General features: G+C 42.8%; 5 protein-coding genes and 2 long non-coding RNA genes across 25 annotated transcripts; 3 read left to right on the top strand and 4 right to left on the bottom strand.

The window, feature by feature from the left end:
* Positions 1-27,031: 27,031 nt before the first annotated feature.
* On the bottom strand, positions 27,032-65,745 carry TMEM65 (transmembrane protein 65). 4 transcript variants are annotated; one of them, XM_076329133.1, is made up of 9 exons: positions 65,271-65,745; positions 61,965-62,204; positions 57,363-57,443; positions 38,571-38,615; positions 36,383-36,450; positions 35,024-35,078; positions 33,758-33,800; positions 32,631-32,736; positions 27,032-31,063 (listed from the first exon to the last, which is right to left on the bottom strand). In XM_076329133.1, exons 1-9 carry the CDS (start codon positions 65,605-65,607, stop codon positions 30,968-30,970), a joined length of 1,071 nt encoding a protein of 356 aa, XP_076185248.1. In that variant the 5' UTR covers positions 65,608-65,745; the 3' UTR covers positions 27,032-30,967. The 4 variants fall into 4 exon arrangements, with proteins under 4 accessions (XP_076185248.1, XP_076185249.1, XP_076185250.1 ...); XM_076329134.1 differs by lacking the exon at positions 57,363-57,443 and having other exon boundaries at positions 65,271-65,743; XM_076329135.1 differs by lacking the exon at positions 61,965-62,204 and having other exon boundaries at positions 65,271-65,737.
* A 26,957-nt stretch (positions 65,746-92,702) lies between these two features.
* Positions 92,703-104,450, bottom strand: LOC143156129 (uncharacterized). Of its 3 annotated transcripts, none has more exons than XR_012994568.1 (3): positions 103,836-104,450; positions 96,630-99,267; positions 92,703-96,205 (listed from the first exon to the last, which is right to left on the bottom strand). It is a non-coding gene; the product is annotated as an uncharacterized LOC143156129 (long non-coding RNA). The 3 variants fall into 3 exon arrangements; XR_012994567.1 differs by having other exon boundaries at positions 92,703-98,698; positions 99,082-99,267; positions 103,836-104,400; XR_012994566.1 differs by having other exon boundaries at positions 92,703-99,267.
* A 432-nt stretch (positions 104,451-104,882) lies between these two features.
* On the top strand, positions 104,883-113,169 carry RNF139 (ring finger protein 139). Its single transcript, XM_076329127.1, has 2 exons — positions 104,883-105,106; positions 111,113-113,169. The coding sequence occupies exons 1-2, from the start codon at positions 104,926-104,928 to the stop codon at positions 112,921-112,923; spliced, it is 1,992 nt and encodes a 663-aa protein (XP_076185242.1). The 5' UTR covers positions 104,883-104,925; the 3' UTR covers positions 112,924-113,169.
* Positions 113,170-113,691: 522 nt separating this feature from the next.
* On the bottom strand, positions 113,692-131,100 carry TATDN1 (TatD DNase domain containing 1). Of its 3 annotated transcripts, none has more exons than XM_076329128.1 (12): positions 131,018-131,100; positions 129,710-129,775; positions 129,036-129,085; positions 126,990-127,053; positions 125,590-125,733; positions 125,449-125,491; positions 120,564-120,649; positions 120,401-120,441; positions 118,920-118,996; positions 118,167-118,237; positions 117,023-117,149; positions 113,692-113,946 (listed from the first exon to the last, which is right to left on the bottom strand). In XM_076329128.1, the coding sequence occupies exons 1-12, from the start codon at positions 131,037-131,039 to the stop codon at positions 113,844-113,846; spliced, it is 894 nt and encodes a 297-aa protein (XP_076185243.1). In that variant the 5' UTR covers positions 131,040-131,100; the 3' UTR covers positions 113,692-113,843. The 3 variants fall into 3 exon arrangements, with proteins under 3 accessions (XP_076185243.1, XP_076185244.1, XP_076185246.1); XM_076329129.1 differs by lacking the exon at positions 131,018-131,100 and adding an exon at positions 130,156-130,223; XM_076329131.1 differs by lacking the exons at positions 125,590-125,733; positions 126,990-127,053; positions 129,036-129,085; positions 129,710-129,775; positions 131,018-131,100 and adding an exon at positions 121,881-121,928.
* Positions 131,101-131,102: 2 nt separating this feature from the next.
* On the top strand, positions 131,103-135,085 carry NDUFB9 (NADH:ubiquinone oxidoreductase subunit B9). Its single transcript, XM_076329132.1, has 4 exons — positions 131,103-131,245; positions 131,639-131,831; positions 133,810-133,923; positions 134,836-135,085. The coding sequence occupies exons 1-4, from the start codon at positions 131,160-131,162 to the stop codon at positions 134,965-134,967; spliced, it is 525 nt and encodes a 174-aa protein (XP_076185247.1). The 5' UTR covers positions 131,103-131,159; the 3' UTR covers positions 134,968-135,085.
* Positions 135,086-138,121: 3,036 nt separating this feature from the next.
* Positions 138,122-269,146, bottom strand: MTSS1 (MTSS I-BAR domain containing 1). Of its 12 annotated transcripts, none has more exons than XM_076329118.1 (15): positions 268,686-269,146; positions 252,114-252,175; positions 249,326-249,399; positions 174,006-174,090; positions 172,503-172,594; positions 170,686-170,760; positions 164,867-164,878; positions 159,444-159,601; positions 158,065-158,172; positions 157,018-157,115; positions 154,776-154,986; positions 146,376-146,495; positions 142,892-143,056; positions 142,373-142,535; positions 138,122-141,087 (listed from the first exon to the last, which is right to left on the bottom strand). In XM_076329118.1, exons 1-15 carry the CDS (start codon positions 268,755-268,757, stop codon positions 140,390-140,392), a joined length of 2,193 nt encoding a protein of 730 aa, XP_076185233.1. In that variant the 5' UTR covers positions 268,758-269,146; the 3' UTR covers positions 138,122-140,389. The 12 variants fall into 12 exon arrangements, with proteins under 12 accessions (XP_076185233.1, XP_076185228.1, XP_076185230.1 ...); XM_076329113.1 differs by lacking the exon at positions 146,376-146,495 and adding an exon at positions 145,166-145,360; XM_076329115.1 differs by lacking the exon at positions 146,376-146,495 and adding an exon at positions 145,166-145,360 and having other exon boundaries at positions 142,373-142,532.
* LOC143156123 (uncharacterized) lies at positions 198,839-206,778 on the top strand. The gene is made up of 2 exons (XR_012994565.1): positions 198,839-198,944; positions 205,768-206,778. It is a non-coding gene; the product is annotated as an uncharacterized LOC143156123 (long non-coding RNA).
* Positions 269,147-288,358: the final 19,212 nt, after the last annotated feature.

Here is a 288,358-nt window from a genome sequence, read left to right as displayed (position 1 = left end):
GCTGCTCGGGGACTGGCTGGGCATCAGTCAGCGGGTGGTGAGCAATTGCACTGTGCATCACTTGCTTTGTGTATTATTATTATTATTATTATTATAATATTTCAATTATTAAACTGTTTTTATCTCAACCCACGAGTTTTTCTCACTTCTACTCTTCCAATTCTCCCCCCCATCCCACCACAGGGGGTGGAGGGAGTGAGCAAGTGGCTGTATGGTGCTCAGTTGCCGACTGAGGTTAAACCACGACAGCTCCTCTCATGAGAAGAGGAAAATGTGCTCCTCCAAAAGCAGACGCTGCCCATCCTAATGCAGGGACTCAGGTGGGTGCAATAACTCACCCCTGGAGAGGTCTTCCTTCCTCCACTAAATATGGGGGGGACTGATGAGGCTAGACACCACGAGTCTAATTCTACCCTTAATTTTTAAAAAAAGTAATGATAGAAAGCTAGGGGAAAAAAAGCAAACATTTTTGAGTAACAACAAAATGAGCTTGATAAAGCTTAGCAGAACATCTTCCTTGAAAAAGCACAAACCATTGATCAAAGGTTTACTGGATCAGACATTTATTGCTTTGCCTGCCTCTGTCTGTCCTGTAGCTTTCTGTTTGACAAATTTAAAAAGTCAGTGTGGTTTCCAGTGTAAATAGTGGAAATTGTAATTGAAGGGTGTTCTCAGGTTTTAAATTATAGGGAGTATTACTTTGCTGTTATTGCTACTGATTTAATGATGATTCACCCAAAAGAGATTCTGACTCACTATAGTTAGCCTCAACCAACCAGATGACTTTTATTTAACAGTCTACAGAATTAAAATGTGAGTTTTAAGGAAATCTTTTATAACAGATGTAGATTAAGCATAAAATCAGTTGATTAGATCACCAACGAGAAGGATGATTTCTACTTATAGAAGTTATGCAAACTGAACTACCAAAAGCACAAGGCTAAACCAAATCAAATGTGACCTTTCAGGATGACCCTTTCCATAAAAATACCTGCCACTCTTGTGGAGTTAATAGTGAAGGAGACTCTTCATGACACTGTCACTGTGTCTGTTCAGAAGCTGTCAGCAGCAGAAGAAATCATTTCAGATAGTAAAAGCCAATGCTACAGATTTTCATGCACATTATGTCAAGAGCTTCATTTCCATAAGATGACACCAAAGTCTACCAAGTTTCTACACAGAACATCCTACTTCAAGACCCAGGTGCAAAACGCCAGAACAGTCAAACTCCGAAAGACAGCAGAAGAAAATAACGAAGTCCTCAAAGGATGTTAACCCCACAACTGCCTTTAAACGGCAAGGGACACTCTGACCATCACTTTATTTTACAGTCTCTCTCCCCTCAGCCTGCTGCCATTGATGAGAGCAGCCAGAGGGTCCTGTAGCCCTTGCAGGGTTCATGGAGGAGAGCACTGCAGCGGGGCTGGGAGGTGGGTTAGGATTAGCCTGTGTGGATTGTCTCATAAAAGAAAACCAAATAAAAAAGGATGTGCACTGGGGAGATTTCAGCACATGAAAATAAACTGCATAAACAAACACCTTGTGTTTAAACTGCTTATCCAGACAAAAAAAAGATAGACTTAATAACTTTGACAAGTAAAAAGCTGGAGATCCAGACTCAGACATACACATTCAAGCTGAAGCTAAGAAGTTCAAGAGGGTTTTTTTCCTCCAAATCACCGCTTCCTGCCTAATAAAAATGTGTCATGACAATATGTTGTGTTAAGATATATGAAGAACTTAGTATTTTGAGAAGCTGTCCTGGGAATCCCTCAATCAAACTTTGCATTTGAAACACTGAAGTGATTAAATCTAATGTTTGCCCATCATTTTCAATGGCATAATAATAAGCCATAATAGAAAAAAATAATTATTATTTAATCTGAAAGGGGTTGGAAAGAGAGATAAATCAGACTATTTAATAAGAATTGTTATCTGTATGGGTAAACACAGGAAAGCCAGATCAGAATGGATTAGCTATATGCATTTTTAACTTGAAAATATAATTTGTGAGATGCGTTTAACCTGTGTTTAACCTACAGGCATAAAAACATTTTTTGCTTTGTTATTTAACAACCAGTTTAGGGCCCACGTGACAGAGCTAGCCAGGGAAAATTAAAATGAAATACAGAAAAGGATTTCAGCTATTTGGAATGGTTTTAGGGTGTAACACACTTACCTAAACTCAGAGTAGAAGATTTGAATCAATGCACGTAAGGGCATTTAAGGTCACCTTCACCAGGGAGAAAATAAAATACCTGGTCTTTTTGAAAAGGTCTTCCCAAAATGGCCAAGGTCCTGCTGGGCAAGAGGCTATTAAAAGCTGAGCAATGAGATTTTTGCTTTAGGTGGATGTCTAAGAGCTGTCAAGTGGACCTGAGCAATATGCTGAGGAGTCTTGAATGATGGCTGTTGGCAAAGTCATTTGAAATTCAGTTAGAAAGTATAGATTTAGCATTGTATATTTAGACCATGCCAGAGATAACTGCAGCACCTTATCAACGTGAGAAAGGCCAATTACCAGTGCTGGCCTCAGCCGCGCTGTATGCGCTACAGAAATCTCCAGGGGCTTCTGCAAGCCCAGGAGTTTTCCTGTGTGATGCCCATCACCAATTAAGAATATGACAGTGCAGGTCCGGAAAGGTCTTGAATGAAATCCCCAATCAACTGAATTTAATCAGATTTTTGCTGTGGCTTTTTTCAGTGAGCCCCGGATGGCACCCAGTAACATCAGGGAGGGCTTCACCCTGGGAAACACAACTAGTAGATCTAGAGGTCTGTAGTGGTATCACTGTATCACAAGGAAAAGAAAAACAGATAAGCAGTAACAGGGCAATTTTTTTTCTGTTCAAATGAATTATTAACATGCAATGTTTTGTCTTGTTCTACAAATTATGTTTTCTCACCCAGCAGTGATTTTCCTAAAGATACCATTTACCTCTGACCACCTCACCAGCACTCTTCCCACCAGCTCCATTTCCAAGTTCGACGGCTTGCACACTAATGCCACTAAATATCGGGGAAGGGGTTACCTTTTACATCACCCACCAGTTCAAATAGCCACAAGCCTGACCCGAAGTTGCTTATTTATGCAGTTAGAGAACACGTCAAGGCTTCTGAGAAAGCATATAGACATTTTAACCTGTTTTCATTATTTATGTTGTCTTTTTGTCAATGCTGTGGGCGTAATCGGCCAATTATCTCCCTTTACAAGAAAATCCTTACAACTACATAGGGAGAAACAAGAAAACCCTTTCACAATGGATTTTAGGAAATTACATATGAAGTCAGATGTTCACCTGGCAAAAAGCCAGTATATGCTTCACGTTAATTGCACGATATTTATGCCAAATGAAGATGTGGCCCACTCTCTAAGGAAAGCTTCAAAAATTCAGTAACCCTGAAAATAACATGTAAAATCTTTCTTTTTCCCCCAAGGCATGGAGTTTCTCTTTAATATTCCATAAATCTCATTTGCAGGGTAAGTAATTTTCAGTCTTTAACAAACACCAGATATATCTTACAATCTCTGGAAATGAGAGCTTCTTACTGCTAGATAAATTAAACCTCCAGCATGACTCGTGCCACTTTCAGGAATTCCCAGTCTCCTGAGGATGGTTAGTGGCGATGCACAAACCACACGCGCTATCCCCTCCTCGCTGCCCGTCTGTTCACGCAGACCTGAACCACGGTCCTTGCAAGCAGTCACGGCTCTTCAAGTCACCTGCTGCCGGCGGTGCTCTGCAGCAACGCCCGCATCTGCTTGCAGCACCCACCAGGCTCACTCTTTGCCCAGGATGCAAAGAACGAGGAGGGAGCAGTGAGTGTGCGAGCAGGGAGATGGTCTCGGTGTCTTAGTCTTCTCAGGAGGAGAGAACTGAGACATATTCCCCTCCATAAACACACAGATCAGCCAGAGCAGGGTGGTCCTGCCGCCATCTCAGCTGCCAGCACGTGCCACGCGACTTCTAGACACCCTGCCCTGAGCTGCTGGGAATGGGGAAACAAGCTGCTATACACTATCATGCAGTCATTTATCAAGAAAAGCCACTGATGTCTCATTATATACACATTTTTATGTATCAAATATTTGTTTTCCCCTACCAAGCCTGTAGGGAAAGAGCTGCAACAGCTAGAGGGCCCTGGCTTTGCAGACTGTGGTATAATGAAAAAATAAAAAATTAAGTCACTGTGGTGATTCGGTGGAATTTGGTTTTCAACACTTGTTCAGCAAGCCCTGAATAATTCAGCAGTAGCTTTGCTTCCTGTGAATAGTGTACTCAGTCTTGAACTCGTGCCAGTAAAAACTTATATTGCGACATTGTGAATTTTCTGCTGTACACAACACTAGCAGTGATGCCTACAGATAAATGTCTAATGTGTTTGAATTTGCTCTGCATGTGCTCCAATATAGACATACCTTTATGAGTAACACCTGCTTACCATTACTTAAATGCTCACATGACATATTTGACTATAGTTTTCCATACCCCGAGTTGGTTCTTTGCTTGATTGCCTGAGATGGCTCAGGAGTCCTAGAATTTGCTGCTCCATCCTCTTCCTACTAATTCTTGGGCACCCCAATTTGGTTTTTTGGCCACTGTTGAGCAACCGAGCCAATGTCATCATAACACAAGCTATCGTAGCCCAGGTACATTACTCCTGTGTGGTAATGGTCAGCTCAGAGCCAAACTTTTTGTACATAAAGTTAGGACTGTTTTCACCACGTGTATCCCTGTACATTTACGTGTATTGAATCTCATGTTTTTCTGCCCAGTCACTATGCCTCAAAAGATCCTTCTGGAATTCTTCACATTTGGTCTGATTTTTTTACTGCCCCCAAAAGTTTAGTGCCATTATTATTCAGTCCACTTTTCAGTCTGTTATGAATATATTGAACAAAGCATTCAGCTGCCTTAGCCATGAAATCATTCCCTCCTTCCACAGGTTATTCATTCTTCCCCTCCATGCAAGTTGAAAGAACTGAGTTTTGGAGAAGGATGAAAGACAGAAATTGCAAAGTCAAGGTGTAGAATAAATATGAGCAGAGAGAAGATTACATGAAAATACATACAGCTGGGAAAGGAGACAGCTTTCCTCCCAGCCTTACATTGTCTACCTGGGACACAAATGGGGCTGGATCCATCCCACGTGCACCCCTTCCTGAGCCGTGATGGGACAGCACAGGGCCACCTCTCCGCGACCCGGCTCTACGCACGTTCACATGTGTCTGCAAAGGGGACGGCAGCATTTCAGTTTTGCCCCCTGAAGAAGGGGCTCAGTTTGCTGTAGTGCTGAGCAGTGGCACCACAGTCGGCACCCGCAGCAGCACCCAGAAAGGGGATTATCTTGCTTGCCAGCAAGTGAATTATTTTGAATAAATAAATCCACATCCTAAATCCATCCAGAGCCTGGTGTCTTTACAAAACAACAGCATCTCTTCAAAACTAATTGCTTGAGGCTGATTGCTGAAGAATTGCCCCTTTGGCATGTCAGGTCCCAAGCACCCAAGCCATGACTGCTTCCCGGTGGACCACAGAAAAGCTGTGTGGCCTCTGAGAGGAGCTGCCTGCAGGAGGGCAGCCATCAGCAACAGCACTTCTGCACCACATCTCCATGGCAGGAGGCTTGGGGCCCTCCAGTCATCCCCTCCACGCTATGGAAAGGAAGGTGGAGGTAGATGAAGCTCTGCGACATGTGCCAGATTCCTCCTCCGTGCCTTAGAAAAGCCCCAGCCTCCAAACACACCACCTTTCCCACCTCTTGCAATCATTCATACGTCTCCTCCTCTGCGCCCAGGGTTTATCTGCCATTATAGTCCACCTCAATCTCTTCAAGCTCCAACACCCAAGCAATGCTTCAAGCGTCAGTTTAAGGGAATAAGGTACAGGATTTAGAAGATAATAATAAAACGAAATTCCAGAAGTCCATGAGATCAGACTATGTAATCTCATAGCTGCTCCAAATCCTTAATAATAAAGCCCCTAAATACACCACATCTTAAGATTAAACATCATCACAGGAAGGTACATTGTATTTAAAATAAATTCTCCTAAAAAATGTATTATTAATCAGCATAAATATTGCCGGTAGGGCATCTGACAAGAAACTTCAACATTTTAACTTTTCTTTTAAATGTGCATTTCTTAAGAAACAAATTCTGTCTCTGCTCTTTCTGGCACTTTTCCACTCACTCAAGTTAGAATATTGTATTACACTGAAGGGATTACAATAATCTCTTTGCAGACCTAAGTCTAAATGAAACACTTTGGCACTTAAATGGAAGAAAAGACGTCTTCCAGTTAGAGACCCATAAAAATCAGCAGGTATCAGGTAAACATTTCCATTTTGATGAAAATACCCCCTTCACTGGGAAACTATTCCACCTGCAGATTAGATTTATTCTAGTTAATAGTTAGAGATATCTGTGAATTGCTGCAAAATATAAAACCATTAAAAATGCCCACGTGCAAGTGATGACTACCATTTGGGTCTGGTCATTCACCTGTGTGGGATGGCTGGCTTGCAGCACAAATGTAGGAAACACCTTGATCATACCAATGAAACCAGCCCATCATTCTCAAAAACGGGGAAGAGACTCTCCACATCTGATTTGCAGGAGCGCTGCAGTGTCTGTTGGGTCTGTCCCAAGGGCTTGCCTGCTCAGAAGCCCTGGTGCAAACAGTGTTGTACTCCAGGAGAACCTGCTAGTGAGACCCATGAGACTGCTCTCTCTTCCAAAGACAAAACTAATGGTTCATGTATTTTCATTTTGCCCTCCTGTTTGCTATTCATTTATTCAGGTTTATACCAAAACCTCAAAAGCAATGCCTAAGGTTTTACAGCAGCCCTTCCAGAGGTTACAAAAAATACAAATAAAATTTAATTGCTCACCAAGCCGCAAATTCCTCATTCTGCCTCCAAATCACATTTGTTCTCAAATCCACCTTGTCTAAAAGGCAACAAACATCAAGGGCATCTCTGCCAGGTTCAACTCAGTAACATGTCTGTGTTTGGTCTTACAGTGCACCAAAGACATTCTCTCTGCCAAAGACCTGATGCTCTGAAACGATCTCTGAAAGTCTCTCTTCACCTGGCCCTTTTCATTCTCCTGGCTTTCAAGACCAGGCTGTAACCAAGCCACTGGCAGATGGGAGAGAGCACGCTTCTCTGCCATGGCTGTGTGGCTCGCTGGATGCCTGTCTTCTCTCTCAAACGGCAACTAAGTCTCATCATTCTCTTTTCTAATTATCACAGGCATCTAAATACTTTTTCTTTCTATCAGCTTCCTTATTAGAGTGAGAGGGTCCAAATGGGTGACTCCTGCTCATGCTTTCTCTGTACTTAATGCTGCTGGTCTCATGGGCTTTCACTTCTGGTGATGGGTTTAAGCACCCTCATCCTCACCATGATTTCCTTCTGTATCAGTCACCAACCTCCACTCATCTCTGGTCTTTGTGTTTTCTCAGTCTTGACCAGCGCTGGGGACAGGTTCAATGACAACCTGAAAAGTCTCTGTACAAAGGCACAGCAGATGATTTCCCCAAATGGGAAAGCCTTCATGAAATGGTAGGCACCAACAGCCTGAAGAACAGATTGCAACACAATTTTGATTCTCTCTAAGCCTAATATTTACATTTACTTTTAAAAACACAGACCTGTACCTTACTCCCTATGATCTTGTTTGTTTACAAATTGTCACAAACACTTTTCAGCAACAATTTTCCAGCATTTAATAAGACCAGCCTCATTTCATGCTGAATTTTAAGTGTTCAGAGTCCAAGGCATCCTCAGACACTAACGGGAAGGATCTCTCTCCAGCAGTTTGTCGTGGTTTAATCTCAGTCGGCAACTGAGCACCACGCAGCCACTCGCTCACTCTCCCCCGGTGGGATGGGGGAGAGAATCAGAAGGGTAAAAGTGAGAAAAACTCATGGGTTGAGATAAAGACAGTTTAATAGGTAAAGCAAAAGCCACGCATGCAAGCAAAGCAAAACAAGGAATTCATTCACTCCTTCCCATCGGCAGGCAGGTGTTCAGCCATCTCCAGGAAAGCAGGGCTCCATCATGCGTAACGGTTACTTGGGAAGGCAAACGCCATCACTCCAAACGTCCCCCCCTTCCTCCTGCTTCCCCCAGCTTTATATATTGAGCATGACGTCCCATGGTATGGAATATCCCTTTGGCCAGTTTGGGTCAGCTGTCCTGGCTGTGCCCCCTCCCAGCTTCTTGTGCACCTCCAGCCTTCTCAGTCAGTAGAGCATGGGAAGCTGGAAAGTCCTTGACTAGTGTAAGCACCGCTCAGCCACAACTAAAACATCGGTGTGTTATCAACTTTGTTCTCACCCTAAATCCAGAAGACAGCACTGTACCAGCTACTAGGAAGGAAATTAACTCTATCCCTGCCGAAACCAGGACAGTATCCACCCCTTATTCTATACCATCTACGTCATGCTCAAGTCCCATATTTTCCAGTGCAACCTCATTAACCACCCACCCCGCTTTCCATCCTTTGATATAACACACAGATATCATTCCCTTAATCTATGGACCACCCTTGTGGAATGTCTGTAAAATGTCCAGAAATGTCCATGAAATATCCATTGAGTTCATTTAGTCCGTGACTTTGGGCTCCATCTGTTACGGTGGCCACTCAGGACAGGAGAGGTGGTGTGTTGCGTGAAGTTACTGGGTACCAAAGCCAGCTTAGGTCAGGTCACTGCTGCACTTGCACTGCTTCTTGTAAGGCTTGTCCTCCATTGGTTCGGGTGGTTCCTGCTATAGTAATTCCTATAACACGCAACTCAAATCATAGGTTACAACAATTTAAAGGTATTTCCATTACAATCTCCACCCCTGGTCCCTTTGGGCCAGGTTATAGGGTTTAACATTGCAATGAACTCCTCCCCTTGCCCCTGCCTCCGGCTTGGACTTATCCACAGACTGCAGTCCCTTAGGGTAGTACCTGCTCCAAGTGGAGCCTTATCTATGAGCCACAGTCTCTCCAGGGGTATACCTGCTGCGGCACAGACTTATCCACAGTCACTTTGAGATGCATCTGTTCCAGCACGGCCTTCTCCATGGGCCACAATGTCTTCAGAGATATACCTGCTCCAGCGTGGCCTTACTCGCAGCCACAGTCCCTTCAGAAGTAAACCTGCTGTAGCACAAACATAACCGCGGCCACAGACGCTTCGAGATGTACCTGCTCTGGCATGGGCTTATCCACGGCCACAGACGCTTTGGGGTGTCCTGCTCCCGCATGGACTCATCCACAGGTCACAGTCCCTTCGACTTGAGTTCACACTGGAGTTCCAGCCTGTCCAGTACAGCAGCACAGAAACAGCAGCGATGCCCTGGCCATCTGCCAGCCCAGGTACATCGCCATTGCTGTTATCAAAATGTTCCCAGGCACAGTAGCATACGATGATAAGCAGTACAGCAGTACAGCAAGCAGCGAAAGCAAAAAACAGCCACTAATGAGCACTAGACTCTAATATACAGTAAGGCAAGCAAGCCCCACGGCAAGCACAGGAGCCTGCCAATTAATAGCTAAACAGCTATAACAGGTATAAATTCGATCTAGCACATTCCAATCAAACCTGTCATTATCTCGAACCCTTTGAGCCCCACGTTGGGCGCCAAAAAGGACTGTCGTGATTTAATCTCAGTCGGCAACTGAGCACCACGCAGCCGCTCGCTCACTCCCCCCCGGTGGGATGGGGGAGAGAATCAGAAGGGTAAAAGTGAGAAAAACTCGTGGGTTGAGATAAAGACAGTTTAATAGGTAAAGCAAAAGCCACGCATGCAAGCAAAGCAAAACAAGGAATTCATTCACTCCTTCCCATCGGCAGGCAGGTGTTCAGCCATCTCCAGGAAAGCAGGGCTCCATCACGCGTAACGGTTACTTGGGAAGGCAAACGCCATCACTCCAAACGTCCCCCCCTTCCTCCTGCTTCCCCCAGCTTTATATATTGAGCATGACGTCCCATGGTATGGAATATCCCTTTGGCCAGTTTGGGTCAGCTGTCCTGGCTGTGCCCCCTCCCAGCTTCTTGTGCACCCCCAGCCTTCTCAGTCGGTAGAGCATGGGAAGCTGAAAAGTCCTTGACTAGTGTAAACACTACCTAGCAACAACTAAAACATGGGTGTGTTATCAACTTTGTTCTCACCCTAAATCCAAAACACAGCACTGTACCAGCTACTAGGAAGGAAATTAACTCTATCCCTGCCGAAACCAGGACACAGTTCAGCTCCCATAAGACAGGATTGAACGTGCAAACAGTGAATCTCAGCCCTTGCCATGGCTGCAGAAGGAGTCTCACGCTGAAGCAGTCGCCCCCTGGGAGACTTTAAGGACACACACAAAAGCATTTGTTAGAAACGAGGAAAGTCTTTGTACAACTGAGACGCTTCCTGGGCGAGTCCTTAATTTCTAGGGTTCAGATACTGCCAAAGCACTTATAACAGTTTACTGTAAGTTTGCATATGAAGCACCCTTTCTCTGATAAGGTCAAATTTGCAAGCATCCATGTTCAGGAGGCATTTTGCCTGTTAGCTGCAGTTCCTCTGAGTTTCAAAATTTCTGGAAATCTTCAGCTTTCCTCTAAATTTCAGGCTTAGGTCACTCCAGGTATCCAGAAGTATTCAGGATCCAACCCTGACCCACCCTAAGTGAGCCTCCCACCAGGCCAACTATAGCAATCGCTGACTGTCTCGCCATCCTCTGTTCTTTTCCTGTATTTTAGACCCTGACTCTTCCCTTTTGCTATCTCCAGTCCCAGCGCTCGGTGAAAGCCTCCCCGTGTCCAGCCTGAGTCCAGAGTCCAGAGACAATAGCTCTCACCAGCTCTGTGTCAGCCTGAATGTTATCTGGGTACTGAGATGGTGCCACAGGGTTGAGCATCAGCACAGTCTGAGGAAACACAGGGAAATGAGCCCATCCTGAACCATTTTCTGCCCCACTGGAAATTACTCTTCATCACCCATCCCTGGAGCTGCTGGGCAGGGAAATGCCAAGGGCCTGCCTTTGCCATGAGTGCTGTGAAGTCAGGGAGGAAAGGGTAAAGAAAAAAGGGTCTATCTCCTTCTTGTCTACGCACAAGGCAGCAGGATTTCTTTCCTGTGGTGCTTAGTTGCCTGCTAAGGTTAAACCACGACACAGAGTAATCCAACCCTGCATCTCAATGGGTAGGGATCAGCATAACGTTTCTATCACTCACACGGAAAATCCTGCAGAACGAGCATCATTTTAAATACTCCCAAGGTACAGGTTTACTGCAGGATCTCTGCTCAGACTCAGGCTCTGGTATAGAGAATTCACACTACTTCCAGAGGGGCCCAAAAGTCTTGGCTGTAAAAGAAACCCGAGATCCAGGAGCCTAATGCAGACAGCTGAAAAAAAAAGTGTTTTCCTTGCATCAGGCTCGTGGGTTACCCAAGGTCACTCTGCAGCTCTGGGTACGACAGTTTAACCAGAACTTGTCAGCACAGCTGTCTGATGGCCTCCCCGACATTGCACAGACATCGCAAAGCAGCAAAGGAATGAAAAGCAGAGTTATGCGGGAAAATCAGGGTTGATTTGCAATTAAATAACAGCCTTTATGTTTTCCAATAGTTTTATTCCAGCAGCTTTAAAATCTCATTGTGCGCAAGACGTGTCTCTTATCTAATATTTGCATAAAGCTGATGATAGAATCATAGAACAGTTTGGGTTGGAAGGGACCTCTAAAGGTCATCTAGTCCAACCCCCCTGCCGTGGGCAGGGACATCTTCAACTAGATCAGGTTGCTCAGAGCCCCCTCCAACCTGACCTTGAATGTTTCCAGGGATGTGCAAGAGTTTTTATTAAAAAAACCACCTCCCCTCCAGTTTTTTGATTTACAATGATAAATATATTTAGAAGAAAATTTTCTTCTCCAGCTGCAGTCCCACAGCCCACTCACACATTAATTACACTGGGACTGCCTGGAACCCAATTTTACTATTTAGCAGATGGTAGTTCAGAAGCTCCTGTTCCTAACATCTTTTTCACCTACATTACAAACAGTCTTTTCCTTATGCCCACCACCAGTCAACTGCAGACCATATCCCCTCCCCTGCCACTCTTTGAACTATAAATTAATACTGAAGATGGTTTAGAATAAAATTCTTCAGTTTTCTTCTCTCCCCTCCAGATGAAAAGAATTGCCCACTCCCACTGCTGTCACCTCCAGTTCAGACAGAGCCCTCAAAACCTGCCAAGTTATTCTCTTCCAGTGATCAATATTCTCCAGCGTTGATTAGAAAATAACAGCTTTCAGGAGAACGGCCCAGAGGGTAAGGATAATGTTAAGTGGTTGCAATGAGATAAACTTGGCCTGTAAAAGAAGAGCTATTTCATGCCAAGCTCTGCAAGCTACAGAAGGATTAGGCTGCATTTCTGACGTGCGTTCCAAGTAACTCATTCCAGAGAGATCAGACCCTGCAGCTGTTGTACCCCCAGCCTAGTCAGAGCCAACCGACCGAGAAAGCCAACACCTTTGGGGATACACACACAAAAAGGGAAGAGAAACAGAAATAAGCAACAAATCAGAGATGCATTTAAAAAGCAATAGAGATCCTGGTCCTGCTTACTGTTGGCAGGGAGGCACAGAAGCGGACAAGCACTTCTAGGAACCCCCCACCAGCTGTGGTACGTCGCACACAAAGGTAACACCATGTACGTGGTATGCTGTTTGTAGGAGCTTCTTCCCACTAGGAAATTCAAAGGCACTTTTTCCAAACCAGGCTTCATCCACCAAAACCCTCCCAGTGTAATTCAAAACACGTATCCTTCCTTCTCTGACAAAAACTGAGAATCCTGTAAGAGGTAAAACGTGGACTTGACCATAGTGATGTTTCCAGGTTCTAACTACCAATGAACTTTTAGCTACATAGTGCTTGTTTTCTCTTTTTTTTCACCGCAGTTTCATTCCAGTGAAGAATTTTTTTTCACAGGGTAACATAAATATATCCTACCCACAGAACTGCATCATGGCTGATGTGGGAAGGGACCTCTAGAGATGGCCTAGTCCAACCCCTTGCTCAAAGCAGGGTCACCTACAGCATGTTGCTCAGGGGCTGCGTCCAGTCAGGTTTTCAGTATCTCAAGAATGGAGACTCCACAACCTCTCTGGGCAACCTGTTCCAGCATTTGAGCACCCTCACAATAAAATGCTGGGGGTTTTTTATGTTTAAATGGAATTTCCTGTCCTGACACGGGGAACCACTGAGAACCACCTGGCTTTGTCTTCTTTATTCTCCCCCCAATCAAGTATCCACACATTGGTAGGGTCCCCCTGAGCCTTCCCTTCTCCAGACTAAATAATCCCAGCTCTCTCAAGCCTTTTCTCGTATGACAGATGCTCCAGTTCCTTAGCCATCTCTGTGGCCTTTTACTGGACTTGCTCCAGTATGTCCATGTCTCTCCTGTACTGAGAAGCCCAGCTCTGGACACAGCACCCAGACATGTCTCACCAGGGCTGACCAGAGAGCAAGGATCACCTCCCTTGACCTGCTGGCAATGCCCTGCCTAATATAGCCCAGGAGGCTGGTGGTCACCTTTACTGCACGGGCACATTGCTGGCTCATGGTCATCTTGGTGTCCACCAGGACCCCCAGGGCCTTTTCTGGGGATGGCTCCAGCCTATAGCGGTGCATGGGGCTACTCCTGCCCAGGGGCAGCACTTGGCATATCCCTTTGTTGGACTCCATGAGGCTCCTGTCAGCACATTTCTCCAGCCTGTCCAGGTGCCTCTGGACAGCAGCACAACCCTCTGGTGTATCAGCCACTCCTCCCTGTTTTGTATCATCTGCAAATGTGCTGACAGAGCACTCCATCCAATCATCCCAGTCATTAATGAAGAGGTTAAACAGTACTGGCCCTACTAGTGACTGGCCTCTGGTTGGACATGGCTCTGGGTCCAGCCATTCAAGGCAGTTTTCAGTCCACCTCACTGTCCACTTGCTAAATGCAGGATAAGCAACATCCATGGCCCTCTGCTCATCCACCAAGCCCATCATCCCTGTAGAAGGCTATCCAAATTCAGTTAGAACTATTGAGAAATGACACGCATGTACCACAGGATAAATTATGTTATTTTAAGGTTCAAATAAAGATGATCCTTGAATTGTGATTCAGTTTATATGCTCATCTAAAACAACACACATTCATGCTTTGCTTAAGAAGAACTAATATAACATCAGAGTGAGGTTTGTATTATGAGTAGTCAGGTGAGTAGCTATTCCTCCCCATACTTCCCCTGGAAAATACATTTGCTGGAGCTCCAACAGAGATGTCATCAAGATAAATGTGCTCTTTGGTGAAAGGAATATACCACAGCCATTCATATGCTGACTTAACCTTGTTGCCTTTTGACTTAAATCCATCACCCATATCAAGACTAATGATGAAGATTAAGTATGTGTTCTGAAATATGCATGTTAATGAAGATGGCTTCATTTGAAGTGAAAGGGAAATTTGACTTCTATCTGCTATTGACTTCTATCTGCTATTGAGCTACAGATTTTTTCCCCCAGTTTAGTCAATTTCCATTTTGAAATGAAAAAAGTGTACCTGTCTGCCAAATAAGTCATACAATATTTGCAAGCCCCCCTCCCCACCCCCCAAGATCATAAGGAAAGCCGTGCAACATCACAATCTTTCAAGTAGGTTAATCAAAGAAACAAAATAGAGTCTCTCAAGCTCTTCAGCCAAAGCATCTCTGATTTTCACAGCAACACCCACCATCAGAGCTCAAAGAGTACTGACTGGCAAGACATATCCCTGCACTCCTGCTGCCTGCCTCAATATCCACAAAGGACCACACGCCCCCCACAAAATTTTAATATAGTTAGCTCATTTGAGCCAAGATTTTGAAGCATCTTTTCTTCTTTATTTCATTCTCTCAATTTCTTAGAAGCTACTTCTCAGTCCTCCTTCATTTCCCTAACCTCTATCCTGCTGACTCATCACTTTTTCCCCCCCACCAGCCCAGTTTTTAACACCCAAATACTGTTTTCTCTCCCGCTTCCCTATTTGACCCATGAACCCTTTGCACTCCAAGTAAAACTCCACAGCAGGAAGCATCCCACACACATACGCCAATCCCTGTTTAAAAAAGTTTACGTGCCACTTCAACCACTGTGACTTTTCAATGCTACTTTTCATCCTGCCTCCCCTTCCCCACTGGCTCCATCTCCCTTTCTGTTGTTGCCAGATGTGGGCTTCTGACAATTGCTTAGGCCTCCCTCCCACAGCACTGAGTGTTCAGTATGAGTAGCTGGACTTAGCACAGTGCTGAGATGACAGTTATTTTTGTGTCTGGTGCCATACTGATTTTTAAAAGCATTACAGTTCCCTGTTGCTGGTCTGAACCCAAATCTCTCCTGGTGCCAGACTTGGCTGGTATCAACCCTTTCCCATCGCTGATGCTGTCTGCCAGCAGCTCCCTCAGTGAATGAGTTTCTGCAGCAGACTTCTTCACCCACATGACTACAGGCTAAACACCAGGTCAGCAATGGGATCTGCAGCTGTGAGAGGACGAGTGAGTGTATCAGACAGAGGACACGCTGAGACAACAGGGATGAAAACTTTCCATGGTCTCAATGTCATGCCAGAATCTGTCACATTTGTGACAGAAAAGCCAGCTTTTCCACATCACAAGGAGAAACCTTTATTATCATTTGCTCAAAATGATCCTGTGCCCACAAAAAGTCCTCATCTTCTAGGTTAAAGGAAGATTCACACCTTACTCGGTGTTGGTGCTGTACCTCACATACCGTGAACCCTCTATCCAGAACATTTCTGCAAGGAGACATTGAACAGTATCTTCCCACACCTCAGTGATTCCAGCTTCAACAGACTGGACTCTTGGTACTTCAATATGTACTTTCACATTAGAAGCCCAAATGAATTGACAAATGATAAGCCTACAGCATTGTAGAGGGCAGGAATGCACTGTGTCTATGTTTATATATTCTTTATCTATGTACAGATCTTATAGGCCCTATCAACCTTTAGCTAAAGGGCTGGTCTCAAGAAATAAATTGGTGTGTCCTCACCACAGGTCTCAGCACAGCACAGATTTGCCCCAGGTGGACATGTCTTGTGCACACAACGGATGCTCATCCTATGGCAGCTGCATCTTAGTCTCAAGCTTCCTGGAGTATAAGCCCCAGTTAAAAGGGGCCTCCTGACTTCCCCAGACACCCATCAGGCATCCTATACGAATACTGCCCATTGCCAATGAAACCTATGCATCTCATACGGTGGAGAACCAGACCAGCAGCCACTGGACTGAGGCCCTGTTGTCTGTTCAGTGAATCTCACGTAAGTCTTAGCACATTTTCCATTTACTGGTGTGTTCTGGATACAGCCCTGCCAAATCTGCTTCAAACTGCCTAGAAGACCTGATACACCATTACCAGTATCTGTTCTGGCCCAGTTTCCCAAGCTGCACAGAGAACTAGAGACTGTAAAAGCAGCTTAGCAAAGAATCTGAGCTGCTTTTCCAAAAGTCACTTGATTTAAGACATCAAGGCAAGTCTCCAGTATGGATGAGACACTATTTCTTTCAGGCCAAGAATGTAACAGCCTCCCTCTTTTTCCAGTAGAAGACAGCAGCTTTTTTGTTGCTTGCCAACAGAAATGTGAGTCTGCCAATCCCACACCATAACCAGAAATAATGCCTTTATTTTCAATTTAGTAACATCTAGTCCTGAAGGTGAAAGACTTTATTATAGCTTTGAGTTTGCTCCAAGTTTGGAGCACGGTCATGTTAAAATAAATTGTCTCATCCACCACTATTATTCTTCTCTTTGCTTACACCAGTTGCAGAAATCACTCATCTTCCAGACCCTACAAACCACGTATCAAAATCATCATACAGCCAAGAGTCACAGGAGTCAGGGAAATGAATGTGCAACAGCCCTAGGAGTTATTCAACAGACCTGCAAATGCAGACTTCACTGGCCTGGGTTGCTGCAATGACTCATTTACAACTGTCTTTGCTGGCTCATCTGCTCCCAGGATTCAGATGACTGGGCAGCAAACCTTCAAACCCAGCCCCACAGCCCACCGCATGATGTACCATGAGCACAGGATCCAGTCCTGAGGAGCCATAAAGCTGTACACAGTTCAAAAGCCATAAGGTGCCAACATTGGATTTACCTCACCTCCAACCACAAGTCCAAAGTTTGGGGCATCATTTAGTCAGCTAAGCTTCCTCTCTGGAAGCAGAGAGACACAAGCATCCTCTGGAGAAGTCTGTCTGACTCTCTTGAGCGGCTCAGAGGTATATCTTCTAGACAGCCACAGTTAAGTGAGACAAATCCTACTGTCCAAACAGAATGACAAGCTGATGTGCTGTAGGTTCATAGAATCATAGAATAGTTTGGGTTGGAAGGGACCTCTAAAGGGCATCTAGTCCAACCCCCCTGCCATGGGCAGGGACTTCTTCAACTAGATCAGGTTGCTCAGAGCCCCCTCCAACCTGACCTGGAATGTTTCCAGGCATGGGGCATCCACCACCCCTCTGGGCAACCTGTGCCAGTGTTTCACCACCCTCAGTGTAAAAAATTTCTTCCTTATAGCTAGTCTAGATCTACCCCCCTTTAGGTTAAAGCCATTCCCCCTTGTCCTGTCGCAACAGGCCCTGCTAAAAAGTCTGCTGCCATCTTTTTTATAAGCCCCCTTGAAGTACTGATAGGCTGCAATAAAGTCTCCCCAAAGCCTTCTCTTCTCTAGGCTGAACCACCCCAACTCTCTCAGCCTGTCCTCACAGGAGAGGTGTTCCATCCCCCTGATCATTTTCGTGTCCCTCTTCTGGACCCACTCCAACAGGTCTGTGTCCTTCTTCCTCCAGCAACGTTATTAAGTGACAAAACTGCCAGTTTCTATAAATTGATACCCTGTTTCTAAGATCAGCAAAAACAGAGAGTTTCCTCTTGTGGGTTGAACATTTAATAGTTCTTGAAAATGATGCAAAAAAAACCCTCTAGAAAAGAAAAAGAGACAAAGATTGTGGAGAAAAACAGCAAAAAGTATTGATGATGTTCTTTGCATGGGTGGTCAGTAATGACAAGAATAATGACAGTTTGACATAATTGGCATTTACAAGACAGAAAGTAAAATATTAATGTTAATAAATAAATAAATACCCTTTTCCCTCAACTACTGCTCACACTTCTGCTAGTAACAGGATACTGTAAGAAGGATTTAAAGAGGTTAGGAGGAAATTCAAACATTTTTAATAAAAAATAAAATCTAATTGCACATGTAGAAAGAATTGGGAACAACCATTTAGTGTCAAGAGTCAGTAGGGTTGGAAGTTCAGAGGTGAGAGAAAATGAAGAACATTTGCTTTGTGCAGTAATGAAGGCTGAGACAGTTTTGACTGCACAGACAGTAATATCAGGAGGAAGGAAAAATAACGGCAGTAAAACTTTCCTATTTGTTATAGCTATCTTGTGGCAATCCCTGAAATACTCCATCCTGTGTTTATAAGCACAGGAAAACGGAGCTTATTTATTTGCAGAGAGGATAGCATTGTATGGGATTAACGGGCTGGCAGAACCGATATACAGAAAAGAGCAGTATGTTTCAATAATGACTAAGAGTGGTTAAAAGAAGGGATATCTTTTCAGTATATGAATATTTTTCACTGTGCATATACACCAAACACGGGGAGGAATTACTTAGTACAACACACTGCAGAGTACTAATTCAAAGCAGCAAAGTGAAGAACAGTTAAAAATGAAGGTTAGGGAAAAAAAACTGCTATTGAAAGCAAAATATATCAAAGCTGTAGACCACAGTTTGCAGAACTATGGCATCACCATGCCTGCAACATCCTAGTCACGATACTGCCAAGTGTAGCCAGAAAGTCATTCATGGACAGCAGCATCAACAGCTAAGGGTGTTTTTTCATTTTTTCTAACGTTTACACATCTCTACAGCATCCATGCAAAGAGAAAAAGCATGTTGAGAAAATGCAGAAACTCTCCCGCCTTTCGTTCTAATCCTCTGTGCCACCACTGTTCCCTCTGCATTTTCTTACAACCTGGAGGAAGTAAGAGCAATCACCCCATCACCAACACATCAAAAGAAGTTACTAACAAACTTTACCCAGAATAGGATTAGATGAGGATGTGAATAAAATATGCAAAAACCACAATGCATACTGAGTCAAAGATGGTTCCAGACATAGGCAAGATCAGAGGACACAAACCCTGGTACGTCAGAAGACATCGACCTGTCACTTGTCCTGTAGAAGACTGTTTCTTTCTTAAACAGGTGCTTCCTGGCAGCAGGGGCCTTCCAGGCTCTGAGTCTCTGCACTTGCCCTCTAGTCTCTGCTTTCGCAGGCGCAGTCCTTTGTGGGTGCTGCCCCACGAGGGACTCTGCTCACCACAGAATTACTGTCGACTTCACCTGAGCTCATCAGAGCTGTTAATGTGGCAAAAATCAGGGCACGAGGTGGCACTGGTGCAATGTGGACACCACGTCTCCTGCGCTGCCATGCCCAGGCTTATGGACTGCACATGGGCGTCAGAGTCCTAATCCATCCACTCACAGAGCTGGATCACATGATTTCCTAAATCCTTCCTAAAAAACCTACAGGAACCGAAAGAGATTCATGACTCGACTAGACCAGATCACAAGTGTGTGAGTCATAGCGTATCTTGGAGACGTATATTTAAAGGGCTTTCATCAGAACATTTTTAACCTGATTTGCATGAATTGATGACACAAGCCAGATTATTTTTGTGGTGGATTATATGAAAAAGTCTCTTCCACAACATTCAGGGCCTCATCAGGACATATACAAGATCAATGCCATAAGAGAAAGCAACAGAAGGCTGCAGGCTTAGTTCAAAGAGAAAGAAGCGAACAAAACCTATGAAACCAGTATGGTAACCATACAGTGAACAAATAGCTAACATTGTATCTTCCCATCTTCCCATCTGTAATCCCATGGCATCAGATGGGATTCACCTTTCTCCAAGGGGGAAGAGGGTCTTTGCTCACGAGTTAGTGGGGCTCATTGACAGAGCTTTAAACTAGACTTGAAGGGGGAGCGGGGATAATATCAGGCTTGCCCATGACAAGCTGTGGGATGACATGCCAAGGTTAGAGGGACGAGGTGCTAGCGAGGGCCCTCAGCCTGTTGCTCTGAGGCTTGCTGGGCACACTGGAACACAGTTGAAATCTTACAGAGATGAGCCAGGGGCTCCTGAGGTAACAGGAGCCAACAGGGGAACACCGGTGAAACACCTCAAAGGAATTAAGGTGTGTTCTTCTAAGGTGACACGGCCAACAGCCCAGCTGAAATGCCCCTACATCAAATGCACACAGCATGGGCAATAAACAGGAAGAGTTAGAAGCCACCATGCTGCTAGAAAGCTACGACCTCATTACATTACTGAAACTTGGCAGGATGAATCCCATGATTGGAGTGCGGCTATCAATGGCTACAGGCTGTTCAGAAGGGACAGGTGAGGAAGGAGGGGCAGAGGTGTTGCCCTCTACATCAAGAAATGGATAGAGTGTGAAGAGCTGTCTCTGAAGAATAGCCACAAGCAGGTTGAAAGCTTATGGGTAAGAATTAGAGACTGAGGCAACAAAAGGAACCTTGTGGTTGGTGTCTGCTACAGGCTGCCTGATCAAGGGGAGCCTATTGACAAAGCCTTCTTAGTCCAGCTACAGGAGGCATCGCGCTCGCAGGCTCTCATCCTGCTGGGGGACTTCAACCACCCTGACATCTGATGGAAAAGTAGCATGGTGAGCTGTAGGCAATCCAGGAGACTCCTGGAATGCATTGAGGATAACTTCTTAAGCCAGGTAATAGACAGCCCTACCAGAGGGGTTGCGATACTGGACCTGACGGTCACCAATGCAAGAGCTAATCAGTGATGTCAAGATTGGAGGCAGCCTGGGCTGCAGTGATCACACACTGGTGGAGTTCACAGTCCTGAGGGATGTGGGTCAGGCAAAGATTAAAGTCAGGACCCTGAATTTTAGGAAAGCAAAATTCCAGCTGTTCAAGGAATTAGTCAGTAGGACCCCCTGGGAAACTGCCCTCAGGGACAAGGGAGCAGAACAGAGCTGGCAGATCTTTAAAGGACACTTTCCATAGAGCACAAGAGCTCTCAATCCCCAGGTGTAAGAAATAAAGCAGGGAAGGCAAGAGATCAGCATGGCTGAGACAAGACCTGCTGGTCAAACTAAAGGGCAAGAAGGAAATGCACAGGCAGCGGAAGCAGGGACAGGTAGCCTGGGAAGAGTATAGGGACACTACCTGGTTGTGTAGGGATGGGGTCAGGAAGGCCGAGGCGCAGCAGGAGCTGAACTTGGCAAGAGACACAAAAAATAATAAGGGTTTCTATAGGTATGTCAGCCAGAAAAGGAAGGTCAAAGAAAGTGTAACCCCCCGATGAGCAAGACTGGCAAACTGGTAACAAAAGGTGAGCAGAAGGCTGAAGTACTCAACAACTTTTTTGCTGCAGTCTTCACTGGCAACCTCTCTTCCCACAGCTCTTGATTGGATGGACCACAAGGCAGGGACTGGGGGAGCAAAGTCCCTCCCACTGTAAAAGAAGATCAGGTTCATGACCACCTGAGAAACCTGAACATACATAAGTCTATGGGACTTGACAAGATGCATCCCAGAGTTCTGAAGGAAATGGCTGATGTAGTTGCCAAGCCACTCTCCATGACATTTGAAAAGTCATGGCAGTCAGGTGAAGTCCCTGGTGACTGGAAAAAAGGGAAACATTGCACCCGTTTTTAAAAAGGATAGAAAGAAGGACCCTGGGAACTACTGACCTGCTAGCCTCACCTCCGTGCCTGGGAAGATCATGGAGCAGATCCTCCTGGAAGCTATGCCAAGGCACATGGAGGACAGGGAGGTGATTTGAGACAGCCAGCATGACTTCACCAAGGGCAACTCTTGCATGACCAACCCAGTGGCCTTCTATGATAGTCACTCCTGTGAGTGACTACATCAGTGGACAAGGGAAGAGCTACAGATGTCATCTATCTGGACCTCTGTAAGGCCTTTGACACAGTCTCCCACAACATCCTTCTCTCTAAACTGGAGAGGTACAGACTTGATGGGTGGACTGTCCGGTGGGTGAGGAATTGGTTAGATGGTCGCATCCAGAGGGTACTGGTCAATGGCTCAATGTCCAGATGGAGGTCGGTGATGAGTGGCATCCCGCAGGGGTCCGTATTGGGACAGGTACTGTTTAATGTCTTCATCAATGACCTAGACAGCGGGATCAAGTGCACCCTCAGCAAGTTTGCAGATGACACCAAGCTGAGTGGTGCGGTCGACACGCCAGAGGGATGGGATGCCATCCAGAGGGACCTGGACAAGCTCAAGAAGTGGGCCCATGTGAACCTCATGAGGTTTAACAAGGCCAAGTGCAAGGTCCTGCACCTGGGTCAGAGTAACCCCCGGTATCACTACAGGCTGGGGGATGAAGGGATTGAGAGCAGCCCTGCCGAGAAGGACTTGGGGGTGCTGGTGGATGAAAAACTGGACATGAGCCAGCAATGTGCGCTCGCAGCCCAGAAGGCCAAGTGTATCCTGGGCTGCATCAAAAGCAGCGTGGCCAGCAGGTCGAGGGAGGGCATTCTGCCCCTCTGCTCTGCTCTGGTGAGACCCCACCTGGAGCACTGCATCCGGCGCTGGAGCCCTCAGCACAAGAAAGACACGGACCTGTTGGAATGGGTCCAGAAGAGGGACACGAAAATGATCAGGGGGATGGAACAGCTCTCCTATGAAGAAAGGCTGAGAGAGTTGGGGTGGTTCAGCCTGGAGAAGAGAAGGCTTTGGGGAGACCTTATTGCAGCCTATCAGTACTTCAAGGGGGCTTCTAAGAAAGATGGCGGCAGACTTTTTAGCAGGGCCTGTTGCGACAGGACAAGGGGGAATGGCTTTCAACTAAAGGGGGGTAGATTTTGACTAGCTATAAGGAAGAAATTTTTTACGCTGAGGGTGGTGAAACACTGGCACAGGTTGCCCAGAGAGGTGGTGGATGCCCCATGCCTGGAAACATTCCAGGTCAGGTTGGAGGGGGCTCTGAGCAGCCTGATCTAGTTGAAGAAGTCCCTGCCCACGGCAGGGGGGTTGGACTAGATGCCCTTTAGAGGTCCCTTCCAACCCAAACTATTCTATGATTCTGTGATTAATAGGGAAAAGCAAGTGCATCCTAACAAATTTTCCCATTTTAGATTCAGCGTGAGAAAAGAGACTATTTGTCTCTTATGCTATCTTAACAGCATTTATCTAGCTAGGAACCATATGATAATAGTTTTAAAATATGCTGAGTATTATATTACTATACAGGGGAAAAAACCCACACTATTGTTCTCAATAATCATTTACAATGACAAGCCTAAAACAGAAACAGCAACTCTTGCTCTTTCACAAGCTGATTGCACATACAGGGAGCATCCTAATTTAGTAAACTGGAAAATAAAAGGATTAAGAAATAAAACATGCAAAATCCATAATTTCTGTTTACTATGACTCAGTTTAAGTCAGAGTCAAGTCAATACAGGACCTGCACCAAAGTGGTTTCCATCAGATGGAAGTCAGAAACCTTCTAGCTTTGTAACCACCAGTGGGAGTGCCAGAATGAAAGATACTGATTTAGACTGAAACACTGCTGTTGTCATTTTTTCAGATATTTTAATGAAATTAGTAATTTGTTTATATTTCTTTGAAAGGAGGGTTTTTTCCCTTTCTGTGTTCTCTCCTTTTGCAATTATATTCTTCAATATTTCATTATACGTCCCCCACACTGGCCTCAGAACCACAGCGACTCAAGGAGACACAAGCAAACCCAGCATTGAGGGGACAGCTGCAGGATATTCACAAAAATAATCTTTTTTTGTAGACCACAATTCTCTTAATGATTCGTCAGTAACTGTTGGCTACATCACACCGTTGTCCTTTACTTGGCCTACCTTTTATTATACCAACTTTCAGCAACATCAAGCTGACAGCATTTAGCAGCATGTTAGTTCTAAGTATGCTATTAAGTTCCTTTTTGTTGGCCATTCTATTTAACAGATCGCATTTTTCAAGCAAAGTAATTTACAACGGAGAGCCCCGCTGCTGTGCAACACGCGACATTTGCATCGTTTGTCACGGCAGCTGAAATGAAAACAAAAAAAGTCATAATTTGCTACCCACATGGAGTGTCACAGAGAACAGCCATCCAGAAAGGAGGAGCTCTTCCCTGCTGGAAAGTTTCTAAAGAAGTCATTTGTTTCCCTGTCACCCCTCTTTGCTACCAAGCCGCTCCACTTGCAATTAAAGTAGGTTTGCTTTACAACAGTAAACAGTTCCCATCCAACGAGTTAGTTATTTCATGTTGAAATAAACTCTTCCATTTCATGTACAAGCTAACTTGCACAATTAACAATTTCACTGATCAAAAGCAACAATGTGCAGGCCAGGTTGATCAAAAACTGTGCAAACTCTGGGCAAAGGATAGGGCTGAAACTCCAATACACTCCAAATACCATGGCTTAGAGAATAATAGAAGACAATAAGGATTAACATAAACATTGTATTTTCAGTGCAGAGGCTGTATGGTGGTAACCTCCTGCCTAGAGAGCATGACCAATCCCATCCTGAACTGGACACCTACAATACATCAGACTGTCCAGTGCTGGTTTCTACCATATACAAAGGGGTCACAGGGTATGTAACCCAGATGACGTTGCCCAGCTGCAACATGGAAAGTCTACATTTAGACAGAGAAATCCCATTTCAGGAATCCCCCTAACATATATGAAAACTGAGCCTTGAAGCCTGCAGGATATCTGCAAGTGACCGAGTTCACGAGTACCCAAACCATTCACATCATCTGAGTGACCCATAGAAACACCACATGCAACTGCGTTTTGGCTTTCCCAGGACTTCGTAATCTGCTAAAACATACAGCCAGGCCATTAATCTACTGTAGAGATAAAGAGACAGTTATCCTAAGAGATGTTGAGGTTTCCAGTGTAGGTAGCCTCCTCTTTTTTTAATATCTAGATGAGAGACTGCCCTGTTCCTCAGCTTGCCAGTGTAATAACCCTTGGCATAGACTAACACAATCCAACAAAATAATTTCTTTTCCTAGGGGGACAGTCCCACTGCCTGCCTGCCTTTACAAGGCAGCTGAGTAGGACTATAAACGAAGATAAGATTGCCTCTCACAGCATGACCATTTCTTGGGATGTTTTTCCACATGCAATGGCTCTGGTCACAGTCTCTCTCCCAGTCCTGCCATCCCTTAGAGGCTTTGGTGCTCTCATAAAGGAAAGTAGGTAGAAGGAAAACACCACCCTTCAGTATTCCTACACAAAATGGGGCAATTAACTAATCAGGGGAAACCATACAGAGAAAAAGTCACTTGCAGATCTGCATCAAAACCTATGTGAAACTTCACAAAAAGGGGCTGTTTTCCTTTTAAGATCTAACTGGCTTTTGATGTGGCCTTTGGTAACTAGGCAGTTGTATTCCAAAGGTAAATCACCTGTAATCATTCTCCTCTTCCTATTCAAGGACTCCTGTGTTCAAAAGGGGGTATTTTACTATCATTTTTCCTTTGACAGTTACTTCTATGCAGGGATTCTTGGCAGCTCAATAGCTGAGATGTGCAGAAAAGCCACTCTGGGGGAGGGAAGCCTCATCAGCTCTTTCTTCCTATCTCCCAGCATGTTAAAAGCATTCTGAGGCACAGAGAACAGCAGGGAAGTAGCATGAATGCAAATCATAGTTTTTTCTCTTTTAACAGATCCTCTCGGCATCCCCATGTAGGGAAAGTGACCCAGCAGAACACCATTCTCCTCCCTTTCCTCCTTGTTCCTACTTGGAAGTAATAGATAAGCCATTTTCAGCAAAAATAGATGGCATCACCACAGTGCAAACAGATCACCCCGCCAAATCCAAGCAGCAGTGCTGTGCAAAGACAAGGCACTCCATGTTATTGCACTACCACCCTGCTCAGTGGCAACCTCTTCAACAGGAACAGCAGCCGTAGGTCCAATGCGGCAAATCTTACTTTTCGGATACATGTTTTCTAACCAGTGAATTCAGTATGCTTCATAATCCATTGCAAAATAATCTATTTACTGAGAGATAATATCCTTACAAGTTTGGAAGGGCTTAAACCCTCTAGGCAAAAGCACAAGGCCCTTCTCATAATCGAAGATATATAAATAAGACACTGATAAACACAGTATCAAGAACAGAACACAAAATGGACACAAAATGCATCAGGTTTAAAGTCTCAAATAATTTTGGTATTTCACAGCAACTTAGTCTTTGCACACATACACAGAAGGAGGAACTCATGAGACTGTGGAGTAGCATTTATAGATGCATCATTATTTAAGCCAGTTGCTTAGATACCTATGGACTACTAAGGTGAAGACTCTTAAACCAAAACTGTTTCCTGCCAGTTCTCTTCATGCTGCTGCAAGAAGCCTTATCTTGGCATCACCTACTTACAGGAGAGATACTACATCGGCACTCCACACTCCCTGTTCCTACCTAAGGTCACTATTCTGAATGACATACCTGAGGCTCAAAGACTGCCCTGCTCAAATCCTAGTGACTACAATCTCTTGGGGGAGCAAGGAGGGGGAAGCTCACAGAAGCTCTCTAGAAGGTGTGGTTTGTTTTGACTGGGGGAGGTAGTCTTCCAAAACAAAACAAAAAAAATCCTTCTGCATTTATCTTGGTTGGCTTTTAAATTCCAAGTTTGCCCAAAACCCTCCATCCACTGCACCCCAATACTATTTTGAAGCAACACTCTGGATGCCAAGGGTCCAGAACACTGAGACAAGGGTAAAAGCCTTAACAAACGTTAAATGAAGACTTTAAAACAGGAGCTTGGGTTTGTGTTATGAGAGCATTAACTGCAATCTGGAGTAGCTCTAGCTATTTTCTTAATATTTTAGGTTAAAAAGTTCCAGAGGCATAGGACAATCAGAGCAGGATGACAATTCCTCAATACTTTATTAAGGTCTTTAGTTTATATACCGCCACTCTGTCAGCTTGTCACTAGACCATGTAAAACATCAGACAGAAGAGGGAAACACATTGGCTAGAAGTGTGATAGACTCTCTGAACAACATTAATGAAAAGTTCTACTCCACAATGCAATCAGAATAGAGTAAAGTAACAGCCAACCTACACAGGTTCTCAAAAGGAGATGAGACCATCCTTCCAGTATAGATGTTTTACTCGCAGCCCTTCTTTATGCACAGACATCCACAAAAGGGACTGACCAACGAGTGGAAAAAAAAAGTGAAGAGCTCCAAAGTCCAGGAAAGTTGAAAAAGGCTGTTTGCATACAAAAACTCAGTTAATTCCAGAAGTTCAAGTGCAAGTGGACTTCTGAGTAATATTAATCACAAATGCCACCAATTTACCATGCAAACATTTTAATTGTTTAAATTGCTCTCTTCCAAGCATGAAGAGACAGAAGTACCACTCCACAGTGGTATCTCCTATGACAGTGACAAAGGACCACCTGCTTATAACTTAAGTGATAAATTCCTGTTTTGTATAACTGAGGCTGAATACCCACAGGATATTATTAACATTTGACCTCCAGCATCTGGTCTAATAAAGAAACACAGAACAGCTTTGCTGTAGTACAAAAGTTTACAGAAAGTTTGACAATTTAATTAAAGACAATACAAAATACGTTGTCTGAATTCAAATAATTTATGTAAAAGTACATGAATGAGAAAAGATTGGTGAGGAGATTTGGGTAACCGTATTATCAGATGCATGTTCTTTGTCCCTAGAGATAACATACAGTCAAAAATACATTTATATTTTAAGTTACAGTAAGACAGCATTTTAAAATAAACACAATTTCAGGTCTACCAGCCCTTTAACGTGAAAAATTCCTGTTAACACAGGACAAACTATAGAATCAAAAAAACAGAGCAATACTGAAGTCTCTGAATAAGCCTGTAGTGTTTGTTTTTCCTTTTATCGAGGAGGGAGAAGACAACAGAAAACAAAGAGGAGTGTTTTGTTAGTGCTCTGTCTTCTCAAGTTAAGTGTTTTAAGCAGTTTGATCAGAGCATCAGGGATTACTTTCATCCATATACCCCAGAAAAACCCACCCTCCTTGTAAGGAGACAGAGTACAGATCAGGAACAGATCTTCCCTTCCACGCAAAGCATTACCACATCCACGCAAGAGTGGATCCTGCAGGCAAAGCAAGCTACCCCTACTGTACTCAGGGTGGCAGCTTGGCCCCAACAAGCACTTTCTCTCAGCCTCCAGCAGAGCCACTATTCCTCTGAAATCACGAGTTATTTCTTCACGTTTGTCAAATATTGAAACCCTAGAAGTCACCTTCTTGATTATGGTATCAGACAACAGCCTGAAACACCCAAGATTTCTTACCATGTGTCACTTGCCCTCCACATTTTTGTGGTTAGCTAAATAGTTTAACAAGACGATACATGATTCTTTGAAGATATTTTAGTTCATTAATTCTCGATAAAAGCATTGGTTGCAGTACAATAGTTTGACATACAGCAACAAAACATACTCAATTTACATGCACAAGCTATTTAACAACAGTACATGGTCTTTCCTATTGTCATTAGAAAATGAACACTACTATGACAGCTGACACAGACTTCTGATTGTTCTCACAAGCTCTAAAAAAAGGGATGAAAACAGTGTTCCATTTGGTATGACGGCAAAGAACAGAGGTTTGGCCACTGCTGGAAGATTCCAATGAAGATGCCAGTGTCATAATGGGAAACAGTGTTGGAATTACTGTAAAAACAGCTACAAAAAAACCTATGCAAAATTGCTTTGATGTGTACTTCGGTTTAAAAAAAGAACATGTGGGAAATGCTTACAGCTTTGTATACAAACATACCAGAAACAACAGTACATGCAGAGGAAGAAAAGTTAGAGTTTAAGGCAAGACAAATGTGTGGATGAGAGAAAAAAAAAAAAAAGAGATCACTGAAGTACTGTAAACCAGCAGCAATCTGTTGGGGAAAGAGTGCATAATTTTCTAGCAGGACTGGTTTGTGTGGGTTTTTTTTTGTGGTTGGAGGTTTTTTTGTTGTTTGTTTTAGTTCAGTTTTGTGGTTTTTTTTTGTTTTTGTTGGGTTTTTTTGGTTTTTTTGTTTTTTTTAAATAAAGCTTCCAACTTTGAAAATGCAAGCCAAAACTCTTCTGCATTTGTGTTCTATGCCTGGCTGAGATTTCTTTCAGTTTTACAGTTTGGTCCAGATTCTCATGGTTTAACGTACAAAGTACAGTACATGCTACTAGGACTACTCACTGCAAGTTTTCAAAGTCTGCTTTTCAAAAAAACAGATACAACACTGTCACCTTCCTTAAAGGTTGATGTCAAAGTTTCAGTACTGCTGTTAAAGGGCTTCTAGAAATGAGGACAGAGAAGTCAGATTTATGACCAACAAATAAGCAGTGAGCTCTGTAAAATGTACGCGTTACAATAAGACTTTTCCTATAGCAAATAAAAGTCATCGGGGACTTATTTTTTTTTTTTAAACATTTCTTTCTAGGTTTCAGAAGTGCTAACAATTCCAGCAATAAAACTTTCAAAGTGCCCTGCCTGTGCCTCTCTTTTTAGTGTCTTTTCCAAATGGTATTCAAACAGGTAAGAAACCCTCTCCTCTAATCAACAGTTATCAGCTTAGCATTATGCTATTGGCAAGTCAGATCCTGAAGTATTATGAATATTCAATAGTTGTAATCAATTTATTCATGACCATATAAAAAAAGCACAGTTACATGTGACTGCACTGTCAGATCTCTAATACACCAAGTAAGACTGCAAAAATAAAAGGCAAAAAAGGAAAAAGGCCTCAAGTCTCCTTTTTTTGTTGTTTGGGGTTTTTTTTTTTACTAATTGTCTCACAGCAAAAAAAAAAGTAGCAAAGGCTTAATCTTAAATATAAAGTTACTATGTGCAATCAGGTCCTTCTAATCCAGACTGATGATACACTTTATATTGTTTCAACTGAACCACCCATTACAAACTTGCAATGCCAGCACTCATTCATACCCTGAAGGGTTCCCAGCCTCATCCACCCAATCAACTATTCACACCTTGTTTTAAGCAGAACAGTAAAACAAGTTGTTTGTGGTTTTGAAACAGTTGGTCTGAATTCTTTAATACCACGCTCAAAACTCAGGACGACAAACTTAAGGATCTCTCAACTCAGTTCTCAAAATATTGTTTACAAAGGAAAAAAAAAGGCATGAATATGGAAGTACAAAAGGTGTTATAACACCACTAAAAAAATGGACTTGGTAAAGAGCCTACACTGGAAACACTTACCTTGTCAAAGCATTAAAATTATCATCTCAGAAGACAATTCAGAGACATTTAGAATTGTGAAAAAAATGCAAACTAGACTGTCATAGATCGCTGAAATATCTAGTCTAAAGGCAGTGCAAAACGATGGCTGGTGAGGGGGCAAGCAGTCAAATTACTCATCACTGACCTCCTTAATAATCTGTATTGAAGGACCTGACGAACAGCAGTGAATTTTTTGTCATGCAATTACAACTGTTAAGCAACCAATATGCAACTGAAGAGTGGTACTGTCATCCACGGTGGATTATTAAACTAATACTCCATTAAAGAATAAGGTCAAAGGGGAAAGTGGTAAACACCAGTTGCCATAAGTGAAAACACTTCAAAAATTTACAATTAAATAAAAAGTTAGATGATATCTTATAAAAAGAAGTACTGAACACAACAAAGCCACAATAAATTAGTGTTTCCATAAAACGACATGCTGAAGGTTTTGTTCCCAAGTCTATACATTTTTTTACTGTCTGTTAATTCCTAAATATTGACAGCATAATTGAATAATTGAGGTACAGTAGTTTACATTTGTATATGTCTTGTAAAAAGGTTAATTTTTTTCTTCCAGTTTTTCTTCCTCATCGCCAAAGAACAACAAAGGAAACATTCCTAAAATGCAGCCAATGGTCACTCCAATAGCTTTACCCTAGAGAAAGGGGGAAAAGATTAAGTTTCTCACTGATCAGTTGTTACTCATTTGCTGTGTAGTAGCAACACAACCAGGAAAACAGACCCTTTGTTCTAGCTTTTGGTTGGGAGCCACATTTTTCTTAGCATGCAGACTAGAAACACAATCTATGAGAGACAGACAGATATGACAAGGTTAGAAACAGCGTGTGCTGTGATAAAAGACAATTCTGAATAAAGAGGAGGGGAATGACCCATGAAGAGCTGCAGAGGTGGTAAGGGAGGAGACAGATTCAAAGGATTAGTAGGATGGCCAGGAAGACAGGGAAGGAAAAAAAAAAACACACCACACAAACCACAAACCACATTTTAGGTGCAATTATAAATGTATCTGCTCACATCTGGTAATGCAAATTATCATCACGGTCAGGAATGAGGAATTCCTTGGAAACATGACAATTTGCAAAGACACAAGGTGAAGACAAAAAAAAGAAAAGTTTGGAAAACATTTCACAATTGACCAGGACATAAAAGTCAACAGGTGAGGAAAGAAATAAGAAAGGCAACATCCAAACCACATCACCAGCAGTAGGTGGATAGTGTTGAGAAACTTGAGACAGCGGGCAAAAAAGAAAAAATGCTAGCATACAGGCTAAGATGCTCAGAAGTCTTTTCACAGAAGTGCTTTGAATGAACTGCAGCGCAACAATAGGCTTTTGCCACAGACTCAGCTTCCACTGGGAAAACTCTTACGTTGGACAGACTAGAGGGCAGCCCACTGACCGCATGCCAATTCTTCCCCGCTCAATGCTTTGATCTATCACTGCTAAAAGCAGACTTCCCCCCCCCCCGCAACTTCTCCTCAGAAAGTATTATCTCTCTTCCCTTAAATCTGCAAAGATATTCTTCCCCATGAAGGCTCATCCTGGCAAAGTGAAATAAATATCTTTTTCTTTAATCAGTTTCTTAAAATCTGTTTCTTTAATCAAAATAAACTAATGGTCTCATTGCTGAAGTGGGACTGCTTCAAATGTTTAAATGTTAATGAAGTAATCATCCTGAAAAATGAATCTGCAAGATAAGTGCCCCATAACTGTAAACCCAGGCAGTGAATATTATGCAAATGCTAAAAGTTTACCCAGGGGAAAGCTAATTTCATATCCAAGCTAATTATAGAATATTAGAAATGAATACATACTAGCAGAGGTATATGAATAGCAAGTGCTTGACAAAGAATGTATAGGAGTAAACTACTAAGGGGTCGTAACGTTCAAATAAACTATCTTATCACAGTAGCCAGAGCTCACACCAGGTATCTGCATAGCATACGTGAAATCATCGCAGAGACTATCCATGTTACTAGTCACTTGTGGCTTGCTGCAGACAAAAAACCACCACCCAAGCCCCAAAGAATCCAGTCTCATGATGCTCCCTCACATAGGCTCACAACTAAACCTTCCAGGAAATGTGCAAAATGTTGGTGGTTGTTAAGTATTTAATGGCAAAAGTGACAAAAAAGATATATCACATACTAGTTTAAACAAAAAAAGCTCCACGCAAACAGTGCCTACCTACAGGATACTCACCAAGTGTGCACTGAGACGCGTTTGCCACATATCAGCTTGTTTGGGTGTCAGATCAGGGATTGACAGACCCAGCCGTGAAGCTAAAGCTTCTACGTAACCTGCAAGACTGGAAGAACAAGAAAACAAGAACAAATGATTTTGGATCTGACAGTATCTTCTAGTGAGGATTCTGAAATATTTGAAGCACTGAACTTAAAATCAATAGCTTTTCCTCCAACATACTGATAAAGCCATCGAGAAGTAAATATGGGAAAGCGTTCAGACCTCTGATGGTCACATTTTGCAATGTAAGTTAACTAATTTTCTCACTGATTTAATATGCAGTATTTCCAGAAAAACTTTATGCAGTAAGACACAACTGGTGTGAATGTTACTGTATTTTTGCAGAGCTTCTAAGTAACCTTTACTGGAGGAAAGGTTACACACATGCACGCATGCTAGTTAGTAATAAGCCTTGTTATTTGCAGAAAAAAATTGGAGGGAAAGTGGGAAAAAGAGGCATAACAGAAAGCTTTATTTTCAGCAATTACGCATAAATTTCCTTTAAAAAAATAAAAAAGTCAGCTGCATCTGCTTATATCAGAAATAGGTATGCCTAGATCTGAAGACATTTCAGATACGCAATTGTTTTATCTGAGGAGAAGGAAATGTCTTCAGATCTAGGCATAACAATCTGAGGAGATATATTAGGTATATTCTATCACAGCAATATATTATATCACAAAAAATGTATTTTTCCATTTTGTATTTTAATGAACGTACTTTTTGTAGAAAAGTTCTAATACTTCTTTAAAAGCAAGCATTACCTAAAGACTACATTGAATCAGGTTAAATGCCAATCCCAATATTATCACTTAAAATACATAATACTGTAATAGCAGGAGAATTATTCTGTTTCAGAACTACGGCATTGCAGTTTTAACCTCGACAAGAACCACCTAATATTCCAACTTTTTTTTAGCAAGGACAGAATGCATTTCTACAGTCATGTAGTTTACTGAAGCAAAATTCAAGAGCTAGGAAAAAAAATAAAGCAATTTCAGCAGTTTATATGTTCTAGTTCAGCAGCACCAACAGTGTTTGCAAGAGAGGAAAAAAAAATATTCTTAATACAAGTTCAGACATACCCCAGTCCAGCTAAATCTGAAACAAGGTTTCCCAAAGCTGCAGCTGGAGGGAGGAAAAGGGAAGAGAAGGGGAGAAGGCGGCAAAGTATTATTTTAATTATAAACAAAACTAACCAGCTCCCCTTCCACCCTCAGTGACCCTCACTCTTCTCAGTGTATATATAGCATAAAAAACTAGAAGCAAGTTTCTTTTATTTTAGAGTTTTTCTTCTGACCTTATTACAGTTTGTAATAACAGCAGTGGACTAACAATAACAGGAAGTGCAACTATTTTTCTCAACTTGTATGAAGAAAACTTGACAAATACAAAAAGACAACACTGACACTTGGAAATCAATGTAGCAACTTTTCAGATCAGAGTTAAAAATGGCCATGCATAGTTGCCAGTTTCATACAGCTAACACTGGATGCCAAGCAAGGCCTTCCAGTGCCTGAAGAGGCACAGGAGCACTGGAAACAGAAGGAGCTATTACTCACATTAAGTACCTTTGATAAACATTTCAACGTATCCATGAACTGTGTCAGTTTAGGAATAAATACTGTACCTATGATTGAATAAAGTTACACACTCATGATTTCACAGCAGATCTTATTGAGATAAGCTTGCTTGTGACTGTCTTGCATTGCAACAGAGGGCTACAAATTTCCAAATGATTAACTTGTTCTGCTATATACATTTTCATTTAAGCTATCTGCGTGCTTGTGAGCAATGCTGCACCTGCAGTTGGTGGGTCCATGAGCAGTTTTTTTTCCTCTGACATTGCAGAGGCACCAAAGCTGTCGAGCAGAGCTTATCAGTTTTGGCCCAGTGCAGGAGCAGGGTGGCTGCTGGGCCTTCCTATGGTATCGCAGAGGCAGAGAAGCCACCAAGAACACCAGCCAACACAGTAAAAGGACACCAACGCTGATCTTCACTTAGCACTGCAAGCAAACAGCAACTTACAAATACATATATACACATACATAAATATCAGACCCTAAGGAATTTAGAGCAGTTCCATTACAGAAATACAAATACACTTTCCTAAGTGACCCAGGATTTGAACTTTTAGATTAAAACCAGCAAGCACTTCAAAAGCTATTTGAACTGAAATTCCATTTCTGCAAATGGAATAGGTCCTTGCTTCAACCATAGGTTGTTTCTTTATTCAGAAAGGCAGCTGCAAGACCAAGGAATGAGCCATTTCCAGCCCTGTGGCCCACTTTCAGCCTAAAATATACAAGTGTGCCATATTAGTCTACACATAGTGTATTTTTATTACTTGCCTGCCATAGTTGAAATTCCTAGGACAACTCCAATTGACAACTCTATTTGGGTTCCCTGAAAAACAAGAGTTTTCTCATTATTTGAGGGATTTGGAGTTAAAATAGACTGTATTGCTTCAACTGGCAAAAGTATTGCTTATTGCTTGTTTATGTTAAGACTGAAAGGATAAATGGGCATTACTGCTACTAGATCCGCACAGCTCCTACTCTCCTAGCATATGTATTTCCCCCTAGGACAAGAGCCTACTTCTGATATTCTTTTAATGTTTTATATTGTTTCATAATGGCCACCTAATGGACAAAACCGTAATTCCTATCTCTGCATACCATTTTCCCCACTGTAATTCTTAGCTGAATCCACAGTGCTGAACGCAAACTTCTACAAATACTGAGCAAACAAATAAAACACAGTATCGTAGCTCCTTACTTTTTCAGTTGAAGAAACAAAATCAGTGAACTGCACGATGAAACAGCAGTACATGGTCCAAAAATAAGAGACAATGTGCACGAATTAAAACATGTTCCAGTTAGATACAGGAAAATGTTTTCCACTGTGAGGACAGTCGACCATTGAAACAGGCTGCCCAGACAGGCTGTGCAGTCTCTGCCCTTGGATCTTCTCAAGACCCACAGGATAAAACAATGAACAACTTCATCTGACCTTATAGCTGACCCTGCATTGAGCAGAAGGTTAGACTAGAGACCCTGAGAAGGTCCCGAGCAGGATCAAGACTAGAGACCTAGTGGGTCCTGCAGTCCCTTCCCACCTGAATTACCCCGTGATTAAGATCACACTGTCAATGATAATTCTACACAAGGAACAGTATCTTTGGCCTTTATCCATCTTCCTGTTCCACTAGTCCATTTCATCTTCCAAATGAACAGGAAAATATCTTGGTGTTACTCAGAAATGCCAGACTACCTCAGTACAAATCAGCATCAGCACTAACATTGCCTGCATCACTCAGAACAAAGGAACAAATCAGTAAAAACCCTGAAGACCTATTCATCAACGCATTATAATCACATTATCATCAGTTGGTACAAAAAAAAAAGTATTGACTACATGATCAAAAGCGTGTCTTGCAGCACAAATTAGGAGAGGGAAAAAAAAGCAAGCCTTTTCTCAATTCAATAAAATTAGTTACAATACTGCCCTTCAGAAGGAACAACATTCCTTTGCATCCTGCAAAGGCTGAATAGAGCATGGACATTTTCTTTAAAAAAGAAAAATTAAAATAGAAATTAGTGAGTTTATACAGAGGGAACAGAGTCTTCCTGAAGCTCTCATTTACTCATTTAGTACTTGAACAATATGAATCTTACTGACTTGATCAAGGAATTACATAATGAACTTACCGCAGCAATCATAATTGCGTTATCCAAAAATCCAAACCCTACAAAAGGTAACGCATTGTGGAAGAACACTAAAAGAAATAAGTAACAAAGAGAAAATAAATATTTATAAGAGAGTTCACTAGTCACACGAACTACTGAAACGTCAGTCTAATACTGCCTTTAAGAGAAACAAAGACAACATACACAAAATCCCTTTCCTACTACTTTTATTAGTGACCTTTTTATTTCTGGCAGGTTTGGTAAAACCCTTTGCTACACGTTAAGTGTTACTAATGGCTTGCAAAGAGCCAATTAAACCAACCTACTCTTTGCAAATACCTGTACAATTTTGGATGGAAGCCACTTATGCCTACTACTGCATAAGAGAAATATTTAAAACTACACAAACTTTGATACTATTTAGTTCTTCCAACCGATGTTGCAGTATCACTGAAGATTGCCAAACTGTCTCACCAGACTCCCTGCATTCTTCTCTTGCTTGAAATAAAGCCCCTTCCTCTGCAAGTCCCTCTCTAATCCAGTGCAAGAGCTCCATCTTCTTCACGCATTCCTAAAAATTCTTATTTTAAGAATATTGCCTGCAGCTAGGCAATTCTTACCAAAACTCCTTCAGCTAAACCTGCAAATGCTAAGGTGGTTTTCACTAGTGTGTCATACAGCGTTAATTATCTCACTATTCAACTCAAACTTCTTGATTTTGTTTGGGCACTATGATAATGACAAGTTAGACTTGAAGCCGCTCCTCAATACATTGTTTAAGAAATCAAGTTCCACCTTTTGTTTCATGCATTTTTTTTCTTTTCACTCCTGAAACTCCAAGTAAACCCTATTTGAAAATATTTTCTAATTGCAGGAACTTGGAACATGCTGGTCTCAATTTCTAACAAGCAGCACAGTGCTACTGTATCGTTCTTTTTTGTCCTGCTCCATTTTCTCTATAAAGTCTTAAGCTTGTAAGCTTCTGATGGAGATGGGACTGAATTTGCACAGCATTGCCTCCAGCTGAGTTTCAAGGTGCTAGCATCATAAGACTAAATACAGCACCGAGGACAGACACATAACTAAAAATACAGCTTAGAAAGTCAGAACTTTTCATTTTTAACATTTAAAACGCATCAGCTATTTACGTTTTTGTCCCCACTTCAGATGGGACCAATAATTCCTATATTTTATGAACTTACAGATGCAAACATATAAAGAGGGAAGAAAGATGAGTGCACGAACCTCACAGCCATGTGAAAAGAAACTGGTATGAGTCCCTTTTGGGTTTACCTCTCACAGACAGCATGAATCCATGATCATAGAAAAAACAAAGCCACGCTCAAGAGATCTTTCATGCTCAGGTACTAGAACACGTTTGGACTTCTGTAACTACTTTCTAAGAACACATACCTTCTTAAATGCACAGGTAAAAGACTAAAGCACAGAACGTACGAAGTTTTCCAAATTATTCTTTTTTTAAACCACTGCAGGACAAAAACCCCAAAAACATAAATAACAAAAAGAGCACAGAGACGCCTAGTATTTTCAAAATGTGTGCACCAAACTCTGGTGCTACAAAGGGAGCTCAAATTCTTACCGAAGTTGACAGAACTTTGGAATCCATGGAGTAAACAGAACCCCAGGGACCAAGCAAAAAAAAACCAAAGAAAAATAAGTGTAGATATCTAGAGTAGGAAAATATTCAACTAAATACATTTGCTCACTGACAGAGTTTAAAAACACAAGATACACTGATTTGGAAACTAAATCAGTGTAATTTGAACGACCATGGTACTATAAAGAATACCAAAGCTATTTCCAATTTCTCTGCAATTTTATCCCACTTCTCAGTCCATTTAAAATATATGTGACAAGAAGCAAGTCAATAGTTTTAAGCTTAAACACAAAAACCCCCACAAGGTACTGCAGCATCAACACCGCTCGGCTTACAAAAGTGTTTGCTGCTGGCTTTGAACAGCACAGTCTCATTTGGGCTTTCTGTCCTACTTTCACTAAATGGTGCACATTCTACAGCTGAGGTGTTATGAAATAAAGAAGGCAGGGTGACTGTTGGTGCTTGCTTTGGTTTTCTGTTATTCCATATGACAGGGATGAGGACAGACCAGCACTTGTAGGAGAAAGGTGAAACAATTCAAGACAGACTGCACAAGTACTGAACCACATTCAACAAACATTCTTCTTTTACCATGTTTCAGTTGTCCTGGAGATGGTGGTGCAACCTCCAATTTCTCTAGAGAAGTCAAAATGAAATGAGAAAGTTAGCTAGTTCATCACAAATTCAGTTAACATATTATAAATTGTTTACCAAATTACTAGCAGGCAAAAAAGCAGTTATGTTATTTAACAGCTTTAAAATTTGAAGAAAAATGCTTCACATCTACATTTTTATTATTTTTACAAAAGATAACATACTATTAAAAGCCACAAAGTCTTAGAATGATATTGCAATATTAAACTAGTATAATGATTATGCAAAGTAATAGCATACATTAGAAGCAGCCCGATAAGCCACCTTTATTACTGAAAATTAGAAAACCACACCAAAATTAGAAAAACCAGGACATCTAAAGACAATTGTATTTTATTATTTGTTTTTAGAGGTCCTCTAAGCATGCATCAGACAACCACCAGAGACAGTGTGCAAAAAAACCCCTACCATTTCTGTTCTGACAGAAGCCGTCTTTTAATAACTAGTGTGAGAATAAAAGAAAAATACTACCATGACATTAGAGACCACTGATTTCAGTAACAGCAGATCAAGTTTGGTCATTTGGTGCACATTTCAGGTATCCTGGCATCAAACCATTAAGAGCCTAGAAGGACAAGGACATCACTCCTGAACCTGACAGAGTACTCTATAGGAAGCTAATGCAGTCTATTAAGAGGTGATGTACAGAACGCAGCAGCTACAGCTACCCATTTCACAGGGGCAAGGGAAAGAAAACAAGCTACTTTTTTAGGCTTTTGTTGTTGTTGTTGTTTTTTAAATGTGGATATTGAGCATAAGACCCCTTTTTAAAGCATAAAAAAAGTTGCCCCAGTATCTTCCAGTATTATGAACCCTGAGCTTTTGACAAGTTGCTTCCATACTTTTGATTAGGTAACTTCTATAGGCAAAGGTAAAAAATGGTAAAACATAAGAGAAGCCTACAACACTACCTCAAGTGTTCAAATTTTACTTGGGGCAGCCAAGTACATGAAAAGACAACGCTGCAAACACAGGCTGTGAATCATTTGAGCATATGTCTGAACTGTGCAAACTAGAGTGAGTATCTCAGCATCCAAGTCACTCCTATATTCAAAGCTATTGTAAAGGAGAAACTAAAATATTCACTTAACTTTGGAGAAAAAAAAATGGTTAGACCATAACACCAATATTCAGCCAACCAGGACACTGACTTCCAAAATGATTTCATTAATCTAAGGTCTGAAACCGTAACAACTTTCAAGCTTTAGCAGTTATTGGAGACCCGCTTCTTCCCTCTGCCCAATAAACTACCTAAGCTCTACAAACACCAGTTGTATTCATCATGCAAGTGGGAGAAGTACAGCCCAAATACTAGAGAAAAAGATTCCCCCCCCCCCCCAGAAAATGCCAAGGAATTTACAAATTAAAACCTCAGGCCGGAGGAGGAACAAAAGAACATCCCATGGTAAACAGAGGGGAGCCCTGCAAGAGCCAATCTTCCAAAGCTGCAGGCATCACTGGTGCCCGACAGCCAGAAAGCTTCAGACCAAAATTTTCAGCTTGTGTTCAAAAAGGATAGGACTGAGGGTGGGACCCATTTTCCCAACACAAACTTCTCCTGCACTTGTCTGCATGTGGCCTCCCTCCATCCTCGCAGCTTAAGCAAAGCTTTTAGAAAAGCATGGAAAAAGAGAGAGCTGTCTGTATACACCAGTACCACCCTTTCAGCAGCTTTTCTCAGAGACAGCAAATTCGTACAACACTAGGGAAAATCAGGGCCGCTTTGAACTAAAGAGATTAACTGAGGCCACAGTTTCCAAAAGCTCTAGATGCCCTGGGGGTGACCAGGCAACCTAAGCCAGTACCGTCACATTCCTGATGAAGCTTTCCTAACCTCCTCTTGCTCCATCCTACTGGATGCCAGGGAGAGAATGAAAACCCAAAATCACGAACTCAAGCACAGAAGGTCACTGACAGAGTGCTGTGCTCCACGGCTTTCTGCTCTGACAGGAAGCTATCACACCAACCAGCGTGGTTCCTTGGCTTCATGTGACACCGCCACTGAAACCATCCCCGCTGAAGTACCATCTATTCTTCAGGTCTAGTTCTCCATATACAAGGATTTAATGATAAAAAGCTGTAACAGCATACATAAACTTCCAGGAAACACTCTATTTACATCTGAGGAAGACATCTTTTCATAGTTTTCCCTGATTATGATATCCAGTTAATTGAGATAATTCCCAAGTGAAGTATTTTGGGTTCCAAGACAGAAGATAGAAGACTATTCAGTTTGTCACACAATACTACAAAGCTCTAGAACATCAGTATTGTGGATTTAACTACAACTGATGTTTGAGTTTGATAACACATGGCAGTCTACCATGTGTTATCAAACATTACACTCTATTCAGTGCAGCTAAAAAGATATTAAAAAGCTAAAAACCAGCACATAATTGATTTTAGAAGCTTATTACCAAAAGGAGAAATTGAGGACAAGCATTTGATAGGAGAAGAAAAAAAACAGCAATCTTTTACATCTATGAATAATGGGAGTTTCAGGTCACGTTAACTAAAAAAGACACAAACCTCCTCCTTTAGAGCATAAATCAAGGACTATCTTGGGTTGGTTTTAAAAGGAGGGAGGCTGGGGGACACTACTTTGGGGGTAGAAGAGAGAGGAGTTAGTGCAAAGTAGAAGGAAACAGCAAGGGATCAAATACGAGCAAAAATTATTTCATCATTGACATAACCTGTTTTGGTGGTGTGGGATTCTGCTAGTTTTGGCTGGGATAGAGTTAATTTTCTTCACAGTAGCTGGTATGGGGCTATGTTTTGGATTTGTGCTGGAAACAGTGTTGATAACACAGGGATGTTTTCGTTACTGCTGAGCAGTGCTTACACAGAGTCAAGGCCTTTTCTGCTTCTCACACCACCCCACCAGCGAGTAGGCTGGGGGTGCACAAGAAGCTGGGAGGGGACACAGCCGGGACACCTGACCCCAACTGACCAAAGGGATATCCCGTACCATAGGACATCATGCTCAACATATAAAGCTGGGGGAAGAAGAAGGAAGGGGGGGGGGATGTTCGGAGTGATGGCGTTTGCCTTCCCAAGTAACCGTTATGCATGATGGAGCCCTGCTTTCCTGGAGATGGCTGAACACCTGCCTGCCGATGGGAAGGAGTGAATGAATTCCTTCATTTGCTTTGCTTGGGTGCATGGCTTTTGCTTTACCTATTAAACTGTCTTTATCTCAACCCATGAGTTTTGTCACTTTTACCCTTCCGATTCTCTCCCCAACCCCACCAGGGGGGGAGCGAGCAAGTGGCTGTATGGGGCTTAGTTGCTGGCCGGGGTTAAACCACGACAGGGATTCCTCCTAAATACCCATTTTATGAAGCAGGGCACCTAAGGTGCTTCAACAACACTAGGGCAGTTAAACATTAAAAGAGAGGTTCCTGAGGACAGCATGGTGACACCGTGCTCTGGAGACCAGACTGCTCTTGTCCAGCCATAGGGAACTCTAGCGTAGGAAATAGCATCTTCCTGCTGCATGCATAAGAACTTTATTTTTTATAAAAGAGCCTTGCTAAACTCATCCAGAAGCATGCCTGACATACAGCTTCCCTCATCATTGAGATAAAAATTAATCTGGGAAAAAAAAATCTGGGCTCACATGTATTAATGAGACAGGGATAGGAGAAGTCTGACAGAAAAAGATCAGATAACTAAGCACAGGTCAACCCTGTTCACGGTCCAGAGAGGGAAACTCCAATCCTGACACACTCTCTGCCTGAGCCAGGACACACGTCTCTATCCTGGAGAGGGTATCTAGTCCCGTGCTGCTCAAAGCAGGGCCAAATCAGACCAGGTTGCTCAGGACCTTGTCACACGGTACCTGCAGGACCAGACGCAAGGAAAAAGCTGTCCTCTGTGGAGCACCAAAACAAGCCTTTAAGCACAAAGAAGACTTCACTGACAGCTGAAGTACACTCCTCCACTGCGAGGTACAGAGCACTGCCTGCTATGGGGAAGGGGGCTGGACCAGCTGAGCTCTACTTGCAGAGGCCAAGGCTTAGTTTAAAGCTGGGACATTGGGAGGAAAAAAAAGAATTAAATCAGAAAGAATTAAATAACCACTGTGGCATGAAAGCAAGTAACCTTTTTACAGAATCACTTCCAATACCACCTCTTTAAAGTATAACATACTTTAAAACTCTGCAAGATATGAAGGCACCAGGAGAACACATCTCTTGGAGAGCCAAAAAGATTCTTTAAAGCAATTTTTTAAAACTCTAGATAGCAAAATGTATTTCAGAATAGCGTATTTATTCACAGGAAGCTGTTCTGACTATTTGAATTTTCAAGGCTCAGCAAAAAACAAGAAAAATCTTCAGAGAGTACGCAAAGGAAACATGCCCTTCGCTTGTTTTACTGGAGGGAAAACAAAAATCCAAATTGCAAAACTTCCTTTCAAGAACTGAATTGAGTCAGAATCCAACAATTCAGAGTTTAAATGTCTGGGGAAAAAACCTAAAGTACTCCAGTATTGCATTTCACGGCAGCCATTTACCAGCTCATCCTGTGCCATAGTGCTGAATAAGACACCAGAATTCATCTAATCACAGAAGGAATAAAATGAAATGGCAGAGTAGGGAATACTGCTAGTTTCTAACTGATATTCATTACCATAAATGAAGTTATAAACCAAGGTTCAAGTGCAATACAGGTCACGAGCCCAGAATTAGCAAAGTCTGGGGAGCAGAAAAAAAAAATTTAACTGCCTCTTAAATCTGTTCTTGATCTTTTTTGAATTTACAGTATCACTTTTTTGCTAACTAAACATTTACTTTTTTTTTTTTTTCTAAAAATAGCTAGAACCTAGGGGGGAATATAAAACTGTCAACATAAATAATACCATTATCCACAACTTGGCCCAAATCCAGCAAGTTAAATTAACTATGCCAATTGTAGCCAATTTAAACCAAGACAGTACTTGCAATTTAGTTTTAAGATTATTATTCTTAGCTGACAAAACCCCCAACTGACTAATAGGTAATGGGGGTGCATTTATTCAGACAGTTGGTAAAAAAAACAACCAAAAACCAGAAAGTTGTCATCACTGGTTTTTGAATTATCAATTTTTTAAGAACTGGCATACAAGGGAACTTGCAAGCCTAAAGGCACGTATTACTATGTTTTATTCAAATTGCAGCTAACACTGTTGTAAAGTTTTATAGCTAAATCTGTTACTGTCACCCAGGGGCAGAAAACACAAGTGATAACAGGTACTATGGCCAGGGCTACCCTAGAAAAATAAATGCTACAGCTGAGCATTGTTAAATCTAAGACAAGAATATGAGCAGTTTTATAGATTTTTAAATAGTGACCAAATTGTTAAGATTAATGTTTTAACAATGAATATCAAGAAGGTAAGGAGGAAGAATATGAAAAATATTAATAATCTAGATCCATTATAACCTCATTGTAGGCTCTGAAGGTCAGTGTCTCATCTGGAAGTTATGGAGGGTTTTGTCTCAAATGCATCAGTCTCTCTCCTCCAAAACACCTGCCCGGGTCACTTCAGCAAACCATTCAGATACACATCATGGAGACAGCAAGGGCTTCACTTACACAGAACACGAAATCAAAGCAATTGTTGTCTCTATTAAAAAGAGGTACTCCTTCACACATGAGTTCATAAGAGGATCTTTATCCCCAAAATTCAGGATTGGAGCCTAGAAACGAGATGTGTGTTACTGCTTTGTTCAGTATCTAGAGGTGGAACTGAAAAACTGAGGTTTTTTCAGTTTTTGTTAAAACCTTGAGAAAAACAGAGGAACAACAAAGGGGGATGGGGGTAAGTGAAGTCTCATCTCCAGATGAGACACTGACCTTCAGAGCCTACAATGAGGTTATAATGGATCTAGATTATTAATATTTTTCATATTCTTCCTCCTTACCTTCTTGATATTCATTGTTAAATCATTAATCTTAACAATTTGGTCACTATTTAAAAATCTATAAAACTGCTCATATTCTTGTCTTAGATTTAACAATGCTCAGCTGTAGCATTTATTTTTCTAGGGTAGCCCTGGCCATAGTACCTGTTATCACTTGTGTTTTCTGCCCCTGGGTGACAGTAACAGATTTAGCTATAAAAAATTCTGGCTATGATGTATGAGTTCATTCACGGAATAAGCTCATAAGGCACATCCCCATCCCCCTTTGTTGTTCCTCTGTTTTTCTCAAGGTTTTAACAAAAACTGAAAAAAACTCAGTACATACAGCAAAACACAAAGATGAAAAACCATGTCCACTGATCTTCAATTGGGTTCCCTCAATATTCCAGGTGGGCAAAAACAATCCACGAGCTGACAGCAAAGAAAAAATTCTGCATCATTTGTTTTAAGTCACAAATGGTTTCCTGTTACTACAGCAATTAAGGCATGAAAGGATGCTGACTCCTGCAGTGCTAAATATAAACTTGGCTGTTAGCCCATTCAGTCACATGCACACAAGAAGAGAAAGCTGAGTGAAGCACTAGTAAGAGATGAATAGACAGAGGACGTGGTAGAATAATTTCTTTACTACCCCTGAAAAGATAACTATGTCCAAACAAATATTCTGCATACAGAATATACAAATTCTGTATATATACAATATACAAAGTTTCCTATACAAATAGGACACTATGGGCAGTAAAGACCTTTTTTATACTCTGTAACAATGTGGAAAATGACAGTGATTACATTCCATCTCCCTCCCTGAAAAATCTTGAAGCAGCAGAGATTACCATCTTTATTTGAAACTACTGTTATACCTCGGGGACCAAGTGCTAAACAAGCTTTGCAGGAGTGCTGGTTGCTCCCCGGTTCTCTCCCGGCATCAGCCAACCAATTCCCTTCAGAACAAAACCCAGGAGTGATTTCGGGGATAGTTCACTCCTGGGATCCCATCCTAGCAGGTGGGCAGCCCAGACGTATAGGCCCCAGGACAAACCCAGGGCTAAGTGCCCCATACAACGGATGCAGCAAGCCTGCTCCAAAGGGAAAAACAAACAAACCACTATGATTGGGAATGTAACTACTCTGTGCCACCTCATCTAGTGGTCAGCACCTGCTCCCTAAAACAGATCCATTTAGCAACAGAAATATACGTTATTTCTTACCAGATGCGGAACAGTATAGGTTTAAATAGCATAGAACTTAAATTCAACTTTATCTGCAGTGCTTACTGGATGTTCATCATCAAATATTGTGAGTATACAATACACTTACCCTATTATCCCTTCTGAAAACGTGATACACCATTCATATCCTCTTAAAGATGTTTAACAAAACACAGAGACCTAAGGTGGAAAACCTGACCAGAAATCTAGGAGAAAGTATAAATGCAAACAGGTATCCAGAAATCCAAATCACTGCCTTCATCATTAAGAGGTTTTTTTCCTGATCTAATCCAATTCTCTATCAGTGCCTTATAAACTTAAAGGTCAGCCTTTCATAGAACCATAGAATCATAGAATAGTTTGGGTTGGAAGGGACCTCTAAAGGGCATCTAGTCCAACCCCCCTGCCGTGGGCAGGGACATCTTCAACTAGATCAGGTTGCTCAGAGCCCCCTCCAACCTGACCTGGAATGTTTCCAGGCATGGGGCATCCACCACGTCGCTGGGCAACCGGTTCCAGTGTTTCACCACACTCAGCGTAAAAAATTTCTTCCTTATAGCTAGTCTAAATCTACCCCCCTTTAGGTTAAAGCCATTCCCCCTTGTCCTGTCACAACAGGCCCTGCTAAAAAGTTTGCCGCCATCTTTTTTAGAAGCCCCCTTGAAGTACTGATAGGCTGCAATAAGGTCTCCCCGAAGCCTTCTCTTCTCCAGGCTGAACAACCCCAACTCTCTCAGCCTTTCTTCATAGGAGAGGTGTTCCATCCCCCTGATCATTTTCGTGGCACTCTTCTGGACCCGCTCCAACAGGTCCGTGTCTTTCTTATGCTGAGGGCTCCAGAGCTGGACACAGTACTCCAGGTGGGGTCTCATGTCCACTCAAGCAGGGTCACGACAAAATAGTATTTGCAGTGGTTTGCTTAACAAGGTCTCAAACTGCAGCCAAAAAAGATTACAAATAAGATGCTTGCCTCAAGATTCAAGAGGGTTAATCAGCTAAAATGACAACGCAGGAAGAACTTGCATTTTGTCATAGAGATGCAGGGTAAGGATAGAAATACGGAGTTTGAGCTGTCTCCTTCAGAGAGAAATGGAAAACGACAGAAAAACAGCTGAAGTGTTTGTATAAAAAATGCCAAAAACGTGGTAACATTCATAGGAGAGTGAACATGAAGAATAACGTGGTATTCTGATCTGTGCATTCCAGAAGTGAATGGTTATATATTATTTAACAAAAAAATAAAAAATAAGAAGGTACTTGAGTGCTGCCAAGAAACAAGTTGGCTGTAGCAATTCCCTGACTGGAATGAGCCATCCACAGAGTCAAAATTCTCTGCCTGAAAAAAACAAAGTAACACCCATCATCCCAAATGAAGGTTGGCTCTTCCTTCTGTTTTCACCCTCTCCATTTCAACACTCAGGGACTGCAATGAGCTCACGGGACCTAGAAGGGGACACCTCCTAAAGACATAGCAATCTCTTCTATCTTTGGATAAACAAATCTTCCCCTGGGATTATTAACACCTTCCCCACTAGCTGGGGGCGGGGGGGGGGGGGGAACCAACAGATAAGTACCTCAGACTAACATTAGAATGGAATTAATCTAATCCAAATACACTCGTCTAACTGCGTTTCAGTAAGATGAGGTGTTGGCACTTCTCTGTTAGCACTGATTTTTCTTGGGCCTCTGGTTCAGGGTAAGTATCTATCAATCATTTCACCGGTTTGCAGCTGAGCAGAGCGGCAGCTCAGCAACAGTGTTGAACTGGAAACAAGTAAGATCACAGTATCTATGTATTATCAGGGCATGAGATTAGGTTTTCAGCTGTCCTCTGTAGCAGGCTCACGTAAGAGGATAAGCAAAGCAATTCTGTGGGACACCACAAAAGATTTGTTAACAGGAGTTATCAGAGCTCTGCGCACAACCAAAGAGATCTGATCTAGTAGAGGGCTTTCACCACCTTTAAATAGAAAAGCATTAGGCATCACTGATGCCTACGTGTTAGTGCTCATGAAATATCTAGGGAGGCATATAAATAATTGTAATATCAATTATTTGACCATGTTCCCCCCAGGCCCTGTACTTAAAAAGAAATCTGAGAAGTTGAGAGATTATTTTGTTTATTCCCACCCCTCCTCTCCCTTATGCCCTTCTCCCACCTGCCCAAAACCACACTTGTTTCCTCAGGAAAGAAGGGGGCAGGGGGAAGGTAATTTATGAAGAAGAGGGAGCAGCGTTGGCTTTCAAGCCCAGGGGCATGATCCCGTGCTCTCAGCCAGCAGCACAGCCCCTTGGAGGATGAAGCTGACTGCTGACAGCCTTTGCAGCACCTGGGGGAACAGGGACGCTCCCTCCCCCACTGCCCTAGCATGAAACAGAGCATATTAATAACATGGGGCACTTGTGCCTCATAGCAGCAGCAGTGGACCAGGTCCACACTATACTCACTGGTTTTTTCCCAACACACTTGCTGTTTATACTGTCATTCTCAGGCACAGAGTGCGACCTTTTGCCTTTTGCAACACCCAAGGGTCTTGAAATGAGAAAGAGTGACTTGGTTAGTATCGAAGAGAGATGCATAGCAACACTTACTGCAAGAGCAAATCTAAGGCTGGCAACAGCAGCGCTTCCCACAGCCACTGGTACCAGCAGCACCTGTACTCAGACAGCAACAACCCTGCCAACAGCCAACCCCACGCACAGGCAGTTACGGCAATGCAGTAACACCAGGAGGGCAACTGGTAAATTTGATGGGTTTGGTGGGATTTTTTTATTTTCCCCTTTAAGAGAACTCTACTATGATCTTTACAGAAAGCTGAAGACAAACTGTTATTAAATCACATACCACTAAGTATCAGCCTTTTCTTAAGCAGAAAGTTTCATTCCCTGCCTGAGGATAACCTTGGAAGCAAGTAAGACTGCAGAAATAAGCTTCTCTCTGAAATAATTTTAAATGCATATAGAGTTTATTGCTTTTCATCTGTCTCAGAATTAAAACAGCTACCCAGAATGAGAGAGAGCAGACAGATAAACTGAATGATGTTCAAACATTTTGTTACAGACTCACATTAAGTGTAATTACACTCCTCCTAATTTTTCACTGCGTTGGGGCAATAAAGACAAAAGTATGAGCTCCCCTGAAGTCTTTAAGAAACTATTCATACCTGTCAGCAAAAAAGAACACCGTAAAAAAATCACTGACAATTTAAGTTCCAGCCATAAATTACATTCAGATAATTTGTACCTCTTTATATAAATGCCTAATGAATACAGAACACAGTAGCAATGAAGTTATTCTTAACTCTCAACCTGCTGCTAGAGGTAGTGCAGTAGATTCATCACTTGGGTACCTTTCTTCTTCCCTTCCCCATGTAACTTAGCAGAACCTCTGGCTGCACTTGTGAAATTAGTCAGGCTTCAACATCTGACTCTCTGCACAGTCCAAGCCAAGCTGCAATGTCAGCTATTTTTGGCAAACGGCTGAAGGAATGTGTGATATGATATAATGTAAAAATATAAAATATACTTTACGTGGAACTTTACCTCAGAATGCTTTCTTTGGCTTTTATAAGAACACAGAATATCTGCTAGATTATTACACAGCTGCATTATTTAGTAATTTATTCTGCACATGAATTTTAAGTTCTACTCAAAAAATTCACTCTGTTCATGAAAATGATCTGAAATTACTAAGATTGTTAAATTTAGTAAATAAAGTCATATAAATAAGGAGAAGCAGAGGACAAAGACTACTGGGCTTTGCTCTTCCTATAAGTGAACAGTTCTGACTAAGCTCACTTTTAACTCTTTCAAGCAATTGCCTTTATTCTGCAAGACAAAAAGGGAAAATTCGTCTCCCAGTCAATGTTTCAGCAGCCTCTGGCAAGCACAAGCCTTCCCTCGGGAGGATTAGCTAGCTCAGTTAGTTGCAAGTACATCTCTGCAGCTTCCAGCTGCAGAGCTAACACAAGCTTCAGCCCATGTCACACCACTGCAAGTCACAGCTGTGCACACTCCCTCTAAAGCTGCTTCAGGACCTCTGCTCTATGAAGCACCACATATCTGATTCATTTATTTAATCCCAATGTTGCTTCATCTTCCCATGAAACTACCCAATGTCAGTTTATGAAAGACTGGGTTTCGCCACTTAGCAGTCTTCATTTTTGAACTTTGCACATTTTCCCTTTTCCACTGCTAGTTTTTTTTACCTGTTCCTTTGTCACAGTTTCAACTGTGAGCGTGCAGCAGACTCCTGTCAGCACTGAAATTACATGCTCCACCTCCAGTTCCGCTAATCAGCTTGAGAATTATTAAATTACAAACACAAACCTACAGCTGAGTCCAAGGTTTTCTGCACACATAAGCCTGTTTTGTTTTCTACATGGGAGGAAGTATGGAATCTAATCTATTTAATACTTTTCCCCTTGGCAGTGGAGAGTATGCTGTGGCACTAGTGTATTGCCTGCATCAGTGACATACCTGCAACGCCAGTATTTACTGGTGACCTTAACTAAATTTGTGCTCCTACAGTTTTTTTTCATGCTGTGTGATGGGGGCTGACTTCAGTGTGCCTCCAGCATCCTTCTCTCTCTCATTCTCAGCTCCTTCTCCAAAATCTGGGCAATGTTTACACAGCCTCTTCTCCAGCAGCAAGGAAGGGGGCGGATTCAGGATAAGGATGCCTTTTGCAGTGCTGAAGCAAAGTGCCATGTGATACAGGGGGGAAGCCAGTGACCCCAGGAGGAATAATCCCGGATAGAGAAAGGGAGAAGAAAGACAGCTCCCTACCTAGTCACAAGATTAATTTTAACGTCAAAAATGCTCCCAAATATAATTGCAAGTACTTGACAATACTAAAAAAGTAACCTGGGGGATCTAAAGAGTATTGCTCACTAGTGCAAGTCACTGAATGTGCTGTTAGTGACACAGAGGGATCCCAGAACAAACTCCCACCTGAGGCACAAAAACCCTCGTGGCACCTCCCATGAGAAAACAGGAAAGGCAGAACCTTAGGTCAAATACAAAACTGCATCCTGAAGTGATCTAAAGTCATGTTGCTGCTGCAAGGGGTGATTCGATACTTTTCTTCCTGTTCCTAAACTCCCTCCTTTATTCTAGCACTTGTGCTCATCCAGGTGTACAGCCAGGCCTGGAGAAGAATGGCAGTGCTAGCATGGAAAGGAGAAACAGAACTTGCACACCCAGAGGTTTTCAGGGCAGGGCGGATGAGAATGGGACACTCCCTTTGCACAACCTGGGTGAGGCCAACAGTAAATCCGCACCATACAGACAAGTCACATTTACTACACATCAACTCATCCACAGCTCACCTGTGCATGCTTTTATAGAATCATAGAATCATAGAATCATTGAGGTTGGAAAAGACCTCTAAGATCATCGAGTCCAACTGTCAACCCAACACCACCATGCCCACTAAACCATGTCCCTAAGCGCCTCATCTACACGTCTTTTAAATACCTCCAGGGATGGGGACTCCACCACTTCCCTGGGCAGCCTGTTCCAATGTTTCACCACTCTTTCAGTAAAGAAATTTTTCCTTACATCCAATCTAAACCTCCCCTGCCGCAACTTGAGGCCATTTCCTCTCGTCCTATCGCTTGTTACTTCGGAGAAAAGACCAACACCCACCTCGCTACAACCTGCTTTCAGGTAGTTGTAGAGAGCGATGAGGTCTCCCCTCAGCCTCCTTTTTTCCAGGCTGAACAACCCCAGTTCCCTCAGCCGCTCCTCATAAGACTTGTTCTCCAGACCCCTCACCAGCCTCGTTGCCCTTCTCTGGACACGCTCCAGCACCTCAACGTCCTTCTTGTAGTGAGGGGCCCAAAACTGAACACAGTATTCGAGGTGCGGCCTCACCAGTGCCGAGTACAGGGGCACGATCACTTCCCTGCTCCTACTGGCCACACTATTTCTGATACAGGCCAGGATGCCATTGGCCTTCTTGGCCGCCTGGGCACACTGCCGGCTCATGTTCAGCCGGCTGTCAACCAACACCCCCAGGTCCTTCTCTGCTGGGCAGCTTTCCAGCCACTCTTCCCCAAGCCTGTAGCGCTGCATGGGGTTGTTGTGGCCGAAGTGCAGGACCCGGCACTTGGCCTTGTTGAACCTCATACAGTTGGCCTCGGCCCATCCATCCAGCCTGTCCAGGTCCCTCTGCAGAGCCTTCCTACCCTCAAGCAGATCAACACTCCCGCCCAACTTGGTGTCGTCTGCAAACTTACTGAGGGTGCACTCAATCCCCTCATCCAGATCATTGATGAAGATATTGAACAAGACTGGCCCCAGTACTGAGCCCTGGGGAACACCGCTCGTGACCGGCCGCCAACTGGATGTAACTCCATTCACCACAACTCTCTGGGCCCGGCCGTCCAGCCAGTTTTTGACCCAGCGCAGAGTCCACCTGTCTAAGCCGTGAGCCGCCAGCTTCTCGAGGAGAATGCTGTGGGAGACAGTGTCAAAGGCCTTACTGAAGTCCAGGTAGACCACATCCACAGCCTTTCCCTCATCCACTAGGCGGGTCACCTGGTCATAGAAGGAGATCAGGTTGGTCAAGCAGGACCTGCCTTTCATGAATCCGTGCTGGCTAGGCCGGATCCCCTGGTTGTCCCGCACATGCCTTGTGAGCGCCCTCAAGATGAGCCGCTCCATCATCTTCCCTGGCACCGAGGTCAGCTGACAGGCCTGTAGTTCCCCGGATCCTCCTTCCGGCCCTTCTTGTAGGTGGGCGTCACATTGGCAAGCCTCCAGTCTTCCGGGACCTCCCCCGTTAACCAGGACTGCTGATAAATGATGGAGAGCGGCTTGGCGAGCACCTCCGCCAGCTCTCTCAGCACTCTCGGCTGGATCCCATCCGGCCCCATAGACTTGTGAGTGTCCAGGTGGCATAGCAGGTCATTGACTGCTTCCTCCTGGATTACGGGGGGTTCATCCTGCTCGCCGTCCCTGTCTTCCAGCTCGGGGGGCCGAGTACCCTGAGGATAACTGGTCTGACTGTTAAAGACTGAGGCAAAGAAGGCATTGAGTACCTCAGCCTTTTCCTCATCCTCAGTGACAATGTTCCCCCCTGCATCCAATAAAGGATGGAGATTCTCCTTGGCTCTCTTCTTGTCATTAATATATTTGTAAAAACTTTTTTTGTTGTCTTTAACGACAGCGGCCAGATTGCGTTCTAGCTGGGCTTTTGCCTTTCTCATTTCTTCTCTGCACGACCTAACAAGATCCCTGTACTCTTCTTGAGTCGCCTGCCCCTTCTTCCACAAGTGGTAAGCTCTCCTTTTTTTCCTGAGTCCCAGCAAGAGCTCCCCGTTCAGCCAGGCCGGTCGTCTTCCCCGCCCATTCTTCTTACGGCGTACAGGGACAGCCTGCTCCTGCGCCTTTAAGACTTCCTTCTTGAAGATCGTCCAGCCTTCCTGGACCCCTTTGCCCTTCAGGACCGTCTCCCACGGGACTCTCTCAACCAGCGTCCTGAACAGGCCAAAGTCCGCCCTCCGGAAGTCCATGGTTGCGGTTTTGCTGCCCCCCCTCCTTACTTCACCAAGAAGCGAGAATTCTATCATTTCATGGTCGCTAAGCCCAAGACGGCCTCCGACCACCACATCTCCCACCAGTCCTTCTCTGTTTGTAAACAGCAGGTTGAGCGAGGCACCTCCCCTAGTAGGCTCACTTACCAGCTGTGTCAGGAAGTTGTCTTCCACACACTCCAGGAACCTCCTAGACTGCTTCCTCTCTGCCGTGTTGTATTTCCAGCAGACGTCCGGGAAGTTGAAGTCCCCCACGAGAACAAGGGCTAGCGATTGAGAAACTTCTGCCAGCCGCTTATAGAACGCTTCATCCGCCCCTTCATCCTGGTTGGGTGGTCTATAACAGACTCCCAGCAGGATATCTGCCTCGTTGGCCTTCCCCCTCATCCTTACCCATAGACACTCAACTGTACCATCATCACAGTCGTTGAGCTCAACGAAGTGAGCTCAACAGTGGGGAAGCCATCTGAATGTTCATTCATCAGAAGCCATCTGAATGTTTTTCCTCCATGGCTGGGAAAGAATAATTAAAGTGAGCTTTTTTGTTGTTAACTGAGCTTGTAGACAAGGTCAGACGTAAGTCACAGTAAAACTCAGCCATATTAGTCTCCAACTGCAAAAACTGAAATAAGCAGCATCTGGAAACAAGGCTGATATGATAGGTTTGTATCATCCAACCTGGAGAAGTAAACCAATAGTGAAAACATCACAAATCCAAAGAGTTTTTTTTCTTTCTGATAAACCAGATCCAGTAAATGAGTAAACAACAAGTCGCATATATTTCCCACTGGAACCAGTCATCTTCGACACGGGCCATTTGTGCTGTATCACAACCACACACACACACCCTTTTGTTACGTTCCTTCTGTTCGGGGAGAGTGACACAGAATCACAGGAAGTCTGTCTGACATTTTCAAGAAGAAAAGGTCACCAGGCTGATTATAAGACCATTGCCACTTTTGCCGCTACCTATTTACTTTGCTTTATTTAGTTTACTCCATGAAATAAAATAGAATAGGTAATAGGAAAACTGATGTTGAGGGGGTGGGATTTCAAGCTGCTTTCCCATCTCTTCTCTCTGGCAAAAATCTGTATTTATTAGGCAAGATGGCTGTGGATCCAGCTGGCAATTCTTACATCTCTTCATCTTGAACAAAACAGTTAATTTTACATTTGTAACATCCCATCTTTACTTGTGCTTTGTAAAAATCAGTCCGTTGCCAGGACTTAATGAAGCAAAGAAATAGCTGGATTGAAAGGCTATTTGCAATCTGAAAAGACAAGCTGATGGTATTTAAGAGAGCAGCTGGCTAAAAAAAAAAACAAAAAAAAAATCGGTTTGTTCCATGCACATTTCTCTCTCCAGTCTTCCACGAAACCCAACAACGCCAATAAAACACAATTTCTACCCATTCAGATTGCCATGAAAGATGGGATAATATCCTAACAGAGACTGATGATTCACACTCAGTGTAAGATGAGTTACAGTGAACTGGCCAGCAGTAAGGGACGGATCACTGCATGGAGCCAAAAGCTATCAAGAGCAAATAACTGAAAGCTGTGAACAAAAAAGTTATTTTAACAGTACAATAACCAGAAACTGATGATGTCTAAAAGAAAAATGCAGCAGGTCAAAATGCAACAATTACCTGTTGGTTCACAGTAAGCATCTGGACCTGAAGAAAATACCAGAGGTTTGCGGCAATACAATTTTACATACATAACACATCCTGAAGCAGACAGACCTCTGTCCATGGCATGGACAAGAATCACATACCGTGTCCCGTGTCTCCTCCTAACCCTACCCAAAGGCTTCCCAGAAGTTCTGAAAGAACTGCTGGTGTCCAGCCAACAGGTCCCAGACTATCTCCATCCATGTCTCTGGCTCCTCTCAGTTCAAGTTGGCCTCACTGTAGAAGCCTTTTTCTCTCAAACTTTCCCATTCTTTTTGAAATGAAAAAGATTTTTCAAGGCTTCGTCCTTCCCCCAGGTCATGCAGGAGCCTTTCACCAGGATCACTGCCAAACAGTAAGGCAAGTTTTAATTCTGGAAATGCCCATGCTCCTATCTGACATCCTAAAAGCTACAAAGTATTTACCAAGCGTGTTGAGGAAAGGTTTTATCCCTGGGTACAAACAGTAGGAGAGAATAAAACAAGCCACTTGCTCCTTATGTCTGCTTTAACACAGTAGGAGAGTTGCCAGAATATGCCCCATCTCCAAACACATAACATTGTAGTCTTTAAATATGTTCCTATTTGTTCTTTTTATTATCTAGAGAGAAACGTGTAAGTTTAAAAAAGTGACCTGTTGGAATTTGCCAAAAGCTAAAGCATGTCAGTTTGTCAAAATTAAATTTAAAAAACTTCAAAGAATACCCAAAAAGCAATGAACACGATGAGCCCATCACATACAAATGGAAACCAGCAAATGATGCAGCAAAAAAAGTATAGCAAGTAACAAGTATCAGTATGTATTATGGCTGCTAGGGTGGATATTTTACTAATAATTAACACACAAATATCTAAGAATCCAAAGTAAATGAACACTGGAGAAAACAGCTGATTTCATATCCTGTAGTTTTGAATGAAATGTGCACTCTGCTGGGTTAAAAACAGTATTTTGTGGGCTTTGCCTTAAGAAGCTCCCCATGTTTCAGAGGAAGCAAGGGTTTCGTTTCAGGCATGTGTTAGTAACATCCCAAAAATTCCAAGGGGGAGGTTCGATGTTAAAGGAAGTTCTCACACACAGCAACAAAAAGGAAGCAAGAACATGTGCTTTCATGTTCACTGAAATAACACCATGCTAATTTAAGGAGAAGGAAAGAGGGAAGGGGGCACCAGACAGCTCACACACACAAGTCCAGTTTTCCCTAGTCTGAGACACTTCTTTACCAGCAAAAAACAAAAACAAAAAACAGCACCAGGGAGATCCAAGACAGCTTCCTTAAGTACTCTGTTTGCATCATATGCTTATCTCATTTTTCCATTTACTTTTTCTTTTTAGAAAAGATTTTCTGCTAGAGACACCAGCTGCCTCTGTAGTTCCGTATTTGGATTGATTAAATAACAAATAAGGCTGACTAAAGTTAAGTGTTTTCAGTTGAATGAGTAAGCTTTAAATAATTTCTTTCTTAGAGCAACTGGTAGACTTCACCGTCTTTTAATTTCCATTACACACTGAAACAGTACCTCTGTTTACAGAATAAACACGATCCATTTCATTCATGCCTATTACATGGAGATCTAAGCGTTTCTAATCTATCACTCTGAAAAGTTTAAGTTGCACTATAAGTAAGAGTTCCATTTCAAGTGATCTTTCCTAAAAAGACCTAAATCAAAAGAACCCCTCATACCAGACAAGACAGCTAAAAGGAAAATCTGTCTCCTGATGACTATAAAATGTATTATTTTACACAAGACACATACAGTTGAAGAAAAATGGCTCAAGGTTTAGATTCTTTTTTTAAACTCATGATTTAAAGTGTTCATGCATGACAACTATTTTGCACACATCACATGCTTAAACACATGCAAAAGATGGAAAACAAATTTTAATTGGAGCAATCTTCTATTTTACCTTTTCTAAAACATTAATTGCAGTGAAGGGCAAAGGCAGCTAACTAAATAATGGTAAATTTTTAACAGTAATATTATTTCTGCATTATGTTTGGACCATGTAATCTAATGCACAGCACTTTCTTAGAAAAAGGCATAAGGTAGATGACACTGAGCTTCTTCAAGTAAATGCAGCTGTTTCAGAGTCTGAAATCCCTGGTTGAGTATTATCTAGAAACTATGGTACAGCTCAGGAGAGTTTCTGCAAGATCAGGACTTGAAACACTTCTTCAGTCACATTAAGTCCAGGAAGTGATACAGGTATCACTGAAATTCTTGAGACTGAAGGCTTTATATTAATATAAACAAACAAAAACTGTGTACTTTTATTTCTTGTAGCAATACATGCCAACTGCGTCAAAACAAGCAAGCGGAACGTCTGTCAAACCAGCAGCCTGCTGGCCTTATGCAATGCCATGTCTTAGCAAACACACTTTTTTGTTTGTTTTTTACTGTACCAAAAGTACTGGTTGTCTCTGGTGATACTACCTCCTTCGCCGGCTTCTCAAGTGGTACCAGTGGTTTAGGATATCTGGATGCTACGACGAGTGTTCAAAAGCAAGACAGCAATAAGTCATTATTTAAAATCTTCCAATCAACACTGGAGTATCCACCAGCAAGGAAAGAGCCTTTATAAACACTAAGATGACTGGATTTCTCTAGGTCTTGTACCAATTCCACCTGAACGTTTGCAGGCTCTCCTCTGCAAAAACATACAGCAAAGTTTCCGCATATAAGCGGAGAACTCAGACTAGAATCCGCTTTAAGTTATATGAGCAAGTAAAATTTCAGAATATGGAAGAAAACCAAACCACAAGAGCAAAACCTTCTAATACTTCAGTAATACATGCATGGCCCTGTCCCCAATATACCATCTATATTAGCACAAATAGAATAAGCCTCACAAACAGTTTAAAGCAGAAAAAGAGTACTACCAAGTTTATTCAAAGTTAAAATTTTATGAAAATTTTTCTATAGAGTTAACATTTCCATAAGATACTATGCGTGTATTGAGATAACATGATGAAAAATTCAACTCCCCCAAGCTACCCAAATTTGCACTTTTATTGTAGCTTAAAAAGGAAGTCCAAATAAGTCATAAGTCAGTTGAAAAAAAGCTTAAACACGAAGGAGCATTGCAATAAAGACATGCAATGTCCAACTGACTAATGCAACACAGTAAGTGCTAGAATACACAATGAAAACAGAGATTTTTCTATTGCCCAAGAGTACATTCTAGAGGTGAGGTTTTGTTCACGCATTTTTTGCTTTGGAGTTTTGGGATTTGGTGGGGGGGAGGGGTTGTTTGGTTTTTTTAACTACACTTCCGAAAGGTTTCTTGGGGAATGGGGCATACCTCTCAATAGGACTTCAGAAGTATTAAATCTCTTAACTAGGGCACCCCATGCAGCACCTAGACCTTCCCATGCACTTTGTCAGCATACAGGGCATCCATACTCTTGAGACAGGATGTAAGAAAAGAGAATCTAAAAAAAAAATTAACTAAATTTCATAATAAGTGAGAATCCCATCTAGGGATAAAAGGAGTGAAACTGCCACCTCTACCTGTTACTCAAGAGTAACTGCAGGGTTCACTTGATCAACCAGCCTTATCCCTGGTCACATCATCTACATAACCACTGTAAGTTGTCAGCAGAGTGGGAACCCAGTTTCGCCCGGCCGGGCTCCATCCCAGCTCCCTGAAGAGGGCAGAAGGCAGAACCCTGCTCTTCAACAGCAAGGCCTGGGAAAGCCACAGTGTGTTTATGCATCAAGTATTCCAGATATAAAAGCACATGACAGCTAATGGGCTGAATGCAGCTTGTGATTTCTCCCTCTCTTCACTAAGGCTTAAGAAAAATAGTGTCAGAGCAACTAGAAAAAAAAATATAACTCCCATTCCTCGCTCCTTTCCCTCTCCCTCCCGGCAAAATGGTATCAATTTCAAGTAAATGACCAAGATTTAATATTAGCGTTAACTAACGCTTAGGGCTCAAGGCCTTTTATAATAGTTTATCTCAGGTAATAAAATACTTGGCATTACATAGATGACCACCATTTGAAAACAGTTCCACCTGTAGATTTTAAAGAAAATGATCAGGAGAGTCTGCATAGCACTCTTGCTTCTGCACTCTGCCTTCATGAGAGGGCTTGATGATTTTGGAAAGAAAAAAGAAGTTCCAAAAGCAAAGAGAGAAGCACTACATGTTTCCACCTGAAACATAATATTCCTTTCATCACTGAGTATTTTTGACTCAGCAGTGAGATTAGCAATAGCCCTGGTGTACGCTGTGATGGTCTAAGAACACAAAGGGACTGCACGCAGGCAGGCTGGTAAGAGTTTGTCATTTTACCAGCTTGACAGGGCACTTCAAGCTTGTGAATTAGACACTTGCCAGCAGTCTGCCAGAAGACTTTTTCCTAGAATAGCAATCAAACACTAGAGTTAAAAAACAATTTCTTGACTTAGGTCACGGGAAGGGAGAGGTAGATGATCTTTCTCCACACACAGCTCAGAGTTCACCTGTGTACGTTGGGCCTGTAGAGGAGAGAGGGAGAAAGAACCATCCCTACCATGTGCCGTCATACCTGCCAAAGCACACCAGTTCCTTCTTCTCCCCACTCAGCAGGCTGTGTCCTCTCCCAAGAAACCTCACACTTCCACTGTGAAATCACTCTTTAAACAAGACCAGTAATTCCAGAAGGATCGAATCATGCTTTGTTGCGTTAACACAGATTAAGTTCTACCAAAAAGAGGTACTAAAAAATGAGTGGTATCTAAACCACCACAGCAGATGAACTGGTTTGTTTGTATTAGCAAGAAGCATCTGACTCATGCAGCAAAAGGAATTTTCTTCATAGGAGATCATGCTTGGAGTGTCTAAAAACCTCAGTGAAATCTGTTTGTCTTTGATGACATTTGCAGTCCTATGAGTTAACTTTTCTTTTTAAAGTTGTGGAAGTAGAGGCATCTAGGCTCTAACACTCCCTAAGCTATTCCAGCAAACTGAAGAGTTCATAAACTTAACACCACATCATAATCCAGAGATGTTTCTTCTGACACCAAAGCAAGATTTCACCCAACAATGGCTAAAAGCTTGCAAATTCCTGCAAAAAGATCTTGCCCCAGCTCTCAGCCCTACTGAATGCGTGGAGGTGGTGCCCTTTACCTGCAGGACTTTTTTTTTTTAAAAAAAACAAATACAAGATGCAGCAACTTGAAATTATGAACATTTTTCTATCAGAATGCACCAGTTTGGTCAGATTATTTATTAAACCATGTACGGTATGACGTGCCAGTGCCTTCAAAGATAATCTAGCTTAGAGACTGCATTCTCCAAGACCTGCAAATTAAACCAGCAAAACTAGCTGTCAAGACTGCATTGCTACCGGGTTTTTGCATGTTTTCCAGTTAATACACAACCTCAACGGGCAGTGAAACAAGCAATTACACTTCAGAAGGCCTTTTATTTAGTGATCACATCACAAAAGCCTTCCATTTAAAATATAAAATGCAACTTGCTGCTTTCAAGGAATTGTGTTCAATGTACATACATTATCTATTAAAAATATATATATTATATATTATTATACAAAGATATATACTGTATATATATTTCATGTATATGTACACAAATATGGGAAAACAAGAATTGTTTTCCCATCTTTGCAACAAAACATGGGAAAATAACGGATTCTCTCACTACCAAGACCTGAGATTTCTTAGAGGCCCTAGAGAGCCATTGTGTTAGTATTATTAATGGAAAATGGTTACATCTGGGCTCAAGAATATTTAACCCAGCACAGGTAAGAACAACAGTACCCTTAGAAGAAATAAAGATACAGCAGACATGCCAAGTTTAGTATTTCTTATCTAAGCAAGTCAAACCCTTTAGTCTTTTTCATCCTTGTTACTGGGCTTGCTGCAGTGCTTAGAGGTGCCTTCATGAATCATTACGGTGGAAACTAAAGGTAGAAAACCTGCATGTAAGTCCCTTGAGAAAGAAGTTACATCTCCTTTCTAATACCACTCTTTTATAATGGAAAATTGCTATAGAAGGTCAGAGGCATTAACTCATTCTCTGCGTTGCCAGTAATATTTTTACACTATCATCTCCCCCATGCAAGAAAGGAGCAACACGAAGGAGGATTTGACTGTCTGTTGCCAACTAAACTAAGTCTTGATTATGGGGCACCACTTCCACAAATAGAAAAGCAGAACTATTACACTTAAAATGAATTGGCCTACTTGATACTTCAGTATTTCTGTAACTATGAGAAAGAAAAATACAATATTTGTATTCAAGTCCACACGCATCATCTCCATCTGGTATGGCTGACAGGCTTACAAGAAACACAAGCTGAAATTTAAAAACTCTGTTTCAAACCTCTTCTTGGGAAAATGTGAGACCTTATTCACCTTTCCAAGACTGGAAAGGAAAAAAAGAAAGGGATGAAGAAGGAAAACTAAACCCAGGTGGGAAGGTCTTGCAGCTTTCTTTAAAAAGAGCAACTTAGTGATGTTTTGACTAAACTTTAAGATAGTTAGCAAGATACAGATTATAGTCTAAAACAGGACAGTTCTCAAAATATCTCCCGAGAACAATTCCATCAAGATTCAATTTCATAGCCTTCCCCACAGCTTCTCCTATCAAAACCCATCTATTATTTCAACTCAGGCTCCCAGGCAAGCAAGCACAGCTTTACAGCCGTCCTTTGTCACAAGCTCCCAGATAGAGCTCTGTCTTCTGACTGAAGCACTAGAACAAACAGAAGAATCTCAGTGTTTATTAATAATGTCAAGTTTCAACAGCTTTCCGGAAGCTAAACTGTTTAAACCAACTGCTAGTGCTCGTCATCTGGAAGCTCTAAGTGTCCAGACATAAATGTCCAGGTAAGACAGGTGACATAGTGATGGCAGGAATACATTCCAAACTACCCCATCACAAACCTTTCCCCACCTACAGCTTTTGTGACTACAGCGCAAACAGATGTGTTAAGTTTCAAAAACGCTTCAGAGACTCACCTAACTTACAGGTCAACGGCTACGACTCACCTACCTGAGGACCGTCCTTCAGCGTAGCAGCCACAGCAAAGGATGGGTTTCCCTGTAGCCTCTGCCATTAGCGGAGGCCACAGATAGTGTGTCCTGTCATATTTCGCGCTAGGGCAATTAGTTGATGGAACTGCATCCTTCTGGTGGTAGGCCTGGGAATGGGCTGAGGAACAGGCCCCATTTGGTTCTTGATGTGCCCAGGTCTCCCCATATTGCTGACAGCTTCCCCTAGCTGATATGGGGTCTGTTAGGGCACAGAAGAGGTAGTGAAGGAAGAAGGTCAAAACTTAACCCAATAAGGACTGTGTTAAGAAGGGTACGGACTAAGACCTCCCTTTCCATATAGAAGTATGAAAAGATCACAGGCACGAAACAAGCTCAAGCACAGTGGCAAAACTGCATAGGCATTTCATGATTGAGGAGAGACCGATTTTCCAGAGTCAAAACAGGACACAGGAATTTACTCAGCGGTAGACAAGTGAATTTGAAGGCTGCATTTGGATCACTTTCATTGGAAATCAACACGAGTAAAATTAGCGATCTCATCTAAAGAATCAGCTACTGGGAGCTACAGCACGCTGCCACTGAATGAGAAGATCGAGAAGAAATTCAGTATCTCCAAAAACACTTTATCTTGATTGAACTCATCAGCTGTAAAAATCAAAAGTGACACTAGTAGATTGGAGAAAGTACTTGGAAATCAGGGCACAAATACCTCTCACCCCCCATCTCCTACTCACAATCACAACCTGTGTACCTAGTTACATCATTCCCATACAGTCACCATTTCAACAGGAGGAAAGGGCAAACATACAAAATATTATCTAACCATAATAAAGCATGTGAAGTACAGAATATCAACATCTAGCCCAGAAATCATATGATTTTCTTTCCAGTGCAGTCGTCCTATTCACTTTGTCTTCTTCCGGCACTCCTTGGTGTTGAGAGTGATGTCCTGGTTTCGGCTAAACCACAACAAGCGATGATACACATCCGACACTCCTCAAGACCCTGGCTCGACATTCACTGCCTTTCTTCATGTAAAATCTGAATTCTGTCAATATCAAGCCTCTACAGAAAACAGCTATGGGCAATCCATCCCCCCAGGGACTTCTGGCATTACCGTTCCCTTCCTCAGCCCAGAGCAGCTTGCACATGTGCACACCAAGGAGGATCCAGTGCTATGGTGGGTGTATCTAATGAAAGCAGAGCACTTATTTTGCTAGCATTGAATGATTTCTGTGCTACATTTCCTCTCTCGTTCATGTGATTTTAGTTCCCTAGAATATCAAGGAATGTACACAAGGTACGCACTATGGTTTTAAGATTTTTTTTCTCTAATTTTTATTCAACAGACTTACTAGAAGCCCTTCTCGGTTATGATTTTTCTTTTTCCACAACACATAAAGAAATAGAGTTTCTTAGAGTTAACAGCTGACAGCTGTTATCATGCTGCAGTCTGGTAAAAAAAAAACAAACAAACATGAATGGAGCTGGCTAAAGGAAAAGGTTACTTTCATAAAAGTCTTATCAAGCTACTAGATGGGCAGATCAAGAATCTGACTCCAAGGACCGAGGTCTGATGGCATTACAACACTTTGTGCAGCCCTTACCTGTGAGACTACGAAGCCCGCAACTGAGGTTTTGTTGAAATGATCTCTCCAGTGAGATTAATACTCACAGTTTCAGGCACAAGTGAACTGCAATTTCCACTAGTGGAGTAAGTTTGCAGTTTACTAATAAGGTCCCATGCAGTAAAGTCTCTAAACTCAAACTCATGCTTTTTTTACTCTGTCTTCTAAATCCTGAATCATTAGAAAGGCATAGTATTTTATAGAAACGGACTTTCATACTATAGCTAACAGTAACTGAGCAACAAGATATTGCTGAATTATCTCTGTACAAACCTGAGACATTACACTGAAATGCATTTTAAAATCCACCACATGATCCTCCAGGTACACAGGAGGACTGCGAGCAACCCAGTTTCACCTGAGCAATAACTGCCGAGATAGAAACTCACACAAAAACCTCACGGCAAGGACCCTTCAGAAGCTGAGGAGGATTTATTTAGGAAGAGTATTAGTTGTTAGCATTCAAAAGTTAGTGTCAACTTACAGCTCAAAGCATACCTCCCACTATGTTGGAAAACAAATACAACCAATTCACACTCTGCAAAACAGCAGCACTGCTCCTAAAATTTAAGTGAACTACTCTGGCTCCAACTAGAAACACTAGTGTTTATATGCAAGTGTGCTATAAACAAAACCAAAGAGGTACCTGAAAAGGTTCTGTCTCTTCACAAAAGCAGCATTTCTGTGGCTGACCCCTGGACCTGTTCTCTGCCCACCACCAGTTTTCTTCCAGACGTGTACAGAAGAGCCATAAGGCACAGAAATGCCCTTTCCAAGGGCACACTACTATCAAAGTCACAAAAAGGCCTACATCAAATGCACACTGATCTCTTAAGTACCTGTTATCTTCTTCATTGTAATAAGGATCGTAAATTACAGCTAAGCATCAGAACCAGAAGTAGCGAGGTTGGAATTAAGAGGATTTGGTTTTGCCAGGTTTTTGATTTGTTAAGCAAAAGTGTCAAGTTGACAAGAACAGTTGGATCTGACAAAAAAATCACCGTGAATTATTTTAATTGGTGTTGCATAGCACCACAGTATATTCAGAGATAAATCTATATACCTCCCCAGCACATACACACCTTCCCGCATAAGAACCAACACTTCCAAGAAGCCGTGCCGGCAAGCAGGCAGCTCTCTGTGCAGGGAAGCGTAATTCATGAATGAGCTCCCGGAGTAGCAGCAGCCCAGCGCCTCTTAAGAGGTCTGAAATTAATTTACTGCTGCACTAGTGTCAAGACAATTTTATGAGAGACGCTTTCCTACTCCCATTCCAAAAAATGGCCACCCGCGCCTCTCCGAAACTCCTTGCGAGATGACAAGCACACCGAGGATTTCGCGTGCTGGGTCGTTTTAAGTTCTGAAGGTGCTGCAGATGCTTCTGGAAACTAAATTTCAGGTTGTATGCCTTATTTATTCCTGATTACACTAAAACACACTGGCACACGCCTCTCGATGCCTTGTCCTGCTGGAGTTTCCTACTCCCTCGGCCGCCCGAAGCAATCGCTTGGGCGAAGGCGGGAGGACCCGCCGCAGCCAACACCAAACTTCGGGGGCTCAGCTCCCTCACCGGCCCGGCCCTCCCCACCCCCGCCTGCCACCGCGGGGCCGCCCCCCGCCCGCCCTCAGCGCGGCCCCGCCGGCCCGAGCCGGGGTCTGAGGGAGTCGCCGCTCACCTTGGGCGATGGCGATGGACTCGAAGCGGTGCAGTTCTCGCAGCAGGCAGCTCCGCTCGGTGGAGTGCAGGCTGTAGATGAAGTCGCGGGCCCCCTGCGCCGTGTTCAACGCCTCCATCGGCTCCTTCTTCGGGTGGGTGCCCAGCGCCCGCCCGGGCGGCGGCGACCCCCGCGGGAGGAGCAGCCCCTCGGCGCCGCCTCGCTTGCTGCCCAGGCGGCGCCGGCAGCAGCAGCCCGGCGGGCCACGCAGCGAGCCCAGGCAGGAGGAGGGTGCAGCGGCGGCGAGGCCCCCCGGCCGCCCCAGCAGCAGCGCCGCCCGGCCGAGCCACGCCGACATGGGGCAGGGGAAGGGCGCGGCGCTCGGGCCGCCAGAAACGCCCGCCGCGGAGTCGCCGGGCCGTGCTCCCGCGGCTGTTTCACCGGGCCGGGGAATCCGCACCCGGTCACCGCCCCGCGGCTGCTCCCGCCAGCGGCGGCGGCCGCGCCCCGCTCCGCTCCGCGCCGCTAGGGCCGCCTCAGCCGCTGCCGCCCATGGCCCCGCGCCGGCGGCAGGGCGGGGCGGAGAGTGGCCGACAGGGGGCGGCTCCGCGCAGGCGCGGCGGGAGGCGGTGGCGGGCGCCGGCGGGGCCTCGGGCGCCCTGAGGGGGCGCCCGCCACCGCCTCAGGGCCGGGGCCAACGGCCTTCGCCCCTGAGGGGGAGCTCGTCTGGCTGCGGGGGAGGGAAGGGCCGGGGTGCGGCCGCTCTGAGGGGCGTAGATTAGGGAGGCAGTGGGGGCTAAACAGCTGTTCTCCTCCAAACCGCGCACTCAGCGGAGCTCCCTCCCGAGCTTTTAGTATTATATCTATTATTAAGGTACCTGTAAGCCTGCAGGACTTTGCAGCAACAAAAGGCGTCCCCAGCCCGCACCAGTCTCCAGCATTGTACCAGAATGAAGGAAACAAGGTTTTGCTTGTCTTTCCCATTTTCCAGGCCCTTGCCTTAGAGTATTGCAGTGTTGCAACATCCAGTTTTGGGTTTAGTATACTTTAGCTGCATATAGCATTTGTGCTCTTTTTAATTAATTGGCAAGCACTGTGTTTGAACCACCCAGAATGGTTACTTTTTTAAAATACGCATTTAGGACTCGGTTTACATCTTGAAGGAACAGATGATTTTTTAAAACCAGATTTTGAGTGTTCTGCCGCACAGTCTGAACACTTCCCGGTACATACGCTGTCCTAGGGCTTAATCCAGTGTCCCACTTTCGGCTGGGATAGAGTTAATTTTCTTCCTAGTAGCTGGTACAGTGCTGTGTTTTGGATTTAGTATGAGAACAATGTTGATAACACACCCATGTTTTAGTTGTGGCTGAGCAGTGCTTACACTAAGTCAAGGACTTTTCAGCTTCCCATGCTCTACTGACTGAGAAGGCTGGAGGGGCACAAGGAGCTGGGAGGGGGCACAGCCAGGACAGCTGACCCCAACTGGCCAAAGGGACATTCCATACCATGTGACGTCATGCTCAGTACATCAACTGGGGAAAGCTGGCCGGGGGGGCCGCTGCTCGGGGACTGGCTGGGCATCGGTCGGCGGGTGGTGAGCAACTGCATCGTGCATCGCTTGCTTTGTATAATCTTTTATTATTATCATCATTATTATTACTATTTTACTTTATTTCAATTATTAAACTGTTCTTATCCCAACCCACGAGTTTTCTCACTTTTACTCTTCCGATTCTCTCCCCCATCCCACTGGGGGCGGGGAGAATGAGCGAGTGGCTGTGTGGTGCTCAGTTGCCAGCTGAGGTTAAAGCACAACATCCAGGTTCTGTTTTTTCAAAACACTGTATTCAAAAAGTATTAGATTTTGTAATTAACCTGCAAAGAACCTAAATAACTACAACCACAAGGGACACACTTACTTATTATATGCCTGGCTCATTTAATACTAAGGTAAGCGACTTCTGGACACACTCAAAATTTATTGCTCTATGTTTAGCCCTTTTCATACTAAAGGTAGCAGACTTCTGGAGGGGGGATGTCCGTCCAGGTGGCTTCTTCGACAGGGAGGTCTGCTGCCTTCTTGGAGGGGGGGCAAGCAGAAAGTTTTAACTTCTCCCTGCTCCCTTCTTCGCAGGGAGAAGTTAAAACTTTAAATGAAAAAACAGCATTTTTGTTCCAGTTCCACTGCTGCAGAGTTAACGCGTGGTATAAAGGCAAGGATCTCATGATAAACAGAGGTGTCTTACCTAGAGTATGCGTTCAATATTATGGATATTGATATATAATATGTGTACTGTAGAGAGGGAGAAGAAAGCGCAGAAATATAGAAAGTAAGTCATAAAGGCCTGGATAGATGATGTTATGATTTTCACCCTGTTAGAGAAATAGCAGAGATAAATGGGTGTTGGCTACTATTTCCAGTTAAATGTGTTTTTGCCATGCAGCCAATAGATCCTGCCTCCGAGAAGAGATTTTTTACAGTTCTGTAACTCTTTATTCCAGTGCTTACTCCTGATCCAGAGCCACTAAGCCTTTGATGATGCTCAGAACCGTACTTATCTTCCCAGGCATTTTATTGAAAAAATGGTATCTTCTGCTACTCTTCAGGGGCAATGTGGCAGTCAGTAACAGTTTTCACTTCCAGAGAACTGTAACAACGGAGTTCATAAAAGTGTTCAAAGATGCTGTTAAAATTTTCTTAATCAGATAGCTTTTTCAATAAAAATGGATGCTTCCACACAGAAATGCAGGACATGCAATGGGATTGCCAAACACCTGAAAAAATGCCATCTGAAAAATAAAGAAAAAACAAGCTTTCTAGATGCCAAACCTTTAGTACTTCAATTTGACGTATTTTTGATTGTTTATGTTATATATTATACCTGATTTTATATTCACACAGCTTGATTGCACCAGACTACAAAGACAGAGCAAAGACGGAACACTGGTACCTGGCAAGAAAGGAGACTTGCTGTCTTTTCCACCAACGCAGCCCATGCCAGCCACACTGTACATCTATTACAAAAGGTGATTGCATTTGGATTATTCTTGGGGTGTTTTGACAGTACTCAAAACATTGCAGGCATTTTCAGACACTGAAGGAGAGAGTTTCATTGTCTGGAGGGGCTGGCAGACTATCGTGCCTGTCTCTAAAGGATTTCCTTATAGACGGGACCCTGTGCCAGTGTGGATCTCTGATGAAATGAATATGAAATCAATGATAACGAATGGGGAGTTTCTAACATAGCCTTTAGGTATTTGCTGTATAGGAATATCAACCATATAGAGAGGTGCAAGGGCATTATTTAAGTAGACATGATACAACACTATTGTGAAAATAAAGTCATTACTTGTATGTCAAGATAGAGATCAGGGTTTAGCAGACCGTAAATTCTTCTGTGGGCAGCAGCTGTGGCTTACGCCTTTCCAAGCCTTTAAAACTGCGTTGAACAAGTTGGAATAAAAATGTCTTCAGAGGGACTATTCTGCAATGACAGGAAATTAACTAGGTAACCTAACAGGTTTTTTCCATAATTCTTTGTTGGAACTTTTATTTTGTGAAAAAGTGAAATTGAAGCCATTGGCTAAATTGGCACTTTAATTAATCGGGCTGTCTATTTAACTCAATTCAGCAGGTGGTGTAGAGTAACTTTCATTAGTCCCTGACACTCCAGCAGAGCTTGTGAACCTGCTGAAATGCATATTTCTCGCCATGTCCTGAAAAATACAGAAGTTTCCCTTTATTTTCTCGTTTTCTTGCTGATAGGTTAATTTTCTCCTAACATGATTTATTTTATGAGTGACCAAACTAATAAAGCTGGTTTATACATCAGCTGACAGAAGTAGGAAGAAATTGTTTAAAATACTACACGGAAAATTTGGTGATGTTCAGTCCTAAAAGCTAGAAATATGGTTATGTAGAAATCAGCAGAGAAGGGCCAACCATCTTTAACAGAATTTCTGCAAGGCCTTCTAAAGACTGCAGAGCTGAGAGACAAGTCTTTTTGTGGAGATCGGCAGGAAATATTAGGCAGCCCTCATCCTATATAAATATTGGGTGCACATTTAATAATTACATTTTTATGTGGTGTAGTAAGAGAATATTATCCATGAAGGAACTTTCTATTAAGGGAGTAACGTGATTTCTCTCCCCAGTGTAAAGGTAAGTATTGTTAGCTAAGGCAAGACCAAGATTTAAAGGTTGGTAAATGTTTGATACCGTAAATTGCAACTATGCACAGTTTGTGTTTTACCAGTTAAGTACTATATTTAGGCAGGTCAAAATTTCTAGGAAACTTGCAGATAAATAGCTCCGGAGAGGCATGGACAAGCTACTTTTCTTTTGCCTCACATTTCTGAAAAAGGCATGGCTCTTCTGGTCCTGCTAGCCCAGCCTAGGGTCTGATCCTACAATGGTTTGTGTGTTGGCAGATGGAGGAATCCACAGAGAACGCAACACGATGCTCACTTAAAAAAGGAGCCCTGAAATATATTGACCAGTTGCTAAAATTTGAAATCCTATCTACAGTCTAAAATATGAATGTAAGACAAGATTGGGAGCTTAAAATATCATTATTTATTGAAATAGTGCAAAAATGAGTAAGATCTTGGCATTAAGCAATAAAAGAAGTTACAATAATCTTGGGAAGTTGTAGGAGGTCAAGTGCAAACAGAGGATCTTTCTGACCATCACCATTTCCCTCCTTCTATAGGTTTGTACAACCATATGCATTACTATATTGATAAACACTTATAAATGGTTTCAAGACAATTTTTGGCTTACAACTCTGTACTGGCTTTGGCTGGGATAGAGTTAAAGTTCTTCATAGTAACTAGTATGGGGCTATGTTTTGGATTTGTGTGGATAACACACTGATGTTTTAGTTATTGCTGAGCAGTGCTTACACAGAGTCAAGGCCTTTTCTGGTCCTCATCTTGTTCATGTAAATTATTCCATGGTTTTAACATTCAGGAAGCAGGCAGGCACCTTGTGTGGTTTAAACAAAGCTGAAGTTCATGGCAGACAATCACTGAAGAAGCTCCCTCTGGAACACTATGCCTGAAAGGGAGAGTATGTTTTTTGGATATATAAACATGGGGTTATCAAATACAAGATGAGAAGTTACACTTTTTCTGTCTTTCAGGGTAAATGCTTTTAGAATATTGTATTCAGCTGCAGTGTCCTCGGTCTAAGGTAGATTGCACATAGCTCAAAAAACTGTTGGGAGAATTATGAAAAGTTTGGGAAAGTGCTTCTTAGTAAGAGACTCCAAAGTCCAATTTATTCACTTCATTAACTGGAAGTTTATGGGTTTAACATAAACATAGTCTCTAAGTAACTTGCTTTATAACCCAGCATTTTCAGCACACAATAAAATTATACATAAGTCACACCCATCAATGTATATCGATGTATGGCAAGTCTTGAAGCTGAAACTAGGCAGAATCAGACTACTGTACAAAATTTTAGCAGTGAAAATAACAACTGGAACAACTTTCTAAAGGTTAATTTTCTAAAAGATGGGATACGTTTCGTATAATAATTGAGTGAAGCCTTAGCTTAAACAAGCTTTTAGCTCTTCTTTTAACTTAGAAGAGCCGAGAGTAGGTGTTTTCTGTAATTCCTCCCACATTTATAATATATGGATGCACAGCATTTCTTCAAATGAATCCTGGAGTTTTTCACACTAAACACAATAGAAAACTTTGCCCTTTGTCCTCCAATATTTGTGTTCCACTTGAAAAAGAGAAAAGATCAGTACATCCTTTGAGTTCAAAAAAATTATTTATTTAATAAATTGGGCAAGGTGAGAGGGCTGAACTGTTCCAGTTAGTGAACTGCATTAAAACGTATCAGGGGAATGGTATGAAAGAAGAGAAATGTTCCAAAAGAGAGTAGGGAATGTCAAAGAAAAGCAGTATATAGAGATTACATTTATTGGGCCCACTTAGCTGTTTTCTGTTATATGTTTCTCAGGAAAAGGACTAGGTGGTCTAAAATTGTCTTTGGAAATTTCCACTGCAGGGTCTCCCGCATCAGTGTAAAGCTGAGACTATCATCAGCTGAACATAACTTTCAGGTTTGTAACATTCGTTTTTGGGTGTATAAAAATGCTGAGCATGAACTGGAGTGGCAGACCTGCTGTGAGGGCTGAGCAGCTCCTGCACAGCTCTGAAGTCAGGTGAACATACAGATGCTGTAAAGCACCTTTGCCCAGCACCTTCATCTGGCCCCTAAGCGCTGGGGTAGTGTATCGTGCAAAGGATATTGTACCATTACCTTTCCTTTGAAGCATGGAAAAAGGATAAAGCTCTCAAAGCATTACAAAGCAGCTGGATTAGGACCTTGGAGACAGTCACCACTTTGTGGTGTAAAATGGATGAAATGACTTATAGTGACCCCATCTTGATATTTTTTTCTGTCTGAAGCAGCCGTTCCCTTATGCTTTATAAAACATTTCCATCAGCATTAACCGTGTTGCCCGTTGATCCTGTTTATCTCTATTGAACAAAGCTAATTAGTGACAGAAGATAAGAGTTAAATACCACCGAAAGGGCAGCCTAAGCAGTTGTTCAGCCTATTTACACATTCAGTGAAAGAGGTGATGGACAAGAGCTTTGTTACCTCTCACCAGAGGTTTTCAGGCAGTTTTACATCACAGATTTCTCTGTCTTCCTTGTTTTACCTCTGCATCAGTTGCTTGCTTTCTCATACTTTCTCACTTCTACTCCATGAGTCTTCCACCCATGTTATCCTGTTAAAAAACTCAGCCTGGCTGTTCCCAATCTATTACTTTAAATGGGCCTATGGCTGCTTTTTGGAGGCTTTCACCAGTCCACTGTTGCTCCTTGCTGGTCCCCTCTTTTTCGAGTTTAAGTCATTCTTGCCAACCCTGCTGAAGTCTTCCAGCTCCAAAATTCAACCCTTTCTCCTCTCTCCAACAAGAACTAAGCTCATCCTTAAGCAACCTGTCTTCCACTCTAACATGCAAATTGTTTGCTCAGTCCTACCTTCCTTCTCTTCAACATATGTATGTTTTAGATTTAGGCCTCTGGAAAGTCTGCATGTGGGTCTGAAGTTCGTACCTTATATACAAGTCCACAACCATGCAGCATCCAAATGCCTTCCCCAGGATTTCAGCGGCGGTCAGTCCCTCTTCAGATAACACTCTCTTTCAGGCTGATAGTACTAATTCTTCTTCTCGACAGGAATGAAGACGGACAGGTTCCTTTAAGCCATGCCACAAACTCCCGTACTGTGGTGTGTTTTCCTTAGAGGAACAGTGCCTTTTCCTTGCTTTGCTTTGTGAAATTGCTGTTTGAGTGTCATAGCAGCAATTGCACAAAATGCGGAGCAAAAGAAAGACTAAAATGGAATAATGTCCAGGTCTAAAGTAAAAGCTATTCTACCCAACGCCTAGCACAGATAGATTCTTGTAGAAACTGGTACACCTCCTTAGCTCCTTGAAGAAGTGCAGCAGTGTAACACATCTTTCTCTCCAGTAAATCTTTAGAAAAAAATTGCTGCCGCATTTTCCTTTCTACTTTCCTTTAATTCCTTGCCTTTCCTGTAATTCCTGTTTACCACTTTTCACCATTGAAATCATAGTGGATATGATAATTTTCTTCTCATTGGGGATGGGTATGTATTTGAAAATCCTTCTCCCCCATTCCTTGTGGTTTATCAGGAAAGCACGTTGTGACTTCATCTTCCCATAGTTTCCTTCAGTAACCTTGGCAGGCTAAATACCTTGTATTGAGGTGCCCAGTACAAGATTTTCAATCTCCATTTACTCATTTATTGATAAATAAGTTGCTATTTGAAGCTGCCTTGTTTATAAAAGCAAATATGATTATATACCACGATAATGTGACGGGCCCTCTCCATAACTAAAATTTCATAGCCTCAACTCATTTTAAAAATTCCATTTTAAAAGTCACATAATATATTAAGTTCTGTGAATACAAACTAGGATGCCAATCAATTAACTGATTCTATCACATAGATAGTTTTCAAGAAGGAAATAAGCAGATGTGAACTGCCAAAAAAATCCAGCATCTTATTGTAAAAGCATTTGTATGCTCATTGTCTGGAAGCTGGAGAGTCTTCTGAATCAGCGAACAAACTCTTTTCTCAGCAGGGTCACATGCATATGTTTCCTCAAATTAAAAAAACAAACCAACAATCAGAATAGATTAGAAGCCACATTTAGAACTTTCCCGATGAAGAGCTGTTGTGCAGATTTAACTGCTGGATTAATTCATTAGGAGAGTGGCAGTGAATTTTTAATTACTATTTAAATTTCAGAATACTTGCACTGTTCCAGTGAGATCTTCAAAAGTTCTATTGCATACACAATGCTCCATTTATTTAATTGTTTATAGAGGAGATAGAAATCTATTTAAAATAAAGAGATGTACGATAACAGAAAGGTGAAGAGGAAAGAGGAGCAGAAACAGATGGTGTGTAAGATCCTGATGATAGTTTACACTAATATTTCATTCATCAATGGAAAGAAAAAGCTACAGGCAGTTCATAACAACTACAGAGATACAGTCATCTCCCAAGAGTGCAAGTGACTGTCAAATGCTACATCCACTATCACACCAAATGGTGGTTTTAACACATTTTTATGTTATGGTGGTTTTGTTTTTAATTAACCACTTAACTTCTATATGGATGAATAACAAGAAAAAAATTCAAAGTCTTGATTCCTCTTTCCCTCAGCAATAAGAAAATAAGCTTCCTAAGAATAAGAGTTACAAGGTAGAGAATTTTTTAGTAAACTGGCCACTCTCAGAAAAGAATTTGAATATGCACATTATGCCTGCACGACTGTCTCCTGTGCAGATAAAATAACGATGAGTAACTCCAGCCAACTGTTTTTAGTATTGTATTCCACCTACTATCACATTGGGCTATGAGAGGAGGTGACTAGAGATTGTTTGTAAAGAGAAATTCCTTCACCCTCAGAAAACCAGATGCAAATGCAAAATAAATCAGTAATGACCAGAAGTCACTGCTTTGCAATGTCTGGACCGGTATCACAGCCTGAGTACATTCCTGAACAACATCATTTTGTATCAAAATAGAAACAGTCTTAATTGTCAGGGGTAGCTGTATGGTTACAGAGGCAGAGACTGATGCACTACTTCACTGTTGCTTAGGGTTCACTGTTGGCAATCCCTGAGAGTGCGCTTGTTGTACCAGTTGTGTAAATAAAGCAGTATTACCAGGAGCAAGGTATGAAGTCTTGCCTTGGCACCAAATTCAAAATGACCCGATGAAGCTGATATCCAGCTGTTACAGGACAGGTGTGACTATTGCGCTTATTTTATAATATTAGTATGTATTCTGCAAAAGTTAGTATCTGTTATGTTTTAGTATTTTAGGTGATAATTGTAATAATTATTAATATCTTTTCTAAACGCCCATCCACAAGAAGGGCCGGAAGGAGGATCCGGGGGACTACAGGCCTGTCAGCCTGACCTCGGTGCCGGGGAAGATTATGGAGCGGCTCATCTTGAGGGCGCTCACAAGGCATGAGCGGGACAACCAGGGGATCCGGCCTAGCCAGCACGGGTTCATGAGAGGCAGGTCCTGCTTGACCAACCTGATCTCCTTCTATGACCAGGTGACCCGCCTAGTGGATGAGGGAAAGGCTGTGGATGTGGTCTACCTGGACTTCAGCAAGGCCTTTGACACTGTCTCCCACAGCATTCTCCTCGAGAAGCTGGCGGCTCACGGCTTAGACAGGTGGACTCTGCGCTGGGTCAAAAACTGGCTGGACGGCCGGGCCCAGAGAGTTGTGGTGAATGGAGTTACATCCAGTTGGCGGCCGGTCACGAGCGGTGTTCCCCAGGGCTCAGTACTGGGGCCGGTCTTGTTTAATATCTTTATTGATGATCTGGATGAGGGGATTGAGTGCACCCTCAGTAAGTTTGCAGACGACACCAAGTTGGGCGGGAGTGTTGATCTGCTCGAGGGTAGGAAGGCTCTGCAGAGGGACCTGGACAGGCTGGATGGATGGGCCCAGGCCAACTGTATGAGGTTCAACAAGGCCAAGTGCCGGGTCCTGCACTTCGGCCACAACAACCCCATGCAGCGCTACAGGCTTGGGGAAGAGGGGCTGGAAAGCTGCCTGGCGGAAAAGGACCTGGGGGTGTTGGTCGACAGCCGGCTGAACATGAGCCGGCAGTGTGCCCAGGCGGCCAAGAAGGCCAATGGCATCCTGGCCTGTATCAGAAATAGTGTGGCCAGTAGGAGTAGGGAAGTGATCGTGTCCCTGTACTCGGCCCTGGTGAGGCCGCACCTCGAATACTGTGTTCAGTTTTGGGCCCCTCACTACAAGAAGGACGTTGAGGTGCTGGAGCGTGTCCAGAGAAGGGCAACGAGGCTGGTGAGGGGTCTGGAGCACAAGTCTTATGAGGAGCGGCTGAGGGAACTGGGACTGTTCAGCCTGGAGAAAAGGAGGCTGAGGGGAGACCTCATCGCTCTCTACAACTCCCTGAAAGGAGGTTGTAGCGAGGTGGGTGTTGGTCTTTTCTCCGAAGTAACAAGCGATAGGACGAGAGGAAATGGTCTCAAGTTGCGGCAGGGGAGGTTTAGATTGGATGTAAGGAAAAATTTCTTTACTGAAAGAGTGGTGAAACATTGGAACAGGCTGCCCAGGGAAGTGGTGGAGTCCCCATCCCTGGAGGTATTTAAAAGACGTGTAGATGAGGCGCTTAGGGACATGGTTTAGTGGGCCTGGTGGTGTTGGGTTGACGGTTGGACTCGATGATCTTAGAGGTCTTTTCCAACCTCAATGATTCTATGATTCTATGATTCTAAATAAACAGAAGAAAGAACCTGGTTTCCTTCCCAAAATTTGGACACACCAGCCTGATCCAGGAGACCTGGACAAGTAGCCGACAGATGGAATTCTCCTCCTAATCTCACAGGCGGGGCAGAAAACTGGCAATATTCATTGTAGCAAAGTATGAGGTTTTGGGTATGAGTGTATCTTGGCTCCATTCCCTATGTTCTTGCGGGGTCCACCCTCACCCTTTATTTTTTCCCTGTGCTGTTGCTGGGACTGCTGCTATAAAACAATATGCGGGGTATGAAAGCTGTCCTCTGCAAGCTCTTGAAGAAAATGCTCTGAGCTAAAGAAGAGTCAGAACAAGGTAAGAAACTTAGCAGAATGGTTATCAAAATTCAGTATGAAAAAGTTGGAAAGGAGAATGAACATTATGAGTCAGGAACGAAGCCAAACTTTAGTCACGAGCCACTTTATATGGAGAGGAGGTTATTCCGTACTACCTGTTGTGGGGTTTTTTATATTCATGCAAAGGTCAGATATCGATCACTGTCAAAGATGAGATTTGTGAACTAGAGGGACAACAGACTGCATGAACGGTGTCAAAACCAATGCTTCTGGTCTCGCTCGCATCCTAAGCTATTTGGAAGATGTTGGATACACAAGCAAATAGTCCTGTGTAATAAAGGAGAATGCTTGCTGCCAGTCGTCTTTATCTCACTTGTGAAATCCAAGGATTTACCTTGCTTTTAAACTGCTTCTATTTCTTTTGAATTTTTCAGCACCTTGATAACCTGTGAAAGAATGTAGTGCTGAATAAAGTGACTCACGTTCTCTCAGACAAAGAATTGCCACTGTTGAAGGGTGGCTGAATTGTTCATTGCTTTGATTTTTTTAAAGAAAAAAATGGCAGATCAGCCTTGAGTCTATTTATTACCAGTGCAATAGGTCATTATTGTACTCTTGTTTTTCTCTTTTGCTCTCAGTCTACAGAAAGACTCTTTGAATTCATTTATTTTCGAATACGGGTTGAATAAATGTACAGAATATGCATGTGGGCATAAAAGGTGCTACAACATCTGAAAACAAGTTTATTGACTTATTGACCTGTTTTCCTCAGCTACTTTAATGCCATACAGGAATTCTTTTCAAGAAGATTTTTCTGTTAAAGGAAATAATAGATGGGGAGGGAATAAATTGCCTTTATGGGAATTTATGTGTTACATAGATATTTGTATTTGGTAAACAATCAGAGGGTTTGAGCCAAACTTTTAGGTGCCTGAAGGTAAAGAGGCTCAGTGGAGCTATGACACTTCTATCACCCAATGTAATACTCCGTAACCATTCAGTTTATGGCATTGCTTTAACAGGAAAATGAACCACAAGTTTATACTTCTATTTTTGTTTGTTTTATTCCATTGTCTTTTCATATGCTTGCACAACTACAAGAGATAAAGATCTTATGTTGAAAAAACTTTGCCCCCAACAATGCTCCTCAGCATTTAAGACTGCTTGCCCATAGCAAGGACAGCCAGAGTCTGTCCTGCCTGATTTCTTTACAACTGTGTAATCCAGGAAGCTATCGATTTTGTTTTATTACTGTGCTTCAGTAATTGCCCAGATCTCAGTGATCCCTGCCAGGCATGCTAGGTCATCTGTTTCCTGCATTTCAGCTTTGTGCTGCCTCTTGCAAGTTCACCTCTTACTCCCTGAAGCCTATGTGATCTGGATCAGCAATATGAACCTCTACAGTTCTGACTCTGTGTTGCCCTTGTAGACTTTCTGTCAGTCTCCTTAGCCTGGCGGATCTGTAGTTTCCCTCCTGGGCTTTACTGCCTGAACTTCAGATTTCCATGGACTATAGAGACTAGAGTGACCAGTTCAGATTTAGACATCTAACTTTTTAGATGGCATATACAGTGTAGGTGTCTGTGTGTGGGTGTCTGGGCTCCCAGTATAGACAGGAAGGGATGCAGACACCTCTGGAGGGCAACTCACTTGACTTACCTTAGAGGCCCGTCTGATGATGAGCTTAACTACCCCCTACTCGTGCCGGGTTATCAGCACGGACTGTAAAGGGAACTGGGAGTGACTATGACTTAAATGCTTACCTTCCAGATGCATAAGCTTTAGCAGATGAGTCTTACTCAAAACCACCTTTAAAACACGGATACACTAGCTTTTCCTCAGATTCTACTTTACTTTTGCTTTGCTTTTTCTACTGCAATCCCTGGGTAGGATTTGAAACCTGGTCAGCAGAGTGCGTGCTCTCCAGCAGGAAATGAACACACAGGACAACAGGACGCAGGCTCAGTGCATGGGATTTCAGCTGGTCTACCGATTTGTGCAGAACAAGGGATCCTGCATCTTGTACTGGGCACGTGGCAGAAGGTAAATCCCACAATCCAGACTAACTTAATCCATTTGTCCCGTTCTTTTACACTCTTCACTCTCAAATTAATCCAGACTATAAACTTGTCAGTACAAATTGTTATCTCAAGAACAATAAATATCTTTTCTGAAAACTATGTATTTTGGCCAGAAAAAAAATCTTAATAGGCCTTTGTGTATGAACTGTAACTGAGGGAGAAACAACTACTTTTCTAGAAGTTGCTAGTCATGAAGCACCATAGAAACTATTTGTTGATACCAAGCATTGCTCTTCTCTGCTGTATTGCCACTAACAAATGTGATTTTCAAATGGTTTAAAAAATGATTCCTATGGAGGGTTTGAAAGCACATTGTGCTTGACAAAAATAGATGGTAATGGAGACACGATGTTAAGGACCCAAGGCAAACGTTCATCTGTAAACATATTAGGGATACAGTGGTCTCCAGAGAAGCAGCTTGTGTTCATTGTGTATATTGCCTCTTCCTTTTTGCAATTCTATAAGCTTACTATTTTCTCTTAAAAAAAAATACTTCACAAGGCATAGATACCAATGCACTTGAGATTTGAGACTTCGTTGTTTAACATGTGGGACATAACCCATAAAATCAGGATGTGAGATGAAATTTTTCAGAATAAGCAATCTGAAGTCTAGTAATGAACAAGGACCTTCTTTTAGTAAATTGGCAGTGTATATCAGACACCACAGAATGCATGTGAAGAGTTTCGGAACAGGAGAATATTGGATTCCCAACAGTAGAAATTGCCTTTGGTTTTCCACAGCACAGAAAGTTGCAGTTGTTGCTTCCATGGCTGAGTAATTTCATTACCAAAGCATGGCTGGCCAAAGAGATCTTGGGGGTAGAATACAAGAAGAACAATTTGTTAACACATCTATAAACTGGGAATAGCTTCAGAGAATCAGCATCAAAATACTTCTCTAGTATTCTGATCCAGTCTCTGCCAGCCATTTGCCACTTACCTACAGCTCTTGCGTAGGTTCAGTATATGGAAGACACTGGACACTTCAAAATGAGCCTACAGCCTGCACCTAAGTCAGAGATTTGCTTAGACAGTTGTACTGCTTCCTCTTTATAAAACACCTTTTAGGTTATGTTCTTTTTTTTATTATTCTTTGGGAGTTTGGGGCTTGTAAAGTACAGTCTGTTAATACTTTCAAGGCCTTTACCGTAATCACAATGATGAGACATTTACATAAAAAGCCAAAAATAGAGGCTGTCGTGTAAACTTCAGACTTGAGCTCTCAAAACCCCCACTCTACTGTATCATGAGAATCATATTAAAACAATTAGTGTTTGCCCAGACAGGAGTTTTACTATATGGTAGGGAGACCTTGAAACTGCTTGCACACACTTCTAGGTTTGCTTAGTGTTACTGGCCTCATCAGCTTCAAATGACATTAGGGGGATCCTCAACACCCCTGAAGATCAGATAGCAACTGAGACACCAGAAAGTTAGGGTTACGTGTACTCCAATTTGAAGGTCCGGGGTACTTACGGAGTAACCTGGTAGTTCATGTGCCAATCTTGACTTTACAACTTTGTTTGTAAATATTGTTTATAAACGAATGAGTAAATTAGGGTTTCTAGAAGTGTTTTGAACAAACTATGCCAAATTTCCAAACTATCTAGATAATTAAACTTTCCATCTTAATGGATTTCTGAGTGCATTTGGTCTTAAATACAGATCTAAGACTTAAACATTGAGATTAACATTCTACCACACATACTGCTAGTGTCTGGCAAAAACAAGATCAAAGGCTTAAATTTTTTATTACGATAAGGCCCCATTAAACCACGGTGACAATGTAAAACATCTGTACAATTCAGGGAAACAAAGTCTACACCCTTTAAAAGCCCTATTACTCTGCTATTGTGCAATAAAAGCATCTTATTGTAAAAGAAAATTGAAGGGCCAAGAATCTAATTGAGAAAAAATCAAATCTTCATGAGCTCTTAAGAGAGCTCTATGCAGCTGTAACACAATCAGCCAGGATCATCTAGAAATTTGCATATTCTCATATAAAATATGAAATTATGTATAAAATATGTTACAGAACTGGTTTTGAATTCTACTTGTGTATGCACTTTACCTCTGGGCGTGTTCTCTCTTGTCTTGGAAGATCTGACTGAAGCTTCTCTTTTTTCCATCCCATTCTCAGCAAATCATCAGGAAGGGAACTGCTCAATAGCAGATTTAACAACCAAAGAAAAATTACAGCCTGTGTAGGATTCCTTTATAATCATAAAATGAAAGAAAAAAACTTGGCTCAGTATATAGAAAGATATTCTATAAGGATCCAATCATATAGAAGTATGGAATTAATACCGAGTAGGTAAAATTTTGTGGGTAGAAGTACGGGAGAATATAGATTTTCATGAGGTTGTAATACATAATCATCTGTAAGGATTAAATTACAAGCACTATTGTTTTATTTGTCTTACTGGTTCAAAATATCTGCAGAAGTATGATTGCTGCAGCACTTGTGTTGTGAGGGAATGAGGCCCTGACTCAGAGCTTTGTGCCAGAGAAGTCTGGCGTTGACTGTCCTGTCAATAACCTTGATACAGAAACCATTATGAAATGCTAGTGACAAGAATATACAGCAACCCAGGATTCACAGGTACTTTTTCCTCTTGCCCTTCTGATAACACATTTATATAGCACTTTATGCTTTTAAAGAGATAGATAAACGTCAGTGAATTAATTCTCACTAAAAGGAGGTGCTTCCACTTTATTTTACAAGCAGTGAAAACACTATCAGTGAATCACCGATTTAAGACCTGCCCACTCTCATGCACTGCATGTGAGATTTACTCATTTGATTCCCGCTTCATCATCCTCTGCTGTAGCGCTTCTAGGTCAGGTGTTTGCTGTACAGCCTCATCGACTCTCTCCTGCTTTCTGATCCCACACACTAGGTGCTGTGATCTGTTTGCCAGCTGCGTCTTAGATCTCTTCACCAGCTGCAGCTTCTGTGTAGGGACAGGTGAGCCGCCCTGCTCTGCAGCTGTGGGTCATTACCCGGCAGTGCCTGATGCCAGGGAGCCCTTCCAGAAGCCAAAGCCCTCAGCTGTAGATTTGCATCATGATTAATGATGCAGGCTTGCCTTGTCGTGATCTGACGTGCAGGCCTACAGCCCGGACTCGCACCCAGTGGACAGGTGGACAGCCCTGCCATGGGCGCGCGGTCACACGTCCCATCGCATGGTCAAACATAGGGGACTCCCATACAGGATCGGAAGAACTGTTAGACATACCTTACTTGGAAAATCTACCATAATATGAAAAATTCAGGCCAGGTTTGAAAGTATTTCAGCTAATCCTGCTTTTAAAGCCATTGAAGTCCCACTGTAGGTCACGTTCCAAGCAGCCTGAATTGGCTTTAAAGCCTTCTAAAAATGGCTTTTAAAAAATTCAGTAAAAAAAGTCCAAGGCACCTAAAGCTTTGTCTACACAGCATCTCCAACCGAGTTTAAAATTAAGAAAGCAGCTCCCCAGTGTGCAGTAGGTTTTTAAAAACTGACAGTAGCAATTGCATCTACCCTGAAGTCTCAGCTTTGCCATAGTCCTGTACAGAGTCCGCTAGAGGCCACCACCTCTCCACAGTAACAGAGACGTTAAAAACAAACATACTGTATCATGTTTTGGGTAGACTTCAAAATATTCCCATTTATTTAAGCATGCTTGAAACTAGGTATCAATATAAACTATTTAGGTTAGTAATGAATATTGATGCACTATGCACATTTTCTTTTATCTATTTATATATTTACCAAATTAAAATACTTCCTACGACAATGATCAAGTAACATAAAGTCTTTTCTACCATCCTTAGAGAGGGCCAGATTTGTTCCAGCCATGCAGAAGTTCTCTGTGCACGCTAAATGTGGTCTCATTAGCAATGTGAACTCAACCCCTTTGCTGAAATACCCCCTCTCAGCTGGTTACTCAGAATCCTGTAACAAATTTAGATCTAAAGCCCATCTCCAGGCAGCCATCCAGCTAAACTCAGTAGGGCTTTCCTCAAAACTGTGGCAAGGTTAAAGCGCAGCTCCTTCCGGAGGCCATTAAGGCTAGGTCTTGCAAGCAGAGCCCAGCAAGAAAAAGCAGAGCTTTGGGAGAAAGGGTGACACAGAGGAATGCATTTTAATAATTTCATTCATTTTTAGGCTTGTTATGGTTTGCATTGTTGAATATACAAAATCAATCCCATATGAGCTTGGGACAGATACAGGCAAAGAAGGAGCAGCTTCTGTAAGTGTTCTTCAGTACAGGAAAATCACAATGTTAAAAGCTGTCAGCCCTCTCCAAAGAAAATACTTATTTACAGACAACAGAAATAAATGGGTACAACATGCCATACAGTAACACTCACAGCTGGGCCTTCTGCTGAAAGAAAGTTTGTGAATTCCCCTCTTCTCTCCATTTACTTTTAAAAAAATCTCTTCCTTATCTTACATTTGTTATGCATATGATAAAAATGAGGGAGATTTTGGAGCGAAAGAACATGTGCTCTTAACTCTTAATAGAGATTTTCCTCTGGGTTATTTTTGTATAGTCACGTGATGGTGATTTGTAGACCACAAAGCTCTGAAGATCATTTCCTCCGCAGATGTTGGAGAAATCTACATTGTTTTACAGGGAGCAAATGCTTCTGCATACTTATATTGGCATTTCAGTACAGCTAAAGAATCACAAGCTCAGATACAATGAACCATCTGTAAAATTTCATTTCCAAACTGGCTGGTCTCTGTGTTCCTCTTTAGTTTCAGACTAAAGCTACGTTTGACAACTAAACCACCTAGCTCTTCATGCAATCATTCAAAATAGCAAACTTGAAAGTCTGCATTACTTGGTAAACTTGCAAAAATAAGAGACATTTAAATGAAAAATCAGTTACATGAATTTAAAAACTTGTTTCTACATCCATCATACCAAATTAGGCTATACCAAGTTAGACGCTTGATTATCTTGTCCAGTGTCTGATTGTCATCAGTAAGAAAGATACTAGGCAACAACATGAAAGGGATAAATGTCTTCTTAACCATGGGCCATTAATGGTTTTCTCATCTCCTGAAACATAAAGGTTCATATCCATTTCCCATATTCATATCCATGTCCAAGTCCTCATCCACATACAGCTCTTTTCAGCTGAGCTGTTTCATTCAGTGTCATCTAGCAGCAAAAATGTATTAATATAATATTTTACTGATACTTGCTTTTCTTTGACCAGATAAGGTCATAGAAAATGAAAATCATAGAAACCATAGAAAATCACTGGGATAACAGTTTCATCTGTTCCTGCTATGTAACTCTATTGTGCATGTGTAAATGATAGGGAAACTTTTTTTTTAAAGCCTCCGAAGTCCATGAATGAAGACAATTTTCTCTCCTTGACGTATAATAAGATTCTTTCACTGACTGGCTTTATGCAACTGCATAGACGCAGTGCAGTAGTGATTGAACTCAGCATCCTTCTGAACATACCTGTCCCCTCATTTCTTTTATCTGTGACTAATGGTGTCACTGCTCTTCCTGCCACCCACACTTTCTAAGCTGGGTGTCATTTGTTTATTCCTTTTTTGGAGCACTTCCTTTTCACCATCATCTTCATTAATACAAAATTTCTCATTCTCAGCTTCACAGCCCTGCAGGATGCCCCATTAGCTTCCTTTTTCCCTTCTTCCTACATTCACTAACTACCCCAATTCTCTTGCGTCTTTTCATTCTCACAGCTCAAGTCTCAGTATTGAATCTTAAAGAAGAAACTCCACTAGCGCACCAGGGCCTTTCCCTGATGACCCCCTCCACTCAGGCTTCTGGCCTGCAGCATCAAGAGAAACAGCTAGATTTAGAAATATCTTTTGGCTTGCATGCATGGTCAGCCAGACACCTGTGTGGGCAATAATATATGAATCGATGTTTTACGTGGCTACAAATATTTTAGGAACAGCAAATCACCCTTGAATTATTTTGATGTTGTGCTTGACATTTCATGTTATTTTTGCTAGGTCTGGAGGAGGGAAGATGGTGAGGGGGAGTGAAACCTACTGTCAATATTTTTCCTGTGAAGGTTCATGGCATCTTTACCATTAACTGTCTTCAAACACTCTTAATTTTGAGATAATCACTTTACTGTGCCTACTGGGCTGAAAGAAATAGTATACCATTATGCACATTTGATTAACTGTTATGAAACTCAGGGGCTTATTTTTTGTACTGTGTGGTGGATTCAAACATGCTGTTCACTAAATTTTCTTGCCCTGGAATATATTCTAACGTTGGACCGTCACTGACAAATTTTTTTGGGGACTCTCATCAGAATCAGAAAGATCCCATTAAAATGCAGTTGTTCAGACTTAGTTTTTCATGTTACAGAGGGATTCATTAGCACCTCAGCTGAATTCAAACCCAGAAGAGGAATTTTGGTTATATGTGAAAATGAGGCTGTTAAGTTTTACCTTAGTTCCTATTTGTTTTTAGGACACCCCTGTGGGGAAAGAAGAAAGCAGTTTTCTCAGCCTTTGCTGTGGACATTCAGTTTTACAGATTCTAAATTGGTAGAATGTGCTCCTGATTGCTTACTGACAGAAATATCCCATACTGAATTAGTTCACTCGAAATCTCTTCTTCTATTATCTGTCATGAAGCTCCAGTGTCCAAGTCAGTGATACCGTATTAGCAGCTGAAACGGTTTAAAAGCAATCTGAAAATGTGGGATTTTATGTTAATTTATTCTTTCTACTTAAAGTGGTTTTCTGCTTGTTTCTGGGAAGGCAACAGAGGAACTTGAACATGTTACATTAGAGAGGATAATATCTGTGGCACAGGTGAAGCTGCCAGGTGATACTCGGCAATAATTTTATCCACAGTAAGTTAAGGTTAACCATATGTTGCAATGGAGAAAGACCAACCTACTCCGTTCAGTCATCTCGGGAGCCTGAGGCTGTTGCATACAATTACTTCTGGTCTGATCCTGGATGGGCAGTGGAGAACCAGGAGCAGGGAGGATTACAGCCTGAGGTCTTTCAGACCCCAATCCAAGCCTGCAGTAGTAGACAAAGAAGGGGCTGGGCCAGGACTAAAAAGATGCAGAAGCTTGTGTCGGGCATATCTAAAGGTGACCAGTGCAGACAGGTCACTCCACTCTTCAGAAGCCCTCTAACAGGCCAGTGTAGACACAGCTAATGACACACCTCTCAGATGCTTTTGTATCCCCAGCCCAAAGAGTCTGTGCAGCTGCAGCGCGCTGTGCCTATACCTGCATCCATTAGCAGCTGGAGACATCAGCTTGCAGCCTCAGAGCCCCGCCACTTGAGAGCCTCTGTGCATATTCCTCTGCCTTTGTTTTATTTAAAAAGCAAGTAAAGCCTCAGCAGGAGTTTGGTTTTCTCTCATGTCAACAATCCACAGCCATCACAGTTTTTGCAACACCTGATGAGTTAACAAAGACAATAGGTAAGAGGCATTATTCAGATCTGTGTGCAGCCATTACCCTGGGCTGGAGAAGGGGAGAGGGCTCCGAAGGCTCACATCCGTCAAGTGACGTGGAAACCACACCGGGAAGTATCAAAGCTGCAGCTGCAACCCTCTCATCCTCCCCCAGGAGAACCACCTTGCCAAGAAATACGTGCCAGCCTGGAACTGGCTCCAGCAGACAACGTGAGTGGTAGGAATGGAAGGAGACATCGACACAAAATCCTGCCCCAGTGAATTCACTTGCAAAATTCTCATTACTTCAAGGGACCAGGATTTTATGCCTTCCACTCAGCTATGGGAGTGTGTCTTCTTAAAATGATTAGGAGAGGCCCAGCGATCACTTTCAATAGTCCATTATCATAGAATCATAGAATCATAGAATCATTGAGGTTGGAAAAGACCTCTAAGATCATCGAGTCCAACCGTCAACCCAACACCACCAGGCCCACTAAACCATGTCCCTAAGCGCCTCATCTACACGTCTTTTAAATACCTCCAGGGATGGGGACTCCACCACTTCCCTGGGCAGCCTGTTCCAATGTTTCACCACTCTTTCAGTAAAGAAATTTTTCCTTACATCCAATCTAAACCTCCCCTGCCGCAACTTGAGGCCATTTCCTCTCGTCCTATCGCTTGTTACTTCGGAGAAAAGACCAACACCCACCTCGCTACAACTTCCTTTCAGGTAGTTGTAGAGAGCGATGAGGTCTCCCCTCAGCCTCCTTTTCTCCAGGCTGAACAGTCCCAGTTCCCTCAGCCGCTCCTCATAAGACTTGTGCTCCAGACCCCTCACCAGCCTCGTTGCCCTTCTCTGGACACGCTCCAGCACCTCAACGTCCTTCTTGTAGTGAGGGGCCCAAAACTGAACACAGTATTCGAGGTGCGGCCTCACCAGGGCCGAGTACAGGGGCACGATCACTTCCCTACTCCTACTGGCCACACTATTTCTGATACAGGCCAGGATGCCATTGGCCTTCTTGGCCGCCTGGGCACACTGCCGGCTCATGTTCAGCCGGCTGTCGACCAACACCCCCAGGTCCTTTTCCGCCAGGCAGCTTTCCAGCCCCTCTTCCCCAAGCCTGTAGCGCTGCATGGGGTTGTTGTGACCCAAGTGCAGGACCCGGCACTTGGCCTTGTTGAACCTCATACAGTTGGCCTGGGCCCATCCATCCAGCCTGTCCAGGTCCCTCTGCAGAGCCTTCCTACCCTCGAGCAGATCAACACTCCCGCCCAACTTGGTGTCGTCTGCAAACTTACTGAGGGTGCACTCAATCCCCTCATCCAGATCATCAATAAAGATATTAAACAAGACCGGCCCCAGTACTGAGCCCTGGGGAACACCGCTCGTGACCGGCCGCCAACTGGATGTAACTCCATTCACCACAACTCTCTGGGCCCGGCCGTCCAGCCAGTTTTTGACCCAGCGCAGAGTCCACCTGTCTAAGCCGTGAGCCGCCAGCTTCTCTAGGAGAATGCTGTGGGAGACAGTGTCAAAGGCCTTGCTGAAGTCCAGGTAGACCACATCCACAGCCTTTCCCTCATCCACTAGGCGGGTCACCTGGTCATAGAAGGAGATCAGGTTGGTCAAGCAGGACCTGCCTCTCATGAACCCGTGCTGGCTGGGCCGGATCCCCTGGTTGTCCCGCTCATGCCTTGTGAGCGCCCTCAAGATGAGCCGCTCCATCATCTTCCCCGGCACCGAGGTCAGGCTGACAGGCCTGTAGTTCCCCGGATCCTCCTTCCGGCCCTTCTTGTGGATGGGCGTCACATTGGCAAGCCTCCAGTCTTCCGGAACCTCCCCCGTTAACCAGGACTGCTGATAAATGATGGAGAGTGGCTTGGCGAGCACCTCCGCCAGCTCCCTCAGCACTCTCGGGTGGATCCCATCCGGCCCCATAGACTTGTGAGTGTCCAGGTGGCATAGCAGGTCATTGACTGCTTCCTCCTGGATTACGGGGGGTTCATCCTGCTCGCCGTCCCCGTCTTCCAGCTCGGGGGGCCGAGTACCCTGAGGATAACTGGTCTGCCTGTTAAAGACTGAGGCAAAGAAGGCATTGAGTACCTCCGCCTTTTCCTCATCCTCAGTGACAATGTTCCCCCTTGCATCCAATAAAGGATGGAGATTCTCCTTGGCTCTCTTCTTGTCATTAATATATTTGTAAAAACTTTTTTTGTTGTCTTTAACGACAGCGGCCAGATTGCGTTCTAGCTGGGCTTTTGCCTTTCTCATTTCCTCTCTGCACGACCTAACGAGATCCCTGTACTCTTCTTGAGTCGCCTGCCCCTTCTTCCACAAGCGGTAAACTCTCCTTTTTTTCCTGAGTCCCAGCAAGAGCTCCCCGTTCAGCCAGGAATTATTATGAGATAAATGAATCCTAAAATTCATTTAGGATTCTAAAATCATCTCATCTCCTATGAGATAAATGAATCCTAAAAATCTGCTGCCTCCCACAGCTTGCTGTAACTGCTTGCTTAAGCTAATCTTCCCGCTTCACATAAGTGAAGATTAAAGAGGATGGTAAAAAGCAGCTAATAGCTAAGGAAGGAGGTTTTCTTTCTCTTCCTGGTTACAGTTCAGCTTATTTCATTACGTTATTTATCACCTCTAATGATGTCTAAGCACACATGGAAGTGGGGGACATTTAGGAAACAGCAAATCGGTCCTTGCTCCAACCACCTCCCTGCATACGCAGCAGCAGAGGTGATAATGTGTCCCAGAATAGGAACTTAATGGGCTTACCTGGTGCAATATTACTTTTCAGAGACAGAGAAGTGAGAACAAGGGGTTTTATATGGCTAATTGCTTAAATAATGTGAAAACTAGATGAGTTTGAAAACAGCCTGAATGAGAAACTGTGCAGAGGCAAGGGGAGCAAATGACTCACTTTGATTCTCTAACATATTAGTGAAAAACTGCCAGGTATTTGGTGCTAGAAAGTAACAGTGTATTAAACTTTGTAGTAGTAGTTGGTTAGAGGCAAAACCAGCTCTGTGTAACACAACATTTACTGTTGTATTCTGAATTCTCGCACACAAAGCGTTTGGCTGAAAAGAGAACAAATTCATACTTATCATGTGCAGCTACTTGCCATACTTACCGTATAAAGCAGACATCTTTCTGGGAAATGAAGGGTGAAATATCTCTCCACATAAATCACTGGGAATTTTTCTTTCAACTTCAATGAAGCAACCCAAAGACATTAAGAGATGAAGCAAATTAGCATAATCAGCTCATGTTGTTTAATCCCCCTAGTCCAACCCAAGAACATTCTCTACGTGTTATTGGTTAACACTTTTATCTAGGCCAGGATCTGTAATTTCCCTATTCCACTGACTGTTACAACTGTCAGATAGCTCACAATGTGCATCTTGGATTTTACAAAAAGATGCACTACACGCAATATATTTTTTAAAAGTAGAGTTATATTAAGTATAATGGTGAAAGAAGAGCACAGAACAATATGGCAGCTACAAAAGAAAATGCTTTCAAATCTGATTAATTTATACAGGTATAATACACATATATTTTTGATTCCTTCTTTTAAAAAAGCTGCTAAGATTTGATAGTGACTGGAGTGACGACCAGGATGGAGGTCAGTGATGGACGACAGGCTGAAGAACCCAAGAGGAGAAGGAGGGCTTGTAGTAGGAGATTTATCAGAAGACCAAGGAATCTGTTGAAAGCTGTGATGTTTCCGTCAGACAGCACGAGCACTGAAAGCTCAGAACTACCACAGGTAAGAAAATCAGCTTCTCTTAGGCAAATATTTATGTCCCATTTAAGTAATGCTTGGCACCTGTCACTATAATGTTTAAGTCACTGTGATCAGAGACATAATGTCCTCTCGGACTTCATTTCAAATACGAGCTGTAAATCCTATCCCTCTATTCAGTCAATGGCTAAACTCCCACTGTCTAAGGTGAAATCACCCACAGGTAGCTTCCACCTGAAATGAACGGAACATGCACTGTTTGCAGACCATGCAGCGCATGCCACAGTATTATTCGAACAGAAATTTGATACAAATTACTGTTGTTCATCAAATGCTTGCTCTTATCATTTTCTCTTGGGAGTTGAAGAAAAACATTTAGATTTAGACACCTCTGCTTGATTCTGTGTCATTAAACAGAAATAATGCTAATTCTGTAGAAACTTCCCCCATTTGTCAGGGACTCAACTGGTTTAAATCAGTTTCTGTAATTCCACTGAGCTCAACAATATGACAACAGCTGATAATTTGGCCTTATGGCCAAATGTTATTCCATTATATAAAAACTGAATGTTATTCCGATACACAAAATCTGAATGAGGAAAAGGTAAAAACTTACTATATTATGCCAGTTGCCGAGACAATAATCTTGATAGAAATGGAGTATTAAACCTGGCAACATAACATGGCAGGAACAAGAAAGGGTGATTCAAAATGGCTCTAAGAATGCTGAGTAAGGATAAAACAATACCAACACTATAGGTGGTCCCTGTATAACAGATTTTGGGCAATGGCTACAATTATTTTGTACTTTCTAGAGATTATTTTGGCTTTGGAATATGCAACGTTCACACACACATACCTGTGAATCATTCTTCAGTGGCACATTTATAATTCTTACAGATGTTACTTTCCAACACAAGAAGAAAACCATTCCAGTCATGACAGTTTCTATTTTTAAACTGGCTTCTGGAACAAAAAAGCAAAGTGCTACAAAAATCGGCAGCAAAGAGAGAGAATAATAATGGGATGGGCCACTTAGTCCTTAATAGTCAGATGCATTACTCTGAGGTCTAATGTATCCAAGCTCTTTCCATGGCTTTCTTCCCCTCCTCCCACAATCGCCAACAGCATGCATGGTTAAGAGTATGAGTCAGTCAGACCATGTAACACTTCTTTTTTCCCTGTGAAGAGCCTAACCAAAAGGGATTACAGGGGGTTTGCAGGGTTGGTTTTTTATTTCAATCTTTTGCTTTTGTTAAAAAGTCCAGTTCTGACTCGAAGAAGTATTCCTTCCGGTTAATTATTTTGTGGAAATGCTTTAGCTTTTACTATTTCAGCTGCTGCTGATGATTTTGTTTATTATAAATAATTAAACTACAGAAAAACCACATATTCTTCTTCCCTTTATGACTATTTTATGGTTTTTTCAACTCACGCTATATATGTGTTACCAGGAACAAAAAAAGATAATGGGGGAGTTATTGAAGCTGTGAGCATCGATAGCAACAATCTTTATCATACGTGAACTACAGGGTTTTGGGACATAGATGATGAAAAACAGTGTAATCAAGTTTCAAAGGATGTCCATTACTGCTTGATGAGGTGGATCTGTCCTTACCCCTGCTTCGTGTGCATGATCCCATCCTCTGCCTCGGGCCAGCAGTTGCAATCGTGTTCAAGTGATAATCCAAATTAGAGAACTAATCTAGGGGAAAAAAAGGAGCTGGTTCATTGTACAGCCACATGAGCTCCATGCTGGGATAGAGGGAGGCCACTGAACCACGTTGCCAGGAAGGCAAAAAGAAGGGACCACCCATTTCACCAGCAGCACAGAAGTCCATCAGTTCAAACTGATCAAGAAAGTGCACCCAGATGGCCTGATGCAAATTCTGCTAAAGCCAGCGTGAGCGCTCCGTATCATTTGTTTGGAAGGACTTCAGAGATGGTTGACCAGAGAGAACACAACTCATTGTTGTGGTTTAATCTCAGTTGGCAACTGAGCACCACGCAGCCGCTCGCTCACTCTCCCCCACCCCCAGTGGGATGGGGGAGAGAATCGGAAGAGTAAAAGTGAGAAAACTCGTGGGTTGAGATAAAAGCAGTTTAATAATTGAAATAAAATAAAATAATAATAATAATAATAATATACAAAGCAAGTGATACACAGTGCAATTGCTCACCACCCGCTGACCGATGCCCAGCCAGTCCCCGAGCAGCGGCCCCCCTGGCCAGCTTTCCCCAGTTTATGTACTGAGCATGACGTCACATGGTATGGAATGTCCCTTTGGCCAGTTTGGGTCAGCTGTCCTGGCTGTGCCCCCTCCCAGCTTCTTGTGCACCTCCAGCCTTCTCAGTCGGTAGAGCATGGGAAGCTGAAAAGTCCTTGACTAGTGTAAGCACCGCTCAGCCACAACTAAAACATGGGTGTGTTATTAACATTATTCTCATCCTAAATCCAAAACACAGCACTGTACCAGCTACTAGGAAGAAAATTAACTCTATGCCAACCAAAACCAGGACACATATAGCAGCACTACAGACACCCTGGCCAAAACACCTGGGAATAGTAGGAGGGGGCATTCAGGAGCCGGAGCTGCTCCTGGAACCACCCATCGCAACTTTGAAAAGGTTTCTCACAGCACTGAGCAGTAGGGAGTGAATCCTGTTTAATCAGATTCTGGGTAGGGACTAAGAATTTGGCTCTCAGAAAGGAGAATACAGCATATTTTTTGCTGACAGTGCAAATAAAGACCCTTTTGTAAGAATTATCATGCCAGACAAATATATTTTCCATCGTTGGTATCTGCAAACTTTTTTTATCTGGGGAAAACTGAGGCTGCAATTCCAGGAATGTTTCTTCAAAAGCAGTACTGGCACATGGCTTGTGTGGAAACACTGAGCTGGACTGAGGAACTACCCAGCCAGTAAAAGGGTAATATTTTTTCCTTCCAGATTTTTTTCCAGCAGGATGCCTTTTCCAGTTCAATGTACCATGAAACGATGCTGTGTAGCAGAATAGAATAGAATAGAATAGAACAGAACAGAACAGAACACATCATAGTGGTATAATACAAACGTTAGAAACATTCCATCATTTTCTATGTAGATATTTATTAGGAATGTTCAGTCAATACACTGATGCAAGTTATTAAAGTAAGTATTCATAGTAATTTTGATTCAGTTCATCACCATCTGCTAGTATCAGAAATATCAATATGCTAAGTTATTTGAAATGAATAATGACTCTCCATACTCTTGCTATACTAGGGTAAAAAGCATCAAGAATATTCCTTTTAGCTACTTCTTTACCCTGCTGTTATAAAAACCATCAATGGCAGAATTTCCACAACTCGCTAGGAAGCTCACCTCTGTGCTGAGCTGCCTCTGTAGATGGAAAGCTTTCTGTAATACCTAATTGAATAATCCTTTACTGCATATTATGTCATCCTCTTTTTTTCCTGCCCTCAAAAGTAATGCAGAAAATGTGATCACCACTGGACATTTTTTCCTCAAAAAATCAACTGGTATATGGATATGTTTTGGCTTGAAGGCTGCAGTGCTTTTAGTTAAAAGAAAGAAATCTTATCTTACGTGAAGTAATGGGGGTGAGGGAGTTATGTCTTCTTCCTCAACCTCATGTATAACACCATCCTTTGCAGGAATGTTTGAAACTTCTTGTAAGGCTGCAGTTATTTTCAAATAAGCAGAAGAAATCTATCATTCCTGTACCCCTTCCACATATACTTCTGAGTACTGAAACACCTAAAGCTTCTGTTTCATTCCTTGTTCACGACAATCCTAGCTGCTCAGAATATGCATATGGAAATCAGGTTAACAAAAGTCTTAGCCATAATGAAAATGCACGGAAAAAACCCCTTTCCCCTCTTTGTGGTATGCTCTATTTTGTTTGCATCAGCCTTCTTTCCCACAAATCCTTCCCCGCTCTTCAGATCCACTGCAAGCAAAATGATTGTATAGACTGGAGTTTTTGGACAGCATTAGTGTTTCAGCCCACCCTGAGCAATGACGGAAAACAGAACTTTCTACAGGGGATCCATTCGCTATCTGGTCCGTAAGTGAATGTAGCCCCTGGGTGACCTGGTCCGATGATTCCAGTGCAAGCGTTGGCAATACTCAAATAGCACACTTCTGCGCCATTGCATACAGTCACTACCGTGGCTTAGTGCGCACGGCTCGTAACTGAAATGTCGACTGCAGCCCACAATACCACCCCCAAAAAGTCAGTGGCAATGGGAAACATTTTGAGCCTTTGAATCTCCTGTTGAAAATGCACATCCACAATTAATTAAATTCTTAATTTACGACTCTTAGATTCCTCACTAGTAGCAACTTCTCACATAGCTACCTCAGCATTATTGCTACCGCCTCCATTGACACAGGAGGCTCATTCTGTCCTGGAGGGCAATGACTTGGCTTCAGTTATTCACACATCTATGACATCTCAGCCGGATTACAGTGATACAACATGTCTGGCTTTAAAACCTTTGACAAATGTCTATGTAATATTACCCCATCTCTTCACATCCCTGTCTTTTGCTCCCTATGCCAGTTTCCATTACAAAATGTAATTACGTTCAAGACCTCTGTCCCGACCTTTGGGGAAACCAGTGACCTGTGCCCAGGATATCTGAAAGATCAGCTAAAGCCCACAAATGGGAATCACTGCCAGCAATTCCGCTCTCTAGTAAAGTGGAGTACCTTACAATTACAGTAAAGCTCCTTGGTCTAGAAAGTCACACTTCTTGCAGTCCCGGTTGAAAACCGGTGACATGCTCTCCCGTAAGTTCAGAGACATTATGAGCATCATGAAATTTTACTCTAAGTGGTATATGTATTCCTTCAACTTTGTCTTCTGTATGGAGTATTGCCACGCTGCGGAATGCCAGGTCAGTGAATAGGAGCTTTGTAGAAACGGAATGTTCAGCCCCTACTGGGAAGCAAGTACTTTGCTTTCCTCAATTTGCACTTCTAGCCAGCTCAAAAAAGAGTTGATAAACTGAGAGCTTTATCCAGTTACCAACAACTGGAATGCAGGCAAAATTCTTCTTCTTCTAAGGAAGTAAAAGGACTGCTCGCAGTTCTGCAAAGGACTGAGAAATTGCCAGTTTTTGACAGCTGAGAGGGGAAAGTGTCAGACTGTAAAGCAGTGTCTAAATTCATTGCATGCTGATCCTTGCCCCTCCCCATGCTGAAGTTATGGAAGGAATGAAGGAAATCGTAACAGAGCAAAGCAAAGAATTAACAGCAGATTGTAATTCACTATAATTTCGTAAGGCGAGGAAAGATACCTCCTGCCAGCTGTGGGAGTGGATGCTGGATCAGAAAGCCCAGAGTTGGGAGGAGGTGCCTGGGTAGTGTTTGTAACCCAATTGTGTGGGATTCTCCCGTGGCTTTTTCAGAACTGCTATTACAGAGCCAGACACTAAATGCGGGGCAGTGCAGGTGCAAGACTGGCACCACGCTGCGTCACTCAGGAGCACGTCCCACACCAGTGATGCCAGTGGGATCGGAGGGGCTTGCCTCCCTGAGCGCTTCTTCCCTCCCCCTGTACATATGCAGCTGTAAATCACTGCAGGTTTTGTTAGCTTTTGTTACCTTACAGTTTAACCGTTACAAGGATAATGAAAATAATGTTAATGTTTCTAGTCTTGGCTGTGAATTATTTTATTCTTACAACCAGAACACCTGTCTGTTTGGCACACTTTCCTTCCTCCCACAAAACACGCCTGCCATCTTCTGGCCAGGTCACCAAGCATCTGGGAGCTGGCTGGAAATGCACTTTGACGTGTCTGTACTGAATGGGCTTTTTCAGTTGTTAATGCAACCAACCAAGCAAACAGGTTGAAATTAAATTTTGCTGTTGGATGTGAAGTTCCCCTATCACAGAAGAACTGAGTTTTCAAGCTGTGCAAAATTCCTGTCTCTTGATTCACAAGGATTTGCATGTTTTTCCTTTTATCTTCATACCTGCAAAGATCCTGAGAGTTTCATTTATTCCAAGTCTAAAGGAGACATTCGGCCAAAAGAGTCATCATTAAGCTGGTTTTACACTTAAATCACAATTTTCAGTGGCATTTATAGGAAACCAATGTTGATCAAAACTGGAATTACGGTTTTCATGAATATTTATTAAACACCAACATTGCAGTGGAACATAAGGCTGAGCAAAGTTCATGTGGTGTCAGGTTCCAACGCAAATATTTGATGTGGCTCTAATCAAAGCCAATGCTAGAGTTTGATACCACCTTAGGAGGCTTCAAGGAATTTGCTAACTAGGAGTAAAACTTTGTTTAGAAGTCAAGCGTTAAGTTCTGAAAACAATTCTTTGCTCCTCGTGATCTTCAAAACAAAGCTGAATCTCTTTCTGAAAACCATGAGTTATTTTAGGTGCAAGAACTACTGGTTGGTATTCCACAGCCTGTTATGCAGCCCTTTAGATTGCATGCTCATAAATGCTCCCTTTAAAGTCTATGACTAACCCACGAGAGCAGAATGATGATTTTTTTTTTCCAGATTAAAGCCATCCTGTAGGAAAACGAAATACCAAAATCAAAACACTTCACAAAACCGCTTTGCATTAATAAACTTGAGAGAAAAATGAGAAAAGGTTATGACAATGTTTTCAAAACAGGACACTGATGTGGATTTTCTTTTCAAATGTAGTACGCAGTATATCTGTAATACATGCATATAATCTACATCTTATATGCATATCATACATATGCGTTATACATATCAATGTACATAATAGTTAATCTTAAATACTTGAATTGCTCAGAATTTTTATATTTTCACTGCCTCAATTTTAAAATATAAAACTGGTTCATAAAACAGAAAATCTGTGCTCCATATCACTTGCAGTTAAGAGGGATAGTGTGGGAACTGGAGCCACCTATACAAGCAGGTAAAAAATCAGTCAGGTTAGTTTCAGCGCCCTCCCAAAACTTACGAGGCCATTTCTTTCATCACCGATGGAGACTGTGCTGTTCAGCCCTCAGTGGCACGCTTCCCTCACCCAGCTTAAGTCAAATGAAGGGTTGGGAACCATCCAGCTTCCCTGGACAGGCAATGAGACGATGTCTTTTCTGACATCTCTGGAGGATTCCACCTCTTCAAAGTCAAGTGTCTAAGACAGCGGGTGTCTGTCTCTCTTCGTTGACTTCTCTGGAAGCCTGGACAGTTAACACAGAGTAGGCTTTTAGACAGCAGTCAGCTGTCTAATCCGACCCCAGGTGTCTCGAGATGGTGATAAAACCAAAGAGCTGAAATGAGCTTATTTCTCTCCGTTAACAGAGGAAGTGAGGCTGACTGGATGTCCAGCTTCAACTCTTCACCATCAGGCAAAAGTCTGCTAGACATCAGTCCAGATTTCTGCATCAACCCTCTGAAATTTATCACCGTTTATACTACGGCCTGGATTTCCCTGGGAGAAGAAAGGCTAGACCAGTCATCGCTCCAAACCTTCTTTTGCACTATACTACAAATCACTTACGCTCTACTTCACGTGAGACGAAACTACCCTCTTCTTCCCACCCCCTCATCCAGATGGTAGCTACGTGCAGTCTGAATTACACTAATCCCTCTAACCCAGCCTCGTGCGTGGTTAACACCCAGAACTGTCTTTTTGCCAACCAGATTCAACGATTTACAAACACGTTGCTGAAGGCTTTTCATGGGAGCAATGTTAGGATCCTCCTCTACCAGGGAGGATCTTCCAAGAAGACCACATTTTCTCCCGTGGCAGGTCTAGTTTCCAGTATAATTTTGTGTTCTACTTTTGTCTCTCACATGTTGTCTGTGCACAAATATCTCCCAGATCAGCTCTTCTGAAGACTAAAATCATCCTGAGAGATGTGCCATTTTAGCTAAAACCAGAAAATTATTCTTTCCAGTATGCTTCATTAATAAAGAAAAAAGTGCTACAGTACAGAGCAGCTGACACTTTCAGTTGTTTTTGACTAGTTTTACATTAGCTAACTGCTGTTAACTAGCTTGACGTGGTCTCACTGGTGACCAGCAGTACAATTCAGGCCTATGAACCGTTCTGTCAGAAACTAGCTAAATTTAGTAGCCCACAGAATAACAAATAGCTCTCATTTGGGACTGCGTATGCAAAGGGCAGGGGAACTAGGGGCAGGGTTGTTCTGCATGTGACTTCAGAAAACGGAGCTTTTCCACTATGTTTTTTTCTGCTAAGGCTTTGTACTGGTAGTGGAGTTCAGCGAGACTGGCAGTTACAGTGTGAACCTAAAGACTGGTAACGTTGAACATAGTCCTACTGAGAAGCGGAGGACAGCTCTGGCAGACGAGGCTCAGCCCAGTCACGAGAGGGAGATTAATGTTTCCACAGCTGGGATTTCCTCTACAAACAAGGATTTTTCAGGAAGAACACATTTTCTGCTGTGGTATGTCTAGTTTCCAGTATAATTCTGATTCTCTCCACATTTGTCTTTCACAAAACAAGTAGTACAAACGGTAAAATGAATGCCGAGCCCCAGAGTTGAAGGAACCTGCCTTGCTCTTTGTTATTTCACTTTGTTGCTAAATATCTGAGAGAAACAGTTCTACGAGGCCTCTGCTTTGCGTATATTGAATTAGAATAGCCAGATCTTGCCTTTCAGCTGTACAACTCACTGCATGCAGCCGTGCATCACCTTGTAAGGGGAAAAAAAGTTGAGTGTAACATATAATTATTTTCCTTAGCAACAAAACACAACATATAGAGCAAGGTTCTATATGTACAGCTGCTATTTGTTTTTACAAAGGGAAAATTTTCATTAATGAGGTTAAAAATTAACATTGGATCTGCATTTATTACATTTACAGCTGTATAACACAAAGTATGGTTGAGGTCAGAGAAACTGCTATAGTGGCAGCGTTTGCTCTTCTGTGTGCTCCACACAAAATATCACAATCGTTTCTATTTCTCCTTCTCAATCAGGCACGCCATTTCTAAATCATTGTCTGGCATTTGAAAAAATGAGCTGCACCGGCTGCCAGGCTTTTCCAGTTTCCCACCTGTTTTAGGAAAGACACATTTTTCTGTGAACAAATAGATATTGAGCTCACAAGAAGTAATAGCCAAGAGCATCTACAGAACAGAAACTAATATTAAAATCCAGAAAAATATTGAATATCAATTCCTAGGACAAATTTCTAGCATCTGCTCTGAGATACTTTAAATATATGTTACTACTTTAACATTCTAGAGTTATTTTTACTATGTAATTTGCAATAAAGCATGCTGCCTTTTCCACCATGGATTAATAACAGGGCTGGGGGTGGGGGCTGGTGAAACCGTTAAGAAAGGGTATGATACCCAACAGGCAAGCACGATACTGCCTATCTCTAGCAAGATGCACTTGAAAAATCAAACATCATGGCAGGAGAAAAAGGCATACTTGGCAGTAATAAAAAAAGCAGGATCTTTAATCATTCTTTCTTTTTGCTTGCTTAGTTAAGTCTTTAAATCAGGTCCGGCATACGTAGTTCACAGCTGTGGAAGAGCAGGCAAACCTCTGCAGCAGAAGCCACAATGTGTGTGTGTGTGGCAAATCATGCAAGACAGACATTTCTCCATGTAGTGCCTGGAAAACAAAACAACAACAATAAAAACAGTGTAGGTGAAGGATCAGGGAGGAGCGATCTTAAGTACTGCATTTCCCAAAGGCCCCAGCACAGAGGAGAACTGGAGCCAAGAAAGCCAAAAGTGAGTGCTGCCCTAAGCAGGGTACCTCCCGGCAGGAGCTGGGCAGCAGAGCCCTGCCTGGCAACCAGATGGTGTTGTCCACATCTGCCGTCCTGGCAGAGAAAGGACCATGGCATGCGGGACATCCCTCCTGTAGCCAGAGAGACACCAGGAAAGGGGTTGCAGTCCTTAGGTAGATTCCACGTCTCTCTCTTTCCTTGTCTCCTTGCTAAGTATGCTGGTCATAGTTAGGAAGTGAGATAAATATGCCAGTGAGCAACTGTTAATATAATTTGTTCTCTTTACGCACTTTTTTCACAGGAGGCAAAACCCAAAGCTCTTTCTCTGCACAGTTTTATAGAAAATTGTAAAGCCACAAACAGCAAGCTCTAACCCGTTTCTTGCAATCATCTCTTTACTTTAAACAGAATGAGAAAGTTTGTCATTAAAGGAATATAGAGAAAATTATAGAACTAAGAGATTTTCCTCATGCAGATGATGCATGTACGTGAGTCTTGTCTCCTGTCAGAGATGACCCAAGACTCGTCCCTGTGTTTTGACTTTCCAGTGTGCGCCTTGCTTTGTCAAGACAGTAAACTCTTCCGGCATTTTGAACTTTCCAAGCGAGCATTCTCTTCAAATAACAAGCATAAAAATGCCATCCTCTGCTGAGGGAAACAGAATGAGCGCTCGTATGTTATGGACATTGTCACTTCACGCAGATGTGAAATCAAAATCGATCTTTCACACAAACAACTTATTACAATTTATTTTGTCAAATGTTTACTGAGTAAATTGCTTCCTGCTTTCTTAGCTTCTTTTAAGAAATGCTATCTAAGCCCATGGCATTTAGCTGTAGAGAAGGAATAAAAACCAACTTAATACAATACCTAATCTTAAACACATTATTTTTTATAGGGAAATTCTTAATATCTTGAAAAGGTCCCTATGTCAATAACAATATTTACAGGTTTTACCTTAGCTTTTCAAATGTTATCTTGATTTGCTCTCTTTCTCTTCAGAAGACGACACAGATATAAACTATTCTTGGGCAAAGACTACCAATGTCTTTAATTATAGTATTAAAAATTGTCATGTGAGTGTAAATCGTTTCCATTGAACCTTAAGCAGTAATAGGTTAGTCTTTAAATATTTTGCAAGTAACACATTGGAAGTGCCACATACGAAAGTCAATCTACACCAAACTGCGGAACAACAAGTTAGATGTAGGAAAGTCTACGCATCTATCTGCGTTAGCTGGCAATTCATTCTCATTAGTAGTGCACACACTGACAAAGCCACAAACAGTGCGTTCAGGCAGGCAGAACCGAAGACACAAGCTGTCCTCCGCAGGAGGTAATGAGCAGCTTCAGCAAGGCACAGCTGGGTGTCACCCACATGCTGAATCCACCAAGGCCTGCGTTAATAAAACATTGGTATTTGGCTTTTAGAAAAATGCAGATATGCTGGCCTCTTTTATACTAGAGTATCATCCTAGGAGAAGAAAATCCACTTTAGGTTCCTTTCATGACTCTTGGGTTTTGTTTCAGTCCAAAATATAGACATCCTTACTGACTGTAATGAAAAAGCCATTATGACGAAATGAAAGAGATACTGTACAGAGCTTTATTCTTATATAAGGAATGCAAAATGATATCGGGTAATTCACCGCAAAAGGTATCTGGGAAGGACAAAGGAAATTTGGAAACAGTTAATGGATTGCTACATTCATTGCAAACTAAAACTAATTTTTGACATGCACATTTTGCACTGTTTTTCTTAGCAGCCAACTGTTCCTCATTCTTACAAAATTTATTGTTATTCGATCAGGCTAGATTTACCTGTGGTATTTCAAGGCAAAGATATCGTGTGTATTTAAAGCTTTTCAGGATCTTGTAGTTAGAAAAAACTGCGGTTTTATTCTTTTTACTCAGAAAAATGTGATTTTGCAAGACCATGTGATTTCATAATATCTGATGTAAGCATTGGCGTTAAACCAACAAAGCCTTTGGCTTGAAGGGCTCAAGAGAGCACTTAAGCAAAAGGAGGACTTTTAAAAACTCAAAAGTTGTTTTGCCAAAAAGTGGGTTTAGATGGGGCCATCCTATACGGGCACAGACCCTAGACATGGCCTCGGCAGACTGGTATAGAAAGTACGCAGTTCTACCATTCCGTAAGATAATAAAGATTGCTTTATGTCCAGTTATTTCAGCACGTGCCACTTACACAGCTGTAGCTCAAGGAAACCATCAGACCCTGCACTTGATAATTTGTATTTATGCAGTTCGTCTTGTTCTAAAAAGCTCAAATTGAAAAATGTTAATAGCTTTTGAAAAAATTACATGAATTTTGACCACTTTGAGCTGTCAACACCCCCCCCAAATCATTTTTACATGACTGAGAGTAAAACCCCAACCTTCTGCCACACGCTGTATAGAACATCAAAGAATTCCAGTGACTTATATTTGTTACTGAAATAAAATGATCTGCAACTTTCTAACTCATAGCCTGATATAGGAGGGGTATTACAATTATTCAGAAAGCATTTTCGAGTGTTAAGTTCTTATTTATTATGAAACAACTCCCTAAGGCATAGGGAGAACATCCCTGTTCTTTTGCGCTGCCTTGTCACAGGGTGTAGGCCTGACACTTGACACATTTACCAAGTCAGGTACACACAGTCACAATGATGCGTGGAACAACCTTCACTTTGGCATTCAGGACTATTTGCCCTTAACAATTAATGTATATAGGCAAATAAAGGAGCTTTCTGCTTAATTTGTATGTTAGTTTATGAACAAGAAATTGCACAAGTCCCCAACAAAGAAAGCTTTTTTTACAGGAGTATTACTATGAATTTACTTAGAATAGGATTTAATCCCCAAATTTACAAAGAAGTTGAGACTGCAAATACTGAATTTGCATGTGTAACTGAAGTGAATTCAGCAGTTACACTTGTGTAATAAAGTTGAATTTTATTATTCCACATTTGAAACTATGTAATGCAAATTGCAAAATTAAAAATATCCAGTAGGTGTCATCTTCCTACATATTGTATGTATGATAATAAAATTTTTTTTTAATTGAACTTAAATGAAAAGCAGGAGCCTTAAACACTGCAACAAGTTTTCTGAAGAACGTGTAAAAAATGTATGAATTTGATCTGATATGCTTTACTAACACTAGGATTTCTGGAATGTTTGCAACCTGTAACTGTTTACACACAAAATAATTTGCAGATAGCCATGACTGTACTTACATGCCTAAATAACATCTGTAAAATATGCCTGTAAATGCACATATTTAAACCTGAAAATCCATTTAATGGATTCCATCTAATCCACGTGTCCTTAAAGCAATATAAATGTGTACTACAGCATTGCCTCTGATCCTGAAGCCTCTATTGCAAAAACAGACTTAAGATCCTCTTTACTGATGAGGATATTAAATGAAGATGGAAGGGCCTCGGGAGGGCAGGGAATTCCATTTCCATAATTGGTGTTTTAAGTTGTCAATTTCTTGAAATTACACCTCATAGAAATAAATATTTTCATGTGGATCATTGAGAATTATCAAGTACCCAGATCTGCTTGATTTACATTGCTTTTCATTTCAAATCAAATACTTTTATTTATATTCAGCAGCTTTGTACTTAGTTGAGGGGTAAAATTATTCAGGCAAGTCTGAATCAGTGTGATTCAGCCATCTTCAAATCCAAGTAAAATAAACACTTTTCACATTTTAAACCCTAACCTCTATTATTTGGCGTGGGGATACTTACTAGGTCAGAGTTACGCCTTTCAGCACATGATTAAAGCACGCACTTTGTCCATGTCCATGGATTTTGTAATACAATCCTTTAGCAATCTGGCATCATTTCTGGCATTGTGTGGGGCATTGCTTAGGGAAGTTCCTATGCAATACTGTTGTTGCCTGATGCAAAATCCTTTGAAAATAATAGAAAGACTTCAAGGGCTTAAGCCATGAACTGGTCAGGCAGACGAACAGGCTGAGCTACAGCAGGTGAAGCCGGAGGCAGACGCTGGCAAGCAATCGCAGCGTGGCGGGTGTCAACAGGCACACAAGCCGACTTCAGTTGTGGCCTGAAACCTGCTTTTAGTTCGCACAAGCCATGGGGTGGGAAATGCCCGTTCCAGATGGACTAACATTGATTACACATTCGCGTTTCATTTATTAATTTTTTTTTTTTTTAAATCGAGTCAGCTTGAAGTTTCCAAAAGTTAGTCCCTGTATCTGTGGCTTCTGTGAAGATGCCTCAGGAGGGAACCGATTTCGCAGGAAAATGCCTTTTTTCCATATGATCCTGATCTGCGGTTACACGTGGAGTAAGACAGGGCTTTTGCATCACGCACGAAAGAACAGGAAATTCTGCATAACCCTCCCCTAATTAAAAGCTCGTTACTTCTTCAAGGTGAACTACTCACTCGGCAGCCAGGAAACGATTACCTTAGCGCTCCCGACATCCACACGCAGCGAGGCGGCGAGAATGCAGGCGTGGGGAAGCGTTGCCGACAGCGGCGGGCGCAGGGGCCTGGGGGGCGAGGGGCGGGTTCCGCCCGGGAGAACGAGAGCTGGCGTGCGAGGGGAGCCTCGTCCTGCCGGCCGCGCTCGGCCGGGCCGGAGCCACGGCAGCGTGCGGGCTGGCGGAGACCGCAAAGCAAACACGCTTGTTATTTGAAGAGGATTCTTTGTGACGAAGCAGTGTTTTTAGGAATATGAGGAACGAATCCACGTTTGTCTTTTATGTAGAAGCAGATGGCGCTTTTTTCCTGCTTTGCCACTGTAGACACGCAAGAAGGGAAAGGTGAAGCTTCCCGGGAGCGAGGCGTGGCAGGCTGAGCCCCCGTGCTGGCTCAGAGGTGCCAGCCAGACCGATTTCTGCTCCCACAGCCCGCTCCTACGCGCCGCGCACCTCCCTCCCGGACAGGCCTGCACCGCCCGTCCTCGGCGAAACCGGCCCCGCCGCCACCGGCCCCGCCGCCGCGCTCCCCCCGGCGCCGAGCGGGGCGGACGGTGCCTCACACTGTCCCCGCCTCCGACGCCCGGCTCGCCCCCAGGGCGCGGCAGGTGGGTCCGCAGCGGGGCCGGCACCGGCTGGCGGCCGGGCTGCCCCGCCGCGCCTGAGGGAGAGGGCGGGGGCGGGGGCCAGGCGCTCGCCGAGGCGCCGCCCGAGGCAGCGCGCGCGGCCGGCGCGGAGCGCGCTCCCCCGCGGCGATTGGGCGGGAGGGGGAGGAGGGCGGTGGCGCGCGCCGCCCGCCCCCGCTCGCGTGGGAGCCGGGGGCGGGGCCGCGCACTGCGACGCCCGCGCGGCCCCGCCCCGCCGCCCCGCCTCGCCCCCGCGGCCCGGCTGGGGCCGGAGCTGCCGAGGGAGCGCAGAGGAACATGGAGGCGGCGGCGGCGCGGCGGGGGGCCCGGCCGGGCCGGGCGGCGGGCGCGGGGCGGTAGCGAGCCCGCCGGCCGCCCTCCCTCCCCCCACGCCCGCCCCCCGCGCTTTTTAAGAGGCGGGAGAGGTGGGCTGCCCGCCCCCTCGCAGGGGATGGCGGCCCCGGGCCCTCCGCAGCTCCCGTGGCTGCGGCTGGGCCCGCGGCTGCGGGCCGGGCTGGAGGTCGCGCTGCGGGTGCCCAGCCTGTTCCTCATCGACGCCATCTTCAACTCGTCCCCGCTGCTGGGGGGCTCCCTGTGCGCCGCGCTCCTGGGCGTGCTGCTGCGGCTGCTGGGTGAGAGATCTTCCCCTCCCGCCGCGGGACGGGCCGACTCCCGTCCCGTCGCCCTTCCCCGCCCGCCCGCCGCGCAGCTCCGGCCTTCGCCACCGGCCGGGCGCTGGGGGGGGTCCGCGCCCGGGCCCGTCCTCGCTGCTGCTTGCCCCCGCTGGCCTTGTTTACAGCCGCAGGCAGGGCACGGTCGCCGCTCCTCTCCCCCGTCCCCTCGGCCCACCGCCTTGTTGCCGGCTGCTGTCGCGGCCTGTCTCTCTCCTCTCCCCCCCCCCCCGCCCCTGACCCCTTCCTGCCGTCTCCTTTCTGCCGCCCTAGGCTCCCCCCCCCCCCCCGAGTCCCTGCTGGGGTACATCACCTCCCTCCCCGCCTCCTGCGAGCTGCAGCGCCTGCCCCCCGCTCCGTGTCCGCTCCCCCCGCCCCCATTCCCGACCCCTCGCTCCGGCGCCGTCCCCGGGCCGGAGGGGACGGGCCGGTTCCCTCCGCCTCCCTTCGCCTCCTCGCTGGGGTGGCACATCCTCCCGCTTCCCCGTGGCGGTGTAGCCCTGGGGTGGCGCCCGGACCCGGCGGAGCCGAGCCTCGGGCCCGCGCCGGGCGTGGCGGTGGCCGCGGCGTGGACAGACGGGCGCTGCTCGCCCTGTGCGCCGGGACTCGGGGCGGCGAGCCCCCTCCTCGGCGGAAAACGCGTGACTGCGTGGCTATGCGGTTTTTTATTCTTTGTTTTTGTAAGAAGTACTTCGGATAGTGTGATGTCTTCCTGAAATATGCCGCCAAATCCATGTTTTAGGAACAGCAGTTCAGAAATGCCGGGAATTTGGTTCCCAAATGAAAGAGAAGTCTCTTGAAACTTGCCGATGGGTATTTTTAAGCTTTTTCTTTCTTCCCTGGGATGAAGGTTGAAAATCACTGGTATAACTAGGTGATACTCTTTTCAGTATTACTTGTAATCTTGGGTGCTCGCGTAGTCTCGGCTAGGTTGGAGCCCCATTCTGCTAACTGCTCTACAGGGGATGCTGCATCGTGTATCACGTCTTGGAGCTGGGAATCCTGAGGCGGGAAGGAAAGGAGAATCCAAAATACAGCGAGAGTTTTTTGCAGGCCTGCGACATGTTGATTTTATTTGTAGTAGAAAAAAAGGAAGGAAATAGGTGGTATGGCTGTCAGGGTAGGAAGCTGAGAAGAGTGGTTAAATATCACTCTTAAGTGTGTGATATTGGGATTAACAGACTAAGGCGCTTTTCAGGATTGCATTTTTATGGTCGCTTTTCTGGAAGGGTTTGAGGGAAGAAGTGGGTAATCCCTTCCCTGCCTCTTGCAAAAGAGCTTTGGGAACAGTTTATGCCAAGAGACTTATCTTGTACTTTGAGACAAGTGGCCTCTGGCTTTCCAAAATTAAAGAAAAATTAAAATGTAACCACTTAAAGGTGATGTCAAAGACCTTCTGTGTAGTTCAGACAACAGGGTGCTTTTGCATCTATTTTTTCCTCATCTGAATTTAAGGATTTCAGGGTTGGGTTTTTGCTGCTGTTAGGATAAACCGAAGTATTTATTTTGGATCATTCCGTATTTAAATAGTGGGGAAGCTTCCCTTTTAGTTACCATTTGCATGCTTTGAAAGACTGATCCAAATTTTTCCTGTAGCACAATACCATTTAGCATAGGATAAATGCACAGCTTGTCCTCTGGATACAAAGATTGTAGCTCTGGAGAGATTTGATAGCTTTCAGGGGTGGTGTTGAATGGTTCTGAAATATTCTGCGAGCACAGCTCTTCAAGAATGCTAATAGAGATCTGTATGATTTTTAAGTTTTACTGCAGGATTCCTCGGTCTGATTCTTTGTCGCTTATTTTCTATACAAGTACATATGCAGCACAGAACCAAGTTCTACAACTGGAGTGCAGTTTTTCTTTCATCTTTTTGATTAACCTTGCTTTGTCTCCAACACAATGTTTGCCTTTCATACCTTTGCATGGTTTGGTTTTTTTAAGTGTCTCGGTTCCAGCAGAACCACCCCCCCCCAGAGTGTGAAACTGTTACTTCAGACAGCAGTCCCTCCTCAGCAAGGACACTGATTTTTGAGAGGGTTACTATAAATACTGTAGTCTGTAGGAAGATGTGGAAGCAAGTAGAATGGCTGGGGCTAGGGAAAAAAATAATTTGGCAGTTCCACGTGATTAAAATGCTCATGCGTAAAGGTAATTGAACTCTGCAACTGACTGAAAGTTGAATCCTAGGTAGTGTGTTGCTATAAAGACACTGACAAATTGCAGGAGTTAAAGGAAAAAATGAAAGGGAGGGATTCATTGTAACACAAGAAGTTATTTTAGAAGTAAATTCGTGTGGTGTGATTAAATGCTGTGTTTGGAGGTCGTACTGGAGACAGTTGGTGATGGGGTGGCATAGAGAGGAAGGGTAAAGATGAGCAGCAGTATATACAGAAACACGAGACGAATCTTACCAAAGGAGGGACTGCAGCATTAACTATCAGAGGGGAAATGAGAAAAGATTTACTGTTTGGTGAACACTTTGCAGGGCAGGGGGAAGTCTCATCATGGCAAGATGGACTGAATGACGTAAATGGAGATGGGGGGAGAGGAGCGCTCAGCTCCCCTTCCGAGATTTGAGTTACCTCATGTGGTCTTTTGAGGTTCCTTTGGGGGGGGTGGGGGGTCTTGACTTGTCCACACAGTGCTGACAGAGAAATGCTTTGCCTTTTGTTAGTCCCTCTTTAAAGGAACCAGTAGGTCGAGCTTTTCTATTGACTTACTGTAATACTGTTTTTAGGGATGTGTTGTGCATGTGAATCAACAGTGTTTTAAGATGACTTGTAGTATCTAAATACAGGCCTGCTACTGCAACTGCAAGGAAGGAAAATAGGCTTTGTTAACAGGTGTGTTTCAGAGCAGCCTGCTTAGTGCAAAATGCATCTCATCTGGCTCAAATGATCAGAATTATTTAAATAATGAGCTTGTTACAGGCATTTGAGCCTTTTCTGTGACTTCTGAGAAAAGACAAAGGGTACAAACGTGTCAGCAGCTTAGCTTTCCCAAAGGTGTTTATGGTGGTATGCATGAAAAGGCAGTGAAATTGTCAAGCTTATTTTAAGAGAACTGCTGTATGTAAGGAATACTCAGCTTTTCATGGAAGAACTAAGCTATGATACAAGGCACTTTCTGAAAACTGATCGAGGCTTTTCCTCAGTCAACTTCACAAGGTCACTAGGTTAATGATTAGTTAAGGAGAATGTTTTTATATCAGCCAATGCTGCTGGCAGGGAACACTGTTAAGGTGCATTAATGCCTTTTTTTGTAGTCTGCCTTTTGCTCTTGATTCATGTTGACCCTCTCCCTTCTTACTCAGTCCTCCAGGGTGGGTTTTTTTGGGTTTGTTGGTTTTTGTGGGTTTTTTTTGATATAAGCAACTGGCAACACTACTGGTAGAATCAAATGCTGGCTCTTAGCAAAGTTTTTTTTTTATTCCCATGATCAAGATAGAATCATAGAATCATTAAGGTTGGAAAAGACCTCTAAGATCATCCAGTCCAACCGTCAACCAAACACCACTGTGCCCACTAAACCATGTCCCTAAGCGCCGCATCTACACGTCTTTTAAATACTTCCAGGGATGGGGACTCACCCACTTCCCTGGGCAGCCTGGTCCAATGTTTCACCACTCTTTCAGTAAAGAAATTTTTCCTCATGCCCAATCTAAACGTCCCCTGGCGCAACTTGAGGCCATTTCCTCTCGTCCTATTGCTTGTTACTTGGGAGAAGAGACCAACACCCACCTCGCTACAACCTCCTTTCAGGGAGTTGTAGAGAGCGATGAGGTCTCCCCTCAGCCTCCTTTTCTCCAGGCTAAACAACCCCAGTTCCCTCAGCCGTTCCTCATAAGACTTGTTCTCCAGACCCTTCACCAGCCTCGTGTCCTTCTCTGGACACGCTCCAGCACCTCCATGTCTTTCTTGTAGTGAGGGGCCCAAAACTGAACACAGTGTTTGAGGTGCGGCCTCACCAGTGCCGAGTACAGGGGCACAATCACTTCCCTACTCCTGCTGGCCACACTAGTTCTGATACAGGCCAGGGTGCCATTGGCCTTCTTGGCCGCCTGGGCACACTGCCGGCTCATGTTCAGCCGGCTGTTGACCAGCACCCCCAGGTCCTTTTCCGACAGGCAGCTTTCCAGCCACTCTTCCCCAAGCCTGTAGCGCTGCATGGGGTTGTTGTGGCCCAAGTGCAGGACCCAGCACTTGGCCTTGTTGAACCTCATACAGTTGGTCTGGGCCCATTGATCCAGCCTGTCCAGGTCCCTCTGCAGAGCCTTCCTACCCTCGAGCAGATCAACACTCCCGCCCAACTTGGTGTCATCTGCAAACTTACTGAGGGAGCACTCAATCCCCTCATCCAGATCATTGATAAAGATATTGAACAAGACCGGCCCCAAAACTAGGCCCTGGGGAACACCGCTCGTGACCGGCCGCCAACTGGATTTAACTCCATTCACCACAACTCTATGGGCCCGGCCGTCCAGCCAGTTTTTTACCCAGAGAAGAGTACACCTAAGCCGTGAGCCACCAGTTTCTCCAGGAGAATGCTGTGGGAGACAGTGTCAAAGGCCTTACTGAAGTCCAGGTAGACCACATCCACAGCCTTTCCCTCATCCACTAGGCGGGTCACCTGGTCATAGAAGGAGATCAGGTTGGTCAAGCAGGACCTGCCTCTCATGAACCCGTGCTGGCTGGGAGTACCATGGCTTCAAATTTTTTTTTTTTAAACACTTGATTATGGAGGATTTGAACAATCTAAAATACAATCGTCAGAAAAGACTGATGCTATCCTCCAGTCGAAAGAGGATTACTTGTGATTTCATTAGTTTTAGTACAGAGGTTGAAAGCAACTTACAATCAAATAGGAGTTGTAGAGATCAAAATCTCTCCAAAGTGGTTTGGATGAGAAAGCAGTTGCATGGACTGGAAGCTGATTGAGAAGCCCAAAACAAAGGCAGTGTGTTTCCTGAAGAAAAAAATTATTAAGGATGTGAATCTAGTGATAAGTGCCATTTAATTTAACATCTGTTAAGGCGAGTCCTTACCTATGTAGTACATAGTGGTGAAATTCATAAGCTACACTACAGAGGGGGTTTACTGCAAGGACGTAAATGTAATACCAAGGTACTATAGATGCTATGATAGGATTTCTCATAGGAAGGTGCAGCCTTTCCAGTCATGGTCAAGATGTGTTCACGGTCAGTATGAGGGAAAGCTTAGCAAACAGGAATTTCAAGCTCTAAATCCGACTTCTAGCAAGTAAGATGCAAGTTTGCACTGGCATTGGCGAAGAGGCGATTGGTGGTTTTGGATTCTGTGTACAAAAGCTTTATGTTGCAGAAGGTCTTCTCCATAAGCCTTTGTTTCAGGATGCCTTACCAGAAATGAAAGCAAACTGAAGGGAATTGGAAGAAGAGTGCCCTCTCCCCAGTAAATACAGCAATTTCTCAGTATTTTCCCATTAAAGGGTTTAGCTAAACTGTTTCGGTGACTGTTATCTTTAGTACTCCAGCTTGGACACCTGTAGTTGAGTGCTTTGCTCAAGTGAATTAAGTGACTTAATAAGGAATAAATGAGTAAAAATTACGAACTTTGTCTGTAAAGGTGATGCTACATCTGGCAATTCTTTCCTGCTTTTAGAACTTGTCTACCCTTAGATTTCAAGAGTAAGGCTGAAAGGCTGGGAGTTGTCACTGCTCTAGTCTGAAACTGCAGATAAACTTAAGTGTAATTGTGACTTAATGCTTGCATTGGCTTTGAATCGCAGCTGCAGTGCACAGATGTATTAAATGCAGATTAAGTCATCCGTGTGTCTGTTCTCTGAAAAGGGCACCAAAGGGTAATGTAAAGTTAGGAGTGACTAATTGGGAAGCGATATATTAAAACAGTGTAGCTCCAAAGCTAATAGGTTAAAATCCATTGTTGCATTTCTGCTGAGAACTAAATGATTTCAATCTGTTTTTAGGTGTCTTTGTATCCAGTGTTGTTTTGGTCTTACAACAGCAAGCACTTTTCAAGTTTTATATGATCACCTCGGCATTTCTGCTGGCTGCCACTTCAGTGTTGGTGAATTACTATGCTTCTTTGCACATAAACTTCTACAGTGCCTACTACACAGCTGCATTTGGAATTCAGATCTTGCCTCATAAAGGACCTTCGCTATGGATGGCACTTTCCATCCTTCAGCTTACCTTTGGAATCGGATATGTTACATTGCTAAACGTGCAGTCCATATACTCTCAACTCATCATCCTGGATATACTGATTCCTGTAATTGGCTTGGTTGTTGAATTACCTTTAAATATCCGGCAGATACTAGTTTTTATTTCAGGCCTAGTTCTGACACTAAATACCACAGCCATTTTAGTTACGAAAATTAAATGGTTCTATTATTCGGTGCGATATGTTTATCTGCTGGTGAGGCACATGTATCGCATTTATGGATTACAGCTATTGATGGAAGATACATGGAAAAGGATTCGGTTTCCAGCTGTACTGCGTGTCTTCTGGCTAACGAGACTTACAGCACAAGCTGTGGTGTTAACATACGTTGTAAAGATGGCTGAAACTAATACAGAAGAAAAATTCTTCTTGCTATCGTGGGATAACTGTTGGGAACTGATTTGCAGCCTGATCATAAGTGGGTGTGACTCTACTTTAACTGTGTTAGGCATGAGTGCCGTCATTTCCTCAATAGCGCACTATTTGGGACTTGGCATCTTGGCCTTCATCGGATCAACTGATGAGGATGACAAAAGGCTTGGTTTTGTAGCGCCTGTCTTGTTTTTCATTTTGGCTCTGCAGACTGGTCTAAGTGGACTGAAACCAGAAGAACGATTAGTTCGCCTGAGTCGAAACATGTGCCTTTTGTTAACCGCAGTCCTGCATTTTATCCATGGAATGACAGACCCTGTGCTGATGTCTCTCAGTGCCTCCCACGTGTCATCATTTCGCAGACACTTCCCTGTACTGTTTGTTTCCGCTTGCCTTTTCGTCCTTCCAGTTCTGCTGAGTTACATCCTCTGGCACCACTATGCACTAAATACGTGGCTTTTTGCAGTTACAGCATTCTGTGTAGAGCTTTGCCTAAAAGTAATAGTTTCTATCACTGTTTATATATTGTTTATGATTGATGGCTACTATAATGTGCTATGGGAAAAACTTGATGATTATGTCTATTATGTTCGTTCAACTGGCAATATTATTGAGTTTATATTTGGAGTGATCATGTTTGGAAATGGAGCTTACACAATGGTTTTTGAATCGGGAAGCAAGATTCGTGCTTGCATGATGTGTCTACATGCATACTTCAACATCTACTTGCAAGCAAAGAATGGCTGGAAGACTTTTATAAATCGCCGGACTGCTGTTAAGAAAATAAACTCACTTCCAGAGGTAAAAGGAAGTCGGTTACATGAAATAGATGATGTATGTGCAATCTGTTACCACGAGTTCACCACCTCTGCTCGCATTACTCCATGCAACCATTACTTTCACGCACTTTGTCTTCGGAAGTGGCTGTACATTCAGGACACTTGCCCGATGTGCCATCAGAAAGTGTATATTGAGGACAAGGAAAATGCCAATATCTCCAACAACAATGGGTTTGTGGCACCAAATGAAGATCCTGTACAAGTTGCAGAAGAAGCTGCTGATGCTGAAAATGAATTAAATGAAGATAATGACAGTTCCGATAGCGGTGAGGAAGACGATGACTGTGTGGCACAGCACTTGAATGAGACTCTTAATGTTGACTCTAACTCTCTTGGTGATTAAGATGTCCTTTACTAAGCCGTGAGGTATTTGTTTAAGATTGACTTCAACAGAATAAAAGTATCACTTTGTAGTTATTGTACTTAAGCACAACAGCAGTATCTCAATGTTGAGTCTGTGAATGGTGGTTGTTTACTGTGGTGTGTGCTACTGTAAATATACCTCTAACTTTTGCTGGTCTCTTTCATGACCACCTTAAAATTATGTACATTATTGTACATGGAATAAAATGTTTTCACATGTTTTTAAGATGGTTGGAAAAACACTCTTTAATTGATGTAGTGATATTGCTGTGCCAAAGACTGTATACCAGTAACCCCTGATCAATGAGGTCTGGATGCAAATGAAAAATTCTGGTGAAAACAGACTGTTCAGCAGGTCAAATCAGAAATGAAAAGCCTGAACCAAAGCAGCTTTACTTACAAATTCAGTATCAGCAGAGCTTTATTGCTTAAAAACTAGTGAGTTGTGTTTTAAAAAAATAAATAAAAATTTAGGTTGGTAGACTTAATGTTATAGCATTTGTGTATGTGGAACAAAAGACAAAACTGCTAAGCTTTCCAGTGAAGTAGTAAAGCATGCCATTGATGCGTTGAACACTTCTGAATTACCAGTAGTAGCTTGAAGTGCTCTACGTGTGAACTCAGCAGCCTGGTATTCATCTTGTAAGGCATACAGGTATTAGCAAGAGTTGCTAGCTTGGGCTATCCTTGAAATTGATCCTGAGTCTTGATGAAAGGGAAATGGCTGAGAAACTGCACAAATGCAGACCACTTTTTCAAAAGTAGCTTTAATCTTGTACCATAAAAAAAAAAACAACACTACATATTGGCTTCCATTGATAAGAACTTGCAGATATGATAATTTTTAAGTTTTTGCAATATATTTACTAAAGTTATGCTAAGTAAATGTAAGAAAAACAACTATATATTTGGAAAGAAGACTTTAATAGTGTTGTTATATAGAGTATTGGCCAACTCAAGTGGGTCATCTTCTCTTACTGCCGCCATTATTTCCAGTATTTGACTAAAAAAGAAAGATAGGTATTAGAAGACTGAAACTTGGTACTGAATATACTTCAGACTGCTGCATGTGTATGTACAAGCCGCTAAGATTAACCTGGAATAATAACATGCTGAGAGCAGCAGGGCAAGGTGCTCAGATATGCAAACAGCTTCACTTTTAAGTCACTAACTGCCATTCCCTTCACACTGAAGAGTGGTTGCTCACTGGTACAGATTCATCTTTGGTCTTTTGACTCTTTGGAGGTAATTAAACAGCTTTCTGTTTCAAAGAAAGTGTCATTTTGTGGGTGTCTTTATCAATGGTCTTCATTTTTCAGACTGAAATTTGTTAGCCTTTCAAGACTAAAGTTGCACTATGAATAAAATGGTCTATGGCAAAGCTTAAATTCCAGATACAGCCTTATCTGAGAGTATAGCTGCCAAAGTAACTTATTTCTACTTCCCCGTTCTCTAGATTAATTGTGATTAACGCATTCAGATATTTGCAGTAAACCTTAAATGAGCAATTTTAAAAGGCCCATAGCCTTGATATGAGCCAGGAAAGAGGCAAAAGAAATGGGATGAATAATATTAATGCTAAGTAATAGAAAACCAAGCCATGATCTTTTCTCTGTACCTATTTTCTTGATTTTGTATCAATCATTCTGAAAAAAAATGAATATTCTGTACAGTTCCTAAGATGCTTCGTACTTTCATTTTTTTCTTGTAGTAGGAAAAAAACCCCAACTTCATGGTGAAGAGTAAGAACCTCAAGCTTAGTGGTAGGGTTTGGTGGTTTTGGTTTTTGGATCTTGCCTCAACTCACGCAATAGCTAAGCTTTTTGAGGAAGACAGAGTAGAAAAAGTTGCTCTTAACAATTACTGGAATGCAACTATTTTCCTAGATGCAGAATTAGCCCATTTCATGACCACTCCTGTGCTTTGCAGCCAAACAGCTTCTTGATTTAAGGGGATGTTCAAGATGAGATGGGGTGACATCAGGCCTACAGAGAAATAAGTAACAAATACCAAAGAATTTCACCCTTGAAGAGTCTTGTTAGGGCTTACATATCTATCCCCACTTGGATGCAGTAGGATGCTACATGTTACTGTAACACTGGTTATGAAATTGCTGAAGGAGAAAAAAAAAAAAGCCTCTTGTGGCTAAAATGTCAAAAAAAAAAATAGCTTCCAAGGGGAGTAGTGCAGTTCTAAGAATATATATATAAAGTGGAAATATCACCATCAAAATTGAAAGGTGTTCAGCACCACCAAAAAAAGACAAGGGGAAAATTCCTCCTGCCAACTGAGCTATATTCAACAGTATATATACCCTGAACATGAAATATGCTTTGTGGCCTGAGGCTAACTTTCCCCTCACACCAGATCTTGCTATTTGAGAAGTCACAAAATACCAATTCTCAGTTACCACGCTTCATTTTTCGTAAGGTTTAAGAGGTTCTCAGGTTACTAATCTACAATTAGTACAGGTTATAATTAGTGTTAAAGGGACAGTAATTTTGAAATAAGGTTGAACTAAACAAGATTTTGTTTTATAAAAGAAAACAAGTATAGCATTTGTGTACCGCTCTAGGATAGGCTCCCTGCATTTCCAGTTCTGGGGTTTCTGAAACACTTTTTCTGTAAGCTACAACTAAGGCAGCAGACAAAGACATGTGGGTGTTGTTAACACACACAGGCTTGCCAAAATAACCTTATTCAGCAACAGTAGATCACTTCTGATCAGAGAACTGTTTTCACTTGATCTCTTCCCCTACTCCAAAATCATGGACTGACCCTAGGAAAGTCTTAAAATACTGAAAAAGTCCTTCCATGCTACTGTGTGCACTTCGTCTTTAAAACACAAATAAGATCAATCTCAAAGAGTATTACAAATCGACATAACTGCATAAAATATATCTGAACACTAGGAGATGTTACCATGTAAGCTTAAACCATGCTTTTAGCATGACCAGTGGTCTCTTGCTAAGAGTTTCTTCAGGTCCCCCAAAAAAGCAGCAGAATTCCCTTCAGTTCTCAAACTCTTGTTTAGACACCTTGCTGAATACCTAAATTCTTTAGTACTACACTGAGCAGTATTTCAAAAGCTAGTTCCAAACAGGTCATTTACTCAGCTTTTCATAGAAATACATACAGACTTCACAGCAAAAAAAAAAAAATCCCACTTCTGATCGAGTACATGGGCTTTGCACCTGGACAGGTACAGCTGTGAGCTTTATTTGCTGAAAATTCATTCATGTACTACAGCGCAAGAAGAAACCTTCCTGAATTCCTTCTTCTTTTCAGGGAGTTGATAACGATAAGATGACTGACAAGATTGGCATAACTCACCGACCAGACTTCAGTAACAGTTGTGAAAATTAAGCATCTATCAGTGCTGTTTAATGGAGATAACTAAACATTTTCACCAAAACAATGATACATTTTCCTGCTTTTCACACCTCTGCGAGGAAGCACATGAAAAGGTGGCAGAAAACAGTTTCTGTACTTTCTAACTGTCCCTAAGCCCCTGGAGTTTTCTTTCACTATTCTCTATGTTGACTGCTGTTCTTCGTATCTAAACTTCATAGGACACAGCGTCCTGTGAAACTTAGTATTTTTTCGGCACAGTAGGAGAATGAAGGAATGACTCTAACCAAATTCATGTTACGGCAGCTCATGTCACAGGCGCTGTGATAGGAACACAGGCACAGGCCCTACTCAGTGTCCTAGTACTGCCCCCTCTGTGGAGGACTGCGCAGCTCCAGTGCTGTTACCAGTTTTAACAGTAACTGGAACAACAACTGAGTGAAATTTATTCAAGTCAGGTTTGCTTTACAGGGTTTAACCCCTTCTCCAACATATCCAGTGAAAAGATAAAAACAGTACTGGTTTCATTTTCAGGGAGCTTTTTACATCCAGAGTTACTGAAATGGGAAAATTAAGACTCTCAATTTTTCCACAGCCTATAAAGCAATACCTTGCACAAGTTTCAATAAATTTAGAATTCATTTCTATATACTACATTTCCAGTGAACTGATTTTTTTCCCCCGTGAGAGTTGAAGGATTTAAAATAATACTACAGTAGTACACTTACATTATATGGCAGGGTTCATTTCTGTCCTTCAAGCAGTGCCCTATTTCCCATTTCTTTTTTGTAGGAAATGTAGTTTTAATATATTTCGATCCAGCATGAGTATTTTTCACTCCACACCAAGGCGCATCTAGTTTCATTTGAAAAAAAAAGAAGAGTATGCAATTGTTTGAGAATAGCATGAGATAGTTTAATCAACTACTTCCACAGACAGAAGTTCTTGCAATCTCTTTCTAGCAGTGACTTCCAATTCAAAATGAAATTTAAGAGATTTGGGCAATTTAACATCTTCATGATCTTTGGATTTTTATACTGTTACCTTCAAGATTTTACATTTTAAAAAATCAGCAAGAATAGTACATAACACTTATTTCCTCCAACATGATAAATTGACAAGCCCAGATTTTTATATGTACCTAGGTACCAGAATCCTGCTTGAATATCTTTTAAAATCTGGCTTGCTGGAGATGTAGCTAGCTAGATACACTGCATGTATTCCACAGAAACTTCCTGTACACTTCAACAGGTCTGTTACACTTCATGTGCACATAACATTAAGGATTTAGGCAGTTTGTGGTTTTCCTTTCTCAGATTCAGAAATTAAAATAAATACTGTATTTATAACTGCCAGTTATTGATAATTGAAATGAACATGCAAAAAAAAAAAAAAAAGAGGCATCCCTAGTGAGTCAGTTAAAATCACTGCTCATTAGGCCAAGAGGGGAATTCAAGCGTTCTTCCACCAGCATTTAAAGAGCTGTTGTTTCCAAATGCCGTTACTGCTACCAGTGGCAAGATCACAGCCACTGCCCTGTGTTTGGCACATCTCCAGCAAGCCAGATTTTAAAAGATATTCAAGCAGGATTCTGGTACCTAGGTACATTTAAAAATCCGGGCTTGTCAATTTGTCCTTTTCCTCTTTCCCTGCAATGTCAGGAACCGACGTGGCAGCTTATTCCTTCCAGCAGAAGGCTGAAAAGGAGTATTTCTGGAGCCTGTAAACTGCTTTCCAAAAGTGGAGAAACAGCCAGTCCTTTTCCTACTCCTAACTCCTTAGGTCTTGATTTTGCCTTATCATTGCTATACAAGCGTATCTCGTTGCCTCATAGTGTTTAAGTCACAAACTGACCAAGATATAAAATCTTACCAGTCTCTATCATTAATCGTTCACTAGGAATAGATTTCAGTGTTTCCAAGTTGGCTTCTGTTTTCAATGAACTAGAAAATCAGAGTTTGGTTAAAAAAAACAAAAGTATATAAAAGTAATTACTTTGCCTGTTGAAATGTTTTGCAGCAAAGGCAGCTTCCTAAATAATTTTGTTAGTGAATAAAAATTGCTTCATTTTTAAAAGTGCTGCCCGTAAATTCAAACTTTGCAGAAAACGGCAAATTTGGAGAGTTACTCAGTGAAGCCGTCTCACCCCAGTAAGCATGCAGAATCCCTGCCTGCACTGCCCATACTTGCCTGGCTTCAGCAGCCCATGCAACTTACAAAGTGGTGCTGGCTGGCTTTTGGCCAGATGACTGCCGAGAATTCAGACAGCATAACCAGTAGATAGGGCTGCTCAGGTTACATTTGCATCCTGGATTTGACATAGCAGCTTAAAATTACGCTATTTTTTAAACACTTCTCAGAAGGACTGCTTCAACGTTCAACAACCTTACTTATTTTCAAACAAGGATTGACCTGAGGGTAGTAGAATGGACCTAAGACTAGATTAACTCGCCGAGCTGTGAGTTAAGAACTTTTTATGGCTAGTAGACTGAGTACAATTCTAAATCTGTCAGATGATTAAGAGTCTAGTGAGCTTTGAAAACTTGACCTCATTGTTTAAAAGAAAGCAATGAGTTCACTACAGCTGACATTTTAAAATAGTTTTATTTCTTGTAAAGAGCTTACCAGCCATTTATTCCAATATAAAGATCCAAATCTAATATAGCTGCTGCTTCTTCCTTCGTGCCATCAAAAGAATGTACCTAGAACATACATAAATATAGATGCGCACATATATACAAATATATGTACTTCATTTAAAACTCCAATCATTTAAAAGTATGTATTATTTTTTATTTGCATCATAAATACCTTTGATAGTATGCATTACACATCAATACAAACATAAAGATGGGACGTGGCTCAGTTGATTCTGATTTGGGCAAAGTTCAGGCTGAAGTCACTTGAATACTGCCAAGGAAAGTGGTTACCATGTTTTATGAGTGATAAATATGTGTAGAAAAGGCCTATCCAGTGATACTGCTTTTGGCCCAGGAACTTCCTGTAGCTGATAGCTGGGAGACCATACACAGGAAGTAATCCTGCGCACGCTGAATTTTTACTTTCTTTCCTCAGTATTCCCTGCGAGGCACTGCCAGGGACATAGTAAGAGCAGTGTTATGTTCTCCACAGATTTTAGTCCACGGGAACTAGAGAGACAGTCTATTTGGTCATCCCAGGGACTAAAGAGGCAAGTGGTAGGTCACAAGGTGCAAACAGCGTAATGCATCTGGGAACCGCAGCTTCTCAGCCCGAATGGAGTAAAGACACTGTCTGCTTCCCCATGCTGCGAGGGGCACAGTCAGTTGCAGAGGGTGCCCACTCATCATTTCTCTACTAGTTACTGGTTTGGCAGAAAAGAGAAAGGAAGGAAGGAGAGACTGTACAGTACTACGTAAGAGCACAACATGCAAAGTACTGAGCTAGGGGAAGGTGCTTGCAGCAACAAAGGGGAAACCTGGGGACTGAGATATTATTGTAGGAGGTGTGGTCTGATGTTAGTAGGATAGAATAATCCAAGGATTTATTACTTTTGGAAAACCCTGGCATAATGGAAACCTGAAAGAGTGTTGCTGGACTTTCTTAATCATTCCATCCAAAGTATTTCCTGTTATGCTTTTGAATTAAAATACATGATCTGAATATCTAAAGACATAAAGCAATCAAAAGTTACATCTGGGTCTAATTTGAAAATGATGTCTAACGTCAGAAGCAAATGTTTGAGGTTACGGCTTCCACTGGGAACACGCATCTAAATTATCTGTGGTCTGAATGCACTGCAGTTACAGACACTGAAGAACTGGGAAAAGGCCAATGTCAATTTTAAGGTGCTTAAACTGTCCTTCTGACAGGCCAAGAAAAAACCCTGCAGCTGACATGAGAGTTTTTCTCAGCCTATCTTCTTACCTTGCAAAAAAAAATGTTGAATAAGTAACGAAAATAAAAATACTAGAAGGGACTGGAAAACACTTACTAATTAATAATAACTTAAATCATGTAACAGGAAGCCTACCCAGATTCCATGACAAACAACAAGTTGCATATTAAGCAACGATATTCACACACATACGTGTAAAAATGAATGCTACACTGAAGTCCATACTTACCACCCCTCCTACAAATCTATCTCGGTTTCTTCTCATTATGTCTATGAAATGAAATAAATAAAAATGTAAGACAGCTTTATAACAGACAAAGGTGAAAGATTCAGGTTTCCAGATTTTTCATACTCAGAATTTGCCGAGTATGAAATTCTCAAACAAAACCCACCTAAAAATTCAGCATGTGAGTTTCTACAGTGAAGAAACATAGGCAGTTGTGTCTGTTCTGACAGGTCAAATTGTTTTTCAAAATACCTGTGAAATAAAAATCACTTTTAAACAGAAACTCAGCTTAAGAGCAAACAGTAGAAGAGTTTTTTCCAGCGTTTGTACGTTTTAGTCCTCCAGAACTAAAGACAGAATTAATGGATTTGCCATGCAAAAGCTCTTATTTGTGCAAGTATTTAAAAGGAACTCTTTCCCATGGTATATTCATACAGTAGTGATCTGTGCTGGAAGACAGATAAGAAGTGGCCAAAAGCATCAATACTGACGAATGCACACATATATATGCTAAGCATGTACTCTTGTGTAGCGCAGGTGTTGGAGTTCGGTTTTAAGTTATTTATTTTTAATGAAAGAGGAACTGACTGTTCTCTCCACAAAGTTTTGAAATGTCAGGAAGGGGGAGTGTGGATCACACAGAGGCCACTATTTCAAGAAGCACTTGTAAATGCAGTGAGGGTGAGTGAGGGAGCACTGTGCAGCCTTCTGTAGCCTCAAATGGCCAAAACTGCATCAGAGCTGGCTGGCCTGTAAAGTAACAAATCCAGACTTTTTGTTTGCTCTTCCATGAAGCAACCTTTCCTCTCTTGGGGTAGAACAAGTACCAATATTAGGCATCTTACTTCTGCCTCATTCTGCCTATTGTCTTCACTCTTTCCAAGTCTTCCTGTTTCCCCTCCTCTCCTTTGTGCGCCTGCATCCTTTCCTTTTCACTCCTTTTTATCCCTCTCCTCCATTCTAGTCCTAGTATTCCCTTTGAAGGAACGGTGACAGAGAGGCAGCCATCCTATGAAGAGACATCAAAATGTGGGCAGTGGGAAGGTAACTAGGTAGCCAGTTTCCCCAGTACAGTTTCCAAAGGAAACTAATTAGCACTGAACTAACCTGTCACTTGTCATTTGCAGCTAGTCCTGATCCCAGAGCATTGTCATTTACCATTTCTGTCTGCCACACTACACCCAGGCATGCAAGTTACCAATGCTCCAGAAACACAGTAGAGGAACTTATGCATGGCAGAGGGCCAACAGTCCATAGGTGACTCAGTATCCATACATAATTTGTAAGATGACGTTATTGGGACAAGGCAAGAAAGACAACAGGGCCTGTCCCGATAGGCTGGGACTGTATGCACATATTGCATTTTTTCAGGTGTTGCTGTTAAAAGCAGTCCAGGGCACTGGGGCATTCCCATCATCAGATATCAGAAACATTTCAAAGGCAAACTCAAGTGTCCACATACTGCTGTGTATGATTCACATACCAATCAGGAGAAAAGTGGCAGCAAACCATTAGTTTGATTTACATTTTCCTAAAAAAAAGACAATGCAACTAGTCATTTCATTTTGTGCAGTTTTCACTGTATATTACAGGTTGATATTTCTCTGATAAAAGTTACCTTCCCTGTTTATCAGTACAGATCTTCGAGATAAAACAGGTGGAACAGAAATCGGCTGTAATGTTAAAAACTGACATGAAAACTGAGGAGAATAAATTACACCTACTTTGAATCTTCTTCGTAGTCTAGATACCGTGCTTAGTTTAGCTTGTTTGACTAAATATAAATTCAATTGCAACTCATGATAGCTCTTGTGGTTAAATAGCTACAATTGCTTGATTATTGGTGGGGTTTTTTTTAACAGAAGACTTGTTTCATAAGGAAATGAGGTTTTAGAGACAGCGCTGCAAATAAGACCCCTAAGTAACCTACTGCCAATTTCAATCTAATCTTGAGAAGGGCAGTGATCTTGAAAGTACAAAGTTTAGTGCCCCTACAAATGGAAAGGCAACTCAAGCTTCTTCCATTCCTAGCAACAATGAAGCCCAACACATGCTGCTACTTGCCCTGTCAAAAAGAAAGGGGAGGTGAATGGGGAAGTTCTTGGATAGAAAAAATAAAAAAAGGAAAACAAAAAAGGAAAGAGAAACCCTGGAAAAGCATGAAGAAACCAGACATACGGTGATCAGAACGGTAACGAAGTAAATCAGTGGGAAACTAAACCTTACTAGTTCCAGTGCTGAAGGAACAACCTTTTTCTCTGGTTGAGCAGACTGTCATCCCAGATACACTGGTTCTATGTTGCTTTTCAATAAGGAATTTTGAAAATATTTCTGCATGGTTGTTTGCAGGTTTAGTTTTGACCATAAAGTTCAAACACTGTGGTATTTTCAGGCTTAGGCTCAAGACACTAAATGAGCTGAAGCAAACAGGCCTTGCTGAGGTAGAATATCCCCAGACAAACAATTCTGGATTAATGTATGAATAACAGTGCACGTGAGTCTGTTCATCCCATCCAATTTGGTTAAGAAAACTCCTGTTTCCGTGTTGCTAAGCCCCACAAACCTCTTCCAGTAGGACAGCAGAAGTGAAACTTCTATATATTTATCAGTCCATTTATAATGTGACCTTCACCATAATATGAAGGCAGCACCTCCATCTAACTACCATTCAAATCACCATTTTCTGTTGGAAAAGTTATGAGAATGGAGAAAAATTCTGACAAAAAAAAAGTTCTTAGCGCTGCTTCAACAAAGGAATTTCATCTTTATTAGCTTCTCATCTTTATTAGCTTTTCAATCCAAGAAAAAGGATAAAAAAAATTGAACATTTTTTACAGGTGAAAATTATCCAGAAGAAAATACAGCATAACTAACTAGAAAATAATGATTAAACATTAAAGAAAACAGAGGTCATGCTCAGATACTACCCACTGGGAAACTACCATACTTCTCTTCTACAGGGTAACTGCAGCTGCTTGCTAGCTATTCCAGTGACTGCTACAACACCTGAACTACAGATCGGCTGAAAACCGGTGACCTGCCTCCATGCATTTCACATTTGCCTTCCCTTTTTTTTTTTTTTAGTTCATTTATCAAGCACACACTGAATATTAATTTGAAGAATTCACCATCCAGTCTGTTAAAGGTCATGAAAGCCAAACTGTATCCAACTCCATAGCATTCAATTAGCAGAAATGAAAACAACCCCAAACCCTGACCATGTTTCACAAACACGTGAAGGATGAAGAGCAGGGAAAGCTGTCCATTTAGAAAATACGGAATTTACAAACACAGTGGTTCCAGGCATCTGTCCTTGAGGCTTTCAATATTTCTTTAGGAAAGACATGGACCTGTTGGAGTGGGTCCAGAGGACGGCCACAAAAATGATCAGAGGGATGGAACACCTCTCCTATGAAGAAAGGCTGAGAGAGCCTGGAGAAGAGAAGGCTCCAGGAAGACCTTATTGCAGCCTTTCAATACTTAAAGGGGGCTTATAAGGAAGATGGGGACAGACTTTTTAGTGGGGCCTGTTGTGATAGGACAAGGGGGAATGGCTTTAAACTAAAGGGGGGTAGATTTAGACTAGCTATAAGGAAGACATTTTTTACGCTGAGGGTGGTGAAACACTGGCACAGGTTGCCCAGAGAGGTGGTGGATGCCCCATGCCTGGAAACATTCAAGGTCAGGTTGGAGGGGGCTCTGAGCAACCTGATCTAGTTGAAAATGTCCCTGCTCATTGCAAGGGGGGGGTTCTATGATTCCACGATTCTTCACTTCCTTGTATTTTTTGCTTTCTGTTTTTTTTTTTTTTTTTAACAATCACCTCCTTCCAACTGCAATTTCCAGCAACGGCTCTCAGTAGAACTCTTAGAAACTAGATTTATGTATTTCATATGATTTACTGAAATAGCTCAGATAAAGACTTTCTGTCATTATCAACCTTAGTTAGAAAGGACTCACCTACCACTTTAAAAGTGATTTCTGTTCCACCCTGTCACCTCTTTCCTCACAACCCAATTTCAGAGCACTTGATTAGAAGATTTTCACTACAGGTCTTCAGCTGCAGTCCATCAGATAAGGAAAATCAGCTATTATTTTTTTTTCTCCCAATTAACATCAAGGCAGTAAGGATCTTAAAATATGATACTCCACCAGTGTTTTAGTTTGCCACAGAAAAGAAACAGGTTATGCTCCAAGGTGTGCTTTGCTGAACTTTGTGTACACTGAATTATACCAGGAAAAAAGTTCTGTCCACTTTGCTGAATATTTTACTGTATGACTGTAGCATTATGAAGAAAATTCAACCTACTGCTAAGATGTGGCAATTAGAAAAAAACACAACTAACCACTGCCCCCCAGTGACTAATTTACTGAGAACAGTAATATGCAGGCACAATTCATTAATCACTCATCTTATCTGAATTCATCACTTACATCTTTCAGTCACTTCCCTCTCTAGACGGAGTTCTCACTACAAGAATGCAAGCTGATTTTAGCGGCTGTGGTAGCTTCTTTCCATTCAGTATCTATGCTGCATACATTACTTCAAAACACGGATCTCTCCAGCTCCTGGGATAACTTTTTTCATCAGCTCTCAATTATCTGTTCCCAGCTAACACCTCCCTTAAAAGCTCATTTTTTTTCCACTGCCAACTTACCCTTTTTGACAGTTCTGTTCCCTTCCCTGTGCCTTTCACTCAACCTAATTCTTCTTCACACACTACAGTTATGTTATTCTCCCCATGAATCTCTAAGAGTTCTTGAGTATTAGCAAGAATGGACATCTGTCACACCCAGAAACCCACAAATTCTGATCAATTTTACAGAAAAAGACATGCTAAGTCAACACCAGGCAGGTAGCAAAATTTAGCACATAGCACTACTTGAATGTAGGCATCTTTCTTTAAAGTCCCATTTCTGCCAAAAAACCCAGATCCAACCCTGCAAATTGCAGGTCTATACCTGACAAAACATTACCTGGTAGAACACAAGATAGAAAACACTCCTGTAAATTGCTACAAGTCAATTTATAGTCATCAAAAGCTTCTTACTTGAGTTGGATGTCCTTTGGGCAAAATTCTAATCTATCAAAATCTACAAATAGAAAGAACAAAAAACCCACTTAGTGCGTTAGAATTTTTTAATATATGTGTAGAAGAAAAAAATGTTGAAGTACTAAGATTAACACTTACCTAAGCCACATTCTCCAACTGCTATTACCTTTGTCCTATTTTTTTCAATCAGATTTTTTAATTCAGATAAATACTGCTCAGGGCTACTCTGCTCAAATTCTCCACAGCGGGTAGGATGACAGCCAACTGTACTGTAAAACATGTCTAAAGCAAGATAGTATTAGGTTTTTAGAAAAAAGAAAAAAAAGAAAATTTATATAAAGTATAGACAGTATCTGTATCTGGACTTTTTTTATTGCTCATAATTTTAAAAGAAAACTCCCTTTGAACAACTTTATCTTGCTGATAATTTTATTACACTGATATTTTCTGCTTTAAAAATCTTAGACTATCTCTAGTGGGAGCGTGTGCATGTGTTTCTTTTTAGTACATGTTATTTAGTATACTCCAAAACAGCAACTCAAACCTGAATTATTCTGGTGGAGCAGCCCTCAACAAATCATACAATTGTTGAGGCTGGAAGAGACCTCTTGAGGTCATCTAGAAATGTATCTCGTTCAAAACGCATCAGGTTATCCTCAGCTGTAAGATTTGCAGACAGCATGTGATTTCCCTCATGTGCCTCTACATTAGCTGTTACAGAATTTTGTAAGCAACATCTAGCTTGATTTACCTGAGTGTCTAATCTAGATTACCTTAGTGCCAAAACTAACATTTCTGCTAAGTGCCTTTAAGGAGAATGTAAAAGCATGGTGGGGGAGGGAAAGACTATATAAGGCCCTGAGCAGCTTGACCTAATTATTAAAGCTAGTCCTGCTTTGATGGAAGTGGAGAGGTGGATTGGGTTGGACCAGATTACCTCCTCAGGATCGTTCCAACCTAAATTATTCTACGGTTCTGTTCTGTAAATAGTACTTCAACATATGCTTTAGTTCAAATACATATTTAAGTAATTAGTGGAATGATATTTGCCTTTTCACAGAAAGAAAGGGAAAGGTAGGAGAACCATAAAAAGAAAGATACCTCTCTTGTTCAAGCTGCTCATGATAGATTGGTAAGTAAAAAACCAAACAAAACCCCACCAAAAAACATATATTCCACACCATATAAGCATTCCATCTTATTTCTAGAAGAGAGCCTTGTAACAAAATTTTTATTCCAGAAGTTTCCAGTAATTTCTATTTCTAGATAGAAATTACAGGAAAACTTCTGGAATAAATAAAATTTCTACCTAGAAATAGAAATTACAGGAAAGACCGATGCCTTCCAACACCCAGGGATCTAAAGAGCAACATACAGAAACTCATACACAATGCATTCATCCCATTCTGAAACATAATTTCTCATTTTAATCCGAGATTCTGTAAACACGTCCAGGGGCAGGTCCTTTTGAACTCTTAATTCTGAGAGTGGAGAAGGTTATATTTCTGACTGACAACATAAGTTCAAAGTGAAAATACCATTTGTCTGTGCCAGCTGCAATGCATCTTTACTATCTTGTAGACTCCCACCTGTAATCAAAAACTTTGAAGAAGAAAAGTACTGTCAGCAAGCATGTTCTTCTTTGAACATCAAACAATGTTTAAGAAAACACTCAGATATAAGTAAGAATCTAGACAGAGAACATCAGAAGACAATTACTAATGTATGTATGACAAAATTTCAAAAATCAGTAACAAACCTCAATGGTCCTCAGGAGCTAGTAAATACACTAGGTATCAAAACCTAATTTTTTTCTTTATCAAGTATCTTCTATGCTAAGTATTTAAACCATGAAATGAGTAAAATACTTCTATTTGCAGCAATATTAACTTCATTAGACAATGACTCAAGAAACTTTATTTGCATGCAAGAAATGATATTCAGAAACATTTTCTTTGTCTTACAGGTGGAGAAACTAAGAACTCCCAAACACCCAAAACAAGACATAAGTAAATAGATAAACCAACAAAGGAGTCTGTATCAGTTGGGATTACAAATTTAAGAATTTCTGGCTCTGATTTTTTATTTTTACCATAAGATCAAAGCTTATCATACCAGAATTGTTGCTTACAGAGTTTTTTGAACCACCACTTGCAGGATCTGGCACCCTAGGTCCTAATAAATCATGACTACACTGCTTTTGGACAACTCTTATCCCTACACATGCTATACACCAGACTCGGTCAGCACTAGGTCAGACACTTTTGCAGTATGCTCCATTAGACAGATATGTCCCAACAGTATCACCAGAAAAATAAGTTAAGCTGAAATTGGCTCAGTGTACATACAGCACAGGGCAAAACTTCACAAAAAAATTACCATAAAATCAGCAGCTATATGGAAAAATAGAAGTACTTTCAAGTAAACAGATTAAGCTTCTAGGCAAGTAGAAGCAATCTGGGATGGAATAGACTTCTGACACCATACAGGCCAGTAGCAAGACTGAAAACATAGCTAAGGACAGGGAACTCCTGAATTTCATTTCTGAATCCACTGTGCATTTTGAAAAAGTTATGCAGCTAATCTATTTTTGATGATAGAATAGGAAAATTGCCACTTACTTTCAGAGGGTGTTATAATGATTAACTAGTACTTACACAGGACATATGAATGCAGTAAAAGTGACTATGATTCTGTATTTGCTGCAGTGTGCTAGCTTCTCCATCGCTAGAGGTTTTTTTTTTTGTGTCCCAGTTTATTTCCCACTCTTTTCAGATGAGTGCCTTTCAGCAGTCTTCTGAGATGCCTGTTCTTCTAGAGGAGGGTTTATTTCTAATCCACACTGCCTTATTAGTGCAGTGGAACAGTTTGTGACAGTATGCATTGTATTCTATTTTAATTCATATTTTTGTCTTGACAATTAATTCAGTTTAGAGAGAGATATAGGCAGGCTGGACTATTGTAACTAAAGGAGTGTGGTCCACTGCTGAAAACACCAATTTCAAGCTAAGAGTTACAAACCTGCTCATAATGATGCTGTTTTAATACATGTAAGCCAGTATTTACTACCAGACATTCAGATGTCTCAGCTCTAAGAATTTATGGGCAGTCCCAGCTCTTCTGCAGTTACCAATTTCCTTTACATATAGAAATATCTGAAGAATCTCAATGAGAAGAGTTTTTTGGGCTTTGATCTGTAGCAGTAACTGTCGAGTAAGAGATTCACACAGGATACAGGAAGAAAGGAGTGGTTGCCTATAATACAATTAACAGGGAAAGTTATGTACTAGTTCATTGCAGTAGGTCAGAGGAGAACATCTTTCTGTTGAAACTGTACAAAAGAAATTCTACATACACATCACATATGATACTATTGGACTTAAATAACCAGCATCTAATGATCTGTGCCAATGAAAGACAACGCTCTGCACAGAACACTTTTGCTTTATGCTATAGAAGAAAGTTACTGCATTTTCCATTGCAAGTTCCAGAAACATTTGGTTTAATAAGGAAGCACTAAAAAAACCGTGAAGTTTTAGAAAGCAGTTTAAAATATTAAAGAAATTTTATTATAAAAAAATTACCTTTTTAACACCAACTTTGACTGCTCTCTCTACCACGTCCAAAAAGTCATCTGCGAAAGTTCATAAAAATATCACAAATTGAACTTAAGGTTTTACAGCGTAATTTAACTACTTTTCAACAAAAAAAATCACATGCAGTCAAAATGCCTATCATGAACAATCTTTAAATCACACCTGATTAATCGTTAGAAGACAATAACAGAATGCAATAACTAAAGATCCCATTTAAATCCAAAAAGTCAACAGAAGTTTTTCCACATACTTTAGGAGACTCCCTGTTTTTACATCTATATCTAAAGGCCATGAGAGCAAAAAAGGCATCAGTTTTAATTAGTAACTATGATTCAGCAATGCAATACTTTGCTAGTTTATCGTTCATAATTCTCAGATCAGTTTTTCCATGCAATTCTAATACAAATAGATCAGCAATTGTCCATTTTGCTCCAGAAGCAGAGTTACCTGTATGACAACTTAATAGTAGTTGAGAAGAGAATGTATTTTGCTTAGAACATCTAACTTATTTTGTCATACTTTCTTCTTCAAGCCGTAGTAAATAATAAGCATCCAGTTTTTGAGGAGAAAATAGAAACTCTAACCTCATGTTCTGAAACATAAGAGGTTTCTATTTTAACAAGAGGGATCCTGTCTTTCAGCAGATACAAAGAAACATTTACCTTGATGTTTTTGTGTTCCCCTGTAGATTCCTCTGAACATAGGATCTGTGAGGTTAATACCAATATCTATAAAAAACCAAATACAGAAATTAGATGTTATAGTCGCTCTGCATTTCATTCTGAGCATTAGCCAATCTAGGGGAGACAATGGAAATCATACCTTAACTAGTCTCTGACTACCACATTGACAGGCCATACAAAACTAAAGCATGAGTTTACTCGCATAACTTGAGAGCTTACTCCTTACTAGAAGTGACAGAAAAATACAATGTTGGCCTTCTGTGCAACTCCAGACTTATCCTATGAGTGTATAAGACATGCCCTCATAATCACCAAAGCTAATACATATATGCTGTTTATTGCAATTAATTCTGCTTTTCACATGAAAATACAGATTTATCTCTGCCAGCACACAGTAACAGGGAAGGAAAAATGCAGCATCTCACATGCAACCTTTCCACGGTGGAAGCAGCAGCAGACTGCCTCATAGAAGCTGCCCGTTTTCCCTCCTTCTGCCCGCGACCATCCAGCCTGGCCAGCAGCACGAACAAGAAAACCTGCAATGCAGTCACCGACCGAGGCCGCTCCAGCCCCAGCGCAGCCTTCTTTACTTGGCTCCCAAGGCTTCCCTTGAGCTGCGGCCTCGCAGACAAGGGCTGAAGCACAGGCTTCAGGAACAGCCGCCTCTGCAGCTGCCAGAGCCCACGTTTCTAGCGGGGTTTCTAGTGGGAAGGGAAGTTTTCCAAGGTAATATTAGGCTGCTCAGCCACACGTAAAAATTCGATCTGAACCAACCTTCTGAAGTTATTTACATACTTCCTGTCGAATTTCCTAAGAATATTAAAGTTTTCATCCAAGCCAATTCCATACAATTAGAAACAACCACGACTAACGCTCCAATGTGAAAAAGGGGATGAGGGGCGGCCAGAAAACCCAGAGTTTAGGGATAAGTTCGAGGAGCCACGCAGCAGCCCCTCAGTGCCCTGCGTGGAGTCTCCAGCGATGGCAGAAACGTTCCCAAACACTTCTTGTAGGCTCACAGGCAGCCTGCATCTCGGCCCCGGAGACACCGAGAGGGTCTGCCCTACATGAGGGGCAGACCCCGTCACCAGAACGGCCCACGCCCGCCGCACTCGGCCCCTCACGGAGCGGGGCGGCGGGGCTCCCCCCGCGCGGCGGGCACAGGCGGCGGCGGCGACTACCTCAGCCCGGCACCGGGCGAGGTACGGAGGTACCTGGGGCGAGGCGACCGGCCCCACCGGAGCTGGGGACGCAGACCCCCCCTACCCCCCTCCGCTCTCCCCTCACCGATGAACTTGGCGCGACTCATGGCGGCGGCTGCTGCGGCGGCGGCTGCTGGTGGAGCGCGAGCGGCGCGCCTGCGCACAGCGCCATCCTCCACCTTCCCGTCAGCCCCCACGCGCGAAGGTGAGGAGAAGGAGAGCCCCAAATGGCGGCCTACCTGACGCACCAGCAGAAGGTGCTGCGGCTCTATAAGAAATCCCTGCGGCACCTGGAGTCCTGGTGCATCTACCGGTGAGAGGCGAAGGGAGGTGGGCCTGGGGAGGGGGAGGAGGCCTGTTCTTTTTAGGAGCGGGGCCTCTCATCTTCGCACTTAGCTGGGGGGAGGAGGGGGCTGGCTTTCCCCGACGGCCTTCCTCGCCGAGACGGGGCGTTGGGCTTGACTGGGGCTTTGTCCTCTTTCCTTTCCTTTTCCCAGTCGTGGCTGAAGGAGCGAGGAAAAAGTCTCTGGGTCACTTGTCTGTGCCTGCCACAGAAAAGGGCTATGTGGGAACAGAAGCTCCTCGGAGCCCCTGGCCAAACCCTGTCTTTGCGCAGGGGTGACTGGTGATGTTGCTAAGCTTTGTTTCTGTGTGTGATTAGTTTTTTCCTCCAACGTACGTCACTGTGCTTAACCTCTGTCTGTAGAGACAAGTACCGGTACTTTGCCTGCCTCCTGAGAGAACGGTTTGATAAGAACAAGGATGTGAAGGATATGGTGAAAGCTACAGAGCTGCTGAAAGCAGGCGAGGAGGAGTTCTGGGCAAACCAGCATCCTCAGCCATACATCTTCCCTGACTCCCCTGGGGGGACTTCCTATGAGAGATATGAGTGCTACAAGGTAAGGTGGCCTGTAAGATTGTGTATTACTGTGCTTACCTTACTGTTCTTTTAGTGAATGTAAAGTGAATACTTTAAGTGGACTTTCATAGGGCTGCAGCTTGACTCAGCAGTATCATTTCTCTAATATTTTACTGCTGCTGAACATATTGCTGCTTGCGTGGGAGAAGCTGTCCTGCTTGTCTGATCCTTAAAAATGGAATTTGCTGGTCTGTCTGAAGACAGCTGGCTTCTTTTTGCTGGGATAATTATCTGCTCTTTTGCCAAATGGAAGCTGCTCCGCGATAGGTCAGGCAGGCACAGTGAAAGGGTTGGAGCTGAGCTGTGAGAGTAAACAAGGTGGAGGAATCTGTGCTGCCCGTTGTGGTGCCATCTGGTCACAGCCTTGTGATCTCTGGTCTTGTCAGATGTTGGTTTGGCTGTTGGGGGACTTCTCTTCACTCAGTCCCATCATTCTTCCAGCATTTTGAATAATGGTACAAATCATCATTTACCTTCATATGCTTGTGGTGCCAGATACGCATTGTACGTCACTGTGTGATAGGTGGTATGCCTAAAAATAGAAGCTGTATTCTTACAATCTAAGGCACTTCTAGAGGCTTTCCCCGTCCCCCCCAGATTGTTCTGTTTAGGAGAAAAGAAACAGGTTTCATAGAAAAACACAGGGTTTTTGCTTTCTTGCCATCGGCTCCTAATGCATTACGAGAAGTTAATACTAAGCTAGAGAGTGCATGCACCTGCTTTCTCCTGAATTTTAAGTAAGTGCGTACACAACACTAGATCTGATCAGATCTTTACGCACAAAAAGCCACGTGAAAGGAAGAATTTGATGTAGATTTATCAGGGGCAGAAAAAAGAACATATGAGTGAAAAGGGAGGAGGACTTAAGCTTATGCCAAGGTCACAGGCCTTAACAGTAATAGAGATAATAGAGAGAATCCAGACAGAAAAAAGGCCAGTTGAGCAATAAATGGTCAAGATTAGTCTTCATATAGAAATATAAACTGGTTTACATTCTCTTTTCTTTGCCCTGTTTGATATGCTAAAACTGTCCTTTAACAAAATGGCTGTCACAAGGATTTGGCTTGTTTATATGTCAGTGACTGTCCATTGTGGATGCTGCTGCAAAATGTAGTTTTTAGATCTCAGTCTGTGTGATGGTTTTAATTGTTGTTTGGTGTGTGTGGATTTTTTTTTTATATATTACTATTAGCAGCTCTGCTATTTCTGTTCAGTCAAAGGTTTACTCAGTGATGAGAATCACAGCAGGAAACTGGAAGTGTGAATGTCACTGGATGAATGATGGTATTGGAGCAACTTCTTAATTTTCTTTTTTTAAGAATTGGGGTTTTTTGTGGGGTTTTGTTTTTTAATCAATGTTCCTGTCTTTAAAATGTTAACATTCAGTGATAGGCTGCTGCAGAATTTTAATTTCGCTTTTTTTCTTGACGGGACATCTTAGAGGTCAGACCATTATCAAGATCTTAAAGGCCACTAATTTTTTCATTAGTTGTAGACAAGTGGAAATGAGCTGTAAGGTTCTGTCTCTGTAGAAGAAAATGAATTAGTAGTTGGAGAAAAGTATCTCTAACCTGCTGCCTTTGAAAGAAGGAAAAGAAGAAATGAGATCTTCTCTTCCACCAGATGGTATTATTTTGAGAACTTTAGAGCAAACTGAGATGACCTGGACTTGTCTCTGGGATGCTGTGATTGAAGCAAGTCACTATGATGTCTTCCTATGACTTAGGATAGTGTGTGAAACAAAGATTAAAAGTACTGACCTCTGCCATATAGTGCCTTGAGACTAACAATAGTCAGGTAGCTCTTAAAGGGTGTTTTTATGTAGTACTTTATTTCCTGGGTTATTTATCATTCTAATACTGGTTTCAGTGATTGCGTTTAGTTCTTTTGTGTGTGTGTACTGTATATGATTTAATATGTAAAAATAATATATATGAAACTTTTTTTTTATCTAACAGATTCCTGAATGGTGCTTGGATTACTGGCATCCTTCTGAGAAGGCGATGTATCCCGATTACTTTGCCAAACGAGAGCAATGGAAGAAGCTGCAGCGGGAAAGCTGGGATAAAGAGGTCAGTGCTTGCTCAATGCCAAGTAAAGCCTCTTTTGCACGCGAGTATTTTGTGTGACGTTTAGATGTGTTCTTCGAAAATACCTGAATGCCTACTGTGGTCTCATTTAGACTCTGCTTTATTAGAACTCTTGTCAACGTGAAACACTGACTTGACTTAAAATGCCTACACAGAGATCTCAAGAGTTACAGCTTCTTAAAGGTTGTGAAGGGAATTTGAAGTTAATGCTGAACCTGCAACCATGTTTCAGTTAGTGCAGGGCTGTTGCAGCAGCTTTGCTAAAGGAAATTCCAAAGTGGGATGAGAAGAGATTAATGACCAGAGAATTCCTCTTTTGCTGTTGTGAAGCTCTGACACTTTCTGGTTGTACCTTTGAAAGTGACTTACCACAGCGTTCATCATTTGGGAAACGAGAATAATTTCTGGCCAACCTAAACAGATTCAGTTGGAAAAAGTTCATGTTCTTAGAATAGTTCTTTAATTCAGTTGTAGAGAAATAGTTGGATTGTATGTAGTATGGCAGTCTTACCAGAATTAACATACTGGCAGCCAGCACTTACACTGCTTCAAGAAACATGTATTGAAAACATCTAAAGGGCTGTTGGTGGCTTGCAGCAAGAGAATGCAGTCTGTTTAATGTTGCAATGGTAGACATGAATTATGTGGAAATAATGACCTTTTAAGTAAAATCCCTAAATTCCTAAAAATTCCTTCTTAATTAGGTAATATGCAATGATTACTGAGTTTAAGTGAATACTGAGAAATGCAGAACCTGCCTGTCAACCGAAGGGGTTACTGCTGGTTCTTCCCTTCTGAAATGGGGGCCAGTTCTGCTTACCGCCTGGGCACTGAACACTACATTATGGAAGTGTGCTTATATGTACTAAAGCAATTTTATGTCTTGTCTTCTAGATTAAGCAGTTAGAAGAAGAAACTCCAGCTGATGGTCCAAGAACTGAAGCTTTGCCTCCAGCTCGTAAGGAAGGGCATCTGCCACCACTGTGGTGGCAGTATGTAACAAGACCTCGTGAAATTCCCATGTAAAAGCATTATTTCGCGTGAGAATTAAAGCGGCCTATCTTCTGTAGGCAGTAGACATGTCAGTGACCGCATGCTACCCAAGTAATACAAAATAAAGCCAAATACAGTAAAATAGAAGGCATTTTTCTGACATACTGTTCTTCTATAGCATGCACACTCTTCCAGTTTGTGCAGTGTAGAATAGATGACTGTTAACACCTACATTATATACCTAAAATGTCAGAGAACACTGACCAGCCTGTGAAGAAGTCTTAATGGGATACTAACTCCAGAGCAAGTTTTATAAAGGTGAACGTATATTGCAGCTTTTACAGTAAGAGTTAAAAAACTCAACTGTGAGACTGAAAAAATTGGCCACATAAAACACATGTTCCCAGGGAAAGAACGTGAGCTTAAAGGGGCAGGAGAAGCAGATTTACTGGGGGACTGGATCGAACAACAAGCAACTAAATTGAGAGTAATGCTGTGGGGCCAGAGCCTGTCTCCCGCTGCAGAGAAGGGGAGAGGGAGTGGATGAAAGTTAATAAACACTTTGTATCGTCAGCCTGGTAACTTGGAATCTGGCACAATATCACAGGCAAGGTGATACATGCTTGTGCTACAGCTGGAGTTGCAAAATACTGACAGCAACAATGGGCTTTGGTTGCTCCTGGAACAAGGGTATTTCTAACCTTGCTTAGGGATAAAGGCTTCTTGCCCTCTCCCCACCTCGTTAGGCTTTTGGCTGCATTTTTCACTTAGGTGTCAAATCTCACAAGACATAAACCTTCCTTACATTGTCATGCTTTCTTGCTGCCATGGATAACGTTGCTGTAGAGCACCAGAAGAACATTCACCCCCATATAAAAATCCTAGAAAACTACAGAGCTCTATCAGTTAGAACAAGTAGCCTGCTGAGGAATATGGCCCTTGTATGTTCATTTATGGGTCACAGACAGTTCGAGCAGGCAGTGCGATACAATGAACTAGGTACAAAAACTGTTCGCTTCCAGCCACCGTCCCAAAGCATTGATGTAAGACACAGGAAATTTTGCTAACACTTCCACTAACCTCCCAGTGAGTAAGAGAATAGACAGGATATAGCCACCTAGTAAAAGCTCATAGGAAAACCTTCCTGGCTCTTCTGCTGTTCTCTCTTTTTAGGGCTAGAAGAGAGGAGAGTTGGGTTACCTAATCTGACTTTCATTCTACAGGAGCTATTGGGATTGTACCATATTTAACCCTAAGGCTTAATTTTTCCATTAACTCCAACTTAAGGCTTAAAGACAACAAGAGATGGCAAAGGCACTAACTTCAGCTGCTTTAAGAACTAAACATATTTAGCTTGGGTGTAAGAAAAGGCTTTAATGTGGCTGTTTTTCAGAAATTTTACATGGCCCTCTTCAGTAAGCCTACATGCTAAAATATGCCTGAATTTGGGAGAAGAAAAAAAGACTTCACGTATTCCACTGTTGAGAGTTTCAGTTTTATCAGGAAACTGGATCTGTTCCCTCCCTCCATGAGTCCAAAGGCAGTATAGCAGACTTGAGGCGTGCCCTTTTCCAGCACGGCTGTTCAGCACACCCCTCATCTCTAGCCTGTTCACCTGCTCAGCACGGAGCTGTGTCTTCTCTCCACTCAGGTATTGGTGCTTTTCTCTGCTGTTTTTCAGTACTGAAGGTACTTGTTCTTAGTGAGAGTTCCAACCTGTGCCCCTTTTTCTAGCTTGTTACAGGTTTCTAATACAGATTTCTTTCTACCAGCATTGGACTTCCCTAAAGTACAAATGCTAATTTGCTTTAGCAGCTACTTGCATCAGCCTGAATATGAAAGGCCAAAACCAGATGTGGGCAAAATTCATAGGGCAATACAAAATCACAGGGCAAACCCAGCTGACCTGCCCTGCTCCTGAGCCTGCTTTGCCATCTCCCCAGCTCGGCACAAGCAGCCCTCGGCCCAGAGCTGGAGCCGTAACTGGGTGAGTGCCGGCGGTACAGGCAGGCTGGTGCCACAGCGCTCCACCCCATCATGGGGTAGAGCCTGTCAGAGCAGTCAGCGGGTATACACCAAGTGGGTCTTGACTTCTATGCAGACAAAGGCAAGCTTACAAAAAACATCCCCTCTTCCTGCACCTCACCTTCCCCCAACCCTGTTCCTCTGCTTTGCTTGTCTGGAAACTATATTCAGAAATAATGCAAACACCAAAATACTCCTTTTTTAATTATGTGCGATTTTGCACCCTCCCTCCCAGTCAGGCAACCAACCACTTTTTTCTTTTTTTGGCTAGAAAACAGAGCAAAAAGTCCCTCCTGACTTTTACAAACACCTGAGCAGGTCTGACTGATGTTTCCTAACATGATGGATACCCCGCGTCCCAGCATTAAAAACAGCAGCAAAAACCCCCCACCCCTGAACAAAAGAAACATTTTGCACGCACAGTTGCGAGTGAATCAGATTCGCTGTAGAAGCAGCAGGGATGAACTTCCAAACGAGAGCACCTGGCCAAGCAGTATGTGAGATACAGCCATAGAGAGACGGGGGGAATGACACTATCATCCTTTTGGAGACAGGACATATTTCCAGCCAAACCACCTTGAGTTTTCCTTTAACATCTTCACGACAAATGGAAATGTCTGGACAAAAATTAATATCGCAGTGGCAAGGAAATTAATTAGGCTACTGCGTGGTAGCTGCAAGTGGGAGCAACATCCTCCCTCTCTACCTTTGTTCCTGAGAAAGCTGAACAAAAGGAAGTCATCGATCACTCGGGGGCGTGTGGGAGACAGCACTGGTGGTGCTTGATAAATTCTGGCTGTAAGCATGGGCAGTGTTGACATTAGCAACTTTCCTCCTCTGGCAAAAGGAACTGTGGTCCAGCACGGAAGCAGACGCATAAACATGTCGAGTTATCTGTGCTTCCTGGCCAGGCAGCAACAGTGAGGGACAGAGAAATGTCATCGGTTATTATTTAACGGCAATTTCCATCGTTAGCACTGCACCTTTGCTCTGCTACTACCCTTCCAGTAAAACACAGCTATAGGCGATTTTATTTACTTATTTTTTAATTCTCTCTTGCTTCTGTTACACGCAGATGGAACCTGCGTGATCTTCACAAGTCTGATGAAGGACACCATCGACATCCAAAGCTCTGGAAGCAGAAAGTCTTTAAGAACTGAAATACAGAAGTTTTCCAGCAGTTCTTTATTTATAATGTAGGCTTAAGCAATCATTACAATGTAGAAGGGAGACACACTTACAGCAATTATTTATACCAGTTTAGAACAAAAAACTGCACAGGGAGAGGTCAACTCTCAGTACAAACTAGCAACTAAACCACAATAATTTACCATTAGAAACATTTTATTTTTTAGCTGTGACACTGCTTTTACAATATGCAAAAACACAAACAATAGAACTATCCAAAGTGTTTTGTCACATTCTTTCTACATTGAATTTGGCAACATTTTATATTAAATTTTACTGATTATACTAACGTTTAAGAACTAAACAAGTGAAAAGCTGTACTTGGGTACAGTTACATCCATTTATTTCAAAGGTTTAAATAACACTTTTAACTATTGAGATTATCTCCTAGCAGTTTTTGTTTATGCAAAAACCATCTCAGCCTCATTTGCACAATGCATCAGCTACTGTATCAAGATTGGTGGGCTACACCACAGGCACTACTGTTTATTATATTCTGTAATAAGGAGCTTGTTTTTCAAAGAAAGGAAGGTTTAGTATTTTCTAAGAATCATGCCTTTTTTTTTTTTCTTTTTGCTTTTAAGCCATAACAAAAAAAAAAGGTTAGCAACCACAGCAGTGTAAAATGTTATATAGAACACAGTGACTACACAGTTACTAGAAGTTTCACATCCAATGCGGTTATGTATTAAAGCATAAGGGGTTATGTAGGCAAGTCTAGAGCCAACAGAAATCTGCAGAGCGTGTGGTGGAAACTAGCCCCTTACATGTATTATTTGGTGCATTTTTAAACAATCCTGGATGCGCAAGTCTGGTGTCCATCCACGCGTGGGTCTGCTGTGGGTGGGCAGATGGCATCCTTCCGGACTGTCTGATCCGAACACGTGTTGTGCCCTGGGGTCTGCATATTTCTATCAGCTTTAGGAGACGGGTATTGCAGCAATAACTTACTTTTACTTTAAGGAAAAAATCCAACTCTTAATAATTCTATCAATAGCGTTCCAAAAAACATGACTTAAAGTACAAAAAAAGAGAATATAGTGGTCAGACTCCCGGTATTATCAAAAAAACCGTATCTCTCCCCACCCCCCACCCTTCACCCCTTTCTTTTTGGCATTTAAGAAAAGCCAATCGACTGCCATTTAAAAGAAGTTAAGAAAAACAAGCCCCTGTATTGGAAAGAAACATTCGCAGTTTATTAGATCACAAGCTGGTTACACCTGTCAAATTGTTAAGTGTTTTCTCAAAATATTTGGGCTTTCCAAGGTGCCCAGCCTGCTGGGCACAGTCAGAAAAAGGCATTTTGATAATATCTAAGAACTCCCTGCTTGCATTTTAAAAATGTTTTCACATTTGTAACTGCCTTAAGCCTGTTGTCCTTGTTTGTATTCAGTGAAAGGATGAGTGGAACAAAAAGTGAAGGTGGAAGAACCAAGCCTACACAGTTAAGGCTGCATGCATGTGACTGAGAGTTGTTGCTGTGCAGTCAAAAAAGAAATGTGGAAAAAACCCAGTCTTTAAAACACCCTACAGAAACAAAACACTGCAATCCAATATGGCTTATTCTGATGCATTTACCATGAAGCTACTAGTAATTAATCCTACTAGGCTACTTTTGTGCAACAGCATCTGCTATTTTGATGGCATCTCCCTCCCCCCACTACCCCCCAAATACTCTACCAACTGCAGGTTTCTTCCTTGCATTATATATTGCTTTTATTGTCAATTTTTACTCCTGCTCTTCAAACCTCTTTTTTTTAATACTTAAATGAGGATCTGTTCCTTATAGCTTGACTGAAACTTTAAAGGAAGTCCCATCGTTTTGTTTTTTGACCTCACTATTACAAGGCGCTCTACAAAAGCTTGCAAAAAAGCCAAATTTTCATTTAATCCCTTTGCTGAAGTTAACTACTCGACATTTTTTTTTCTCCTATGATTTAAAACTTTACAAAGAGAGTTATAAAAAAGGTAAATGGGATTTGGCACCTTCAGAAAAAATTAAAAGTGTAACTTAGATCAAAAAATGCAGAAACAAAATCATTGATATTTACAAATTAAAACACCAGTGAAGATTATGTCTTACTACGCTCTTTCACCTTGTTTTCTCTTTTAGAGTACTTTCAGACTGTCTGTTACCGAGTATCTTAAAAAATTCATTGATTACAGATTGGAATGGATAGAGACAAATTAGTTTCCTCACAGTTCCTTCTCGGCGGCTAGTACTCTGGCAGCTTTTCCACTCCTAGGAAATACGAGGTGCTGAGCGATCATTCGTGGTTGTCTTCTTCAGTTTGACACCACGCCGAATGGCGTTCAGCATATCTTCACCTTGCGGGACATCCCCAGGACTCAGCTCTCCGGGATCAAGCTCCGGCTGGCCTGCGGGCGCGAGGGTGCTGACACCATCCCGGTCGCTTTCTTCCCCCTCGCTCTCAGGAACCGTTTGCCTCTGCTCGTCGGCAGCACTCAGTTTCTGGCTTGACGGCGGAGGGTTGACGGATGCTTGTCCACTCCATGAGGATGAGGGCATGCTGGTGACACCTTGCCCACCATCTCCTGCTGCCGGAGACTCGGGACTTTGCTCGGGACACTCTTCTGTCCCAGCGAGGGTGCCAGGCAGCCCTCCTGGGATATCAGGGACAGTTGGTGTTTTGACAGGAATCACTGGCGTCTTGATTGGAATCGGACCTCCCCCTATGGTACCGCGTCTGACTGAAGGCTTGGTGGAAGGGGTCCGTCTGATGGTGGCGACGCCGGGGGTGACTATGACTGGTCCAAGCGTGGTTGGCAGACCTGCAGTGGAAGCAGGACGCTTGGTTTGAAACATTCTGCGATAGGACTGGCTAATGTCGCTGTTTCTTGGGATGGTGGAAGATTTGTCAAACTCTTGTTGTTCTGCCTCCTGGTCACCACTCACAGAGAAATAATCATAATCTGAAACTGATGCCAAAGACAAAGTCAGGAACAGGCTGGAGAAGACAGCTGAGTCACGTCAGTCAGTCTAAAGTATGCATAACCAAAAAAGTATATATAACCAAAAAAGCCTGGAGGTCAATAGCAATTAAGAGAGGTTTCACCTTTAGGAGGAAGGAAGCCTGAGACACTGTGACCAGTCTTCAGACTGCGTGGCTGAAGGCAGGCACTACAGCAGACTGACCCTAAAGCTGCAGGGTGCCCACGTCTCTTGTGAAAGAGAACGAGAACTGTACACACTCAGTACCTTCTCTGAAAAGAACTAATTAAGTAACGAAGACGCAATGTTTGTTGCCAACATTAAGATACCAAAACCAGCATCCTACAAGCCATATGCTACCACTTGCAGATATAAATACTTAAACAGTCAGTGACTAAAAAATGTACTTTTGACTAGGCAATGTGGGGCTCAGAGGACTGTGTACCAGTGATTTCAGCAGCAAATTTGCTTATTTTGCAAAGTAAACCCCAGCTGTCAGCTCTGAAAACTCAGCCTCAGCTTTAATAATTGCATCGGGTTCCTTCCTTTCCATGTAACTGCTGAGCCAAGCTAGGCCCTCCGCAGGCCCTACTGCCTCTTGTGATTGCACAGCACAACCGGCCTCAGCTGAGCAAACACGGCAGTTGCTGAACTGCAAACACCAAACTCAGTCCCTCTCAGCTTGCTGCTGGTTCTGAAACAGGGTACAAACCCCAACACCTTACTGCAGCTTCCCAGGTAGGCCCAAGCTGAGATCTCCAATGGATTCTTTTTCCAATTACAATATTTCTGCTTAGGGAGGAAATAAAAGGTCACAAAGGGAAACCAAGAGCAGATTCAGAGTACGGACGGAACAAAAAAGCAAAGCTCATGAGTGCATATCTGCTAAAACAATAGCTCAGAAAGGACACTACTACCACAAGAAGTGTATGATGCGATACCAGTGTCATTCCACTTAACCCATGAAATATAATTCCAGCGTCTTCTTTAAAATGGTAGCATCCTTAAGCTAAAATCATTCTAGTAATGCACAAGAAAATACGATCGTTCAGTACACTATGCAGCAATCCAGGTTTCTATTTAGTTAATAAATCCAGGCTGCATTCCAGGCTGGAAAAAACTTCACAACAGCAACGTTCACCCCTTTCTCCCCAGCTGACTACAAAGCCAGTGAGCGATAGCTGCTGGAATATAGCTCCTTGGCACCGCGGGGTGAGTGTATGATGGCCAGGCTGGCAACGCTCTGAAAAAGAACATCTCTTGGATGGGTACCTTGAGATGGGATCGTGTCCTCTGAACAGCATGGAGTTGTTGTCTGGGTGCTGTAGCCACTGGAGCACTGCAAGGAATCCCGACTGCTCCTCTGGGTGTCCAGCTGCAGCCCTCTCGTCAGAGCGAGCGCCAGCTCCTCGCAGGCCTCCATCTCCTCACCCTGCTGGTTACACACAGAAAGGAGACTCATTACGTCTAGAAGGGTTAATCGATCTTCACCGACTTTTAGCTTTCTCTCCTCCCAAGCAGAGCTTGTCACCATCGCAGCCCAACAGGATTGTGTCCGCCCATTTACTAGGGCTTCAAAGAAACAGACGCTTCTTTGGATGCCGTTGCTCTACAAATGCCAATACTCAATGCCATATTCTCTCATGCTCATGTCACTTCCACTGACCACCCCACCACTCCTGCTTGTCGGATAAACACGTGCCAACATGAAGCATGGCAAAAAAGTATTGGCAGGAGCTAGCACATCTGCTTCCTTTGCACCAAATAGTGTATTCAAAATTAGAGCTTCACCCTTGTGGCAGCCGACACCGTCATGCTCCGAGGTCTTTGGGCCTCCTCAGGGGGCACGGGTGGTCCGCTCTGAGCTCCTCCATTGAGATCTGGGTCGCGTTTTTCTTTGCGACGTTGCAATGTGTTCACCATTGGTTGATCGTATGGGCCTGGTTTGGCCCAGTCCTAAGGAAATGTGCTTGTTAGTGATAGCTTTCATCAGTAATTGTGCTTTAATTACAAGTAAAACTATGCAAAAGGGCAACAGATTATGTATCAAACTGGATATGCCTTTCTGAATAAGGCCAGAAATAAATGAATTTTGTGGATATTAAAAATCTTCACTTATAAAACCTATCTCCTTTATTAAAGGGAATCTAAATTTCCTATTCTACCTAAGTGTTCTTATATGAAGTTATTTAATATTTTAATACTATAGTTTTCTCTAAATGAAATTCCACTGTGTTAAAGCCTATATTTTCAGAAATTCAAATGCAAAAATTACCGGCACACAGCAGAAAATATACATAAATGTCCAATCAGTGATGTAGCTGTTCTAGATGTACACAAGTTCTAGTATTACGTGCTGTTACGCATGTCTTCAATTCTGAAAAATTAGGCTTGAACAGATTTTTGATATACATTACTCTGAGTAATCTCTCAGTTTACTTACTAGCTGAAATCTAGTTTATAATAATGATCTACACTGAAGAAAGACTAACCTCACTCTGAATTACTGGTGCCAAATTAGAAACAGAAATTCCTCAGGCCACGAGGGCTATATTCACTCAGGGCTCTATTAAGCAAAGTCCTGAGGGTGTCCAGAAACCACACGTTGCACACAAAAAGCAGGACTGATCAACGTTTACCTGTGCTGGGACGTAGAACCACTGCTAAGCAGCAGCTCCCCAAATGCGAGCTGCTGCAGGGGCAAGCCCAATCCTAAGAGAGTTCTCCCTCACCAAGACAAGGGGTGCTTTAAAAATAAAAATAGAAGAAACGACTTGTGCATGAGAACGGGCCACACACCCCACCACTGGCAGCAGCTGGCTGCTGGGCAGCCTCCGCACAGCCTTCTGATAAATAATTAATGACGGGCTAAGACCACACTAGAGATTTTTACCGGCATGTGTCTCAGTCCAAGGTACGAGAAGTGCAAGGCAGCTGTACTGACAGAAGTCCCTTGTGCAGACAGGTATTTTGGTTTTATTAACGCATATGAAACTCTGCTTTGCCTTAACAGCTGTGTCTTTGCTGTAAGTGTTTTGCTGTGAAATATATTGGCAAAGTGCTTCTAGCATAGACACAACTAATGACCCTGAAGCCCCAGGACCACTGTGGCCACCCTGTGTGTATGCCTCAACAGTCTCCAGCTGCTGGAGAGAGAGATTAGGGGGATCTGTAACAAGGTATCTCAATTTACATGTATAAGAAGGTCCCATGGTGCATATGCAGTATCATATAACCATCCACAGGCATCTAAGACCTGTGCAGCTACTATCAACTGCACATCAGCCTTGTGAAGATTCAGGGCAACAGACAAGAGACCTTCTCCCCTTGCTCCGGGGCAGAGTCTCCCAGGAGAATCGCCTGGCAGGGATGAGTCAAGGCTCTGGCAGAGCAGAGACATTTTGATGCCAAGGAAGATCCCTGCAGATCCAGCTGGAGCAACTGAAAGAAGTTACTGCACTCTGACTTTTTCGGTGGTCTCACCCAAGAGAGCGAAACAAGCTGGGTGAGCACTTTCAGTCTGTGGCAGTAAAGCTAGGATAGCTTCAGTCATCACTTAAGTTCATCACTGGTGACGAGTGCCTTCTTAAACCACTCCAGCTAGATCTAGAAGAGCATGGCTGCCTACGGCCAAGGTGGGGGCCAAGCACCGCCGCCACAGCGAGAACATCATGTTGTTCAATGTATGGTTTCACTAAGCCAACTGGATGCCAAGCCTCCACTTCCCTGCTCAAGTGAGCGCTTTGATGGTGCTAAACAAGCTCTTTTCTCGCTGAATAGAGCCCAGAGTGCTTTCACCAATGTTCCGGAGTTAAACTATTCCTTCCCACCTAGGTGTTCTCAGCTTTAATATGTTTTAGGCAGTGCCAGAATAGACAAGGTCATTCAGAAATAGCCACTACCGGATTTTAGCTTTCCGATTATCACCATGCAGTGCCCATTCAGAGTGATATTAAACAGAGCAAATCAACGAGTAATTACATGGATCGAAAGGTAGCAACAACCGCCGTGCGCACACTGTTGGTATGAGGAGGTGAGGACTGCCACAACAAAAGGAACACAAACCTTCCAGCTAGGGATCTTAGATGATGGTAACATGCCTGGCCCAATGGTGTAATAATGAACGTAGTCTGGAAGGAGGGCTGAGGGAGCCCGAGTCCACGCGCGGGAGACAGGCGGGAAATGAGGGAAAGGACCTGCACCAACTGAAGCTACGGATGGGTCACTTGATAAACTACAGTGATAAAACCCATTAGACAACTGGAAACGAAACAAATAAACAAACAAAAACAGAGAAATTAATATAAACAGAATGAATATGAAAATATACTATGACTCTGATGTTCTAGGGAGAAAACTTCTGTATCTTAAAACAAAAGAAAGAAAAATCTTAGCTTTGCTGCAAATAAACAACAGAAAATTGATACAATGCTTGGTTCAGAAGTGAGGTTGCTTGAAAATTGTTATTTGGTATAACAAATTTCAGACATCAATCTAGCAGTCATTGTCTCCAGGCTGAGCAGCTTTGCCTTCTGTCCATGAAAGCAGCACACTGTGAAAAAGCCATTGCAATTTAGGTACCCTGCAGACTGCAGACATAGAAACAAAACATTTCCAGTACTGGAGGCATTTGCATTGGTGGCGTTTATTCTATGCAGCTGGACAGAGAGGAAAAGCATACAGTCTTCGAACATGACATGTTCTGGCTGTGTGATGATATGAAGAAAAAAATAAGAAAAAAACAACAGCAAGGATTTACCAGATGAGAATGGAGACCGCTATCGCTTCCTCCCCCGATTCAGAGAGTATTCCCCGTAATTTATTCCAACCGTGTGTGTTTTGTTTTCCTTTTTGTTTTGGTCAAAACCAAACCCCAACTGCTCAGTGTAATGCGTGCTACCTAATGGGAGAGAGGGGAGAAGCCACAAACAGTGCAACCTGGGCAAGATGCTCTTTGTTAGGCAACCAGCTGGGTTTGGGCAGTGTTCCACAATCTCTTTGAGTAGAAAAGGTGGACAATGAGCTTTTCTTAGAAAATTACCTCTGTAAAATGCCCAATTTGTAGCTTCCCCCTAGCAGCTAGTTTAAAGGCAAGTGTCGCTGTGGTTTATTCAAACTGATTCATTTCTAAGGGAGCGTGCAACAGTTCCTATTCTCATCTTCACAGAGAAGAATCCTGGCTGTGTCCCATGCACGGGGTTTTTTTTGTCCAAATGTTGCTGGGTTTGGATAACGAGCTAGTAGGTTTGTATGTCTTTGAGATGAAATTTTTCACCTTATCTGTGGAGGCCCAAGCCCCCATGGTGGAGCCTGAGCTGACTGAGGTGGGGGAACTGCACTCGCTCACTGACTGGCAGGTTTCAGAGGCTTCTGAAGAGGCAGAGCTGGACGAATTCTGCAGCGTAAAACAGCACCGCAATGCAGGGAAAGGATACACAAGCCACCAAAAAAGAAAAAAAAAACACAAAAAAAAGACAAAAAGCACATACACAGAGACACACAGGAGAGAGGGAAGGATGAGAGAAGCAAAGGGTTAGGGTTTTAAAAATCAATTAGAAACTGCTCAAAACCATTGCTAATGTTCAGGAAATCTATGAGAAACAAAATAAGCCATTTGCTTAATGCGAGAACTTGCCACGCTGCTTGAGAATGAGGGAATCGAGGCAGTGATCTCAACTCCTCATTGCAATTTCAGTGTCTCAATTCTGTTAGCTTTCTCAGAGCAAGAAGCTGAGGTAGCTGAGGGCACCTACGGTCCAAACATGCAATATACTGAGACAACTGATTTATACAGAAAAGCAGATCATCAGTACTTCAAAGACACAAAGTTTAGATTTAAAACACGGAGCAGCAAACGTCACTTACATTCACAAGTTCTCAGATATTCTGATCTGCAAAAGTGCTTGTGAAAAGCTCATCCAAGTTCAAATATTATGGAACAGAGAAAGAAGTGATACTTACCAAAACTGGAGGTTTCCAAAGTGCATTATCTGTATGCATGTGCCTCTGCGGGTAGTATGCATACACCAAAAGCACTCCGACTCAAACTTTTCTGCCCAGCAGCCAATATGAAGGTACATGTACTCTGCCGAGTGCATAAATGGTGGCGTGTGCTTGCCACCCACTGTCTCTTAACAGCAGAGAGAGAAAATATCAGGGGCTTGGATGGAGAGCAAAGGAAAATGCAGGACAGAGTGTCCATCGAACACCTCAAACATTTTGCTCCTAGCCCGGAACTTCTCTTCCAATTTTCAGTGCATGCCTTTACGTGCATTTGCTGCTGTAAGACCTCTACAACAGCATCTAATTCACCTACAGGCAGGCCAAGGTGAATAACCACGTGGACCATTTTACCAACTACAATGCTCTTATACATCTCCCCCTTGAAAGTGGCATCCCCCTCAGTAGGGGTGTGCGTGCAGGTCCAACCGAGTGCCTGGAAATGGTCAAGAATACGGGCGAAGTTGTCAGGGCAGTACTGAGCTCTGTTCACTGTCAGGAAATTCAACACTAGCAAGACTAACTCATCCTTTGGTAGTCCAAGACCTGTGAAGCAAGTCTATCTAAGGATATCCCTGGCATTTTATTTTATGACAGCAGAGAGAATGCGCACTTGTATCAAGTTTGTGTAGCAAAGCCTCAGACTTCAAGGAGTGACATTTTGAAGAGGAAGCGAAATCTCATCTGAAATAAAATTTCATCAGTTAATCTTGGATGAGATCTTGGGGTGAGTTTGCAGTAAAAAGATAGCTGGGTAAGAGCCACTGTAGAGGAGTAATTATTGCTAACACCCAGAAGTTGTCTCACTGCTCACCAGAAGCTGCATATAAGGAATGTATAGCTAATTGCCTAGGTAAAGGAGATGTCAGTCTCCTGAGACGGAACACCACCACCATAAGGATTTTGGTGAAGACTACTGGGGCTGTTGAGAAGCCAATACAGTATCAGCATCTTGAGCTTATTAGGAAACTCTGGATTTAAGTGAAACTTTGCAAAGGCTCTTAAAAAATTTTAAAAAGCATGTGATGTGGTGGATTATTTTATAGAAATAACGCATATCCCATCTTATGCTGACATGAGATCAGATCTGCGGGTGACCTGTCAAATGTGTTTAGGGTACAAGTAAGCTCAGCTAACAAGGCTTGTATTCAAAGTGCAGTAAGAGTTGAGGTGAACATAAGATCAGAAGAAACTACAACAAATGACATGTAGCTGTTAAGGAGAGAAGTGAAAAGTATGCAGTGGGGTACCCGATGATGCAGTGGCTTGATGTTTTGTGGAACTTGTCACATTCTTGATTTAATGCAATTCCTTTTACAGGAGAAAAACCTCTAAAAATAAGAATACCAACAAACGTGAACTGCAGTTGACTCTGCCATCAGACATAACTACAGTACACTAAATGGAGATGAGCCTACTTTTTCTATCCTTAGAGAAAAATACTTTATCGAAAATTAGTTTTTAAAACTCCAAGTTCTGCCTGACATTCCAGGTAGCTCAGCAAAAGAAACTTTGAGAAGCCCCATGAGAACACTCACACTAGTGTTCCACTTTGGCCAGGGGGGGAAAAAAAAAAGTAGTATCAGAAAATGGTTTCTGAAACCTCATGCTTATGGCCTGAAAGACCCTCCTGGGTCTGCACACTCTGCACATGGCAGAACAGAGAGTGAAGGGTCTGAGCTCCAAATACGGTATCATGCCACCTTGTTTTCTGCAGATGCCCCAACGATGTCAAGTGAGAATTTGGAGTTTACACCTGATAGACTATTCCTGTTTACAAGCCAGAAACTCCACAAGATTAAGTCAAGCAATGGTAGAAATGGGTCATAAATGAGGTTTATTAGCAACAAAGCTGCATGTAGCGACTAGATGGGAAAAGGCCAAAAATGCAAATTCTGAAGATGCAAAGAATTATTCAATTTACTTGGTGTATGGGGAAAAAAGACTGGAAGTGGTGACTTATTTTTGCATTAAAGTGACTCCAAGGTGAAAAAAAGATGAAAGAAAGGACTCTCACCCTAACTCAGCGTGGCCATTTTCAGCAGGCAAAGCTAGACAAAGGATGAACCAAGACGCCATGGGGAAAACATCTTGGTAGTTGAAGGAAATGCAAGAGACGGTGGTAGGGAAACAGGGTGTCCTCATCTTCAGTACCTTGCATGGCACAGGGAAGGGGAGCCTCTGGTCTTGCCAAAAAGAGGATTACAACAGTGAGAAAACGACGGAGAGGGAGGCAGAATAATATTGAACTCCTGAAGTAAAAGTGTAGAGAAAACGCAAGTGGCAGGAGGTCAAAGGCTGCCTGGATCAGACTGCAGAAACAGTCTTGAATGGCTGGACTCGGGTGTGGGAAGCACAGACCACCCTTCATTTCTTAGCAGAAAGTACATGAGGGGCTGAAAACAGAAACTGCACAGTTACTGCTTGGGCAAAAAGTCTCCAAACTTTTGAGTGCTTGTTCTAGATGCACACCCACTGGCACACGTACTCCTGGGAGCACACGCACAAGCAAACACCGGGCAGAGCAATTTCTAGTCCACATCCCGTAGAGTGAGAAATTTGACTATGGGATTTTTTCAACTTATTTTAGTCGATTCCTTTTTAAAATGATTGTTTATTTTGAATCATTTTTAAAATTAGTTCTTTCATTTTAGCTATTTTAACCCTGGGAGATTCCCCCCCCCCCCCCCCAGCTGTGGTAATGGTGGTTCTGCTCCACTCTCAAACCATCTCTTCTGAGAAAACCTTAAAGTTAACAGTATCAGCAGAAAGCTAAAACTGTGCTCTGCACAGTAACAACCAGTTCCTCAAATGTACGATATACATGTGTAGGTGGTATCTGGTCTCTCAGACATTGTGCCACGGCTTGTTCTTGGGTAGTGTCCCACTGCTTGGTGTGGTATGTATGAATTCCAGCAAGGATATAAAAAAAAGGCTGTATTTTGGGCTACTGGACTGTATGATTATATTTTCCACCTGTTGCCCTACTAACCTATAAAAGAACTGCAGTTATCTTGGATTACTTGCATCCTTTGTTTCCTACGTTTTCTGCTCAAATATAGTATTGCTTTCTTAACCCCTTCCCTTCCTCAACTACTAGACAGGGCTTCCTGGGCAAGGTTTTCCCAGGGGACCAAATCCTAATGAAGAGCTTGGTCCAATGTCCCTCTGCAGCCAGTGGAAGACTCCTCAGTTACCTTTCAAAAAGCCCTGCATAGTGACTCAAGGTCACCTCCTCAATTTGTCTCACTTCCAGGAACATGTCTCTACTGACCTCTTTTTTCTAGTCAGGGACAAACCCTTGGGAAACCTAATTTGAAAAGGAAATTTAGGAGAAAAACACCTGGTGATAACTGACAGATACATTTCAGTTGTTTGTTGGGTTTTTTTAAGCTCTAATTTAGGAGCATTTCTTAATTTACATGGAAAACTGAATAGTTTTAACAATGTATTTCCCCTATTCTAACTTCAAGCTGTTTCAAGCAATGGAGTCTCCTCAAAAGCAAAATCTTTCCAGCTTGCTAATTTGTACATGTGGAAGCAAGTTCACATCTAGTTTCCCTCTACTTCACTGTTTAGGGAAAGTGATTTCCAGAATATTCTAACAATAAAGACTTAGTCCTCTGCTGTTTGACAGCACATCAGCAGGGTTTTTTTTCTTCATCTGCTTCTTTCTCTTTCTCTCCCCTTGCTTTCATCCCCACCAAGTCATAAGCAGCCTCTAAAATCCAACTGTGTAATCGTTTCCCCCGTGCACGTTCACTCCAAGTCCAGTGGATCTTTCTATTATCATCCCCCTAAATCAAACATAACTGTTTTACTACCATACTACTTCATCACAGATACTCTCAGGCCTTTGTCTACTACACAGGGCAAGATGCAGGTTTAGCGGCATCAGCCATGTTGGATGTTCATCCAAGAGCTACTCTGTGCTCCCAGCAGCAGGTCTGTCAGAAGGGCTTTACATGGTGTCAGTACATGCCATGGGCAATGCCAGCCAGGGCTGACCTCAAATTTGGCGTTTAGAGAAACTGTTCCGCTCCAGAAAGAGACCTCTGCTGCTTTTCAGCTGTTCAGCTATACCCAAATGCACTTGCTTAAGATTAAAGCATTTTAGAGTGACCTTTCCACATGTTGTGCTGGTTTTGGCTGGGACAGAGTTAATTTTCTTCACAGTAGCTGGTATGGGGATATGTTTTGGATTTGTGCTGGAAACAGTGTTGATGACACAGGGATGTTTTCGTTACTGCTGAGCAGTGCTTACACAGAGTCAAGGCCTTTTCTGCTTCTCACCCCACCCCACCAGCGAGCAGGCTGGGGGTGCACAAGAAGCTGGGAGGGGACACAGCCGGGACAGCTGACCCAAACTGACCAAAGGGATATCCCACACCATAGGACATCATGCTCAGCATATAGAGCTGGGGGAAGAAGGAGGAAGGGGGGGGACGTTCGGAGTGATGGCGTTTGTCTTCCCAAGTAACCATTATGCATGATGGAGCCCTGCTTTCCTGGAGATGGCTGAACACCTGCCTGCCCATGGGAAGGAGTGAATGAATTCCTTGTGCTTTGCTTGCGTGCATGGCTTTTGCTTTACCTATTAAACTGTCTTTGTCTCAACCCACAAGTTTTCTCACTTTTACTCTTCCGATTCTCTCCCCCATCCCACCGGGGGGAGTGAGCGAGCGGCTGCGTGGGGTTAAACCACGACACATGTACAGTTATCCGATACGGGCTAACACTTTTACTCCCAATGATGTTAACAGCAACACTGCAGAAAAGAGGCAGTACTAAACCAGTGTAAGGGCACAGCCTGGTTTTATAATTGCTCTTTTTCCTATCTTTGCAGAGTGTGATAACTCTAAAGACTTACTACTCAGCAACTCTAGGCTGAAAAGCAGTTTTCATTTTGCCAGTCATCTCTCCTCTGGTATAGTCTGTACCTTGTTTAAATCTCTACTTAATCCTTGTTTGAGATTTCCCCCTCCCCCCATCTATGTTTTTGAATAAAGTCAGTTTAATTTTCAGTGACACTTGCTTGTCTAAAATGTAGGTGAGAGCATAAAAGCTTCACATAGCTCAGATACTCTCATTCCCATAATATGGGAATTTTATGTGGCCCCTTTCTACTTTTTTTTTTTTAATCCATTATTAAAAGAAAATGGGCTTGGTTGTCTTCAAAACTACCGCTGCCAGTAGATGCCACAGCATGTAGCTAGCAAACATCCACAAAGTGTCCACCTGTGCAAGATATATAGCTTTTAATTTCCTTTGTTGATTCCAGAGCTTGCTTTTCTGCTTTCTCAGTGTCACTACCAGAAAGAATGTCATCAGTGTTTTAGAAACAGTCAGCAGCTGATACCGCTGCTCCTCCCCACCCACCACCGAGCCTCAAAAGCACAATACCACAAGGAAGATCTGTCAGTTGGTTAGAGACACACAACATGAAATAACGCTGTAAATTGAACAGCTTCTCGGTAAGCTCACGATCACAATTATCTGTCAGCACAACACACACATTTTACTTAGTGCTGAACACACAAAGCAAGACACTTAAGCAAAGATGAAGCGGCCAGGCAATGCTCTGTTACCTTTTCCTCTGCGTAAAGGTATACAGAACTAGAGACATACAGAGCACATACCTATTTGTTATACCAACACACTACACTTGTCAAGTCAACGCCACACTGCTGCAGCCTTCTACAGCTCAAGAATAGCTCAAGTGATGCTTAGATCAATTTGCAACTTTATGGACAGTTTCTAAAATGAAGTGAAAGCATATGAACTTAGCTGGTGTAAATCAGCGTGACTCCCATCAACTTTCAGGATGTTCTGCCAGCTGATACCGGCCTAAGTTCTCTCCCCGGCTTAACAGGGGAACTTGCGAAGAGAGGTGCTGGGTTTTTTCCATGCTAAGGGCAATTGTAAAGTTACATCCTCATCTGCAAACACAGCATCATCATCTAGATTACTGCCCTTTTATGCAGGTGCAGTGGATACTATGAAAACCAAAGATGATGCTAGCATGTATAACTGATGTACGTATCTTAAAAGCCAACTTCCTTACCTTGTTACTATTCCAGTTTACTTTATTATTGCTCATTTACTTTTTTGCATTTCACTTAGGTTAGCCATAGCCAATCTAAACAAAACATTCGTTTTATTAGTGTGCACAAAGTTCTTCAGGATGTCATCTATAAAAAAATGCTGATGTGTCCAGACTGGGGACAGTGCGGAAGATGTATTCATTTGAAAACAAAGCATTTCTATTAAAATGAAAGAGGTAAATATATTAAAAAACTGTTGAGCTTCCCTTGAGAACATGTTCCAAGCCTAAACGAACCAGCATTGTTTTGGATGATACCCTAAAAATTTCACTAAGGGTGCTACATACTAAATGTTCTGCAAAAAGTAAGGGTCTGTGTGCTCTCAAGGTCTAGGAGTAGTTTAAGCGTGCAGGTGACACTTGGTAACCACTAACACTGAAATTGTTGGCTGCTTGCTGACTGTGAGGATTAAAGTTATCATTGCCTACAAAACCATCTACTCCCCAAGGAATGCAACTACACTTATTAAACTAAAGGACAATCTTCTCCAGTGACACAGGGTGTATTAAAAATGAGTGATACTCAACAATAGGATATTAAGTCCACTTCAATTTGTAACTAAGATTTACGATGGGATTTATAACGTGAGACGGCAGTTCAGCCTTGTTTAAAAAATATTGCAGTTGCCGTGTGATTTGTTAAAAAAAACCAAAACAGAAAAGGGAATTCAGGTGCTGGAAGATACATGCCATGGAGGCACGCAAACCTCTGCCTGCAGGTGGCCAGCTAGTTTTTATAGGAGTGATGCCGTGAACAAATAGAGCAGCAAGTTCCTTCTGCAGACCAAAAAATGCTCTGGAAAAGTTTTGCTTATATTTATAGTGAAATCCTCTTAGTTTGACTGGGTTCAGGACATTATCTTATATGATTACACAAACACTCATTTCTTATGAGTTCCATAAAGAATTAAAAATACCTCTCATTTTCATGCAGAAACCTTATTTCTGCAAGGTGTTCAACTGAGAGTCAAAAAGAGCAAGCCTATCCACAGAAAGGGATGTCATAACAAAAGGCAAAACCAATTTCATATGATACTGCTAATGGCATTTTGAGTATTCCAGGCCCTTTGCAGGGGAGGAATAAAAGTCGTGTCTGACGCCGAAGCCGCCAGTATCAATACTAAGGCTGTCAGAAGGCTGTTCTGGCACTGATCTTTGTCCAGTAAACAGCCACCGGATATTAACAACTTGCAATCTGTGCAGGATATTAACTGGTAACCTCAGTGGGTAAAGTGAGTATTATTCCCTCCTGTAAGGTGGGACTTCTTGCTCTTTCTCGTCTGTTAAGTATCTGAAAGTTGGGCATCTAGGCTCCCTCCAGGGCCAGAGTGAAAACCAAATCCCTCGAGAGTGACTCATCCCTTTCTTCAGTGCTAACTGCAAAAGCAGCATAAACCACTCCAGCTAGAGGCCCAACTTTTAGATGGATGAAGTGCAACGAGACAAACCTTACCCTGTGTTTAACCTGACTCCAAGGTACCCCGAAACCACACCAGATCCTTTCTGTGAAAAGTGAGCCAAGTTAGAGAGTCCAGCTCACGCTCAGGTTTTTGTTCTCATGCTTGCACGTACCTGGTTAGGTGCTTCTGGTGGCATGGGGGATGGCGATTTGGACTGGAAAGCATCCTGGGACATGAATCCAGAATCATGGGAGGACACACTGGACAGCCTCATGGGTGCCTGCTGAGGCAGATTGGAGCTGCGATAGCGATAGTGTGAACTAGGTGAGTGCGAGTGCGAGCCACTGGACCGGGAATCACTACTGTTAACGCTGTTCAGACTGCTGTGAGAGACAAAAGGAACAAAGAAAGGGAAGGGGAGAGGAAAAGACACAAGGGTGGGGTGGGGAGAGACCCATATACAGTACAATTAACATTCCACATGTCTCTAGCATAGCAACAGGCAGCATAAACCGGAAAAGAAAAAATGTTGACAAATTAAATTTAAATATATATATATATATATATATGCACATATATATCAGTAAAGAACCGTAAGCAGCTGCAGTATCCCTTGCGACCAGAGAGAAAATGGCATTTTACCTTGAATTTCACTCAAATGATCAAATTCTGTAACCACTCAGAGTTCCAAATCAGGTTAGGGACGAAGGGATCGCTACATGCCCTCTCTAGCATTTGCACAGCACTTGCACAAATGTCTGCTGACGGCTCTCCCCTATTCCTGACTTACTCCTTGTTGCTCTTGTACCATGGCTCAAATTTTCAGTGGGATCTCTAGCAGGGGTCCAAAGGCATCACAGTTCATCTAAAAGTCTGCCTCTAGGCATGCTGTTGCAGTCAGTCAACAGGCCAACGTGTGAGACTTTTGAAAGCATCACCAAAACCCCATGCTTCAGAGTACCTGGGACAAGTTTCGCTCACATGCAGGCTTTCTACCAGAACAAAAGCATGTCACAGCATATTGAGTGAAGTCAAGCCTCTGGGTACATAGCTTTAGTTAGTAAGAAAGACGATCAGAGAATTGAAACCCCAAATTAATATCCATGAAAAAAAAATATTTGATTTTTCAAACAGAGAGATTGATTTTTAATCTCCAGTATCCATGAATGACAGCAACGACATGCCAGCCACAATGTGGGAGCCTTTGAAGTTTCCTGCTGGGGTGGCTGAGCAGGACTATAGCAGGATGCATCAATCTGAAGGCAGCTTCCTACCTTCATTGGCAGGAGCCCACTGACTAGCTGAAGGGAAGGCTCTAAAGGATACATGGGTGAGGACTGCACCTCCTGCTCACAAATTCCATGTAATACACAAGATGTACAAGTTGGCTTGGAGCAGGGGAAGAGGAGTTCTGCCTTATTTTACTCATACACAACAGTCTGTTGCCATACAGGTTTTACCACACAAGAAGATGAGGTTGATTAGGAGCAGTTGATGGATTTTTTTTTTTTTTTTTGCCATTTTCTTTTACAGCTTCAGGATATTGCATCTTTAAGCCTGTGCTCATTGCTCTAAATATGCATGTTTTCATATATATATATAAAAGTACTTAAGTTTTTTTTTATATATATCTGCATGCAGAGACAAGTAGGTACATAGAACAAGTCATGTTCACTTGCTCTGACATGCTGTAGGTAACTTTGCTCATACACAGGGAACCTATAGTACCTAATTCATAAAGCAAACTAAAAGGTAATCATTTGAGAGCAGCTAGAAAGGTGTTGAGCAGAATACACAATAGGATATCTTCCTTTTCAGTAAAAGGAAAGAGTAAATGCAGACACCAAGGTATGGGGGCAACATGCTAATAAACTGTTTTATGAGAGAAAACAGTTTTTACGGAGAAAGCATAGACAGAATCCAGTGTTTCAACATATTTCAGGACAGCATTAGACAGCATTAAACAGTCAAAAAAAATTGTATCAAAAAAGCATTTCCATCTAACAGACTGATAGGGCAATTGCCAAGGATGTTTTTCCTTTTCAAACAGTTCAACTTACTGATTAGTAACAGCTACTTAGAATAATCTAAAAAGTTATCACATGAAAAACAGAAAAGGAAATTATGAACGAACAATCTCAGAGCTTAGATCAGTACAGTCTGCTCTTTGATCTGAAATGGATTCAAGAGAACTGAATCAAAAGCATCTTCAAGTTGTCTTGAGTTTAAAAGTTGTTCAGTCATGCCCATCCTTTTTAATATTCCCAGTCACACACTTAAACGGAGAAAGACCATGAGGGATTGATTTCATTAAGAGTTGTTATTTAAGTATGCATACAAATCCATACCACAGTCTGAACTTGCCTTCCTTTGCCCCCAAACAGGTTAAAATTAAATATTACCAGTCTACTTACCTGCAAACACTAGATTTTCTGGACATGGTAGTACTGGGAGAGGATGGAGGAGTCTGATAAGACCAGCTGTAATCAGAACCTTTCAAATCTAAAATTACCTGATGAAAGATAATCAATAGCATCAAGGACGTGGAAAATTTTTTTCCCCTATTAACAGAAAGCATCTGCTTGTCATACAACATTCATCACCACTACAGACTTTCAGTGCCAATTGACCCAGTCTCAGTTCTCTTCCAGAATTAAGACTCCGTATATTACACAGGAGAGTCAGCTTCATCCTTGGCTTTCCAGGAACTACAATACTTCAACACTAGGGCTGCTATCACAGAAGGAAAGTTCATATTTGAATGGAAAAATCTTTAAAAAGTAAACTGGAGATTTATTTTATGCATCCTGTAAGCTGCTTTGTTTTGGTTTTTTCCCCTTAAAAAAAAACTATTGCAGCCATAGAGTTTAAAAACCGTTGCATTTTAAAAAATTAATCGAAGATCCAATATTCAACCACAGCAGAGCTTCCCTCCTTTACACTTCCAAGTCAATGATAAGGTGATTAAGGTATGACAAGAAAACTAAGTTCACACAGCAGGGTTGGAGAAAAAGGTCCTATCTGGAGTCATTTAATGATACACATTTTCCTATGCATTTTAAGGACAGCATGGAAAAATGCTCAAATGTTAGACTCCATCAAGCTATCTAACCCCAGCAATCTTGCGACCACATAAAGACTGGGATGCTCAAATGTACGGCAAGGAGATGACACTCATTCCTCATGTACTCTCAGCAGAAACTGGGCATCTTCATATACTTCGAAGTGTTACTGCTACCACTTCACACCGGTCTCACCAAATACTTCAGGAGCACTCAGTTGGTACTTCACAATAATTTTTTTTTTAAATTGCTTATGTTAAAAATGACCTTGCTGCAGTGAAGCATCTATAAAACATAGTATGAAGCCACTAAATGCTAGTAGTCAATACTCCTCATAACACAAAAGGAAAACCGGTACAAGCTACAAATAAAAATGTTTTCCAGGTAACGACAGCTAACCTGTTCACTTGAAGATGGCAATTTGTGTGGATCCATGGTGAGACTTTTCAGGTCATCTGATATAGTTTGTAAATGGGTTATCTCTCCTAGCATTGATATTTCTTCTTCCTGAAAAGGCAAAAGAGCAAGGCTAATCACAGCCTTGGTTTTAAAAATCAGACCCATAACACCATACACAAACTTTTTCTTTTTGCTGATGACTGTGGGAGTGCCCAGCGGAGCTGCTTTTTCTTTGCCCATTAAGCAATCACTTCTTATGGAAGAGGGTTGAAAATACTAATTCAGAGTTTTATAACTACTTTAAGTTTGCTGTAAGTTCTGAGGCCCAGAAATGTTGTCTCTCATCAGTGAGAGAAATAAGTCTCAGCCTTCTTTTTGTGACATCTTCAGAAAAAGAGTGTCATTTTTACTGCATTTGGAAAAGATTTAACTCTTCTATGTATACTCACTAATGTGCCCTAAGGATTTTAACCTTGAACATAAACAGGGGTTAAACTCGTACTTTTTGCTAGTTTTTGGAAACTTTGAGATAAAGGCACTATACAGAGCATTAATACATCTATGATTCATTCTGGCTCAGGCTACATCAAGAGCTAACTCAGATGATTCCTGCACCGTAAGTTACCATAGTAATCCCTTAGCTACCATGGTAATTTCATCCAGGTCCTCAGAGTCTGGAATCCACCTCCTCCTGCTCAGCCATCACCCCCCCCCACTTCTCTAACCATGGTTTTCTGTTGAGACTGATGCTCTTTGCAAACAAGCATTGGGAACATTTTCCCAGTACGCTGGAGACCCTTCAGAAATGCATCATGCTTGCACAAAGCCACAAACAATTCATCGCTGGGCTTCAGACAACCCGAGATGATGAAAATATACTCAAACCTTTTCAATGAACTGAAAAAGCTGTCATGTAGGAGGAAAAGAGCTGCCAGAAAACTGCATGGAAGCAGCCTGCAATCTGTCAGATAATGTCATTATATACACAGGGGAGGTCTTGAAACATTTATCAGTCCTAGCACTGGAGTAGGAGTAAGGAAGATTTATATTAAAATGTGATGTTAAGAAAAAAAGCAGTGGAAAAAACTGCATTAGCAATGCCTCAGGTCGGTATGCAGATGGAACTCAAGCCCACTTAAGTCTTTGGGCCCATTGTTTCCCCATTAGTCATCTTGACAGTATTTGGTGTCTTCAGTCGCTGAATTACTCCAAATACCTTCAAGAAAGGTCCCAACTCTCACCACTTGCTAGGCAGAGATACAGGTTGAATTTTGGCTCTAGAAATTAATTCCTAAGACATAATGAGCTACTCTTTTTAGAAGCTTTTGGCCACTTATCTAATTTGTGAATTGTACCGACTTAAAATGGAGAGCTCTTACTATCACGGGCCGCAGCATCGAGATGAAAGTACAGAATCGACCGCGCTCCTCGATCAGAGCTTTTCTGACAGCTTGCTTCTCAGTTTCTTCAAGCAGCAGGTACTTATCATTGACATCTTGTAAAGCACTATCCAGCTGGGGCTGAATGTCACCCCGTCCTGTATGCAGGAAACAATCAAGAGTACATTTGTCAAAACTGTGGATCTCCATAGAGGAAGACCTTATTTTCAGCCAGCACTGCTGCCGGATTGTGCTTTTGCAATTCAAGTCTCAACCAGCGTTTTTCCTGAATTCAAATTAGTAAGGTTTTTTTCCCTGATTAAATCAAGCATTTCATAGCATTTTTTTTTTCCCCCTTTTGCATAGAATAGAAATCCAGCTCAATTCAAAAGGTTTCAACAAGCCAAAGACAGCATTTCACATAAGGACTTTCTCAAAGTGTTAGCTGTAGAAACCCTTTGCATCATCCTTGCTGAAAATCAACATCTTACTAACTAAGACAGTGTTAATCACTAACCGCATGTATATTCCTCTTCCTTCCTATTTTTGTTCTTAGCAAGGTCCTAATGAAAACTTTATGGAGTCACTAAATGAGTGAATGAATCTCCTATATGAGGTGGTATTAAGGACATGTTACTGATCATTGGACCACTGGATTCAAGTACTCTACACAAGCAACTGCTAAAACAGTTTTCTTTGTTCCAAAGTCCAAACCAGAAAAAAAAAACCCTATCAGCATCTCACATATTAATGTCCAGTATTTGTCTATGGAAATTAAAAAAATCCAATGTTTTGCAATCAAAAAGCTTCACTGTGTTAATTATAGTCAACTCATAATACCAAAACTTTCTGTGACAGTTAAGTACCTTATTCTGCACCAATTGCTTACTCTGCATCATGCCAAAAATTTATTCCTCTAGGAATGAAGAGCTGCTGCTTAGCCATATATTACTGAGCCAACAATGCTGCAGTTGCAAGATGTTTTCATGCAGCTTACACCCCTAAATATTTCAAAGAACCTCAGTTGTGTAAATTCGACTCAAATCTCCCAGAAACCACCATCACATGCAAATTAAATATCCAGGTACATATCCATGCCACTGTTGCTAAATACCAGGAAGGTAACATTGAAAAATGGTGGGTGAGTTACAAGCAGCTACCCAAAATCAATTTTTATGGACAATAACCTTTCTGCATGGAGGATTTAAAGCTACGAGCAAGAGGAAGAAAAAAGTCTCTTGATGTGTGTAGTACACAAATGCAGATGACTCAAGGTTTGCCTTATTATCATATGTATTTCTTCAATACTCCAGAGCGAGGTGAAGTCATCAGCTCCCCTGCACTGACACACAGCCAGAGCCGCAGGAAAGAGAGCAGCAATGGAAGCAAAGAGAATCATGCTGGCTTAGCAGCATTACGGACTGGATATATCCAAATCTCCGTACAGAGCTAGACATAGTCCAGATAAAACTGCACAGATACCCACAAGCAGAGCTCTGCGATGCATCCTCAAAGAATCATGTGCAGTGCAACACTGGCATGGCCACTGCCAAGGCCACCTGGGTACCAAATTGCCAGCAGGAACACCCAGTGTCTGATCCTCTAGATCAGGCTGACCGGTGCAATGTGGTCATAAAACTGTTTTAGAAGTAACTAACTTCAAAAATAACTGACTCTCAAGTTGCAGTCACCTGCTTCCTCTCAAAATTAGCATCTGCCAGAAACAAGTTATAGAAGAGTTTTGGATAACTCCCTGAAGGTCCTGTGCTTTCTTGTCTGTCATCCTTAGGAGACAAACTGGGTCCTTCTGCTTGAAGACCATTCTGTACATTTCAGGCCCTTCCCCATACTATCCTTTGCTATCAGATGCAGCGATTAAACATTTTATGCTTCTCTGGAGTTGTTATTTCAAATTCCTTATGAAACCAAGACTTGCATTATTGCTCAGACCTCTTACTGTGAGAGCTGCTTGGAAATTACAACAGGTGAAAGAATCTCACATTGTTTAAACCTAGATACTGGCTCACTAGCGTGAATGTACCAAATGCAAAATATATTAGATGCGAACTAAATCACACAGTCATTAGTTCAGCTCTGGAGAACTGCTGTAAACATTCAGCTGCTCCACCATATGATCATGCACTTAATGCAGTACATCCTTGTTAAATGCATTCGCCTACACATTGAGAAGACACACACTTAGAAAGCAACAGGACTCCACTGATAAAGTGGGTTCAATTAGAGTGAATTTTGGTAACTTATGTGGACCTCACAGAGCACCACGTCTTGGACCAGAGCAAAAAGAGCACCCAAAACATGGGGCAAAAATAAACCTCATTTACACCTGTGTAACTCACTCAATTCAACAAAGTTATCAGGATAGTGTTCAAGCTGTGTATTTTAACCCTTTGGCAAAAGCGCATGTAAAACTGCATCACTCTTCAATGTCCTCTGTACCTCTACGAAGTTTCCATTTTATTCCTTTAAGCGAGTCAGGACATTAACAGACATACCGTCTCCTCACCGCTACTTTCACGGACCTGTTTTTATGCTATGGCTCTTGGGCACCTATGTAGTCAGTGAAAACACACAAGCTGTCCAGAGTATAATTCAGAACAGGAAACAAGTGTAGGTGAATCATTTAGATGAGGCTCTGAAGTCAGATGTTTATGGGGCATGATACAGCTCTCTCCTGATGTCTCCTTGCAACTCATCTTTTAGGAGCAGGAAGGCTTTATTAACATCCTTTGAAAGCTCCACAATGCAGATATCAATCTAGCAAGTCTTTTGAAATCAGGCATAACTCTTCCCACTCCCTGAATTGCCAGCTGCCTCCCATGGCACTTAGACAGCTTGGAATTTGAGGGATGAGATCTATGCCCAATTTAACCAGTTTCCTTCGCTAAGCAGAGCAGAGCACAGACCCTCGACAGCACTCCTACTCCCAGAGGACACCGAGGATGTGAGGGCCAACTGCCGATCACCTCTGCTCCTCACCCACCTTGGGTGTCCACTAGTTTGAATCCACTACTTATCTCAGAAGGCAGCATCGACCATTGGAGAGCAATGCAGTTCTTTTCCCCTTTGAATTACGGGGGGAAGGTCACTTGTCTATGGCATCCCTGACAACCGATTGCACTGTTTTTGCTGTGGACATGAGGCATCTTTCATAAGGAACATCAGCAATTGCTTATTCTCTCCAGCCCACATTCTCTGGCCTTTAGGTTACCCATTTGGAAACATTTCCAAACCAACACAACTATCGCAATGACAGAAAATAGTTCCAGAACAGTCTCATCATGGAGCAGCTGTAAATGTGTCCCTGGAAGGACACTCCTACCCCAGCTGCAGACAGGTTTGAATGACCCACCAAAGCAATCAGCATTAGCAATGATCAAAAGCATCAAATGTAGTCAGAGGTCTCTGGTCTGCAATCAGCCAGACATGAACGTGATGTAGGGATGGTTCTGCAGAGCACGGCCGGTTGCACTCGGAAGAACGAGTCAACAATCTGAAAACCGAGGAGAAATTCAAATCCAGCCTTTCTCAAAGTGGAGCTTTGGTGTTGCAGAGAGGACCAGAAATGCAAGACCAGAAGTTGTGGACTGACTTCTCCAACGGCACCATGCTCCAACAGCCCTGGGACTCGCTGCTTGACACAGGCAAGTAACAGCTAATGAATTGCAGAGAGCTGAACTGCTTCTCATCAATATTAACATGAATCCATTGCTACTCCAAGGACAGTCTTAATATGTTACCTTCAGAGCAGGTGCATCACATCATTACCATGACGTGCAAGAGCTTTAAAGGACCAACATGCATTAAAACCTCAGTTTTACAATGTTCTGTGTGAATCCTGGCTGAAAGCCTCATGCAGCTTCTTAAATAACCATTGTTCGAAGAGAACTTAGTAAAGGAAACGTATTAGGGAGAAGGAAAAAGGTAAATCTAATTTTCAACCCAATTTCATGCCTATATTTTATAAGATGACTTAAACCAGCAAAGCTGTCAGCAACAGCAAAGGAGAACAATGATTTTTAAATGTTCTCAGTGCAAGTCTGACTGCTAAAGTTAATGCTGTTATTGACAAAGTAATGCAGCAAATATTGGTGAAATTATTATTTTCCACATTCTCACTTAAAGTGTGCTCCCTTGCACTTTTTTTGGTGTCTGCACAGAACTTGAATATTCAATATTGGACACTTTACAGAGTGGCAGAATTTACACTGTATGAGACAATGCTGAGTACACCTCTACTCGTACAAACCAAAGCAGGCTCCAAGTCATTCATTCCCAAATCACCTTCTTTACAAGAGCATACGTGCTTCAGCTGCCAGGACGAATAACCCCTCTAAGTCCCGCACGGTAAAGCCAACAAATAAACTAATATGGATCTAGGCTGGGAATGGAAGAATTCTGCCACCGTTTATGGAGAGGTGGAAAACCTCATTGCTGGGGTTAACTTCAGACCGCTCCAGCAACCAAATCTGGGTCTTTCTGGTGGCTACTGGAGATCTGAATCAGCTGCTAATGTTCAAAAGTGCTAAGTTGTCCCTTAGAAGAAAAGTTCCAAGTTACCAAAGGGAGCTTCCAGATTGAATTACAAACCAGCAAAAACACAAAGTGTGGTTTCAAAAAAGGGGACAAGCAGCAGGCACCACAGTGCCCAGCTCCAGGACCCCGGCTGAGGCGCCTCGGTTGAGAGTCTCCTGATCTAATCAGCCCAGGCTTCTCCAAAGGGTGACACCTATATCATTACACCTACAAGTGGAGGTATGATTATTTCTCTCAAATTCAGAAACACCGCATTTCATTCACAAGAAGATCTCAAGGCAGCTACTTTAAATTTGCAATACAACTGAAACAGCACTCCAATTTAAACAGATTTGAGATGTGATCAGGCAGGAGGAGACAATTGTGATGCTGATTTCCACCCCTTCCCCAGCATGAAGTTAAATATAGTGATTTCTTATCTATTGGTTAAGAAAGGTGCATGCGATTTCCAGAAAAAAGGGGGACTTGGATCACAGGTTTACAAAGAACAACACTAAGGACTTTAAGCTCTAGACTTTAAAAGTCGTATTAACAATAAGATATTCAATTATTTGAACATCACCTTGATGACGTGTCTATTCCATTTAACTTCTCTCCCAACTGTGACATGATTTATCAGTCCATGTTAATCCCTTTCTAAAATAAACCAGAGGTTTATCTACAATACTGATTTTCTTCTTTTACAGTGTTCCAATTAGATGCCAAAAGAAAATAAATCAAAAGATGGTTTGCTCATTAAGATTAGGCGATATTTTAGTTTCATGAGAAATTAAAGTCTAGGCAGTTAGTGGAGACCAGACACCATAAAGAGGCCACAGCAAGGGCTACAATAAACCAGCCACCAGGGTTACAGCATGGCACAGACTTACCCAGAGCCTCAGCTGTCAGGCAGGTGCGCATGGTGAGAAATTGCAGGACACAAAATTGACACAGAAAGGAAAATAAAAAAAGTCAAACTGGTATTCCAGCATTCCTAGAGTTTAGACATTATCATCAGTGCCAAGACAAGAGAGCGAGCAGTTTGGACTAGACTATTTTGACTTCTTCCGTTGCCGATAAAGACAAACACATTAGCTTTGCTTCCTGATGAGCTGTTGCAAGTTAAACTCCCGGTTATTTACCATACAGTTTTATTTTAAGAGACTTAAAACAGTTTAGGAACTTTGTTTAGCTTGCAGATTCCTAGGTGAGAACATGTTAACCCATGCTTCAGAGAAAGTGCACAACACAGACAACTGTCAAACTCTGGTCAAGCTGATGAGGTGGCACAAAGCTCATCCCCTCGCAGGGAAGAGGGAACTCGAACTTGCAAAACTCTAGGTGGGTGCTGCGTTAGTAACCACAGCGCTTTTTGATGTTCTCTACTGCAATTACATTAATAGATTGTTAATTAAATGAAAAACTAATTGCTGATGCAATGTGGAAGAACATCAAAAAGATTAACCACGATATGCGTATTTTAATTAAAAAACTTTATATATAAAGTTTTGCAATAAACCTGGCTTGCTGTCAAAAAGAGGGGAACTAGCAAGAGGCATTCAAAACCCAAGGAATGAAAATAAATCAAAGTATCATCTCTGGTCACTGATTTTGCAACATGCCTTCACTGAATTTTTATAAAGTGGAGCTTACATTATAAGCTTGCAGGGGGCAGGGGGTAGGGGGTAGAGAAAAAAAAACACCAAAAAAACCCCTGCAGGCACCACAGCCTCATCCACACAGGATTTTTTCCCTGCAACAGATAAGGATAATTTGCTCATTAGCTTCTCTCCTTCTGAGCTGTATCATACTGACTCCACAGTGAGTCCTGGCTCTCACTTCAGTCATCATGCCACACTTGATCAATTTAGAGAAACAAGGCTATCTCCTGGCGGAGAAAGGGTCTGGCCAGGGGTCCTCCCTCCCCAGCCTGCTACTCCAGACAGGGCACTTGCCAAGTATAGAAAGAGTGCAAAGTACTTGAATGAGAAGGTCAGTATTTGCTTTAAGAACTGCGATGTTCTTCAGTTATAACCACATTGAAGAGCTTTATGTTTTTCAGTTAAGAGTGACAGGGTTTGCGCAATCATCCTTGAGAGGAGTATAACAATATTACAGTTTCAAATACCAGAGTGTAACACAAAAACAGCTGCAAAGGCTCTAAAACACAAACAGGTCAACTTTGCTAATCAGGAGGAGGGGAAGAAAAAGCACTTTTGGCAGTATTACAGTAAATTAATAATCATGTTCTACTCTCTCAACTTCATTAAAAGTAAGAATACTTTCCAAAACTGCTGCATACTCAAAAGTAGAGGTTGTGAGTTTGGTTACTCAACGTTGATGGGACACAAGATGAAATGTTGTACTGAATGTTAAGGGCACTCTGCAGAAACTTCTATGAATGGTTTAGAGATAAAACTTAGTTTTCACATTAACACGTTATATTATTGGGAGCATTACATATTACTCCTTTTCACAAATCCGCTTAGATTTAAAGATTTTCCTCAAAGCTCACACACAGTGTCATATGAAGAACCTGAAAATGAAACCTACCAGTCAAGTTACAGGCAGAAGGGAAACCTGTCTAGTTAATCATTAATAGCCAAGCTAAAACAGAGAAAATAAAGCCAACATGCACTCCAGATTTTACATATACATTCAGTTATATTTTAAGTTAGTCACTTGATGTTTTTTTTTTAAACTAAGAATCATGCATTTTGTTAACCTTACAAAATGGTTACATGCAGAGCCACAGCTGCTGTCTCTCCTCTGAATTCAATATAGCATCAACAGCTTCTAGCAGCTATGGATCCACTTATGAGGCCTTGACTCAGCAGAAACCTAAACATGGAATTTATTTTAAATATATGCATAATTATTCTGCTGACTCAGGTTAGCTGGGCTGACTTCTGATGTCCAATGTTTGTCTGAAAACAAAGAGCAATTTAGAAGATGCATGCAGTTCCATGCACTATGTAGCTTCATCTGTTCAGACAAGAGCTAAGTTTCAACGCTGGGGTGGGCAACATGCCCTACCAGCCTGTTCCCCTTGGGAACAAGGGTGTAAGGAAAAGGATGCACCTTGAAGATCACCATGACAGCCCCAGGGACTTCATGGATCTGGGAGGTGCACCAGGAACCTATTTAGACTACATATATTTAGACTTCATATGGATTTTTATTTTTTTTAATAGTCAAAGACAACAAAAAGAATAAAAATTATCCCTGTAAGGTCTTTTGAAATGCAAGACCTTCATTTACAACACAGACTTGTCATTTTCCCAGATATACTCTAGCAAACTTCCAAAAAGGACCCCTAACACCTTTTTGTTTTGTTTGGAAAGCTTGGTGTTTTCCCCATCACTTCAAGCTTTGGAAACACCTTTACTGCAATTAACACACCTACTCTGCAAACGTAATTTCTAATAAATGATCTTAAATGCCCTGCCTGAACTTTCAACTTGGCCCCAAGGAACCAGAACAAACAGACCATGCACAAGCCAGAGAACAGGCAAACCCCAACATATTTAGCCCCTTAGCGCTAAGGTGGGGTGCCCAACCTGTAGAGCTCCTGCCAGGACAAGCCACGCAGCCCATGGCCCTTTCTCCCAAACATCCTTGGGATGCAGGCAAGGAGCAAGGAGCTGCTACGCATGCTGCAGCTGTTGGCTACGAGAGGGAGCCTCTGCAGCCTGATGTGGCAGGGAGAGAGGACACCACTGCCATGACATGAATGAGAAAAGTAGAGGGTTATATTTGAGTTCCTAGATCAGAAGCTACCCAAAGCAGAAGAAAACCACTTTCCCATCCAGTCACAGCAGAAAAAGCTTGAAGGACGTTTTTAGTAGCATGCACAGTATTTAAGCAAATCCAGAATTCAGCAAACATCTCACTTGCCCACAGACGATCATAAGGTTAATTCAAAAATATTCTTACAAGCACTAGGAAGGGAATGAATTGGTTGTTTTAGACTTCCCATAAGTGAGTCAGTAACTTTACAGAAAAATCAAAGGGACAGGTCCTGCTTGAGGAAGAACAGAACAAAAAAAGTAAGTCTGAGCAACAGGGAAACAGGAGAGTTGAAGACACAGTAAGACATTCATGCACTTGGCCACATGCCTGCCAGGACAGTTTCACCCAAGAGCTTCCCTGCCCGTAGTTCAAATCTCATTTGTGACCTAAAGCAGAATCAATTCTGCAGCTTTATCATTTTATAAATAAACCCCTTCTTGATTTTTTTTTTATCCCTCAGTGACAGCAACAACAACACACTTCACTGTGTAGCGCATTAAACAGACCTGTCAAGGTGGGTACATACAAAAAAGTTTTCATAACAACATTTGACATTGCACTCAGACCAATGCTTTATTCCTTCAAGGTAGGGATCAAAAAGGCAAAGAAGGGAAAAAGCATCTACTTTTTTTTCTTCTATATTTTAGCACTATAGATAACTTGCAAGAAGACAGGGTGAACTTCCTCCCACCTCCCACCCACTCGTGCTGGGAACCCACAGGGCCAGCAGCTTTGGGCATTCATTCTCACATCCGTATGAGCCTCAGCACCTCACTGCATCTCTCCTCCCCTGGGGCTGTGAGAACAACTCTCAGCTCCTCAAAAATATTGCAGCTCCTCCTTTCCCCTGTACTGGCTACCTGCGAGCCTTCATTGCTTCCACCTTCCCCATACGCGTCCCTCTGCGACCAGCTTTAACCCCACCTCAGTCCCATTGGGTTTGTGCTCTGGACCCAAATACCATGCATGTGACAGCAGTTCTGAGGGATACAGCACAGAAATACAGCAGGTTCACTGACAACTCCAAAAGCATGTCATAACAGCAAAATTAATCAAGGGAATGACATTTAAAAAAAAAAAGTCTTCAATCATAGCATGGCTGCTATAAAAATGATAGCAAAATGAGGCCTGTTCCACTCCCCGCTCAGAGATGTTTAATCCTGAAGGAGGACAAGACACCAGTGTGCTGACCCTCATCACTAGACATGGCATACATTTGGGGAGGCAGACAGGAACCCAGAAAATCCAAGGAGAAAGTCCACTTGCTTTAACCACTGCTGACAGACACCTACAGTGGCATCTGCAGTATGAGAACAGTGGGTTTTTTTCCAGAAGGCTTTAAGTGCTTCCCTCTCCTCTTCCCACCTTACAGACAATGCTGTCTCCTCCTCCAAGACTGCAGATTGATTTATTCAATACTCAGAAGCAGGATAAAAGAGAGATGGAGCCAGATAGCTGTCAATTCATAGAAACAGGTTCAAAAAATGGTTCCTTCTTCCCAGATCACGGACATGCTTTTCTCAGCTCTCACCTACCATGCACGGAGGGGTTGTTTGTATCACACGGGGACAAGAAGCGATGAGACCAGAAAATGAGGGAAGAAAGGAAAAGAAACAGAGGGAGTATCACAGACTCTTTAAAGCTATTGGTCTGAAGTCAGACAATTTGTCACACAAAATGAGAAACATGTTTATGCATCACCCAAAAATAAAATCTTATCACAAAAAGTCATGTCCCCCTAAAGATGACCATTCTGATTTAAAACACTAAACTTTTCCACGGACAGACACACAGAGCCTACTGAGCTAAGCTCCCTCTTGCTGGCTTCCATCTCTCCCTCCCTCATCCCTCATCTAAAGTCAGCTAAAACTCAAGAGCAGTTTTTTAGTCATGCGGCTTTCTACCAGCGTAATTATTGACTCACCTATTAGGAAGGACAGTTAGAGACGGCTCACCTGTTCCGGATAACACTTACACAATTTAAAAAGTTCAAGAAACTCCCCGCCCCAGCATTCATTTTGCTTGTCCCTGGGCTCACAGTTTTTAGGCTGGAGGGGAAGCACAAGTTACAACCTGCAGGCTGAGAGCTGCTCAAAGCACACTTCCTACCCGGCTGGGAAGAGCCCAGTGCCAGGAAAGGGAACCAGAAAGTCTGCTTCTGGACAAGCTCCGTGTCATTTTTCCAAAGCTTGGTGGGGTTTGCACTTGGCCAAGTAAAACCCTTAGTGATGGCAATGCTGCAGCTATCAGTGATGCACGTTTCCATTAACATGATGATGAAACTCCTGTGACAAGATGGTGGTGGGAGAGGAACAGGAGCATGAGATTCAGCTGCTAAAAAAGACAGATTGCCTTTGTGGAGAACTCCCTTTCTTTTCTTACTCATCTTTAGTTTTCTATGGTTGCCAAGTGCCCTCCCCCTGACAACAACCCATGCCACCTTCTCACACTCTGAGAAAGAACGTAAGGTTTAGGAGATTACAGGCTGTTAAAAGAAACAGAAGAAAGGTGGTAGAGAAAGGGAGAACATTGAAAAATGTTAATAGTTACAGAACATTTACATAATGGCTTTTTTTTATATTATTCCAAAAGATTCTAGAAAATTTTACAGGTATCTGCACAAGTCATGTTACAGTGTCAATGTTCCTAACAGGAATAAGTTAGCAGCAAGCGCTCTATTTTAAAACATGATTGACTTTGTAAAAACAGTTTTAAGGCTTTTGTACAAGAACATTAGACGGCAGCTTCAGAACATGATTTAAATGACACATAGTAATTGTACCCTAGTGTTCAAGTACATACCAGGAATACATTACAGGGGACCGAATTATTACAATAGAAAGTCCTATCGCTGTTCAATCTTTGTCAATGAGCACAGCACAAAAGGTTTTTAACAGTACAAGTATGAAGCAAGTACCTTTCTTTGCTTTCTTCTGTAGCTTCAGTGTGTCAGACGATTTCTTTTTTATCTCTTGGCGGGCTTTTTTGTATTCTAAAAAAACACAGTCTCTATTATACCTGAAGTCAAAATGAATGTTTTTCACAGAAAAGGCTATGTTTAAAGACATTAGACTATAAATTTTAAGAGGACAGCTACTATTAATCAAAGCGACTTAGAACTCACATTTTGTAGCGCCTATACATTTGGCTTAATATAACACTTTAGGGTGTGAGCACATTCATGTACCAAAATCTTTCCCAAATAAACAAAGCCTTTACAGAAATAACAACTGAGAACACAGTACAAAATCAGAGTGCTTTTCATTTCAGAGACTCATCCACTCTCAGGAATGGAAAACAGAGATGACAGGTTTCTCGAAACATCTGTGTTCAAAAACAAGTATCCAGAAATGGCAAGGCAGAGAATACCCTGTGATCCCTCTCCAGCATGAGAGTCAGGCAGAGGGAGAGGGTGCTAAAACTTTGCCCAAGGAAGGGTCACATTGCCAGCTCTTTCTGATGAAGTGGAGCACACTGCGGTTGTCCTCATTTTCAGATGAGCTGCAAATCCCGGGAGAATTAAAATCCCAGAACAAAATATTCCACCTCTAGTCCAGGCATACTAAAGGTACCAGATATGAAAACTAATACTTTAAAAAAAAAAAAAAAAGATAAAATGCATGTATGCATGTATATACATATACACATACACTTTAACAAAGGAGGTCAATGTTATTACTCTTCTATGGATGGAAAAACAGAAGCAGGCTGGTGGCGGGCACAGGAACTGTAACGGGGTCAACTGCACCCGCAACACCCAAGTCTACCCACTAAACCCTCAATCTCACTGCCACTTTGGCCAGGGTCACCCCTACCTGCAGGAACCCCGGTGATTCCTCCCTCCTGCTCATTACCTGCTTAACGCTCTCCGCAGCACAAGGTGGAAGTTTTTTCAAGAGCTGCTGATTTAGCTGCTTCTATTTGACCACAGTAATAGTGGGGCAAGAAGCAAATCCTCTTTTGGAGGCAAGCACACTCCTTCCCATCAGTTCTCACCCTCCCCAAAATAAAATATGGTGATGCTGTTTCTTTCAGACATAGCAAAAGTCTTCAATTTTCAAAAGTCAGTGGTGAACTGCAACCTGCTTTCAGCACCTGTGCTAGAGGGCCATCATCCCCAATACAAGTTTTGCAAAGCCAAAAGCATCTACCAACATGCTCTTGCTGTGCAAGACTTTGCTGCCTCCTGCTCATTCCCTGAGGAAAGCCTCTGGAGCCGTCATCAGCACTACAGCTCTGAGAATCCCATGCCCAACGACACAGCTTTCCTGTTCCCCAGGTGCACATTTCTGTATCGCATCAGATATAAAATAATGATGCTGAATGTTTTACAGGGCTGTACATTCTCTGGAGGATGCTATGTCTGAGACATGACATGATCTTACAGTTAGCTTTTAACTACACCCTGTGGCTTTGCAGGAATAGATGCGGCATCCCCAATCCTCAGCACTATTGGAGATCATACACTGAGAGTGGGCTAACAAAGTTAAAACTAGTCACTGCTTACTAGTCTAGAAAAGCAACCCATCCCTTGGGGTCCTGCAAACTAAACCTTCAAAATGTATATGAAAGGGTTAAAAATTTGTTAGGCACTTTGGGAGAGGAGTGTTTTAGAAGAGAAAAGTTGCTAAACATATTTAAGCACGTCATTTAGTTCCCCAGTACAAACATGAAAAGAGGAAGAAAAGCTGATATTACAATCTTACTATTAAAGAATTCTTCCTCTGTAACTACCTTTTGCATGGTCTTTATCCAGTTGATTGGCCACTTTCTTCCACTCTTCCATCTGTTCTTGAAGTGGGTTTATCAGACAGTCAATTAAAGCACTAATTTTGTTGAAAAAACACAAAGAGCAATCAAATCCTGCAGATGCCCCTATTCTTATATAGAGAGCCAAGGTCAATATTGGAGTATTTTTACTTTTTGCTGCGACAGCTACCAGTGTCACAATGTAAATATCAGAACATAAAAATGTTTACGCTGGAGAAAGCAAAAGAAAGGACTGGATTAAAAAAAATCCACATCACAGGATAACCAGAATTACTGCGCAGAAGTTCAGGACAGTGAGGAACAGAGTGTAAACCACAGGAGTGACCCGAAACAGGGCCAATGTAAACAGTTGGATCCTACTCATCTGTCACACAAAGAGCAGTTTAAATGGATACTCCGGAGACCGGAAAGGTTCATGCAGCCATGAAGATTATAAACTTAAATAACACATGTATACGCACAAGAAGACAGAGCAGTTGTACAAGCGAACAACATCCTGCCCACCGATGTGCTTCATCTCTCACCAGTGGAGTCCATGATACAGCACTAGTAATGCTCCACTAATTAATGAGATTGGAATCAAATCATTTAAATAGCTAACTCTGGGTTAACTAGACACGAAAGTTGTCTCTTCACAGCCAATTTCACAAATATCTTTGTTTTAAAAGGGAAAAAACATCCCAGGTCATCAGGCAAATGGTGGTTCACCTCAGGTGAAGTATAACTTTTAAGTCTGATTAAAAAAGGCACATGTGCAAACTACTACTTACTACAGAAGTAGGTTTTTTATGTATAGCACAGCTTACACATGAGTTAATCCTCTCCCATCACCTCTACAGTCTAACTTTAACTGCAAAAAGGGGATGAGAGAATTTGCCTTTTCCATACTTGTTTGCTGAAAGTTTCTCTCTTGGCCGCAAGCTATTTGGGCTCTCCAGTAAGCGGAGGAAGCAGCACAACACTTGCTGCTGCTTTAAAACTTAGTGACAAAGCTTAAAGTCCTGAAACAAAGACAGGTCGGTCACATCAGCAGCTGCCTGCTCAGCACCGAGCAACAGAACCGACAGTGGGAATTTGCAGCATTTAGAGTGATTTGAGGTGACAAGCCCAGTCCCCAGAACATAGAATCATAGAATCATAGAATCATTGAGGTTGGAAAAGACCTCTAAGATCATCGAGTCCAACCGTCAACCCAACACCACCATGCCCACTAAACCATGTCCCTAAGCGCCTCATCTACACGTCTTTTAAATACCTCCAGGGATGGGGACTCCACCACTTCCACATGCAGTGAAACCCTGCATGTTCACAACACCTAGTGTGCTGCGGAGGAGAAAACACCTGCTGTTCTCAGTGACGTGGTCAGAGAGCAGCTGGAAAGCCAATGCTGGTGAACAGCTTTAGGTGTTCCCCAGTAGCAAATGAAAGACGAACCTCAAGCTCTGGGCCAGGTACAGAGCCACTCACCTTGAGAACTGCCGCAGTTTGGACTCTATACTTCTGTGCCTCATACACATCCTGGTGAGAGCAGACCCAATCTCTCTGGTACCACCTGAAAAACAAAACACGAGGCAGGTGAGACCCCTGATGAGATTCCTGCCTGTGGTGTAGGCATGTCAACCAGAAGGCAGGTGCCAGGTCTTCCAGAGCAACTGTAAAACAGATTCATAGTAACAGCAGGATCGACCAGGCTATTAACTGGGCGGACCTCAGGGATATCTACCACCTTGGGAAGAGATTAATCTTTGTTCATCCAGAGACCAGAACTGAACAATTAAACACGATTAAAACACAGTTCTTCCCAGCAGCTTTATGTGCCATGAGGCCAAACTCCTTGGCAGAATAGTTAAAAAAAAAAAGGGTTTGAGATGTCAAAAGACAAGAAGCAAAGCTGGAAAGCAGGTAGGCATCTACGGACAGTTTATTTCCACATTTTGGAAGTAAACCTAGGGGATTCGATCCAATTTTCCCATATCTAGATTCTTTAGACCCAACGCCTCAAAAGGATTTTGCTCCTCCAGAATATGTAACTAATCCTATATATGGCCTCATACATCACTGACACATACCATCAGTGGATCCCAAGTACCTGCCATCTCAGATCACTCATATGTTTTCATTACATTGCCAGAAGGTGGCACTATTTGCTCTATACCCTCATCTCGGTTTCCGACAACTGCATGACAGCAAGAATAATTTTTTGCAAGTGTTCCTCCTCTGAAGTTTTCCCCTTTAAAAGCCCACATTCCACCATTTCCCACTTTAATCAGCACTACCAGCTTTGATCAGCCTATTAAATTTCAATATAATTTTGTTTTGGTTAGTGTTAGTTTTGATAATTGCTTAGTTCCTATTTGCAACCCAAATTCTCAGGGTACAAACATCAACCTTTGTACAAAGTTTTTCCAAACTGTAGCATTCTCTGGAACGGCAAAGATATTAGCATCTATTTAAAAGTCTCATTTGATTATTAAAATAACCTTAGACTTGTAATATACAGTAAAATATCTTCCTTAGGCTTTAAAAATGGTATTGCGCAAGTAAAAAATACTTTCCTAGTAAAGAAACCTGAAAATTTTAATAATTTTGTTTCTTTTTTAAGCATGAAAACAAGTCACTATCTTCCTGCATTCTTGCAGGATTAAATCCTGTGCCCACGAAATGGCTCTGGAACAAAGACACTAAATAACTGGAACAAATTGTGGCTATTTGGTATTTTCCATTGTTCAAAAAGATAAACAGAAAGTCCTTTGTCACTTGCCCAATTACTCATGTTTTTATAAGGAGCTTTTGAAATAATATTATTTGGTAACACTGAAGAGCTGTAGCCTCGCTGCGTACGGGTGCCTGGGAAAAGCATACGGACTCCAGCCTGGACCCGGACCCATCTCTTCTGGCAATGCTGCACTTGCACAAGCTGCAATAGACTCTGGTAACTCGAAAAGCAATACAGAAGATGGGGAAAGGCGTAACGGAGAGAAAGCAACTGGAGGAAGAGGACAATGTCCACAACAAAAAGTGAGTATCCGTCCCAAAACATGGGCATTTTTCTTCGGAGCCACTGCCAAATAAAAGTAACTCAGAGCTTAATGCGGCACAACTCCAATGGCAGAGATGAAGAAATGAACTGAACACTTCCACGGCCATCACCAGCACAATTCCCAATCGAGTTTAAGCAAAAGGCAGGTTTTTCAGGTTGAAAACTCACTGAAATACTGGAATATTAAGAACTGGCAATGGTTAAGTGACACTGCTTTCCTAAGCCCATTATATGAAAAAAGGAAGAGTCGTTTCAGAACAATAAGTAGGAAATAAGGCACCATGTGTTTTGGAGACTAGGAAACAAGGGTCAGTTACTATTAATATTAAATTGCAAGGTAACAAAATATTAACTGAAACCCCAATAACCAAAGTATAAATATATCCCCTCAACACACAGTACAGATGGATGGGCAAGGTCAGCAAAACAGCTATACAAAGTTAGGTCTATATATTGGTAGTTGCGCTTGTTTAAAAAAAACCCACAACAAAATAAATAAAGCCTGGGAAAAAAGGTTAATCCATGGAAAAAGAACCAAGCCCAACTGGTTGGGGATGAGGGGGGGTTACTGGTTCTTCCCACCTTTTGAAACTTCATGTTATCCATAAGTGTTTACAAGAGCGTGGAAGTATGAGGTGTTAATTTTATTCTGTGAATAAAGACTACTATAACAAAGCGAAGGAAAAGGGGAAAAAAGGATTTGAGATGTTTTTAATGCCCCTTCTGGAAACAATGTGTTGCAAAAGATGGGTTTAGGACCCTGCTTGGGAAGGGGAATGAGGGGTACTGTTGGAAAGTTTGGGAGGGCTGAGCCAGTGCCCCGGCTCGGTCAGTGTGGACCCAGGGAGGGCTGCGGGGAGTGGGTCGGGGCTGACGAGGCTCCGTTTTAACATCCTGTACTGAGGTGTGCAGGGAGTCAGACGGCGCTGGCGAGGGTCAGTGAGGTGATTTAAACTCCCAAAGCAGCATCTCTTGCCAACCACTGGCTCTGAAAGGCGCTGCTCAGCCCTTCCTAAAGAGTGTAAATCCCTCCCAAACAGCACTTAAATTATAAACTCAGCCTGCCTAAAACCAAAGTGCTGCGGAACATGATTGCTCCAAATGGCTATGACAAGAAAGGATTCCTGTTCCTCTGCAAAATCGTAACTTGCTACAATCAATAAACTGAGTTTATTGATAAATAAACTGAGTTTACAATAAACTGAATTCAGAATAAGCCAAGTTTAACTACCTTGAAAATGAGATTTCTGCAGTACCGCAAAATATCAACATAACGCTTGCAGCAAACACACGTCCCCTATACGGTCTTTCCAGCTGCCTTCTCTGCTCCTCTTGCTATAGGACCATTTAAAAGAGTTCCCCTCAGCCTCTTGCCACAAGGCTTACAATGCTGTTGGACGCAGACAGGAGCGAGCTTTGTTTTTATTCCTGAAAGCCTTCTCATTCGCAGCCCGCTGCCATCTCACCACGCGCCCAGCAGCTAATGGACACGTGGTGCATCAAGCGCTGAGGGGGGCAGGTGGCCGGGGCGCACTGAAACGCTCTTGTGAGCCAGCAGCTTCAGCCGCAGCAAAGGGGAACCGGTCTCCGTCCAACGCACGCTGCTACAATAAAGTCACTATGCATTTCCAATTCCCATTTAAAAGCTAATGTTACTGGTGTCTAATTAACTGTAGGAGAGAGAACCTTTGCAAGAGACAAGAAGCTTTTTAATTTTGGCACTCACTCAATTAGCAGAGCCAAGAACCATGTCCAAGCGTCCCTACATACCTACCCAAGTGAGACAGCCCACGGAGGTACGGATACACCTCCTGCAGAGTTTCTGGATGCCGAAACAGCAGCAGCCACATTTCAGAAAGGATCACCTCCTCAGATATGCCTTAACAATTTGCGTTTTGGGGGTGCCTCAGCAATCCCTTGTTAAAAATCAGCCACCAGACTGAAGGAAGGACAGTACCAGCCCATCTCCTCCCATGCCTGAGTCCCACTGCTCCTCCTTAACCTATTAAGTACTCCAACAACACCAGAGTTAAACAGAGCTTTACCTCCCTGTTCCCAACTATATTATCTGTGAAGAATCAAAATGCTTCCTGAGAAAGCAAAAAAAATTAAATACAGGCCTCTCACCACCCCTTAATTTATTGAGTTGGAGCACCATGGCCATTACCAATGCATTCAGCAGTCCTTCCAGGAACATGTGTGGTGCAAAGGGTTTATCTCAACTGTCAGCAGGTTTCTGCAAGGGCTGGTTCCCACCAGCAGAACTGCACTGATGCTCCTGTTTCCAAAGGACTGGGATCAGCTGGCTACACAAACTGGCAGAAGGGAACCATTTTGTACCACTGCAGTGGTTTGAAAATGTCCAAATATAACAAGGGACGGTAGTTTGGATTTGCTTCTTTTACCCAATCTCAGCCAGACAGCCTTAGTGAACAAGAGTAACATATGCTTTATATAAATTATCGTTTGATGTTACAGTAGTAGTTTACTCACAGAAGGAGCAGGTGGACAACGTGCATACTCTGCAAACAGAGATGGATCTTACAAGCAACGTTAATGTGTGTGCAAGTCCTGGTATTGGCTATGCAGCTGAGTATTCAAAATCTGATAAGAAGTTTATTGCACTGGGCTCTGCCACAGTCATACAAAGCCTGCTTCAGCCTTCAGATTAATTTACAGTTTATCTTTTCAAAAAGACCAGCTCCGTCAGTGACCGACTGCCCACTTACTCAAGGACAGAGCCATGAGCCAGGCAGGCAGAAGACCAAGTGGAGATAACTCCTTTTTCAGTGCTATCAACACACAGACTTGGTGGCAAAAAAAGCATCTGAAACAGAAGTGCATCAGGAGTATGCTGAAAGCACTGCCCGTCTCCACTTCACTTCCAAGCAGGTCCCTGGCAAAAAGTCATGACATTCTCCAGTAGCTATAACTTCCTGAAAAGAAATACTGAGGCCACATTAGCAAACTTTTCATCAAACCAAGAGTACGTTGGGTGTGTGACCTGGGCTCCATTCACTGCTCTGCAGCTATGCAAGTTAAACTACTGTGCCTTGGGCTCTCAGTTTATAAAATGAGGCTGTGAATTACCTGCTTCTCTGACATACTACAATAATTCATCCATTAAGGCAAACAATGCTTGGGAACGGTGTAAAGACATGCTTCGAAACTGGAGACAAGAGCCGTATTCATCAGAATTCCCACTCAAAGAAAGTGGCTTAACAAAATGCTCCTGTCAAATTTGATCAGAAAGTGGGTGATAACATCAGCTTTATGTCTCATAAGTAAAAGGCAACTCTGTGAGGCAAAACGTGCTTTTGCTCTCACCTTCCCTGCTTCTCCCTATTCCTGCCTAAGCCTGTAAAAGACCAAAAACCTTCTTCATGTAAGATAATTAAACAAAAGCCTGTGGACCACGACACTACAATGAGTCGGCATAAATGGCACAAATTATTTTCTTTCGATGCTTGCTTGTAATTCAACATTGCAGAGAGACAACAGGGAGAGACTGTAGGAAAGAGACTCAATTGTTATACTGGAGTCATTATGTTTGTATTTAATAATGATCATATATCAAGGAAATGATTATTTGATGAAAAGTGCAGCTGTACAACTGCACAGCCTCTGTATACTCCAAACAATGCACTACAATCAACCTCTTACCTTCCTCCTCTCACTTCACTGTTGAGCAACCCCAGAAGGCTCAGATGACGACTGCCTTTCAGGAAGTGCCTTTAAGGTTCCAACTTACTAACGAGCTCATCTTTATCTTCAAGGGCGGAGTCCAAATGTGCCAGCTACTTCCCTCTTTCCCAAAAGGGAGAGAATGATGAAAAAATGGGTGTAATACTTTTGTAATTTCAAAGTTATCAGAAGAGGTTTCCATTTTTGAGCAAAGATTAAAGCAGGAGCGGAACAGAGGCTAGATTATTAAACACAGCTCTGAACACGGAGGCTATGACAGGATGACTAACAGTAAGACATTTTAAGTTAAAGGTCATTACTCAACCCTTATCCAAAATCATGCTGTTGGAAGAGCAAGCAGTTTCCATCACTGATTACGTGGGGCATGGACCTTGATCTTGCAAAACTGTTTACGCGGATGCCTCCGTGAAACTCAAGGATGATGGGATCAGTGCCAGGGTGTTACAGCAGACAGGGAAAAAAGGAGGGCTTTTGCCTAAAAGTGACCAGCACAGAGGTTGTAAGCATTACCACTGGGACAGAAACCTGAAAATAGAGCTATGGTAGCACTTTATGTTTCAGGGTGTCAACGGCCTCCAGGTAAGCCTTGTAAGTTGGAAAAACACATCAAGAACTGCAGACAACAGAGGGATGTTCAGCATCTACCAGCCAGGAAAAGAAAACAGGACACCCTTATTCCTACAGCTACTAAGAGACTTTCTGAGCAGCGCTTGGCATAGTCTCTGAAAGTTGTTGCTCAGAATCAGCTAAAAACTATTTCCTGAAGTAATTTTAAAAAAAAGTTTTAATTTAGACATCTTTCAGAGAAGACTGGATCAACAAATGCAGATTCAAGGTCAAACTCACCTAAGGATTTTAGATTAACCAAATTTAATAAAACAACTGTGGCAGACCATTGTCATGTACTGCATCTCTGTGGTTGTCATTGCAAAGGAACTTGCAATGCTCAGTCGAGCACCCCTTCGGGTAAATTACTTGGAAAACATACTTCTAGAGACCTGATGTGAAGTTGTCACATTTGCTAGTCCCAGACAATCCTGAGAAGAAAATGTGGTAGGTGGTTTATTTTCTCTTTTGCAGAAGAAAATTGTTCATGGATGAGACAGGCAGGATCTCAAATTGCATTTGCATTGATTTTAAAGGAGGAAGAAGAGTTAAGAAGAGTGGCAGCTAGTTAAAGCAGTGAAGAAGCAAAAGGAACAGGAAGCCTGAGCCATCCCTAGCCCACAGCCTGCTCTGGCAACCGCCAGCTTTAGGAAGTTCTTAAAACAGACTATGACCATGTTCCAGTCAGTATGTTAACAAACATGCAAGAAAGCTCTTATGACTTCTTCTGATCTAGCTTATTCCTCTGCTCAGCAGCATTTTTGCTTACCCTAGCTGTTCTCCTAGCAGAGCACTGGGCAAAATCCTCCCCCCATGGGAGTCAATACGAGCATTGCCATTAAACAAGCAGGGTCAGAATTTCACCCATGCACACGGAGGTCACTACGCCATCTGTCTGACATATTAAATATGGCCATGAACCAGCCCTGCTATGATCTTTGGACAGTTTGGGTCTAGTCAGCCTTCAGGGCATGCCGAAAAGCTCACCTGTGGCCCTCTGCTTTTAAAGAGGATGTCACACACACAGGTGGCTGAAAATGCTTTGGGAAGGTTTAAGTTAAGTTATTGTAGGATGCATCGATTCAGTTTTGGAGACACTAACAAGTCTGTCATTGATTCAGAAACTTGTAAGAGACACAAAATGCATCACTGAACCGTGACATCCTGTTAGAGAGCAGTAAAAGTCCAGGCAGAAGTGCTTCCCAGTAACAAAAGCCTCAAGTTCGAGCATGTTTGTGTCAGGAGTGCAAGCTGGCTTGGTCCCTCCTCCTCTCCCTTTCATAAACGGTGTTGCCAGCACAGACAGCAGTGTTTTGCTTCTGGAGATTTCTTTCAAGAATTAATATCCATCCCTCCTCACAGGTGCTTGCTGCTTGTTTTCATGAACCCAGAGTTCTGCATCAAGGTTTTAATACCACAAAAATAAAGCATCATTAGAAACAGATTTGCTTAGAAGAGCAAATACCACACTTGTGTTTTCCAAGGGCCGTTATTTACATTTTATTCTTTGGAATACAAATAATTTCATTACTGAAAACACACAGAGTCTGCTAAACATCTGTACTCACAACGAAGCTATGCCCACTAATATTGTCCACACCTTTCCCCCATTTCTTTTCAAATTTATACTCGAACGTATTTCTGAAATCATTCCATGAATAGCTACGTAAACCTAATGGTCTTAATCTGAGCAGATCCAACTGCTTTACTCCAAATGCTACACCTGCTAACGGCTTAAGAAAGGCAGGCAACATGAGTCATCAAGTTTGCTCTCCAAAAAAAAAAAAAAGGAGCACGCTAATAAAAAGGAGTCTTTATAATGAAAAGGTAATTCCTGAAGAACGTGAGGCCAAGTCTGCGTGCTATTTTGGGGTAACCCCTCACCTGTGCAACATCCCAGAGCTGAGCCGCAAGCTGAGGGGTATCTAAGGGCCGGCTCCATCAGCCAGGGATACTCGCTGCACCGAGGACCATGCTCCACTGCGTGCTCCAGATGGCGAAAAGATGGAGACCTGGTTCAGACCTATTTAGATAGCCAGACCCATTGATCTCCACACCTTCATGAATCTGGCTCTAAATGAACACTTAATGTCAACCTGATGTGTGCAGAAGGCAGTAACTCAAGATCCTTATGTTCTTCTGAAGTACAGCTCTTTATTTTGTCTGTGCACAGCTATGAACTGTGATGTAATCTGATTAGACGCCAGCAATATTCAATGAGGGGAAGGGATAATACACTTAGAGCAAATGGCTTGGAACACCAAGTGCAATTCCACCGCACGTTCAGCAGAACACGCACTGCTTACATTGAACTGGCAGCTTCCACGGGGACTGTGAAAAGCCTACAGGTATCTCTCTCCTCTTCGTGTTTAGCTATTGGCCTTGCAAACACCTCTGGCCCCAAAAGTCAGAAGTTCCATAGCTCAGGTTTCCCAACCACCTGTGCTGCTGATCCCAGTCCAGCAAGGATTTCAGCTACCAAATGGCTGCTGCCTCCGAAGCACAAAATCAAGCACAACCAGGACAAGCAAGTGCAAAAAGCAGAAGAAAAGATTTTTTTTTAAAAATCCAAGTCAGCAGATCTAACTGAAACCCCACAGCAAGCAGATCTGCAGAATAAGACAGTGCTATTTTTACATGCCGTCACTTCTTTCAACAGAGCATGCTTCCTTAGTGAACGGAGGGAAAGATCATGGAGGGATAAAGGGAGGTAAAAATCATTTAAACCCCCTTTAAGAAATCATCAGTTCAAGAAATTTTAGAGAAAGTCCATTATGTTTCAGTTAGTTATACAGAGATAACAGCATCATCAACCCATCAAAAGACTCAATGCACACCTAAGCACTGAGCACAGCATTTTCGTCCTTCGGCGCAAGGGGAAGCTCTGCCCCGGCCCCAGGTATTCAGGGACGTGGTTCCCTCTCGCTGGGGCAACCTCGTGCCTTTGCTCAGCGTTAACAATCTCTAACTGCAACTGGCGTATATGGGGGGCATGCTGGTGGTGACGCTTCAAAAAGCACGAAATCCTCTTTCTGGTACTTTCTCAAGGCAGCTGCTCTGTGTGCTCCAAAGGCCATTGAAAATCGTCTCAAATACATATTGAAATATCCATGGCTTAACCTCACCCCCCCCGATTTATTTAGTGTGCCTCCAAACTCATTTCAGCTTGGCTTGGTAGAAGCCTTAAAAACACACCACCTTTGCAGACTTCTCAAACTCAGGAGCCTCGTCAGCAGACACACGGAGAACCTGCACACCTCTTGAATCGAGTGGCAGGTAACGAAAGGGTAACAAGAATCCAGGGCACTAGTGTTTACAGTTATCCAGACTGCCCCAAAGCTCATTTTGCCCAGTGCTATATTTAAAGACAGTTGTGCTGTTCATCAGGTCAGCTCTCAAACAGTTAACTAGTTTTGTCCTCACTGATAGGCTTTTTTTTTTTTTGGCAGCATCCCACTTATTTTCAGCTTCCTCAACCTTACTACAATATAATGAATTTTCACAAAAAGCAAGAGAGAATGTCACCACATGGGTTTGACACCAGCTGGCCGCTTAAGCCCACAGTATGAAGGAATTTGATACACAACACTGAACTCGGCTTAAAAAAAAAAAAGTAATATTCCACCTGTTACAGTAAGTGAAATGAGGACAGTCATCTCCAAGCAGAGAAACCAGAGGTCTTTGCGCTTTTGGCCACAAACTCAATAAACAGGTGCTCAGAAAGACACAGCAAACTCTGAATTCAAACTTTTGAATTTAAAAAGGTACGGGCATTTTCTCCTTTACTTGTAAGCAGCAAGTAAAGCAAGCTTCACACACGAACAAGGCTGCATGCAGATCAGGTGAGACAGCTTACAAGCACAGGGCCGTGCTCCCCAGATCTTTGGCTGCTTTGAACGCACAGATTCACATGCTCCGCAGGCAAACTCCTGTTTATCCCACAAATCCTTCCAAACAATCTACGCTGTCAGGCTGCATTTAAAGTGTGCCTGCTTAAACCATGAAGAGTGCAGCAGGAGAAAAGCTTCAAGAGTTCTTTGATTCACAAAAATAAAAAAGCACATCTTGTAGAAAAGATCAAATGAAGCTGCAGGGGTGTACGGCATTACAAACACGGCATACAAGACACTTAGCAGTGCTGATTGGCACGCAAACACCAAGGACATGCTTATCTCTTTCTGCGAGGACAGAGCAACCGCATTTCTTCTTCCAAACAAGCTCCGCTGGACTGTAGCAAACACGTCTCGACCACTGGAACAGCAGATGCACATAATTCTGCTGTACTTGCCTGCTGTGACACACACACATGCAATGCATACCAGGTCTGTAAGATCTGTGTAAGAAGGCTAAGTTTTAAAATCTCACTCAATCACCCTTAGTAAGAACAACTGCAAGAAGCTTCAGGAAACCAGGATTTGAATCAATGAAAAAGACTAGAAACTAAAAGACAGAAGGAAAACAAAGATTAATTAAGAACAGGGCTTTGCAAATCCTGAAATTTAAGCCTTGAAAGGGGAGCAGAAGCTATCCTGTGCCCACAGAAGTTGTTTTACAGCACTGCTTCTCCATCATTTTAGCTGTTCCCTCACTGCAGTACAGAACACTTTTTGTACCTCCTCCCATTGAACAGTCCCTCAGAGAGGAGCAGGAGGGGATTCACACCTAACACTCCACGCAGGACAAACCTTCAGAGTACTATTACCATTCTAGCCAAGTCCTGCTCATCTTACAGCCCTTAATCATCAAACCAACTGGGGCTGGGCAGTTTTAAATAAAGCTGCGATCCATATACAGAGTGCTGCTAAGGCTTTCGTAGCAATAGCATGCAAAACTATGCTAATACCCTTCTTAGGGGATGCCCCTCCTTCCACAGTAGGGAAGTCCATGTGCCTGTACTGCTCCCCTCCAAATACTGGTGTGACGTGTTTGGTTATTGGTCCTTCCTTTCAGCATCTCATGAAAAAAACAGGGTGACAAAACTGGAAGGGACCTCAGGAGGCCGTGTGGTCTGCTCCCCCACTAAAAGCAGGGCCAACTTTGATGAGGTTCCTGGGGGTCTGTCCAGTCCAGCTTTGAGTGTCTCTAGGGGTGGAGATTCCTGGGCTTCTCTTCCAGTTGCTGACTAGTGCCACTGTGAAAATTGTTTTCCTTACCTAAAATCCAGAGTCCATTTTCCCAGCAGTTCAAACCTGCAGTTTTCCAAGCACCTCCTGGGAGGCTGTGCTCCACAGACACTGCTTCGTCAAGATAACACAGTAAATACATGTGGAAAGTGCTTATTGGTTTTATCCAGGTAAAAGCTTTGATGTCAAAGGAATTCAAACATCTGTGGTATTTTCAAAATGACATAAAACCAATTAAAGTTCACCTACAAAAAGCAGCCAGCCCAAGCGCTAACTTGTTCAAATGCATCCATGTATGTTTATTCTTGCTGCATTTCTTAGGGTTTCTCAAAAAATGAATTCACAGTACTTTACAGTTAAGCTGATTTTAGTACAGAAATATTCATCTGGTCATTTGACATCTCTGGTAATGCAGGAAATCCATCTAAACCTCACAGCTCCTCACACGCTCTGATGCTCCCTTGTTCTTCTAACAGACCTCATCAACCTGCACCTACAAGACACAGTTGGCTGTGACCTATTGCTATTAATTTGTCTATTAAAGACAAAAGGAAGTGTCAAAGTTGGATGGAGGATTTCTGACCTAGGCTTTAAGCACTGTAATGCACAAGACTAGCATATAAATTACAAGTTTAGAGGAAAGTGCTCAGAAAGGGTCACCTCCTATTTAGAATTTATTAACTATTCCCCCCAGAGACCACCTTGATTTAGTACCATGTAACCCATATTCCCACATTTCACAGTGATATTGTTACACGAAAGGTTTCTCTTCCTTCCATCCTGCTCAGCCATGTGAAGCAGGAACGATCAATTCACCCAGCTCTTCTCCCAAAGATGGTCAGCTGGAGGGACAGGTCGCTCAGAAATTACACACACACAAATGTGCACACAGTTACAGGGAGTTTGAGGAAGCACACATTTGTGACACTGTGCTGGACATGCTGGGGAAGAAAAGCCTTGGATCACTCAACAGAAAGTCATCTTGCCATGTGGTCTCAAAACCAGTTTGTAACACACAGGGCCAACAGAGATGATGAGATTTTATTTTGCTAACTGAAGGGAGAGCCCCTGGGTTTTGGAAGCTTTAAGACTTGGGCTCTGGTCCCAAATCCCCAAGCGTAAGCTTGACTCAAATCCATCTGCTGCTCACCAGCGTGTTCAGCTCTGTCCTAGACTGAAAGGCAGAAATCTTGGAAGACAGTGAAAAATACAGTCTGCAGAATAAGATGCAGCCGCTTTGAAAATTGTGCAGGAAAGAGGCAGTACTGAATTGCCCACCTTCCCCTGATGGGTAGTAATGCCTTAAGGCACCGATTCACGAGATGAGTTTTTCAGAACGATGGTGTGTACCCTACCCCTAGTCCACAGGCAGTGCCAAGCCCAGGCTGCCGTACAGCTGTGTCGAGATCACAGCAAACCAAACGCAGCAGAGAACAAAGCATCTTCTCACCCTGCACCCATCAACGAGCAACCCCCACATGAGCTGCTCAACACCACCTGCGTGCCTATATTTCAAGTCTGCACTGAGAAGTAATTTATGGTTTTATTTAAGGGGAGCTTCTCAAAAGAGGGCAAAGGTGCCTCAAACTGTTTTCCCCAGAGTAAAGTGCATCTGCAGACAGTTCTTGAGGAGAGGCTAACACACGGGAATTTAATAACACGATACCGTTCTCGTTCCTTGACATTCTCCTGGGCATTGCAGGGTCAACGCAGGCCAAAACTTTTGCAAATTTAAAGTTGCAGTTAAAAAGAAAAACACACACACACACACACTTTTCACATAATTTATAGACCAGACACAACTTGTTCCAGAAAGAATCAATCCGTTTCTCCCGCTTGTACAAATACCCACCAACCAACTTAACCACGCTAAACGGCCAAACATGCCAAAGTGAAAATGAACCTTAATAATGTGATACAAACAAGATTTTAAAATATATATTTTTTTAATGTGCTCATTTTTAATGTGGTCAACTTCTGCAGTTACGCTCCAGTAAGCGTGACGTATCATCAGTCTTCATAGACTTCCAATGTAACAGCAGTTTCTGATTTATTTCCCCCCATCCCACATCCTCTTCAGAGTCCATTTCTATTTCAAGCATCAGTACCCAACGCTTGCAACATCTGCACGTTGCCAAGCCAGTTTATCTATGGAAAAATGGATACGAACTACTTGCCAACAGAAGAAAATACATCCTGTGCTGAAAACTATGGCTAGCTCGTGCTTTTTCCATCTATCTCTAAATACAGCAATGCCAACTGCTAATTAAAGTAGACAGGTTCAAATGGTGTAAAAGCTGTAATCACAGTATGACACGTGTAAGTCTCTAAATATATATATATTAAAAAATGAGGCTAAAAAACCCTCCAACCAAGATCCTGTAAAGGTTTAAGCACTCTCAGCTTTTTACACTGCATTAAGGAGAACAGAGAGCTGCTGACAAAGGCTATCCTGTGCAGAAAGCACAAGATACGCAGTAAGAAGCACAGAAAACACAGACCGTGAGATCTGTCGTTACATGGTACTAAAGCCACGCTCTCCTCAGGCTCCCGAGGAGCCCTTCGGCTGCCCGAGTATCTGTCCATGACGTAAGCTGACAGTAACTGCAATGCAGCACTCGCACGGGCGCCGATTATCTCTGGATGTCTTCCGAGGCAGCAGCACCGTCACTCATCCTGAGTGAACTCAAGGGCACGCCTTGAACAGAAATAATTGCCACGTTTAATCTGTCCAGCTGCAATCCATTTCAGATACAACCGTTTGCAATAGGCTTTAGCCTAGATTTTTGAAACAGTTTGTTTAAAGTAGGTAAAACAAATTATTCAATTAAAAAGATAGCCCCCAAAGAACTGGTTTTTGGTATGGGAGTAAGGACAGTATAATTGGGTCTTGATGTAAGCAGTATTTCTCTGGTTCAGAAAAAAATCTGTCCAAAGAAAGTAGTTAGTCTTGTTAATTTGCCATTCCCAAAAGGATCAAAAGGCCATGAAAGGCACGGCTTGCAGGTCAGACTATAATAAAAGAAGATCAAGGTACCTCAGTTGGCAACCCAGGATAAACCAGCAATACACGTGGGATATATTCTATGCCGTGCATCATTTTCCTATCTGGGAGATGTGGCAAAAGGTGGGAAGCACTAAAAAAATCCTGTGGAGAGTGATGAATTGTAAATGTTAACAAAAACAGAATCACACTCAAGGAGCTTCAGTTTATCTACTAACAAAGCTTTACACCAGGTTTGCTAAAACGAAGGCGAGCTAGGGGCAAATGTGGGCATGAAAGAATTAAAAAATACATTGAGCTCCAAAGAGATACACGGCGAGTTATCCGCTATGAAAACAAAATTAAACCTAACACTATTTTAAAGCACTTAAGAAGGTGATTGAAGACAAAATAGGTACAAATCAGCATCAGCAATTACCCATCCAGTGTCTTCCGCCCCTTACTAGAGGCAGCTCTTACAAGTCAAGTCAGCAGTTGTGATGGGCAGGAGGAGGAAGAGGATCCTCAGGGACTGTTTTTCTACCAAGAACTGAACATGAGAAGACTCCGCTTTAAACCTAAAGCACATACAGAAGGTGGTACGATATGGCTTCCTTTGAAGTTTGACTGCCTTTTGCAAAAGGAAGAAAAAATAATATCGAAAGAAATGAGCTTGCAAAAAAGGTGAAGAGATCTTTTAGCAGAAGCTATTTTCCGAGAGGGCATGACCTTCCTTCAGCCCGACCTCTGCGTGGGGCAGCCTCCAGGGAGTCACATGGACAGGGTGCTCCTCATCCAAATGTAGCTGCTGGCTACTAAAAATGCACCTTTCCTTTAAGGTTTTGTTAACAGAGGCATGCTGGACGCATTTCAAATAACTTTGATGCTACCGGGCTTTGCCAGGCAATAGTGTGAAACACTGACCTATCTCTAACCTGGAGAAGTCAAACTAGGGAGGACTACGACCGCTTGGGGCAGGATGACCACTTACCTTAGTCATCTCTCTGCCAAGGCGCACTCCAAGCAAAAATGTTCTGACAAGCAGGCAGAGACCAAAAGTAAAAGTCCTGTGCAATTTGCTCATGTAAAAATATACCCCCCGTCATTTATTCTGCCATCTGTTAGTGAGGTCAAAGGTCAACCCGAAATCTAGGCATGCCACCAGCCCTCATGGGTGAGGCACCCTACTTTCTGCAGCCAGCAGTGCACAAGTGTTTGATGGGCTCAAGATCTCCGCCAGCTTTCTTGGGCTCTCCAGCCAAAGTGACATGGTGCATTTGGAGCAAGGCTGACCAGGGGCAGCCTTAGGCACAGTGCAAACCCAGGCACAAATGTCGGTCTCTGGATCTGCAGCAGGATGCTGTTATCCACCCTATTTCTTTAGAGGTTTTGGCCCCTTCTGTCTCTATGTGACTGGCATCAACATCTCCCAACAACAGTTCTGTAGTTCTGGAAAAGACTACTAGTGCATCCAAGGATCCCTCCTAAAAATAAGAAGAACCACTAGAGATGAGAACACCAGAAAGAGGGGCATAAGGACAGAAATCAACACAGAGCACCAACACCTCATCAGATGTCAGACCAAGGTCCATCCTCCCTCAGATCACAAAATAGCTGTCTGTAGCCTAGACCTCTCCTCTAGATAAAAGTGTTGCTCAGCTTCACATGCTTGTTGGTCACCAAGGTACGAGAACTTGGCAGCCGATAGGAAACACGTTGTTCCGGCACTGTGCTCCCTCTGACCCATTCCAAAAGTAAGGAAACGGTCAAGCTCAAAACATGCCAGTGGTCTACCAATTTAGTACAGCCAACACTTCCGAAAGGAAAAACTTCCAGGCTTAAGTCACACACAGTCTTTAACCCAGCCTCTCAAGCACTCTAGTTCATTTATAGCAGGATATGCTTCCTGCCATAAAACATCCATATGCAGAAAATATTGCAAACTTCCTTCAAAATCTATATTTAAATTGGCATGATAACGCACTGCTGATATCACTGCTGATATTCACTGCTCATCACTGACTTTTAAAGTGAGCTAGAGGTTTAGAAGCTTTAGCCCTGGTTTCTGTTATTTTATCTGCAAGTTTCCTCCATCACCATCCGAACACTCCTCCAGGAAAGCCGCCAAGACAGACACCACCTGTCCTGGTGACTCACGGCAGTGAATTGGATGCGATCTAAGCACTGTGAATCATCAAGAAGAGCTATTCAAACCAAGTCCAGCATTTTGATAAGAAAAGTGTATCACCTTCATCAACCTGGAAGGCTCTTCTACAGCAGAGAGCATAGAGGATCTGCCAGGCAAAGAACCAAGTCCTCTCTCTACAAAACCTTCCCGACGATTGCTTTGGTGACCTCAAGGACAACCACAGGGACAGGAATGATAGTCTTGTCCAAGTGACAGAGTTCCCCTGCTCACCTGCATGGACCAGTTAACTCCAGAAAGAAACTCCAGTCTGTTCTTTTCTCAGCCAACACAGTAAAATCAGAGGTCTATAGCCTCTTTAGGCAGAACTAGGAAAACTCTGTTTCCTGTAAGAAGCTCTTGATCCAGTGAACAATAAAGCACTATTAAATCCAAAATACTGAACACATCTGGCTGTGGGAACAGTAGCCTGAGCTCCAGTTTTACTCCTGGAATTCCCTGTGATGAACAAGAATGAACCCCCCCAGATACCTGTGATTCAAATTTTAGGAGAATTTCATTCTCCACTGAAGACCAATGCCATACTGGTGGTGTTTTGGGGAAATCTGGGCAAAGCTAAAGCAACATTTTTCAGCATGGCCTCTCTCATAAACGAATGCATCGAGGTCCACAGTGTGAGCCTGAAGGGTAAGCATGCTGAGCCTCATCCTCAGAATACGGATCTCCAAAGAGCATCTTATCCATTTCCCCTAGTAACTTCAGACATAACACCAAGCGGGGGCGGGGGGGGAGAGCAGGGGGGAAGGCAACACTATTACAATTTCTGTGACTATGACCTTTAAATGTTTAACTAGCAATCTATTATTTGCAGTCAAGATAAAGCAGCAGGTGATTAGCTTCACTATGAGTCACTATGCCCCTGTAGTGCAATAATTCAGTTAGACACTTTAACAGCCTTCAATTTTGTTCAGGATCTGGTTACTAGAGCCACAGTCCCCTCACTACAATTCTGTTTTGCCTTGCAAGCTAAGCAGGGTCAGTCCAGGTCAGCGCTGGATTGAAGGAGCAGTCTCGTAGAAAATCCCAGATGCTCCAAGAAATGGGGCTGGTGTTTCCGGAGGAGACAGTGTGAACAAAAGCTCTGGGAGAAGGTCTGGAGCTTGTGCCTGGATACAAGCTGCAAGCTTTCGGTGAGCTACAACCGAGACCCTGACCTCTCCTACTCGCTGATCTCAAGATACACGTATTTCACTTGTTTGAGCTATCCTCCAGCTAAATCGGACACACTAGTCTTCATTTTCTGTTGTGACTGCTGTGAATATACTCTTAAGGGGCTGTCTTGCATATCCAGAAATGGCTTCAATGTGGTGGTGTGTGAACACCACACTTTCACCTTCTGCCTGATCCATTCTTCAGCTGGTGTTATGGTATCAGGAAATTGCTGGAGCAGCTAAATAAAGTTTCCCGTGTAATATGTAACGCACAACTTCATCATCGTTCAACCACACCTGGATTTTAGAAGTTATACAGGAAAGTATCTGCAAGCTTGAACTGCGTTCTTGACAGCCAAGGTTCTTCCCCCTCCTCCTGAGTAATTTCTTTTTCCCCAACAGCTTGAAAACCAATTCTGAAAAGGAAAAACATATTTCCCTCCTCCCCATAGCTGAGTCAGCAATGGCAACAGCAAAATCCCAGAGCATGCATGTACCCTGCTGACCTCTGGACCTCTAGAACTGTTTCACTTTCCTTCAGCACTTGAGTTCTCCAACCCCAGGCGCAGGCACAATGTACTTGAGTTGCACTCGTGCTCGCAGGACCAGCCCCTGATTTCTGCTCCCAGTCCAGAGGGTTACCAAAACACAAAGATAAATTAGCGGGAAGGGTAAATGTTCTTTCCATCAACCCATGGCCAAATAGGCTTACCAAGAATCAAACTACACACAATACCTCCTGTTCTAAGACTGCACCATGGGGCATACAGGTTAAGTTTAAAAATTTACTTTTTTAAGTTTTAGCTTAAAAATTACCTTTGGTCACCCTTTACTGACCATTTCATAAAGCTTAGTAATCCATTACTGGCTGCAAGCTAATAGGTAAGTGCTTTAGCTCAGACAACATCTGCTCATGGGTTTTGATCCAGAGATCCTCGGTTGAAACTCCACTGCTGTGGTCTGTCCATTAGGGTTGTATAGTCGTAACAATTAAGAAACAACAAATGACAAACTTTCACAGAGAGCAATGAAACATTTTTGTTCTACTGCAGGTAGTTCGATCAAAGCCTTTTATTAAATATTCTTCCACTTCTTAAACCAAGTGTTCTGCACTATGGAAAGGATTATTTTTATCTCATACCTACACTGGTTGTATTTATAAGGCCATGTTTAGTACGATATGTTTTTCTAATTCAGGATTAGACTCACCAAGAGTCTTATCAACACATCAGTCAGGGGTTTGCAAGGAAAATATTTGTACCATAAGCTCCAGCATGTATGCATATAGCTTCATTAACATAAACACATTCATCCCACTAAAAACTGCATTTTCATTAGGCGTTGCACTGCTATTCACGGAAGTGTTAAAGCAGGGTTACTGCTTAATGGGTCTAATATTACTGTGACACAGGGAAGCCCTAATGAGAGCTTTGCAACACTGTATTGCAAAAGGGCTCCAGGACCAGTTACAGCAGGAAGATTTATGTCTAAGACATCTGTACCTATATGAATGGGAGATGTTTAGTTTTACAGGGGTAAAAAACTAAAACTGTGGTCTCATAATAGAAAGTGAACAAAGACAAAAGAAATTCATCTTACGCAGCAAGAAGATAAGCTGGCAAAAAATAAAAGCAGGTAAAGAGATAAGTCATGTATCAACCTCGTGACTAGAAAGCAAGAAAGATGCAATCTATTTGGCTTCCTCTTAAGTCCAAAATCTTGTGTTTTTTTCTAAGAAGGCCTTAAACTGAGATTCTTATCTGCCATTATAATCTTGTACTTTGGTTCGCACAGTAACAGTAAAGGCGCAGCATGTAGGCACCATGATCTTCTGTTTCCAACTCTTCTAAAATCACTTTCAATGCTTCAACCTCTCAGCACTCCTACAAGAAAAGCCTGGTGAGTCACCACAAGCTACCGAAATACCCAAATACCTGTGACCTGTGCAGAGCTGAGAAGCTCTTCTACCTACAAGATTTCACCTGCCCAACAGACACCAGCCAATTTTGAGATGGCATTAATGCCTTCAAAACTTCAACTGGTGACTTTTGGAGCTTTCTGCCGAAACAAGGTATGCCACAGGCATCACAAGTGGAGGTTTACGGGGGGAAAAGTCAGAATAAAGCATATGTTTAACAGCTGGGCTAGGAGAGGCCATAAACCTTTCCTTTTTAAAAGCAATGCAATCTCCACACCGCATCCCACGTCCCAGGAGCGTGGGAGCAGATACAACCGTGGCACGGCAGTCTGGGCTTGGTACGCTGTATCTCGAGCAGCTCCCGCCTCTGGTGGGTAAGACGTAAAAAAACACTGTCAGCCTGAGAAAAGACACAGGTTGTGCTCTTGTATGCTCAGCACATGGGAGATGGTCCTTTCCTTCAAGGAGTGCAAGTGACTGACATTTGGTCAATTAGTTCTCTATTAACATGCAGCCGGGGACCTGGTAATGAGAACATTTTTTTTTTCTTCCCGATTTGGTAGAAGAGACATCGAAACATGTTTTAATCTGCAACACAGACTGATAAAACCAGCTGCCCAACAGACGTCTCTTTCACGAAGGCTTAATTCTCCTTGGAGAGCTCGAGAGCAGCTTTACTGCCTGCTGGATAAGTCATGTTTACAGCAGATCCTCAGAGCTGCTCAGCCTCTTGGATGAATTTAGAAATTAGACCAGAGGGTAGATTTGCAGAGCAGTAATTAGCACAGGAGACGATGGAGAAGCAATGGAGAAGAACAATTTAGTCTGTGTCAACATAAGGTCAAGTTCTGGGGGGCTTGTCCGAACTTCTGCACAGCTCATGGGGAAAAAGGCAGGGAAGGATGAAACGAGGGGGATCTGCACTCTGAAAATCCAACTACTCCCCACAGACCAGCTTGAGCAGCCTTAATCAGCTTTGCAACTCTTCTTCCTTCCCATTTCAGGGCTTTTTTTATTTTGTGTTAAAAAAAAGGCAGGTAATGGGCACCCCTGACAGGCAGCACTCCCGTGCTGCCACAGTGACTGTAACAGTACACAGTCTGTTGGCAGGCAGAGTATTTCCCCACTACTGCCTTTCTGCTAATGAGTCAGCAAGTGCCTTAACTTAAATAACAAGCCACCAGCTCAATCAGGCTTGTTACTGTGCAACTGCACCCCAGAGCAGAGCAGATGGGAGAGCTCCTGTTGTACCAGCTGGATTCAACCCCGCTACCCTCTAAAGCCACTTCCAGAAAAAGCCAACGTGGGTAACTCCAGCCACCATTTGCACAGAGCTCAGCATCACCGTTTCCATCTCGGATGGACTACATCAGCATTGAAACAAAACAGAGAAATCGTTAGACAAAGACAACAAGATAGCAATATGAGATATAGATATAGGCAGACTTGCTTAAAAACAAAACTCAGGTCACAGGAAGGCCAGGAACCATCAGGCAGTGCAGCTCCTTCTGGGTTCTCCAGATCCAAAACAGAGCCACAGCACCAAAATTCATACATTCCCTCTCATGTGCAAATAGACTAGAGAATTTGTCAAATCAGTGTCTGTAGGGCTGGTTTATTTGTGCTTCTCTCCACCCCCAGGAACTAAGCATCTTCTTTTTTTTAAGTCAGTAAGAACCTACTACTGGCATTCCAGCTACAGACAGGAAGCAGTACCAATAGTGTCAATACCAACTCATACTCCTCAAACTACTACTCCTGGAATTAAATTCAAGAATGCAAGTCCCAGAGTACACACAATGATTGCATACTCAAGAACACAGAAACTAGCAAAAAGATTAATTTACCTTATGTAAATAGACAGTTCATATTCCTTAGACCCTGCTATGCAGAACAACACATACAGATCCCCAGAAGAGCTAAATACAGAGTCACGGACAGATCAACTAAGAGGTGGACAGGTCTTCTTGCCATGAGTATTTATTGACTTTCTGAAAATTGCAAATGTGCATTAATTCAGGAAGTAAAAAGCGGAGCAAGAATATAAATAACAATAGAAGTAAGAGGAGGAGGGCAGACCCAGCCCTTTCCAACTCCCAACCCGCCCCTGCCCTCTCTCTCATTTTCCAGGGCATTTCCTACCCCCATCTGCACCTGCTCGAAACAAGCTCCTGCAAATCTGACCCAGGAGACAGTCTGCCTACTGCTCCCATTTAACGGAGGCACAGCAATTCCTGAAAAAAAGCAGGGCTAAGAATAAATCCCAGTAGCCAGAATAAGTATGTGAACTAAGTACAAGGCACACGTAAGAAGATTTATTAGGTCTCACGCTGTAACAGCACCATGAATCATAATGATGCCCTATTTGCTATCCACATGTGCCTTTAAGTCAATGATAAAAGTTCACTTGGCACAGAAACATACCATGCAGGGTTTCACCTGCAGTGCTTTGCTTCTAGCCCTTCCCAATTCACTTGTGTTAATCCAAAAACTGGCTACTTTGCTGGAAAAAGATGGAGCAGTCCTGCAGTGTCTCCAAGTTGGTGAGCACATGGGGCTGACAAGCAATTCACCAGGCTGGGACTGCCCCACTATGTCCAGTAAGCTCAGGATACACATTAGACACACCAGTGAGTCAGTGACCACAGGAACACTAACAGCAGGCAATCTTATCTCCAACAACTCCTTTTTATTAGGAACTTGTGGTCCGAACCCTCAAAAATCAAGGAAAGCGTTACAAGAATTGGTGCTGGCGTTGCTGTTAGAGCCAGCCCGCAAACGCTGCTGGACAAGGTGCGCTGGAGGGGAAGATGGGCTGTTCCAGTGAGTCCTGATTGCAGATTTCACAAAAGGGCCAGCAAAGGACGCCACAGAGATGATGCCATGAAGGGGCAGGACTGTTACCACCAGTGGTAAATGGCCAAAGGAAACTACAAGGAGCAACAGGAGGAAGGGAGAGGAGAAGGAAGAGTGCGGGCAGAGCACGAAGCCACTGATAGTAGGTCTGGTTTGGTCTCCTGTTTTCCACACAAAATGACTACGCAATCTGCCATCATGACCAGACTCCTCTGCATGGCAGGTCTGCCACCTCTCCTCTTGAGGCTACAGAAGATTTAGCAATAGATTTTCATAACTCACACCACAGAGCACATACGAGCCCTCTGGTGCTAGGCATATGCAGAGGCTGCCCCTTAGAAACAGTACTGGTGACAGTGACCTTCTAGGAAGTCACATACCACCGCCCCACATTCTTTTGTACAACCTGGCTTTCAAGACTAAATAAAGGCAGTAGCACAAGCTTGTTTGCTGTGCTCCACAAGCCTCTGCCTTGCTCTTGTTGGAAGCAACACCACCACATCATTTGATCTAAAAGGATATCCATGCCTTCAGTTCACAAGCAGACACTTCCATTAAATGCTAACTTTGGTGCTCGCTTCTCTGCTGGGAGCATCTCTCTGGTGGGAAGAGGATGGTAATCAAATTTATTTGCACAAGCCGTTTGAAGAGCTTCAAAGGTGGAGCGATATTCAGTCACTACTAGTGTGTTCCCAGTTAAACTATGAAGTACAGCTAAGGACCCTGCAGCCACACTTTATCTCCTAAATCACTAATTTCCTGATAAATCAATGGCTAGACAGACCAGGTGCTAATGTGTGTAAAGAAAAGAAAAGATAGTGAAGCCATAATTGCCCTTCCCATCCAAATACATCTTGTATTTGCTGGTCCCGCATCCCAATTGTTGGAATTCATCTGGGGTCACTGGCAGGGGGGCGGGGAGCGAGCGGGGAGATGGAAATGTTAGTTCTGAGGTCTACATATTTTTTCCATTATGAAAAGTGTCCCTCCAGGGCTGGTTCAGACACGAACCATGGGAGGTGAGGAACGTCCTGGCTAATGCCCAGGAATCTGTTCACATTCACTGCACGTTCCTTAGTACATTTGCCTATAGTATCTCTTATTTCACAACAGCTCCTCCCTATTTGTACAAACCTCATTCAACCTTTGCCAAAGACAAACAAAACTGAACAGAACAACGCAGTGCTCCCAACCAGCTACGGCACAGCTTTGCCTTTATTTCTCTTGTTGTAGACGAGACATAAGGCGACCAGCTCACATGAGCGGTCAGGGAAAAATAGTCATCTCCTCCAGCATGCAGGGTGGGCTGCAGGTCTTGGAGGGACCATTTCAGCTGGAAACCTCCAGATGCTGAACAGGGAAACAGGCCGGAGAGCGAGAGGCTGGAGGGCAGCAAGGGGGCTTTGCAATAGCCCTGCGTGGCCTGAGAGCACCACGGCTCATGACCGAAAGCGGCTCTGCTCTGCATTCAGGATTATTGATTATCCTCTCCTAATCGCATGATTGAGTGCCCGGGGCAAAAAAAAAAAGTTTTATATTATATACAGATAGATAGCTATTTAAAATCATTAACAGAGATTTATATCTTTGAGCTAGTCTTCCATTCTCTGGGGAAACCAGACAGCTGCATAGTAAGCGACTGAAGGCTACAATAAAATGAAGAAATGCGCTTCAATAAATCATTAAGCTAAAGCTCATAATGTTTATCTGCAATGTCATGTCCCCACAATCTACAAAAGCAGATGTGTAACTTTCTGTTTTTCTTTTATCAACTATTAAACTGTCATGTAGCTATTACAGAAGACTGAAACTTCTTTTTAAGAGCATTGAGCATCAGGGGTTGCAGTTTCTTTTCATGGAAGGGATACTTGCATGCCAATCCATATCGTGCAAGAGGAACTGGAGATAAAATATACGGAAACAAACCCTTGAAGAAGAGGCTGTTCACTTTCTGCCAATGTTCTGGCAGCTAGATGTGCCCAAAACTTCATTAACAAGGCAGCTCTGTGGGATCAATTTTACCAGCTCTGCTCTATCTGCCCTCATTTATTCTTCTTCCAGTACACCCCATGCCTATGTTTCCAAGTGTATTTATATATACAATGAGGCACAGGCAGCACCAGAGCTGGTTCAAGGCCCCCCAGCAATGAAGGCAAAGTCCTGTGTGGCCATGGCACTTCTGCCTAGGGGAGACAGTACGGGAGGGGAGGTCAGGCAGAAAGGCTGGAAGAAGGCAGACCCATTTCAAGAGCAGAAGGCGGTTTTCAGGGTCAGCAGTTGCTTTCCTACACCCTCACCTGCAAGCAGCATTGCTCCTCCTGCAGCCAGCCCTGCTCTCCTTCCCAAGCCCCTGAATTGCCAGGGAGATGGGAAGCGCCAGGGCTGGGGACTGCTCCGCAGGAGCAAGGGTGGACAAGGGAAAGGACAGCCCTGGAGACATCCCACCAGGGTAGCCACTGCAGGGGTAAGCTAATGGTGGACGCAGACAGCTGTGCCCCCGACATCATTCCCGAGAGGCTGGAGCAGGTGGCATAGAGAGGGGCAGCTGCAGCTCGAGAAGACATCTTGCCATTTCCCCAAGACTCAGCGGTGACCAAGAAAGGCGGCAGCCAGTGCACGTGTTGCACCACGAGCAATGTGCTTGCATGACCTCTCTGTTGAAAGGTCAGAGCTCTTCCCCCTCCAGGTAGCTCCATAAACACCGCTGACATTTTCCAGCCTTGCCCTGTAATGCACTACTGGACACAGACCCTTCACCTCTTTCTCTGGAGCTCTACGGCAGCCACCAGCACAGAGGGAGGAGAAATCACCCTTACAGGTATTTCAGGGATCCAAAATTTTTTTTTTAAACCTTGTTTCCTTTTTTTAGAAGAAGAATAGAGCAGGAAAGCTCTCTGCTCCCTCAGGCTTGACATCCAAAAATTAGCATTTGTTTGTTTTACAGAACAGGACTTGCTCTATCCAATTTAGATCCAATCTGTTAATCTACAAACAAAAGCAAATAAATACTGAAATTATGACTAAGGGGGATTTCAAGAGGCCTATACCTTACTGTGTTTTTTTGAGGTATTACGAATGGAGTCTTGCGTTTATTCTACTGTATTTCCTGCTGGCATGAATGCAAAATTCAAAGCTGCTGTGCTGCTTTTGTCTGCTGCTGCTGATGTAAAGCGTAACTACGCGTTCAATCCAGCCTGGGAGGGCTGCTCTTTAGAAGCTAATTTAAAGCATGATTTCCAAAATCCTGACCGTACGAATCCGTGAGCAAATCTGTCTATGGTTGTATGCAAGCCCTCAAATTACTGTTATGCTCAAATCCTTGAAGTCCACCAAATTAACAAGCTCTAGCCCACATGACTAAGGTTCACAGAAGTTCAACCCCAGCTTATGTAAGAGACAGAATTGGTGTGTTTGCCTTTAAAAAAACCACCAAGATAAATACTAGGGTCAGCAAACATGCTGTGCAATATTTAACAAGAAAAAGCTGGGACCTTAACAGGATTTGCAGCCTAGAACTGCTCCTGAAGGCAACAAACATGACATGATCATTCTGACAGCTGTGACAAATTAGGTTTCATTTGCCTGAGAGCTAGCCATGTTCATTTAACTGCAATTACTGGCACATCATGATCCCCATGCCGAGAACGCACCCAGCCATCCAGCCAGACAGTCAAACAAAGCATCTTGTACAGATCAACATGTTTAAATGGTTCTTCTGTAACAACACCAAGTCTTCAAAAACAACCATTCGTTAATATCCGCCAATAGCTTCTTCAGGTAGTGGAACAACAAAATCTGGTTAAGATGCTTTAAACTCTGCACCCATTCCCTGTGTGCCTGGTTGCCGAATGCAGTGCTCACAGGAGAAGGTGCTATTTAGAGATGTTTACTCTGTCTGGTCTAATCCAGGAGATATGAAAATAGTTTGTTTCATCCAGCCTGAAATATTATTTTGAAAGACTAAACATATAAATCAACTCTTTTTTTTGTACTTGTCTTTATGCCTGAGAACATATCTGGACTTTGTGATCTTATTTACAGCAAAATCCCGCACACATACTCACAATTTCACAAGAACCCTTTCCTTATTCCCTTATACTTCAGCCACACCAAAGAAGAAAGCTTCAGTCAATTATACATGCATCATTTCAACATATTTAGTTGGTGAGCTAATTTAAAGGAAAAAAAAAACATCTGGGATGTGGCCGTCAGCTTCCTTAAAAATTCCTAGATAACACATCCATGGCATGTCTGATCCATTCAGTCACACCACAAAACATCATTCATTTTTCTTCAAGACAAACTTTATTTATTCCCGAACAGGACTTTACAAGCCTATGTGTTCTGCAGGCAGGAATGCAGGAGCCCTCATCTATCCGTCCATCTGTCCATTTGCTGTTGAGGCACCAGCTGCCGGCAGTAACAGGTGTTTTCTGGTTTTCTTCTCAAGAGAAAGTCCCAGGCGCTATCTCTGGTGGAATGCAAAAGAACAGTGCGGCACGTAGGGCCCGACACGGAGCCGCATTCCTTTCCGAGCAAGCAGGCAAGACGCACTCCGCTGCAGCACCACTAACTCAGATGCTTTCCTGGGGAGTAAGCTGCGTTTGCATATACTCACTCAAAAAATTCAGCCAAATCATCACTTGAAAGGCAGTTTTCCCCACTTTTTTTTTGCAAGGAAAAGCTGGTTTATCAACAGCTGCAGAGCACAGTACATTTGCGCAGTGCAACATTAACTAACTCTCAGGACACCATCAACTGAGGCTGAAGACTCTGCCCTGGCAGTAGCTAACTTCTATTCAATGTTTCTACGCAGGGAAAATCTTCAAAAGTTATTTTCAATAACTTTTTTTTCTTTTCAAACTCTGTAGTGAGCCAAAACAGCTCAAACTTCTGAGAATAAGATATGCAGGAGAAAAAAATGAAACTAGCGGGATTAAGAAAAACAAGTGGTGAAGACGAGGAAAAACATGGAAATGGATTTTTGATAAAAAACTGCAAAATAACCCATGACCAAAGCAAACAGCCATGCAACATGCCACCAACATCTTCTGAGGAATACTTAGCAACGAGGCATCACACGACTGAACGCAAATTCAAAATGAAATCAAGTTTGTTTCTGATCTTCAAAGGCTTACAAATGCGTTAACCTTTCCTCGCTCTGTGTAGCCCTGCATGTTTACAGTGAATTAAGATAAGCATGAGCTTAAATAACTGTAGGATTCCAGCTTAAATCATTCCTACATGGAGTCCGTCTCATCCTGTTGTACAGTGGGCATTCTTAGACAGCAGCTTTCTCATGGTGGAGACGGACGACAGCACCTAACATACTCCAAATGGGAACATGATACAAGCAGTAAAGCAGCCGCCCAAAATCTAGTCATATTGCCCATGTTTACAATGTAAAAAGTTATGTTTATACTGATAAACACAGCTTTTGAAAAGGTTACTTCCCTGCCCCTTTGCAAACAGAAAAGGTTAAGTTCATCATCTGCTGCGCACACGTCAAGCTATCAGGCAAAGGAAGGAGCTGCAAAGAGCACAGCCCTGCGTTCCGCTGCACCAAAGGACCTGTCAGAGCATCCCAGCAAAACGCCCAGAAAACTGTCCTAAAGTTATACTAACCTGCCTCAAACGCCTCTGCCACAGCCTGCTCGTTTAGTGGACTTAATTTTAAAGCAAGCCTCTGAGGCACAGGTTTATGAACAAGTCCTCAGACCAGTAAATTCAGAGGTAAAACCCAGCTTACCTTTTCATTTAGCGTAGTCATTAAAAGCAAAGTGACAGGAGAGTTCCTCCCTCTGCCTGCTTTCAGATTAACCCCACCGACACAGCTAAATCACAAAAATTTACTTATTCAGTCATAAGTGACCGCTGCACTGCTGAGAGCTGACTCCAGCTAGTCTTTACCCTTATTCCTTGAATATTTTTTTTTTTTTTTTAAGAGAGCACAGGATGCCCAGAGGGACATCAGTACTGTAACACTAAATACAGCAGCACTCACAAGCTAAATTGCTGCCTACGAGGTGTATCAGCTAAGTTCAGAACAACCATTTCATACACAGGCAGGCAAGATGCTTGAAATATGAGAGGTCATTTCAGCAAAGCCCAGAGATGCAGGAGCCAGAGCTCCTTTGACAGTTGCCTGGCAACGCTCCATTATCTTATATTCATTTATATTTATATTATTTTTAATACACTTACACTTACCCCCAGGTCTCACCCAGGGTTCTCCCCAAAGTGAGTTCAGCATTCTCTGTCGTTGGGGGGAGTGTTTGTTTGCTTTCTACAAGTCTTCTGGAAACAACTGAGTTCTGCCAAAAAGAGCACAAAACTTGAGAGCTTTCTGAGAGCAGTTTTTGGAACAGGCTGTCTGCTCCTTCCAGCCTCAGTTTTGCATCACAACATGCATTTTGGCAGGCTGCTTCTCAACAAGTACCTCTCACGGCTGCAACCTTTCGTCAGCATCCAGCCAGACACTTGGCGCATTTCATGAAGAGATGGGCTGCACAGACTCTATTAGCTAAAAGTATCAGTTAATGGGAAGCTACTGTAATATTAAAAGCATTTTTATGCTTAAAAATTATTCAAGTTTATTCCCTTATCAATAAAACAAGGCAAACTTAAAATTCAAGAGTACCTTGATTTGCCACTAGGTTTTCCAAATTAAAGAAAAAAATGTTCAATTATTTATTTCTGGGGAGAGAAATCTCCCCCCGTCCCACTTCCCCACTTAAAGAAAACAAAAACATAATCAGTGTCCACACAAAAAAACACCCTAAAGCCCTTTGGGCATGTTTTGAAGAAGCTATTTAGAGTAAGGAACATGGGCATTCTCTATCCTTGCACTTATAATGAGGCTCCACCATCCCCAGGAGCTAAAGCAGAATGAAAATAGGTCACATATCTAATTAGCACTATTGAAGCATGAAGCCCAAACATCCCTGAAATGTAATAGATAGGGGTTTTTTTTAATAACTCCAGTTTCATTAGAATATCCCACAGTTACCTATGTGAGATGCCAGAAGCTTAAAAAAAGGGTACCATAAAGCAGGCATGTATCTGGCATCACGCTGCTTTACTACTGGGGAAGGGGAGACAGTGCTTTTGACAAAATCTAATCTATTAGCTAAAACATGAAGCAATTAGTCAATCAGCCTAGCACAGCCTGTTCTTTAATCACTTTTTATTATTAAAAAAAAAAACACAACACAACCCCCTTGACTACAAAAACAACATACAGATCCACAGGCATGGATGAAGCATGTTCAAGACAGGCAGTTTCTAAAGCAGACAGCCAGACAGGAGCGGGTGGGTTCCCACTTTCTCCCAGCAGAGATGCCCATGCGCTGTCCCATGCTTTGCCCCCTTCCCCACGTTTATTAGGAAGCCGGTAAGGGCTCCACAGCAAGCCCCCCACCCCAGCTCTGTGCTTGGCTCCGCTCCTCATCCGCACCTCCCTCCCACACGCAGGTATTGCCATCCAAGTGTCAGACACCACCAGGCATGTTGGGCTGTCATAGATGAATGTGTTTAAATTACAGGTGTGTGCGCTGGCAGAGAGCACTAATGAGCTTCTCCTCCTGCTTACCGAAGAGAAGACATGGGAAGATTGCATGGGTGGGTGGAGGGGAAGAGAGGCGGCAGACTTTTCCTCAGGTGTGTTTACAGTACACAAGGCTCCAAAGAGGGTGCATGAGCACCCGCACGTCAGGCTGCCATGCTTTGCTTTCCCCTCCGCTTCGTACCCTGCTGCTTGCTCTCACCTCCCAGGGCTCGCTTTTACTCCAGGCAGGCTCAGCCTCCTGCACCCAGCACCCAAAATTTCACTTGCTTTGGGCTAGACGAATGCCAGTGAAGCTATGGGGAAGCACCCCCAGGGATTACACAGCAACTCTGTCCACCCACCTACAAAAACACCCAGTGAAGACTTCCACATGCAAACCCACTCTCTTTGCGAACAGGACTCTGCGCTTCATTTCCATCAAAGTCAACAAGCCATAAATGCCACTCACCCGTGAGGGTTTGGAAGTCACTACAGCCTTCTGGAAAAAAAATACCATGAAAAAAATCAGAGGGGGGAATTAATTGAGCCTGCAGCTGTCTGCTCTACATATCAAACGTCACAAAGTTCATGTTGCTGCACGGGATTTTTTTTGTACAAGAGATGAGCAGGCGAAAGCTGAGCAAAAACCAGAACAAAGTGTTTACACTGCCCATCCATGACCACGCTCTTACCCCGCAGGCGACTGTGTCTTTTGTGGGCCTTGGCACGTGAGCACTTTGATGTGTCTCCTGCACTGATTTTGCATTTTTGTTTATTACAGTGAGAAGTTTTTTCCTTTTTTTCTTTTTGTTTAAATTCTCTCATCACAGTGGAGAATGACGCACACAACTGCATGCGAGTGAAACCCACAGTATTTTATGTGGCTTAATCTAGTAACTCCCTTACCTGCAAAGGGAAGCAAAAATAGACACTTATGCTTTGATTAGAGAGACGTGTATAAAAATCTGTATCTTTTTTTAATGGTGTAACATGGCAGTTCACAAACCACCAAACTCTCCCAACCTGCTCACGTGTGACGGAAGTTAAAGCTAACGCAGAGTGAACAGCGATGGATGACCCATGCCAATGATGGAGATTGGCAAAGGCTGGAGATCACTGGTCCAGCATCTCAAGTCCAGACCTCACGTTATCACTGCTGGGATAATAGTGGCCATTCTTATTGCTTGTATTGGTAGAATTTCAATTACATTAGTACAAACACAACTTATGCCAAAAGTTAGTCTTCACAAGTCCTTCTGTAATCAAAACTTACTCATCACTTCACTATAATACCAATATTAATGATATGGCTGTGAGGAGACTCAGCCACTAGCAATCTCTTAAGTGGTTCGGATTGTATAACATGCCTACTTTTTTTTTTCCAAGCAAATTGCCCAGCAATTGGTTAAAGTGGCTCCAGAAGTCCTGAGACCGAGTTTCCTGAGCAGCTCAGCTTCCACTGAAGGTCTCTCTCACCAGCTCAGGCAGCTTGCTCCCCACGCCGTTCTCAAAATGTGGCGTCTTGCTTAAATATCTAACTGGAGGACGACCTGTGATGTGCTTCCCACCATATTTGATACTGGGACCTCCAGGCTGTGGAAACTGCCTTTCAGGGGACTGAGCCCATACGCCCAAACCGGCCTCCTTGCTGTCCGAATTCCACATTCAAGGTTTCCCACCCAAGGCAATGAACACAGCCCATGAGGAGCCAGGAACAGTGTCCAGAGCCTCTACCACTAGAAAGCCCCATTTACTATGAAACAGAAATAGCAGAGGGGAGGCTTTCAGTGGAAAATGTGATGAGAATAGAAAGCAAGAGAGTAAAAGTCCTGTCAGCACATTTCATAGACAGTCTTTTTAATGAGGAGATAAACAGATAAAGCTTTCAATCCATGTATGGAGCTTTTTTTTTTTAATTTGGAAAGAAGCTAACCAAGCACACGGGATTCAATAGAAAACAAAGGCTGAACAAAACATTTTCTGACAAGGCCTAAACAATCTGAAAAATGTCAATTCTAGTGCCACAGAGAAACCAAAGGTTTCCCCCACTCCCTACCCACCCTATTTATTTTCTTTAATTACCTCTTCCTTTCAGATATCTGGCTGTGCAATGAAGTTAACAAGTACGTACAAAAAACAACCCCCAGTTCTGCGCAGGACCCCCGACTTTGCTGCAGTAGCACTGGAAATTGGAGTGAAGACTGGGAGCAAGCTAACCTTCCCTACTGGCGACAGATCCAAGCCACACAGTTTGGATCCAGACCTCCCAGATGCCAGAGAGCTCCACCAGTGTGGCAAGACTTTTTTCTTATTACACAGTTGCCAGCTATAGTATCTGCCACCCTCTACAGCCATTTGATGTGCAAAGAAGCTGTCCTGCCAATAACATGCTGTTTCTTCAATCTGATGCAACACATTTAAATCAGGTGTGTAAATAGAAAGTCAACGTTCAAAAGCCAGCCTGAAGCTATTAAGCAACAAGAGAGATTTCTTCATATGAAGATGATTTTAAACACAGAATTTAAAAAACATGAGATGGGACCCAGACAAGCAACTTTGCAAAGGAAAGCCCTCTCTTCAGATGCCACGCAGCAACAGTGAAGTGCTCTCCCACCAAGGCTTCTTTCATCGTAACCCAGAATGGTAACCTCAGACGCGGGGTGGCAGCTTATCTTCAGTGGCCCCTTGAATGCCTCCCCTTCCTGTTGACACTCATCCTTTGGGTGGAGTCTTCAAATGAGTTATCTCCCATGCACAAAGAGATTAAAAGCCAGCAGCCTCCAGTGAAAGGCTTTCTATCCTCTATGCTATGCTCCCCTGGGTAGCTTGCAATACCTTCAAATTTCATATATGGCATTTTCAAAGATAAATGATTTAGGGGGATTTTCAGCACGGGCAGAATCTGCCCTGCAAGTACCACCACAGCTTTATCCCTGCTGTTGTAAGAAACTGCATGCATACATATAGCTATGGACTTTTCCCCAGACAAGGTGATATACATCTACACAAACCCTAAACTTAAAAATGGAAACAAAACCAGTTTAATATACAAAATCCAACTAAGTGACAATCATACTCTACAGAAAATAAATCTTCTTGTTTTGGAGTTTTTATGTTTCAGAGACTGCATTTCAGATTAGCAGCAGAAAACCATATCCTGAAGAGCCAGCCGCAGAAACCCATTACAAACAGATACACACTTAAATATGAGACATTGCTGCCAGACATTTTCAACAAACTGCAAACTTACTGCATATTCAACCATCCTGAATAGTCCCCAGGGACCATTTTCTATGGTAATATTCAAGATGTGTAAGTGTCACCATGTAGGAAGCAGCACAATCCCATAACCTGTTACCTAGCTTGTACACACAGTGCAATTCAAAGCATGTAGGTTTTTCTTTTGAAGCAGTGAAGTAGGGCTAAAAACTGCCTCCTGCATGTAGTTATTAATACAGAAAAGTAGACTTAAATTGTTGCCCACATGTCAGATGAAATAAAGTCTAATGTGGTTCTGAATTTATTACTGCTAGGCCAAAGTTATCTCTAGACGTTAAGGGTCACGATCTGAGCAGCGACTACACCATCGCAGACCTCCAGAGTGGTATTTCAGATTGCCTGCACTGCGAGACCGGCAGACCCTGGCTCCCTGTACAGCAGAACCTGGTTTTAGGCCCGCTGGTACAATGGCCTAACTCAGATGCTGTGCCTGCCTCTGCCTGCTGCCTGCAAAAGGAGCTGGCAGCCCCGTTCAGCAGGAAGCCCATTTTGCTCCTTGTTCTCTTGATTGAAGATGCCATGGTATGTGACTATATGCATCTTCATCCCTGTATAATGCAGTCTGAATACAACCACCCCAACTCTCCCTTTCTCATCTGGATTTGTTCAAATAGCTAGTTAGAAGGGTATTCTTCCCAAACAACAGCGTAAGCGAACATTTGAGTTCGTTTTACAAATTCTTGCTTTCTTGCTTCTATTTTGCAGAAGCAAGCTGGGCTAGATTAATAAGAGCAGCGTACCAAGGGAAGCAATAAATTCATCACTGCTCAGGCTTCCGAGTCTACAGAGGTTTGAACAGCCTACCCAAAAGTTTTGGGCACAAAAGCTTTCCATTCACACCAGGGAGATCTCATTACAGGAATTCCTATGTGAAATTCTCAGTCTGATTTCAGCAAGAGATCAGATAACAAGGACACAGACTATTTTCAAAAACCTCTTCAAAATACACATGCTCCCTGAATAGATGCAAAAGTTAATATACCTAGGACTACAGATGGATACATCAGCTGCACCAGTGATTGCTCCCGAGATCATGGAATAAGCCCAGATAAATGGGAAACTGCACAATGAAGTACCCACAGCAAGGCCAACTGTCTAGAGTATCCCAATTTATTATAATAGTTGGCCAATCCAACATGAAGTATGATCTTTTTCTTGCATCTTAACCCTAACTTTTGAAATATACCCCGTACTGCCTTCCTCCAACACTTTTTTCTAATTTGAAAGCTGACTTTTGTATTGAGAAACCTGCGTATGCTACTCATTAAATTTTTGGAAAGGAATTCAACAGTTAAGCACTTTTTTTAACTGGGCATTTCATCTGGTCCAGAGCATTCACCTCTCACTCCCATCAATAAAGGAATTTGTTAATGGACTTTGCTTCAGTCCCACTCACTTTCATGGCATACATCTACAGCAAAAAATTTTCTACACAGATGGCAAATTTCCAGCATTTGCTTTCAGTCTGCTCACCATGAAAAATACAGATATATTCCTTAAATATTGTATGAATCAGAGCCATAACTCAAAGCCAGAAATAATTACCTTCTCTGGACAACATTCAGCAACCCATTCCCTTCTTCCCCAGCCTGCCAGCTGCCTTCAGCACAAGCAGCCATGTTCCTCCTTTTAATTGTCCACTCCTTTTTTGTGGTTTAGTCTTTTCCCATTTTTCTCCTCATCTTTCCAACTCCAGCTTTTTACAGGGATTATACAGGGCTCCATCCCCAGGCTTTCTGCGCTCTGCTCAACTTCCTCCTGGGGGACCAAATTCCCACTGAAATAATTTTATTGTGATCAGCAGGAGTGCAGCACCCTCAACCCTTGGGAAAAAAATATAATCTGTGTTTTCAGTATTCTCAAACATAAACATAAAATAAACATCTTGACATGGATGACTCAGATTCGCTCTCCTTTTCAGTCTTGTTCTCCGTCTTAAATGTCTTGGATCACTTCCATTTTTTGATGATGTTCAGGCATTACTTTAAGTGAAACACTGCCAAAAAAAGGCAGACTCAAAGCGCACTCTAGCCCCACTTCCTGATCGCTGGAGACACGGCCACCCGACTAACAAACCCAGCTATGGGGGGCTGCTTTCTGCTTAATCCTTTCTCCAGATAGTTATGTCCAGGCTGCGCTTGCGGATTCCTTCCGAAAAAGCAGCAAAGATGTGCTTTTCCCATCCATCCTAGTATCAAAGCTCATAACTAAGTCTTGTGTTTCAGTAATGCTAGTATCTCCTTTTTTGATACGTGTACTGCTGCTTTGTTCAGAGTTAGCTTTCCTTCCCCCGGTCTAGCTTTACCAGTATATTTAAAATCACTGCTTTCCGTCTGCTTTTCACTTCTTCAGTGCCTCCATCAGGCTTATGCTATTTTGACCTTCAAGGACTACATTGTACTATTGAAGTGTCAGCTCCAGTCTCCGGTTGGCCAACCAGTCTAGGTGCCATTGCTCATCTGGTAAATTCGCAACATACACCAACATCATTTTTGTCTAATGAGCTAACCATTCATTCCATCACCTACCACACACGTCTGTCTGTCCTCGCAGCTTTTGCTGTGCTCGATCAGTAATTTTTCAGTTCTTGCCTATCATATTGATACTGTTGTCATGGTTATACACCAGAAGTATATGGTGGAAAAAAAAAAGCTTTCACTGGGTTCAGCACTGTATAATCTTGACTCAATAGAAGCCAAAGTAACCCTACATTTATGAAAAACTGGCCACAAAATAGCTCAAAATATTCCCAAATATTATTATAACTGAAAATACTCCCAACTATTTCATAAAAAACATTCCCTGCCCGATTGCTGCTTTTTACTTTGGAAGCCTGTCACAATAATAGCAGCACTGATACTAGCATATGGAGCAGACTGCAGTATTTTAAAGTTGCCAACAAGTTTAAACAAACAAACTGCAGAAATTAAAGTTTAAGCAAAACTTTCTTCCCAGAAACAAATACTGACACTGGATACAAAATATGAAAATGCCAAGCCAATACAAACACCAAAGGAGACAAAACAAAACCAGGCAGGAATTCCATTTTGGCATAAGTGACAAGAGTTTTATGCCTGGATCACAAAGCAGCCGTTTCACTTCTGAAAAATGAAGTGTCTGCACCCCCAGGTAGGTACTGAAGCACCCGGCAAGACCGGGGAGGATGATGCAGAGCGCCATATTCCCTCTGCCCAGTGACTCACCAGGTAGACACTTGCCAGATCTTTTCTGGTCGTGTTTTAATTGTTTCACACAGGGCAGACTGGCAGTTCCCGGGGGTAGCTCTTCCTAGTAAATACTATGCGGCAGATTACAGACTCCACGAGTGGACAAGCCTTGGAGGCAAAAACCAGGGTGTGCAACTTCAATGATAGAGGCTTGCTTTGATGTGACCTATAGGATTAACCGTAATCCTGGTGTGACTAAAATATGTTATTTGCGATCTTTATTGCCCAACAAGGAAAATTTAATGACACCCCTACTTCTTTTCGCTCTTCCAGGCTGGCAAAAGATAATATGCAATACACTTAGACCCTATTTCACACTAGCTGGTTACTTTTCCCCCTTGTTTGGATGGATGCTGAAGCAAAACTTACAACTATCCAGACATTAATAAAAGAGCAATCCAACTATCAAGAAATTAATAAAAGGGCAATCCAGGCATCCCTGTTAGTATTTCCTCCAAATAAAATGCATTCTGTCATCCTCAACTCCATGCGAACTGTTGCCACACACTTAAGCATCTCCATTTGCCTATGCAGACGCTGCACAGACAGAATGGAGCCCTCTTCTGCACAGAGCCCTTTGAGTTACCTAACATGAGCCATTCAAATTAAAACATGCATAACGAAAGCAACTCAATCTTGAAGCACTGTCATTAGATTTCCAAGCCAAAATGCAAAAGCTATGCATTTGAACAGCGAGCTCTGGCTGAAGTAACCCATGACCCAAAAATGCTCCTTTAAGAGCATCCTGAATATAGCACCAAATTTTGTGAAGTTATTTTGCTACGGGACACATTCGCTTCAGACTAACATTAAATTTGGCCACTGCAAGAGAAGCAGCAAGCAATAAGGCAGATTACAAATAACCAAATCTTACCTCATGACCTTTTCAATCAGATGCTAAATAACAACTTATCTCAGTGGCGGATCATTGGCATCATCAAGGTTGCTCCATCAGATTCTTCCTACAGTCCAGTCTAACATTACATCAGCAAGTCAGGTGAGGACACAGTCATTTAACTTTCTCCTTTAATTGAGACTTTGCAAAAGAGGAGCAATTTCTTAGGGCTTTTTTCCCTGCTCAGAGAAGCCCATCATATTCACACTTAACTATCTGTAGCACTTACAGGCCTAAGTGGTCCAGGACCAGGTTGCCTCAAAGACATTCCCTATGGGCTGTTCTGCGCCATTGCTCGTGCTGAGTAGGGTCTGGGTACTCTGCGTGGGACTAACAGCATCTCATCCAGATGGTTTCATTTTAACAGTACACAATGAACTCTGGCTTCTTTAAGTCCCTTCTGGCCATATTTTCTAGAGTTAACTTCCAGAACTTGAGGCACAGAGTCTCATCTATACATACCCAGGCTTTGCCTCAGCCCAAACCCTACAAGCCAAGAAGTTTTGGTTACACACGGTTAAGTAGTGGACGTGAAACCAACCACTTCAGGCAGCATTGCACCATTATTCAGAAGCTATCCAGAGACCAGCAAAAACCAGGACCATAAGAACACACAGGCTCCTGAGCCCGGGCAGATACTTTTCAACTTAATTGCTTTTCCTGCTCTACAGATTACCGCAAAGTCATTTATCCCAATCTGCATTCCTTCAACTGCTTGCTCATGGTAAGTACCTGCTTACTTAGCTGTCCTTGGTCACGTACGCAAGCTTGCACAGCTCCCTGCCCACACTCCGCCTCGCCTGGAAATAAAGCAGCTCCTTCTCGAGCTTATTTTGAGTAACATTACACTCCTCCTCACAGCTGAAAGCAAGCTCATAGAGAAGGTCTGACAGGCCACAAGACTGTTTAGTGGAGGGGAAAACAGCACCCGGGGTAAAAAGGCTAAACTGCCCTATAAAAACACTTTGCAAACTCCTAGGAGGAAACCTTTCTTAAGTATTAGAGGCTTTATGCAATGGGAAATCACATGCCTAAATAACCCTGTGGAGTTGTACCCTCATGCCAAGGCTTGAAGATTTTAGCCTAACGTTGCAGCATAGCCATCCTCTTGCGCAACGGCAGGCTGATCCCGGGAAGAAAAATCAGCTGTGCCCCACCCATATCTAAAAGGAGGAGGCGCTTTGTTTAATTGCTCAGGTTCAAACAGCCCCACAGAAGTCTAGCTTGGTAGCTCCTATCAGAAGCTATAGGATTTCCCCAGTGTACATTAGTCTATTATCTATTACAGTCAATAACGTGAAATTTGGCACCGTGTTTACAGGAAGGGTGCTGACTGCGCAGCAGGCTGCTCTCTAGTGTTCCCAGCAGTCCGAGTGAGGTATAAAATACCAACTGCTACCCACCTCTGTCCCTGATAAAACTCCCAAGATAGGAAATCCCAGCATCCATACCTTTGCACTTGATGAAAGTGGAGCAATGATTCATTCATATGCATGCAAAATTTTTTTTCTTTAATTATTAGCCTCACATGGCCATTTTTGCCACACAGCCTTGAATAACCTAGGTGTGGGAATTAAGTTCAGTTTCACTTCTCACTTGCTGTTACTCAACATTAAGTCCTGCTATCAGTCAGATGCAGAAACTTCATTTTTCATAGAAGTGCCTGGATCGTCATTCCCATTCATAGCACCCCAGCGGCCACTTGCAGCTACATAAGGACCACCAAAGCAGAGAGGACAAAACTTTGGTACTGCTAACATACAGCACATCAGGCATTTTATCAAGACTAAACCACAATAGCTACACCAAAACCCAATCTCGTGCCCATTTATCGCTGCCTGCATTTAAGTCTGTTGCAGCCTGTCAAGTATCTGGAAGCTCTTCTTGCCATCTGTTTCCTTCTTCCAAGGGTGCTGCAGTTTTCCATCACTGCTCTCTCACAAAAAAGGTCCTTATTTCTGTGAATCTAAGAATTATTTTTTAAATGACCTATGTATTTTGAACCTGCCTATGCAGACTGCAACAATTATCATTTGCTTGGATTGATAAAATTCACCCCTTTACCGGTCTCCATCCTGACAGAGTCACACCAAAATCTGTTTTCCCCACCCTTGCTTTGTGAACTGGTAATATTAAACCCAGCTAGTTAAAACGGCAAGAACATACCAAGATGTTTCCAGAATGCTGTGGCTTGCTGCGCCCACAAAAAGCTGTCACACCAATTACCAAACCAATTAACAGCAACTAAGCAAGGAGATATATTTGTAGAAAGACTTGCTTGATTTTCAGTGCTGAGTGGTACTTTTATTGTTGCTCTTTGAACACCAAAGTTTACAACAGATTGTTAATGGTACCTTTTCTGCAGTGCTGAGGTTCCTGCAGATGAGCATCTGTCTCCTCTCTGTATGTAAATATTGCCCTTTTCCTTATTTCCTACAGAAGGCACCTAAGGATTTTACCATCTCAGGAAACAGGCTGCCCTAAATATTTAAGGAACCTTTTGGAGTTTTACAGCAAATAGCCCTAAGTGTACATAAACATCTACTTGTAGTTATAACAAAGTCTAGTTTTTCCATAATGAAGGAGTTATATTACATAGTAAACTGTCCTTAGAACAACAAAAAATAGCACAGCACCTTAAATTATAAGTGAAGAAACAGTGAATTAAAAATGCAGGTCATTTGAGTAATTTACTTTCTGCAGCTACTAGCTTTGATAACCAAAAACTGGGGATGAGCTGGCTACTTAGCATTCATTTTCCATTTTGTTTTATACTGCAGCCCTCTTGCAGGAGGAGGAGTAGGGGATTTCTCACAGGAAAACAGTTTCATTTTAAACTTGAGGCTAAATGACTTGTAGTGGAACATTTACATTAAGAATACCATTGCGAAATAGCCAGCAGAAACACTGTGGTGTTAATATCACATTTGGAAGTAAAGACCAAAAATCTGTTTAGAGTATACTTTGCAATAGGATCTCAGAAAGCTAAGGAGAACAAAAAAAATGTCCTGCACCAGGTGCATCTACTGTATTTGAGAGTTTTAATAATAACGTCTTTACATAATCTCACTGGAAAACACCCGGCCAATCTGACCTACATGTTTTAAATAACCTGCTGCTTCTACTTCATGGAGAAGCTGGTATTAAACTATTAAGCTAATAGTCAGAGCTGGCTACTGTTTGGGTTTTAATAAGATCTGGCCCCAGCTGATAAAGTACAGTGAGAAAGAGCTTTGCAAATGGAAGCTTCATATGAAAACCTGTCATGGTAACACCAACTCAAATTCCCCTCTTAAAAAAAGGCCATAAAGCCAGTGCACTAAGCTGATTTGCTTCATCTATTAAAAGATATCAATACCCACCCGTATTCCAGTGGGTTGGGGGAGCAAAGGCATTTACAGCATAAGGACGTTTCTCAGAAGGGTGCATGCTTTGCTGTTCACTTAAAGAGAGATGAGCCCTACCCATATTCCCCATGTTTTGAATACTGAGGAGCTACTCAGCACGAAGGACCATGTTCCATGCTACCTGCTAAAGCAAAAAACACCAACAAAATTCTGCACATCTGCCTCCAGAAACTGCAGAAGACGTTGTAGAAGCCAGAGCTGAAATATTTGTAATTGTGAAATCGTGCAAGAAAATTGGGAGGAGGGTGTGTTGACAGGAAAAAAAAACATGCATCCTTCACATGAACTCCAAACTGCCAGGCACTACTTGCCTCCCTTTTTCCGCCCTCACAAGCTCCGTGCTATGAAAGAGCAGATTCACTGCAGCCGTCCCTCCGTGCCTCCCCACACATCAGTACCAAGGGTGTTTGTATCCTTCAGGTCACCACTCCGGCATCGCTTCTTTCCCATGAACAGAAAATAGCAGTAATTCACAGCATACTGGCATATCTTGGACAAATGAGCACTGTTAGATTGGGAATGCTACAAGACTGCAAGATGACCCCCACAATTTTATCTACAACCACGGGTCTGGCTGAAGCTGCTGCCTCTGCTTATTAGATGAAAGGGCTCCGTCAGCTCTGTCCTCAAATTCCCTTCCATCTTCTACCTGGTCTTTCTCCAAAGCAAACACGATTCTGGACAGCAATGCCTAAGACGTTTCCCAAGGAGTTTGTTACATGGCAGCTCCTGAGTGCTGCATCTGAATAGGCCCAAAGAGAGAGCACTGAGCTGAAGGCTCAACCTCACTTAATTCCATCATTTTTACAGCAAAGGCTTATCTGCCTACCATGACTGCAGCACAGCCAACATCAGTGGTAAAAAAGTACTACAAATTAAGAAACTGAGCTATCTTCTAGTTTTCTAGCATTCACAGCACATTCAGTTCACATTTTCAGGTTTTCTCCTCAAGAATGCCGGAATTCTTTTTAATCAAATATTTCATAAGTTTCACAAAAAAAATGCAAAATGTGGAATAAATTATTTGAATACAAGCCCAGTAACGCTCTGTATTTGTAGCATCCCACAAAGAAGGCCTTAAAAAAAGTCTTCTCTAAAACAGCAACCAAGTAGCATAGCACTTTTAACTCCTTAAAGATAGATTTACTTTGGGGTAAGCTATGCTGTCTGCACAACCCTAACCATTGCTTGCCGTCTGGATTTCCCTTGAGGAACATAATTATCATCAAGTTAAAACCCTACCTCCAGCATCAGGGAGATAATTGAAATCCAGGCAGTCCCAAGACTCTTCTCAAATTGAGGAGCTGCTAAACCAAAATGTAAAGCTGCGGCGAGATGTTTATATTAATTATACTAACCAACCATCAAGAGGCTCCTATCTGAGGGCACTTTTCCATGGATAATTCATGGCAGCTTTTGAATGATCGTCCATAATACACTGTGCATTCCTCAACGACACGAACAAGCTGTTACAGCTACTTCAGGCTTCCAGCATGAAAGTGCAGGGGCTGCTTAACTCCCAAAAGGAACTAATCTCTCAAACGTTATCTTGCAGCGATTCCTTTGTCAAAACAGAGGGGCATTACATGGTTGTTTCCGGCAAAGTACTGCCTTATAACACCCTCAAATTATCACCATCCAGTGAAGATACCTATGAGCTAATAGCCTGAAATTTCAGGCAAGAACATCTTTGAACTTGTTTTTAATAAATACCTCAGTGTTCAACTGCTTTTTGCAATGCTTCCCCTATTAGGTTTTGGCCACTGTGGGTTTTCCCCTTGAGGTTCTGCCCAGCAAAGCTTTTTGCAATTCCTCTATATAAAACTACACAGAGAGTTACGCCAATACAGTGGGTAAATATGTCCCCTTTACATGAGTAAATCAATTTAATTGACTAGCTACAAAGTTAATCAATTAGATTAACAGTTGACCTACATAAAGATAGGGAAAAGTATCTGATACTTATTTTCTAGAAAATAGCATGCAATACAGCATCACCATATAAACAGTTGGGCAGTCTAGCCAAAGCAGGCTGAAGGCTAAGGGCATGCACAGTAGTAGAAGAACACTGGGTTCAACGGGATGCAAAGGACTCCATTTTACACTGAAGCATTTACTTGAAGTTTGCAGTCATGGGGGGGAAAAAAGCAGCGGGATTAAGGTTCGCTGTGACATACAGACAACTATCCGCTGAACACACTGAGTTTTTCCAACAGGGGCAACTTAAATGATCAAAATTTCCCCCTCTGGATTTCCTCAGAGCTCTTCAGAGTTTGTGGTTTAACAAGTAGAGGGGAGAAGCAGCAAACGCTACAATTCCCTGTTCTACGGCCAAGCTTGCTTTGAAAACCTCTCTCAAGAAGACAACCGCGTGAACTCCTGTGAATCTACATTTCACACTGTTGCATCTATGTCCTTATAAGCCATCTGTCCTGCAGCAAGCTACAGCAGAAGAGGTTTATCTGCATTCACCCTCAACTGCAGTCAGCAGTTATCTCATTGCACGCGCTGCTAAGAGCCCCTACCGCTGTCTAGGGATCAATTTATTGGACATCTGATTTTCTAACCCACTTTTTCCTATTCAACTGACAGCATTTTAGGGACATCCTGTATTAACAGCTGATTCACACTGTTACTCCAAACTGTTTGTTACATTGGGGTAAAGCTGCGGGGCTTTCACTGTTGCGTTTTTGGTTTTGGAATAAAAAGCTTCATTGGGAGAAACAGTGCTTCAGACAAAGGTTACGGGTTCACACTCCACAACAGGGCAAGCAACTGCAGCTTAGCTAAATCAGCCTCCACCCAACACTACAGCTTCTCAGTCTGCAGTGTGGTTTCACACCTGCATCACTGGATTAAGGCAGTGACTACAGAGTAGAAAGCCCATTCAAGTCTTTTGATGAAAGGCTCCTGTGGCAGTGTCATGCTACTCAAAAAGACCTATTTGTACTGGAAGCTGGAGCTAGAGCAATCCTAATAAGTCATTCCCTCAGCTATTCGTCAATCAACAGATGGGTACATTGACGAAGGCTGCACCGTCTACTAGTGAAATGTGCTTTCTTTCTGTGCAGTCAATCTGAACATCGTAATTCTAGCTCCTATCAGACTACGTGTAACATCACTTATAATTAACAAGCCTGAAAAGCAGCAAATAATTCTAAGAGACAACTGAACAAATGATGTCAGGTTTTATGACAAGGCAGTTACGCCAGAGGCAATGCATCAAACAGCTACATGACATTAAACTTTCTTCTGAAGAAACATTCACCTGCTCTCTATTAATTTACTTATTTGATATTTAAGAACTGACAGTGCTGAAAAATGTGTCATTCCATTAGACAGATAGCTGTCCTGCCTCCGGGGGAAATGTCGTTACTGTAATGGAAAGAGATTTAAAGCTCGTGTGCCGTCAGCCCGGGTCTGCCCTGAGCAGCTGTTCAGAAACCCCGTGCAACCATTCCTCAGGAAACCACAGACTCAACAGCACGGCCAGAAGTTTCCAAAAAATGAAAAGCATCTCTCATCCCTCAAGAGAACGTGGGTAAACAGAAAGAAGAACGAACAAGGAGGGGAAGCAGAGGGAACAGTTGGAGTCGAGGCCAGCTTCTGCTGAACGTCTCCTGCATGAGGCAATTCAAGGTAGGAGGACATAATGAGAACGACTCTGCTTTGCAAGGTAAATTAGGACAATTCACTCATGGTTCTTGCAAATATGTACTCTGAAGGTAGTCCAGCATATTTCATCCAATATCTAATATACACAGAGAAAAATAAATTTATTATTTGTATTCTTATTTGCTCCCAAGAGTATCCTTTCCTTCCAGATATGCAAAAATAAAGAAAATAAACTGTCACTTTGGATTACTTCTTTTATTCATTTTTTCCCAACTTTTCTCCCCACTTTTTCCCAAAGGCTTTTCCTGAGAGACACTCAGTCTTAGATGGCTTCAGTTGTGTACTTTCCCTTCAGTCCTGGTCCCCTCAGTAAGTTTTAGGGTCTTTTCATGAGGTGTTGTCACACAATTTAGTTCCAAGAGTCATCTAAACAGTAGCATTGTGTAAGCACAGCAGCAGTCCTTGGGATGGATTAATTTCACCCTCCACCAACAGCAATTTCAACACCCACAATGCGAGATGAAAGCTAAGAAGCAGAAAAACAAATGCTCGGGGGAACCTGATTACAGGGGTGTCCAGCTACTAATGCAGTAAGCGGAGCCTCCTGCCATTTCATTTTGTTGATATATTCGGTGATGCCTTCTCCCCGTCCACAGAGAGCGTACTGCTACTCCCTGCTGAACGGGAAGTATGCAAGATAAGAGATCCCGACTATTGGGTTGCAGGTTGTACATTATTTCCTAATCCTTTCAGACAAACCGACCACATTGTTGCTTTTCTGATGCCTGGATTTGTTTCCTGGCACATACCTTTTCCCTAGCTTAGAGGTGTGAAGAAAGCTGGGTTTGATATCTTGAAAGCAGCATGCCAGTACTTCTCAGCCCTTCCCCGACCCCTCTATCTCAAAAGCAGGAGCGTTGCTGGTTGAGTGCCATCCCGACCAGCTGGCCCTCTCAGCACTCTTTACAACTGTCTAATATCTTTGTGTGACCTTCACAGCGCTAACCAAGCGCAGAGAGGACCAGGCAAACAACTCAAGGAAGAACACTAAAAATATCCCAAACTTGCATTAGTCACAGCCCTGCTTTTCCAGCTCAAAGGGATATGCGCATCAAGTAAGCTCAAACTCTTTCATTTGGGTTATTTTAAAATGGCAGTGAAGAAATACAGATCTCTACCGCTGAGTTTTGTCCCATGACCAAATCAGAGTATTAGAAGGCGTCTCACTGATCCCAATCAGCAGTGGCATAATTCAGCATTCAACAGCTTCCTTGTGCCAGTGCACCACCACATGAAAGCTCTGCCACAGTGGGTCATCCTCCCGTGATTTACTGAAACCAGACTTCCTCTCGCCAGTTTGTCAGAAGACTCAGCTAAGGAAAGTACTTGCTCAGTCCTTACCTTGGAAAGATACTCCCTGCAGACACGGAAACCGAGCCATACAACCTTGATACTGAGCTAGGGAACACCAGGACCTACTGGAAACAGTCCACAAGTGGATTCAGCTACTTAATTCCCATCTGGTTAAAATAAAATGCAACATTAAGGATGGATGGGGGCTAAAAGGAAGTAAAAGAAAATAAATTATAAGTTCCCGGGCCAAAGAAGGTCTCGGGGATTAAAGGGCAAGCAAAACATCTTAAGATGGGGAGAAGCTGACAAATACGATACGAAACACAGCATGAAAAACAACTTTACTGCTAATGTGAATGCTCGCCTGCAAATGAAACCCTTTCACCACTCACAGAAAAGCTGGTTATAAAAGCTGGTTGTAATAGAAAAAGCAGCTGTATTTTCCCCTCAATTTTAAAGCGGCCACTCACAGAAATGCCTGTGCATTTCCCAAGCACACCAAACTTCGGTGCTCTTTTAATAACCTGCAACAAAGCCTCCCAGCCGGCCAGTGACCCACAGGCAGGCAGTTCAGAGGAGCAGGAGTGTGTGGGTGCTCGGAGGATGAAAACCCCCTTTTTTCCCCAGCTTCCCCAGCAGCTGGTGCTGTGGAAGGGCTGCGGCTGCAAGGGCTGAGGGCAGCTGCTGTAGGACATAAATAGGCAACAGGTGTTTGGCCATATGCTCGACGGGCTCCAAAGGGTTAAACTCTGTCACCACCCAAAACTCCCACACATGGAGCTGCCTGGCCCCATGGCAATACCCTTGCCTCTGCCTGCAGCATCACTGCTTCCAGCCTTTGGGGTGTGGGGAGGGGCTGAGAAGGAAAAAGGCTGTGTCATTCTCAAGGATCAGAAAAATTTCTCAAGATTTTGTTTTTAAGACAAAGGCAAGGAAAACCTCCAAGGGAAGTGAAAACCCATTAGAAAGTGTACTGAAGTACTCAGGGTGTGCTGAAAGCCATCGCTCCATCCCATTTGTCATGTGAAGGCACTAACACAACACTACGTGTGTCAGTACTATTTCAGACCAACAAATTCAAGCATGTTTCAGTGCACAGTGACCGAAACTTCAGTCTTCAAATACAAGAGACACTTTCTCCTGCTATCACTGCACAGCTGGAAACAGCTCCAAACCCTGGAGCATCTCGCTGCCCCAGCGCACGCTCATGGAGCGCAACCGAGCCTTGTAGGCACAGCTGCCAGTTCCCCACTGAAGCTGAAGTTTGGGGTTTTGCTTGGCACACTCCTTTTTTCAGGGGGCTGGTCGTGACCTTCCTCCGCCTGCCACCACCATCCACAACACTCCAGTTTCTGCGGAAACAATCTCCCAACTGGGGCACCCAAAGGCAGCAGCTCTTTTTGGAAACAAACTCTGCGAGAGGAGTCAAGAGCAACCACAGACAGCAGCTTCACAACAAAATATAAAACACAGCCTCAGCCTGGCCTTCCTGTCAGCCACGAGCACAAGAAAAGGAGCATTTTGGGGGAATCCTCTCAGACTGGGGTGAGACAGACTGACCCGCCGGATACACAAATATAGCAGTGTACAGAGTGTTACGGGGCAGAATGGAGCCTGAAGTGGTTTTTAAATTGTGAACTTTAATCCTTCTCAAATCCTTCCGACCCTGTTGCAAGGACGGCTTCTTTGCTGTTGTTTGTTGAAGGAACCGACACAGCCCTTCCCCAGCTTTGCCCTTCCCATGAGGCTGGGACGGGGCAGACAGAGCTGCTGCCACAGGACCCCACTTCTAGCCATGGTCACTTACCGTCCCAAATAGTTTGCATTCTGCATCTAATGCCAGGAATGCATTCCTCTCATTGTGCAGCAGTCATGCAAGATTTAATGAACACACGCACCACACCTGAAAAAAAGTGACTGAAAGAAAGGGATGAATTATTTAAACTACCAGTGTATCTCTTTTCCTTATCGAGAGCAATCACATGAATGCCCTCCTCTGATACAAACCCTTATCAGATACCCAAGTACCAGCTTTCTGGAGCAGAGACCAGGAGTGAACTCTACTTTTCCCAAAACCAGATCTGATACAAACATTAAAAAAACGCAGCCTCCCAGCCATCACGAAGCAATCAACACAACCAGCCGCCTCCCAGAGCAGTGAGGAGCAAGAAGCAGGGACACAACAAACCGCCGTACATTAACAAGAGATGCTATTTCTGATAGAAGCCTGGGCCCCTCGTTTCCTTTGACCAATGATGATAATAGTATTTGGCAACAGAATCAGGGCTAGAACAACAACAAGACCAAAATGTTTATACAGAGAATTTACAGCACATTTTGGAACCTCTGCAGATATTGATTTCACCAAGCCAGTACCGTCCTCACCGCCACTGAGAAACACAGACCACAGAAGAGTCCCAGGGAAGCAGAGGTAGGGGCTTGCAGGGGAAATGAGCATCACACTGTAGGTTTACACCCAAGTAAAGCAACTCCATCCCGCCGTTCCCTTACATGCTAAGTTCAGTTGCAGTGAAAAATCTTAAGGACAAAACACTGTGCAAAGAACCACCCTGAATTACCAGGAGGAAAGTCAGTTTCCCCAGTATGAACCCACCTTAAGGTGAACTGTGGCATGTGGGCCAAAGCTTCAGTTAAAACAAAAAAAAGTGAGTGTGAATAGTACTGTGATGTTCCCATGAAAGAGACCACAAGAAAATGGCAAGTGCAATGGATAGGATTTGGCTACAATTTTTCCATTTACTCCAATGATGTCACCTCTGTGAAGAGATCCCATTTATCTCATCAGGCTATATTTGGAACATCATCTCTTATGACAAGACGTAATCATAATGTAGAAGACCACAGAAGCCAAAATGGTGACTCCCCAGGAAGAAGGTAAGCAAGCTCATATTTTTCAGGTGCTGTAAGGGAGATTTTAAAGTCATTGGTGCAGAGAAACATTTCCATTTGCTAAATCTGGTCAAGACAATCTACATTATTCGTAAGTGTGACTACACAGAACTGTCAGTCCCCAAATTAATGTCTGGATGCAATAAATAAATAAATAAAATCATGTGCTATAGCATAAGGTGGGGTTCTCATGCAGCAAGTGCAGGAGCCAGAGAAGAACAAGGACAGTATTGTAGAAATCACCAAATTACATAAATACGCACTCCCGTCACTAGTATTTCACACTACTTGCTGTGTTAGCACGCCAAACAGAACACACAGTTATGCAATAAACACCGGTGTTATTTATTCTGGTGCTTTCTCTATTTTGAGTGTATACACACCCATAAGAACCTGATCACATGAGAACTATCCAGCTTCATACGCCTTTTTCCCTGTACCACTGAAATTACAGGTACCTAGCACAAATTATTTTGCCAAAACTGCATTATCAGTAAAACCATGGCACCAAATCTGCTTATCTCTAATCAGGCACTCCACAGGTATTTGTTTTTCCCAAAGCCATGTCCTTAATCAAGTGCAACTCCTTTTTAATATCTTTTTGAAAATTAATTGAAGGTAATGGAATGCACTGCTCTAAGTGCATGGACCAAGCATGCTCACCACCCGTTATGGAGCAGACAGGCATCTTCAGAAAGTAAGTTAGGCAATGCGAGAAAGAGTACTGGGATACATTAAACCATCTAAATCAAGCCCTGCTAGTTTGTAGGAGGCAAACAAGATGGTTAGATATCAAAGCTTTACTCTTGCTAAAATATTGTAAGTTTATACTCTTTACAGTTTCACTGTTCATTGTGTTGCTATATTTAAAGGCATTGGGAACCATTTAACCAGCTAACAACCTGCCAGGAGGTTACAAGTCAGACTGCAGATAGCTGGTATCAGCCATTTGGCAAGTCCACACACATGCATTTTGGGGGAACCAAAGTTGAGCTTCTTGGAGATAGGCAAGAATTTTCTCTGGACTCTTCATAAAGTGATCAGTCTCAGCAAGTCAAGAACGATATGCTTTCATGGAAGCCATACAGCCTATTTTAATCCTATTTTAAGTAGAAGCCAGCAGTATTTCCCTACAGTTGGTCGACATCAACAGGATGCAGCTTTCTGCTAGCAAGCGCAGGTTACCTCTATCTGAGGGCTATCTTCAGAACACATTTCATGCCATTAAAGCACTCACATTTAGATTTATGTATGCTGTGTGTCCCATTGTTAAACTATTTCTCCATAGCTTCCTTCCCGGGAGTTCACTTTCCTCCTGAAAATAGTCACAAGAAAATAAAATGCCCCCTCAGAACTAAAGGGATATGCAGTAATTAATCCATAAAACAGGAGACCTATCTGAAACCCCCCTTTTCCAAGCCATCGGTTTCTGAAAATAGTTCTTTTCCTTTCACAAATTAAGTACCTGGGCAGTAAAAAAAAGATTTTTTTTTGTAAACTACTACTGGACTAGTTACAAACTGTATTAATGGTTATCAAGTGTCCCTTTTTATGGTAGTGAAAAACCAGTTCCAAATTCCAGAATTAATGCTGTTATTAGACACTTGTTTGGCTTGAGAATTGAATGAGAAAATGTAAGCTTCCAAGTGGCTTTCTATTTGAGGCTTGGGTGACTAATTATGTATTCAGATGCTGCTTGATTTAATATCTACTCAATTCCCATTCTGTTTCTGTGGGAAAGACTCGAAAGACTTTGGAAGAAAGTTTTCCTGACCGTGAACCAGAACTTTATGATGCAGTATTTTAAAAGGAAAATTAAATCTCACAATTGGAGCAACATAAACTAATCTGCTTCTTGGCAGAGGAAGTCAAATCGTTTCTGCTAGCAACATGTGAAAATGGATAATGATAGCAAAAGCTGAACTACACCCTAATCCCCACTCCTGCTTAATACTAACAGTGCCACTGTGCAACTTCAGCATTATTTTAGTTCTGAGAAAATGCATATAAAGAGCAGCAACTGAAAATCCGCTACCTCAAAATCCAAAGTTTCCCTTCACTCTTCTGAAATATTAAGGATTTCAGATCCAATATTGAGGGGGAGGTGGGGAAGAGCCCAAGTTCTACATGAACTTGAAAATTAACTCGAGTTTACATCAAGCTAAAAGGATTGAACATTCCTTTTACATGCCTGGGAAGCCTCCGAAGTAATCCCCCAAATTTTGTTGCTTTATCATACAGTTTGACAACAAATGTACTCTGTCCTACACGACCAACGTGAACCTTGGCCTCCCATTCAAGCTCTGGTTTTCAAATGTGTCAGAGACTCCAGAAACCCATTTTTGGTTGTCCAACAAGTATGTGAAGCTCAAAGCAGACACCTATTATACCTACGTGGGTGTGCAAATATAGCAAATACACCTTTTTGCAGAGACTTGTCTCTGGAAAAAATGTAACCTAAACATGTCTGTTACTGGTTACTTCACTGCAAAATGAAGTTTAATACACTACTGTAATTAAGTGAGTAAGGCAGAATAAACAATTTAATTCTTTAAAAAAACTGTTACCACTAAATTCACATATCTGTTTAACCCTTACTTCTTCCACCCCCACATGAGGTCATATGAAAGTTCTCCATCTCCCCTTCTGTCTCCCTGTTTAAGATGTTGATAGTTTTGAACATTTACTGTTGGGTGGACATAGGGAATGAGAAATCAAAACAATTTCTGTAGTCTTAATTATACAGTAACAGATTTACATTTTGCTTCCACAAAGACTAAATTACAGCATTTCCCCCAAGACTAAAGATACAGGACGTCACATTCAGCGTCCCTGCTTCTTTAAGGACTGTCATTTATCTCTAAAAATGGCAACAGCAAACAAGGGTGTGGCACCAAGGCAGCTCTCAAAGGGTGACTTATTAAGGCCACATCTCAGGTGCAGCACACCACATCCATTGGCAAGAGCTGGTGCTTAATCCAGGAAAAGACAGGTTTATTCTTGAATTTTAAACCTTTACTCCTACTTACTAATTTTTTAAAAACACACGTGAACCAATTGAGCCAGACTTGCTTTTAAAGCCACATGAACTTCAATGAATTTGAAGTTATGAATTTGCTGTTGAACTCGCCTGTTTTCAGTGCAGATCGGACTTTGTGATGTAAAACACCCCAGATAGTTTAAGTCATTGCCTATTCCCATGTTTCCTCTCTTCCAATTAAAAAAAAAAAGTAATAGTGTAAAACATTCCAACCCAACTATAATTTTTTTCTTCTTTCGGGCACCCAGGAGCAAGTTCATGCTCAAAGCAAGTCAATGCTGACACCTGCAATGCGTTTGCTGCCACCTTGAATTCTTCCACCTTTCATCAGAAGGTTCATTTGAACCTTGTTTCCTATTCTGTTCAAACACTGAAAAGTCCCGAAGTCCTCCGCCCTGCCTCACCCTACCCCCTCAGACACTGTAAAGACCACAGCAACATTCGCTTGAATCCGAGACGCTCATGTCATCTCTTGGCACACGTTCCCAGGTCAGCTGTGCAATGCGGCTTCCTCTTAGAGGAATGAGGAAACATTGCCAATCGCTTTTCCTCCTCTCATTTTTAGTCACTATTTCACAATTAAGCACAACCCTCATGACATTTAAAAATAAAAATGTCCGACCATCAATTTTCTCTTCCTCCCACCCGCTGTGTGTTTGGTATGTTTACTCAAATATTTAAATTATGAGGTTTTCCAGTGCCTGAAGTAGTGATATTTGGGGTATTACTGGTATTTTTACGAGATGCAGGTGTACTCAAAGTAATTAGCAGTTAAACACAGATTCATCTTTTACCAGTTATTAAGAACCACCGAGCAGTGCTATTTAAATAGATAACATCCTGCTATGTTATAGCAGCATAAGAAAATATGATTAAAAATGTATCCTAGTGAAAAGGATCTAATACGTTATTACAAAAAGGAAACAATGGAAACAATAAGCTCTGCAAAATGCCCTTTTTTAAATAGAGACTTGAATATAATGCAGATTATCTGGGAGAATAGGCAGATATCAGAAAAGAAAGATGAGATATGAATTTTAACTGTGACAGAGAAGATTTAGCAAGAAGTTAAAAATAAATTCTTTGTCAATTGAGCGAAAATTGCTTGAACAACTCTAGCATCTGATACCAGTTCAAGGCTATTTGGATACTACAGGATTCTCCTTTTTGTCTTAACTAGGTCTGTGTTAGAGACCACACAAACATTCTTCTGCTAGAAGCATTTGTTTTTTAAAGTTATTATTAGCCATGAAGATGTAAAGCAGATCTGTTCTCAGCTACATTCATAGCCCAGATGTGGATATTGTGAAGACTCTGCATGAAGAATCAAAGCCAAGATTCCAGAGTCCCATACAAGAGGACCCACAGGAGATGAAAAGAAGGCTGTCTTCAGCATTTCCATCCTACAAGCTATTCAGGGGACTATGACTTCATACTTGTTTGTTCTCAAGTAGCACAGATGTGCTCTATCAATTCATAGAGTTGAAAGACGATGTGTAGAACGAGAGTGAATGAAAAAAAACACTTTTGCACCCAAAGTTGCAGCAGTACAAACATGGAACCAATAGGATTTGCTGCATTATAATTGGTGTAGAATATTTATTTACATAAATTCTTACATTATATTTTGTCTGACCATCATGCCTGAAGAAATTCTGAAGCCAACAACAACAAGAATCTGTATCTGGAAAAACAGTTATTTTGTCCATGTTCTCAGAGTGTCTGAACTGCAGGAACAAATGCTGTCTGAATTAGCAGCAAGCCTTTCTTTTGACATGTATGCTAGCTGCAAGATATTAATTTTGTTGAGGGTTTTTTGGTTTTATTTTTAAATCAAGTACTGTCACTTTTAAACAATGCATCCTATCCTCAGAAGTCAGAGAGATAAAAATTTGAACAAAAACCAAGCAACCTCTATAGGACGGAAGATACTAGTAGGTCCAGAAAATCGACTTGCTGTGCCATCAACTCAGTGTGCCAAAAAGGCTGTAGTAAAATTCCTTTTTATGTTGCTGTAAGTTTGCAATACTTTCTGCCAATAATGTTTATGGAAAAATACTTTATAAAGCAACAAATAAATTTCCCCCTCCTATGATTTTTCCTTTACCTACCACATTTCCACTGCCCTTGCACACATGAAAGTTACATTTGCCACCAACTGGAAAACGTAAAACATGCAAGCACAAAGATCAAAATGTGTGATGAATTCAAGAATTTGCACTGGGATGTCCCTGAACACCAGGATGCTGACCCTGAAGCCGTCCCGATTCACTGAGTCTTCTATAGAATATCACACAGCATCATGTAGTCACAAACAGAACTGCAAAAATTTAAGGGATACATTCTCAATGCACTGCCCATATTCCATTCAGTGGTACAAATTAGCAAGGGAGGTTCCTTAATTACGAAGCGCTAAATTTAGGATTGCAACTTACTATTCATCTCAAAGGGTCACAGCCGTGTTTATTCCAGCAGTTACAAAAAATCCACCTTATATTTTAATGCTGTGTGTATTACAGTATGTGATTTACACCACATAACATTTAGTTGTTAAAAAAAAAATTGCCTCCACAAATGTGAACACTCCCATTTCTTTTTCCTCCCCCACTCTCCCACTTCCATTCAAATAAGGTTACCTAAGAAAAACCCTATTAATAGCAATTAAGAGCTAAATATCCAATCCACTCTTGCAGTGAACAAGTAGCCTCAGCCAGTGTCCGTGCCATAAACCTGCTCTGGAAGTTTATAAACAGGCCCCTGTATTTTTTAATTTGAATGAAACATGTCTGAGATATTAGAGATGCCTGTACCAGTAAGACCTACTCGAAAACTGCAAGACCTGTATTTTGCATTACCTTAACTGAAATAAAACACTGTTGCTTTTAAAAAAGAAATTAAGATTCACGCATTAAAAGAAATCATGCTCCTGGACTAAATCCCTACATTTTCAGTTACTTCTGTGGTGTAAACGTCTCAGGAATTAGAAGAGCTAGAGGTTCTCAAGCTGTTATTCTGATGGTGCTAGAACAAAATCTCTCCTGCCGATATTCTTGTTCCAAGGCAAGCCCAGACACATTCACAGTGCCGAGCATGCAGGCACTGTCTCAAAGGTCTTGTAATCAGAAACTTCATTAAAAACAGTTAACTATTAACCTCCAGTTTACTGACCTGCAGCTGCATTATCACTCAGCTTCCATGCTCCTCATCCAGCTCTGAACACAGTTTAGCCTCATCTTGTTTTCAGAACATTTAGCAACCGGCAAGATCAATGCCTTGACAAAGCTCAAAGCATGGCAGACGCATGGATCTAGCACTAAGTCTTTCTGCAGTGCATCCCATTTAAACTAAAGCACCGAACCTCAATCCTGAGATATAAACCTCTGGAGATCTGTGCAATTCCATCTTCAACCAATCTGCAGGTAAGAAATGCTCCTCTAACCACTAGGATGACCACTGTTTACTGCCAAAGAGGTCCTGCGTGCCTAAAGAAGCAAATTCTGCAGGAGAATATTCTGAAGGCGACCATACTTTCTACTTGGCTCCGCAAACCTTGCTCATGAAGAAAGACGATGGTCCAGCTGGGTAACGAGTACGCTGGGATCCTCCATGTTTTATATACCGTCTTGGTCCACAATTTTTTCCTGCCTATCACAGTAATTAATCCAGCAGATCTACTAAGGCACCACACCAGTCATTTCCATCAGCTAACTTTCAGGAGCTTGTACATCCTTTCAACGAAGCCTTAGAATAGCTCATTTCCAGTCCCTTTACAGCAGGTGATGACAGGTCATACCACCTGCAGTTTTATGACCCATTGTGAATGTACAACGTAAGACACGTGAAGGTCACAGCCTGTTGTACATACTAACTGTACAGGCCACAGGAACTGGAGACAAACCAGAGATCTAGCACTTGAAGCTGTTACTGCTTTAACACCAAAAACCCCATGCTTACCGCTGCAAGACAGACTCTAAAGTGAATAACTATCTGAGACTACTAAATGTGCAGCCCAAGAAAGTAGCCTTAAGGTAGTATTTCAAATGTTACGTAATAAAAATATTCCCTGGCAGCTGCGTAGAAGCACTAGCAAATCTGCAGGGTCTAAGGCTGTTTTCTCCAGATATAGTGGACACATCCAATTCAAGTGGTCTCAAGCGCAAATCAAAATTGCATGTTACAAGCTGCTGGACATCTCCTGCCAAATGATCTGTTAATTCTTCTGAGTCTTCTTAAACAGAAAATCTCTCTCATCCTCTATAAAAAGAAAAATCATCTAGCAGTAGTTGATACAATTAAATTTAATTCAATAAAAAATTGCCCAAACTGTAAGACTACCCCATAAATATGTAAATGTCACGATTGCGAAAAGACTAGTCAATCAACTCCATAAACAGATACTGAGATATTAACTTGTTGATATTGTCAAGTGCCCATACTTTTGTCCAGACAGTTGAAATTTCAATTTGCACATACACAAAGTAGTATTTTCTCTTTTTTTTTTTTGCAAGCTGAATAGAGACCAGCATCTCATTTCTCTCCAATTAAAAAAGAAATTGCTGAATATAGTCACCACATTTTCTCTCTAGATGAGAATGACAAATACAGTTGGTAATGCATTGTGCTGTATTTCTGGTCTTACAGCTGCTTAAAGCCTCTACTTCCAAAAGGAAGCGTCTCTAAAGTAGACAGCAGTGAATGTGACTTGCCCTATGCAAATGTCTCCGACTTTAAAAGAAAACTAGTTCCCTCGGTGCCTAGCTCTTTCTTGTAGTGCAGATAAGAGGAAAAGAGAGAAAAGACAGCATGCTCAGATTCCCCCTCTCTGTTACTTCAGGAAGCTGTTTGGGCAAATAGCTGCTCAGGCTCTGCATTTCAGAGTAGCCTCAATTACGCCAGCCGCCAGTAAAGGGCTTCTCTTCAGCCAAGGATCGTGCTGCATCCATGCACTCTTCAAAGCTCCTTCTGCTGATCCTCATGACCATTCCTGGAAACTATTATTTGTGCAATCCAAAGCATAGCTCCAAGTACATCTCTCTAGTCAGAACAACACATGCCTAACAGTGTTATAAACCACTCTGCACACAGTACGAGGGAATCCACGCAGCTCCAAGGCATTTTGTAAACAAGCAGACATGCTGCATACCAGACAGAAAAATTTAACAGCATGCAAGAACTAGGAATTTAAAATGCATACAGGACATCACTGACTTAATTATGGCAACCATCACACTTTTTTTTTCTTTTTTAAATGCTTAAGGTTACTCACCCTACTTATTTAGCTTTAAAATGTCAGAACACAGGCACAAAACGGGTACTAACCACATAAATAAGCAAAGCAATATACTGCTGCTTTTCTTCTCTTCGTACAATTTTACGCAAATAACACCTGCAACTTTTCTTCTGTTTCTCCACATCTTCTAGACAGCAGAGGACAAACATGCTTAAAGCAACACAGGAAAAAGTACCTGAAAGATTGAACACACTGGCAGGGCACCACCTACATTCATCCCTTACGCCTGATGCAATTTCAACTCTTATACTTTCAAAGACTTCTGGCTAAACAGCGAGGCGGCAGAAACTGGAGGAAAGCTATCCTCAGTTACTCACTGTTATTTTATATTCTTGCTCTCATTTTTAGGCAAGTGGACTGCAAAAAAAAAAAAAAAAAATCACAAACCATCAACACAGATGGCAGTTTGGCATCCTCCAGCCAACCTCACACCTGCAACTTCCATGACCCCTGCTGCAGCTGTGGTTTTTGTCTTCTCTCTTCCCAGCACAGACAAAAGCTGCAAAATACATCAGTGTTAAGTGACCCGCTACCACCATCCATTTCATTCATGAAGTAAGTCCACAGAAAATCAAGATGCAAGCCTCCGCTGTTGGCTCTGCTCCCACCGACGCAGCTCTGCTTGTACCATAGGAAGAGGTGGTCTTCAGGCAGTTTGGTCAAGATCATTTGCCGTGGGGGTGGAAGGGGTGGGTTATTTTTAAATCTCAATCTGACAACCGAGGGAGGAAAAAAAGAAAGCATACAAAATTGACAAATTCTGAAGAGAACTTGACAGTCACCAATACCAGCATGAACCACAGGAGCTCTGTGCTAAACAGGGCGTCATGAGCCCTGCAAGGACAAAAGCAGGTTTCTTCACTGCAGTTTTATTTAGACTCTTGCAGCGAACCACAGCACAATGGGAGTTACCACCTCTCTCCCCAACACGTTACTTATTCCTGGCCATGGCATTTCATTCCAGGCCATGGCTTGGCACAGCTGTTTCCATGAGCACCATGAGACTCTGTGCTGGTTTTTGCTGGGATGGAGTTAATTTTCTCCATAGTAGCTAGTATGGGGCTACGTCTTGGATTTGTGCTGAAAACAGTGTTGATGACACAGGGATGTTTTCGTTACTGCTGAGCAGTGCTTACACAGAGTCAAGGCCTTTTCTGCTTCTCACCCCACCCCACCAGCGAGCAGGCTGGGGGTGCACAAGAAGCTGGGAGGGGACACAGCCGGGACACCTGACCCCAACTGACAAAAGGGATATTCCATACCATATGACATCATACTCAGCATATAAGGCTGGGGGAAGAAGAAGGAAGGGGGCGGGGGGGGGGGATGTTTGGAGTGATGGCATTTGTCTTCCCAAGTAACCGTTAGGCGTGATGGAGCCCTGCTTTCCTGGAGATGGCTGAACACCTGCCTGCCCATGGGAAGGAGTGAATGAATCCCTTGTTTTGCTTTGCTTGGGTGCATGGCTTTTGCTTTACCTATTAAACTGTCTTTATCTCAACCCACAAGTTTTCTCATTTTTACCCTTCCGATTCTCTCCCCATCTCACCAGGGAGGAGTGAGCGAGAGGCTGTGCGGTGCTTGGTTGCCAGCTGGGGTTAAACCACGACAGTCCTTTTTGGCACCCAACGTGAGGCTTGAAGGGTTCAAGATAACAACAGATTTGACTGGAATGTGCTAGATCAAATTCATAGCTGTTACTGCTGTTTACCTATTCATCAGCAGGCTCCTGTGCTTGCCACAGCGCTTGCTTGCCCTACTGTATATTAGAGTCTAGTGCTCATTAGTGGCTGCTTTTTGCTTTCTCTGCTTGCTGTACTGCTTATCATCTTACTCTGCTGTGCTTGGGAACATTTTGATAACAGCAATTGCAATGCGCCTGGGCTGGCAGATGGCCAGGGCATCGCTGCTGCTTCTGTGCTGCTGTACTGGACAGGCTGTAACTCCAGTGTGAACTTGAGTCGAAGGGACTGTGACCTGTGGATGAGTCCATGCGGGAGCAGGGCATCCCGAAGTGTCTATGGCCGTGAATAAGCCCATGCCAGAACAGGTACATCTCGAAGCATCTGCGGCCGTGGTTATGTTTGTGCCACAGCAGGCATACCTCTGATGGAATTGTGGCCCAAGGATAAGTCCATGCTGGAGAAGGTACACCTCAAAGCAGCTGTGGCTGCGGGTAAGTCCATGCTGCAGCAGGTACACCATGAAGCATCAGTGGCTGTGAATGAAGTGCTGGAGCACCTCAAAGCATGCGGCCATGGATAAGCCCATGACAGAGCAGGTACACCCCTAGAGGGACTGCAGCCATGGGTAAGGCCATGTTGGAGCAGGTTTACTTCTGAAGGGACTGTGGCTGTGGGTAAGGCCACACTGGAGCAGGTATATCTCTGAAGGCATTGTGGCCCATGGAGAAGGCCACGCTGGAACAGGTGCACCTCAAAGCAACTGTGGCTGTGGGTAAGTCTATGCTGCAGCAGGTGTACCCCTGGAGAGACTGTGGCTCATAGATAAGGCTCCACTTGGAGCAGGCACACCCCTAAGGGACTGCAGTCTGTGGATAAGTCCAAGCCAGGCAGGGGTAAGGGGAGGAGTTCATTGCAATGCTAAACCCTATAACCTGACCCAAAGGGACCAGGGGTGGAGATTGTAATGGAAATACCTTTAAACTGTTGTAACCTGGGATTTGAGTTGCATGTTATGGGAATTACTATAGCAGGAACCATCTGAAGCAATGGAGGACAAGCCTTACAAGAAGCAGTGCAAGTGCAGCAGTGACCTGACCTAAGCTGGCTTTGGTGCCCAGTAACTCCACGCAACACACCACCTCTCCTGTCCTGAGTGGCCACTGTAACAGATGGAGCCCAAAGTCATGGACTAAATGAACTCAGTGGACATTTTACAGACATTTCACAGAGGTGGTCCATAGACTAAGGGAATCTGTGTATTATATCAAAGGATGGGAAGGGGGGTGGTGGTTAATGAGGAAGTATTGGATAGTGTGGGACCTGAGCATGACGTAAATGGTATGGAATAAGGGGTGGAAAATGTGCTGGTTTTTGGCTGGGATAGAGTTAATTTTCTCCATAGTAGCTAGTATGGGGCTACGTCTTGGATTTGTGCTGAAAACAGTGTTGATGACACAGGGATGTTTTCGTTACTGCTGAGCAGTGCTTACACAGAGTCAAGGCCTTTTCTGCTTCTCACCCCACCCCACCAGCGAGTAGGCTGGGGGTGCACAAGAAGCTGGGAGGGGACACAGCCGGGACACCTGACCCCAACTGACCACAGGGATATCCCATACGGTATGACATCATGCTCAGCATATAAAGCTGGGGGAAGAAGGAGGAAGGGGGGGACGTTTGGAGTGATGGCATTTGTCTTCCCAAGTAACCGTTATGCATGATGGAGCCCTGCTTTCCTGGAGATGGCTGAACACCTGCCTGCCGATGGGAAGGAGTGAATGAATCCCTTGTTTTGCTTTGCTTGCACACACAGCTTTTGCTTTACCTATTAAACTGTCTTTATCTCAACCCATGAGTTTTCTCACTTTTACTCTTCTGATTCTCTCCCCCATCCCGCTGAGGGAAGAGTGAGCGAGTGGCTGTGTGGGGCTTAGTTGCCGCCTGGGGTTAAACCACAACAGACTTGCATGTTACAGAAGGTGGTACGTATTCCTGCCCTCTCTGAGATGTGGCAAGATGATCCCTCCCATCTCTAAATTTTATGCAAAATCCACAGATGATAGACACCACCAAACCCAATGTCTGTATTTCCTTCAGGACTCAAGTCAAGGAAGGCAATCCAAGCAAGACTTCTTGTGGGTACTATTTTGGTTAAATACATATATTTTTATACAAGGAAGATGCAGCCAAAGCATTTTCCAGCTTATCTGCGACTCCACAGACACTGCCTGTTCCCACGCCTCTCTCTGCTGGAGGGCTGCAGCCATAGCTGCATCCAGCACAAGGCTTGCGGTGGACTAAGCCCTGGCCAGTCCTCCAAAGATAATTAGGTTAGATGATCTAATGGTCCTTAAAAAGAAAATTAGCTGTGAATCACTTTGATGCTTTGAAACCCTGGTACAGTCTCTCCCGCAGACTGAGACCAGCCACTGCAAGATGAAACTCAAATCAAAGCAAAGTTCTACTTTTGTGGTCAGCAGCACATGGCTGCAGCCATACATATTTCAAAACCAAGGCGAAGCAGATGACCAGGGAAGAGGGGTGAAGCCAGACTGGCTGCTCTGTCTGCAGGACATAGAGGCATTCAGTTGGCTAAGAAACAAAAAGGTAGGGAGACAAGGAGCCTGAGGGGCTTCCTGGCCTGATGCTTTCCATATAGTAAACCTTAAAATGGCAGTCACCAGTCCGCCACTGTTCATTCACTCACCCCTACTTATCAAAGCACAGTTCTCTCAACTGGGTGGAACTTGCCATCTTTGCCTCTTGGACAGGTAACTGGAGTGAATAACTTATCCTCTAATCATGTTTCACCCTAATACTTTAAAAAAAAAAATCTGAATTATGCGTTAGATGGCTATTAATAAGGATAACCCAAGAGGCTTTTTTTTTTTTAAAGCTTAGAAACTACTTTTTCTCCAGGATCTACCTGTCCAGTTGTCCATACTAAGGTGGCTTACTGATATTTAAATCATACGAGGCCATCACTGTTTAGCACTCCCACAGAAACCTTCCCAAACAGATTTAATTAAGTGATAAGTTATATTGAGAACATATCCATCCAACCTAGGGATGCTGTTCCTCACATTCCTGCGAAAGCAACTCTACTCCTACTCTTCCTCCAGCAGAACTGACTCTAAAAATAGCCTTATAAAAATATTAAAATGGTTTTCATCATAGCTTAAACTAGTGAGATGGCTTTGACAACTCTTCCCACAAAGCAAACTCCCTGTAGACCTTTTTTAAAATCCTAAAAAGAGTTGCAGCTCTACCTACAGAATTGAAATCTAAAAGAAGCTAACAGAAAACAAAAGAGGAGGTAAATTATGACAAGCGAAGCATTCATTGCTGCATGGAAAGGTCTTTGTCCAAATATACTGCATTTAAGAAATCTTAATTACATGATATTAAAACCTGAACTAATATGGCCAGGGAAGTGGAGCTTTAAAAACAAGGCTTTCAGGATTGTCTAGTTTGACACCTTCTTTACATGGCAGAAACAAGTTTGTCTGCCTGAATTCTCCCTATACAACCACTGAGAAAGGTCTGTATGTATTACAAGAAGAGCACCTGAGGTTTTTAGGGATCAAGAAAGAGTAACAAAACTGTAGCTAGGCCTAACCCCATTCAAACAATCAAGAATACTGCATCTTGTTCATCTCTTGTTACTACTGGTCCTCTTGCAAAACCAGGCTATTCTTCAAGTTACATATTTCTGAGTCATCCGACTTAATGTAAATATGCTGAAAATGCTGCAGGAAACATGTAGTGCCACAGAAGGAAAGCAAAAAGCACAGAAACCCACAGAAGTTGAAAACAAAAAACCACAGGTAAGCCTCTTTCCAATAAAAACAAGCACTGCCCTCTGCAAAGCAGAACTAACTGAACCAGACAGGGAAATCTAGACAGACCCACAAAACACTGGAAGACAACAGTTACCCCAGACTTCTTACGGGGGGGGGGAAGAGGGGTTGAGGGGTGTAAAAAAAATCTAGTTACCCCCAAGATCCTGTGAACAGGTATCCACCTGTTTAGCACCAGTAATGTTTTCCAGTAGTTCTGGGCATGCAAAGCAGCATATCTAGGATCCTAAATAACACTACCGAAGAAATTAGTTGTCAGGAATTCCAGACCCTACATTTTTAATGTAGTCACTTTGCAGGAGTTACATGGCATCTCACACCAGATCTTCAAAACAACAAGTAATTGTTTGTGCAACTTGCACAAATGTTGCAGATATTGAGACCAGAAGAAATTCTCATTGCTATAAATAGGTCATACAAAACAGATGCGCCTGGCAATGTTTGACATCCAAGTCTTGTGGTCAAACTACCACTTCACACCTCCATCCCAGGGGATGTTCAAACCTCTACAATCTAGGACTAGTCTTGGAAGTCTTTATTTTATTCTCCCTTTAACTAGAACTAAATTTCCCTTTAACTAGAAGTCATTGCAGTTATGTAAATTGCTGTTATCGCATTGCTTGCTTTAAAAAAAGCCACAAAAATCCAAGTTATATTTGGAAATGATAAATTCTGTGCATCTACATATTGAAACTATTGTTTGGGGCAAAATATGTCATTACATGAAAGAGCTAAAGGCAGAGACTCATATTTGCCTTGTGTCCCTTCAACCTTTTCTCTTTGTAACTGTTGGAAGCAGTGAATCAAAGGTAAAATGAACTGACTTGCCCCAGTTTGTTTCCATGCAACTTAAAGCTGCATCATTAATGTTTAATGTGTACTCCCACTGATCACGAGAAGCTTTTTACATGCTGAATATGTTTCACCTAAGAGACCTTTTCTCAAAGAAAGTGAGAGAAGAAAGCTATTCATACATCCTTCAACTTCTGAGTAGACCTAGAGGGCACAAATTGTGAGTCCAGCTTCCTTTTTTTGACAAAAAAAAAAGTCACACATGAAAATAACTTGGAACCCAACTGGGACTAACTTGAAGTAAACAGTAGTTAAGCATTAACGCAAAAACATACATCACTTTATCCATGACGATTGTGACCTCAAAACCTGAGATCCTGTTTGAACCTGTTGAAATTCTAACCATTTTCAACAGATTAGGCAATAGTCAAAATAGTATGTTAGAGACAGGGAGCTTTGGAAGGGATACTGAATAGTTGTACTTTTTAACCTGACCACGCTTTAGCTTTCATTAACCAACCTCTCCACAGAGCACAAGACAGACTTCTTGCCACTCTGGTTCGACAATCCCTTGGCAATATTCATGATGGCCAGATGGGTGGTTGTATGCGCTTTTGAAGGCATTAGCTTTTTTTCCTGTAAGAGAACCCATTAACTCTAACACAAAGCCTTAACAAGAAAGCTTTATTCTAACAAGTACGTTTTAAAATACTCATGTCTGAACTTTAAGCTCAATTACACAGCGCATAAAGTCACCCTACAGTAACATCTCAACCACCTTCTTCACTATCTCTATAGATGCACACGAGAATTTCAGCACTTCCACCCTAGTTGGGAACATACACCAAGCTTTTTCTCCCACTCCTAATTTTGGAAGCCATGTTAAATTAGTAAGGTTGCCAACAAAGAAAATATATTGTGAAGAACAAAGTCTCTGAAAACAGGCAGCCACTTCAGAAAGAATACCTAAAACCCTTGTTAAAATGCAGCTTGAGAAACATGGAGTTTGTAGTTCCTACTAAGGCCAGCCTCAAGCTTACAATGAAAGATTAAAATTTGTTAGTCTAAATCAATTATCCATCCTGAATGCACATGGTGCATTTGAACCACACAGTCTGGAGAGGGCTTTGCATCACGGTACATACTCAGTGACAGCACTCATTTCCCCAGCAGCAAGCTGAATTTCAGCTTAATAGCTCAAACATTCCCTTGACTATATTCATAACAAGGCTCCTGCCTCTACAGTAGCTACAGAAGAGCTATGTGAACTCTTTACCTTTGAACCAAAGTGACTAACGCTCACACTGAGCTGCTATTCTCCATGCAAGATAACCTAGATTTAAAATGAATACACATTCACAACAGCATCAAAAGGAAGTGTGCTCTATTGGACTCCAGTGATTTTGCAAACTAGCAGAAAATGAACAAGCATTAAAACCAGGAATAATCCATCACAATATGCACTTTAAGTATTTATTAAATGTACTTTGGATTTAATTTATTTATAACAACTCAGTGTTCCAGACTTGCATCACTATATTGTGTAAATGTAACAAATTCTTATTCTAAGACCTCATTTCAGCACTCTGCTCAGTACCTGCTTGCAAGAAAGGGAGGTTTTTTTACTTCTACACAAGTACACAGATGAAGATGATTTCTTAGCAACATTGGTCATTATATTCTTGAATTATAGTTTCCAATCCTGCTTCTCAAACTGTTAATCTGGTCATATCTCAGTGTCAAATTATCTCAGATTATTCAAATGCATCATTACTCTCTTGATGCAACCCGCTTAATCCAGTAATTTTTTTTTTTTTTAATCACTAATACTTTTTACTATGGACTTGCATACGTTAACAGTGAATATAAAAGATGACCTGACTGAACAGATTTTTTTTTTTTTTTAATAAAAAGCCTCTTTTCTTCATGAATATGTACCTGATGTCCCCTAAATATTCCCAGCACAACACATGCAGCTCCTCTTTGTCCTCCTTCCATTTCTTCCTCTCTACACTCTCCTTCCTCAGCTCCCTCCAGCATCCCCAAATACTAAACGAGTAAGAGGCTGCTCTTAGGGTGGCCAAGTCAAGGCTCCCCTTGAGCTGGCTGAGCAAATGGCACTCCTCACTTAACCAGGTGTGTGTGCACGCACACGTGTGCATGCCTACAGGTGCATATAAGACATAAATCTTTGAGGAGAGGGTGAAGTTGGTTTGCTTTTTTGGGGAGCGGGCTTGGAAGAGAAGCAGGGGGAACACATGCTCATACACACCTCCTTTTCTAGCACAGCCATGAAAGCTGACCTTCAGTCATACACAAGGACATCTTCACACTTCTGACTATTTCATCAATGTCATAAGCTTACTTTACAGTTCACGCTTGGCCTCGACACAATTCTGGGGAACTACTGAGGGTGGAAAAAAGAGACCAAAACTATTGCTGCCTGCCTAGGTCCAATTTCTGTGCTTAGAGGACTTCTCTGGACAGAGACCACTGTTCAGCATTCCTTCCCCACCTCCATCACACGCTGCAGGTTTTACTTTGAAAGTGACCCTAAAGGGAAGATTAAGTTTCATTTTCATGCACCAGACCCCACTATGCCTTTCTGGACTACTTGCAAACTGTGCAAACCAGGCTTTCCATATTGCCTGGCACCCTGAAAGCCTACAATCTACAAGCCAAGCTTCAACCCTCTCCATGCCCTTCCCTGCTTAACCCTGCAAAACAAATACATTTAGTAGGTGCGCCTGGGCCTAAGAGAGGGCAGAAGCTGGTCCTGCAGATGAAACCGCATTAACAGTGCTGTATATCATGCTCAGCAGAACAAACACCAGCTCTGCTTCAAAACAGAATAGTGGCAACAGCAATGGCTGTTAGTCTTGGGAGAAAATGGACCCAGTTCCTAGGCTTATGTTTCACTCTGGGGTGGGCTGAAGTGACTCCAGAACAAACGCTCGTCAGTGTATTCTTCAGTGTTTCCATTCAGCAGCTCTCCCCTTGGGGGGCGGAAGACACCCCCCCACCTCACCTCCAACTCCATTTTGCAAAATGCCTATTTTTAGACCTCAACATACATGCCGAGGTGCACAAGCGCTACTACTGTAGCAATGGCAGCCACAACCTCCACTTCTTGTTTGTCATCAAATACTTGTACAGGATTGCATCAAACTGCGAAATACGCTCAAATACAGCTCCAAAGCAAAGTCCCAGCCAGCTCCTTGACATTAGTTACTATAGAAACCAGTCCCTCGGCACAGGCGCTCACAGCAGGAAATCATGCAGATTTCAATTTTACATAGTAATAAATGCTGCAGGAGAGGAGCATTTCACAATTGCAGGGGTTGATTGTACAAACCCAGACCTCTTCTACCCCGTGACACCACCACACTGCAGATGAATGTGCTCTCCTCCCCTCCCACACACACAATTGCCACCATTAATTCTGAAGTGGTTTCCACAAAGCCTGTGTTAGGATGGCTGCTGCAAAGGTTGCAGCATTTTCCAATGGCTTCATTAGATTAGAAAACACACTCGTTTTTACATGCAAGAAGCCCAGGTGAAAACGACAATAAAAGCAAAAACTGCAAAGCCATAGAAAGATTTAAGCATCTATAAATATAAGTACACAGAGTCCAAACATTTCACAGGAAATACTGCCAGGTCACAAGCCAGAGCTCCTTTGGAAACAGCCCATCCTCCTTTCCTTCTCCACCCTGTCCAAAAAAGCAACCTGAACAGAGGGCAGGTCACATTAATTTGTAGGAAAAACTACTGTAGAAAGCACAAAGACAAGAGAAGGGCTCTGAGCCCTGAAGTGAAACAGCGAGGTAATTAATTATATTATTTTAACTTTTCAGAAGTAGTTCTACAGGTTGGACTTCATCAGCCACGGGAGTGGAAGACACACAGCACAATGCACTTCTTGTCCTAGGCAGATGCTCATTTTCTAGTGAAATTCAAGAACCAGTGGGGACTCTTCCCCACCTCTCTAAATGAGCCCACAAGCCTGAACAGTGCAAGTTTTGCTACCTCAACCAGGGAAGAAAAGAGCAGGGAACTGCTTCGCTGAAAAAAACCAACTTGTAGGGGAGGAAGGAAAGGATGAACAGCTTGTACAACAACAGGGACAAACATTTGTGCTGGCAACACCCGACAAATCATCAAGCAAACAGAAGGACAAGAAAATGAAGGAAGCTGGTCTATTTTTAAGGAAGACCTCATTATTACCATGAACATGCACTGCTTTCCTGGAAGCAGCAGGTATGCAAACATGAGATGAATCATATCACCAAGTAAATCACCTGGCAGTAGGAACACTAGTTTGCATGGACACACGTGGAGTGAACATATACTAACTACTGTCCTGACACCTCCGAAAGTACGTGGAAGATCATGTTTCTGGGAGGCAGACTGCATTATGGAGAGCAAAAAAAAAAAAAAAACACCTGTTAGATGATGCAAATGTCACTGGTGCTTTTGTTAATGATTAGATAAGACCTCCATAGTTCTGGACACTCCACTCAACGTTAGTCTGCTGGAGCTCGTAATTTCACTTTTCATATACCTCTTATGTCATTAGAAACAAACATAATTTCTGTCCAGCCAGGTTAGGAACAGACTTAGGGAGTTGGAGAAGACATCCCAAGTCAAAGCACACATTTTTATACCACAGCCTTCACACAAATTGCCTTGCTGATACAAAGAAATGCCACAAGTGGTTCAAGGGACCTATGGACTGGGGTGCAATGAGGCTGAGGTAACTGCCTGGACTCTGGTCAGGTCTATGCTCGCCTCCCTGGAGGTCTGGTGAGTTTGCATGAGGCCAGTTGACTGCACCAACCTGATCCTTCACCAGCACATTATCTCTTCTTGGAAGCCACCTCTGAAGGTGACCAACAAGAGGACAACCGCTGAACCTGCATTTCCAATCTGCTGTAAGGTACAAGGGATGAGGCAGCAGAAGTGCAGCAACTGCTCTGCTGCCTCCACAGTACTTTATGGGCAAGGTCCACAAGGCAAGAAGCACTACCCTACTTTACAGGAAACCTAGCTTAGTATGAACTGTTTTTTTTAATTCTCCTCCCACACCAAACACCACCTCCCTTTCCGTCTCATGGCAAATAAATAAGATACTAAATAAAATGCAATGGAAACAGATCTTCAGCTACCTTTGCTACCCAACTAGTGACAGATTAAAAAAAAAGCTCCAACAACTCTCTTGTTGTTGTTACTACAGAATTGTTGCTATGTGCCAACTAGCAATTTATCACATCAAAAGGCTGACTGAATTAGCCTGAAAGGGGATCTCCCACCACAAGAACATGTGCTACACTGGGAAAACCAACCATCAATCAAAACCTCAGCCTCCATTTTCAAATCCACATCCCCTTATCAAAAGGATGCTTTTGCATCTTTGCTTCTAACCTAATAAATTATCCAAAGGAAATTCTCAGAGCCATTTATGATTTATCCTCATTGTTTCCCAAACTGGATGTTTATGACATCAAAAGTTTGGTTCTGTTGCTGAGACTGAGAAAACTCTTTGGAGCTACAAAACCAGTATTTAGTTACTGAAGTGTAGGTGCTCTGCATGAAGATGCCCACAGAGAAAAAAGTCATCATGGAGTTGGGAATAACAACAAATCCATCCATCCCAAGTCTGCAGAAAAAACAGGATCTGATATTCTATCCTACTAAAACCAACACAGCTGCGTAAGGACGGGGAGCAGAAGAACTACAACTAAGATTGAGAATATGAAAAATTAACTCTGTGCTGTTCCCCCTCCCCACACTCCCAAAGATTTCCGATTCAGATGACAGTGAGTAGATTTACATTCAGTCATAACAAAAGAGGCCAGCCACTCCTATCTTAACACACCTGCCCACTCCTTGGATGAAGTATTAAAGAAGTTTATTTGCTTCTCCCCCCCCATCCTTTTATTTTTCTCCTTCACGCAAGTTAGCTTTGCATTCAAATTTTCCGTTTCTGTTAGCATACACCATCACCTGGCAGCTTTACCCCTTTCCTAACAATACTTCAGTCTCTTAGCAAAGCACCTTAAGCTCAAAAAAATGTTGGGTTGTAGGGCAAATACAAACTCTATTTATGCATCATATTGTGCACCATACCAAGGGGTAACTGACTATGTAAGTTACTACAGCAATTACTTATCTATTGCCCTGGAAACTTCTCCTTAGGTAGGCACATCAAGCAGCACAAATATTGCCAACGACCCTGAGCTAGATTTCGTCTTGACCTCAAGGAACAAAAAGCCAAAACAAATAAATAAATAAAATTTCTTTATGCTGCAATGCATGCACTCACCCAAAGAAAAGGCAACGGTAAGGTTTTTACCTGCAGAGCAGCCCTTTTAACCCCCTAAATATAAAATCTAGTCATTAATAACCAAACCACTTTTATTGTGTTTGGGCATATAAGATGTTCATCCCATTTTGACTGCTCCAGCCAAACAGGCTCACATCAGCAGCAGAGTTCTTAGGGTGGCACATTTGTTGAAAGACATGGACTGACATTTGCTACTTGTCTAGGGAAAGACAGGAATATGGAAATGGAGAATAACACAGCGCTGCCTGTTATATATGTGTTTTGTAGTTTTAGCACTTGTAAGCAGCACTTCAAAGTCCCACTTCTCAAAATGCAACAGATGTGTACTACGCATCCAGCTTCAAAATTATCTGCCAACAATTTTGAATTGGTCCTGTGTTTTGCATCATCTTCGTGAAAGTATAATGGAAGACTGAATGGTTCATTTAAATAATTTTCTTCCTGATTATTTTATATTTGAAAATCCACAAAGAAAAAGCCTGGACTGTATTATTTTACTTCAAAGACTCCATGGGAGGAATAAGTGCTTATTACAAAGTCTTACCTTTAACTGACAGGAAGCTCAAACAAAGGTTTCATTGTTTGAGTACGAGCATCTGAAGTTAAAGAAGAGTCAAAAAAACCAAAAGAATTGGACAATGAGAACCCCTTTCCCCTTGTGCCCAGCTTTGTTTTCACTCTGAAATTAGGCACATATCATCACAGCTCCCCAGTCCATAGCCAGGAGCATAGGAATTTATTTCCAAAATGTTATACAGATTTTAGGTCTACTGCTATAGATTGTGGTGTCTTTCCCCTCCCCAGGTTCCCTTTTGCTTTTTTCTTTCATGAAAATAAATAAATAAAAAGCCATCTTTCAGTACTGTCCTTAACATTTTGCTGTGGCACCAAGGATTTATCCCTGGGGTCACACTGTGCCTTACTTGTAGTGAGCGAGATGCTGGTTCAGAAGGCCTAAGCACACTTACTTGGGGGATAACATATGCTAGTTCCAGCACTGCAACACTTTGTGCAGCTTGTCACCTTGGAAAACCACTGCAATACATACGATTTATATCCTGGCTAAGACAACAACGAAACATGCAGAATAAGGACTACCTGAAGGTGTACTCACACAATACCTGGAGCAACACGGATGCAGAGTCTGCCCAGGAACACAGACCTGCAAAGGTACTATTTTAAGCAGTTTTATTAAACATGAAGAGCAGTCACTGAATACTGCGGCACAAGAGCAGACACTCACAGATATTAATCAGATTTAATTTTGTAAGTAATTTTTACATATTTACATTTCTGCATGCTGATAAAGTTTAATGCGGCCTGAAAAAAGTACAGACACTTTAATGCAGCACTTCTGCCAGGCTTATATATCCTGCTCCTCAAAAGGGTAACATTAAAACGGCTATGCTGGTTTTGGTACCCTTTCACTGCTGCCGGCCATGAAGGCTCAGGCTGACTTTTGTTTTCAAATCTGCTCAGCGTCCCTTTGTAGCTGGTTGACCATCCACAGCTCTTCCCCCCCTGACCTCAGACCCTCTCTGCCCACCAGGCACCCTCAACTGCAGCTTCCTGCAACTCTTGTCAGTAGCTCTGCATTGCCTTAAAGTCCTCTCAGACATCTGTAAAATGAAAGAGATGGAAAACGTAAATAGCACCAGCCAGCATGACAGATGTCAAAATTACCAAAGGCAGGGAAAACATACCTTTAGTAGCACTTGCCAAGTTGAAACGAGGCAACTTCAAACAGCATTACAATCCATGGAATCCAACTGGCCAGAGAAAGCTGTGCGATACACTGAAACCTGATTTAACTAATCTGCTAGTATGAAACACACCTATGTATATGTAAAACCCTTCAATATGAAAGAAAAACAAAACACCCACAAGAGTGGTTATCAGCTGCCTCATTAACAATCTCACTTTGAAGATCAATTTTAAGCTTCAGGGTAAATCAAAGCTTTTAGATCATCTTTCCATAAATTTTAATTTACACCTGTGAAGATGCAGGTAGGCAGGATCGGCGCAGGCTTTTTTCCACAGAAGCCGCTGACAGTGTATTAAGCAGACATAGAAGTGTGCATGCCTTCACATTAATCTCCCTCATAACACAAGGAGGATAGTTACTTTTCTCACCTACTTTTTCAAGTTCCTGAATTCTAGGACTTATCTACAAAGGACATTCAAATGCAGCAGAGGCAGAAGAATACTAGCATACAAAAAGCAAAGCGATTTATACACGTCCTTTTACATACTGGTCAAACCCAACTTACAATATGTTTATATGTGATATATGTTTATATTTGGGATGCACAGTTCTTGCTCTCAGAAGAGAATACATTTTTAATGCACAAAATATCAGGTAAACAGCTATTAAATGAAATCAGACTTAGATCTCTTTCATGCTTCAGTTAGAATTGATGTGGATAAAAAGATTCAAAATTTCAGATACTGAAAGACTTAAGCCACGTGAGAAAAACCTGAAACTCACAAGCACACTTCTCCCCAAAAGGAAACTTCACTGAGGTTTAAAGGTATCCTGAAGTATCTATTTAATTTAATATTTTGTGAGTATTCTCTTTAATAATCATAGTGAGAAATAATACCAGATTCCACTGCAGACTATCAAGTTCTGCCAGGCTGTATGCCAGATGTAGCCTGAATAATACAAACTGCTAGACAGATGCATGTATCTTGTCAAAGCTCAAAAGTCAAAACATTTGAAGGAATTTTGCTTTTAAAAATATCTGGTACCAGCAAAAAACAACACACACTGCTATATAGCTAGCATTATTACAGAATAAGCAACGTAACTTGACAGAGTCCCCCATCCAAATGATGTTCTTCAGATGATCAGACCCACAGAAATAAAACCCTTTGGCAATAGATGCATCAGAACTACTTTCCCCGTGTTCTTCCTTGTCAGGTTGAAATCAAAAAGTATTGAACTGAGGGAACTGAACTGAACTCGGGGAAAAAGAAAGACTAAACTTTGGGCTGATATGCATCTAAACAGAGAGACAGCAAAGAAGGAAGCAAAAGCTGAAATGAGCTGGTTGGGAAATTCATCTGCGTATTGAGTCACCACAAAACACTGGGTACTTCACATTCAGGGCTTTTCCTACCTCAAAAGCTACAACGCGAAGAAAATACAGAAAATTACAAGTTATCTGACTCATCCAACCATAGGTTTTACTATAGGCAGAGCTCCAATTATGCCCTCTATTTGAGCTCCAAATGGGAATGTGAAGATAGACATAGTTATCATTGCAGAATTAGAAGGAAGTAAATGACATAGAAAGAAAGATACACCAAAAGGGAAAAGTCAATGTTTGGAAACAGCACTAATAGCACACGAGGTAGAGAAAGATATCAGCTGGACAAGGGCTGGAGTGATGGAAATACGCTCTCACACTTGAACACTTGGCGTCTGCAAAGGTAATCATCTCCTCGTGTGTGTGTGTGTGTGTGTGTGTGAACATGTACATCCATGTGAACACTTTTTCCTTTTTCAAAGCTAATGCTGATGCAAACAGATTACAGAGTAGCCAGAGAGTGCTTCTGCTGACTGATAAAACGCTTTCATCAGCTAGATCAGTGGGTCTTAAAAATAACAGGCCACTTTCTGTAAAACTATAAGCAATTACAAATAAAATGCGGCACCCAGCTTCACAACACTTCAGTCATCCTACAAGGCACTAACACTGTCCCTCCGAAACAGGCATCTGCTTCAGTATTTTCATATACAGTTCCCAGAAGCAGCATTTGGCTCGCACAGTGATAAACCAGCCTTATGATTTAAAATACACCAACTCTCCCTGCCTTTGTCATGGAAAGTGCTACACAACTCTTGTATATCCCCAGATGCTGAATGTGAACTTTGCTGACTTTGGTTAACCTGTTAACTGAGAACCCTCTAAACAGTGTGAAGCATAGCCAGGTGTTTGATTAGACAATCAAATACATGATTTTATAAACTGGATAAGGAATGGACAAAATTTAACAGAGAATTGTTCCAAGTTAGATAACTCCTCAAAGGGAAAACTGGGAGCCCATTAAAATCCCCACATCAGAGAAGAAAAACACTAAATTTGTTTGGTTTTGTTTTCCGAATATGGTTGTTTATACTAACAGCAAAACACATTTTTATGAAATTGTGCCCTAGTAAGTCACAGGGAGTTTTGCCATCATCTTCAATGGGGCCAGGCTTTTATCCCTGTTCACAGCAAGCTATAAGGATTTGTATTTGTTAAAGAACCAATGTGCAACCTCAGAGATGCTCCAAGGCAATAGATTACTTGTATGTAAATACTCGAATGGACACGAGTGGAAGTTGGGTTGGGAGGCAGATCAGAACCACCAACTAGCTTGGAATTTTGATTCTTTGCCCAGAACATCACTTTCTAAAAATAAAAACAAAATTCCCTTCTATCCTTTCAGTCAAGGAAGGCAGAAAGACAGAACAGAGGAGCTATACAAATTTGGCAGGCCTGGATCTACAGAGCCCCTTTTGTAAAGGATGTGTTTGAAGAGATAAGAGACAAGACACGATGCTTGTTGGACATGGTCCAAATAACACAGCAGAAAGTGCAAAATACCCTTCAAAAACCCGCACAAGCCATTTTTGTCAGAGAGCAAGAGAGTTTCAGTCGTTCTGGTACCTGAATGCAAGTTCTATAGGCCTGCCAGCACAGCCAGAAGACAAGTCTCAAGGATTTTGGTAGGGTTTACTTTGTTTTCCCTTTGGGGGAGGGAGAAGAAATAGAAGAGAGCATGCTCGAAGGAAAGACATGTTAGAAATCCAAGTTAAGTTCTGCCTTGGGTCTCATCCTTAGTTTATTCCACTTTCTGGAGTGTTTATTATTTTACATTAATAGATTACCCATAATTTACAGAAGGGATGCATAGAATTAGGAACTTCTTATCTAGCTTTATAAAGGAAAAAATATTATTCCTTCTTGTCATTCTATTGTTTGATACTTGCTCCAGCAGCTGCTGCTACTCCTGTTAGCTAGAAACGGAGGGAAACTGAAGTCTGGCTGAGCTTGCACACTGCTAATGGAAATGCATACTCTTCACGTTAGCAATATTACTTTCTTACTCTCCAAGTCAAATGCCAAGGACACATTAGAACTTTAAAAAAATGTTACAAAACCTCTAAGGTTAGAGGTGACGAAAACCACTCAGTTAGCAGTGATATATGCACTTTGGATTTGCTCTTCAGCAACAGAGCCCGGGGACACAGCGACCATGGGGAATGACCTACTGCTGCAGGGACATCTGCACGCGATGCCTTGGTCACCGTTGGGCATGTTGGGCGATGTTGGGCATCCAACATCAGAGAGAAGCAGCCTTTTGTTTCCTTCCAACTCAGCAGCCTGGAAAGATTGCCAGCTGCACTATTTTGGCCTCCATACTCACCAACAAGCTTAGACTGTTACCCAGAGAAGCCCACAGCCCAGGAAAATTAATTTTGACTAAAAAAAAGAGGAAGGACAAGCAAAGACTTTCCTCAAAGATATAAGTATAGGCTACTATCATCATTATCTGCAGATCCCAAAGGCCATAGCATCAGCTCTATCTTCAGCAACCCTACCCTTATTTATACCAGCTGAATATCAAGCCTTTTACATCTACTTAAGGTACAGAAGCGTCAGTGAATACAGATTTCAGTAAATCTTGCTTTCTAAAATATTATTCATCAACATACAATTCAAATGGTAATTAAGAAGTGCTCACATGACTGATGACACATTTAAATTACTGGTTTCCAGCATTTTTTTTTCAGTAAAGAAAAGATGACTTCCTTTTTCACGTGCTGCTTTTTCAAAGTGCAAGTCTATCTAACAGATGTCTCTCAGATCTGCTTGTCAATGTAACACGTTAGACTTTTTTTATTACGACAAATGGTATAAACCACACAGCATTCTGTTAAATTCAATATTGACACATCTGCTTACCACGTGTATTAGTAGCCATGTCAGCCACTTTCTGAAAGGCATCCAAAAAGGCAGCAGCTGCTACTACTGTAGTCCTGAAATGCATACAGATAACAAAACATTAGCAGTGTCTCATTGCTGCCTATTTAATTATTGCCAAAAACATTTAGGCTTATAAAGAATACCACTGTGAACTTGCAGAGACCACAAAAAATATCCTCTTTTATATCTGAATTTAGCCTTTTCCCTCCTTCATTTCTTAATCCCTTCCTCGCTTTGTGTTAGCACTATGGACTTGGAGGCAGCCATGCTAATTCCGTGCTGTGAATTGCACAGGACAGGTGCTATTTCAAAAGAGCACAGCCATCCCCCTTCTAGCTGATTTCCTCTGATGAACTAATATTAAGCAGTCAAACATGAAAAACAAATCTAACACACATTATACTGCAACCATTAGTGTACAAATTACAGCCACTGCTAATTCCAGGGAACATGTATATTTTAAGAGGAAGCATGCAGGACCCTCCTTTTATCTAGGATCCTGGCCAAACACTTTCCTGAATTTCTCATCTGAGGAGCATGAGCATCCCTTGAAACAGAAAATAGCCACTTCTTAGAAATCCAACTGGTCTGGACTTCTTGGGCAAATGAGAAAGAGGGAAGAGAAGAAAAAAAAACTCAAAAAAAAAACCCCAAAGCAAACGAAACCCCTTTGTGATCCAGTGCTCCTCCAGGCAGGTCCCTTCCCAAGAGGTACACCAGCAATCTCGGAGACTCCACAATCCAAAGCGTTAACCCCACTAGCCCCATCTCCCTCCAGGTTTGGAAAGCATATACAGACCACACATCTCTTCAAGTGGACAGCAAACGTGAGTTACAGTTTTCCGAACACGTTTGTTCTACATAAGCAGGCCCTAGAGCCCTAAACACCTCAGGTCGGTACCAGATTTCTGATGGGTTTATAGTCTGGTTGACCCAATTTAAGTGAAAGTAGGCCAGGGCTCTACAGGTAAAGCGCCACCATGCCCTCTCCACAGTTACCTCATGGTTCTGTTTCTGCACATCTTTTCTACCAATAACTCTGATTGCCTCTCCTAACAGTAACAGTCAGCCTCTCCAAACAAAATCCTGAAAGAGGACCATCAACTTCACTTTGTTTCAAGAGCTCCTTGCTACCCTCCAAAAACCCGGGAGACCTGCAGGAAAGTTGATCCTTGGCCAAAAAGACCACAGGACTGCTTAATTAGGTCAGATTTTATGCAAGTCTCACTCCAAATATGCTCAAGATACAGGGAACATAACTGGCAGCATAATAAATGGCCTACTGACAGCACAAAAGATTTGAACACACAAAAAAAAACCCACACCAGGCTTGAGAGGACCAACCAAATGCATAAGGGCTCTCCACATGCCCAGGAGATTAAAGGGAAGGCAAGAAAAACCTCCTGACAGCTAGCTAGCAATACTGAGCCCTGGAACTAGATAACCTTTTCTGGGATTTTCCTTGACAGTGTTTGTGTTCTTCATCTTCCAAACTTGTGGGTCATGCTGTTATTCATGTACCACGTTGTTAATTATTAATTATACTGCTAATAACAAAGTTCCATTTCTCCAGTAACAAGATCCAGGAAGACCTGGCTCCAGCTCAGATGACATCTGCTCTCCTTTATCAGAGCACACAGAAATGAACCAGAGGCAAATGGCTCACATTTGCTAGAAATGGACAGCAAATCCTCAAACACAGGCTTTCAAGCTGCCTGCTTGCATGTTCCTGTAGCTAGAAAAGCACTACATTGACTGAATGTAACACCACAGGACTGGGAAATAAACAAAACTATCCCTCATGCCTTCCCAGAAGGCCTGTGTATAATGAGTACAAAGGGCTAGGAAAGTTCTCCATTTCTCTTCTTTCACTACTTCCTTTGCTTCTTCCACACTCAATGTGACATGATTGCTGGAAAAGAAAAAACCACATGCAAGTGTGATACTTCAGGCACGGCGTGGCAGAACAGCATATTCCAGCTGTTTAGGGCAAATGAGCCTAAACCCTAGCTTCTTCAAGAACAGTTCACAATGCAACACAGAACTGCAAAATAGACTGCCAATAACCGTACCTGTTACCACTGCTGCTGCTGTGAAAAACACGCTGATGCTCTGGAGAGCACAGCAGAGATTGTGGTTTGGGGAGAGTTGTGAAGAAGCGGAGCTTGGATTCATATTAGCAGAAACAAATTTTACAAGTGAATGAATTCTAGAGATAGCACAATTGGTCTGAGTATGATACATATGGCACTTATTAAGTAATCCAGAATGCCATTTTCTAAGTATACCCCAATAACGTAAGTTTTAATCATCACCTATAAGTGATCCAGCACAGAAATTCCCCTCGTTTTTAAGGCAGAAGAAAGTACTGTTAAGACTACCAAAGACTCTCTAATATTTTGAACCCTCTTCTAATAAAAACCTGCTGTATTCTACACTAATAAAAAGGACAACATAGGGCTAACTCCAAGTGTGTGTTCACTAAACAACAATAAACTGTCTTTCCAATTTTCCACCAGAGGCCATGAAATTTAGCTCATTTTATGTTTATTATGTACAGCTGGTGGTAGATTATGTATTTTCCTAAATACATTAAAACAGCAGTAGCAGTATGTGAAAAATTACATACATGGGTGTTGACTATGAAATATGAACAATTTTACTAGGACATGCTTAGCAAATTATCCTGGCAGAAGCTGCATTTAATCTTAATGTTTGCACATACAAGGAATTGTAGGGGATCTTGACTGTGTAACACAAAACTTACCGAAGCTGAGACTGCAGTTTCCCAGCTTTATTTATAAAATCTTCCCATACTGGGTAACTTCCCTGCAAGAAAAACAGAACACAATAATGAATACTTAATTTGAGCATTCTGGTTTTGATACTCCAGATCAAATGAAATTAGAAGTAAAGCAACAACTAAGACTTTACTAAATCCTAATCCATTAACACCAAAATATATTTTCCCAGCAAGTTCTCTCTCACTTCCTAGACACCAGTCCCAAGCAGATGGGACGTCAACTGCTTCTGAATCCAGATGAAACAGTAGGTCCTCTGAGGAGGCTTTACAGATTTTCCAAATAGAAACACTGGGGGAGAAGAGGCATTTCAACTGAAGCAGAGAAAAGAAACGCCTTACTTTGGAAGGATACAGCAAAACTAAACTTATTAGAAGTGGGGTGCTAGGATATTGCAACAACATGTACAGAGACGCTCCCAAAACCAAAGGCAGGATCCCTGTTGTTCTTCTCTAAAATGGATTCTCTGTCATTACCAGGTTCCCGTCCTCTTTTAAAATAAAACAAAATTATTTTAAAAGCCTTTACAATAAATGTCTGTGTTGACCAAGAGACCACTTCAAACACTGTCTCAAGGTAACTCAGCCATCGGGCACAGAAAAGGCACAGTGGCCATAAGACAACAAGCTTTCCCCAACAGCTGCCCTATAACTGCAAGACCTGCTTCCGAAACAGTCCCGAATGACCTTGGAGCTGATTTCTGAATTGAAGCTGATAAAGCAGTGTGGCATTGAGCATATGCAAAGTTTTTAAGGTTTAATTCTTCTTGACTTCAAGTTTCCTGTAAACTTTTTCCCCATTTTTTAAAATTGTGTGAAAAGCCCAGGTTTTCATTTAGAATATGGACACCTAGCGTTCTTGCAAGTTCTGAACTTTATTTTCCAAAGTTAAAAAAATAAAAGTGCTGATTTTTATGGTTAAAATAAAAAAAAAAAATCATCCTTTTTAGACCAAAAAAAGGTTAACTTGCTCTCTGAAAATTGCTCTCTGCAGAGCAAGTGCAAATTTTCTGTTAACAGCAAAAACCGCGGTAGAAAGAAACCTCAAAATTTCCCTTTGATTGAAGTCTAGAGAGTAAAATAAAATATCCCTGCTTCCTTTAATAAAGGTATAAGACTTGCTGTTACCAGAGCAACGACACAATAAAACCCAGATAAGGCAGATCCTCAAGGCTAACGTTACCCCAGCTCTGACTGGAAGAGGTTGCAAGCAAGTGCAGTTACTTGCAGCAAACCCAGTCCACCCCGATAAACTGGTCCGCTTTTTGTAAGTAAAACAAAATCCATTGCCCACACTGCTATGAGAGGCAGTGTCTTGTTCGGGGCAAAACCAGCCCCCTTCCCCAAAAGCTGACAGCCAAATTCCAGCTCCTCAGTACACCCTGGCAAGGCAGCTCCCAGACATTCACACACCACAGGGGGATCCACTTGAATTAGACCTGGAGTTAAAACCAAAGGCAAATCCCAAGCCTCCCTTTCGACTCTGGCCTTGGTCACAATTTTGTTCTCTACTTATCGTATTTTGAAAAATACGATGTTTTTGCAGAGATGTTGTGTGTGCATCTCCCACACAGTCCCTGCACAGCAGGGTTTGGGCAGTTCCATGATACACCCAGATGCAGAAGCTGCTGCCATAAGGCCACTGTCAAGGGTACTAACTGGTACTCTACATATTTTTCAGCAAGGGTTGTGGGTTTTTTGCTAAAAGAAAAAAAAAAGGAAAAATACCAAAACCCCCAACGTAAAACAGGCGTTCATAAAACCTCACTATACCTACACACAAGGGAGCCAGTGGGAAATGCAGAAGGGGACAGAGAAAATAGCAGTTATCTGGGTGGCAAGAGCTAGGATATAAAGTGCTTTGTGCTAAGTAAAAACTGTCAGACATTTAAAAAAATGAAACCCACCCACTAATTATTTGAAAGAGAAAAAAAAAGCCATTTCCTTAAACCTATTAGCCTTACTGAAATCCCCTACTCTGAACCCATCTCTCAATGTTTGTCTGCATGCGGTATATGCATTATGCATGTGTATGCCAGGAGCCCTGAAAGCCCTGACAATTAACAGCAGGGCCTAAGGCTTTACTGGATTCTTGAGCAAAAGGCAAGCCGGGCAAGCAGAGGATACCAAAGCAGCCCGATTATGTTCCCATCTCAGTGGTATATTATCCAGCTAAACGTGCCTGATGGCATGCAGGAGACTGACACCAGCCTTGCGTTTAGCTGCTTCACAGGGAAGCTTAAGACACTCCTATCAAGACACAGCTCAGGAAGAAAACACTTTTTTTTTTTGTGGCCAGCCAGGCCACAAAAAAAGCAAAATTGGAATAGTCACCACGCATTTCCACCACTACTGATTCTTTGTCTTTAAAAATGTTGTTCTCTTCAAGCCAAGCCTACTTAAATAAGCTGCAACAGCTCACTTAAATTGTTTGCTTTATTTGTTTGGTTGAAATCAATGCAATCTCTTCATCTGGTCACTCCTACACTGCCCAAGAGCACCTGATCTCATTTTGAACAGTAGAAAAATGCAGCATTTTTTTTAAAAATGTCACAGAATTAATAACTTGGGTGGTGGATTTTGTTGGGGTTTTTTTTTGTTTTGTTTTGTTTGCAATTGTTAAAGAAAACCTTTCAGCAGTTTTGCACCAGTGACATGAATTCCTGCATTATCTGCTCAGCTTGCGGTATCTTGACCTGTTTTCTGCAACTCTGAATTCTCTCTAATAAACTCAGCTGAAAATTAAGAGGAATTTACTTTATCTGTGTTCCAATAGAATTTGCTTTCATTTTTCCCTGCTGAAGCCATGTCCACAAGCTCATCTCATTCTCAGTAACACACAACTCAAGTCTTGCACATAAATTGTCGTCCCTTCCAGCTTTTCCAAAAAACACTTTCACCATCACATCCCTGCTGAAACCAAAACCCCATTGATTCCTACCTACAGCAGAAGGGCACAACGCCTGCCACTTCACAGGCCCTAATAACAGGGGTTTATCTCACCTCCAGCACCTGGGAAGCAAGGAAGCCATTTAGTGATGCTCGTGGGGACAAACCAAGGAGACAATACGGAATCGGACTAGTGCTGTAAATACTGCAAGGCTCCACTATCCTGGGGAGCAGCGCCTTCTCTGAGACCTCTTCGCGTGCCACCTTGAGCACAGCAGCCCTGCTGCCGCTCCGTGTCTCACCTCCACACTTGCAGTAGTAGTTCTTGTTTTTGTCAAAGTGGCCATCAAGAGAAATGTTAATGGTGATAGAAACCACATACTAGAAGAGCCATAAAACTTCATCCTTGATTCAACATGTATTACTTTCTCAATTTAAACACAAAGAAACAGCAGGTGGAATTTGATGTCTTTGTCTAAGAAGTGCTTTTGTGACATAAAGCCACTTTCGAAGAGTAATAACACAGTATTTTTAAATGCTGCCTCTCCCAGAGCTTCCTCTGCACCTTCTGCAATTTCCGATTTCAACCGGCCAATAAAGGAAATCAATTTTCCCCCCTTTAAATGTCAGGGTTACTCAGGCCCTGGCGTTATCTGTGAAAGCAGCAGGCCTCCTCCACCTCCAGCCCTGCTCAGAGAAAAGCTGCTACAGGAATCTGGGTCACAAATCCTCTTTTTAGCTCCTCATGGGTTAAAATAGAAATTGGTTACGGTGCGGGTTTGTTTAAATGGTTTCTTGAAAATCGTTAATGGCTTAATCCAGGGACTATTTCCCCCAAAATAACTTTGTGCCCAATTATTTCTTCACTGTCAGCTGAAGAAATTTGACATATCTTCCATGAAATGGGTGTTTCACCATTACCATACAGCACTCCACGGCACCAAGTCCCCTCAAGCTGCTCAGCATGGCCCATCCCTCAACTGCTCACCTGCCCGCCCCCCCATCGAAGCATGTCACAGGTAAGCTGTAACATGCCATTATCCTACTCTATTGCTTAATTAGTTGGTTTATAGGTGATTAGTCACCTGATCCCAGGGCCCAGCTCCAGCTAATCTATGCTGGACACAGGCAGGGAACTGCCTTTCCACCTCAGGGCTGAAAAACAAACTGGTGCCTTATGCCCGTCACCAACATAGCCAGTCCACAATTAGGGACATGAAACAACTTTCCCTCAGGGACAAGCACCACAACCAGTGTTTGAAAGGCACCAGGCTGAGCTGGCAAAGCACCTGCAAGTGCCAGACAGACCCGCCAGTGTCTGGCCAGACAGCGTCCTCCATAGTGGCAGCTCCTGGGGACAGGTGCTTCCCTGCCTGCCACTGGGGCTGGAAGGAGAGGGCGCACCATCTGCATTCAGTGAAATCCCATCCGACATCCAGACGCATGGACACGGGCAGATGTTTTAATTTTTGTCTGTCTTCCTCACCATTCAAACATATTTTAATTGGCAATAAATTTCATCTTCCCCAGTCAAGTCTGGTTTGCTCATGACAGTAACTGCTGATTTCCTTGTCTTTGTCTCAAACCATGAGCTTTTTCATCTTATTTTCTCCCCCATCCCGTTGAGGAGGAGGAGAGAGCAGCTGGGTGGGCGCCTGGCAGCTGGCCAAGGTCAGCCTACCACACCAGGGAAGAGCAGGCAATGCTCACTAACAGGCAGCTTTGGAAGGAGCATTTAAACCCTAGATGGATGAAGAACCCTTTTTTTGTGAAACAGCACAGCCACCCTACACAAACACAACTCTACAAGAGATTTATTGAAGTTTGTTTTCCCTTGCTTTCAGACCAGCAATCCTGCAGTAGGAGTGAGAAGAGACGCAAAAGAGAAACTCAGCAATTTCTCAATAAAGGAAGGGTAGACTTGCAGCAAAGGATGATATTTACTGAAATTGTTATTGATTACTTAGATCTAATGGCACGAATAGGAACCCAGATTGTTGTATTTATTTAAGATTACAACTTGAGTGTCAGCAGTCTTGACAGTTTAAAACTGTTCTGTCACTCCTTCTGCTAAGAAGTTATGATTGTTCTTTTTCCATTAAGAGAAAAGACACGTACTTTAATAATTTATTTCCATGCACCCCCAACTCCCACAGACAAGACGCATCACATCTTCTAAAAACCCTTGACAGTGTTCTTTTAAGTGCTTTCATTTATCAGAAAGGCTTTTCAGCCCTATTATCAGCTCTTGCTGGGACACTGAGTACAAAGGCAGCAGAAACAGTTTGGTATCTTGTTCACAGCAACAACCCATCTAAACTTTCAGGGCAGGGGGAAAGAGACAGAGAGCTGCTCTACAGTAAAGCAAATTCAGAATCTAATTTTGGCTGTTCCAGCTAAAGAGGTAGGAGAGAAAGGGACCAGGCGGGCAGCGCCTTGGTTTTACCTCACCAGTTATCAAAGCAAGAGCTGCATGCCTTCCAGAAGAGTACTGAACAATGACTATCTGCAGACTTCAATAAAATGGAAAAAAACCACTACACAGGCTACAGGAGTTAGGACTTCTACACCTCAGTGTAGTCGTTCGGCTATGACCAGCTAAAAAGCTGAGTCCCAAACTGTTATCAAGCTTCACACCCTAGTAACACATCCAAATGCCATACATCTATCTTTGGAACAAAAATTGTAACTTTGCTCCTGCACGTGTCCTCCCACCCCTCCAAAGTAAGTTATGCAAAAAACCAGAAGATTTTTTATATAGTTTTATCAGATATCAGAATCACAAGGATTATTATGAATGTCTCATTTCTGTGGCATTCACTACACTACCTCCAAGTAGCAAAGAGACTTTATTGTGCTAGACACCACACAAAGTCACAGATGTTACACATAAAGAACAGCCTGGATAAGCAAGTATGGTTTGCACATAGAGACTAACACTTTTCCAAGGGTCCTTCAACAGGCAAAACCAGGAAGAAGTGGAGGGGAAGGGGACAGGAAAACAATGACAGCCTTAAAAAAAAAAAAAGGGTTCCGGCCACAGATGTCTCAACACATGGGAAGATGCAAGAGCTGATGATCAGTTTCCCTTCCCAGCTAACATCTGGCATTGGAAGTTCCCCCTCTTTTCTAAAAGAATCAGTAGTCAACTGGGGAAAAGGGCACTTGGCCAGCCACAACTGCAAGAGTTACAAAGCGCTACCAAACACTAATACGTTCCTCTGTGCAATCCACAGATTTAGCCAAGTCCCTGACTCATGAATAGGACTGCCTAATGCTTTAATAAGCCACAAAAGCTCCTGCAACACACAGGTGAGCAGAGAATGAACATCAGCTTACACAAAGTTCATAATTGCTCTTCTCCATCCAAGAAGTTCTGCTTGTTGGCTTTGCCTCTTTCTAGGTTGAAAAATAAACAATTCAAGAGCCTGTCTCATGAAGCTGTCTAAGCTGCATCTATTTCCCAGTCACTCACCAGAATAGTCTCAATCTTTTAACAGACTGAAACATGAATTCTGCTGGTGAGACTTCACTCTTTATTAAGATGCAGAGGTGTACACAACACCTATTCCATGACTACTTTGGTTTCACTTACCTCATTTCAAATATACAGAATCATAGAATAGTTTGGGTTGGAAGGGACATTTAAAGATCATCTAGTCCAACCTCCCTGCCATAGGCAGGGACATCTTGCACTAGGTCAGGTTGCTCTAAGCCCCATCCAAACTGAACATGAACATTTACAATGATGGAGCATCCACAACTTCTCTGGGCAACCTGTTTCGCTGCCTCACCACCCTCATCGTAAAAAAAAAAATTATTCCTTATGTCCAATCTAAATCTACTCCCTATTTCTTAAATTCAAAACCAGAACTGAATCAACAAAGTCCCAATACTGATTTCAAGAGCATCCCATAGACTGATGTTGTCCATCAGCTAGTCCAGTGTTGCAGGACAAGAAACAATCCGTTTTACTTGCAGCAGAGAGGTTTCAGGTTGGACCATCCATCCAACTATAAGACCAGTTAACAGGCAACTCTGAAAGGTCAGGGAGCTTCCTTTCACTGGAACTCTTTAAGGAAGAGTAACACATTTATATAGAGGTCTTCTAGGAAAGTGTAATACTCCCACAAGGCAAGGAAAGGGTCTACCTGATTGCTAAGTCCCTCCTGTCTTTCTAAGATGAAGGTATTGCCATACACAGGGGAAGTTCGAGCTTAGCTCCAGCAGCAAAAAGGACTCTCAACTTGTGCAGAAAGCTTGCTGGGCCAGGAAAGAAAAGTCATCAACAGCAAAAGACAAGACATGAACTTCACAGGATTTCACAGCAAGAGCTGAGCGCATGCATTACTGAATAGAGGAGGAGACAGGTACAAACTCAGGGTTTGAGAGATTATAGTGCATGCAAGTGAAAGTAAAAGCATGTCAAAGATCAGATTAAGATGTCATTTAACCTGTAACTACCCTTCTGGAAAGAAAGCAGGGGTAATTAAAAATCAAAGTCTTGTATCCATACATCTATTTCCATTATTTCTGCCACCTGTTTAGGGAACAGCAGGGTTAGAAACGAGTTTCCCTTTAGCATGCACAGTATAAATAGGCATGCCAAGCTTTGCTTTCACAAGGTGATATATTATCACAACATGGCAAATTATGCAACAAAAGACTACTGAAGAGACATCCCATGCTATTAAAAAAACCCTGTCAACTAGATATTTCTTCTATGCATCACAGAACCACTCGTTCAGTATTTTCAAAACTGTTTGGTTTTCAGTCTAAACAGAGCATTAGGGCATTGAGAGAAAACAGATAATGGTATGATATTTTGAGAAAGTCAAGACTAAAATCCCATCAGGAAAGTCCAGAAAAGGGTAATCACCCCACTGGGGAAAAAAAACACATAGATATCAGTTATTTCTACATTCTCAAAACCACCTGAAGAACTCTAAAGAATGCCCAGTTCCCTGAGCACCGAAATGCAGCACTTCTTAGCAAGAACACAGGTATTTATTAGACCTCACTAACCATCTGAACGGGGAGGGAACCTAAGTCTGGTACCATTCTGTTGTTAGAGCTCTAGAGTCTTTAATTTGTATTATAATAAAGCCTGCACTGCGCTAGCCCATATGTAAACACCCCCAGTGGAGGATACCAGTTGCCCCATGGTTGTGACTTCAGTTTGTAGTACAGCAAGGACCTGTGAAAACTCATCCACCTTGGTTGCTGCATGGCATCCTGGCTTACAACCCAACTCGTGGGCCTCCTTGCTACATCAATAGGGACCACATCAAGTCTGTACCGTCCGCAGCCCAGTTTCATAGTTTGTAAGACAAAGAAACTTGGCTCCAAAGCAGCCACTTCGCGGTTTAAATCCAAGATTGGATAATTAGCAAACAAAAGTTATACTCACACTGTGAGAAGATACATCATGCATAAACATAGAGTCTCCCTCTCTAAACACAGGAAGTTATTCACAAGGAGCGGGGGGAGGAAACAACTAGCCACAGCTTCTGAAGACCTTTTATCCCATGCTACATTAAAAAAGCTGGACATTCAGTAGTCTTCCAGAGGAAGTATTTAGTTCCACATTCTTCCCTGCAGGTCTAAACAAGTTTGCAAGCCTGTATAGCAGACTTCTCCTCAGAGACTCATCAATACCGCCTTTCATCCACTCAATCATTAAGTGGCCACTGTGCATACTCGGCAGCTATTTTCTAAACCCACAGTATTTCAGCTGGATCAAAACAAAGATAATTAAAATATCAGGAGGTACTCATTCAAGTTAATGCCTACACAGGACAACCTCAAGCCAACAGCACTGGTTGGGCTGGTAATGCCACCAACACCACTGGGGTCTCATCACTTCTTCCCAAGCAAGGAGAAACCTTCATTTCTCAGCATTCATCACTTGATGTCAACACAATCTCCATCACACAAGCAGTCAAAACAATCTCCGGGACCCAAGAAGTGGCAATATCTGTTCCCAAAGTACTGACAAGTGTCCGAGTTGACCGCAGAAGTATGTCATTGGCAAAAAGGCAGCAGCCAGGTAGCAAATTTTTTAGTGCTTTATGAACTTTGGCTGTTGCCAGATAGTAAAGTGCAACTATGCTTGTCACAGGGTATGTCCTCTCCATTTCACTCATGAAACAATCACTTTCAAACTCCAGGTTAGATACTTGGTTTGTTCATGGACAATGAGCAACCACGAGGTTTGCTCATGGAGGATTTTGTTAGGAGCCATCTCATCACAAATGAAGCTTCATTAACGAAAAATCCCAAATTAAGCCACTATTAAGCCACACAAAGGGCTTCAGCGATACTACTAAGCACACATCTGACTTACATGGCAAAAAGAAAAAATCCCACGCTTGGGTGGGAAGTGCCATGGCAGTTTATGTGGAAGACAAAAATGGGAACAAAAGAATATGAACCTTTTTGTACCATGAACCAAATTTCTCCAGTTACACACTCATCGGTAGCATTAAGCACACCAACAGAATCAATGTTCACAAGTTTATTCCTGCAAGTGTTCCTTCTGAAAATACCTAAGGTGATTTGTTAAATGCTGTTTGTACACCAGCTAGCATCCTAGAATTAAAGTGAACTACACAACGCTTATGGTTGTTGACCAGAAGACTGCAAAATACAGAGCTCACACACAGCCTCACAAGACAGACAGCCAAATTCTTCATGCCTATGGTTAAGATGCTCCAGTCAGACTTCTCTACTACGGAACTGAGATATCCTGTAATTTCAGCTACAGGAGTTCAAGACACTTGTGTTGAGAGTTGATCAGTCATTTGTAGATGTCATCTCTTCTGCCTGCAAACACTGGGTTATCACGGGGGGGGGGGGGGGGGGGGGGGAAGGGAACAGCAATACATCTTAAGCAGTAACAACAAAGCGGTGTGTATGTGTGGATAGAAACATGTATTATACTGGGAGCTTAAAAACCATCCCCTCATTAACTCCGTGCTCTAGATGCATTCAATTCCTTCTTGTCCTAGGGGAAAGGAGTAGAAGTCACTAAACCTGCAGCCACAGCTTGCCATTCTGTAAAATGGGAGCCATTCTTTGGAGCTAAGTCACACACAGAGCACTTTGAAGATGAAAGCTGCTATGGTCTTAACCACAAAGCTACCAGACATTTTGTCTCCAATCCTTCGAAACATCTCAGCATTCAAGCTATTTCACAGCCCAGCAGGAAGAAGTCAATCGACGTCCTTAAAGGTCAGCACAGATGCCAGTGAACAGGGCAGTGCTTGGCACTTTACAGTATCAAGGTAGACATAATTTTGAAATTGAAAACATACACTTGAAGAGGGAAATGCATTTCTGTATGTAGCCTAAGGAGGCTACTCTACTCTTTAGAGTAGCCTCTTTACAGTACTAACTCAAATCCCTCTGTGCCCATCTTCACATGCTCCGAAGTAGACCAAAAAATCTTTTTAGATACAGTTCCTATTCTGCTCTCTGCCATGTAATGCTTTCTGCTTATCTTCAAGACCACACTGTCTCTGAGTAGACCATGAACCTTAAAAACATTTTTCAGAAGCTGAAAACACGCAGGCTGTTAAGCAGAAGATGCTGTTTACAGATTCACAGGAATACTCCATCAACTGTAGCAACTTCTGGACTTTGAAAAAACATAGTGAAAAAAAAAATTGGGGTTTTTTAGCTATTTTACATTGAAGATTTTGGTACAGCTCCGGCACACTCAGAACTGAGGAAGGAAGCAGCAAACTCTCCCAAATATCACCCTCTGTTAGGTATTAACCAGCACCGAACCTGTAATTACACAGACTTCTTGTCCTCCAACATTTGTTCAGCCAATTGTGTTTCATGCAGCGCTGCACAACTTCCACACTTACAACCTTGCAAACCTTATTATGCAGCCATTGGCATCCTGCCAGATCCAAAAGGAGTACTCTTAAAAGACATTAAAAATCCTTGCCCTGGGTATGCCACAGAATAAGCCAGCCTGGTACACATTTACATAGCAAATGCTCGGCAGTTGTATAAATTGTTAACACTCACACAAGAGTATTTGGATCAAGAAAGAATGTGTCCTCCCCAAAAAAATAAATTATTTGTGAGTAAATATGTTCCCAGTTATGCCCTGTTGCCTGAATCCCAGTATTTAAGCAGGCATGCAGTGGCTGTCTTCCTGCACCATCATTCAGCAGCCTTCACTGCACATCAATCCCTCCCCCTCCAAGACATTTACAGAAAGATACTCTTAACTGCTTAGAAAAGGCAAGGAATTTCAGTGCATGCAAACCAACCATTTGGGCAAGCAGGTTTTGGGAGGCAGTGGGGGTAAGAAATCAGTGCAGCCACCTAAGCCCAAAATGCCTTGGTGGTAAAACCTTTAAGAAAAAAAAAATTGGGAAGAAAAGCTGCATAGAGCAGAAATGAACTCATTTCACACTTTTTGGGGATGGGGAAGAAATGTTGATTCACTAGGTTTGGAATAAATCAGTTGCCCTAAAGACAGTCATGCAAGGGACATGCCAGTGCAACACAGCATGTGTGGGAAAGGGAGGACAGAGAAGCCCTTTCCTCTCCAAGCCTATACCTGTCTGTTGCACATGAAACATTTGTTTTTCCTTACAATAGTTATCAATCTTAACAGCTGGATTGAAACTAGACCTTAAAATCATTGACCTGAACATTCCTCATCTCCACAGAGATCCCAAGCTTCAAATAAAGCAGAGCTGCAGAAGAACTGTCATATTACGACATGTCAGGGTAAAACAAATTTGCCCAGATTCTCCAATACATGTGGGCTGTCCCTTGGATTGACACAAATGCAGAGGACCTACAGCTGTACTTGCCATAGTAACTGTCTCTGCATTTCTGTTTGTTCTAACAAATATTTTTTTCCACTCAGTTTATATTATTTGTGAGTAGCACAAGGCCATCCCTCACAAGCAAATCACGCCTACTTAACAAATGGCTCTTAATCCTTGATGGGACCACCCCCCAGCTCCATCTTCCACAAAAAGCAAGGTTAAAATGCTGCTTCTCACCGATCGCTTCCTAACAGGAGACAAGAGGCTGAAAAAACATAAATGTGAACACATGGGCACAAGAAACATCTTTCTCTTCTGCTTTGACCAAGAGCTTTGCATGGCTGAAAGCAAAGGTGCACCACCCTCTCGTCCAAGAGTCCCAGCAGCAGCAATGGAGTGAAGGGAAGGGTTCACCTCCTTTATAGTATTAAAGTAGAGGCTACTGCCAAAAGCAAAAGGTTGATTTTATTGAGTTTTCAGCTAAACTAACATAAATAAGGCACACACACTTAAAATAAAAGAATTTCTAAAATTTTCTAAAATTTCACTCCTCCTTCGGGAACCTTGTTTTTGTTCACCAACAGGATGACATTTGCAGTCCCCCCCATACCCGCACGTCCCTCACATGCAGGGAGATGAGCGAGACTGATTGGTAATCCACACCAGACCCATAAAAATTTAGTAAATCCTCCTACTTGGTATAAACAAAGTCACAGACAACCTGTGTTCATCCAACTGCTCATTACTCGTCTTTCCCCCATGCCCACCCCAAGGGTGTCGGGTGCCGTACACGTACAGCAAGCCCCTGCCCTGCCAAAATGCGTGCTGGCAGAAGAGGTGAGACAAATAAAGAGCATGCAAAAAGGAAAAGAACCATCATCAAGCAAGTGATGAACTGCAAACACTGCCAATTTCAACATTTTCAGAGCTGTTTTCTTGTTTTCCTTTTTCCTCCACAATAGCAGAGAACAATGCAATTAAAAGGAACGTAAAATCAAGACTCAGAAAGAAAAGCAACATTAAAGAGAATCTGCTTCGTATGAGAAGACAAGATCTTTTGAAACCCATCCGCAACAGGCCCTCCCAAAAATTATCTGCACTGATTTGCTTTGCACTACAAGAAATATTGAAATTAACAGCACATTACAGCATCTCATTTCTCAATTGCCAGAAATGAGTTACAAACCTTCAGATCAAATACTCCCTTCCCACAGGGAGCTGCAGAAAGTATGCCGCGTTCAAAGAGAAACTGCACAGCATTTGAATGCAGCACGCAAAACTGCTCCTCCGAGGGGACATACATGTTTTATTTTTGCTTTTATAAACTTTGATTGCTTTGAAAAAGATCTCGCGTAAGAGTATAACAAATTATAAGTGCCACGTACTCAGTGATGTATCTATTGTAGGAAACACCAGGACTGTGACAACGGAACAAAACTTAGGGATGGGATGGACAGACTTTTTCCCACCTTTATGATTCTTCAATCTGATCTTGAAATCTCAAAGCATTGAAGCCCAGTTCTAGAGCACAATGGCCACATACAATTCCCACTGTGGACTTTCCACAAACAACCCTGTCACCATGTACACCACATACTACTCAACAAATGTGACCATTGTTTTGCATGGAAGACATGGACTTTACTGAAGGAGTGGTTAAACATGGGAACAGGCTGCCCAGGGAAGTGGTTGAGTCCCCATCCCTGGAGGTATTTAAAAGACGAGTAGATGAGGCGCTTAGGGACATGGTTTAGTGGACATGGTGGTGTTGGGTTGACGGTTGGACTCGATGATCTTAAAGGTCTCTTCCAACCTTAATGATTCTATGATTTCCCTTGTCAGGGGACTGAAGTTCCAGATGTACATTCAAGTGCTGTATAAATGGGATGTTTATTATCCATTCTCATATTTAACTCAACATTGTTTCTTTAAATCACTTAGCTTTAAACTAAATTATTTTGGAGCTTGTTTTGTTGAGTACTAACCACAAAATTATTTTTGGTAGAGGACGGAGAGAAATTTGTGGTTTCTGGAGAAAATATTAAAGGCAGTTCAAGAGACCTCAGCCAGCAAGAGGTAATCTTGCTATCAAAAAGTGTGATGTGTTAGTCATGCTGGCATATATTGCCCTCATTACATTTCAAAGTTAACACCATACAGAGACAAATGCAAACGATCACATTAATCAGGATAATAATTCCAGTTTCTGTAACCTTGTCGAGATCAAGGAGAGCTCAAAATTAACAACAGGTACACCTGAGCTAGTTCTGTGTTAGTGTGAACAAAGAGAAAAATCAGTCCACGCGTACTGTATCTTCATCACCTCGGCTGCAGCACCCATCTGTATCTGCTGGCAAGACTTCAGAGTAATTTTAATACACTGTTGATTAACCCTACCATCTTTACAACTAAGTTTAAGGCAGAGCAATACATATGATAAAAAGAACCTGCAAATTATTTAGTTAAAAAAGGCGGATGCTGCAGCAAATCCCTCAGCACTGCAGGGCATGTGGGCCTTGATCGCAGCCGGCGATGAGAAATAGGCACAGATAGTGCACTTGGGTATGTGTGGGCAGACCCCTACGCAACGTCTCCAAGATTCTGCCAGAAGCCTGCCCCCACAGACCTGACTATGTGAAACAGCACTTAATATGCTAATTTTCACTTTACTACTAAAGGTGTGATGAGTTGAAAGGTTCTGGTTAGCTGTCAAAAAATAGCTACTTTTTATTCAAAATTGTCACGATCCTTTGTGCAGAATTCACAAAGAATCCTAGTGCATCTCACCAGCTGTACGGCATTAGCTACATCAAACTGAACTACAGGTAAAAATCATTTGTTCGACTCACACTAAATAAATGAGCAGATTTTTTAAACCGTAACAACCACCACGCTGCTAAAGGTCTGCTGTGATTCCTTCCAAACCTGCCCCCCCAGTAACTGCCAGTTCACAAAACAGGTTCCACTACTATGGAGGATTAAGAAAAAAATATTCACACCTGTGCCCATCTCCATAAGCTCATGTCAACATGTTTCTGATGAGCAGCATTCCCATGCAAGTAACAATGTGTAAGGAAAAAAAAAATCCACACAGCAAAGGCCCATTTGCTTAAGAACAAGAAAAATGAAATGCATCACTTATGGAAAGAAGCAGAGAATAAACATACTCGGCGTCCCTCTGTGCTGAAACCCAAAACCGTGCTTCATCTGGAACAGAACATCTCCTGCATGTTCCCCACACAGCCCACTAAAATGATTCCAGGATTTGGGATTGTTTCCTGCCTTTTGTGTGTGTGTGTGTGTTTTATTTTAAAGTGCAGTCGTTATTAAAAATAAAAGGGGGCTGAGAGCCCGAGGAACACCACCGCCAGGACTGCAGCATTGTCTTGACAGATACATACACACACACACACACTCCCCCTCCTCTCCGCAATCTGCCTGTTCTTGACAAGCCATGCCTTTAATTAAATGTCTCCTAAGATCTGTCGAGAGGAAAGTGCATATGAACCCCTGCCAAAAAATAACTTCTAGTGCAAACAGCTTCTCCAGCCCCCCCAAAAATACACTAGAAGCCATTCGCCTCTGCCAGGCTCCCTCCTAGAGCAGACCCCGTCCTCCTCCACCACTACTTGGCGGCTCTTTCTCCCTCAGCCCTCCCTGCTCATCAGCGCTGCACCGACTGAAACACCCAAAGAAATCCCGTGCCCCTGGCCAGGAGAAGTGCAGCGTGCACGGTCGCTGCTCACTGCCTTTAAATTACAGCGGTCCACCCATTATCCGACACGTCCCTCAACATCTCCTGACAACTGCATCCTTCCCAGCCGGCCCTGGGAGGAAGACAAGCTGCCCTTGTCCAGGGGAATGCTGCAGTATTCTGCAGTACGGCCGTGCGCCGGAGGCAGGGTGCCTCAAGCCCTGGGGTTTGGGGGAGGCATGACTGGCAGAACACAGCAACGCTTTTACGCTATTTATTTCCACGAGCGAAGGGCGGGAGGCATCTGCTCGTCCAAAGAAAACCCCGCAGAAGTGCCCTTGGCTGCCAAGGATAGATTGGGAGCGCCTCTCTCAGAGGGACCCTTTGGCAGAAGGGGTCGGCGCAGCCTGAGATTTCTGGTGGCTGGTAGAGAGGTGAGACCCAGCAACTTGAGACCTTTGCATTCATCCACAGAAAGAAGCAAATACCACCTCCATGAACATACGCAGCATGAAAATAATACCACACAACCGACTGAGCAGCAATTTTAATCCAGGCACGCATCAACTTTTGAGCATCTCCAGGCTGAGATTCCCCCCCCCCCCCATCGCGCCCATCAGCACGGCACAGAAATCCCTACATTGCCCTTTCCAGCCCCACCCCACGGCTGACATGCACGGTGCCCATCTCCTCCATACGACGCTCCCGCCTCACTGCATTTATTCTGCTAATGATCTGACAGCCCAAAACAACAAAAAAAAGAAGGTGGAGGAAGAAAAAAAGAAAAAGGGACAGGTTTGGAAAACGCTGACCCTGGTGCAAGGTAACAGCTTGCGTGTTTGAGCAGGAGAGACAGAGGAGAGTGAAGGAGGGAGGGAGAGGTGGTGTCCTGCAAGCAACTCGCAAGCCCCAAACCATGGGGGTGAAGCATTTACAAGGAGCCCCTTGCCAGGCTACTTCCACCGGCGGGGACCACGCACCCGGCAGCCGGGGCAGGGTCGGCCCCGGCAGCAGCCCAGGGCCGGGGCGGGGTGGGAGGTCACGCCGCCACCACCGCCCCCCGGTGCAGCGGCAGCTCATGGTGCAAAGTTTCGCCGGGCCAGGTGGGGAGAGGTTTCCTCTCACCTGGGTCCCTCCCAAAACCCTTCAGTCTCTTACCTTCATGTCGCTTATGATGGTCTGGAAGAGCCCTCCGAGCGCACTACATTCCTTCTCTATCACAGCCTCCATTTTCCTCACTCGAGCACACTGGAGGAGGCAGAAACCGCTGCAATTTCACTACTAAGCTAAAGAAAAATTAGACAGCCCGGATTCCCACCTCATGCAAAAAAAAAAGGGGGGGGGGGGGGGCGCAAACAAGCCGATGTAGGCAACAAGGAAAAAAAAAACAAACCACCGCACCTGAACCCCTATCTGCCTACACCTCTAAAAATTTAAAAATGGGGGAAAAAATAAAATCCAGTGCTATTGGCGCCTCTCTCCTACACACGCCTCCCCGCCCCGCTCAGGCGCACCCGGGGATTCAGAGCCGAGCGGGCACTGTCCTCCCACGCGCGGGCGGCCACAAAATCCATCTCTGCGCACACCGGCCCGAGCCCCGGCGGCGGCGGCGGCGGCCGCCCCGGCCCCCCGCGCCTCCCGGCACGGCGGCGCGCTCAGGGCAGCGGGAGCCCGCAGCTCGCCAGCTCCGCGGCGCTGGGCAGATGCGCACGCACCCCCCAAAAAAACCAGGAAAAAATACGTATCTATATAAAGAGGGCTGGGACGGCGCGTTAAGCCGCTCACTCGGGGCGCAGCCTCGGGGGTCTCTGCCAGCCCCGACGGAGCAGGCTGCAGCCAGCGCACCCGACCCGCTGCCTGCCCTCCCCGGGAAAAACCCGGCCCGTCCGTCCGCCGCTCCCCCGGCGGCGGCGCCCGCCCCGCCCCGCCCTGCCCGGCCCGGCCCGGCCCCGCCCCGCGCTGCGCCCGCCCGCGCGGAACGCCCCGCCCCGCCCCGCCGCGTCACCAGCGCGGCCGCTGATTGGCCCCGCGCGGCCGATGGGCGCCGCGGCGGGGGGTTCGCGCCGCCGGGGCGCGAGCGGAGCCTGCGGCGGGGCGCGAGGCGGGTGCCGCCCTTCAGGGCGGGCGCCGCCCCGAGCGTTTAGCGCTCGGCGGAGGAGCTGCGTTCCTGCTGACATTCGCCGAAATTGCCAAAATTCGGCTGTTTCTGGTGAAAAACATCTGCCTCGGCCCACCGATTTAGAACGCCTCGGCTGCAAGTGCTCTGCGAAGCTGCAAGCAACTGAAGATACAACCCTGGCGCAGTACAGCCGGCAGCAGCCTTAGCCACAGATTATCTGGGGCTGTTCATTCACCCTCTCCCACAAATGCAAGTCTATATTCAAATGTAAGTTGTTGTTTAGCCTAAGTTATATAAAACATGGGTTTTTTTAAAGTAATCCAGTTTTCACATTATGCCAAATTTTGCAAAACGTTGCGATCAAAATTATGTGTTTATATGCACACAGAGGCTATGGCTCAAGTCCTGCAAACACTGGTGTGCGTGCTTATCCCGGGGACATTAGCAACGTATGCTAAATGTACTGAGGTCCCCGAGACTCTTCACTGCACTGAAATTAAGCACGTGCTCAGCTGTTCCGGGGAGCTCCGGCCTAAAGATCCTGTTGCTGCTAACCCCAGGGGAACCGCGCTCCTGGGGAAGCGGGCTGTATCGCCACGCGATTTAGTAAGGGCCAGATGTAGAACCAGGAAAATGTTAAGTATGGAAGAATAAGCCTTAGACCTTGAAGTGAGGAGTTTTTCCTGTCTTGATCTATACATGCACACACAGGTACGTGCACAACCACGACTGAGATGGAAGTTTAGAAATTTGAGTTATTAAAATTAAAGTTATGAAATCTGTATCTTACAAACTCTGCCTGAGAAGAGCCAGTGCGGCACGCCATCCTATTTTGCTTCATTTCCGCCCGTATCTAGGCACATGCCCGTGACGGATTACATTCTCCGTGTTAATTTAGCACTGAAGGAAAAGGCTGGACAGGTGCCCTGCCTCCAGCGGGGACGTGGCAGCACAGGCTGCTGCAGCAATTGCCCCTCTGCTTTTCCCCACTTCACTGCAGGGAGGAAACAGCCCACCCAGGTCTGACTGAGAGATTAATTCTGTGGCTCTGTATGATCCTCACTCCCAAAGATGAGCCCAGCAAATGTCCCCAGCGGCTTGTGATAACGACACCTGCTCATCACGTGCAGAGCTTCAGGTGCCGTCACATAACCAGCGTGACAGCGTTCCCCTGGGACAGAGTCACATCCAACAATTCGGCAGGGAAAGTTGGTGGCCTACTTTGCTTTCTTCAGCCATTCCGTTTCTGGGATGATCCTTGTTTCAGCACAAGCAGTATTTTGGCTAACCTTTCTTGGGAATGAGAATTTCCAATGTAAAAGGTTGCAGAGTATATGATGCACACGGGACAGGAGGGACAAAAATCTGCTTCTGTAAAGAAAAGGCTGTTGTTTACGGACTGCATTAATGCTTTAGTTACTAAATCAGGGCTGTCTGCTCTGTACTAAGCAACAAGTCTTCATACAGTGATGAAACAGCATGCAGGTATACAATAGAAAAATGAAGTAAGCATTTCAAGCCTCAATAAATTATAACGAGTAAATTAGGCATACAATGTAAGAGAATGGTTTTTACCTTGCAAATTTGAAAGGAGAAACCGTGCACATCGCTGGTTATGATGAGTAACTTCCTAAACCACCGTAACTCGAGTGTACCCAGTCACAACCTAGAGAGACCTTATCAAAACTGTTCAGGTGGAATATTTTTCTGTGAGAAGGTGCTAGGTTGTGAAAAATGGAGACATGATGATTTCAACAAACTTTATATTCATAGGACAAAAAATCAAAATGCAAACAGAAAAGTATTTGTTCTTTCCAGTATTTTTTATTTCAAAATCTATTTTGTAAAATTTTCGTTGTGTGTATCACTTAGAATAATGACTGTTAATTTTATATTTTAAAATTTTTGTTCGTAGCATAACAGCTAAAAATAAAGCAAGGGCATCTAAACTAAAGGCATCAAAATAGGGTCTTGATAACTGAAAATTTTTTGGATTTTGCATTGTATGAAATTTCAGACTTTTAATTTTATTCTTCCTTTTAGTGATAGAATTTTCCGCGGGATGGCAATTCAGCTTCAACCAGCTGTAGAGTGAGAGTTAACATTTTTCTTTAAAGACCGGAGTCCAAATGGTTGTTTAAAGTGCGAGTAAAAAGTAGTTTGGTGATGTTGTCGGGTTACCATCTGTCACGTTATTTCTGGGATCTGCTTGATTGATTCCTAGCAAATCACTTCCTGCAAGCATTATTTGCAAAACTTTATTATGGGCAAAGGCTATTTCTGTGTTCGTGAGCCATCGTTACTGGGGAATGTTTCATTACCAAGTGATGACATTCTGTAAAATATCCTGGTGCATGGGCAAATGCCAGCACCACTTCTTGACAGTGGGGTGGCTGAGTGCGTCCTACTGAGCAACCCCCAACAGATGTCAGTCTTAAAATTTGTCAACGGCGCAATAGTAGCCCATGTTCTGACATCCTTCAACACGTTGGGTGCTCTGCTGACAAGAAGCCTATTCCACTGAAACCGCAAGAAGGCTGATGGTTAAGAAAGAATTTCTCCAGAGATAAGTGGTCAGGTTGAGCAATGACTTGGTCGCTTTGCCTGGCCTGGATTGTTCCTGCTGCTCCTCCCATGCTGACCACCACGGCACAAAGTACAGCTGGAGTGAGCCAGGGCACAAATCCGTGAGGGTCAGGAGTCCGCAGCCTGCTCCCTAGTCTGCCAGAGGACTTGCCTTATGACCAGAACATATCCATTCACGTTCCTGTCCCTTGCTTTCTCCTGTAAAATGGAAATCCCCGTTTTTAAAAGCATTTTGAGTGTGTTTGCACCAAGCACGAGTGTGAAATGTCATTGCAATCAGGACAAATATATCCTCTGTCAATGTGCCGTAAACTGTTTAATTGTGGTGCTTGTTTAGGTCCCGATCTTACAAAGATTTAAGCCCACTTAGGAATGTGAGTAGCCCTGTGGAAGACTAGATTACGCATGCACTTAAGTGTTATCAGATTGAAGTCATAGACCAACAATCACAAAAGGTACTTAATCACCTTTAAATTACAGTGTTCCTCATTTAGCTAATGTTATTCCCCAAGGAAAAATTGCCTCATCTAGCATACAATCAAGAAAGAATCAAGGGCTGTTCCTTCAAGTGGTTGACAGTTCAAAAAGAGATATGATTTTAAAAAAATAGGTTGCTAAAGGCTGAACTATTTAATTGAATTATCTCTTTAAGAAATTGATGCAAATTAATATTGTAATACTCCATTATATTGCCACAGAATCTTTCATCCTCAAGCCTTCATAAAATATATTAATAAACTTGAAAAACAAATGTGTAGTTCTTTTTTTTTATGGAACCAGCATTCTGTCCCTGTTTGAGGCTTTCTAATAATGATTTATATTTTGAAGGATGATGGTGTTCTCCTCCTCATAGATTGAAAAAAAAGAGCCCAAGAGCTTCCAAGAGGCGGAGTCCCTGACATGATTTCCTTCAGTCCTCAAGGTGCTCATCAGGTACAATCCTGCTCTGTCCATAAAGGCAGATGAGCTCACTTTACAATGCCTAACTGGATGGAAAGGTAAGATAGCGGGCTACACAGCCAGAAAGATGACAAAAGGAATTGATGAAAAATGGGGCAAACCCAACAGGATCCACGTGAGCCAGCCGCCCCAACAGAATTACAAATATTAAATAGTGACCCCTCCTTATCACTAGTGAAATATCTGTATTATATCTAAAGAAGCTTAATTATTCACTGGTTGTACATGGAGGTGGGGGCCTGGCAAGGGAGAATTCACTTTTTTTTCGGGAGCAGGTGTTTACAGTCTCTGGTTTCAGAACATGAGAAATAACAATGTTGTGGTTCTCCAGCTTTATTCAGGTTATTTTTAGGTCCCAAATTGTTTTAAAACTATCAAGTAGCATTGCTGTAGTGGGGGTACCTCTGCAATCGTTTCTGCTTGCTGCTTGCTGGCAAAATAACAGCTGCTATTGCTTTACCAGGATTGATTTCCATAGAACAGCTCCATCTAAAGCCTACCTACAGGCAACAACTCTGCAGCAAAATATCAATGCGGTCTCATTTTCGGCTGTAAGCTTTTCTCAGAAGGAAAAAAAACCCCAACATTTTCAGCGAAGTCCAACACGGGATGTCATTCATTCAGAGCACATAGAAGACGAGATGCTTATTTTTAAGGGACTAAATTCTCCTTCCACTTCCCCCCTCGCCAACAAGCCGGAAAAAAAAGTCCTTCCCCCAGCTATCTCTATGCACAAGGCACAAAAGCTGAGAATCGGGGTTTGCATGTTATATCAAGGGCTTTACAGATAGGCCACATTTTTCAGTAGTGGGAATGTGAAATGTTCTTGCTCACATTTGACATCTCAGGCTGGTAGATTCAGAAAAGGTGCTCAGGTCTATCACCTCATTCCAAGCAACGCTCCTGTCATCGCTCTTAAAACTCTTGCGTGATGAACCCCAATAAATGGCCAGTGGGGTTCCCGTGGCTGGGGTTACGTGGGCACTTTCATCCTGTGCAAGTCCACAGTAGCACCGACAGCGTATTTCCACACTCGCTGCTCAGCTGTGGCCTCCTTCCTACACCGTCCCATGTCACCAGCACCGGAGCTCAGGCAACTATACGATGGGTTACGCAGGGACCTGATTTGTTTGAAAACCGCCTACAAAGGAAGATTATTTTAGCCAGAGGAGGACCCTGCCTTTTGTGTTTCATGAAGAAGGGGCAGCCTGTATAACCATTCCCATGCTCATTCCCCAGTAGATACCTTCTTGTTTCTCATCTACAGCCAACACAGGTTTAAATATCCAGAACTGTTGATCTGAACCCTCTTTCAAACTGGCTTCATTACCTTATATCAGGTTCTGGTGTGGACACATTCAGTCCACAAAAACTGGCCTTGCTTTCACATTTTAAAGCTGTTTAGCTGATGCATCTTAAAGTCACACCCTAAATTAATTTGGATAAAATTTCCTGAGTGCACCTGTGTAGACAAGCAGTAAGTTAAAAAAAAATCAGGTTATACTTGCAGTTACATACATGCTTAAGCACTCTGAAGAAGTAAAGCCTATAATAGGTGTCACCTTTTTAAATAGCTCATGTTCTCTTCCTTAAAGCAACATCAACTTTGACCTCAGTATAATTACATGTATATATCAAAGTTGGCTGTTGGTGTCTATGTCCAGCACGTACATTAGTCCAAGCCTTTGTCAGCCATATCTCCCTTAAGATGTGATATAAAATGAATCTGAGTTCTTCTGTACTTCCCATCAAGCAACAATTTTTAGTAGGTCACTATTCCTGAAATCTCAGATCCGTATTTATTGGTACGTACAGAACTCAGTCTGTGGAACCACCTCAGGACACGGTCATGTGAAACATAATGCAACACTTTCTCCTATAAAAGAAAACATTATTTTTTGCCAGTCCATAAATCCAGTTTTTAAAACAAGCATTACGTTCATAAAGAAATGGTTTAGAAAAAAAATAAAACTTATTAGAAAAAAAACAAGCGTATTTCAATGGGCAGACTTCCAACTCTGTGTAAGTGTGGAATAGTCAGGCTTTTTTTTTTTCCTCCTATCTCTTTAGTTGTGTTTAGTTTTTGAAATTCTGATGAAAACAACTTGAACACTAATCCTCTTTTCCAGACCTAAACACCTGGGATGTCGTTAAGGAGAAATTGTTAGGTAGAGGTTTCTGCTGTGAGTCCAAGATAAAGTTCTGCTGCAAACTCCGTGGCCAGAAAGCATTTTGGGGAGATAAGATCACACTGAGAGCCTGCTATGTACAGTTTCTTCAAAAACAGAAGAATTAGAAACGAGAGGAGACCTTCCAATGAAGAAAAGAAGACGGACAAAAAGAAAAATCTAGTCTACTGATCTAAATAATACAGGCAGACTAGCACGTACTGGAATTTGGGACTAAAACCAAAGAGAGCTGACATGAGGACATACTGCAGGGAGGGACAAGCACAGCGATGAATGGTGCCATTGTGTGACTATTTTAATTAATTTTTGTAATGAAGCCAAAGCTCTAATTTACCACATCCCAAAGTAAATAGAAAAGGTTATGACCTTAATTTCAGAGGTGGGGAAGGAAAACCTAATTGCTAAGTAGTCAGCTGTCACTCGTTACTGCAATTGGATAGATACACTTGGTGTGTTACTATGAATAGTCCAGATTCAACAGTCAAAATAGTGGGTAATGACAGTTTCGTTCCCTCTCCCCTTCATCTTCTTTCCAAGTCTTTGATTAGTAACATTTTGTACCAGTTTTACTACGTGGACTGCAGTACTCCTGAGTCCACCAGACTCTGAGTAAACCTGTCTGGGCCACATAATAGCCTTTTTTTTCGTCTTCTCAGTACACAGATGTGTGCAACTTTAGCAGGATGCAAAACGTACAGAGATTACAGGAGGTCCTTCCTGCCTTCTTACTGTCTGCTAACCCCGAGTGAGTATATTCCTATACAGGAGCTAGCGATGGAAAGACAGTTTTTTGATGTAACGTGTTTACAAGCTGAAAAGGTGCAAAAGCCACATCTGTTTCTAACCACGGCCACTAAATAAATACAATGAAATGTGCATTGTATGCTGTTCAAAACATGCCTCTATTTGCATCGCTTTGACTATGCACAGCCATCTCTGCACTTAACTTATGGGGTCATTCCTATGGGCCAAGGGAAAGATGCACGGACGGATCTGAGATTGGTGTGAACTCCTTATGTCTTATCAAATGCCGTGCCTCTATATGCACCCACATAAAAAGAGTGCAATACTGTGCGCTTGCTAAATGAAGTGTTTTCTACTCCAGATCTTTTTGTTCTTTGCCCTATAATGCCAGTTTGAAGAGGAAGTTATCCAGCATCAGAACATGGAGGATTTAAGCAGAAATGTTCATAATAAAAAATGCTGTTCTAGCAAGTTCTGCTACAGCAGAAACAAAGGAGTGATCTGCGTTAGGCTGACTAGTTCGGACAAAGCATACCGGTATCAGACAGGGTGAATATTATTAGGTTAACACCTATAATGTGTTAGTTATCATCCAAAATACAAATTACAGATCTTGTGCTAATAGCTGCCCTCCTTTCTCAGCCTATGCAGAAGCAGTCACCTTTATTATAGAAAAATGAACATTTCTTCTGGCACTGTCCTTTTCTTAATATTCCTTCTTAAAATCCTGAATTACAGGGAACTTCATCTCTATAGTATGTCTTTAAATCTTCAGTGGCAAGGCAGGTTAGTTAGCTGGTTGGCATCACAGTTTAACAGTTTAGGTCCTGAACACAAATTTAGATATTTTCTTCTGCCAGGAATCAAGACCTGGTGCTTTCAACAACCAAGAATAAACCTTATGAATGACTTTCTAAACTTCTGTCAGTACAGGGAAATAACAGATCTTCCCTCTTCTGTGGCTGTCAAATCAAGAGTGGACTGTCTTTTTTTGAAGGCCATGTTTTAACGAAACACAAATTAGCACAAGTCCTGATGGCCTGTGCTACCCGACAGGATGATCTAACGGTGTCTTTTGACTTTGAAGGCTATGGCTGCGTGAATCAACCTCTAAAGAAGACCCAGGGCTTAGCATAAATCTTGAAAGACAGCTGCCAGTCTTATTGATGCTCAGGCGTGATATATAGAGAAAGCACTGATCCTTTCATGCTCTTGACCCAGTGGGTTGAGGCATAGCAGCAGGAGGGAGAAAGATCCCGTCATATATGATCAGCGCATGCCCAGTGGGCAGTGTGCCGGTCTCTAAAGCTGTATCTCTTCTGAGGACACTAAGGTTGTCAGCAGAGGTAATATCTTTCATTAGGCCAAGTAGGGTATTTGGAAAAAGTAGACAAGTGTTTGAGTGCAGGAGCTTTTCCTAAAACCTGTGTAAAATGCAACAAACTTCAAAACTAAGTGAAGACATTTAAAATACGAAAATGATTTCTGGGTAACATCTGACGTTGCTCTTGTGTGAGAAAGCAAAGCGTTGTTTTTTAGAAGAGAGCTTCCACATCAGTTTTGGTTTTAGGGCTGAAAATATCCTCCCTGGATATCTGGGTACTTGGTTGACATCCACATCGTTTGGCCTTTTATATCCGAATCCCATGGCAACGCTGATTTCCCAGCCTGTGCTCCGCCGAGCAGGGATGGGTGAGCAGGGCTGATGGGCGTTAGTTCCAGCTGACGGAGGCGGCGGCGCGGGGTCCCCTCCCGCAATGCCGCTTGAAAGGGGGAGCGGATTTTACGCCCTTCAGTTGCAAAAGGAGCGTTTGGCTCCACCGTCAAGGCTGGCCTTCAGCTCTGTAGATCTCAGTCACCTGCGAAGAATTGCTGCATGCTGACCTAAATACTCCACCAGCTCTGCTGCAGCGCTGGCTCAGTGACGAGGCTGCCATTTCCCTGGTCTCTGCTCTGCCCTATATCCTGCCTTGCAGATAAAAAAAAAAGAGGGACAAATTAATGTTAATCAGAATAGCATCTTCCTCCAATGATTTTTCTGGAAAACAGAGTTTCCCAGGAAATTCTGTTGCCTTAATCTTCCCCCACTGCTCTCCTCCCCTGCCGTCTCATTATGTTGCTTTATCTCAGAAATCCTGCCACGTTTCAAACATACGCTGTCCTCAAGAGAAGAGAAACATGCCGCCTCCATTCCCTCCTTTCCTTGCATCTCTGCTGTGCGCTCCATAGTATGTCAACAGAGATCGGGGAGGGCAATTTATTAGATAAACAGGGGGGCAGAGAGCAAGTGTAAGCCTGGACCTCTGACAGCAGCCATCTGAGATGTCCGCATTGCACTCCGGTGGCATATTATTAATGGGGCACTCAGTCCAGCTTGAGAAGTACAGCTGATAATATGAAAATGTCTTTGTAGCTTCTGATTTGTACTAGATAGGAAATGAAAAAAAAAAAAGCAACCCAACTTAATTGCCTGTAAAATTTCACTAGTGTCAAATTAGATTGGCAAATCTAATTTTTCCTCTAAAAAAATTAACAACTGTAAAGGTACATCTGGGATTACCAGCAAAGGGGAATGTCCATCCTTGCAGTCTTGCTGTAGGGGGCTACAGGGGCAACACCAGCAGAGCATCCCAGAAGGCAAACTTCCTCCTACTTTTTTGCTTCATGTGGCAGCGTTAGGCCTGGAGAAGACACAACACCCTGCAGCATGATGAAGCACAGTACTGTGCTGCCTTGCCTTCCTCGGTAGTTCAAGGAGAAAAGCTGCCTGGACCTGGAGACCCCTTGGTTGAACCTCGTGCACTACAAACTGCCCTGAATAAAATCCCTGCCCTCCTTTCTGCTCTGAATGATGTGGAGCCACAGGCTCAGTTCTCTGCTCCTCCATGCCACTTTCGTGCAGCCTGAAGTGAATCATTCGGACTAAAATGCTTGAACTCCGTCCCTTGGCTTCCTATCTTCGTTACAAGGCTCCTGCAGCCTCAGAGGGACCAGCCACCCCTGTGCACTGCACCAGAGCTATGGTGGCATCTGTCCGGCAGGATGGAGGAGGTGGTTTTGGCTTGGCGTTCGGTGGGACTGAGCGAACAGTCCCACAGGTCCTTCAGCCATGTATGACAGGAGGAGAGGCCATTACCAACAGGTTTTCTTGCAGATTGTCCAGGTAAGTGGGAAGAAAATACTGCAAGACAGAGCAATAAACATCGTAATTCACTCGGCAGGATTTGCAGGGCAAGGTGAATAACGCAGAAGCAAGGGGAAACAATGCGACTTTATTCCAAGATATACAAAAATACAACATTAGAGCCTGATAATTTCTTAGAATTAAAAAAAAAATTCCTGTAAAGACCAGTGTCTTGAGAGAAGTGAGGGATTCCTTGAATTCAGGAGACATCTTTTCCAAAAGAAGGGGGAAGCGAAAAGGAGGTGAGGTCTGACAGCCCTGCTCTGCGCTCTTTGGCGGATGCTTTTCTTCTTGAGGTAATAAAAATAACAGTGTTTTCAGAAGTGCTCTTGCTGATGGAGTGACTGTGACAAGGGCTGGTCTGGGGAGATGTCAGCTCCATTTTCACCTCATGCCACTTTGTTTTCCTCCCTCAATAACCTCTGATTAAAAAGGATCTTTCTTTTACATCCGTGGTCTTGCCAGGGCCAAGTTCTCAACACCACAGTGAAGTCTGAGTGACGAAGCTGGGTGGGAAGGAGAGTGATGGGGAAGCTGGATGGCAGCAGGACTGGGTTTTGAGAAGAGCTCCCCAAGGAACAAGTGTGTACAAGATGGTTTCCCACTCGCTGAAGACTTCAGAGCATTTCTGTTGTTAGGGACAGGGGCTGGACTTCATCAGAACAAGACCGGCAGCCTTGAAAGCCAGTGCCTGTCTGACTTTTGCTAAGATTGTCAGGTGACAGAGGACACAATGCCCTAAAAGTTTGGTGCCCCGCTACTCTGGGGGAAGACTTCGCCCCCCCATGCTGCACGGCTGCATTTCAGCCGAGCAGAATCGAACTAGGCTGGAACTTGCCCCAGGACAAACCAGTTGGATCTTTTGTTTCTGTCTTTCCCACAAAGGGCTCCTGCAGCAGAGAACTGACTTGCTTTCCCCACCTCCCAGTGCACATTGCAAAGCCCATCTTCCCCAGGCTGCAAAGGCAGACAGCGTGATGTGATCAGAGATACAGGGCTGGAGGCAGTGGGATGTTTTAAGCAGGCATGTATGATTTGACAGTATAGACTATATTTGGGATTTTTTTTTGAGGGAGAGCCTGTTATTAGAAGTTTTTGTATTCAAATTGTTCAATTAGAATAGCTCACTGAAAAATGTAGATGTTTTATTTTTTTATAAAAAACACAAAATACACTGCAGAGCACTGCCGTGGCACCAGTGGATTAAAAATAAGGTAATATAAGAAGCCAGTGAGCTGGTTTGTCTGTCACCTGCCAAGAGTTTAACTTGCAGTTGAATTCAGCAACTTTGCTCTTAAAGGTACTGAGCTTTCCAAGTAATAAAGTAAATGCAAAGATGGCAAGCAGTGCATTTAAAATATTTATCAGGGCTAGTGCAATAAATACATTCCATTCCCCCAGTTCTATTTATGAATTTACTTAAATGCAGCTAGATGAAGTAATTTAACAAGAGGCATAATATTACTCCCTTGCATTAATCATGCATTGATTGCCAATGCAATCTGAGATAGCGGTACCAAAGAACAAATAGGAAATATGCTTCCAGATTTTGTTATTTCTCTCCCACTGTGATCACTCGTTGGGCTTGATTTCCTTCTCTGTCCCATCCCTCCGTCATAGGCAAGAAGCTGAGTGTGCCAAGGAGGCACGGTGGTTTGCAATGCATCTGTGCCACGCTGTGTATGAAAGCTGGTCCTCCTGCTCCCACGTGGACCATACACAGAGGGCACATTACATGCATGGCTGCTGCAGCATAAGCTCTTTGAAACACCATGTCAGCTTGTCTCTCTGATAGCCCAATAAAACAGAGCTTTTGGAGCATTAATTTTTCAAGATGTGGGTGGTTATTTATACCATTGCAGTGTATGTAATGGCTGAGCCTTGTTCTGCCAGGTTGTTATTTTATTTCTTCAGGATTCAGTGCACTTTCTACTGATGCTAGCGGCAAGTCTCCCACTTACGTTGCTGGGAGGGGGAATTGGCTATTGTGATAATAGCATATTGTATGTGAAATCTGATAATGAGGATTTTGTAGATGTGGCACTGCATTGAGTTAATTGATTTAATGTCTTTTCCAAGCATCGATCTGGAGCAAGACCCTCTCAGCTCAACTTAGTCCTTGAAACTAAAGCAGACTTCTATCAAATTATTTTTTGCAATGGTCGAAATAGAGAAGGAAAGAAGAAAGAGGGATGGTTTATATGGTGGGGGCTCCTGCATTTCACAAGTGATAGGAAAATTTCTGTCTCGAGAGACACTGAGGCTTTCATCTCCAGGTGGGAGCTGGGAGGCAGGAGCAGGTGTCTCGCTTCGGCAAGCTCTGTGAAAGCCTGTATCCACCTCTGCGCGGAAGGCTCAGCAGGCGTTCCTGCAGTCCACAAATGGTTGCCAGCTGTCAAAGTGAAACGGTTCAGCAGTGAGTCTCCCGGGCTGTGTTCTGGCCAAAATTAAATTGGATTACAAACCAATTGCTCCAGCCTGTCCCAGAAGCAGGAAACCACCATCAGCTGGCTGGTGGGATCTGGTCTCAGTGACAGACAGTGCTGCTCCTTGCCTGCTGCAATGTGTTTGCAGTAGCTCGCTGGGAGCAGTGGCTCTCCTTGCAGGTCTTACGAATGCAGCTCTCCTTCCTTCCCCAAGCTGTGGGAATGATGATTTCTTGAAAAAAATTTAAAAAAAAGGAGGAGGAGAGTGCTGAAAGGTGCACTGCTGCAAGCAGCTTTTCTCCAAGCAGTGATTTCTTGGCAAAACGTCTTCTGAAACTCCAAGCGCCACATCTGCCCAAAGCGCTACTGCTCACGTGTAACTGAAATAGCAAATATCTTTCACCAAAATAAGAAAATTGCTTTTATTTCACATACAGTTTGTCTGTGGACAGCCTGGCTGTAGATTACCATTGAACTCAAATCAAAGAGACCCAGCCAATTCTATAGGTAGCAAGACTATCTAATGATAGTTTGTAATCAAAAACATTTTAGAAAAGAGAAAGAAGTTTCCCGTTTGGGGACTAAGTCAGGCTCTGATTATTTGTGATTAAAGGCAAGACATTAATGAGAAACAGATTGCCATACATGTACCCACCTGTTGTGTTTCTTCCCTCTCCCTCTTCAGCACTGTCTGCCTATGACATGATGAAGGATTTGGTGATGGAACTTAGTAGGATGCCTCAGCTAAAGCCCCACGTAAACCTGCTTGTAAGCTGGACCTTTAGCAGGACTCACATGGAAAAAGAAGTCATCATCTTCACTTCACTTGTGGGCGCAAAGCAGTGAAGCAGGCATGTGTCATTCTTGCCAACAATTAAGGCTAAGTCTAAACATGAATGAGAAAGCAGGATGCTGTTGAAGCACTTGGCTGATCCCGCTGAGTAAGAAGTGCCAGCGGTAGAGCATTACCAGGCTGAGGCAGTGGGCTGCCTGTGGGCTCCTTTGCACCGAAGGGATGAGACCTGTGAGAGCGAGAGGAAGAGAAGAACAGGGAGATGTGGACGCCTGAGGGTATAATCAGGAGCTTTGCCCCATGAAAGGGATGGGGGAGGGAGACTGATTCTTCTCTCTCCCATGCACCTTCACTTCCCTTTCTTTTCCTCTCTATTTCTAGTCCTGTGGGGAAAACATCGCTATTAAAGCAAAGCGTGAGGGAGCTAAAATATACAGAGGGATTCTTTAGAGGAAAACTTGGCTCTGGTGAAGTCAACAGGAGTTTTGGAATCAACGTCAATGAAGCCTGAATTTCACCTTGCTGTAATACTGTCCTAAAACATTTCCAGGACCGTGCAAAACATTGCCTGCTTGATGCTGACCTTTCCATCACAACTGCTCGGAGCCTGGTACCGTCCTGTGAAATTCTCCATTCGTTTGTGATAAATCACATCCTTCTCTCAAGAGGTAACGACAAACAAATACGCCTTAATCATCCTGAGAACAGGATCAACAGTTTCCCGTATCACTGGGCACCACGACCAGATCTTTGTAGTTTTAGTGAGAAACTGCTGGAAATCAAATATTTCTGCAGAGGTTGTTTATTTGAGGGACAACTGGAATATACCAGTGATCCAGATTTAGTTATTTTTGGTGTCCCTTTCCATAGGGAGTTGGCAACCTATTTAAATCCAGGGGACCATGACGAGCTATTCAAGTTTTGCTCTGCTAGATTTGTGCTGTGTGTATTTTGGAAACAATGTCTGCTCTGAGCAGCAGATAGAGCAATGCCACAGCCCACATCAGTGAAAAGCTCTTGTGATTTTTTTTTTTCCTCTTCCATTTTCAGTGAAGGCTGTCCTCTGTTCTCCCTCTTTCTATGTTTTATTGCCAATGTGGAATGCTTTAAAAATGCCATTAAGGAATGTGTTACCCAGTAGGATCTACACTGCATTTCACTCTCTATGCTCTTTCCAGTAGCAGGCAAGTCTGAATCTATGCTATCATTCTGATGATTGAAAAAGAACAAGCATTTTCTGTTTGGTAAGTGTAACTCTGGGGCTACTGACAACAGGCTTCTAATGTAATGTGCAGAGCCCACATTTTCTTAAATACACAGTGATTTTGACATGACTGGCCTGATTTTCCAAGGTACTCAAACATCTGAGGATCCCAAGCTGATGGTCTTTAACTTCTCAGTAAATGAGACCAGACACTGGAAGTTCAAAAGTTAGATCCAAAGAACGAGCCACCCAAATTTGTGAAGTCCAACGACTTTACCTTTTTCCTCATCCCCACTTTCCTTTCCCATTCCTGGGAGAATTCAGCCTGATTTCTTCACTTGCATTCTACCTTTCAAAAGCACTTCTGGAGCCCCTGCTTCACCAGCCTCGAAGGGGCCTGGGATCGGGGAGTGCATCAGCAGCAAGGGGTGACTCAGCAGTGAGAAGCGGTTTTCAGTTACAAACCTGCCTCCCACGGTGACTCTGAGCAGGGAGCAATCAGTGTATGTGTGCAAACACGTTCCTTCTTGGCTCACCGTGATGAAATGGCAGCTGGTCTTCGTGCAACATCTGCCTCCACTGTCAGGCTCTCACGTATCCCCACGTAGCACCATCCTCTCGGCAGCCAGGCACCGGGAGTGGATCTCCCCTTGCGATCCTTTCCCAGCTGGCAGCAAAGGATCCCTCACCTGCCTCTTCCCCATCTCACTGCTTGCCTGGCTCTGGTCTATGTCTTCCTGCAGACCTCTGCCACTAGTAGCGGGGATCAGCGCTTTGGGAAGCCTCTGGCAGAAGACGGGACTGTAGTCTTTTATACATTGTATACTTTTGTACACTAAGATGATGTGAGGTTTCCCTCTGCACTGCTTTGTCACCCCCAAACCCTGCCTCAGGCTGGTTTGGCTGTGTCCTTTGGGACGAGACGGCAGTGGGACTGGGAACAGACTGGCTGCGCAGGAGCGGGATGCTCAGAGACATTCCCGCTTCTGCCGTGGACTCGCTGCGTGAGGCTATAAGGGCAGGTAACTTCTGTGTTCTCTGTGTTTAAAGACTAAAAAAGCAACTCTGACCTACCGAGATTAAAATAACTTAAAAGCCTGGGCAGTGTCTTATTAACTGGTCATTACCAGAAAAGGAAGAGAAAAAATAAGCTGGATAAAACTTCTTTCACTTGCCTTGTTCTGTCTGTGAAAACGACATTTGATAAAAATGTCACTTGAGCACATAGAAGTCAGCGGCTCTGCGGCCATCTAATTCCCACAACCTCTGCCTGCCTCCCCGGGCCTTGTATCTCACTTAGCACAAGCAAAAAACTTGGTCATCCCACCGAGAGACAGAATCCTGGTTCAATGCACAGGGACCCCTATCAGGCGGCTGTTGTTAAGAGCAAATTTCATTAGAAATATTGGTGAAAGACAGAGGAGGTGGATGACTGATAAACCAAGGGCTAGTACAGAGCATGTCCTGCAGAAGTCACTAGAGCTACTTTGGTGTCTTCAGCAGGAGTCAGACTGCGTGCAGAGTCTGGACCATTTTGTAGACCTCAGTCTTCTACTCTTGTGACCAGTCCTGGAGGAGGATGGCTTTAAAGTCCCTCTTGGACAACTTTTGGCCAGAGAAATGTGCTTGTCTGAGATACTACAGATGTTTAGAATTATTTTTGCTAGCACAGTTTTGTAAGAAATGACCTTAGTGATACAGTTGCTCAGTTCTGTGTTCTGCGAGTTATAATGTGAAAATAAACATTTCTCTGTAAAGAGAGGAAGGCTGGTTAGTCTGTGATGAATTCCCAATGGGTAGTGCCAAAACTGGCCTCAAGAAGCTACAAAGGTTTTGTCAAATAGGGCTAAAAGGGTCTAAAGCCTAAAGACTGGCCTCCACTCCTGGAAGAAGCACTGGTGGGATGCTGTATGCTTTAGCACTCTGCTGTGTTCCTTCCAGATGCTGTGTTGCTCCAAGCAGATGATGTCCTCAATTCAGTACCTGGAGTCTGTATAGTTGACAAGGTAAGCAGAGCATTTCCAGATTGCTGGGAAGGGAAGAGATCCTAATTCAGCAGTCCCGCAACCAGAACCGTGTCCTGCCTCATTTCCAGCTGGTGTCATGGGTTTTATTACAGACTTGCTGATTTCCATCACAGCTACTCACTTCTCACGTGCCACTGCTGCTTCGCCACACTGGCCCTTTATTGCAAAGACGGCGACTGGGGGTGTAACATTTTCTGTTTTGAGCAACCCAGGCCCTTGCCACTTGCATAAAGAAATTCCTACAGCATAAATCTCTTTGCCTGTGCTTTTCCTCTGTGTACATAACCTATAACTATTTTTATCTATCTAGGCACAGACCTTTTATAGTTCTCTCTGCTTATTTTCAAAAACGTTAACATTTGGCACGTATCGTATTGGTCCCACTGATTTTGTGTTGCTTTTCTTCCCTTTTCCCTTCATTCCTTGCCTCCTCTCCTTGATGGATCCCAGCCCATGGTCTCCTCCCAAACCGGCACAGGCTGGTTTCAGCCCTGTCTGCCCCAGTCTGATTTAACCTAGCCCCTTCCCCCAACCCAAAATTAATGAAACCATCTCACAATACTCAGTCACAGCGCTGGTGGCTTATTTCCAGCTCTTAAACTTACAAATCTATTTATAGCTCAAAAGGCTTGGAAAGAGATCATTAAGGGAATACATTTGCGAATGTAGAACAAAGATCTGATTCTGGGATTTTCTTTACGCAATTACTTAGTGTAAATAATAATGTTTGACACCTGCTTTCCTCTCCCATAGAAATCTCAAAGCAGTTTACAGCTATGAATTCACTAAGCCACTCTCAGCCCAAGTGCAGCAGAGAGAGGAGCCGTCCTTGAGGGTCTTAGACTGACACCATGTTCAGATCTACTAATGTTATTTTTCTTTTAAATTCACTGACTTGCTCTTACTCTGTCTGTGACCCCACTCACGCACCTCCTCACTTCAGAGGCTGAAGCATGAGTGAATTAGACCTTCACAGATTCGAATTATATCAAAAATACAGCACTACAGTGCTCAAAGGTGACATTCAATGGAGACCCCGAGCTCCTCTCTTTATTCTGAAGCCATTAAGCATTATCATTCATCTATAAAATATAGCACAGTTACACACTGATGCAGAGAGATTATTTTTTCCCTATTTCTTCATTTCCCTTCACTATTAATGTAATGTGAGCATCGGAGTACGGGGCTCAGGAGCTCCATTCTAGCCCTGCTCTACAGTGACAACCTAAATACATTTTTTGTGCAAATTATGTTCTGTTGTTTACCTTTGGTTCTGCTGAAAAACTGCAAACTTGTAGTTAGTGTTCAAAAACCAGTGCTAATTTGGAAAGTTCATGCATTACTCATGGAAGGGCACTTCAAAACCAGAATTTTTCTTCTGGATCATGTCTCCACCCAGAGAAATCGGGACTCAGTTAAAAATGACAAGCCCCAAACAGGAATCAAACTGAGAATGCAGCCACATGAGCTTACCATGGCTTTTTTATCCCTGAATTCCGATGTTTTCTGTTTCCCTGTCACCCTTCAGCTCTAAGTGCCACTTTGCTGCTGGTCACGAAAGCTCGGCTGTGATGTGTGTCTGTTTGCAGTTTCCTTCCGTACAGTAAGGCCAGTGTTACAAGGATGATCACGTTGACTTAACGAAACGAAGCCATCCGCCTGCACCTGATACAGCCCGACACTTGCTGAAAGCACAGCAAGGCCAGATATTTCAAACTCTAGATATGTCCTTTCGTAACCATTTTTCACAAGGTATTTTCTTTAAACTTCAAGCCCACATTCTCCCAAAAAGTGTCTTTTGGTGGAAGGGTTGATTTGCTCTGAAAAGTTTCTTCTTGCCATGAATCATTCTTTTCATTGAATCTTTACTGTGGACCTTGACAAAGGTCTCAAAGTCCCTTTTGTTTTCCCTGAGCAATCATCGACCTGCAGATCAAAGGCTTCATTCTGAAGAGTGCTGGCCATGCTTGGGCAGTGCTGTGAGTTCAGGACCTCTATATTACATAGATGCCCTCCCCTTGGACCTGGATAAAGCCTAAAAGACACACCTCAGTGAGATTTCCTCTAGAAAATAAGGCAAAAATTAGGTTTATTGATGAAGCACGTTTTAATCCAAGTCAAAATATTAGGCCTCAGCTCTGAGAATTCATGTGCATCTTGTTGTCTTAGGTACCTTCTGCGTGAGGTAGTATAACATGATAAAATGGGGACACAGCGATTTTAGATAGTAAGTGGTGTAAAGTGGGGAGGAGAGGAGCTAGAATCACAGTTCTTTAGGGCACCATGAGGTATGACTTGGGGGTGAGACCAGAAATGTCTCTGTAGACATCAAGTGCATGTCTAAACCTCATCAGGTTCCACAAAGGTTCTTCTACTCCTGTGCAGAGCTTGACCTGGTTGGTCTTCTCACGGCTCGTGTAATGGGCTAGATTAAAAACCTTCTTATCTTTCTACTCCTTCAGTCTGTTTGTGCAGGGCACAGTCAATTTGAAACCATGATGGACTTGGCAGAAAGACTCACTGAGATTCTTTAAATAGATTCTTCGTCGCATTCACTGGGCTGTGTTTCCATGTCTTCGTCCACACCATGTGCCTCACC

Source organism: Aptenodytes patagonicus, chromosome 2, assembly GCF_965638725.1.
Source record: "Aptenodytes patagonicus chromosome 2, bAptPat1.pri.cur, whole genome shotgun sequence".
NCBI lineage: Eukaryota > Metazoa > Chordata > Aves > Sphenisciformes > Spheniscidae > Aptenodytes > Aptenodytes patagonicus.
Note: the sequence above shows the minus strand (reverse complement) of the source record. Positions and strands in the feature narration are given on the sequence as shown.

Bases quoted from the DNA above. Each gene is read 5' to 3' on its own strand.
- TMEM65 (XM_076329133.1), bottom strand. From the start codon at position 65,607: ATGTCGGCGTGGCTCGGCCGGGCGGCGCTGCTGCTGGGGCGGCCGGGG. The intron at 62,205-65,270 runs GTGAGCGGCGAC...GTGCCCTAACAG, and splicing joins GTCCATCGCCATCGCCCAAG to ACCCCATATCAGCTAGGGGA. The intron at 57,444-61,964 runs GTAGGTGAGTCG...CACTCGTCGTAG, and splicing joins CGCTGAAGGACGGTCCTCAG to CATCCAGATATCCTAAACCA.
- RNF139 (XM_076329127.1), top strand. From the start codon at position 104,926: ATGGCGGCCCCGGGCCCTCCGCAGCTCCCGTGGCTGCGGCTGGGCCCG. The intron at 105,107-111,112 runs GTGAGAGATCTT...ATCTGTTTTTAG, and splicing joins CGTGCTGCTGCGGCTGCTGG to GTGTCTTTGTATCCAGTGTT.
- TATDN1 (XM_076329128.1), bottom strand. From the start codon at position 131,039: ATGAGTCGCGCCAAGTTCATCG. The intron at 118,238-118,919 runs GTAAGCTCTTTA...CTGATTTTCTAG, and splicing joins TATATTGGAATAAATGGCTG to TTCATTGAAAACAGAAGCCA. The intron at 113,947-117,022 runs GTAAGTGTACTA...TTTCTTTTTTAG, and splicing joins AATGAACCCTGCCATATAAT to TCAAATACTGGAAATAATGG.
- NDUFB9 (XM_076329132.1), top strand. From the start codon at position 131,160: ATGGCGGCCTACCTGACGCACCAGCAGAAGGTGCTGCGGCTCTATAAG. The intron at 131,832-133,809 runs GTAAGGTGGCCT...TTTATCTAACAG, and splicing joins AGAGATATGAGTGCTACAAG to ATTCCTGAATGGTGCTTGGA. The intron at 133,924-134,835 runs GTCAGTGCTTGC...CTTGTCTTCTAG, and splicing joins GGGAAAGCTGGGATAAAGAG to ATTAAGCAGTTAGAAGAAGA.
- MTSS1 (XM_076329126.1), bottom strand. From the start codon at position 268,757: ATGGAGGCTGTGATAGAGAAGGAATGTAGTGCGCTCGGAGGGCTCTTC. The intron at 158,173-159,443 runs GTAAGAGCTCTC...TTGCCTTTTCAG, and splicing joins CGATGCTGCGGCCCGTGATA to GAAGAAGAAATATCAATGCT. The intron at 143,057-145,165 runs GTTTGTGTTCCT...ACATTTCCTTAG, and splicing joins CTAAGATCCCTAGCTGGAAG to GACTGGGCCAAACCAGGCCC.